We start from the raw sequence: 288,358 nt of genomic DNA, 5'->3' as shown, positions 1-288,358 counted from the left end.
TATCGGAAGGATCTCAGGTTTGGTATTAGAAGTATTGAGATATCACATCTCATGCTATAGGAAGGGTCTCAGGATTGGAATATGGGAAGTAGTTGGATATCACATCTCATGCTAAAGGAAGGGTCTCAGGTTTGGTAGAAGCATTGAGATATCACATCTCATGCTATAGGAAGGGTCTCAGGAGGATATCACATCTCATGCTATAGGAAGGGTCTCAGATTTGGTATAAGCATTGAGATATCACATCTCATGCTAAAGGAAGGGTCTCAGGATTGGAATGGGAAGGAGTTGTATATGACATCTCAGGCCATAGGAAGGTTCTCAGGTTTGGTATAAGCATTGAGATATCACATCTCTGCTATCGGAAGGGTCTCAGGATTGGAATGGGAAGGAGTTGGATATCCCTTCTCATGCTATAGGAAGTGTCTCAGGTTGGAATGGGAAGGAGTTGGATATCACATCTCATGTTATAGGAAGGGTCTCGGGATTGGAATGGGAAGGACTTGGATGTCACATCTCATGCTATAGGGAGGGTCTCAAGTTTGATATTAGAAGCATTGAGATAACAAATCTCATGATATCGGAAGGGTCTCAGGATTGGAATGGGAAGGAGTTGGATATCACATCTCATGATAAAGGAAGGGTCTAAGGTTTGGAAGGGGAAGGATTTGGATATCACATCTCATGTTATAGGACGGGTCTCAGGTTTGGTATTAGATGCATTGAGATATCAAGTCTCATGGTATAAGAAGGGTCTCAGAATTGGAATGGGAAGGAGTTGGATATCACACCTCAAGCTATAGGAAGGGTCTCAGGATTGGAATGGGAAGGAGTTTGATATCACATCTCATGCCATAGTATGGGTCTCAGGTTTGGTAGAAGCATTGGGATATCACATCTCATGCTATCGGAAGGGTATCAGTATTGGATTTGGAAGAAGTTGGATATCCCATCTCATGCTAGAGGAAGGGTCTCAGGTTGGAATGGGAAGGAGTTGGATATCACATTTCATGTTATAGGAAGGGTCTCAGGATTGGAATGGGAAGGACTTGGATATCATATCTCATGCTATAGGACGGGTCTCAGGTTTGTTATTAGAATCATTGAGATATCATATTGCATGCTGTAGGAAGGGTCTAAGGATTGGAATGGGAAGGACTTGGATATCACATCTCATGCTATAGATAGGCTCTTAGGTTTGGAAAGGGAAGGAGTTGGATATCACATTTCATGTTAGAGGAAGGATCTCAGGTTTGGTATTAGAAGCATTGAGATATCGCATCTCATGCTATATGAAGGGTCTCAGGATTGGAATGGGAAGTAGTTGGATATCACATCTCATGCTATAGGAAGGGTCTCAGGTTTGGTATAAGCATTGAGATATCACATCTCATGCTATAGGACAGGTCTCAGGATTGGAATGGAAGGAGTTGGATATCACATATCATGTTATACGAGGGATCTCAGGTTTGGTATTAGAAGCATTGAGACATCACATCTCATGCTATAGGAAGGGTCTCAGGATTGGAATGGGAACGAGTTGGATATCACATCTCATGCTAAAGGAAGGGTCTCAGGTTTGGTAGAAGCATTGAGATATCACATATCATGCTATAGGAAGGGTCTCAGGATTGGAATGGGAAGGAGTTGTATATGACATCTCATGCCGTAGGAAGGGTCTCAGGTTTGGTATAAGCATTGAGATATCACATCTCTGCTATCGGAAGGGTCTCAGGATTGGAATGGGAAGGAGTTGGATATCCCATCTCATGTTATAGGAAGGGTCTCATGATTGGAATGGGAAGGACTTGGATATCACATCTCATGCTATAGGAAGGCTCTTAGGTTTGGAAGGGGAAAGAGTTGGATATCACATTTCATGTTAGAGGTAGGATCTCAGGTTTGGTATTAGAGGCATTGAGATATCACATCTCATGCTATCAGAAGCGTCTCAGGATTGGAATGGGAAGGAGTTGGATATCACATCTAATGCTAAAGGGAGGGTCTCAGGTTTGGAAGGGGAAGGATTTGGATATCACATCTCATGTTATAGGAAGGATCTCAAGTTTGGTATTAGAAGCATTGAGATATCACATCTCATGCTATCAGAAGGGTCTCAGGATAGGAATGGGAAGGATTTGGATATCACATCTCATGCTAAAGGGAGGGTCTCAGGTTTGGAAGGGGAAGGATTTGGATATCACATCTCATGTTATCGGAAGGATCTCAGGTTTGGTATTAGAAGTATTGAGATATCACATCTCATGCTATAGGAAGGGTCTCAGGATTGGAATGGGAACGAGTTGGATATCACATCTCATGCTAAAGGAAGGGTCTCAGGTTTGGTAGAAGCATTGAGATATCACATCTCATGCTATAGGAAGGGTCTCAGGATTGGAATGGGAAGGACTTAGATATCACATATCATGCTATAGGGAGGGTCTCAGCTTTGATATTAGAAGCATTGAGATATCACATCTCATGCTATCGGAAGTGTCTCAGGATTGGAATGGGAAGGAGCTGGATATCACATCTCATGCTAAAGGAAGGGTCTCAGGTTTGGAACGGGAAGGAGTTGGATATCACATCTCATGTTATAGGAAGGGTCTCAGGTTGGTATAAGCATTGATATATCACATCTCTGCTATCGGAAGTGTCTCAGGATTGGAATGGGAAGGAGTTGGATATCCCATCTCATGTTATAGGACGGGTCTCAGGTTTGTTATTAGAATCATTGAGATATCATATTGCATGCTGTAGGAAGGGTCTAAGGATTGGAATGGGAAGGACTTGGATATCACATCTCATGCTATAGATAGGCTCTCAGGTTTGGAAAGGGAAGGAGTTGGATATCACATTTCATGTTAGAGGAAGGATCTCAGGTTTGGTATTAGAGGCATTGAGATATCACATCTCATGCTATAGGAAGGGTCTCAGGTTGGAATTGGAAGGAGTTGGATATCACATCTCATGTTATAGGAAGGGTCTCAGGATTGGAATGGGAAGGACTTGGATATCACATCTCATGCTATAGGAAGGCTCTCAGGTTTGGAAGGGGAAAGAGTTGGATATCACATTTCATGTTAGAGGTAGGATCTCAGGTTTGGTATTAGAGGCAATGAGATATCACATCTCATGCTATCAGAAGGGTCTCAGATTTAGAATGGGAAGGAGTTGGATATCACATCTCATGCTAAAGGGAGGGTCTCAGGTTTGGAAGGGGAAGGATTTGGATATCACATCTCATGTTATAGGAAGGATCTCAGGTTTGGTATTAGAAGCATTGAGATATCACATCTCATGCTATCGGAAGGATCTCAGGTTTGGTATTAGAAGCATTGAGATATCACATCTCATGCTATCAGAAGGTTCTCAGGATTGGAATGGGAAGGAGTTGGATATCCCATCTCATGCTAAAGGGAGGGTCTCAGGTTTGGAAGGGGAAGGATTTGGATATCACATCTCATGCTATAGGAAGGGTCTCAGGAGGATATCACATCTCATGCTATAGGAAGGGTCTCAGATTTGGTATAAGCATTGAGATATCACATCTCATGCTAAAGGAAGGGTCTCAGGATTGGAATGGGAAGGAGTTGTATATGACATCTCAGGCCATAGGAAGGTTCTCAGGTTTGGTATAAGCATTGAGATATCACATCTCTGCTATCGGAAGGGTCTCAGGATTGGAATGGGAAGGAGTTGGATATCCCTTCTCATGCTATAGGAAGTGTCTCAGGTTGGAATGGGAAGGAGTTGGATATCACATCTCATGTTATAGGAAGGGTCTCGGGATTGGAATGGGAAGGACTTGGATGTCACATCTCATGCTATAGGGAGGGTCTCAAGTTTGATATTAGAAGCATTGAGATAACAAATCTCATGATATCGGAAGGGTCTCAGGATTGGAATGGGAAGGAGTTGGATATCACATCTCATGATAAAGGAAGGGTCTAAGGTTTGGAAGGGGAAGGATTTGGATATCACATCTCATGTTATAGGACGGGTCTCAGGTTTGGTATTAGATGCATTGAGATATCAAGTCTCATGGTATAAGAAGGGTCTCAGAATTGGAATGGGAAGGAGTTGGATATCACACCTCAAGCTATAGGAAGGGTCTCAGGATTGGAATGGGAAGGAGTTTGATATCACATCTCATGCCATAGTATGGGTCTCAGGTTTGGTAGAAGCATTGGGATATCACATCTCATGCTATCGGAAGGGTATCAGTATTGGATTTGGAAGAAGTTGGATATCCCATCTCATGCTAGAGGAAGGGTCTCAGGTTGGAATGGGAAGGAGTTGGATATCACATTTCATGTTATAGGAAGGGTCTCAGGATTGGAATGGGAAGGACTTGGATATCATATCTCATGCTATAGGACGGGTCTCAGGTTTGTTATTAGAATCATTGAGATATCATATTGCATGCTGTAGGAAGGGTCTAAGGATTGGAATGGGAAGGACTTGGATATCACATCTCATGCTATAGATAGGCTCTTAGGTTTGGAAAGGGAAGGAGTTGGATATCACATTTCATGTTAGAGGAAGGATCTCAGGTTTGGTATTAGAAGCATTGAGATATCGCATCTCATGCTATATGAAGGGTCTCAGGATTGGAATGGGAAGTAGTTGGATATCACATCTCATGCTATAGGAAGGGTCTCAGGTTTGGTATAAGCATTGAGATATCACATCTCATGCTATAGGACAGGTCTCAGGATTGGAATGGAAGGAGTTGGATATCACATATCATGTTATACGAGGGATCTCAGGTTTGGTATTAGAAGCATTGAGACATCACATCTCATGCTATAGGAAGGGTCTCAGGGTTGGAATGGGAAGGAGTTGGATATCACATCTCATCCAATAGGAAGGGTCTCAGGTTTGGAATGGGAAGGAATTGGATATCACATCTCATGTTATAGGAAGGATCTCAGGTTTGGTATTAGAAGCATTGAGATATCACATCTCATGCTATAGGAAGGGTCTCAGGATTGGAATGTGAAGGATTTGGATATCACATCTCATGCTAAAGGAAGGGTCTCAGGTTTGGTAGAAGCATTGAGATATCACGTCTCTGCTATCGGAAGGGTCTCAGGATTGGATTGGGAAGGAGTTGGATATCCCTTCTCATGCTATAGGAAGGGTCTCAGGATTTGAATGGCAAGGAGTTGGATATCACATCTCATGCCATAGGAAGGGTCTCAGGTTTGGTATAAGCATTGAGATATCACATCTCTGCTATCGGAAGGGTCTCAGGATTGGAATGGGAAGGAGTTGGATATTCCCATCTCATGTTATAGGAAGGGTCATTGGTTTGGTATTAGAAGCATTGAGATATCACATCTCATGCTATAGGAAGGGTCTCAGGATTGGAATGGGAAGGACTTGGATATCACATCCCCTGCTATAGGGAGGGTCTCAAGTTTGATATTAGAAGCTTTGAGATATCACATCTCATGATATCGGAAGGGTCTCAGGATTGGAATGGGAAGGAGTTGGATATCACATCTCATGATAAAGGAAGGGTCTAAGGTTTGGAAGGGGAAGGATTTGGATATCACATCTCATGTTATATTACGGGTCTCAGGTTTGGTATTAGAAGCATTGAGATATCAAGTCTCAGAGTATAGGAAGGGTCTCAGAATTGGAATGGGAAGGAGTTGGATATCACATCTCAAGCTATAGGAAGGGTCTCAGGATTGGAATGGGAAGGACTTGGATATCACATCTCATGCTATAGGAAGGCTCTCAGGTTTGGAAGGGGAAAGAGTTGGATATCACATTTCATGTTAGAGGTAGGATCTCAGGTTTGGTATTAGAGGCATTGAGATATCACATCTCATGCTATCAGAAGGGTCTCAGGAATGGAATGGGAAGGAGTTGGATATCACATCTCATGCTAAAGGGAGGGTCTCAGGTTTGGAAGGGGAAGGATTTGGATATCACATCTCATGTTATAGGAAGGATCTCAGGTTTGGTATTAGAAGCATTGAGATATCACATCTCATGCTATCGGAAGGATCTCAGGTTTGGTATTAGAAGCATTGAGATATCACATCTCATGCTATCAGAAGGGTCTAAGGATTGGAATGGGAAGGAGTTGGATATCACATCTCATGCTAAAGGGAGGGTCTCAGGTTTGGAAGGGGAAGGATTTGGATATCACATCTCATGTTATCGGAAGGATCTCACGTTTGGTATTAGAAGTATTGAGATATCATATCTCATGCTATAGGAAGGGTCTCAGGATTGGAATGGGAAAGAGTTGGATATCACATCTCATGCTATAGGGAGTGTCTCAGGATTGGAATGGGAAGGACTTAGATATCACATATCATGCTATAGGGAGGGTCTCAGTTTTGATATTAGAAGCATTGAGATATCACATCTCATGCTATCGGAAGTGTCTCAGGATTGGAATGGGAAGGAGCTGGATATCACATCTCATGCTAAAGGAAGAGTCTCAGGTTTGGAACGGGAAGGATTTGGATATCACATCTCATGTTATAGGAAAGGTCTCAGGTTTGGTATAAGCATTGAGATATCCCATCTCTGCTATCGGAAGTGTCTCAGGATTGGAATGGGAAGGAGTTGGATATCACATCTCATGTTATAGGACGGGTCTCAGGTTTGTTATTAGAATCATTGAGATATCATATTGCATGCTGTAGGAAGGGTCTAAGGGTTGGAATGGGAAGGACTTGGATATCACATCTCATGCTATAGATAGGCTCTTAGGTTTGGAAAGGGAAGGAGTTGGATATCACATTTCATGTTAGAGGAAGGATCTCAGGTTTGGTATTAGAAGCATTGAGATATCACATCTCATGCTATAGGAAGGGTCTCAGGATTGGAATGGGAAGTAGTTGGATATCACATCTCATGCTATAGGAAGGGTCTCAGGTTTAGTATAAGCATTGAGATATCACATCTCATGCTATAGGACGGGTCTCAGGATTGGAATGGAAGGAGTTGGATATCACATCTCATGTTATAGGAAGGATCTCAGGTTTGGTATTAGAAGCATTGAGACATCACATCTCATGCTATAGGAAGGGTCTCAGGGTTGGAATGGGAAGGAGTTGGATATCACATCTCATCCAATAGGAAGGGTCTCAGGTTTGGAATGGGAAGGAATTGGATATCACATCTCATGTTATAGGAAGGATCTCAGGTTTGGTATTAGAAGCATTGAGATATCACATCTCATGCTATAGGAAGGGTCTCAGGATTGGAATGTGAAGGATTTGGATATCACATCTCATGCTAAAGGAAGGGTCTCAGGTTTGGTAGAAGCATTGAGATATCACGTCTCTGCTATCGGAAGGGTCGCAGGATTGGATTGGGAAGGAGTTGGATATCCCTTCTCATGCTATAGGAAGGGTCTCAGGATTTGAATGGCAAGGAGTTGGATATCACATCTCATGCCATAGGAAGGGTCTCAGGTTTGGTATAAACATTGAGATATCACATCTCTGCTATCGGAAGGGTCTCAGGATTGGATTGGGAAGGAGTTGGATATCCCTTCTCATGCTATAGGAAGTGTCTCAGGTTGGAATGGGAAGGAGTTGGATATCACATATCATGTTATAGGAAGGGTCTCAGGATTGGAATGGGAAGGATTTAGATATCACATCTCTTGCTATAGGAAGGGTCTCAGGATTGGAATGGGTAGGAGTTGGATATTACTTTCTTGCTATAGGAAGGGTCTCATGTTTGGAATGGGAAGGAGTTGGATATCACATATGCTATAGTTAGTGTCTCAGGTTTGGAACGGGAAGGAGTTGGATATCACATCTCATGTTATAGGAAGGGTCTCAGGTTTGGTATAAGCATTGAGATATCACATCTCTGCTATCGGAAGCGGCTCAGGATTGGAATAGGAAGGAGTTGGATATCACATCTCATGTTATAGTAAGAGTCTCTGGTTTGGTATTAGAATCATTGAGATATCACATCGCATGCTGTAGGAAGGGTCTAAGGATTGGAATGGGATGGACTTGGATATCACATCTCATGCTATAGGTAGGCTCTCAGGTTTGGTATAAGCATTGAGATATCACATCTCATGCTATAGGAAGGGTCTCAGGATTGGAATGGGAAGGATTTGGATATCACATCTCATGCTATAGGAAGGGTCTCAGATTTGGTATAAGCATTGAGATATCACATCTCATGCTAAAGGAAGGGTCTCAGGATTGGAATGGGAAGGAGTTGTATATGACATCTCAGGCCATAGGAAGGGTCTCAGGTTTGGTATAAGCATTGAGATATCACATCTCTGCTATCGGAAGGGTCTCAGGATTGGAATGGGAAGGAGTTGGATATCCCATCTCATGTTATAGGAAGGGTCTCAGGTTTGGTATTAGAAGCATAGAGATATCACATCTCATGCTATAGGAAGGGTCTCAGGATTGGAATGGGAAGGACTTGGATGTCACATCTCATGCTATAGGGAGGATCTCAAGTTTGATATTAGAAGCATTGAGATAACAAATCTCATGATATCGGAAGGGTCTCAGGATTGGAATGGGAAGGAGTTGGATACCACATCTCATGATAAAGGAAGGGTCTAAGGTTTGGAAGGGGAAGGATTTGGATATCACATCTCATGTTTTAGGACGGGTCTCAGGTTTGGTATTAGAAGCATTGAGATATCAAGTCTCATGGTATAAGAAGGGTCTCAGAATTGGAATGGGAAGGAGTTTGATATCACATCTCATGCCATAGTATGGGTCTCAGGTTTGGTAGAAGCATTGGGATATCACATCTCATGCTATCGGAAGGGTATCAGTATTGGATTTTGAAGAAGTTGGATATCCCATCTCATGCTATAGGAAGGGTCTCAGGTTGGAATGGGAAGGAGTTGGATATCACATTTCATGTTATAGGAAGGGTCTCAGGATTGGAATGGGAAGGACTTGGATATCATATCTCATGCTATAGGACGGGTCTCAGGTTTGTTATTAGAATCATTGAGATATCATATTGCATGCTGTACTAAGGGTCTAAGGATTGGAATAGGAAGGACCTGGATATCACATCTCATGCTATAGATAGGCTCTTAGGTTTGGAAAGGGAAGGAGTTGGATATCACATTTCATGTTAGAGGAAGGATCTCAGGTTTGGTATTAGAAGCATTGAGATATCACATCTCATGCTATAGGAAGGGTCTCAGGATTGGAATGGGAAGTAGTTGGATATCACATCTCATGCTATAGGAAGGGTCTCAGGTTTGGTATAAGCATTGCGATATCACATCTCATGCTATAGGACGGGTCTCAGGATTGGAATGGAAGGAGTTGGATATCACATCTCATGTTATAGGAAGGATCTCAGGTTTGGTATTAGAATCATTGAGACATCACATCTCATGCTATAGGAAGGGTCTCAGGGTTGGAATGGGAAGGAGTTGGATATCACAACTCATCCAATAGGAAGGGTCTCAGGTTTGGAATGGGAAGGAATTGGATATCACATCTCATGTTATAGGAAGGATCTCAGGTTTGGTATTAGAAGCATTGAGATATCACATCTCATGCTATAGGAAGGGTCTCAGGATTGGAATGTGAAGGATTTGGATATCACATCTCATGCTAAAGGAAGGGTCTCAGGTTTGGTAGAAGCATTGAGATATCACGTCTCTACTATCGGAAGGGTCTCAGGATTGGATTGGGAAGGAGTTGGATATCCCTTCTCATGCTATAGGAAGGGTCTCAGGATTTGAATGGCAAGAAGTTGGATATCACATCTCATGCCATACGAAGGGTCTCAGGTTTGGTATAAGCATTGAGATATCACATCTCTGCTATCGGAAGGGTCTCAGGATTGGAATGGGAAGGAGTTGGATATTCCCATCTCATGTAATAGGAAGGGTCTCAGGTTTGGTATTAGAAGCATTGAGATATCACATCTCATGCTATAGGAAGGGTCTCAGGATTGGAATGGGAAGGACTTGGATATCACATCTCATGCTATAGGGAGGGTCTCAAGTTTGATATTAGAAGCTTTGAGATATCACATCTCATGATATCGGAAGGGTCTCAGGATTGGAATGGGAAGGAGTTGGATATCACATCTCATGATAAAGGAAGGGTCTAAGGTTTGGAAGGGGAAGGATTTGGATATCACATCTCATGTTATATTACGGGTCTCAGGTTTGGTATTAGAAGCATTGAGATATCAAGTCTCAGAGTATAGGAAGGGTCTCAGAATTGGAATGGGAAGGAGTTGGATATCACATCTCAAGCTATAGGAAGGGTCTCAGGATTGGAATGGGAAGGACTTGGATATCACATCTCATGCTATAGGAAGGCTCTCAGGTTTGGAAGGGGAAAGAGTTGGATATCACATTTCATGTTAGAGGTAGGCTCTCAGGTTTGGTATTAGAGGCATTGAGATATCGCATCTCATGCTATCAGAAGGGTCTCGGGAATGGAATGGGAAGGAGTTGGATATCACATCTCATGCTAAAGGGAGGGTCTCAGGTTTGGAAGGGGAAGGATTTGGATATCACATCTCATGTTATAGGAAGGATCTCAGGTTTGGTATTAGAAGCATTGAGATATCACATCTCATGCTATCGGAAGGATCTCAGGTTTGGTATTAGAAGCATTGAGATATCACATCTCATGCTATCAGAAGGGTCTCAGGATTGGAATGGGAAGGAGTTGGATATCACATCTCATGCTAAAGGGAGGGTCTCAGGTTTGGAAGGGGAAGGATTTGGATATCACATCTCATGTTATCGGAAGGATCTCACGTTTGGTATTAGAAGTATTGAGATATCATATCTCATGCTATAGGAAGGGTCTCAGGATTGGAATGGGAAGGAGTTGGATATCACATCTCATGCTATAGGAAGTGTCTCAGGATTGTAATGGGAAGGACTTGGATATCACATCTCATGCTATAGGTAGGGTCTCAAGTTTGATATTAGAAGCATTGAGATATCACATCTCATGCTATAGGAAGGGTCTGAGGATTGGAATGGGAAGGAGTTGGATATCACATCTCATGCTATGGGAAGGGTCTCAGGTTTGGTATAAGCAGTGAGATATCACATCTCATGCTATAGGAAGTGTCTCAGGATTGGAATGGGAAGGAGTTGGATATCACATCTCATGTTATAGGAAGGATCTCAGGTTTGGTAAAAGCATTGAGATATCACATCTCTGCTATCGGAAGGGTCTCAGGATTGGAATGGGAAGGAGTTGGATATTCCCATCTCATGTTATAGGAAGGGTCTCAGGTTTGGTATTAGAAGCATTGAGATATCACATCTCATGCTATAGGAAGGGTCTCAGGATTGGAATGGGAAGGACTTGGATATCACATCTCATGCTATAGGGAGGGTCTCAAGTTTGATATTAGAAGCTTTGAGATATCACATCTCATGATATCGGAAGGGTCTCAGGATTGGAATGGGAAGGAGTTGGATATCACATCTCATGATAAAGGAAGGGTCTAAGGTTTGGAAGGGGAAGGATTTGGATATCACATCTCATGTTATATTACGGGTCTCACGTCTGTATTAGAAGCATTGAGATATCAAGTCTCATAGTATAGGAAGGGTCTCAGAATTGGAATGGGAAGGAGTTGGATATCACATCTCAAGTTATAGGAAGGGTCTCAGGATTGGAATGGGAAGGACTTGGATATCACATCTCATGCTATAGGAAGGCTCTCAGGTTTGGAAGGGGAAAGAGTTGGATATCACATTTCATGTTAGAGGTAGGATCTCAGGTTTGGTATTAGAGGCATTGAGATATCACATCTCATGCTATCAGAAGGGTCTCAGGAATGGAATGGGAAGGAGTTGGATATCACATCTCATGCTAAAGGGAGGGTCTCAGGTTTGGAAGGGGAAGGATTTGGATATCACATCTCATGTTATAGGAAGGATCTCAGGTTTGGTATTAGAAGCATTGAGATATCACATCTCATGCTATCGGAAGGATCTCAGGTTTGGTATTAGAAGCATTGAGATATCATATCTCATGCTATCAGAAGAGTCTCAGGATTGGAATAGGAAGGAGTTCGATATCACATCTCATGCTAAAGGGAGGGTCTCAGGATTGGAAGGGGAAGTATTTGGATATCACATCTCATGTTATCGGAAGGATCTCACGTTTGGTATTAGAAGTATTGAGATATCATATCTCATGCTATAGGAAGGGTCTCAGGATTGGAATGGGAAGGAGTTGGATATCACATCTCATGTTATAGGGAGGGTGTCAGGATTGGAATGGGAAGGACTTAGATATCACATATCATGCTATAGGGAGGGTCTCAGTTTTGATATTAGAAGCATTGAGATATCACATCTCATGCTATAGGAAGTGTCTCAGGATTGGAATGGGAAGGTGCTGGATATCACATCTCATGCTAAAGGAAGGGTCTCAGGTTTGGAACGGGAAGGATTTGGATATCACATCTCATGTTATAGGAAGGGTCTCAGGTTTGGTATAAGCATTGAGATATCACATCTCTGCTATCGGAAGTGTCTCAGGATTGGAATGGGAAGGAGTTGGATATCCCATCTCATGTTATAGGACGGGTCTCAGGTTTGTTATTAGAATCATTGAGATATCATATTGCATGCTGTAGGAAGGGTCTAAGGGTTGGAATGGGAAGGACTTGGATATCACATCTCATGCTATAGATAGGCTCTTAGGTTTGGAAAGGGAAGGAGTTGGATATCACATTTCATGTTAGAGGAAGGATCTCAGGTTTGGTATTAGAAGCATTGAGATATCACATCTCATGCTATAGGAAGGGTCTCAGGATTGGAATGGGAAGCAGTTGGATATCACATCTCATGCTAAAGGAAGGGTCTCAGGTTTGGTATAAGCATTGAGATATCACATCTCATGCTATAGGACGGGTCTCAGGATTTGAATGGAAGGAGTTGGATATCACATCTCATGTTATAGGAAGGATCTCAGGTTTGGTATTAGAAGCATTGAGACATCACATCTCATGCTAAAGGAAGGGTCTCAGGGTTGGAATGGGAAGGAGTTGGATATCACATCGCATCCAATAGGAAGGGTCTCAGGTTTGGAATGGGAAGGAATTGGATATCACATCTCATGTTATAGGAAGGATCTCAGGTTTGGTATTAGAAGCATTGAGATATCACATCTCATGCTATAGGAAGGGTCTCAGGATTGGAATGTGAAGGATTTGGATATCACATCTCATGCTAAAGGAAGGGTCTCAGGTTTGGTAGAAGCATTGAGATATCACGTCTCTGCTATCGGAAGGGTCTCAGGATTGGATTGGGAAGGAGTTGGATATCACATCTCATGCCATAGGAAGGGTCTCAGGTTTGGTATAAGCATTGAGATTTCACATCTCTGCTATCGGGAGGGTCTCAGGATTGGATTGGGAAGGAGTTGGATATCCCTTCTCATGCTATAGGAAGTGTCTCAGGTTGGAATGGGAAGGAGTTGGATATCACATCTCATGTTATAGGAAGGGTCTCAGGATTGGAATGGGAAGGATTTTGATATCACATCTCTTGCTATAGGAAGGGTCTCAGGATTGGAATGGGTAGGAGTTGGATATTACTTTCTTGCTATAGGAAGGGTCTCATGTTTGGAATGGGAAGGAGTTGGATATCACATATGCTATAGTTAGTGTCTCAGGTTTGGAACGGAAGGAGTTGGATATCACATCTCATGTTATAGGAAGGGTCTCAGGTTTGGTATAAGCATTGAGATATCACATCTCTGCTATCGGAAGCGGCTCAGGATTGGAATGGGAAGGAGTTGGATATCCCATCTCATGTTATAGGAAGAGTCTCTGGTTTGGTATTAGAATCATTGAGATATCACATTGCATGCTGTAGGAAGGGTCTAAGGATTGGAATGGGATGGACTTGGATATCACATCTCATGCTATAGGTAGGCTCTCAGGTTTGGTATAAGCATTGAGATATCACATCTCATGCTATAGGAAGGGTCTCAGGATTGGAATGGGAAGGAATTGGATATCACATCTCATGCTATAGGAAGGGTCTCAGATTTGGTATAAGCATTGAGATATCACATCTCATGCTAAAGGAAGGGTCTCAGGATTGGAATGGGAAGGAGTTGTATATGACATCTCAGGCCATAGGAAGGTTCTCAGGTTTGGTATAAGCATTGAGATATCACATCTCTGCTATCGGAAGGGTCTCAGGATTGGAATGGGAAGGAGTTGGATATCCCATCTCATGTTATAGGAAGGGTCTCAGGTTTGGTATTAGAAGCATAGAGATATCACATCTCATGCTATAGGAAGGGTCTCAGGATTTGAATGGCAAGGAGTTGGATATCACATCTCATGCCATAGGAAGGGTCTCAGGTTTGGTATAAGCATTCAGATATCACATCTCTGCTATCGGAAGGGTCTCAGGATTGGATTGGGAAGGAGTTAGATATCCCTTCTCATGCTATAGGAAGTGTCTCAGGTTGGAATGGGAAGGAGTTGGATATCACATCTCATGTTATAGGAAGGGTCTCGGGATTGGAATGGGAAGGACTTGGATGTCACATCTCATGCTTTAGGGAGGGTCTCAAGTTTGATATTAGAAGCATTGAGATAACAAATCTCATGATATCGGAAGGGTCTCAGGATTGGAATGGGAAGGAGTTGGATATCACATCTCATGATAAAGGAAGGGTCTAAGGTTTGGAAGGGGAAGGATTTGGATATCACATCTCATGTTATAGGACGGGTCTCAGGTTTGGTATTAGAATCATTGAGACATCACATCTCATGCTATAGGAAGGGTCTCAGGGTTGGAATGGGAAGGAGTTGGATATCACAACTCATCCAATAGGAAGGGTCTCAGGTTTGGAATGGGAAGGACTTGGATATCACATCTCATGCTATAGGGAGGGTCTCAAGTTTGATATTAGAAGCTTTGAGATATCACATCTCATGATATCGGAAGGGTCTCAGGATTGGAATGGGAAGGAGTTGGATATCACATCTCATGATAAAGGAAGGGTCTAAGGTTTGGAAGGGGAAGGATTTGGATATCACATCTCATGTTATATTACGGGTCTCACGTTTGTATTAGAAGCATTGAGATATCAAGTCTCATAGTATAGGAAGGGTCTCAGAATTGGAATGGGAAGGAGTTGGATATCACATCTCAAGCTATAGGAAGGGTCTCAGGATTGGAATGGGAAGGACTTGGATATCACATCTCATGCTATAGGAAGGCTCTCAGGTTTGGAAGGGGAAATAGTTGGATATCACATTTCATGTTAGAGGTAGGATCTCAGGTTTGGTATTAGAGGCATTGAGATATCACATCTCATGCTATCAGAAGGGTCTTAGGAATGCAATGGGAAGGAGTTGGATATCACATCTCATGCTAAAGGGAGGGTCTCAGGTTTGGAAGGGGAAGGATTTGGATATCACATCTCATGTTATAGGAAGGATCTCAGGTTTGGTATTAGAAGCATTGAGATATCACATCTCATGCTATCGGAAGGATCTCAGGTTTGGTATTAGAAGCATTGAGATATCACATCTCATGCTATCAGAAGAGTCTCAGGATTGGAATAGGAAGGAGTTGGATATCACATCTCATGCTAAAGGGAGGGTCTCAGGATTGGAAGGGGAAGGATTTGGATATCACATCTCATGTTATCGGAAGGATCTCACGTTTGGTATTAGAAGTATTGAGATATCATATCTCATGCTATAGGAAGGGTCTCAGGATTGGAATGGGAAGGAGTTGGATATCACATCTCATGCTATAGGGAGGGTCTCAGGATTGGAATGGGAAGGACTTAGATATCACATATCATGCTATAGGGAGGGTCTCAGTTTTGATATTAGAAGCATTGAGATATCACATCTCATGCTATAGGAAGTGTCTCAGGATTGGAATGGGAAGGTGCTGGATATCACATCTCATGCTAAAGGAAGGGTCTCAGGTTTGGAACGGGAAGGATTTGGATATCACATCTCATGTTATAGGAAGGGTCTCAGGTTTGGTATAAGCATTGAGATATCACATCTCTGCTATCGGAAGTGTCTCAGGATTGGAAAGGGAAGGAGTTGGATATCCCATCTCATGTTATAGGACGGGTCTCAGGTTTGTTATTAGAATCATTGAGATATCATATTGCATGCTGTAGGAAGGGTCTAAGGGTTGGAATGGGAAGGACTTGGATATCACATCTCATGCTATAGATAGGCTCTTAGGTTTGGAAAGGGAAGGAGTTGGATATCACATTTCATGTTAGAGGAAGGATCTCAGGTTTGGTATTAGAAGCATTGAGATATCACATCTCATGCTATAGGAAGGGTCTCAGGATTGGAATGGGAAGCAGTTGGATATCACATCTCATGCTATAGGAAGGGTCTCAGGTTTGGTATAAGCATTGAGATATCACATCTCATGCTATAGGACGGGTCTCAGGATTGGAATGGAAGGAGTTGGATATCACATCTCATGTTATAGGAAGGATCTCAGGTTTGGTATTAGAAGCATTGAGACATCACATCTCATGCTATAGGAAGGGTCTCAGGGTTGGAATGGGAAGGAGTTGGATATCACATCTCATCCAATAGGAAGGGTCTCAGGTTTGGAATGGGAAGGAATTGGATATCACATCTCATGTTATAGGAAGGATCTCAGGTTTGGTATTAGAAGCATTGAGATATCACATCTCATGCTATAGGAAGGGTCTCAGGATTGGAATGTGAAGGATTTGGATATCACATCTCATGCTAAAGGAAGGGTCTCAGGTTTGGTAGAAGCATTGAGATATCACGTCTCTGCTATCGGAAGGGTCTCAGGATTGGATTGGGAAGGTGTTGGATATCGCATCTCATGCCATAGGAAGGGTCTCAGGTTTGGTATAAGCATTGAGATATCACATCTCTGCTATCGGAAGGGTCTCAGGATTGGATTGGGAAGGAGTTGGATATCCCTTCTCATGCTATAGGAAGTGTCTCAGGTTGGAATGGGAAGGAGTTGGATATCACATCTCATGTTATAGGAAGGGTCTCAGGATTGGAATGGGAAGGATTTGGATATCACATCTCTTGCTATAGGAAGGGTCTCAGGATTGGAATGGGTAGGAGTTGGATATTACTTTCTTGCTATAGGAAGGGTCTCATGTTTGGAATGGGAAGGAGTTGGATATCACAAATGCTATAGTTATTGTCTCAGGTTTGGAACGGGAAGGAGTTGGATATCACATCTCATGTTATAGGAAGGGTCTCAGGCTTGGTATAAGCATTGAGATATCACATCTCTGCTATCGGAAGCGGCTCAGGATTGGAATGGGAAGGAGTTGGATATCCCATCTCATGTTATAGGAAGAGTCTCTGGTTTGGTAGAATCATTGAGATATCACATCGCATGCTGTAGGAAGGGTCAAAGGATTGGAATGGGATGGACTGGGATATCACATCTCATGCTATAGGTAGGCTCTCAGGTTTGGTATAAGCATTGAGATATCACATCTCATGCTATAGGAAGGGTCTCAGGATTGGAATGGGAAGGAATTGGATATCACATCTCATGCTATAGGAAGGGTCTCAGATTTGGTATAAGCATTGAGATATCACATCTCATGCTAAAGGAAGAGTCTCAGGATTGGATTGTGAAGGATTTGGATATCACATCTCATGCTAAAGGAAGGGTCTCAGGTTTGGTAGAAGCATTGAGATATCACGTCGCTGCTATCGGAAGCGTCTCAGGATTGGATTGGGAAGGAGTTGGATATCCCTTCTCATGCTATAGGAAGGGTCTCAGGATTTGAATGGCAAGGAGTTGGATATCACATCTCATGCCATAGGAAGGGTCTCAGGTTTGGTATAAGCATTGAGATATCACATCTCTGCTATCGGAAGGGTCTCAGGATTGGATTGGGAAGGAGTTGGATATCCCTTCTCATGCTATAGGAAGTGTCTCAGGTTGGAATGGGAAGGAGTTGGATATCACATCTCATGCTATAGGAAGGGTCTCAGGTTTGGTATAAGCATTGAGATATCACATCTCATGCTATAGGACGGGTCTCAGGATTGTAATGGAAGGAGTTGGATATCACATCTCATGTTATAGGAAGGATCTCAGGTTTGGTATTAGAATCATTGAGACATCACATCTCATGCTATAGGAAGGGTCTCAGGGTTGGAATGGGAAGGAGTTGGATATCACAACTCATCCAATAGGAAGGGTCTCAGGTTTGGAATGGGAAGGAATTGGATATCACATCTCATGTTATAGGAAGGATCTCAGGTTTGGTATTAGAAGCATTGAGATATCACATCTCATGCTATAGGAAGGGTCTCAGGATTGGAATGTGAAGGATTTGGATATCACATCTCATGCTAAAGGAAGGGTCTCAGGTTTGGTAGAAGCATTGAGATATCACGTCTCTGCTATCGGAAGGGTCTCAGGATTGGATTGGGAAGGAGTTGGATATCCCTTTTCATGCTATAGGAAGGGTCTCAGGATTTGAATGGCAAGGAGTTGGATATCACATCTCATGCCACAGGAAGGGTCTCAGGTTTTGTTTAAGCATTGAGATATCATATCTCTGCTATCGGAAGGATCTCAGGATTGGATTGGGAAGGAGTTGGATATCCCTTCTCATGCTATAGGAAGTGTCTCAGGTTGGAATGGGAAGGAGTTGGATATCACATCTCATGTTATAGGAAGGGTCTCAGGATTGGAATGGGAAGGATTTGGATATCACATCTCTTGCTATAGGAAGGGTCTCAGGATTGGAATGGGTAGGAGTTGGATATTACTTTCTTGCTATAGGAAGGGTCTCATGTTTGGAATGGGAAGGAGTTGGATATCACATATGCTATAGTTAGTGTCTCAGGTTCGGAACGGGAAGGAGTTGGATATCACATCTCATGTTATAGGAAGGGTGTCAGGTTTGGTATAAGCATTGAGATATCACATCTCTGCTATCGGAAGCGGCTCAGGATTTGAATGGGAAGGAGTTGGATATCCCATCTCATGTTATAGGAAGAGTCTCTGGTTTGGTATTAGAATCATTGAGATATCACATCGCATGCTGTAGGAAGGGTCTAAGGATTGGAATGGGGTGGACTTGGATATCACATCTCATGCTATAGGTAGGCTCTCAGTTTTGGTATAAGCATTGAGATATCACATCTCATGCTATAGGAAGGGTCTCAGGATTGGAATGGGAAGGAATTGGATATCACATCTCATGCTATAGGAAGGGTCTCAGATTTGGTATAAGCATTGAGATATCACATCTCATGCTAAAGGAAGGGTCTCAGGATTGGAATGGGAAGGAGTTGTATATGACATCTCAGGCCATAGGAAGGTTCTCAGGTTTGGTATAAGCATTGAGATATCACATCTCTGCTATCGGAAAGGTCTCAGGATTGGAATGGGAAGGAGTTGGATATCCCATCTCATGTTATAGGAAGGGTCTCAGGTTTGGTATTAGAAGCATAGAGATATCACATCTCATGCTATAGGAAGGGTCTCAGGATTGGAATGGGAAGGACTTGGATGTCACATCTCATGCTATAGGGAGGGTCTCAAGTTTGATATTAGAAGCATTGAGATAACAAATCTCATGATATCGGAAGGGTCTCAGGATTGGAATGGGAAGGAGTTGGATATCACATCTCATGATAAAGGAAGGGTCTAAGGTTTGGAAGGGGAAGGATTTGGATATCACATCTCATGTTATAGGACGGGTCTCAGGTTTGGTATTAGAAGCATTGAGATATCAAGTCTCATGGTATACGAAGGGTCTCAGAATTGGAATGGGAAGGAGTTGGATATCACACCTCAAGCTATAGGAAGGGTCTCAGGATTGGAATGGGAAGGAGTTTGATATCACATTTCATGCCATAGTATGGGTCTCAGGTTTGGTAGAAGCATTGGGATATCACATCTCATGCTATCGGAAGGGTATCAGTATTGGATTTGGAAGAAGTTGGATATCCCATCTCATGCTATAGGAAGGGTCTCAGGTTGGAATGGGAAGGAGTTGGATATCACATTTCATGTTATAGGAAGGGTCTCAGGATTGGAATGGGAAGGACTTGGATATCATATCTCATGCTATAGGACGGGTCTCAGGTTTGTTATTAGAATCATTGAGATATCATATTGCATGCTGTAGGAAGGGTCTAAGGATTGGAATGGGAAGGACCTGGATATCACATCTCATGCTATAGATAGGCTCTTAGGTTTGGAAAGGGAAGGAGTTGGATATCACATCTCATGTTATAGGATGGATCTCAGGTTTGGTATTAGAAGTATTGAGATATCACATCTCATGTTATCGGAAGGATCTCAGGTTTGGTATTAGAAGTATTGAGATATCACATCTCATGCTATAGGAAGGGTCTCAGGATTGGAATGGGAAGGAGTTGGATATCACATCTCATGCTAAAGGAAGGGTCTCAGGTTTGGTAGAAGCATTGAGATATCACATCTCATGCTATAGGAAGGGTCTCAGGATTGGAATGGGAAGGACTTAGATATCACATATCATGCTATAGGGAGGGTCTCAGTTTTGATATTAGAAGCATTGAGATATCACATCTCATGCTATCGGAAGTGTCTCAGGATTGGAATGGGAAGGATATAACATCTCATGCTAAAGGAAGGGTCTCAGGTTTGGAACGGGAAGGAGTTAAATTTCACATCTCATGTTATAGGAAGGGTCTCAGGTTTGGTATAAACATTGAGATATCACATCTCTGCTATCGGAAGTGTCTCAGGATTGGCATGGGAAGGAGTTGGATATCCCATCTCATGTTATAGGACGGGTCTCAGGTTTGTTATTAGAATCATTGAGATATCATATTGCATGCTGTAGGAAGGGTCTAAGGGTTGGAATGTGAAGGACTTGGATATCACATCTCATGCTATAGATAGGCTCTTAGGTTTGGAAAGGGAAGGAGTTGGATATCACATTTCATGTTAGAGGAAGGATCTCAGGTTTGGTATTAGAAGCATTGAGATATCACATCTCATGCTATAGGAAGGGTCTCAGGATTGGAATGGGAAGGAGTTGGATATCACATCTCATGCTATAGGAAGGGTCTCAGGTTTGGTATAAGCATTGAGATATCACATCTCATGCTATAGGACGGGTCCCAGGATTGGAATGGAAGGAGTTGGATATCACATCTCATGTTATAGGAAGGATCTCAGGTTTGGTATTAGAAGCATTGAGACATCACATCTCATGCTATAGGAAGGGTCTCAGGGTTGGAATGGGAAGGAGTTGGATATCACATCTCATCCAATAGGAAGGGTCTCAGGTTTGGAATGGGAAGTAATTGGATATCACATCTCATGTTATAGGAAGGATCTCAGGTTTGGTGTTAGAAGCATTGAGATATCAAATCTCATGCTATAGGAAGGGTCTCAGGATTGGAATGTGAAGGATTTGGATATCACATCTCATGCTAAAGGAAGGGTCTCAGGTTTGGTAGAAGCATTGAGATATCACGTCTCTGCTATCGGAAGGGTCTCAGGATTGGATTGGGAAGGAGTTGGATATCCCTTTTCATGCTATAGGAAGGGTCTCAGGTTTGGTATAAGCATTGAGATATCACATCTCTGCTATCGGAAGGGTCTCAGGATTGGATTGGGAAGGAGTTGGATATCCCTTCTCATGCTATAGGAAGTGTCTCAGGTTGGAATGGGAAGGAGTTGGATATCACATCTCATGTTATAGGAAGGGTCTCAGGATTGGAATGGGAAGGATTTGGATATCACATCTCTTGCTATAGGAAGGGTCTCAGGATTGGAATGGGTAGGAGTTGGATATTACTTTCTTGCTATAGGAAGGGTCTCATGTTTGGAATGGGAAGGAGTTGGATATCACATATGCTATAGTTAGTGTCTCAGGTTTGGAACGGGAAGGAGTTGGATATCACATCTCATGTTATAGGAAGGGTCTCAGGTTTGGTATAAGCATTGAGATATCACATCTCTGCTATCGGAAGCGGCTCAGGATTGGAATGGGAAGGAGTTGGATATCCCATCTCATGTTATAGGAAGAGTCTCTGGTTTGGTATTAGAATAATTGAGATATCACATTGCATGTTGTAGGAAGGGTCTAAGGATTGGAATGGGATGGACTTGGATATCACATCTCATGATATAGGTAGGCTCTCAGGTTTGGTATAAGCATTGAGATATCACATCTCATGCTATAGGAAGGGTCTCAGGATTGGAATGGGAAGGAATTGGATATCACATCTCATGCTATAGGAAGGGTCTCAGATTTGGTATAAGCATTGAGATATCACATATCATGCTAAAGGAAGGGTCTCAGGATTGGAATGGGAAGGAGTTGTATATGACATCTCAGGCCATAGGAAGGTTCTCAGGTTTGGTATAAGCAGTCAGATATCACATCTCTGCTATCGGAAAGGTCTCAGGATTGGAATGGGAAGGAGTTGGATATCCCATCTCATGTTATAGGAAGGATCTCAGGTTTGGTATTAGAAGCATAGAGATATCACATCTCATGCTATAGGAAGGGTCTCAGGATTGGAATGGGAAGGACTTGGATGTCACATCTCATGCTATAGGGAGGGTCTCAAGTTTGATATTAGAAGCATTGAGATAACAAATCTCATGATATCGGAAGGGTCTCAGGATTGGAATGGGAAGGAGTTGGATATCACATCTCATGATAAAGGAAGGGTCTAAGGTTTGGAAGGGGAAGGATTTGGATATCACATCTCATGTTATAGGACGGGTCTCAGGTTTGGTATTAGAAGCATTGAGATATCAAGTCTCATGGTATAAGAAGGGTCTCAGAATTGGAATGGGAAGGAGTTGGATATCACACCTCAAGCTATAGGAAGGGTCTCAGGATTGGAATGGGAAGGAGTTTGATATCACATCTCATGCCATAGTATGGGTCTCAGGTTTGGTAGAAGCATTGGGATATCACATCTCATGCTATCGGAAGGGTATCAGCATTGGATTTCGAAGAAGTTGGATATCCCATCTCATGCTATAGGAAGGGTCTCAGGTTGGAATGGGAAGGAGTTGGATATCACATTTCATGTTATAGGAAGGGTCTCAGGATTGGAATGGGAAGGACTTGGATATCATATCTCATGCTATAGGACGGGTCTCAGGTTTGTTATTAGAATCATTGAGATATCATATTGCATGCTGTAGGAAGGGTCTAAGGATTGGAATAGGAAGGACCTGGATATCACATCTCATGCTATAGATAGGCTCTTAGGTTTGGAAAGGGAAGGAGTTGGATATCACATTTCATGTTAGAGGAAGGATCTCAGGTTTGGTATTAGAAGCACTGAGATATCACATCTCATGCTATAGGAAGGGTCTCAGGATTGGAATGGGAAGTAGTTGGATATCACATCTCATGCTATAGGAAGGGTCTCAGGTTTGGTATAAGCATTGAGATATCACATCTCATGCTATAGGACGGGTCTCAGGATTGGAATGGAAGGAGTTGGATATCACATCTCATGTTATAGGAAGGATCTCAGGTTTGGTATTAGAATCATTGAGACATCACATCTCATGCTATAGGAAGGGTCTCAGGGTTGGAATGGGAAGGAGTTGGATATCACAACTCATCCAATAGGAAGGGTCTCAGGTTTGGAATGGGAAGGAATTGGATATCACATCTCATGTTATAGGAAGGATCTCAGGTTTGGTATTAGAAGCATTGAGATATCACATCTCATGCTATAGGAAGGGTCTCAGGATTGGAATGTGAAGGATTTGGATATCACATCTCATGCTAAAGGAAGGGTCTCAGGTTTGGTAGAAGCATTGAGATATCACGTCTCTGCTATCGGAAGGATCTCAGGATTGGATTGGGAAGGAGTTGGATATCCCTTCTCATGCTATAGGAAGGGTCTCAGGATTTGAATGGCAAGGAGTTGGATATCACATCTCATGCCATACGAAGGGTCTCAGGTTTGGTATAAGCATTGAGATATCACATCTCTGCTATCGGAAGGGTCTCAGGATTGGAATGGGAAGGAGTTGGATATTCCCATCTCATGTAATAGGAAGGGTCTCAGGTTTGGTATTAGAAGCATTGAGATATCACATCTCATGCTATAGGAAGGGTCTCAGGATTGGAATGGGAAGGACTTGGATATCACATCTCATGCTATAGGGAGGGTCTCAAGTTTGATATTAGAAGCTTTGAGATATCACATCTCATGATATCGGAAGGGTCTCAGGATTGGAATGGGAAGGAGTTGGATATCACATCTCATGATAAAGGAAGGGTCTAAGGTTTGGAAGGGGAAGGATTTGGATATCACATCTCATGTTATATTACGGGTCTCAGGTTTGGTATTAGAAGCATTGAGATATCAAGTCTCAGAGTATAGGAAGGGTCTCAGAATTGGAATGGGAAGGAGTTGGATATCACATCTCAAGCTATAGGAAGGGTCTCAGGATTGGAATGGGAAGGACTTGGATATCACATCTCATGCTATAGGAAGGCTCTCAGGTTTGGAAGGGGAAAGAGTTGGATATCACATTTCATGTTAGAGGTAGGATCTCAGGTTTGGTATTAGAGGCATTGAGATATCACATCTCATGCTATCAGAAGGGTCTCGGGAATGGAATGGGAAGGAGTTGGATATCACATCTCATGCTAAAGGGAGGGTCTCAGGTTTGGAAGGGAAAGGATTTGGATATCACATCTCATGTTATAGGAAGGATCTCAGGTTTGGTATTAGAAGCATTGAGATATCACATCTCATGCTATCAGAAGGGTCTCAGGATTGGAATGGGAAGGAGTTGGATATCACATCTCATGCTAAAGGGAGGGTCTCAGGTTTGGAAGGGGAAGGATTTGGATATCACATCTCATGTTATCGGAAGGATCTCACGTTTGGTATTAGAAGTATTGAGATATCATATCTCATGCAATAGGAAGGGTCTCAGGATTGGAATGGGAAGGAGTTGGATATCACATCTCATGTTATAGGAAGTGTCTCAGGATTGTAATGGGAAGGACTTGGATATCACATCTCATGCTATAGGTAGGGTCTCAAGTTTGATATTAGAAGCATTGAGATATCACATCTCATGCTATAGGAAGGGTCTGAGGATTGGAATGGGAAGGAGTTGGATATCACATCTCATGCTATGGGAAGGGTCTCAGGTTTGGTATAAGCAGTGAGATATCACATCTCATGCTATAGGAAGTGTCTCAGGATTGGAATGGGAAGGAGTTGGATATCACATCTCATGTTATAGGAAGGATCTCAGGTTTGGTATAAGCATTGAGATATCACATCTCTGCTACCGGAAGGGTCTCAGGATTGGAATGGGAAGGAGTTGGATATTCCCATCTCATGTTATAGGAAGGGCCTCAGGTTTGGTATTAGAAGCATTGAGATATCACATCTCATGCTATAGGAAGGGTCTCAGGATTGGAATGGGAAGGACTTGGATATCACATCTCATGCTATAGGGAGGGTCTCAAGTTTGATATTAGAAGCTTTGAGATATCACATCTCATGATATCGGAAGGGTCTCAGGATTGGAATGGGAAGGAGTTGGATATCACATCTCATGATAAAGGAAGGGTCTAAGGTTTGGAAGGGGAAGGATTTGGATATCACATCTCATGTTATATTACGGGTCTCACGTTTGTATTAGAAGCATTGAGATATCAAGTCTCATAGTATAGGAAGGGTCTCAGAATTGGAATGGGAAGGAGTTGGATATCACATCTCAAGCTATAGGAAGGGTCTCAGGATTGGAATGGGAAGGACTTGGATATCACATCTCATGCTATAGGAAGGCTCTCAGGTTTGGAAGGGGAAAGAGTTGGATATCACATTTCATGTTAGAGGTAGGATCTCAGGTTTGGTATTAGAGGCATTGAGATATCACATCTCATGCTATCAGAAGGGTCTCAGGAATGGAATGGGAAGGAGTTGGATATCACATCTCATGCTAAAGGGAGGGTCTCAGGTTTGGAAGGGGAAGGATTTGGATATCACATCTCAACCAAATTCAGCAATACATAGAGACCCACTCTATCCTAGGCAGAAGACAATCGGGCTTTCGCAAAGGCCATGGGACCGAAACTGCCCTACTAGATTTAAAAAATCAAATCACCAAAATAATGGACACAGGCAAACCTGCTCTCCTCCTGCTACTCGACCTCTCTGCGGCATTTGACTTAGTGGACCATGACATCCTCACATCTCACCTATTTAATGCAGCCCACTTCTCCCTTAAAGCAACCTCTTGGATCACCTCCTTTCTAGAAGGCCGAGCCATGAAGGTGTACTCTGATCAGGCCAATGCTCCTCCGACTACCATAAATTGTGGAGTCCCACAAGGGTCATGCACCGCACCGACCCTATACAACCTCTTCACTAAACCCCTCTTCGACCTACTGGACTCTCTCGACATAGCTTATACCAACTATGCCGATGACACACAAGTCCTCCTCCCCCTCACTGGAGACTATGCCCAAGACACAGAAGCCCTCCTTACCATTTACTCCACGATACAGGCATGGATGGCGATCAATGGCCTCTGTCTTAACGGAGACAAAACAGAGATCATCATCCTGGCCCCCAGCGAAATCCTCTCCAAGCTCAGCCAAGACTATTCACACATAACCATCGACAACACCAACATACCCGTCTCCACTGCTGTGAAGACCCTAGGAGTATATCTAGACGCTACTCTCTCCATGACAAGACAGGTCAACGCCATCTCCTCCTCCTCCGCACTGACCACCAAACTCATCCTCGCAATAAAACCCTATCTTACCACTCCCAACTGCCTCTCCATTGCTAGAGCCACCATAGGAGCCAGGCTAGACTATTGCAACGCCCTCCTAGCTGGCACTTCAACCACAAACCTGAATAAACTCCAAACAGTGCAAAACAATGCGCTCCGCGCTGCCCTGCACATCCCCAAATTCGACCATGTGTCGCAGGCCAGAAGAAATGCTCACTGGCTCCCAGTTAAAGAAAGAATTAACTTCAAAGTACTCTCCCTCACACACAAATGTATCAATCATACCGCTCCCTCCTACCTAGCAGAAACCATCACCAGGAAATCCTCCCTTCGTCCTATAAGAACCCCCCATGACAACCAACTCCGAGTCCCCACCATAAGAAGAGCTAAAGCTGGAGGCATTGGCTTCCCACACATAGCACCTAAGCTCTGGAACAACCTCCCTAACTCTCTTAGAGCCGAACCTTCACTGCTTTCCTTTCGGAAATCCCTCAAAACCCTGCTCTTCACATAATCACCTCCTACCCTCCTCTCCGACATGATTGACATATTTTTAAACGCCATGATGTCTGCACTGCTAAGTTTGTAACTAAAACATGTTACTGTAAATCTAATGCCTTGTAAACGTATATTTCTAATACATATACCGTAACTCAAAATGCCTGTAAACTTTAACAACCTTCCTTCTGTAACCAGCCAATTGCTTATATGTAACAGCGCCACGATGCCCACGGGCTGAGCGTGCGCCTTAAAAATATGAATAAATAAATAAATAAATAATCTCATGTTATAGGAAGGATCTCAGGTTTGGTATTAGAAGCATTGAGATATCACATCTCATGCTATCGGAAGGATATCAGGTTTGGTATTAGAAGCATTGAGATATCACATCTCATGCTATCAGAAGAGTCTCAGGATTGGAATAGGAAGGAGTTGGATATCACATCTCATGCTAAAGGGAGGGTCTCAGGATTGGAAGGGGAAGGATTTGGATATCACATCTCATGTTATCGGAAGGATCTCACGTTTGGTATTAGAAGTATTGAGATATCATATCTCATGCTATAGGAAGGGTCTCAGGATTGGAATGGGAAGGAGTTGGATATCACATCTCATGCTATAGGGAGGGTCTCAGGATTGGAATGGGAAGGACTTAGATATCACATATGCTATAGGGAGGGTCTCAGTTTTGATATTAGAAGCATTGAGATATCACATCTCATGCTATAGGAAGTGTCTCAGGATTGGAATGGGAAGGTTCTGGATATCACATCTCATGCTAAAGGAAGGGTCTCAGGTTTGGAACGGGAAGGATTTGGATATCACATCTCATGTTATAGGAAGGGTCTCAGGTTTGGTATAAGCATTGAGATATCACATCTCATGCTATAGGAAGGGTCTCAGGATTGGAATGGGAAGGAATTGGATATCACATCTCATGCTATAGGAAGGGTCTCAGATTTGGTATAAGCATTGAGATATCACATCTCATGCTAAAGGAAGGGTCTCAGGATTGGAATGGGAAGGAGTTGTATATGACATCTCAGGCCATAGGAAGGTTCTCAGGTTTGGTATAAGCATTGAGATATCACATCTCTGCTATCGGAAAGGTCTCAGGATTGGAATGGGAAGGAGTTGGATATCCCATCTCATGTTATAGGAAGGGTCTCAGGTTTGGTATTAGAAGCATAGAGATATCACATCTCATGCTATAGGAAGGGTCTCAGGATTGGAATGGGAAGGACTTGGATGTCACATCTCATGCTATAGGGAGGGTCTCAAGTTTGATATTAGAAGCATTGAGATAACAAATCTCATGATATCGGAAGGGTCTCAGGATTGGAATGGGAAGGAGTTGGATATCACATCTCATGATAAAGGAAGGGTCTAAGGTTTGGAAGGGGAAGGATTTGGATATCACATCTCATGTTATAGGACGGGTCTCAGGTTTGGTATTAGAAGCATTGAGATATCAAGTCTCATGGTATACGAAGGGTCTCAGAATTGGAATGGGAAGGAGTTGGATATCACACCTCAAGCTATAGGAAGGGTCTCAGGATTGGAATGGGAAGGAGTTTGATATCACATCTCATGCCATAGTATGGGTCTCAGGTTTGGTAGAAGCATTGGGATATCACATCTCATGCTATCGGAAGGGTATCAGTATTGGATTTGGAAGAAGTTGGATATCCCATCTCATGCTATAGGAAGGGTCTCAGGTTGGAATGGGAAGGAGTTGGATATCACATTTCATGTTATAGGAAGGGTCTCAGGATTGGAATGGGAAGGACTTGGATATCATATCTCATGCTATAGGACGGGTCTCAGGTTTGTTATTAGAATCATTGAGATATCATATTGCATGCTGTAGGAAGGGTCTAAGGATTGGAATGGGAAGGACGTGGATATCACATCTCATGCTATAGATAGGCTCTTAGCTTTGGAAAGGGAAGGAGTTGGATATCACATCTCATGTTATAGGATGGATCTCAGGTTTGGTATTAGAAGTATTGAGATATCACATCTCATGTTATCGGAAGGATCTCAGGTTTGGTATTAGAAGTATTGAGATATCACATCTCATGCTATAGGAAGGGTCTCAGGATTGGAATGGGAAGGAGTTGGATATCACATCTCATGCTAAAGGAAGGGTCTCAGGTTTGGTAGAAGCATTGAGATATCACATCTCATGCTATAGGAAGGGTCTCAGGATTGGAATGGGAAGGACTTAGATATCACATATCATGCTATAGGGAGGGTCTCAGTTTTGATATTAGAAGCATTGAGATATCACATCTCATGCTATCGGAAGTGTCTCAGGATTGGAATGGGAAGGATATCACATCTCATGCTAAAGGAAGGGTCTCAGGTTTGGAACGGGAAGGAGTTAAATTTCACATCTCATGTTATAGGAAGGGTCTCAGGTTTGGTATAAACATTGAGATATCACATCTCTGCTATCAGAAGTGTCTCAGGATTGGCATGGGAAGGAGTTGGATATCCCATCTCATGTTATAGGACGGGTCTCAGGTTTGTTATTAGAATCATTGAGATATCATATTGCATGCTGTAGGAAGGGTCTAAGGGTTGGAATGTGAAGGACTTGGATATCACATCTCATGCTATAGATAGGCTCTTAGGTTTGGAAAGGGAAGGAGTTGGATATCACATTTCATGTTAGAGGAAGGATCTCAGGTTTGGTATTAGAAGCATTGAGATATCACATCTCATGCTATAGGAAGGGTCTCAGGATTGGAATGGGAAGGAGTTGGATATCACATCTCATGCTATAGGAAGGGTCTCAGGTTTGGTATAAGCATTGAGATATCACATCTCATGCTATAGGACGGGTCTCAGGTTTGGAATGGAAGGAGTTGGATATCACATCTCATGTTATAGGAAGGATCTCAGGTTTGGTATTAGAAGCATTGAGACATCACATCTCATGCTATAGGAAGGGTCTCAGGGTTGGAATGGGAAGGAGTTGGATATCACATCTCATCCAATAGGAAGGGTCTCAGGTTTGGAATGGGAAGTAATTGGATATCACATCTCATGTTATAGGAAGGATCTCAGGTTTGGTATTAGAAGCATTGAGATATCAAATCTCATGCTATAGGAAGGGTCTCAGGATTGGAATGTGAAGGATTTGGATATCACATCTCATGCTAAAGGAAGGGTCTCAGGTTTGGTAGAAGCATTGAGATATCACGTCTCTGCTATCGGAAGGGTCTCAGGATTGGATTGGGAAGGAGTTGGATATCCCTTTTCATGCTATAGGAAGTGTCTCAGGTTTGGTATAAGCATTGAGATATCACATCTCTGCTATCGGAAGGGTCTCAGGATTGGATTGGGAAGGAGTTGGATATCCCTTCTCATGCTATAGGAAGTGTCTCAGGTTGGAATGGGAAGGAGTTGGATATCACATCTCATGTTATAGGAAGGGTCTCAGGATTGGAATGGGAAGGATTTGGATATCACATCTCTTGCTATAGGAAGGGTCTCAGGATTGGAATGGGTAGGAGTTGGATATTACTTTCTTGCTATAGGAAGGGTCTCATGTTTGGAATGGGAAGGAGTTGGATATCACATATGCTATAGTTAGTGTCTCAGGTTTGGAACGGGAAGGAGTTGGATATCACATCTCATGTTATAGGAAGGGTCTCAGGTTTGGTATAAGCATTGAGATATCACATCTCTGCTATCGGAAGCGGCTCAGGATTGGAATGGGAAGGAGTTGGATATCCCATCACATGTTATAGGAAGAGTCTCTGGTTTGGAATTAGAATAATTGAGATATCACATTGCATGTTGTAGGAAGGGTCTAAGGATTGGAATGGGATGGACTTGGATATCACATCTCATGCTATAGGTAGGCTCTCAGGTTTGGTATAAGCATTGAGATATCACATCTCATGCTATAGGAAGGGTCTCAGGATTGGAATGGGAAGGAATTGGATATCACATCTCATGCTATAGGAAGGGTCTCAGATTTGGTGTAAGCATTGAGATATCACATATCATGCTAAAGGAAGGGTCTCAGGATTGGAATGGGAAGGAGTTGTATATGACATCTCAGGCCATAGGAAGGTTCTCAGGTTTGGTATAAGCATTGAGATATCACATCTCTGCTATCGGAAAGGTCTCAGGATTGGAATGGGAAGGAGTTGGATATCCCATCTCATGTTATAGGAAGGATCTCAGGTTTGGTATTAGAAGCATAGAGATATCACATCTCATGCTATAGGAAGGGTCTCAGGATTGGAATGGGAAGGACTTGGATGTCACATCTCATGCTATAGGGAGGGTCTCAAGTTTGATATTAGAAGCATTGAGATAACAAATCTCATGATATCGGAAGGGTCTCAGGATTGGAATGGGAAGGAGTTGGATATCACATCTCATGATAAAGGAAGGGTCTAAGGTTTGGAAGGGGAAGGATTTGGATATCACATCTCATGTTATAGGACGGGTCTCAGGTTTGGTATTAGAAGCATTGAGATATCAAGTCTCATGGTATAAGAAGGGTCTCAGAATTGGAATGGGAAGGAGTTGGATATCACACCTCAAGCTATAGGAAGGGTCTCAGGATTGGAATGGGAAGGAGTTTGATATCACATCTCATGCCATAGTATGGGTCTCAGGTTTGGTAGAAGCATTGGGATATCACATCTCATGCTATCGGAAGGGTATCAGTATTGGATTTTGAAGAAGTTGGATATCCCATCTCATGCTATAGGAAGGGTCTCAGGTTGGAATGGGAAGGAGTTGGATATCACATTTCATGTTATAGGAAGGGTCTCAGGATTGGAATGGGAAGGACTTGGATATCATATCTCATGCTATAGGACGGGTCCCAGGTTTGTTATTAGAATCATTGAGATATCATATTGCATGCTGTAGGAAGGGTCTAAGGATTGGAATAGGAAGGACCTGGATATCACATCTCATGCTATAGATAGGCTCTTAGGTTTGGAAAGGGAAGGAGTTGGATATCACATTTCATGTTAGAGGAAGGATCTCAGGTTTGGTATTAGAAGCACTGAGATATCACATCTCATGCTATAGGAAGGGTCTCAGGATTGGAATGGGAAGTAGTTGGATATCACATCTCATGCTATAGGAAGGGTCTCAGGTTTGGTATAAGCATTGAGATATCACATCTCATGCTATAGGACGGGTCTCAGGATTGGAATGGAAGGAGTTGGATATCACATCTCATGTTATAGGAAGGATCTCAGGTTTGGTATTAGAATCATTGAGACATCACATCTCATGCTATAGGAAGGGTCTCAGGGTTGGAATGGGAAGGAGTTGGATATCACAACTCATCCAATAGGAAGGGTCTCAGGTTTGGAATGGGAAGGAATTGGATATCACATCTCATGTTATAGGAAGGATCTCAGGTTTGGTATTAGAAGCATTGAGATATCACATCTCATGCTATAGGAAGGGTCTCAGGATTGGAATGTGAAGGATTTGGATATCACATCTCATGCTAAAGGAAGGGTCTCAGGTTTGGTAGAAGCATTGAGATATCACGTCTCTGCTATCGGAAGGGTCTCAGGATTGGATTGGGAAGGAGTTGGATATCCCTTCTCATGCTATAGGAAGGGTCTCAGGATTTGAATGGCAAGGAGTTGGATATCACATCTCATGCCATACGAAGGGTCTCAGGTTTGGTATAAGCATTGAGATATCACATCTCTGCTATCGGAAGGGTCTCAGGATTGGAATGGGAAGGAGTTGGATATTCCCATCTCATGTAATAGGAAGGGTCTCAGGTTTGGTATTAGAAGCATTGAGATATCACATCTCATGCTATAGGAAGGGTCTCAGGATTGGAATGGGAAGGACTTGGATATCACATCTCATGCTATAGGGAGGGTCTCAAGTTTGATATTAGAAGCTTTGAGATATCACATCTCATGATATCGGAAGGGTCTCAGGATTGGAATGGGAAGGAGTTGGATATCACATCTCATGATAAAGGAAGGGTCTAAGGTTTGGAAGGGGAAGGATTTGGATATCACATCTCATGTTATATTACGGGTCTCAGGTTTGGTATTAGAAGCATTGAGATATCAAGTCTCAGAGTATAGGAAGGGTCTCAGAATTGGAATGGGAAGGAGTTGGATATCACATCTCAAGCTATAGGAAGGGTCTCAGGATTGGAATGGGAAGGACTTGGATATCACATCTCATGCTATAGGAAGGCTCTCAGGTTTGGAAGGGGAAAGAGTTGGATATCACATTTCATGTTAGAGGTAGGATCTCAGGTTTGGTATTAGAGGCATTGAGATATCACATCTCATGCTATCAGAAGGGTCTCGGGAATGGAATGGGAAGGAGTTGGATATCACATCTCATGCTAAAGGGAGGGTCTCAGGTTTGGAAGGGAAAGGATTTGGATATCACATCTCATGTTATAGGAAGGATCTCAGGTTTGGTATTAGAAGCATTGAGATATCACATCTCATGCTATCAGAAGGGTCTCAGGATTGGAATGGGAAGGAGTTGGATATCACATCTCATGCTAAAGGGAGGGTCTCAGGTTTGGAAGGGGAAGGATTTGGATATCACATCTCATGTTATCGGAAGGATCTCACGTTTGGTATTAGAAGTATTGAGATATCATATCTCATGCTATAGGAAGGGTCTCAGGATTGGAATGGGAAGGAGTTGGATATCACATCTCATGTTATAGGAAGTGTCTCAGGATTGTAATGGGAAGGACTTGGATATCACATCTCATGCTATAGGTAGGGTCTCAAGTTTGATATTAGAAGCATTGAGATATCACATCTCATGCTATAGGAAGGGTCTGAGGATTGGAATGGGAAGGAGTTGGATATCACATCTCATGCTATGGGAAGGGTCTCAGGTTTGGTATAAGCAGTGAGATATCACATCTCATGCTATAGGAAGTGTCTCAGGATTGGAATGGGAAGGAGTTGGATATCACATCTCATGTTATAGGAAGGATCTCAGGTTTGGTATAAGCATTGAGATATCACATCTCTGCTACCGGAAGGGTCTCAGGATTGGAATGGGAAGGAGTTGGATATTCCCATCTCATGTTATAGGAAGGGTCTCAGGTTTGGTATTAGAAGCATTGAGATATCACATCTCATGCTATAGGAAGGGTCTCAGGATTGGAATGGGAAGGACTTGGATATCACATCTCATGCTATAGGGAGGGTCTCAAGTTTGATATTAGAAGCTTTGAGATATCACATCTCATGATATCGGAAGGGTCTCAGGATTGGAATGGGAAGGAGTTGGATATCACATCTCATGATAAAGGAAGGGTCTAAGGTTTGGAAGGGGAAGGATTTGGATATCACATCTCATGTTATATTACGGGTCTCACGTTTGTATTAGAAGCATTGAGATATCAAGTCTCATAGTATAGGAAGGGTCTCAGAATTGGAATGGGAAGGAGTTGGATATCACATCTCAAGCTATAGGAAGGGTCTCAGGATTGGAATGGGAAGGACTTGGATATCACATCTCATGCTATAGGAAGGCTCTCAGGTTTGGAAGGGGAAAGAGTTGGATATCACATTTCATGTTAGAGGTAGGATCTCAGGTTTGGTATTAGAGGCATTGAGATATCACATCTCATGCTATCAGAAGGGTCTCAGGAATGGAATGGGAAGGAGTTGGATATCACATCTCATGCTAAAGGGAGGGTCTCATGTTTGGAAGGGGAAGGATTTGGATATCACATCTCATGTTATAGGAAGGATCTCAGGTTTGGTATTAGAAGCATTGAGATATCACATCTCATGCTATCGGAAGGATCTCAGGTTTGGTATTAGAAGCATTGAGATATCACATCTCATGCTATCAGAAGAGTCTCAGGATTGGAATAGGAAGGAGTTGGATATCACATCTCATGCTAAAGGGAGGGTCTCAGGATTGGAAGGGGAAGGATTTGGATATCACATCTCATGTTATCGGAAGGATCTCACGTTTGGTATTAGAAGTATTGAGATATCATATCTCATGCTATAGGAAGGGTCTCAGGATTGGAATGGGAAGGAGTTGGATATCACATCTCATGCTATAGGGAGGGTCTCAGGATTGGAATGGGAAGGACTTAGATATCACATATCATGCTATAGGGAGGGTCTCAGTTTTGATATTAGAAGCATTGAGATATCACATCTCATGCTATAGGAAGTGTCTCAGGATTGGAATGGGAAGGTGCTGGATATCACATCTCATGCTAAAGGAAGGGTCTCAGGTTTGGAACGGGAAGGATTTGGATATCACATCTCATGTTATAGGAAGGGTCTCAGGTTTGGTATAAGCATTGAGATATCACATCTCTGCTATCGGAAGTGTCTCAGGATTGGAATGGGAAGGAGTTGGATATCCCATCTCATGTTATAGGACGGGTCTCAGGTTTGTTATTAGAATCATTGAGATATCATATTGCATGCTGTAGGAAGGGTCTAAGGGTTGGAATGGGAAGGACTTGGATATCACATCTCATGGTATAGATAGGCTCTTAGGTTTGGAAAGGGAAGGAGTTGGATATCACATTTCATGTTAGAGGAAGGATCTCAGGTTTGGTATTAGAAGCATTGAGATATCACATCTCATGCTATAGGAAGGGTCTCAGGATTGGAATGGGAAGCAGTTGGATATCACATCTCATGCTAAAGGGAGGGTCTCAGATTTGGAAGGGGAAGGATTTGGATATCACATCTCATGTTATAGGAAGGATCTCAGGTTTGGTATTAGAAGCATTGAGATATCACATCTCATGCTATCGGAAGGATCTCAGGTTTGGTATTAGAAGCATTGAGATATCACATCTCATGCTATCAGAAGAGTCTCAGGATTGGAATAGGAAGGAGTTGGATATCACATCTCATGCTAAAGGGAGGGTCTCAGGATTGGAAGGGGAAGTATTTGGATATCACATCTCATGTTATCGGAAGGATCTCACGTTTGGTATTAGAAGTATTGAGATATCATATCTCATGCTATAGGAAGGGTCTCAGGATTGGAATGGGAAGGAGTTGGATATCACATCTCATGCTATAGGGAGGGTCTCAGGATTGGAATGGGAAGGACTTAGATATCACATATCATGCTATAGGGAGGGTCTCAGTTTTGATATTAGAAGCATTGAGATATCACATCTCATGCTATAGGAAGTGTCTCAGGATTGGAATGGGAAGGTGCTGGATATCACATCTCATGCTAAAGGAAGGGTCTCAGGTTTGGAACGGGAAGGATTTGGATATCACATCTCATGTTATAGGAAGGGTCTCAGGTTTGGTATAAGCATTGAGATATCACATCTCTGCTATCGGAAGTGTCTCAGGATTGGAATGGGAAGGAGTTGGATATCCCATCTCATGTTATAGGACGGGTCTCAGGTTTGTTATTAGAATCATTGAGATATCATATTGCATGCTGTAGGAAGGGTCTAAGGGTTGGAATGGGAAGGACTTGGATATCACATCTCATGGTATAGATAGGCTCTTAGGTTTGGAAAGGGAAGGAGTTGGATATCACATTTCATGTTAGAGGAAGGATCTCAGGTTTGGTATTAGAAGCATTGAGATATCACATCTCATGCTATAGGAAGGGTCTCAGGATTGGAATGGGAAGCAGTTGGATATCACATCTCATGCTATAGGAAAGGTCTCAGGTTTGGTATAAGCATTGAGATATCACATCTCATGCTATAGGACGGGTCTCAGGATTGGAATGGAAGGAGTTGGATATCACATCCCATGTTATAGGAAGGATCTCAGGTTTGGTATAAGAAGCATTGAGACATCACATCTCATGCTATAGGAAGGGTCTCAGGGTTGGAATGGGAAGGAGTTGGATATCACATCTCATCCAATAGGAAGGGTCTCAGGTTTGGAATGGGAAGGAATTGGATATCACATCTCATGTTATAGGAAGGATCTCAGGTTTGGTATTAGAAGCATTGAGATATCACATCTCATGCTATAGGAAGGGTCTCAGGATTGGAATGTGAAGGATTTGGATATCACATCTCATGCTAAAGGAAGGGTCTCAGGTTTGGTAGAAGCATTGAGATATCACGTCTCTGCTATCGGAAGAGTCTCAGGATTGGATTGGGAAGGAGTTGGATATCACATCTCATGCCATAGGAAGGGTCTCAGGTTTGGTATAAGCATTGAGATATCACATCTCTGCTATCGGAAGGATCTCAGGATTGGATTGGGAAGGAGTTGGATATCCCTTCTCATGCTATAGGAAGTGTCTCAGGTTGGAATGGGAAGGAGTTGGATATCACATCTCATGTTATAGGAAGGGTCTCAGGATTGGAATGGGAAGGATTTGGTTATCACATCTCTTGCTATAGGAAGGGTCTCAGGATTGGAATGGGTAGGAGTTGGATATTACTTTCTTGCTATAGGAAGGGTCTCATGTTTGGAATGGGAAGGAGTTGGATATCACATATGCTATAGTTAGTGTCTCAGGTTTGGAACGGGAAGGAGTTGGATATCACATCTCATGTTATAGGAAGGGTCTCAGGTTTGGTATAAGCATTGAGATATCACATCTCTGCTATCGGAAGCGGCTCAGGATTGGAATGGGAAGGAGTTGGATATCCCATCTCATGTTATAGGAAGAGTCTCTGGTTTGGTATTAAAATCATTGAGATATCACATCGCATGCTGTAGGAAAGGTCTAAGGATTGGAATGGGATGGACTTGGATATCACATCTCATGCTATAGGTAGGCTCTCAGGTTTGGTATAAGCATTGAGATATCACATCTCATGCTATAGGAAGGGTCTCAGGATTGGAATGGGAAGGAATTGGATATCACATCTCATGCTATAGGAAGGGTCTCAGATTTGGTATAAGCATTGAGATATCACATCTCATGCTAAAGGAAGGGTCTCAGGATTGGAATGGGAAGGAGTTGTATATGACATCTCAGGCCCTAGGAAGGTTCTCAGGTTTGGTATAAGCATTGAGATATCACATCTCTGCTATCGGAAGGGTCTCAGGATTGGAATGGGAAGCAGTTGGATATCCCATCTCATGTTATAGGAAGGGTCTCAGGTTTGGTATTAGAAGCATAGAGATATCACATCTCATGCTATAGGAAGGATCTCAGGATTTGAATGGCAAGGAGTTGGATATCACATCTCATGCCATAGGAAGGGTCTCAGGTTTGGTATAAGCATTGAGATATCACATCTCTGCTATCGGAAGGGTCTCAGGATTGGATTGGGAAGGAGTTAGATATCCCTTCTCATGCTATAGGAAGTGTCTCAGGTTGGAATGGGAAGGAGTTGGATATCACATCTCATGTTATAGGAAGGGTCTCAGGATTGGAATGGGAAGGACTTGGATGTCACATCTCATGCTATAGGGAGGGTCTCAAGTTTGATATTAGAAGCATTGAGATAACAAATCTCATGATATAAGAAGGGTCTCAGAATTGGAATGGGAAGGAGTTGGATATCACATCTCATGATAAAGGAAGGGTCTAAGGTTTGGAAGGGGAAGGATTTGGATATCACATCTCATGTTATAGGACAGGTCTCAGGTTTGGTATTAGATGCATTGAGATATCAAGTCTCATGGTATAAGAAGGGTCTCAGAATTGGAATGGGAAGGAGTTGGATATCACACCTCAAGCTATAGGAAGGGTCTCAGGATTGGAATGGGAAGGAGTTTGATATCACATCTCATGCCATAGTATGGGTCTCAGGTTTGGTAGAAGCATTGGGATATCACATCTCATGCTATCGGAAGGGTATCAGTATTGGATTTGGAAGAAGTTGGATATCCCATCTCATGCTATAGGAAGGGTCTCAGGTTGGAATGGGAAGGAGTTGGATATCATATCTCATGCTATAGGACGGGTCTCAGGTTTGTTATTAGAATCATTGAGATATCATATTGCATGCTGTAGGAAGGGTCTAAGGATTGGAATGGGAAGGACTTGGATATCACATCTCATGCTATAGGACATGTCTCAGGATTGGAATGGAAGGAGTTGGATATCACATATCATGTTATAGGAAGGATCTCAGGTTTGGTATTGGAAGCATTGAGACATCACATCTCATGCTATAGGAAGGGTCTCAGGGTTGGAATGGGAAGGAGTTGGATATCACATCTCATCCAATAGGAAGGGTCTCAGGTTTGGAATGGGAAGGAATTGGATATCACATCTCATGTTATAGGAAAGATCTCAGGTTTGGTATTAGAAGCATTGAGATATCACATCTCATGCTATAGGAAGGGTCTCAGGATTGGAATGTGAAGGATTTGGATATCACATCTCATGCTAAAGGAAGGGTCTCAGGTTTGGTAGAAGCATTGAGATATCACGTCTCTGCTATCGGAAGGGTCTCAGGATTGGATTGGGAAGGAGTTGGATATCCCTTCTCATGCTATAGGAAGGGTCTCAGGATTGGAATGGGAAGGAGTTTGATATCACATCTCATGCCATAGTATGGGTCTCAGGTTTGGTAGAAGCATTGGGATATCACATCTCATGCTATCGGAAGGGTATCAGTATTGGATTTGGAAGAAGTTGGATATCCCATCTCATGCTATAGGAAGGGTCTCAGGTTGGAATGGGAAGGAGTTGGATATCACATTTCATGTTAGAGGAAGGATCTCAGGTTTGGTATTAGAAGCATTGAGATATCACATCTCATGCTATATGAAGGGTCTCAGGATTGGAATGGGAAGTAGTTGGATATCACATCTCATGCTATAGGAAGGGTCTCAGGTTTGGTATAAGCATTGAGATATCACATCTCATGCTATAGGACATGTCTCAGGATTGGAATGGAAGGAGTTGGATATCACATATCATGTTATAGGAAGGATCTCAGGTTTGGTATTGGAAGCATTGAGACATCACATCTCATGCTATAGGAAGGGTCTCAGGGTTGGAATGGGAAGGAGTTGGATATCACATCTCATCCAATAGGAAGGGTCTCAGGTTTGGAATGGGAAGGAATTGGATATCACATCTCATGTTATAGGAAAGATCTCAGGTTTGGTATTAGAAGCATTGAGATATCACATCTCATGCTATAGGAAGGGTCTCAGGATTGGAATGTGAAGGATTTGGATATCACATCTCATGCTAAAGGAAGGGTCTCAGGTTTGGTAGAAGCATTGAGATATCACGTCTCTGCTATCGGAAGGGTCTCAGGATTGGATTGGGAAGGAGTTGGATATCCCTTCTCATGCTATAGGAAGGGTCTCAGGATTTGAATGGCAAGGAGTTGGATATCACATCTCATGCCATAGGAAGGGTCTCAGGTTTGGTATAAGCATTGAGATATCACATCTCTGCTATCGGAAGGGTCTCAGGATTGGAATGGGAAGGAGTTGGATATTCCCATCTCATGTTATAGGAAGGGTCATTGGTTTGGTATTAGAAGCATTGAGATATCACATCTCATGCTATAGGAAGGGTCTCAGGATTGGAATGGGAAGGACTTGGATATCACATCCCCTGCTATAGGGAGGGTCTCAAGTTTGATATTAGAAGCTTTGAGATATCACATCTCATGATATCGGAAGGGTCTCAGGATTGGAATGGGAAGGAGTTGGATATCACATCTCATGATAAAGGAAGGGTCTAAGGTTTGGAAGGGGAAGGATTTGGATATCACATCTCATGTTATATTACGGGTCTCAGGTTTGGTATTAGAAGCATTGAGATATCAAGTCTCAGAGTATAGGAAGGGTCTCAGAATTGGAATGGGAAGGAGTTGGATATCACATCTCAAGCTATAGGAAGGGTCTCAGGATTGGAATGGGAAGGACTTGGATATCACATCTCATGCTATAGGAAGGCTCTCAGGTTTGGAAGGGGAAAGAGTTGGATATCACATTTCATGTTAGAGGTAGGATCTCAGGTTTGGTATTAGAGGCATTGAGATATCACATCTCATGCTATCAGAAGGGTCTCAGGAATGGAATGGGAAGGAGTTGGATATCACATCTCATGCTAAAGGGAGGGTCTCAGGTTTGGAAGGGGAATGATTTGGATATCACATCTCATGTTATAGGAAGGATCTCAGGTTTGGTATTAGAAGCATTGAGATATCACATCTCATGCTATCGGAAGGATCTCAGGTTTGGTATTAGAAGCATTGAGATATCACATCTCATGCTATCGGAAGTGTCTCAGGATTGGAATGGGAAGGAGCTGGATATCACATCTCATGCTAAAGGAAGGGTCTCAGGTTTGGAACGGGAAGGATTTGGATATCACATCTCATGTTATAGGAAGGGTCTCAGGTTTGGTATAAGCATTGAGATATCACATCTCTGCTATCGGAAGTGTCTCAGGATTGGAATGGGAAGGAGTTGGATATCACATCTCATGTTATAGGACGGGTCTCAGGTTTGTTATTAGAATCATTGAGATATCATATTGCATGCTGTAGGAAGGGTCTAAGGGTTGGAATGGGAAGGACTTGGATATCACATCTCATGCTATAGATAGGCTCTTAGGTTTGGAAAGGGAAGGAGTTGGATATCACATTTCATGTTAGAGGAAGGATCTCAGGTTTGGTATTAGAAGCATTGAGATATCACATCTCATGCTATAGGAAGGGTCTCAGGATTGGAATGGGAAGTAGTTGGATATCACATCTCATGCTATAGGAAGGGTCTCAGATTTAGTATAAGCATTGAGATATCACATCTCATGCTATAGGACGGGTCTCAGGATTGGAATGGAAGGAGTTGGATATCACATCTCATGTTATAGGAAGGATCTCAGGTTTGGTATTAAAAGCATTGAGACATCACATCTCATGCTATAGGAAGGGTCTCAGGGTTGGAATGGGAAGGAGTTGGATATCACATCTCATCCAATAGGAAGGGTCTCAGGTTTGGAATGGGAAGGAATTGGATATCACATCTCATGTTATAGGAAGGATCTCAGGTTTGGTATTAGAAGCATTGAGATATCACATCTCATGCTATAGGAAGGGTCTCAGGATTGGAATGTGAAGGATTTGGATATCACATCTCATGCTAAAGGAAGGGTCTCAGGTTTGGTAGAAGCATTGAGATATCACGTCTCTGCTATTGGAAGGGTCGCAGGATTGGATTGGGAAGGAGTTGGATATCCCTTCTCATGCTATAGGAAGGGTCTCAGGATTTGAATGGCAAGGAGTTGGATATCACATCTCATGCCATAGGAAGGGTCTCAGGTTTGGTATAAGCATTGAGATATCACATCTCTGCTATCGGAAGGGTCTCAGGATTGGATTGGGAAGGAGTTGGATATGCCTTCTCATGCTATAGGAAGTGTCTCAGGTTGGAATGGGAAGGAGTTGGATATCACATCTCATGTTATAGGAAGGGTCTCAGGATTGGAATGGGAAGGATTTGGATATCACATCTCTTGCTATAGGAAGGGTCTCAGGATTGGAATGGGTAGGAGTTGGATATTACTTTCTTGCTATAGGAAGGGTCTCATGTTTGGAATGGGAAGGAGTTGGATATCACATATGCTATAGTTAGTATCTCAGGTTTGGAACGGGAAGGAGTTGGATATCACATCTCATGTTATAGGAAGGGTCTCAGGTTTGGTATAAGCATTGAGATATCACATCTCTGCTATCGGAAGCGGCTCAGGATTGGAATGGGAAGGAGTTGGATATCACATCTCATGTTATAGTAAGAGTCTCTGGTTTGGTATTAGAATCATTGAGATATCACATCGCATGCTGTAGGAAGGGTCTAAGGATTGGAATGGGATGGACTTGGATATCACATCTCATGCTATAGGTAGGCTCTCAGGTTTGGTATAAGCATTGAGATATCACATCTCATGCTATAGGAAGGGTCTCAGGATTGGAATGGGAAGGATTTGGATATCACATCTCATGCTATAGGAAGGGTCTCAGATTTGGTATAAGCATTGAGATATCACATCTCATGCTAAAGGAAGGGTCTCAGGATTGGAATGGGAAGGAGTTGTGTATGACATCTCAGGCCATAGGAAGGGTCTCAGGTTTGGTATAAGCATTGAGATATCACATCTCTGCTATCGGAAGGGTCTCAGGATTGGAATGGGAAGGAGTTGGATATCCCATTTCATGTTATAGGAAGGGTCTCAGGTTTGGTATTAGAAGCATAGAGATATCACATCTCATGCTATAGGAAGGGTCTCAGGATTGGAATGGGAAGGACTTGGATGTCAAATCTCATGCTATAGGGAGGATCTCAAGTTTGATATTAGAAGCATTGAGATAACAAATCTCATGATATCGGAAGGGTCTCAGGATTGGAATGGGAAGGAGTTGGATACCACATCTCATGATAAAGGAAGGGTCTAAGGTTTGGAAGGGGAAGGATTTGGATATCACATCTCATGTTATAGGACGGGTCTCAGGTTTGGTATTAGAAGCATTGAGATATCAAGTCTCATGGTATAAGAAGGGTCTCAGAATTGGAATGGGAAGGAGTTGGATATCACACCTCAAGCTATAGGAAGGGTCTCAGGATTGGAATGGGAAGGAGTTTGATATCACATCTCATGCCATAGTATGGGTCTCAGGTTTGGTAGAAGCATTGGGATATCACATCTCATGCTATCGGAAGGGTATCAGTATTGGATTTTGAAGAAGTTGGATATCCCATCTCATGCTATAGGAAGGGTCTCAGGTTGGAATGGGAAGGAGTTGGATATCACATTTCATGTTATAGGAAGGGTCTCAGGATTGGAATGGGAAGGACTTGGATATCATATCTCATGCTATAGGACGGGTCTCAGGTTTGTTATTAGAATCATTGAGATATCATATTGCATGCTGTAGGAAGGGTCTAAGGATTGGAATAGGAAGGACCTGGATATCACATCTCATGCTATAGATAGGCTCTTAGGTTTGGAAAGGGAAGGAGTTGGATATCACATTTCATGTTAGAGGAAGGATCTCAGGTTTGGTATTAGAAGCATTGAGATATCACATCTCATGCTATAGGAAGGGTCTCAGGATTGGAATGGGAAGTAGTTGGATATCACATCTCATGCTATAGGAAGGGTCTCAGGTTTCGTATAAGCATTGCGATATCACATCTCATGCTATAGGACGGGTCTCAGGATTGGAATGGAAGGAGTTGGATATCACATCTCATGTTATAGGAAGGATCTCAGGTTTGGTATTAGAATCATTGAGACATCACATCTCATGCTATAGGAAGGGTCTCAGGGTTGGAATGGGAAGGAGTTGGATATAACAACTCATCCAATAGGAAGGGTCTCAGGTTTGGAATGGGAAGGAATTGGATATCACATCTCATGTTATAGGAAGGATCTCAGGTTTGGTATTAGAAGCATTGAGATATCACATCTCATGCTATAGGAAGGGTCTCAGGATTGGAATGTGAAGGATTTGGATATCACATCTCATGCTAAAGGAAGGGTCTCAGGTTTGGTAGAAGCATTGAGATATCACGTCTCTGCTATCGGAAGGGTCTCAGGATTGGATTGGGAAGGAGTTGGATATTCCCATCTCATGTAATAGGAAGGGTCTCAGGTTTGGTATTAGAAGCATTGAGATATCACATCTCATGCTATAGGAAGGGTCTCAGGATTGGAATGGGAAGGACTTGGATATCACATCTCATGCTATAGGGAGGGTCTCAAGTTTGATATTAGAAGCTTTGAGATATCACATCTCATGATATCGGAAGGGTCTCAGGATTGGAATGGGAAGGAGTTGGATATCACATCTCATGCCATACGAAGGGTCTCAGGTTTGGTATAAGCATTGAGATATCACATCTCTGCTATCGGAAGGGTCTCAGGATTGGAATGGGAAGGAGTTGGATATTCCCATCTCATGTAATAGGAAGGGTCTCAGGTTTGGTATTAGAAGCATTGAGATATCACATCTCATGCTATAGGAAGGGTCTCAGGATTGGAATGGGAAGGACTTGGATATCACATCTCATGCTATAGGGAGGGTCTCAAGTTTGATATTAGAAGCTTTGAGATATCACATCTCATGATATCGGAAGGGTCTCAGGATTGGAATGGGAAGGAGTTGGATATCACATCTCATGATAAAGGAAGGGTCTAAGGTTTGGAAGGGGAAGGATTTGGATATCACATCTCATGTTATATTACGGGTCTCAGGTTTGGTATTAGAAGCATTGAGATATCAAGTCTCAGAGTATAGGAAGGGTCTCAGAATTGGAATGGGAAGGAGTTGGATATCACATCTCAAGCAATAGGAAGGGTATCAGGATTGGAATGGGAAGGACTTGGATATCAGATCTCATGCTATAGGAAGGCTCTCAGGTTTGGAAGGGGAAAGAGTTGGATATCACATTTCATGTTAGAGGTAGGATCTCAGGTTTGGTATTAGAGGCATTGAGATATCACATCTCATGCTATCAGAAGGGTCTCGGGAATGGAATGGGAAGGAGTTGGATATCACATCTCATGCTAAAGGGAGGGTCTCAGGTTTGGAAGGGGAAGGATTTGGATATCACATCTCATGTTATAGGAAGGATCTCAGGTTTGGTATTAGAAGCATTGAGATATCACATCTCATGCTATCGGAAGGATCTCAGGTTTGGTATTAGAAGCATTGAGATATCACATCTCATGCTATCAGAAGGGTCTCAGGATTGGAATGGGAAGGAGTTGGATATCACATCTCATGCTATAGGAAGTGTCTCAGGATTGTAATGGGAAGGACTTGGATATCACATCTCATGCTATAGGTAGGGTCTCAAGTTTGATATTAGAAGCATTGAGATATCACATCTCATGCTATAGGAATGGTCTGAGGATTGGAATGGGAAGGAGTTGGATATCACATCTCATGCTATGGGAAGGGTCTCAGGTTTGGTATAAGCAGTGAGATATCACATCTCATGCTATAGGAAGTGTCTCAGGATTGGAATGGGAAGGAGTTGGATATCACATCTCATGTTATAGGAAGGATCTCAGGTTTGGTATAAGCATTGAGATATCACATCTCTGCTATCGGAAGTGTCTCAGGATTGGAATGGGAAGGAGTTGGATATCCCATCTCATGTTATAGGACGGGTCTCAGGTTTGTTATTAGAATCATTGAGATATCATATTGCATGCTGTAAGAAGGGTCTAAGGGTTGGAATGGGAAGGACTTGGATATCACATCTCATGCTATAGATAGGCTCTTAGGTTTGGAAAGGGAAGGAGTTGGATATCACATTTCATGTTAGAGGAAGGATCTCAGGTTTGGTATTAGAAGCATTGAGATATCACATCTCATGCTATAGGAAGGGTCTCAGGATTGGAATGGGAAGTAGTTGGATATCACATCTCATGCTATAGGAAGGGTCTCAGGTTTGGTATAAGCATTGAGATATCACATCTCATGCTATAGGACGGGTCTCAGGATTTGAATGGAAGGAGTTGGATATCACATCTCATGTTATAGGAAGGATCTCAGGTTTGGTATTAGAAGCATTGAGACATCACATCTCATGCTATAGGAAGGGTCTCAGGGTTGGAATGGGAAGGAGTTGGATATCACATCTCATCCAATAGGAAGGGTCTCAGGTTTGGAATGGGAAGGAATTGGATATCACATCTCATGTTATAGGAAGGATCTCAGGTTTGGTATTAGAAGCATTGAGATATCACATCTCATGCTATAGGCAGGGTCTCAGGATTGGAATGTGAAGGATTTGGATATCACATCTCATGCTAAAGGAAGGGTCTCAGGTTTGGTAGAAGCATTGAGATATCACGTCTCTGCTATCGGAAGGGTCTCAGGATTGGATTGGGAAGGAGTTGGATATCCCTTCTCATGCTATAGGAAGGGTCTCAGGATTTGAATGGCAAGGAGTTGGATATCACATCTCATGCCATAGGAAGGGTCTCAGGTTTGGTATAAGCATTGGGATATCACATCTCTGCTATCGGAAGGGTCTCAGGATTGGATTGGGAAGGAGTTGGATATTACTTTCTTGCTATAGGAAGGGTCTCATGTTTGGAATGGGAAGGAGTTGGATATCACATATGCTATAGTTAGTGTCTCAGGTTTGGAACGGGAAGGAGTTGGATATCACATCTCATGTTATAGGAAGGGTCTCAGGTTTGGCATAAGCATTGAGATATCACATCTCTGCTATCGGAAGCGGCTCAGGATTGGAATGGGAAGGAGTTGGATATCCCATCTCATGTTATAGTAAGAGTCTCTGGTTTGGTATTAGAATCATTGAGATATCACATCGCATGCTGTAGGAAGGGTCTAAGGATTGGAATGGGATGGATTTGGATATCACATCTCATGCTATAGGTAGGCTCTCAGGTTTGGTATAAGCATTGAGATATCACATCTCATGCTATAGGAAGGGTCTCAGGATTGGAATGGGAAGGAATTGGATATCACATCTCATGCTATAGGAAGGGTCTCAGATTTGGTGTAAGCATTGAGATATCACATATCATGCTAAAGGAAGGGTCTCAGGATTGGAATGGGAAGGAGTTGTATATGACATCTCAGGCCATAGGAAGGTTCTCAGGTTTGGTATAAGCATTGAGATATCACATCTCTGCTATCGGAAAGGTCTCAGGATTGGAATGGGAAGGAGTTGGATATCCCATCTCATGTTATAGGAAGGATCTCAGGTTTGGTATTAGAAGCATAGAGATATCACATCTCATGCTATAGGAAGGGTCTCAGGATTGGAATGGGAAGGACTTGGATGTCACATCTCATGCTATAGGGAGGGTCTCAAGTTTGATATTAGAAGCATTGAGATAACAAATCTCATGATATCGGAAGGGTCTCAGGATTGGAATGGGAAGGAGTTGGATATCACATCTCATGATAAAGGAAGGGTCTAAGGTTTGGAAGGGGAAGGATTTGGATATCACATCTCATGTTATAGGACGGGTCTCAGGTTTGGTATTAGAAGCATTGAGATATCAAGTCTCATGGTATAAGAAGGGTCTCAGAATTGGAATGGGAAGGAGTTGGATATCACACCTCAAGCTATAGGAAGGGTCTCAGGATTGGAATGGGAAGGAGTTTGATATCACATCTCATGCCATAGTATGGGTCTCAGGTTTGGTAGAAGCATTGGGATATCACATCTCATGCTATCGGAAGGGTATCAGTATTGGATTTTGAAGAAGTTGGATATCCCATCTCATGCTATAGGAAGGGTCTCAGGTTGGAATGGGAAGGAGTTGGATATCACATTTCATGTTATAGGAAGGGTCTCAGGATTGGAATGGGAAGGACTTGGATATCATATCTCATGCTATAGGACGGGTCCCAGGTTTGTTATTAGAATCATTGAGATATCATATTGCATGCTGTAGGAAGGGTCTAAGGATTGGAATAGGAAGGACCTGGATATCACATCTCATGCTATAGATAGGCTCTTAGGTTTGGAAAGGGAAGGAGTTGGATATCACATTTCATGTTAGAGGAAGGATCTCAGGTTTGGTATTAGAAGCACTGAGATATCACATCTCATGCTATAGGAAGGGTCTCAGGATTGGAATGGGAAGTAGTTGGATATCACATCTCATGCTATAGGAAGGGTCTCAGGTTTGGTATAAGCATTGAGATATCACATCTCATGCTATAGGACGGGTCTCAGGATTGGAATGGAAGGAGTTGGATATCACATCTCATGTTATAGGAAGGATCTCAGGTTTGGTATTAGAATCATTGAGACATCACATCTCATGCTATAGGAAGGGTCTCAGGGTTGGAATGGGAAGGAGTTGGATATCACAACTCATCCAATAGGAAGGGTCTCAGGTTTGGAATGGGAAGGAATTGGATATCACATCTCATGTTATAGGAAGGATCTCAGGTTTGGTATTAGAAGCATTGAGATATCACATCTCATGCTATAGGAAGGGTCTCAGGATTGGAATGTGAAGGATTTGGATATCACATCTCATGCTAAAGGAAGGGTCTCAGGTTTGGTAGAAGCATTGAGATATCACGTCTCTGCTATCGGAAGGGTCTCAGGATTGGATTGGGAAGGAGTTGGATATCCCTTCTCATGCTATAGGAAGGGTCTCAGGATTTGAATGGCAAGGAGTTGGATATCACATCTCATGCCATACGAAGGGTCTCAGGTTTGGTATAAGCATTGAGATATCACATCTCTGCTATCGGAAGGGTCTCAGGATTGGAATGGGAAGGAGTTGGATATTCCCATCTCATGTAATAGGAAGGGTCTCAGGTTTGGTATTAGAAGCATTGAGATATCACATCTCATGCTATAGGAAGGGTCTCAGGATTGGAATGGGAAGGACTTGGATATCACATCTCATGCTATAGGGAGGGTCTCAAGTTTGATATTAGAAGCTTTGAGATATCACATCTCATGATATCGGAAGGGTCTCAGGATTGGAATGGGAAGGAGTTGGATATCACATCTCATGATAAAGGAAGGGTCTAAGGTTTGGAAGGGGAAGGATTTGGATATCACATCTCATGTTATATTACGGGTCTCAGGTTTGGTATTAGAAGCATTGAGATATCAAGTCTCAGAGTATAGGAAGGGTCTCAGAATTGGAATGGGAAGGAGTTGGATATCACATCTCAAGCTATAGGAAGGGTCTCAGGATTGGAATGGGAAGGACTTGGATATCACATCTCATGCTATAGGAAGGCTCTCAGGTTTGGAAGGGGAAAGAGTTGGATATCACATTTCATGTTAGAGGTAGGATCTCAGGTTTGGTATTAGAGGCATTGAGATATCACATCTCATGCTATCAGAAGGGTCTCGGGAATGGAATGGGAAGGAGTTGGATATCACATCTCATGCTAAAGGGAGGGTCTCAGGTTTGGAAGGGAAAGGATTTGGATATCACATCTCATGTTATAGGAAGGATCTCAGGTTTGGTATTAGAAGCATTGAGATATCACATCTCATGCTATCAGAAGGGTCTCAGGATTGGAATGGGAAGGAGTTGGATATCACATCTCATGCTAAAGGGAGGGTCTCAGGTTTGGAAGGGGAAGGATTTGGATATCACATCTCATGTTATCGGAAGGATCTCACGTTTGGTATTAGAAGTATTGAGATATCATATCTCATGCTATAGGAAGGGTCTCAGGATTGGAATGGGAAGGAGTTGGATATCACATCTCATGTTATAGGAAGTGTCTCAGGATTGTAATGGGAAGGACTTGGATATCACATCTCATGCTATAGGTAGGGTCTCAAGTTTGATATTAGAAGCATTGAGATATCACATCTCATGCTATAGGAAGGGTCTGAGGATTGGAATGGGAAGGAGTTGGATATCACATCTCATGCTATGGGAAGGGTCTCAGGTTTGGTATAAGCAGTGAGATATCACATCTCATGCTATAGGAAGTGTCTCAGGATTGGAATGGGAAGGAGTTGGATATCACATCTCATGTTATAGGAAGGATCTCAGGTTTGGTATAAGCATTGAGATATCACATCTCTGCTACCGGAAGGGTCTCAGGATTGGAATGGGAAGGAGTTGGATATTCCCATCTCATGTTATAGGAAGGGTCTCAGGTTTGGTATTAGAAGCATTGAGATATCACATCTCATGCTATAGGAAGGGTCTCAGGATTGGAATGGGAAGGACTTGGATATCACATCTCATGCTATAGGGAGGGTCTCAAGTTTGATATTAGAAGCTTTGAGATATCACATCTCATGATATCGGAAGGGTCTCAGGATTGGAATGGGAAGGAGTTGGATATCACATCTCATGATAAAGGAAGGGTCTAAGGTTTGGAAGGGGAAGGATTTGGATATCACATCTCATGTTATATTACGGGTCTCACGTTTGTATTAGAAGCATTGAGATATCAAGTCTCATAGTATAGGAAGGGTCTCAGAATTGGAATGGGAAGGAGTTGGATATCACATCTCAAGCTATAGGAAGGGTCTCAGGATTGGAATGGGAAGGACTTGGATATCACATCTCATGCTATAGGAAGGCTCTCAGGTTTGGAAGGGGAAAGAGTTGGATATCACATTTCATGTTAGAGGTAGGATCTCAGGTTTGGTATTAGAGGCATTGAGATATCACATCTCATGCTATCAGAAGGGTCTCAGGAATGGAATGGGAAGGAGTTGGATATCACATCTCATGCTAAAGGGAGGGTCTCATGTTTGGAAGGGGAAGGATTTGGATATCACATCTCATGTTATAGGAAGGATCTCAGGTTTGGTATTAGAAGCATTGAGATATCACATCTCATGCTATCGGAAGGATCTCAGGTTTGGTATTAGAAGCATTGAGATATCACATCTCATGCTATCAGAAGAGTCTCAGGATTGGAATAGGAAGGAGTTGGATATCACATCTCATGCTAAAGGGAGGGTCTCAGGATTGGAAGGGGAAGGATTTGGATATCACATCTCATGTTATCGGAAGGATCTCACGTTTGGTATTAGAAGTATTGAGATATCATATCTCATGCTATAGGAAGGGTCTCAGGATTGGAATGGGAAGGAGTTGGATATCACATCTCATGCTATAGGGAGGGTCTCAGGATTGGAATGGGAAGGACTTAGATATCACATATCATGCTATAGGGAGGGTCTCAGTTTTGATATTAGAAGCATTGAGATATCACATCTCATGCTATAGGAAGTGTCTCAGGATTGGAATGGGAAGGTGCTGGATATCACATCTCATGCTAAAGGAAGGGTCTCAGGTTTGGAACGGGAAGGATTTGGATATCACATCTCATGTTATAGGAAGGGTCTCAGGTTTGGTATAAGCATTGAGATATCACATCTCTGCTATCGGAAGTGTCTCAGGATTGGAATGGGAAGGAGTTGGATATCCCATCTCATGTTATAGGACGGGTCTCAGGTTTGTTATTAGAATCATTGAGATATCATATTGCATGCTGTAGGAAGGGTCTAAGGGTTGGAATGGGAAGGACTTGGATATCACATCTCATGGTATAGATAGGCTCTTAGGTTTGGAAAGGGAAGGAGTTGGATATCACATTTCATGTTAGAGGAAGGATCTCAGGTTTGGTATTAGAAGCATTGAGATATCACATCTCATGCTATAGGAAGGGTCTCAGGATTGGAATGGGAAGCAGTTGGATATCACATCTCATGCTAAAGGGAGGGTCTCAGATTTGGAAGGGGAAGGATTTGGATATCACATCTCATGTTATAGGAAGGATCTCAGGTTTGGTATTAGAAGCATTGAGATATCACATCTCATGCTATCGGAAGGATCTCAGGTTTGGTATTAGAAGCATTGAGATATCACATCTCATGCTATCAGAAGAGTCTCAGGATTGGAATAGGAAGGAGTTGGATATCACATCTCATGCTAAAGGGAGGGTCTCAGGATTGGAAGGGGAAGTATTTGGATATCACATCTCATGTTATCGGAAGGATCTCACGTTTGGTATTAGAAGTATTGAGATATCATATCTCATGCTATAGGAAGGGTCTCAGGATTGGAATGGGAAGGAGTTGGATATCACATCTCATGCTATAGGGAGGGTCTCAGGATTGGAATGGGAAGGACTTAGATATCACATATCATGCTATAGGGAGGGTCTCAGTTTTGATATTAGAAGCATTGAGATATCACATCTCATGCTATAGGAAGTGTCTCAGGATTGGAATGGGAAGGTGCTGGATATCACATCTCATGCTAAAGGAAGGGTCTCAGGTTTGGAACGGGAAGGATTTGGATATCACATCTCATGTTATAGGAAGGGTCTCAGGTTTGGTATAAGCATTGAGATATCACATCTCTGCTATCGGAAGTGTCTCAGGATTGGAATGGGAAGGAGTTGGATATCCCATCTCATGTTATAGGACGGGTCTCAGGTTTGTTATTAGAATCATTGAGATATCATATTGCATGCTGTAGGAAGGGTCTAAGGGTTGGAATGGGAAGGACTTGGATATCACATCTCATGGTATAGATAGGCTCTTAGGTTTGGAAAGGGAAGGAGTTGGATATCACATTTCATGTTAGAGGAAGGATCTCAGGTTTGGTATTAGAAGCATTGAGATATCACATCTCATGCTATAGGAAGGGTCTCAGGATTGGAATGGGAAGCAGTTGGATATCACATCTCATGCTATAGGAAAGGTCTCAGGTTTGGTATAAGCATTGAGATATCACATCTCATGCTATAGGACGGGTCTCAGGATTGGAATGGAAGGAGTTGGATATCACATCCCATGTTATAGGAAGGATCTCAGGTTTGGTATAAGAAGCATTGAGACATCACATCTCATGCTATAGGAAGGGTCTCAGGGTTGGAATGGGAAGGAGTTGGATATCACATCTCATCCAATAGGAAGGGTCTCAGGTTTGGAATGGGAAGGAATTGGATATCACATCTCATGTTATAGGAAGGATCTCAGGTTTGGTATTAGAAGCATTGAGATATCACATCTCATGCTATAGGAAGGGTCTCAGGATTGGAATGTGAAGGATTTGGATATCACATCTCATGCTAAAGGAAGGGTCTCAGGTTTGGTAGAAGCATTGAGATATCACGTCTCTGCTATCGGAAGAGTCTCAGGATTGGATTGGGAAGGAGTTGGATATCACATCTCATGCCATAGGAAGGGTCTCAGGTTTGGTATAAGCATTGAGATATCACATCTCTGCTATCGGAAGGATCTCAGGATTGGATTGGGAAGGAGTTGGATATCCCTTCTCATGCTATAGGAAGTGTCTCAGGTTGGAATGGGAAGGAGTTGGATATCACATCTCATGTTATAGGAAGGGTCTCAGGATTGGAATGGGAAGGATTTGGTTATCACATCTCTTGCTATAGGAAGGGTCTCAGGATTGGAATGGGTAGGAGTTGGATATTACTTTCTTGCTATAGGAAGGGTCTCATGTTTGGAATGGGAAGGAGTTGGATATCACATATGCTATAGTTAGTGTCTCAGGTTTGGAACGGGAAGGAGTTGGATATCACATCTCATGTTATAGGAAGGGTCTCAGGTTTGGTATAAGCATTGAGATATCACATCTCTGCTATCGGAAGCGGCTCAGGATTGGAATGGGAAGGAGTTGGATATCCCATCTCATGTTATAGGAAGAGTCTCTGGTTTGGTATTAAAATCATTGAGATATCACATCGCATGCTGTAGGAAAGGTCTAAGGATTGGAATGGGATGGACTTGGATATCACATCTCATGCTATAGGTAGGCTCTCAGGTTTGGTATAAGCATTGAGATATCACATCTCATGCTATAGGAAGGGTCTCAGGATTGGAATGGGAAGGAATTGGATATCACATCTCATGCTATAGGAAGGGTCTCAGATTTGGTATAAGCATTGAGATATCACATCTCATGCTAAAGGAAGGGTCTCAGGATTGGAATGGGAAGGAGTTGTATATGACATCTCAGGCCCTAGGAAGGTTCTCAGGTTTGGTATAAGCATTGAGATATCACATCTCTGCTATCGGAAGGGTCTCAGGATTGGAATGGGAAGCAGTTGGATATCCCATCTCATGTTATAGGAAGGGTCTCAGGTTTGGTATTAGAAGCATAGAGATATCACATCTCATGCTATAGGAAGGATCTCAGGATTTGAATGGCAAGGAGTTGGATATCACATCTCATGCCATAGGAAGGGTCTCAGGTTTGGTATAAGCATTGAGATATCACATCTCTGCTATCGGAAGGGTCTCAGGATTGGATTGGGAAGGAGTTAGATATCCCTTCTCATGCTATAGGAAGTGTCTCAGGTTGGAATGGGAAGGAGTTGGATATCACATCTCATGTTATAGGAAGGGTCTCAGGATTGGAATGGGAAGGACTTGGATGTCACATCTCATGCTATAGGGAGGGTCTCAAGTTTGATATTAGAAGCATTGAGATAACAAATCTCATGATATAAGAAGGGTCTCAGAATTGGAATGGGAAGGAGTTGGATATCACATCTCATGATAAAGGAAGGGTCTAAGGTTTGGAAGGGGAAGGATTTGGATATCACATCTCATGTTATAGGACAGGTCTCAGGTTTGGTATTAGATGCATTGAGATATCAAGTCTCATGGTATAAGAAGGGTCTCAGAATTGGAATGGGAAGGAGTTGGATATCACACCTCAAGCTATAGGAAGGGTCTCAGGATTGGAATGGGAAGGAGTTTGATATCACATCTCATGCCATAGTATGGGTCTCAGGTTTGGTAGAAGCATTGGGATATCACATCTCATGCTATCGGAAGGGTATCAGTATTGGATTTGGAAGAAGTTGGATATCCCATCTCATGCTATAGGAAGGGTCTCAGGTTGGAATGGGAAGGAGTTGGATATCATATCTCATGCTATAGGACGGGTCTCAGGTTTGTTATTAGAATCATTGAGATATCATATTGCATGCTGTAGGAAGGGTCTAAGGATTGGAATGGGAAGGACTTGGATATCACATCTCATGCTATAGGACATGTCTCAGGATTGGAATGGAAGGAGTTGGATATCACATATCATGTTATAGGAAGGATCTCAGGTTTGGTATTGGAAGCATTGAGACATCACATCTCATGCTATAGGAAGGGTCTCAGGGTTGGAATGGGAAGGAGTTGGATATCACATCTCATCCAATAGGAAGGGTCTCAGGTTTGGAATGGGAAGGAATTGGATATCACATCTCATGTTATAGGAAAGATCTCAGGTTTGGTATTAGAAGCATTGAGATATCACATCTCATGCTATAGGAAGGGTCTCAGGATTGGAATGTGAAGGATTTGGATATCACATCTCATGCTAAAGGAAGGGTCTCAGGTTTGGTAGAAGCATTGAGATATCACGTCTCTGCTATCGGAAGGGTCTCAGGATTGGATTGGGAAGGAGTTGGATATCCCTTCTCATGCTATAGGAAGGGTCTCAGGATTGGAATGGGAAGGAGTTTGATATCACATCTCATGCCATAGTATGGGTCTCAGGTTTGGTAGAAGCATTGGGATATCACATCTCATGCTATCGGAAGGGTATCAGTATTGGATTTGGAAGAAGTTGGATATCCCATCTCATGCTATAGGAAGGGTCTCAGGTTGGAATGGGAAGGAGTTGGATATCACATTTCATGTTAGAGGAAGGATCTCAGGTTTGGTATTAGAAGCATTGAGATATCACATCTCATGCTATATGAAGGGTCTCAGGATTGGAATGGGAAGTAGTTGGATATCACATCTCATGCTATAGGAAGGGTCTCAGGTTTGGTATAAGCATTGAGATATCACATCTCATGCTATAGGACATGTCTCAGGATTGGAATGGAAGGAGTTGGATATCACATATCATGTTATAGGAAGGATCTCAGGTTTGGTATTGGAAGCATTGAGACATCACATCTCATGCTATAGGAAGGGTCTCAGGGTTGGAATGGGAAGGAGTTGGATATCACATCTCATCCAATAGGAAGGGTCTCAGGTTTGGAATGGGAAGGAATTGGATATCACATCTCATGTTATAGGAAAGATCTCAGGTTTGGTATTAGAAGCATTGAGATATCACATCTCATGCTATAGGAAGGGTCTCAGGATTGGAATGTGAAGGATTTGGATATCACATCTCATGCTAAAGGAAGGGTCTCAGGTTTGGTAGAAGCATTGAGATATCACGTCTCTGCTATCGGAAGGGTCTCAGGATTGGATTGGGAAGGAGTTGGATATCCCTTCTCATGCTATAGGAAGGGTCTCAGGATTTGAATGGCAAGGAGTTGGATATCACATCTCATGCCATAGGAAGGGTCTCAGGTTTGGTATAAGCATTGAGATATCACATCTCTGCTATCGGAAGGGTCTCAGGATTGGAATGGGAAGGAGTTGGATATTCCCATCTCATGTTATAGGAAGGGTCATTGGTTTGGTATTAGAAGCATTGAGATATCACATCTCATGCTATAGGAAGGGTCTCAGGATTGGAATGGGAAGGACTTGGATATCACATCCCCTGCTATAGGGAGGGTCTCAAGTTTGATATTAGAAGCTTTGAGATATCACATCTCATGATATCGGAAGGGTCTCAGGATTGGAATGGGAAGGAGTTGGATATCACATCTCATGATAAAGGAAGGGTCTAAGGTTTGGAAGGGGAAGGATTTGGATATCACATCTCATGTTATATTACGGGTCTCAGGTTTGGTATTAGAAGCATTGAGATATCAAGTCTCAGAGTATAGGAAGGGTCTCAGAATTGGAATGGGAAGGAGTTGGATATCACATCTCAAGCTATAGGAAGGGTCTCAGGATTGGAATGGGAAGGACTTGGATATCACATCTCATGCTATAGGAAGGCTCTCAGGTTTGGAAGGGGAAAGAGTTGGATATCACATTTCATGTTAGAGGTAGGATCTCAGGTTTGGTATTAGAGGCATTGAGATATCACATCTCATGCTATCAGAAGGGTCTCAGGAATGGAATGGGAAGGAGTTGGATATCACATCTCATGCTAAAGGGAGGGTCTCAGGTTTGGAAGGGGAATGATTTGGATATCACATCTCATGTTATAGGAAGGATCTCAGGTTTGGTATTAGAAGCATTGAGATATCACATCTCATGCTATCGGAAGGATCTCAGGTTTGGTATTAGAAGCATTGAGATATCACATCTCATGCTATCGGAAGTGTCTCAGGATTGGAATGGGAAGGAGCTGGATATCACATCTCATGCTAAAGGAAGGGTCTCAGGTTTGGAACGGGAAGGATTTGGATATCACATCTCATGTTATAGGAAGGGTCTCAGGTTTGGTATAAGCATTGAGATATCACATCTCTGCTATCGGAAGTGTCTCAGGATTGGAATGGGAAGGAGTTGGATATCACATCTCATGTTATAGGACGGGTCTCAGGTTTGTTATTAGAATCATTGAGATATCATATTGCATGCTGTAGGAAGGGTCTAAGGGTTGGAATGGGAAGGACTTGGATATCACATCTCATGCTATAGATAGGCTCTTAGGTTTGGAAAGGGAAGGAGTTGGATATCACATTTCATGTTAGAGGAAGGATCTCAGGTTTGGTATTAGAAGCATTGAGATATCACATCTCATGCTATAGGAAGGGTCTCAGGATTGGAATGGGAAGTAGTTGGATATCACATCTCATGCTATAGGAAGGGTCTCAGATTTAGTATAAGCATTGAGATATCACATCTCATGCTATAGGACGGGTCTCAGGATTGGAATGGAAGGAGTTGGATATCACATCTCATGTTATAGGAAGGATCTCAGGTTTGGTATTAAAAGCATTGAGACATCACATCTCATGCTATAGGAAGGGTCTCAGGGTTGGAATGGGAAGGAGTTGGATATCACATCTCATCCAATAGGAAGGGTCTCAGGTTTGGAATGGGAAGGAATTGGATATCACATCTCATGTTATAGGAAGGATCTCAGGTTTGGTATTAGAAGCATTGAGATATCACATCTCATGCTATAGGAAGGGTCTCAGGATTGGAATGTGAAGGATTTGGATATCACATCTCATGCTAAAGGAAGGGTCTCAGGTTTGGTAGAAGCATTGAGATATCACGTCTCTGCTATTGGAAGGGTCGCAGGATTGGATTGGGAAGGAGTTGGATATCCCTTCTCATGCTATAGGAAGGGTCTCAGGATTTGAATGGCAAGGAGTTGGATATCACATCTCATGCCATAGGAAGGGTCTCAGGTTTGGTATAAGCATTGAGATATCACATCTCTGCTATCGGAAGGGTCTCAGGATTGGATTGGGAAGGAGTTGGATATGCCTTCTCATGCTATAGGAAGTGTCTCAGGTTGGAATGGGAAGGAGTTGGATATCACATCTCATGTTATAGGAAGGGTCTCAGGATTGGAATGGGAAGGATTTGGATATCACATCTCTTGCTATAGGAAGGGTCTCAGGATTGGAATGGGTAGGAGTTGGATATTACTTTCTTGCTATAGGAAGGGTCTCATGTTTGGAATGGGAAGGAGTTGGATATCACATATGCTATAGTTAGTATCTCAGGTTTGGAACGGGAAGGAGTTGGATATCACATCTCATGTTATAGGAAGGGTCTCAGGTTTGGTATAAGCATTGAGATATCACATCTCTGCTATCGGAAGCGGCTCAGGATTGGAATGGGAAGGAGTTGGATATCACATCTCATGTTATAGTAAGAGTCTCTGGTTTGGTATTAGAATCATTGAGATATCACATCGCATGCTGTAGGAAGGGTCTAAGGATTGGAATGGGATGGACTTGGATATCACATCTCATGCTATAGGTAGGCTCTCAGGTTTGGTATAAGCATTGAGATATCACATCTCATGCTATAGGAAGGGTCTCAGGATTGGAATGGGAAGGATTTGGATATCACATCTCATGCTATAGGAAGGGTCTCAGATTTGGTATAAGCATTGAGATATCACATCTCATGCTAAAGGAAGGGTCTCAGGATTGGAATGGGAAGGAGTTGTGTATGACATCTCAGGCCATAGGAAGGGTCTCAGGTTTGGTATAAGCATTGAGATATCACATCTCTGCTATCGGAAGGGTCTCAGGATTGGAATGGGAAGGAGTTGGATATCCCATTTCATGTTATAGGAAGGGTCTCAGGTTTGGTATTAGAAGCATAGAGATATCACATCTCATGCTATAGGAAGGGTCTCAGGATTGGAATGGGAAGGACTTGGATGTCAAATCTCATGCTATAGGGAGGATCTCAAGTTTGATATTAGAAGCATTGAGATAACAAATCTCATGATATCGGAAGGGTCTCAGGATTGGAATGGGAAGGAGTTGGATACCACATCTCATGATAAAGGAAGGGTCTAAGGTTTGGAAGGGGAAGGATTTGGATATCACATCTCATGTTATAGGACGGGTCTCAGGTTTGGTATTAGAAGCATTGAGATATCAAGTCTCATGGTATAAGAAGGGTCTCAGAATTGGAATGGGAAGGAGTTGGATATCACACCTCAAGCTATAGGAAGGGTCTCAGGATTGGAATGGGAAGGAGTTTGATATCACATCTCATGCCATAGTATGGGTCTCAGGTTTGGTAGAAGCATTGGGATATCACATCTCATGCTATCGGAAGGGTATCAGTATTGGATTTTGAAGAAGTTGGATATCCCATCTCATGCTATAGGAAGGGTCTCAGGTTGGAATGGGAAGGAGTTGGATATCACATTTCATGTTATAGGAAGGGTCTCAGGATTGGAATGGGAAGGACTTGGATATCATATCTCATGCTATAGGACGGGTCTCAGGTTTGTTATTAGAATCATTGAGATATCATATTGCATGCTGTAGGAAGGGTCTAAGGATTGGAATAGGAAGGACCTGGATATCACATCTCATGCTATAGATAGGCTCTTAGGTTTGGAAAGGGAAGGAGTTGGATATCACATTTCATGTTAGAGGAAGGATCTCAGGTTTGGTATTAGAAGCATTGAGATATCACATCTCATGCTATAGGAAGGGTCTCAGGATTGGAATGGGAAGTAGTTGGATATCACATCTCATGCTATAGGAAGGGTCTCAGGTTTCGTATAAGCATTGCGATATCACATCTCATGCTATAGGACGGGTCTCAGGATTGGAATGGAAGGAGTTGGATATCACATCTCATGTTATAGGAAGGATCTCAGGTTTGGTATTAGAATCATTGAGACATCACATCTCATGCTATAGGAAGGGTCTCAGGGTTGGAATGGGAAGGAGTTGGATATAACAACTCATCCAATAGGAAGGGTCTCAGGTTTGGAATGGGAAGGAATTGGATATCACATCTCATGTTATAGGAAGGATCTCAGGTTTGGTATTAGAAGCATTGAGATATCACATCTCATGCTATAGGAAGGGTCTCAGGATTGGAATGTGAAGGATTTGGATATCACATCTCATGCTAAAGGAAGGGTCTCAGGTTTGGTAGAAGCATTGAGATATCACGTCTCTGCTATCGGAAGGGTCTCAGGATTGGATTGGGAAGGAGTTGGATATTCCCATCTCATGTAATAGGAAGGGTCTCAGGTTTGGTATTAGAAGCATTGAGATATCACATCTCATGCTATAGGAAGGGTCTCAGGATTGGAATGGGAAGGACTTGGATATCACATCTCATGCTATAGGGAGGGTCTCAAGTTTGATATTAGAAGCTTTGAGATATCACATCTCATGATATCGGAAGGGTCTCAGGATTGGAATGGGAAGGAGTTGGATATCACATCTCATGCCATACGAAGGGTCTCAGGTTTGGTATAAGCATTGAGATATCACATCTCTGCTATCGGAAGGGTCTCAGGATTGGAATGGGAAGGAGTTGGATATTCCCATCTCATGTAATAGGAAGGGTCTCAGGTTTGGTATTAGAAGCATTGAGATATCACATCTCATGCTATAGGAAGGGTCTCAGGATTGGAATGGGAAGGACTTGGATATCACATCTCATGCTATAGGGAGGGTCTCAAGTTTGATATTAGAAGCTTTGAGATATCACATCTCATGATATCGGAAGGGTCTCAGGATTGGAATGGGAAGGAGTTGGATATCACATCTCATGATAAAGGAAGGGTCTAAGGTTTGGAAGGGGAAGGATTTGGATATCACATCTCATGTTATATTACGGGTCTCAGGTTTGGTATTACAAGCATTGAGATATCAAGTCTCAGAGTATAGGAAGGGTCTCAGAATTGGAATGGGAAGGAGTTGGATATCACATCTCAAGCAATAGGAAGGGTATCAGGATTGGAATGGGAAGGACTTGGATATCAGATCTCATGCTATAGGAAGGCTCTCAGGTTTGGAAGGGGAAAGAGTTGGATATCACATTTCATGTTAGAGGTAGGATCTCAGGTTTGGTATTAGAGGCATTGAGATATCACATCTCATGCTATCAGAAGGGTCTCGGGAATGGAATGGGAAGGAGTTGGATATCACATCTCATGCTAAAGGGAGGGTCTCAGGTTTGGAAGGGGAAGGATTTGGATATCACATCTCATGTTATAGGAAGGATCTCAGGTTTGGTATTAGAAGCATTGAGATATCACATCTCATGCTATCGGAAGGATCTCAGGTTTGGTATTAGAAGCATTGAGATATCACATCTCATGCTATCAGAAGGGTCTCAGGATTGGAATGGGAAGGAGTTGGATATCACATCTCATGCTATAGGAAGTGTCTCAGGATTGTAATGGGAAGGACTTGGATATCACATCTCATGCTATAGGTAGGGTCTCAAGTTTGATATTAGAAGCATTGAGATATCACATCTCATGCTATAGGAATGGTCTGAGGATTGGAATGGGAAGGAGTTGGATATCACATCTCATGCTATGGGAAGGGTCTCAGGTTTGGTATAAGCAGTGAGATATCACATCTCATGCTATAGGAAGTGTCTCAGGATTGGAATGGGAAGGAGTTGGATATCACATCTCATGTTATAGGAAGGATCTCAGGTTTGGTATAAGCATTGAGATATCACATCTCTGCTATCGGAAGTGTCTCAGGATTGGAATGGGAAGGAGTTGGATATCCCATCTCATGTTATAGGACGGGTCTCAGGTTTGTTATTAGAATCATTGAGATATCATATTGCATGCTGTAAGAAGGGTCTAAGGGTTGGAATGGGAAGGACTTGGATATCACATCTCATGCTATAGATAGGCTCTTAGGTTTGGAAAGGGAAGGAGTTGGATATCACATTTCATGTTAGAGGAAGGATCTCAGGTTTGGTATTAGAAGCATTGAGATATCACATCTCATGCTATAGGAAGGGTCTCAGGATTGGAATGGGAAGTAGTTGGATATCACATCTCATGCTATAGGAAGGGTCTCAGGTTTGGTATAAGCATTGAGATATCACATCTCATGCTATAGGACGGGTCTCAGGATTTGAATGGAAGGAGTTGGATATCACATCTCATGTTATAGGAAGGATCTCAGGTTTGGTATTAGAAGCATTGAGACATCACATCTCATGCTATAGGAAGGGTCTCAGGGTTGGAATGGGAAGGAGTTGGATATCACATCTCATCCAATAGGAAGGGTCTCAGGTTTGGAATGGGAAGGAATTGGATATCACATCTCATGTTATAGGAAGGATCTCAGGTTTGGTATTAGAAGCATTGAGATATCACATCTCATGCTATAGGCAGGGTCTCAGGATTGGAATGTGAAGGATTTGGATATCACATCTCATGCTAAAGGAAGGGTCTCAGGTTTGGTAGAAGCATTGAGATATCACGTCTCTGCTATCGGAAGGGTCTCAGGATTGGATTGGGAAGGAGTTGGATATCCCTTCTCATGCTATAGGAAGGGTCTCAGGATTTGAATGGCAAGGAGTTGGATATCACATCTCATGCCATAGGAAGGGTCTCAGGTTTGGTATAAGCATTGGGATATCACATCTCTGCTATCGGAAGGGTCTCAGGATTGGATTGGGAAGGAGTTGGATATTACTTTCTTGCTATAGGAAGGGTCTCATGTTTGGAATGGGAAGGAGTTGGATATCACATATGCTATAGTTAGTGTCTCAGGTTTGGAACGGGAAGGAGTTGGATATCACATCTCATGTTATAGGAAGGGTCTCAGGTTTGGCATAAGCATTGAGATATCACATCTCTGCTATCGGAAGCGGCTCAGGATTGGAATGGGAAGGAGTTGGATATCCCATCTCATGTTATAGTAAGAGTCTCTGGTTTGGTATTAGAATCATTGAGATATCACATCGCATGCTGTAGGAAGGGTCTAAGGATTGGAATGGGATGGATTTGGATATCACATCTCATGCTATAGGTAGGCTCTCAGGTTTGGTATAAGCATTGAGATATCACATCTCATGCTATAGGAAGGGTCTCAGGATTGGAATGGGAAGGATTTGGATATCACATCTCATGCTATAGGAAGGGTCTCAGATTTGGTATAAGCATTGAGATATCACATCTCATGCTAAAGGAAGGGTCTCAGGATTGGAATGGGAAGGAGTTGTATATGACATCTCAGGCCATAGGAAGGGTCTCAGGTTTGGTATAAGCATTGAGATATCACATCTCTGCTATCGGAAGGGTCTCAGGATTGGAATGGGAAGGAGTTGGATATCCCATCTCATGTTATGGGAAGGGTCTCAGGTTTGGTATTAGAAGCATAGAGATATCACATCTCATGCTATAGGAAGGGTCTCAGGATTGGAATGGGAAGGACTTGGATGTCACATCTCATGCTATAGGGAGGGTCTCAAGTTTGATATTAGAAGCATTGAGATAAAAAATCTCATGATATCGGAAGGGTCTCAGGATTGGAATGGGAAGGACTTGGATATCACATCTCATGGTATAGATAGGCTCTTAGGTTTGGAAAGGGAAGGAGTTGGATATCACATTTCATGTTAGAGGAAGGATCTCAGGTTTGGTATTAGAAGCATTGAGATATCACATCTCATGCTATAGGAAGGGTCTCAGGATTGGAATGGGAAGCAGTTGGATATCACATCTCATGCTAAAGGGAGGGTCTCAGGTTTGGAAGGGGAAGGATTTGGATATCACATCTCATGTTATAGGAAGGATCTCAGGTTTGGTATTAGAAGCATTGAGATATCACATCTCATGCTATCGGAAGGATCTCAGGTTTGGTATTAGAAGCATTGAGATATCACATCTCATGCTATCAGAAGAGTCTCAGGATTGGAATAGGAAGGAGTTGGATATCACATCTCATGCTAAAGGGAGGGTCTCAGGATTGGAAGGGGAAGTATTTGGATATCACATCTCATGTTATCGGAAGGATCTCACGTTTGGTATTAGAAGTATTGAGATATCATATCTCATGCTATAGGAAGGGTCTCAGGATTGGAATGGGAAGGAGTTGGATATCACATCTCATGCTATAGGGAGGGTCTCAGGATTGGAATGGGAAGGACTTAGATATCACATATCATGCTATAGGGAGGGTCTCAGTTTTGATATTAGAAGCATTGAGATATCACATCTCATGCTATAGGAAGTGTCTCAGGATTGGAATGGGAAGGTGCTGGATATCACATCTCATGCTAAAGGAAGGGTCTCAGGTTTGGAACGGGAAGGATTTGGATATCACATCTCATGTTATAGGAAGGGTCTCAGGTTTGGTATAAGCATTGAGATATCACATCTCTGCTATCGGAAGTGTCTCAGGATTGGAATGGGAAGGAGTTGGATATCCCATCTCATGTTATAGGACGGGTCTCAGGTTTGTTATTAGAATCATTGAGATATCATATTGCATGCTGTAGGAAGGGTCTAAGGGTTGGAATGGGAAGGACTTGGATATCACATCTCATGGTATAGATAGGCTCTTAGGTTTGGAAAGGGAAGGAGTTGGATATCACATTTCATGTTAGAGGAAGGATCTCAGGTTTGGTATTAGAAGCATTGAGATATCACATCTCATGCTATAGGAAGGGTCTCAGGATTGGAATGGGAAGCAGTTGGATATCACATCTCATGCTATAGGAAAGGTCTCAGGTTTGGTATAAGCATTGAGATATCACATCTCATGCTATAGGACGGGTCTCAGGATTGGAATGGAAGGAGTTGGATATCACATCTCATGTTATAGGAAGGATCTCAGGTTTGGTATTAGAAGCATTGAGACATCACATCTCATGCTATAGGAAGGGTCTCAGGGTTGGAATGGGAAGGAGTTGGATATCACATCTCATCCAATAGGAAGGGTCTCAGGTTTGGAATGGGAAGGAATTGGATATCACATCTCATGTTATAGGAAGGATCTCAGGTTTGGTATTAGAAGCATTGAGATATCACATCTCATGCTATAGGAAGGGTCTCAGGATTGGAATGTGAAGGATTTGGATATCACATCTCATGCTAAAGGAAGGGTCTCAGGTTTGGTAGAAGCATTGAGATATCACGTCTCTGCTATCGGAAGAGTCTCAGGATTGGATTGGGAAGGAGTTGGATATCACATCTCATGCCATAGGAAGGGTCTCAGGTTTGGTATAAGCATTGAGATATCACATCTCTGCTATCGGAAGGATCTCAGGATTGGATTGGGAAGGAGTTGGATATCCCTTCTCATGCTATAGGAAGTGTCTCAGGTTGGAATGGGAAGGAGTTGGATATCACATCTCATGTTATAGGAAGGGTCTCAGGATTGGAATGGGAAGGATTTGGTTATCACATCTCTTGCTATAGGAAGGGTCTCAGGATTGGAATGGGTAGGAGTTGGATATTACTTTCTTGCTATAGGAAGGGTCTCATGTTTGGAATGGGAAGGAGTTGGATATCACATATGCTATAGTTAGTGTCTCAGGTTTGTAACGGGAAGGAGTTGGATATCACATCTCATGTTATAGGAAGGGTCTCAGGTTTGGTATAAGCATTGAGATATCACATCTCTGCTATCGGAAGCGGCTCAGGATTGGAATGGGAAGGAGTTGGATATCCCATCTCATGTTATAGGAAGAGTCTCTGGTTTGGTATTAGAATCATTGAGATATCACATCGCATGCTGTAGGAAAGGTCTAAGGATTGGAATGGGATGGACTTGGATATCACATCTCATGCTATAGGTAGGCTCTCAGGTTTGGTATAAGCATTGAGATATCACATCTCATGCTATAGGAAGGGTCTCAGGATTGGAATGGGAAGGAATTGGATATCACATCTCATGCTATAGGAAGGGTCTCAGATTTGGTATAAGCATTGAGATATCACATCTCATGCTAAAGGAAGGGTCTCAGGATTGGAATGGGAAGGAGTTGTATATGACATCTCAGGCCATAGGAAGGTTCTCAGGTTTGGTATAAGCATTGAGATATCACATCTCTGCTATCGGAAGGGTCTCAGGATTGGAATGGGAAGCAGTTGGATATCCCATCTCATGTTATAGGAAGGGTCTCAGGTTTGGTATTAGAAGCATAGAGATATCACATCTCATGCTATAGGAAGGATCTCAGGATTTGAATGGCAAGGAGTTGGATATCACATCTCATGCCATAGGAAGGGTCTCAGGTTTGGTATAAGCATTGAGATATCACATCTCTGCTATCGGAAGGGTCTCAGGATTGGATTGGGAAGGAGTTAGATATCCCTTCTCATGCTATAGGAAGTGTCTCAGGTTGGAATGGGAAGGAGTTGGATATCACATCTCATGTTATAGGAAGGGTCTCAGGATTGGAATGGGAAGGACTTGGATGTCACATCTCATGCTATAGGGAGGGTCTCAAGTTTGATATTAGAAGCATTGAGATAACAAATCTCATGATATAAGAAGGGTCTCAGAATTGGAATGGGAAGGAGTTGGATATCACATCTCATGATAAAGGAAGGGTCTAAGGTTTGGAAGGGGAAGGATTTGGATATCACATCTCATGTTATAGGACGGGTCTCAGGTTTGGTATTAGATGCATTGAGATATCAAGTCTCATGGTATAAGAAGGGTCTCAGAATTGGAATGGGAAGGAGTTGGATATCACACCTCAAGCTATAGGAAGGGTCTCAGGATTGGAATGGGAAGTAGTTTGATATCACATCTCATGCCATAGTATGGGTCTCAGGTTTGGTAGAAGCATTGGGATATCACATCTCATGCTATCGGAAGGGTATCAGTATTGGATTTGGAAGAAGTTGGATATCCCATCTCATGCTATAGGAAGGGTCTCAGGATTGGAATGGGAAGGACTTGGATATCATATCTCATGCTATAGGACGGGTCTCAGGTTTGTTATTAGAATCATTGAGATATCATATTGCATGCTGTAGGAAGGGTCTAAGGATTGGAATGGGAAGGACTTGGATATCACATCTCATGCTATAGATAGGCTCTTAGGTTTGGAAAGGGAAGGAGTTGGATATCACATTTCATGTTAGAGGAAGGATCTCAGGTTTGGTATTAGAAGCATTGAGATATCACATCTCATGCTATATGAAGGGTCTCAGGATTGGAATGGGAAGTAGTTGGATATCACATCTCATGCTATAGGAAGGGTCTCAGGTTTGGTATAAGCATTGAGATATCACATCTCATGCTATAGGACATGTCTCAGGATTGGAATGGAAGGAGTTGGATATCACATATCATGTTATAGGAAGGATCTCAGGATTGGTATTGGAAGCATTGAGACATCACATCTCATGCTATAGGAAGGGTCTCAGGGTTGGAATGGGAAGGAGTTGGATATCACATCTCATCCAATAGGAAGGGTCTCAGGTTTGGAATGGGAAGGAATTGGATATCACATCTCATGTTATAGGAAAGATCTCAGGTTTGGTATTAGAAGCATTGAGATATCACATCTCATGCTATAGGAAGGGTCTCAGGATTGGAATGTGAAGGATTTGGATATCACATCTCATGCTAAAGGAAGGGTCTCAGGTTTGGTAGAAGCATTGAGATATCACGTCTCTGCTATCGGAAGGGTCTCAGGATTGGATTGGGAAGGAGTTGGATATCCCTTCTCATGCTATAGGAAGGGTCTCAGGATTTGAATGGCAAGGAGTTGGATATCACATCTCATGCCATAGGAAGGGTCTCAGGTTTGGTATAAGCATTGAGATATCACATCTCTGCTATCGGAAGGGTCTCAGGATTGGAATGGGAAGGAGTTGGATATTCCCATCTCATGTTATAGGAAGGGTCATTGGTTTGGTATTAGAAGCATTGAGATATCACATCTCATGCTATAGGAAGGGTCTCAGGATTGGAATGGGAAGGACTTGGATATCACATCCCCTGCTATAGGGAGGGTCTCAAGTTTGATATTAGAAGCTTTGAGATATCACATCTCATGATATCGGAAGGGTCTCAGGATTGGAATGGGAAGGAGTTGGATATCACATCTCATGATAAAGGAAGGGTCTAAGGTTTGGAAGGGGAAGGATTTGGATATCACATCTCATGTTATATTACGGGTCTCAGGTTTGGTATTAGAAGCATTGAGATATCAAGTCTCAGAGTATAGGAAGGGTCTCAGAATTGGAATGGGAAGGAGTTGGATATCACATCTCAAGCTATAGGAAGGGTCTCAGGATTGGAATGGGAAGGACTTGGATATCACATCTCATGCTATAGGAAGGCTCTCAGGTTTGGAAGGGGAAAGAGTTGGATATCACATTTCATGTTAGAGGTAGGATCTCAGGTTTGGTATTAGAGGCATTGAGATATCACATCTCATGCTATCAGAAGGGTCTCAGGAATGGAATGGGAAGGAGTTGGATATCACATCTCATGCTAAAGGGAGGGTCTCAGGTTTGGAAGGGGAATGATTTGGATATCACATCTCATGTTATAGGAAGGATCTCAGGTTTGGTATTAGAAGCATTGAGATATCACATCTCATGCTATCGGAAGGATCTCAGGTTTGGTATTAGAAGCATTGAGATATCACATCTCATGCTATCGGAAGTGTCTCAGGGTTGGAATGGGAAGGAGCTGGATATCACATCTCATGCTAAAGGAAGGGTCTCAGGTTTGGAACGGGAAGGATTTGGATATCACATCTCATGTTATAGGAAGGGTCTCAGGTTTGGTATAAGCATTGAGATATCACATCTCTGCTATCGGAAGTGTCTCAGGATTGGAATGGGAAGGAGTTGGATATCACATCTCATGTTATAGGACGGGTCTCAGGTTTGTTATTAGAATCATTGAGATATCATATTGCATGCTGTAGGAAGGGTCTAAGGGTTGGAATGGGAAGGACTTGGATATCACATCTCATGCTATAGATAGGCTCTTAGGTTTGGAAAGGGAAGGAGTTGGATATCACATTTCATGTTAGAGGAAGGATCTCAGGTTTGGTATTAGAAGCATTGAGATATCACATCTCATGCTATAGGAAGGGTCTCAGGATTGGAATGGGAAGTAGTTGGATATCACATCTCATGCTATAGGAAGGGTCTCAGATTTAGTATAAGCATTGAGATATCACATCTCATGCTATAGGACGGGTCTCAGGATTGGAATGGAAGGAGTTGGATATCACATCTCATGTTATAGGAAGGATCTCAGGTTTGGTATTAGAAGCATTGAGACATCACATCTCATGCTATAGGAAGGGTCTCAGGGTTGGAATGGGAAGGAGTTGGATATCACATCTCATCCAATAGGAAGGGTCTCAGGTTTGGAATGGGAAGGAATTGGATATCACATCTCATGTTATAGGAAGGATCTCAGGTTTGGTATTAGAAGCATTGAGATATCACATCTCATGCTATAGGAAGGGTCTCAGGATTGGAATGTGAAGGATTTGGATATCACATCTCATGCTAAAGGAAGGGTCTCAGGTTTGGTAGAAGCATTGAGATATCACGTCTCTGCTATCGGAAGGGTCGCAGGATTGGATTGGGAAGGAGTTGGATATCCCTTCTCATGCTATAGGAAGGGTCTCAGGATTTGAATGGCAAGGAGTTGGATATCACATCTCATGCCATAGGAAGGGTCTCAGGTTTGGTATAAGCATTGAGATATCACATCTCTGCTATCGGAAGGGTCTCAGGATTGGATTGGGAAGGAGTTGGATATGCCTTCTCATGCTATAGGAAGTGTCTCAGGTTGGAATGGGAAGGAGTTGGATATCACATCTCATGTTATAGGAAGGGTCTCAGGATTGGAATGGGAAGGATTTGGATATCACATCTCTTGCTATAGGAAGGGTCTCAGGATTGGAATGGGTAGGAGTTGGATATTACTTTCTTGCTATAGGAAGGGTCTCATGTTTGGAATGGGAAGGAGTTGGATATCACATATGCTATAGTTAGTGTCTCAGGTTTGGAACGGGAAGGAGTTGGATATCACATCTCATGTTATAGGAAGGGTCTCAGGTTTGGTATAAGCATTGAGATATCACATCTCTGCTATCGGAAGCGGCTCAGGATTGGAATGGGAAGGAGTTGGATATCACATCTCATGTTATAGTAAGAGTCCCTGGTTTGGTATTAGAATCATTGAGATATCACATCGCATGCTGTAGGAAGGGTCTAAGGATTGGAATGGGATGGACTTGGATATCACATCTCATGCTATAGGTAGGCTCTCAGGTTTGGTATAAGCATTGAGATATCACATCTCATGCTATAGGAAGGATCTCAGGTTTGGTATTAGAAGCATTGAGATATCACATCTCATGCTATAGGAAGGGTCTCAGGATTGGAATGTGAAGGATTTGGATATCACATCTCATGCTAAAGGAAGGGTCTCAGGTTTGGTAGAAGCATTGAGATATCACGTCTCTGCTATCGGAAGGGTCGCAGGATTGGATTGGGAAGGAGTTGGATATCCCTTCTCATGCTATAGGAAGGGTCTCAGGATTTGAATGGCAAGGAGTTGGATATCACATCTCATGCCATAGGAAGGGTCTCAGGTTTGGTATAAGCATTGAGATATCACATCTCTGCTATCGGAAGGGTCTCAGGATTGGATTGGGAAGGAGTTGGATATGCCTTCTCATGCTATAGGAAGTGTCTCAGGTTGGAATGGGAAGGAGTTGGATATCACATCTCATGTTATAGGAAGGGTCTCAGGATTGGAATGGGAAGGATTTGGATATCACATCTCTTGCTATAGGAAGGGTCTCAGGATTGGAATGGGTAGGAGTTGGATATTACTTTCTTGCTATAGGAAGGGTCTCATGTTTGGAATGGGAAGGAGTTGGATATCACATATGCTATAGTTAGTGTCTCAGGTTTGGAACGGGAAGGAGTTGGATATCACATCTCATGTTATAGGAAGGGTCTCAGGTTTGGTATAAGCATTGAGATATCACATCTCTGCTATCGGAAGCGGCTCAGGATTGGAATGGGAAGGAGTTGGATATCACATCTCATGTTATAGTAAGAGTCTCTGGTTTGGTATTAGAATCATTGAGATATCACATCGCATGCTGTAGGAAGGGTCTAAGGATTGGAATGGGATGGACTTGGATATCACATCTCATGCTATAGGTAGGCTCTCAGGTTTGGTATAAGCATTGAGATATCACATCTCATGCTATAGGAAGGGTCTCAGGATTGGAATGGGAAGGATTTGGATATCACATCTCATGCTATAGGAAGGGTCTCAGATTTGGTATAAGCATTGAGATATCACATCTCATGCTAAAGGAAGGGTCTCAGGATTGGAATGGGAAGGAGTTGTGTATGACATCTCAGGCCATAGGAAGGGTCTCAGGTTTGGTATAAGCATTGAGATATCACATCTCTGCTATCGGAAGGGTCTCAGGATTGGAATGGGAAGGAGTTGGATATCACATCTCATGCTATAGGACGGGTCTCAGGATTGGAATGGAAGGAGTTGGATATCACATCTCATGTTATAGGAAGGATCTCAGGTTTGGTATTAGAAGCATTGAGACATCACATCTCATGCTATAGGAAGGGTCTCAGGGTTGGAATGGGAAGGAGTTGGATATCACATCTCATCCAATAGGAAGGGTCTCAGGTTTGGAATGGGAAGGAATTGGATATCACATCTCATGTTATAGGAAGGATCTCAGGTTTGGTATTAGAAGCATTGAGATATCACATCTCATGCTATAGGAAGGGTCTCAGGATTGGAATGTGAAGGATTTGGATATCACATCTCATGCTAAAGGAAGGGTCTCAGGTTTGGTAGAAGCATTGAGATATCACGTCTCTGCTATCGGAAGGGTCGCAGGATTGGATTGGGAAGGAGTTGGATATCCCTTCTCATGCTATAGGAAGGGTCTCAGGATTTGAATGGCAAGGAGTTGGATATCACATCTCATGCCATAGGAAGGGTCTCAGGTTTGGTATAAGCATTGAGATATCACATCTCTGCTATCGGAAGGGTCTCAGGATTGGATTGGGAAGGAGTTGGATATGCCTTCTCATGCTATAGGAAGTGTCTCAGGTTGGAATGGGAAGGAGTTGGATATCACATCTCATGTTATAGGAAGGGTCTCAGGATTGGAATGGGAAGGATTTGGATATCACATCTCTTGCTATAGGAAGGGTCTCAGGATTGGAATGGGTAGGAGTTGGATATTACTTTCTTGCTATAGGAAGGGTCTCATGTTTGGAATGGGAAGGAGTTGGATATCACATATGCTATAGTTAGTGTCTCAGGTTTGGAACGGGAAGGAGTTGGATATCACATCTCATGTTATAGGAAGGGTCTCAGGTTTGGTATAAGCATTGAGATATCACATCTCTGCTATCGGAAGCGGCTCAGGATTGGAATGGGAAGGAGTTGGATATCACATCTCATGTTATAGTAAGAGTCTCTGGTTTGGTATTAGAATCATTGAGATATCACATCGCATGCTGTAGGAAGGGTCTAAGGATTGGAATGGGATGGACTTGGATATCACATCTCATGCTATAGGTAGGCTCTCAGGTTTGGTATAAGCATTGAGATATCACATCTCATGCTATAGGAAGGGTCTCAGGATTGGAATGGGAAGGATTTGGATATCACATCTCATGCTATAGGAAGGGTCTCAGATTTGGTATAAGCATTGAGATATCACATCTCATGCTAAAGGAAGGGTCTCAGGATTGGAATGGGAAGGAGTTGTGTATGACATCTCAGGCCATAGGAAGGGTCTCAGGTTTGGTATAAGCATTGAGATATCACATCTCTGCTATCGGAAGGGTCTCAGGATTGGAATGGGAAGGAGTTGGATATCCCATTTCATGTTATAGGAAGGGTCTCAGGTTTGGTATTAGAAGCATAGAGATATCACATCTCATGCTATAGGAAGGGTCTCAGGATTGGAATGGGAAGGACTTGGATGTCAAATCTCATGCTATAGGGAGGATCTCAAGTTTGATATTAGAAGCATTGAGATAACAAATCTCATGATATCGGAAGGGTCTCAGGATTGGAATGGGAAGGAGTTGGATACCACATCTCATGATAAAGGAAGGGTCTAAGGTTTGGAAGGGGAAGGATTTGGATATCACATCTCATGTTATAGGACGGGTCTCAGGTTTGGTATTAGAAGCATTGAGATATCAAGTCTCATGGTATAAGAAGGGTCTCAGAATTGGAATGGGAAGGAGTTGGATATCACACCTCAAGCTATAGGAAGGGTCTCAGGATTGGAATGGGAAGGAGTTTGATATCACATCTCATGCCATAGTATGGGTCTCAGGTTTGGTAGAAGCATTGGGATATCACATCTCATGCTATCGGAAGGGTATCAGTATTGGATTTTGAAGAAGTTGGATATCCCATCTCATGCTATAGGAAGGGTCTCAGGTTGGAATGGGAAGGAGTTGGATATCACATTTCATGTTATAGGAAGGGTCTCAGGATTGGAATGGGAAGGACTTGGATATCATATCTCATGCTATAGGACGGGTCTCAGGTTTGTTATTAGAATCATTGAGATATCATATTGCATGCTGTAGGAAGTGTCTAAGGATTGGAATAGGAAGGACCTGGATATCACATCTCATGCTATAGATAGGCTCTTAGGTTTGGAAAGGGAAGGAGTTGGATATCACATTTCATGTTAGAGGAAGGATCTCAGGTTTGGTATTAGAAGCATTGAGATATCACATCTCATGCTATAGGAAGGGTCTCAGGATTGGAATGGGAAGTAGTTGGATATCACATCTCATGCTATAGGAAGGGTCTCAGGTTTCGTATAAGCATTGCGATATCACATCTCATGCTATAGGACGGGTCTCAGGATTGGAATGGAAGGAGTTGGATATCACATCTCATGTTATAGGAAGGATCTCAGATTTGGTATTAGAATCATTGAGACATCACATCTCATGCTATAGGAAGGGTCTCAGGGTTGGAATGGGAAGGAGTTGGATATCACAACTCATCCAATAGGAAGGGTCTCAGGTTTGGAATGGGAAGGAATTGGATATCACATCTCATGTTATAGGAAGGATCTCAGGTTTGGTATTAGAAGCATTGAGATATCACATCTCATGCTATAGGAAGGGTCTCAGGATTGGAATGTGAAGGATTTGGATATCACATCTCATGCTAAAGGAAGGGTCTCAGGTTTGGTAGAAGCATTGAGATATCACGTCTCTGCTATCGGAAGGGTCTCAGGATTGGATTGGGAAGGAGTTGGATATCCCATCTCATGTTATAGGAAGAGTCTCTGGTTTGGTATTAGAATCATTGAGATATCACATCGCATGCTGTAGGAAGGGTCTAAGGATTGGAATGGGATGGATTTGGATATCACATCTCATGCTATAGGTAGGCTCTCAGGTTTGGTATAAGCATTGAGATATCACATCTCATGCTATAGGAAGGGTCTCAGGATTGGAATGGGAAGGATTTGGATATCACATCTCATGCTATAGGAAGGGTCTCAGATTTGGTATAAGCATTGAGATATCACATCTCATGCTAAAGGAAGGGTCTCAGGATTGGAATGGGAAGGAGTTGTATATGACATCTCAGGCCATAGGAAGGGTCTCAGGTTTGGTATAAGCATTGAGATATCACATCTCTGCTATCGGAAGGGTCTCAGGATTGGAATGGGAAGGAGTTGGATATCCCATCTCATGTTATGGGAAGGGTCTCAGGTTTGGTATTAGAAGCATAGAGATATCACATCTCATGCTATAGGAAGGGTCTCAGGATTGGAATGGGAAGGACTTGGATGTCACATCTCATGCTATAGGGAGGGTCTCAAGTTTGATATTAGAAGCATTGAGATAAAAAATCTCATGATATCGGAAGGGTCTCAGGATTGGAATGGGAAGGACTTGGATATCACATCTCATGGTATAGATAGGCTCTTAGGTTTGGAAAGGGAAGGAGTTGGATATCACATTTCATGTTAGAGGAAGGATCTCAGGTTTGGTATTAGAAGCATTGAGATATCACATCTCATGCTATAGGAAGGGTCTCAGGATTGGAATGGGAAGCAGTTGGATATCACATCTCATGCTAAAGGGAGGGTCTCAGGTTTGGAAGGGGAAGGATTTGGATATCACATCTCATGTTATAGGAAGGATCTCAGGTTTGGTATTAGAAGCATTGAGATATCACATCTCATGCTATCGGAAGGATCTCAGGTTTGGTATTAGAAGCATTGAGATATCACATCTCATGCTATCAGAAGAGTCTCAGGATTGGAATAGGAAGGAGTTGGATATCACATCTCATGCTAAAGGGAGGGTCTCAGGATTGGAAGGGGAAGTATTTGGATATCACATCTCATGTTATCGGAAGGATCTCACGTTTGGTATTAGAAGTATTGAGATATCATATCTCATGCTATAGGAAGGGTCTCAGGATTGGAATGGGAAGGAGTTGGATATCACATCTCATGCTATAGGGAGGGTCTCAGGATTGGAATGGGAAGGACTTAGATATCACATATCATGCTATAGGGAGGGTCTCAGTTTTGATATTAGAAGCATTGAGATATCACATCTCATGCTATAGGAAGTGTCTCAGGATTGGAATGGGAAGGTGCTGGATATCACATCTCATGCTAAAGGAAGGGTCTCAGGTTTGGAACGGGAAGGATTTGGATATCACATCTCATGTTATAGGAAGGGTCTCAGGTTTGGTATAAGCATTGAGATATCACATCTCTGCTATCGGAAGTGTCTCAGGATTGGAATGGGAAGGAGTTGGATATCCCATCTCATGTTATAGGACGGGTCTCAGGTTTGTTATTAGAATCATTGAGATATCATATTGCATGCTGTAGGAAGGGTCTAAGGGTTGGAATGGGAAGGACTTGGATATCACATCTCATGGTATAGATAGGCTCTTAGGTTTGGAAAGGGAAGGAGTTGGATATCACATTTCATGTTAGAGGAAGGATCTCAGGTTTGGTATTAGAAGCATTGAGATATCACATCTCATGCTATAGGAAGGGTCTCAGGATTGGAATGGGAAGCAGTTGGATATCACATCTCATGCTATAGGAAAGGTCTCAGGTTTGGTATAAGCATTGAGATATCACATCTCATGCTATAGGACGGGTCTCAGGATTGGAATGGAAGGAGTTGGATATCACATCTCATGTTATAGGAAGGATCTCAGGTTTGGTATTAGAAGCATTGAGACATCACATCTCATGCTATAGGAAGGGTCTCAGGGTTGGAATGGGAAGGAGTTGGATATCACATCTCATCCAATAGGAAGGGTCTCAGGTTTGGAATGGGAAGGAATTGGATATCACATCTCATGTTATAGGAAGGATCTCAGGTTTGGTATTAGAAGCATTGAGATATCACATCTCATGCTATAGGAAGGGTCTCAGGATTGGAATGTGAAGGATTTGGATATCACATCTCATGCTAAAGGAAGGGTCTCAGGTTTGGTAGAAGCATTGAGATATCACGTCTCTGCTATCGGAAGAGTCTCAGGATTGGATTGGGAAGGAGTTGGATATCACATCTCATGCCATAGGAAGGGTCTCAGGTTTGGTATAAGCATTGAGATATCACATCTCTGCTATCGGAAGGATCTCAGGATTGGATTGGGAAGGAGTTGGATATCCCTTCTCATGCTATAGGAAGTGTCTCAGGTTGGAATGGGAAGGAGTTGGATATCACATCTCATGTTATAGGAAGGGTCTCAGGATTGGAATGGGAAGGATTTGGTTATCACATCTCTTGCTATAGGAAGGGTCTCAGGATTGGAATGGGTAGGAGTTGGATATTACTTTCTTGCTATAGGAAGGGTCTCATGTTTGGAATGGGAAGGAGTTGGATATCACATATGCTATAGTTAATGTCTCAGGTTTGTAACGGGAAGGAGTTGGATATCACATCTCATGTTATAGGAAGGGTCTCAGGTTTGGTATAAGCATTGAGATATCACATCTCTGCTATCGGAAGCGGCTCAGGATTGGAATGGGAAGGAGTTGGATATCCCATCTCATGTTATAGGAAGAGTCTCTGGTTTGGTATTAGAATCATTGAGATATCACATCGCATGCTGTAGGAAAGGTCTAAGGATTGGAATGGGATGGACTTGGATATCACATCTCATGCTATAGGTAGGCTCTCAGGTTTGGTATAAGCATTGAGATATCACATCTCATGCTATAGGAAGGGTCTCAGGATTGGAATGGGAAGGAATTGGATATCACATCTCATGCTATAGGAAGGGTCTCAGATTTGGTATAAGCATTGAGATATCACATCTCATGCTAAAGGAAGGGTCTCAGGATTGGAATGGGAAGGAGTTGTATATGACATCTCAGGCCATAGGAAGGTTCTCAGGTTTGGTATAAGCATTGAGATATCACATCTCTGCTATCGGAAGGGTCTCAGGATTGGAATGGGAAGCAGTTGGATATCCCATCTCATGTTATAGGAAGGGTCTCAGGTTTGGTATTAGAAGCATAGAGATATCACATCTCATGCTATAGGAAGGATCTCAGGATTTGAATGGCAAGGAGTTGGATATCACATCTCATGCCATAGGAAGGGTCTCAGGTTTGGTATAAGCATTGAGATATCACATCTCTGCTATCGGAAGGGTCTCAGGATTGGATTGGGAAGGAGTTAGATATCCCTTCTCATGCTATAGGAAGTGTCTCAGGTTGGAATGGGAAGGAGTTGGATATCACATCTCATGTTATAGGAAGGGTCTCAGGATTGGAATGGGAAGGACTTGGATGTCACATCTCATGCTATAGGGAGGGTCTCAAGTTTGATATTAGAAGCATTGAGATAACAAATCTCATGATATAAGAAGGGTCTCAGAATTGGAATGGGAAGGAGTTGGATATCACATCTCATGATAAAGGAAGGGTCTAAGGTTTGGAAGGGGAAGGATTTGGATATCACATCTCATGTTATAGGACGGGTCTCAGGTTTGGTATTAGATGCATTGAGATATCAAGTCTCATGGTATAAGAAGGGTCTCAGAATTGGAATGGGAAGGAGTTGGATATCACACCTCAAGCTATAGGAAGGGTCTCAGGATTGGAATGGGAAGTAGTTTGATATCACATCTCATGCCATAGTATGGGTCTCAGGTTTGGTAGAAGCATTGGGATATCACATCTCATGCTATCGGAAGGGTATCAGTATTGGATTTGGAAGAAGTTGGATATCCCATCTCATGCTATAGGAAGGGTCTCAGGTTGGAATGGGAAGGAGTTGGATATCACATTTCATGATATAGGAAGGGTCTCAGGATTGGAATGGGAAGGACTTGGATATCATATCTCATGCTATAGGACGGGTCTCAGGTTTGTTATTAGAATCATTGAGATATCATATTGCATGCTGTAGGAAGGGTCTAAGGATTGGAATGGGAAGGACTTGGATATCACATCTCATGCTATAGATAGGCTCTTAGGTTTGGAAAGGGAAGGAGTTGGATATCACATTTCATGTTAGAGGAAGGATCTCAGGTTTGGTATTAGAAGCATTGAGATATCACATCTCATGCTATATGAAGGGTCTCAGGATTGGAATGGGAAGTAGTTGGATATCACATCTCATGCTATAGGAAGGGTCTCAGGTTTGGTATAAGCATTGAGATATCACATCTCATGCTATAGGACATGTCTCAGGATTGGAATGGAAGGAGTTGGATATCACATATCATGTTATAGGAAGGATCTCAGGATTGGTATTGGAAGCATTGAGACATCACATCTCATGCTATAGGAAGGGTCTCAGGGTTGGAATGGGAAGGAGTTGGATATCACATCTCATCCAATAGGAAGGGTCTCAGGTTTGGAATGGGAAGGAATTGGATATCACATCTCATGTTATAGGAAAGATCTCAGGTTTGGTATTAGAAGCATTGAGATATCACATCTCATGCTATAGGAAGGGTCTCAGGATTGGAATGTGAAGGATTTGGATATCACATCTCATGCTAAAGGAAGGGTCTCAGGTTTGGTAGAAGCATTGAGATATCACGTCTCTGCTATCGGAAGGGTCTCAGGATTGGATTGGGAAGGAGTTGGATATCCCTTCTCATGCTATAGGAAGGGTCTCAGGATTTGAATGGCAAGGAGTTGGATATCACATCTCATGCCATAGGAAGGGTCTCAGGTTTGGTATAAGCATTGAGATATCACATCTCTGCTATCGGAAGGGTCTCAGGATTGGAATGGGAAGGAGTTGGATATTCCCATCTCATGTTATAGGAAGGGTCATTGGTTTGGTATTAGAAGCATTGAGATATCACATCTCATGCTATAGGAAGGGTCTCAGGATTGGAATGGGAAGGACTTGGATATCACATCCCCTGCTATAGGGAGGGTCTCAAGTTTGATATTAGAAGCTTTGAGATATCACATCTCATGATATCGGAAGGGTCTCAGGATTGGAATGGGAAGGAGTTGGATATCACATCTCATGATAAAGGAAGGGTCTAAGGTTTGGAAGGGGAAGGATTTGGATATCACATCTCATGTTATATTACGGGTCTCAGGTTTGGTATTAGAAGCATTGAGATATCAAGTCTCAGAGTATAGGAAGGGTCTCAGAATTGGAATGGGAAGGAGTTGGATATCACATCTCAAGCTATAGGAAGGGTCTCAGGATTGGAATGGGAAGGACTTGGATATCACATCTCATGCTATAGGAAGGCTCTCAGGTTTGGAAGGGGAAAGAGTTGGATATCACATTTCATGTTAGAGGTAGGATCTCAGGTTTGGTATTAGAGGCATTGAGATATCACATCTCATGCTATCAGAAGGGTCTCAGGAATGGAATGGGAAGGAGTTGGATATCACATCTCATGCTAAAGGGAGGGTCTCAGGTTTGGAAGGGGAAAGAGTTGGATATCACATTTCATGTTAGAGGTAGGATCTCAGGTTTGGTATTAGAGGCATTGAGATATCACATCTCATGCTATCAGAAGGGTCTCAGGAATGGAATGGGAAGGAGTTGGATATCACATCTCATGTTATAGGAAGGATCTCAGGTTTGGTATTAGAAGCATTGAGATATCACATCTCATGCTATCGGAAGGATCTCAGGTTTGGTATTAGAAGCATTGAGATATCACATCTCATGCTATCGGAAGTGTCTCAGGGTTGGAATGGGAAGGAGCTGGATATCACATCTCATGCTAAAGGAAGGGTCTCAGGTTTGGAACGGGAAGGATTTGGATATCACATCTCATGTTATAGGAAGGGTCTCAGGTTTGGTATAAGCATTGAGATATCACATCTCTGCTATCGGAAGTGTCTCAGGATTGGAATGGGAAGGAGTTGGATATCACATCTCATGTTATAGGACGGGTCTCAGGTTTGTTATTAGAATCATTGAGATATCATATTGCATGCTGTAGGAAGGGTCTAAGGGTTGGAATGGGAAGGACTTGGATATCACATCTCATGCTATAGATAGGCTCTTAGGTTTGGAAAGGGAAGGAGTTGGATATCACATTTCATGTTAGAGGAAGGATCTCAGGTTTGGTATTAGAAGCATTGAGATATCACATCTCATGCTATAGGAAGGGTCTCAGGATTGGAATGGGAAGTAGTTGGATATCACATCTCATGCTATAGGAAGGGTCTCAGATTTAGTATAAGCATTGAGATATCACATCTCATGCTATAGGACGGGTCTCAGGATTGGAATGGAAGGAGTTGGATATCACATCTCATGTTATAGGAAGGATCTCAGGTTTGGTATTAGAAGCATTGAGACATCACATCTCATGCTATAGGAAGGGTCTCAGGGTTGGAATGGGAAGGAGTTGGATATCACATCTCATCCAATAGGAAGGGTCTCAGGTTTGGAATGGGAAGGAATTGGATATCACATCTCATGTTATAGGAAGGATCTCAGGTTTGGTATTAGAAGCATTGAGATATCACATCTCATGCTATAGGAAGGGTCTCAGGATTGGAATGTGAAGGATTTGGATATCACATCTCATGCTAAAGGAAGGGTCTCAGGTTTGGTAGAAGCATTGAGATATCACGTCTCTGCTATCGGAAGGGTCGCAGGATTGGATTGGGAAGGAGTTGGATATCCCTTCTCATGCTATAGGAAGGGTCTCAGGATTTGAATGGCAAGGAGTTGGATATCACATCTCATGCCATAGGAAGGGTCTCAGGTTTGGTATAAGCATTGAGATATCACATCTCTGCTATCGGAAGGGTCTCAGGATTGGATTGGGAAGGAGTTGGATATGCCTTCTCATGCTATAGGAAGTGTCTCAGGTTGGAATGGGAAGGAGTTGGATATCACATCTCATGTTATAGGAAGGGTCTCAGGATTGGAATGGGAAGGATTTGGATATCACATCTCTTGCTATAGGAAGGGTCTCAGGATTGGAATGGGTAGGAGTTGGATATTACTTTCTTGCTATAGGAAGGGTCTCATGTTTGGAATGGGAAGGAGTTGGATATCACATATGCTATAGTTAGTGTCTCAGGTTTGGAACGGGAAGGAGTTGGATATCACATCTCATGTTATAGGAAGGGTCTCAGGTTTGGTATAAGCATTGAGATATCACATCTCTGCTATCGGAAGCGGCTCAGGATTGGAATGGGAAGGAGTTGGATATCACATCTCATGTTATAGTAAGAGTCCCTGGTTTGGTATTAGAATCATTGAGATATCACATCGCATGCTGTAGGAAGGGTCTAAGGATTGGAATGGGATGGACTTGGATATCACATCTCATGCTATAGGTAGGCTCTCAGGTTTGGTATAAGCATTGAGATATCACATCTCATGCTATAGGAAGGATCTCAGGTTTGGTATTAGAAGCATTGAGATATCACATCTCATGCTATAGGAAGGGTCTCAGGATTGGAATGTGAAGGATTTGGATATCACATCTCATGCTAAAGGAAGGGTCTCAGGTTTGGTAGAAGCATTGAGATATCACGTCTCTGCTATCGGAAGGGTCGCAGGATTGGATTGGGAAGGAGTTGGATATCCCTTCTCATGCTATAGGAAGGGTCTCAGGATTTGAATGGCAAGGAGTTGGATATCACATCTCATGCCATAGGAAGGGTCTCAGGTTTGGTATAAGCATTGAGATATCACATCTCTGCTATCGGAAGGGTCTCAGGATTGGATTGGGAAGGAGTTGGATATGCCTTCTCATGCTATAGGAAGTGTCTCAGGTTGGAATGGGAAGGAGTTGGATATCACATCTCATGTTATAGGAAGGGTCTCAGGATTGGAATGGGAAGGATTTGGATATCACATCTCTTGCTATAGGAAGGGTCTCAGGATTGGAATGGGTAGGAGTTGGATATTACTTTCTTGCTATAGGAAGGGTCTCATGTTTGGAATGGGAAGGAGTTGGATATCACATATGCTATAGTTAGTGTCTCAGGTTTGGAACGGGAAGGAGTTGGATATCACATCTCATGTTATAGGAAGGGTCTCAGGTTTGGTATAAGCATTGAGATATCACATCTCTGCTATCGGAAGCGGCTCAGGATTGGAATGGGAAGGAGTTGGATATCACATCTCATGTTATAGTAAGAGTCTCTGGTTTGGTATTAGAATCATTGAGATATCACATCGCATGCTGTAGGAAGGGTCTAAGGATTGGAATGGGATGGACTTGGATATCACATCTCATGCTATAGGTAGGCTCTCAGGTTTGGTATAAGCATTGAGATATCACATCTCATGCTATAGGAAGGGTCTCAGGATTGGAATGGGAAGGATTTGGATATCACATCTCATGCTATAGGAAGGGTCTCAGATTTGGTATAAGCATTGAGATATCACATCTCATGCTAAAGGAAGGGTCTCAGGATTGGAATGGGAAGGAGTTGTGTATGACATCTCAGGCCATAGGAAGGGTCTCAGGTTTGGTATAAGCATTGAGATATCACATCTCTGCTATCGGAAGGGTCTCAGGATTGGAATGGGAAGGAGTTGGATATCACATCTCATGCTATAGGACGGGTCTCAGGATTGGAATGGAAGGAGTTGGATATCACATCTCATGTTATAGGAAGGATCTCAGGTTTGGTATTAGAAGCATTGAGACATCACATCTCATGCTATAGGAAGGGTCTCAGGGTTGGAATGGGAAGGAGTTGGATATCACATCTCATCCAATAGGAAGGGTCTCAGGTTTGGAATGGGAAGGAATTGGATATCACATCTCATGTTATAGGAAGGATCTCAGGTTTGGTATTAGAAGCATTGAGATATCACATCTCATGCTATAGGAAGGGTCTCAGGATTGGAATGTGAAGGATTTGGATATCACATCTCATGCTAAAGGAAGGGTCTCAGGTTTGGTAGAAGCATTGAGATATCACGTCTCTGCTATCGGAAGGGTCGCAGGATTGGATTGGGAAGGAGTTGGATATCCCTTCTCATGCTATAGGAAGGGTCTCAGGATTTGAATGGCAAGGAGTTGGATATCACATCTCATGCCATAGGAAGGGTCTCAGGTTTGGTATAAGCATTGAGATATCACATCTCTGCTATCGGAAGGGTCTCAGGATTGGATTGGGAAGGAGTTGGATATGCCTTCTCATGCTATAGGAAGTGTCTCAGGTTGGAATGGGAAGGAGTTGGATATCACATCTCATGTTATAGGAAGGGTCTCAGGATTGGAATGGGAAGGATTTGGATATCACATCTCTTGCTATAGGAAGGGTCTCAGGATTGGAATGGGTAGGAGTTGGATATTACTTTCTTGCTATAGGAAGGGTCTCATGTTTGGAATGGGAAGGAGTTGGATATCACATATGCTATAGTTAGTGTCTCAGGTTTGGAGTGGGAAGGAGTTGGATATCACATCTCATGTTATAGGAAGGGTCTCAGGTTTGGTATAAGCATTGAGATATCACATCTCTGCTATCGGAAGCGGCTCAGGATTGGAATGGGAAGGAGTTGGATATCACATCTCATGTTATAGTAAGAGTCTCTGGTTTGGTATTAGAATCATTGAGATATCACATCGCATGCTGTAGGAAGGGTCTAAGGATTGGAATGGGATGGACTTGGATATCACATCTCATGCTATAGGTAGGCTCTCAGGTTTGGTATAAGCATTGAGATATCACATCTCATGCTATAGGAAGGGTCTCAGGATTGGAATGGGAAGGATTTGGATATCACATCTCATGCTATAGGAAGGGTCTCAGATTTGGTATAAGCATTGAGATATCACATCTCATGCTAAAGGAAGGGTCTCAGGATTGGAATGGGAAGGAGTTGTGTATGACATCTCAGGCCATAGGAAGGGTCTCAGGTTTGGTATAAGCATTGAGATATCACATCTCTGCTATCGGAAGGGTCTCAGGATTGGAATGGGAAGGAGTTGGATATCCCATTTCATGTTATAGGAAGGGTCTCAGGTTTGGTATTAGAAGCATAGAGATATCACATCTCATGCTATAGGAAGGGTCTCAGGATTGGAATGGGAAGGACTTGGATGTCAAATCTCATGCTATAGGGAGGATCTCAAGTTTGATATTAGAAGCATTGAGATAACAAATCTCATGATATCGGAAGGGTCTCAGGATTGGAATGGGAAGGAGTTGGATACCACATCTCATGATAAAGGAAGGGTCTAAGGTTTGGAAGGGGAAGGATTTGGATATCACATCTCATGTTATAGGACGGGTCTCAGGTTTGGTATTAGAAGCATTGAGATATCAAGTCTCATGGTATAAGAAGGGTCTCAGAATTGGAATGGGAAGGAGTTGGATATCACACCTCAAGCTATAGGAAGGGTCTCAGGATTGGAATGGGAAGGAGTTTGATATCACATCTCATGCCATAGTATGGGTCTCAGGTTTGGTAGAAGCATTGGGATATCACATCTCATGCTATCGGAAGGGTATCAGTATTGGATTTTGAAGAAGTTGGATATCCCATCTCATGCTATAGGAAGGGTCTCAGGTTGGAATGGGAAGGAGTTGGATATCACATTTCATGTTATAGGAAGGGTCTCAGGATTGGAATGGGAAGGACTTGGATATCATATCTCATGCTATAGGACGGGTCTCAGGTTTGTTATTAGAATCATTGAGATATCATATTGCATGCTGTAGGAAGGGTCTAAGGATTGGAATAGGAAGGACCTGGATATCACATCTCATGCTATAGATAGGCTCTTAGGTTTGGAAAGGGAAGGAGTTGGATATCACATTTCATGTTAGAGGAAGGATCTCAGGTTTGGTATTAGAAGCATTGAGATATCACATCTCATGCTATAGGAAGGGTCTCAGGATTGGAATGGGAAGTAGTTGGATATCACATCTCATGCTATAGGAAGGGTCTCAGGTTTCGTATAAGCATTGCGATATCACATCTCATGCTATAGGACGGGTCTCAGGATTGGAATGGAAGGAGTTGGATATCACATCTCATGTTATAGGAAGGATCTCAGATTTGGTATTAGAATCATTGAGACATCACATCTCATGCTATAGGAAGGGTCTCAGGGTTGGAATGGGAAGGAGTTGGATATCACAACTCATCCAATAGGAAGGGTCTCAGGTTTGGAATGGGAAGGAATTGGATATCACATCTCATGTTATAGGAAGGATCTCAGGTTTGGTATTAGAAGCATTGAGATATCACATCTCATGCTATAGGAAGGGTCTCAGGATTGGAATGTGAAGGATTTGGATATCACATCTCATGCTAAAGGAAGGGTCTCAGGTTTGGTAGAAGCATTGAGATATCACGTCTCTGCTATCGGAAGGGTCTCAGGATTGGATTGGGAAGGAGTTGGATATTCCCATCTCATGTAATAGGAAGGGTCTCAGGTTTGGTATTAGAAGCATTGAGATATCACATCTCATGCTATAGGAAGGGTCTCAGGATTGGAATGGGAAGGACTTGGATATCACATCTCATGCTATAGGGAGGGTCTCAAGTTTGATATTAGAAGCTTTGAGATATCACATCTCATGATATCGGAAGGGTCTCAGGATTGGAATGGGAAGGAGTTGGATATCACATCTCATGCCATACGAAGGGTCTCAGGTTTGGTATAAGCATTGAGATATCACATCTCTGCTATCGGAAGGGTCTCAGGATTGGAATGGGAAGGAGTTGGATATTCCCATCTCATGTAATAGGAAGGGTCTCAGGTTTGGTATTAGAAGCATTGAGATATCACATCTCATGCTATAGGAAGGGTCTCAGGATTGGAATGGGAATGACTTGGATATCACATCTCATGCTATAGGGAGGGTCTCAAGTTTGATATTAGAAGCTTTGAGATATCACATCTCATGATATCGGAAGGGTCTCAGGATTGGAATGGGAAGGAGTTGGATATCACATCTCATGATAAAGGAAGGGTCTAAGGTTTGGAAGGGGAAGGATTTGGATATCACATCTCATGTTATATTACGGGTCTCAGGATTGGTATTAGAAGCATTGAGATATCAAGTCTCAGAGTATAGGAAGGGTCTCAGAATTGGAATGGGAAGGAGTTGGATATCACATCTCAAGCAATAGGAAGGGTATCAGGATTGGAATGGGAAGGACTTGGATATCAGATCTCATGCTATAGGAAGGCTCTCAGGTTTGGAAGGGGAAAGAGTTGGATATCACATTTCATGTTAGAGGTAGGATCTCAGGTTTGGTATTAGAGGCATTGAGATATCACATCTCATGCTATCAGAAGGGTCTCGGGAATGGAATGGGAAGGAGTTGGATATCACATCTCATGCTAAAGGGAGGGTCTCAGGTTTGGAAGGGGAAGGATTTGGATATCACATCTCATGTTATAGGAAGGATCTCAGGTTTGGTATTAGAAGCATTGAGATATCACATCTCATGCTATCGGAAGGATCTCAGGTTTGGTATTAGAAGCATTGAGATATCACATCTCATGCTATCAGAAGGGTCTCAGGATTGGAATGGGAAGGAGTTGGATATCACATCTCATGCTAAAGGGAGGGTCTCAGGTTTGGAAGGGGAAGGATTTGGATATCACATCTCAATTTATCGGAAGGATCTCACGTTTGGTATTAGAAGTATTGAGATATCATATCTCATGCTATAGGAAGGGTCTCAGGATTGGAATGGGAAGGAGTTGGATATCACATCTCATGCTATAGGAAGTGTCTCAGGATTGTAATGGGAAGGACTTGGATATCACATCTCATGCTATAGGTAGGGTCTCAAGTTTGATATTAGAAGCATTGAGATATCACATCTCATGCTATAGGAATGGTCTGAGGATTGGAATGGGAAGGAGTTGGATATCACATCTCATGCTATGGGAAGGGTCTCAGGTTTGGTATAAGCAGTGAGATATCACATCTCATGCTATAGGAAGTGTCTCAGGATTGGAATGGGAAGGAGTTGGATATCACATCTCATGTTATAGGAAGGATCTCAGGTTTGGTATAAGCATTGAGATATCACATCTCTGCTATCGGAAGTGTCTCAGGATTGGAATGGGAAGGAGTTGGATATCCCATCTCATGTTATAGGACGGGTCTCAGGTTTGTTATTAGAATCATTGAGATATCATATTGCATGCTGTAAGAAGGGTCTAAGGGTTGGAATGGGAAGGACTTGGATATCACATCTCATGCTATAGATAGGCTCTTAGGTTTGGAAAGGGAAGGAGTTGGATATCACATTTCATGTTAGAGGAAGGATCTCAGGTTTGGTATTAGAAGCATTGAGATATCACATCTCATGCTATAGGAAGGGTCTCAGGATTGGAATGGGAAGTAGTTGGATATCACATCTCATGCTATAGGAAGGGTCTCAGGTTTGGTATAAGCATTGAGATATCACATCTCATGCTATAGGACGGGTCTCAGGATTTGAATGGAAGGAGTTGGATATCACATCTCATGTTATAGGAAGGATCTCAGGTTTGGTATTAGAAGCATTGAGACATCACATCTCATGCTATAGGAAGGGTCTCAGGGTTGGAATGGGAAGGAGTTGGATATCACATCTCATCCAATAGGAAGGGTCTCAGGTTTGGAATGGGAAGGAATTGGATATCACATCTCATGTTATAGGAAGGATCTCAGGTTTGGTATTAGAAGCATTGAGATATCACATCTCATGCTATAGGCAGGGTCTCAGGATTGGAATGTGAAGGATTTGGATATCACATCTCATGCTAAAGGAAGGGTCTCAGGTTTGGTAGAAGCATTGAGATATCACGTCTCTGCTATCGGAAGGGTCTCAGGATTGGATTGGGAAGGAGTTGGATATCCCTTCTCATGCTATAGGAAGGGTCTCAGGATTTGAATGGCAAGGAGTTGGATATCACATCTCATGCCATAGGAAGGGTCTCAGGTTTGGTATAAGCATTGGGATATCACATCTCTGCTATCGGAAGGGTCTCAGGATTGGATTGGGAAGGAGTTGGATATTACTTTCTTGCTATAGGAAGGGTCTCATGTTTGGAATGGGAAGGAGTTGGATATCACATATGCTATAGTTAGTGTCTCAGGTTTGGAACGGGAAGGAGTTGGATATCACATCTCATGTTATAGGAAGGGTCTCAGGTTTGGCATAAGCATTGAGATATCACATCTCTGCTATCGGAAGCGGCTCAGGATTGGAATGGGAAGGAGTTGGATATCCCATCTCATGTTATAGTAAGAGTCTCTGGTTTGGTATTAGAATCATTGAGATATCACATCGCATGCTGTAGGAAGGGTCTAAGGATTGGAATGGGATGGATTTGGATATCACATCTCATGCTATAGGTAGGCTCTCAGGTTTGGTATAAGCATTGAGATATCACATCTCATGCTATAGGAAGGGTCTCAGGATTGGAATGGGAAGGATTTGGATATCACATCTCATGCTATAGGAAGGGTCTCAGATTTGGTATAAGCATTGAGATATCACATCTCATGCTAAAGGAAGGGTCTCAGGATTGGAATGGGAAGGAGTTGTATATGACATCTCAGGCCATAGGAAGGGTCTCAGGTTTGGTATAAGCATTGAGATATTACATCTCTGCTATCGGAAGGGTCTCAGGATTGGAATGGGAAGGAGTTGGATATCCCATCTCATGTTATGGGAAGGGTCTCAGGTTTGGTATTAGAAGCATAGAGATATCACATCTCATGCTATAGGAAGGGTCTCAGGATTGGAATGGGAAGGACTTGGATGTCGCATCTCATGCTATAGGGAGGGTCTCAAGTTTGATATTAGAAGCATTGAGATAAAAAATCTCATGATATCGGAAGGGTCTCAGGATTGGAATGGGAAGGAGTTGGATACCACATCTCATGATAAAGGAAGGGTCTAAGGTTTGGAAGGGGAAGGATTTGGATATCACATCTCATGTTATAGGACGGGTCTCAGGTTTGGTATTAGAAGCATTGAGATATCAAGTCTCATGGTATAAGAAGGGTCTCAGAATTGGAATGGGAAGAAGTTGGATATCACACCTCAAGCTATAGGAAGGGTCTCAGGATTGGAATGGGAAGGAGTTTGATATCACATCTCATGCCATAGTATGGGTCTCAGGTTTGGTAGAAGCATTGGGATATCACATCTCATGCTATCGGAAGGGTATCAGTATTGGATTTGGAAGAAGTTGGATATCCCATCTCATGATATAGGAAGGGTCTCAGGTTGGAATGGGAAGGAGTTGGATATCACATTTCATGTTATAGGAAGGGTCTTAGGATTGGAATGGGAAGGACATGGATATCATATCTCATGCTATAGGACGGGTCTCAGGTTTGTTATTAGAATCATTGAGATATCATAATGCATGCTGTAGGAAGGGTCTAAGGATTGGAATGGGAAGGACTTGGATATCACATCTCATGCTATAGATAGGCTCTTAGGTTTGGAAAGGGAAGGAGTTGGATATCACATTTCATGTTAGAGGAAGGATCTCAGGTTTGGTATTAGAAGCATTGAGATATCACATCTCATGCTATAGGAAGGGTCTCAGGATTGGAATGGGAAGTAGTTGGATATCACATCTCATGCTATAGGAAGGGTCTCAGGTTTGGTATAAGCATTGAGATATCACATCTCATGCTATAGGACGGGTCTCAGGATTGGAATGGAAGGAGTTGGATATCACATCTCATGTTATAGGAAGGATCTCAGGTTTGGTATTAGAAGCATTGAGACATCACATCTCATGCTATAGGAAGGGTCTCAGGGTTGGAATGGGAAGGAGTTGGATATCACATCTCATCCAATAGGAAGGGTCTCAGGTTTGGAATGGGAAGGAATTGGATTTCACATCTCATGTTATAGGAAGGATCTCAGGTTTGGTATTAGAAGCATTGAGATATCACATCTCATGCTATAGGAAGGGTCTCAGGATTGGAATGTGAAGGATTTGGATATCACATCTCATGCTAAAGGAAGGGTCTCAGGTTTGGTAGAAGCATTGAGATATCACGTCTCTGCTATCGGAAGGGTCTCAGGATTGGATTGGGAAGGAGTTGGATATCCCTTCTCATGCTATAGGAAGGGTCTCAGGATTTGAATGGCAAGGAGTTGGATATCACATCTCATGCCATAGGAAGGGTCTCAGGTTTGGTATAAGCATTGAGATATCACATCTCTGCTATCGGAAGGGTCTCAGGATTGGAATGGGAAGGAGTTGGATATTCCCATCTCATGTTATAGGAAGGGTCTCAGGTTTGGTATTAGAAGCATTGAGATATCACATCTCATGCTATAGGAAGGGTCTCAGGATTGGAATGGGAAGGACTTGGATATCACATCTCATGCTATAGGGAGGGTCTCAAGTTTGATATTAGAAGCTTTGAGATATCACATCTCATGATATCGGAAGGGTCTCAGGATTGGAATGGGAAGGAGTTGGATATCACATCTCATGATAAAGGAAGGGTCTAAGGTTTGGAAGGGGAAGGATTTGGATATCACATCTCATGTTATATTACGGGTCTCAGGTTTGGTATTAGAAGCATTGAGATATCAAGTCTCAGAGTATAGGAAGGGTCTCAGAATTGGAATGGGAAGGAGTTGGATATCACAACTCAAGCTATAGGAAGGGTCTCAGGATTGGAATGGGAAGGACTTGGATATCACATCTCATGCTATAGGAAGGCTCTCAGGTTTGGAAGGGGAAAGAGTTGGATATCACATTTCATATTAGAGGTAGGATCTCAGGTTTGGTATTAGAGGCATTGAGATATCACATCTCATGCTATCAGAAGGGTCTCAGGAATGGAATGGGAAGGAGTTGGATATCACATCTCATGCTAAAGGGAGGGTCTCAGGTTTGGAAGGGGAAGGATTTGGATATCACATCTCATGTTATAGGAAGGATCTCAGGTTTGGTATTAGAAGCATTGAGATATCTCATCTCATGCTATCGGAAGAATCTCAGGTTTGGTATTAGAAGCATTGAGATATCACATCTCATGCTATCAGAAGGGTCTCAGGATTGGAATGGGAAGGAGTTGGATATCACATCTCATGCTAAAGGGAGGGTCTCAGGTTTGGAAGGGGAAATATTTGGATATCACATCTCATGTTATCGGAAGGATCTCACGTTTGGTATTAGAAGTATTGAGATATCATATCTCATGCTATAGGAAGGGTCTCAGGATTGGAATGGGAAAGAGTTGGATATCACATCTCATGCTATAGGGAGTGTCTCAGGATTGGAATGGGAAGGACTTAGATATCACATATCATGCTATAGGGATGGTCTCAGTTTTGATATTAGAAGCATTGAGATATCACATCTCATGCTATCGGAAATGTCTCAGGATTGGAATGGGAAGGAGCTGGATATCACATCTCATGTTATAGGAAGGGTCTCAGGTTTGGAACGGGAAGGATTTGGATATCACATCTCTATGTTATAGGAAGGGTCTCAGGTTTGGTATAAGCATTGAGATATCACATCTCTGCTATCGGAAGTGTCTCAGGATTGGAATGGGAAGGAGTTGGATATCCCATCTCATGTTATAGGACGGGTCTCAGGTTTGTTATTAGAATCATTGAGATATCATATTGCATGCTGTAGGAATGGTCTAAGGGTTGGAATGGGAAGGACTTGGATATCACATCTCATGCTATAGATAGGCTCTTAGGTTTGGAAAGGGAAGGAGTTGGATATCACATTTCATGTTAGAGGAAGGATCTCAGGTTTGGTATTAGAAGCATTGAGATATCACATCTCATGCTATAGGAAGGGTCTCAGGATTGGAATGGGAAGTAGTTGAATATCACATCTCATGCTATAGGAAGGGTCTCAGGTTTGGTATAAGCATTGAGATATCACATCTCATGCTATAGGACGGGTCTCAGGATTGGAATGGAAGGAGTTGGATATCACATCTCATTTTATAGGAAGGATCTCAGGTTTGGTATTAGAAGCATTGAGACATCACATCTCATGCTATAGGAAGGGTCTCAGGGTTGGAATGGGAAGGAGTTGGATATCACATCTCATCCAATAGGAAGGGTCTCAGGTTTGGAATGGGAAGGAATTGGATATCACATTTCATGTTATAGGAAGGATCTCAGGTTTGGTATTAGAAGCATTGAGATATCACATCTCATGCTATAGGAAGGGTCTCAGGATTGGAATGTGAAGGATTTGGATATCACATCTCATGCTAAAGGAAGGGTCTCAGGTTTGGTAGAAGCATTGAAATATCACGTCTCTGCTATCAGAAGGGTCTCAGGATTGGATTGGGAAGGAGTTGGATATCCCTTCTCATGCTATAGGAAGGGTCTCAGGATTTGAATGGCAAGGAGTTGGATATCACATCTCATGCCATAGGAAGGGTCTCAGGTTTGGTATAAGCATTGAGATATCACATCTCTACTATCGGAAGGGTCTCAGGATTGGATTGGGAAGGAGTTGGATATCCCTTCTCATGCTATAGGAAGTGTCTCAGGTTGGAATGGGAAGGAGTTGGATATCACATCTCATGTTATAGGAAGGGTCTCACAATTGGAATGGGAAGGATTTGGATATCACATCTCTTGCTATAGGAAGGGTCTCAGGATTTGAATGGCAAGGAGTTGGATATCACATCTCATGCCATAGGAAGGGTCTCAGGTTTGGTATAAGCATTGAGATATCACATCTCTACTATCGGAAGGGTCTCAGGATTGGATTGGGAAGGAGTTGGATATCCCTTCTCATGCTATAGGAAGTGTCTCAGGTTGGAATGGGAAGGAGTTGGATATCACATCTCATGTTATAGGACGGGTCTCAGGATTGGAATGGAAGGAGTTGGATATCACATCTCATGTTATAGGAAGGATCTCAGGTTTGGTATTAGAAGCATTGAGACATCACATCTCATGCTATAGGAAGGGTCTCAGGGTTGGAATGGGAAGGAGTTGGATATCGCATCTCATCCAATAGGAAGGGTCTCAGGATTGGAATGGGAAGGAATTGGATATCACATCTCATGTTATAGGAAGGATCTCAGGTTTGGTATTAGAAGCATTGAGATATCACATCTCATGCTATAGGAAGGGTCTCAGGATTGGAATGTGAAGGATTTGGATATCACATCTCATGCTAAAGGAAGGGTCTCAGGTTTGGTAGAAGCATTGAGATATCACGTCTCTGCTATCGGAAGGGTCTCAGGATTGGATTGGGAAGGAGTTGGATATCCCTTCTCATGCTATAGGAAGGGTCTCAGGATTTGAATGGGAAGGAGTTGGATATCACATCTCTTGCTATAGGAAGGGTCTCAGGATTGGAATGGGTAGGAGTTGGATATTACTTTCTTGCTATAGGAAGGGTCTCATGTTTGGAATGGGAAGCAGTTGGATATCACATATGCTATAGTTAGTGTCTCAGGTTTGGAACGGGAAGGAGTTGGATATCACCATAGCTGCTCCTCTGACTGCCCTCACAACTCCGAAGAAACCCAAGAAGGTAACTTGGACCGACGAGTGTGAGAAGGCCTTCAATGGCTTAAAAGACTCCTTGTGCCAGGCGCCTGTGCTTAGGGCTCCTGATTATCAAAGACCTTTTATCGTGCAGACGGATGCCTCTGACACTGGGATAGGAGCTGTACTATCACAAGTAGATGAGAAGGGTAAGGAACACCCTATTGGTTTTATTAGTCACCAGCTTAAGGACAGAGAGCTCAGATGGTCCACGGTAGAGAAAGAATGTTTCTCTGTTGTGTGGGCCCTAAGGAAGCTGAGGCCCTACCTCTATGGGACCCACTTCACTGTGCAGACTGACCATAAGCCGTTAAAGTGGCTAATGAACATGAAGGGGGAGAATCCAAAGTTGCTTAGGTGGTCCATAAGTCTACAAGGCTTCGACTTCACTATTGAGCATAGGCCAGGTGTCCAACATAGCAATGCTGATGGGTTGTCCAGAATGTTTAACCGACCTGAACAAGAGACTCATCCAGGGGTGGATTAGTTCCCCCTGTCCATAGTCTGGGAGGGGCGAGTGTTAGGAAAGATTTCATGATTGCAGGTAATTTTCCTTCCATGTGACAACCCCTAAACTTTTTGCTGTTGTTTTCACCTTGTTATTGACTTTGCCAGAGAAGTGCAGCCTTCTGCCGCACTCCTCTGGGCTTTCGCTCTTTTCTTACGGGGAAACTGACATGCCCTTAAGACAGTCAGTACCGGGGAACGCTGTTTCCCGTAGTTTCTTCTATCGTGTTGCGGCTTTAGTGCAACATGACACAAGAGGGCACTGTAAGCTAAGTTACAGCTCTCTTGGGTCTCTAGCCTTCTACAGACCCTAGATACTCTTTTAGGATGGTATTTGATCGGTGCAAGTCATTCAGGGACTCGAATGGTGGCAGCGATCGTTTTGTTTATTTTGAGCTCCTTTTGGCGTTCTGAGCACGTTTTTCGCACTGAACCCAAAATGGTGGCCTGGCTCCCAAAATGGCCAGACCACGAGGCTCCTTTGTCTTGTCCACTGACCGTCTTGCTCCCTTCACCTTCCCCAGGTCGGGCGACCCGGGGCCTTCCTTATTTGGGCATGTACTTTCCCGCGAAACGTGGTTGCTTTCGCGGGCTTCTACCTGTCGTTTGTGTGCCTCCAGGGTGTGGGCTGGGATGTCTGGTCCCAATACACATCCTGGGTGCCAGAGAGTCTAGGGTGGTGTGAATGCCTGGGACCACCGTGGTCCGTGATTGGCCCACGTATGGTATGTGTGTTGATGAGCGGATCTCCCATTGGCTCCCCTCCGTTTTGGCGCGAAGGGAACCGTGGATAAGAGGGAGCTGGAAACACCACTACCATGTCGATCTCCTGAGTTCTCACGAATGAAGGAATACAGGAGCCAAGTATCCTGCAACCAAGAGGCTGGACCGAGGAATCGCTGGTGACCCGCTGAAGGAATCCTCCTTTGCACTGCGGTCGTCCTGTGAAGCCCTTTCCTCCTTGGATCGAACCAGAAGGCCTGTACTGGTGCTTCGACCTTTGGAATAGCAGGAACAGCTATTCCCGGCGACTTCATCCTCTCCTGCCAAGTAAGCCTTCGGAAGTGTCTCTGGGCCATCCAGTTGACTGACCAGCTTACAAGGGAGTCCTGCTCTGTAACTGCCGCCAGGTTGTGTTGTATTTCGAGTCCTTGTCACTCTCCCACGCTTCGTACACTTGGTGTTCCCAAGTCTGAAGGGAGGAGTGTACATTTGGCTTGAATACACACGGCCGCTCCGTTGTCCTGCTGCGGCAACAAAACTGTGCTGGTTTCGTCGATTGGGACGTCTTTTTGCTCTACACGACTACGAGGCGTTCCCTGCTCTTCTGAACCTGCCAGCTGCTGAAACTAACGTGGAGAAGCCTGGGTCTGCTTGCTTCGGGGACCGGTGAGTAGTTTAGCTAGGATCTGGTCGCCCTCCTGCAGTATCCCATTGCTTTTCCCTGCTGTGTAAAAACAGCCCCCTTTTGGCCGTACTCGCGCTCTGCTTCTGCCCGCTGTGGAGGCTGCGCTTGAGTTGCGGAACCTGTTCTCCTTCTGCTGTGCACTAACCCGAACTGCCTGACTTCCTCCGAAGAGCTTCCCCTTTTGCCCGTTGGCACCGGCGTGGCAGGTACTTTGAGCACAAGGCTCCACTCTTCGCAGGGCTCGGACTTCCATCTAGTTAGGTGCCTCTGAAGGCGAACTGAGTCTAAAGCGTTATCGCACTGCCTGTTTTCCTTTCCTTTCAGGGGGACTACATATTTCGTGCTTTAAACGCTTGCGACTGTGTATTTGTATATATATTGTGTTGATATGGTATGTGTTGGTTTAATATTGTGATATTGTGATTTTCTCGCTACGGTCATTATTTTAAAGGCCTTAAAATAAATGTGTATCTATTTTTCATATAACAACTGTTTGGAGTAGTTTGTAAGCGCTCTTGCTTTGTGTGCTCATTGCGGGCTTTCAGTCACCCTCACCCCTCTTGAGACCTAGTCTTGACCGCCGTGATCGCTACCTTGATTGGTCTGGCTTGTCCAGAGGTTACCCTGTTCCAAGTAATTAGGTTGGCCTTCTGAACTTCTGCGCCACCAGGACAGAGTTCAGAAATCTGTCTTAACAGAAGGGTCTCAGGATTGGATTGGGAAGGAGTTGGATATCCCTTCTCATGCTATAGGAAGGGTCTCAGGATTTGAATGGCAAGGAGTTGGATATCACATCTCATGCCATAGGAAGGGTCTCAGGTTTGGTATAAGCATTGAGATATCACATCTCTGCTATCGGAAGGGTCTCAGGATTGGATTGGGAAGGAGTTGGATATCCCTTCTCATGCTATAGGAAGTGTCTCAGGTTGGAATGGGAAGGAGTTGGATATCACATCTCATGTTATAGGAAGGGTCTCAGGATTGGAATGGGAAGGATTTGGATATCACATCTCTTGCTATAGGAAGGGTCTCAGGATTGGAATGGGTAGGAGTTGTTACTTTCTTGCTATAGGAAGGGTCTCATGTTTGGAATGGGAAGGAGTTGGATATCACATATGCTATAGTTAGTGTCTCAGGTTTGGAACGGGAAGGAGTTGGATATCACATCTCATGTTATAGGAAGGGTCTCAGGTTTGGTATAAGCATTGAGATATCACATCTCTGCTATCGGAAGCGGCTCAGGATTGGAATGGGAAGGAGTTGGATATCCCATCTCATGTTATAGTAAGAGTCTCTGGTTTGGTATTAGAATCATTGAGATATCACATTGCATGCTGTAGGAAGGGTCTAAGGATTGGAATGGGATGGACTTGGATATCACATCTCATGCTATAGGTAGGCTCTCAGGTTTGGTATAAGCATTGAGATATCACATCTCATGCTATAGGAAGGGTCTCAGGATTGGAATGGGAAGGATTTGGATATCACATCTCATGCTATAGGAAGGGTCTCAGATTTGGTATAAGCATTGAGATATCACATCTCATGCTAAAGGAAGGGTCTCAGGATTGGAATGGGAAGGAGTTGTATATGACATCTCAGGCCATAGGAAGGGTCTCAGGTTTGGTATAAGCATTGAGATATCACATCTCTGCTATCGGAAGGGTCTCAGGATTGGAATGGGAAGGAGTTGGATATCCCATCTCATGTTATAGGAAGGGTCTCAGGTTTGGTATTAGAAGCATAGAGATATCACATCTCATGCTATAGGAAGGGTCTCAGGATTGGAATGGGAAGGACTTGGATGTCACATCTCATGCTATAGGGAGGGTCTCAAGTTTGATATTAGAAGCATTGAGATAACAAATCTCATGATATCGGAAGGGTCTCAGGATTGGAATGGGAAGGAGTTGGATACCACATCTCATGATAAAGGAAGGGTCTAAGGTTTGGAAGGGGAAGGATTTGGATATCACATCTCATGTTATAGGACGGGTCTCAGGTTTGGTATTAGAAGCATTGAGATATCAAGTCTCATGGTATAAGAAGGGTCTCAGAATTGGAATGGGAAGGAGTTGGATATCACACCTCAAGCTATAGGAAGGGTCTCAGGATTGGAATGGAAAGGAGTTTGATATCACATCTCATGCCATAGTATGGGTCTCAGGTTTGGTAGAAGCATTGGGATATCACATCTCATGCTATCGGAAGGGTATCAGTATTGGATTTGGAAGAAGTTGGATATCCCATCTCATGCTATAGGAAGGGTCTCAGGTTGGAATGGGAAGGAGTTGGATATCACATTTCATGTTATAGGAAGGGTCTCAGGATTGGAATGGGAAGGACTTGGATATCATATCTCATGCTATAGGACGGGTCTCAGGTTTGTTATTAGAATCATTGAGATATCATATTGCATGCTGTAGGAAGGGTCTAAGGATTGGAATGGGAAGGACTTGGATATCACATCTCATGCTATAGATAGGCTCTTAGGTTTGGAAAGGGAAGGAGTTGGATATCACATTTCATGTTAGAGGAAGGATCTCAGGTTTGGTATTAGAAGCATTGAGATATCACATCTCATGCTATAGGAAGGGTCTCAGGATTGGAATGGGAAGTAGTTGGATATCACATCTCATGCTATAGGAAGGGTCTCAGGTTTGGTATAAGCATTGAGATATCACATCTCATGCTATAGGACGGGTCTCAGGATTGGAATGGAAGGAGTTGGATATCACATCTCATGTTATAGGAAGGATCTCAGGTTTGGTATTAGAAGCATTGAGACATCGCATCTCATGCTATAGGAAGGGTCTCAGGGTTGGAATGGGAAGGAGTTGGATATCACATCTCATCCAATAGGAAGGGTCTCAGGTTTGGAATGGGAAGGAATTGGGTATCACATCTCATGTTATAGGAAGGATCTCAGGTTTGGTATTAGAAGCATTGAGATATCACATCTCATGCTATAGAAAGGGTCTCAGGATTGGAATGTGAAGGATTTGGATATCACATCTTATGCTAAAGGAAGGGTCTCAGGTTTGGTAGAAGCATTGAGATATCACGTCTCTGCTATCGGAAGGGTCTCAGGATTGGATTGGGAAGGAGTTGGATATCCCTTCTCATGCTATAGGAAGGGTCTCAGGATTTGAATGGCAAGGAGTTGGATATCACATCTCATGCCATAGGAAGGGTCTCAGGTTTGGTATAAGCATTGAGATATCACATCTCTGCTATCGGAAGGGTCTCAGGATTGGAATGGGAAGGAGTTGGATATTCCCATCTCATGTTATAGGAAGGGTCTCAGGTTTGGTATTAGAAGCATTGAGATATCACATCTCATGCTATAGGAAGGGTCTCAGGATTGGAATGGGAAGGACTTGGATATCACATCTCATGCTATAGGGAGGGTCTCAAGTTTGATATTAGAAGCTTTGAGATATCACATCTCATGATATCGGAAGGGTCTCAGGATTGGAATGGGAAGGAGTTGGATATCACATCTCATGATAAAGGAAGGGTCTAAGGTTTGGAAGGGGAAGGATTTGGATATCACATCTCATGTTATATTACGGGTCTCAGGTTTGGTATTAGAAGCATTGAGATATCAAGTCTCAGAGTATAGGAAGGGTCTCAGAATTGGAATGGGAAGGAGTTGGATATCACATCTCAAGCTATAGGAAGGGTCTCTGGATTGGAATGGGAAGGACCTGGATATCACATCTCATGCTATAGGAAGGCTCTCAGGTTTGGAAGGGGAAAGAGTTGGATATCACATTTCATGTTAGAGGTAGGATCTCAGGTTTGGTGTTAGAGGCATTGAGATATCACATCTCATGCTATCAGAAGGGTCTCAGGAATGGAATGGGAAGGAGTTGGATATCACATCTCATGCTAAAGGGAGGGTCTCAGGTTTGGAAGGGGAAGGATTTGGATATCACATCTCATGTTATAGGAAGGATCTCAGGTTTGGTATTAGAAGCATTGAGATATCACATCTCATGCTATCGGAAGGATCTCAGGTTTGGTATTAGAAGCATTGAGATATCACATCTCATGCTATCAGAAGGGTCTCAGGATTGGAATGGGAAGGAGTTGGATACCACATCTCATGATAAAGGAAGGGTCTAAGGTTTGGAAGGGGAAGGATTTGGATATCACATCTCATGTTATAGGACGGGTCTCAGGTTTGGTATTAGAAGCATTGAGATATCAAGTCTCATGGTATAAGAAGGGTCTCAGAATTGGAATGGGAAGGAGTTGGATATCACACCTCAAGCTATAGGAAGGGTCTCAGGATTGGAATGGAAAGGAGTTTGATATCACATCTCATGCCATAGTATAGGTCTCAGGTTTGGTAGAAGCATTGGGATATCACATCTCATGCTATCGGAAGGGTATCAGTATTGGATTTGGAAGAAGTTGGATATCCCATCTCATGCTATAGGAAGGGTCTCAGGTTGGAATGGGAAGGAGTTGGATATCACATTTCATGTTATAGGAAGGGTCTCAGGATTGGAATGGGAAGGACTTGGATATCATATCTCATGCTATAGGACGGGTCTCAGGTTTGTTATTAGAATCATTGAGATATCATATTGCATGCTGTAGGAAGGGTCTAAGGATTGGAATGGGAAGGACTTGGATATCACATCTCATGCTATAGATAGGCTCTTAGGTTTGGAAAGGGAAGGAGTTGGATATCACATTTCATGTTAGAGGAAGGATCTCAGGTTTGGTATTAGAAGCATTGAGATATCACATCTCATGCTATAGGAAGGGTCTCAGGATTGGAATGGGAAGTAGTTGGATATCACATCTCATGCTATAGGAAGGGTCTCAGGATTGGAATGTGAAGGATTTGGATATCACATCTCATGCTAAAGGAAGGGTCTCAGGTTTGGTAGAAGCATTGAGATATCACGTCTCTGCTATCGGAAGGGTCTCAGGATTGGATTGGGAAGGAGTTGGATATCCCTTCTCATGCTATAGGAAGGGTCTCAGGATTTGAATGGCAAGGAGTTGGATATCACATCTCATGCCATAGGAAGGGTCTCAGGTTTGGTATAAGCATTGAGATATCACATCTCTGCTATCGGAAGGGTCTCAGGATTGGAATGGGAAGGAGTTGGATATTCCCATCTCATGTTATAGGAAGGGTCTCAGGTTTGGTATTAGAAGCATTGAGATATCACATCTCATGCTATAGGAAGGGTCTCAGGATTGGAATGGGAAGGACTTGGATATCACATCTCATGCTATAGGGAGGGTCTCAAGTTTGATATTAGAAGCTTTGAGATATCACATCTCATGATATCGGAAGGGTCTCAGGATTGGAATGGGAAGGAGTTGGATATCACATCTCATGATAAAGGAAGGGTCTAAGGTTTGGAAGGGGAAGGATTTGGATATCACATCTCATGTTATATTACGGGTCTCAGGTTTGGTATTAGAAGCATTGAGATATCAAGTCTCAGAGTATAGGAAGGGTCTCAGAATTGGAATGGGAAGGAGTTGGATATCACATCTCAAGCTATAGGAAGGGTCTCTGGATTGGAATGGGAAGGACCTGGATATCACATCTCATGCTATAGGAAGGCTCTCAGGTTTGGAAGGGGAAAGAGTTGGATATCACATTTCATGTTAGAGGTAGGATCTCAGGTTTGGTGTTAGAGGCATTGAGATATCACATCTCATGCTATCAGAAGGGTCTCAGGAATGGAATGGGAAGGAGTTGGATATCACATCTCATGCTAAAGGGAGGGTCTCAGGTTTGGAAGGGGAAGGATTTGGATATCACATCTCATGTTATAGGAAGGATCTCAGGTTTGGTATTAGAAGCATTGAGATATCAAGTCTCATGGTATAAGAAGGGTCTCAGAATTGGAATTGGAAGGAGTTGGATATCACACCTCAAGCTATAGGAAGGGTCTCAGGATTGGAATGGAAAGGAGTTTGATATCACATCTCATGCCATAGTATAGGTCTCAGGTTTGGTAGAAGCATTGGGATATCACATCTCATGCTATCGGAAGGGTATCAGTATTGGATTTGGAAGAAGTTGGATATCCCATCTCATGCTATAGGAAGGGTCTCAGGTTGGAATGGGAAGGAGTTGGATATCACATTTCATGTTATAGGAAGGGTCTCAGGATTGGAATGGGAAGGACTTGGATATCATATCTCATGCTATAGGACGGGTCTCAGGTTTGTTATTAGAATCATTGAGATATCATATTGCATGCTGTAGGAAGGGTCTAAGGATTGGAATGGGAAGGACTTGGATATCACATCTCATGCTATAGATAGGCTCTTAGGTTTGGAAAGGGAAGGAGTTGGATATCACATTTCATGTTAGAGGAAGGATCTCAGGTTTGGTATTAGAAGCATTGAGATATCACATCTCATGCTATAGGAAGGGTCTCAGGATTGGAATGGGAAGTAGTTGGATATCACATCTCATGCTATAGGAAGGGTCTCAGGATTGGAATGTGAAGGATTTGGATATCACATCTCATGCTAAAGGAAGGGTCTCAGGTTTGGTAGAAGCATTGAGATATCACGTCTCTGCTATCGGAAGGGTCTCAGGATTGGATTGGGAAGGAGTTGGATATCCCTTCTCATGCTATAGGAAGGGTCTCAGGATTTGAATGGCAAGGAGTTGGATATCACATCTCATGCCATAGGAAGGGTCTCAGGTTTGGTATAAGCATTGAGATATCACATCTCTGCTATCGGAAGGGTCTCAGGATTGGAATGGGAAGGAGTTGGATATTCCCATCTCATGTTATAGGAAGGGTCTCAGGTTTGGTATTAGAAGCATTGAGATATCACATCTCATGCTATAGGAAGGGTCTCAGGATTGGAATGGGAAGGACTTGGATATCACATCTCATGCTATAGGGAGGGTCTCAAGTTTGATATTAGAAGCTTTGAGATATCACATCTCATGATATCGGAAGGGTCTCAGGATTGGAATGGGAAGGAGTTGGATATCACATCTCATGATAAAGGAAGGGTCTAAGGTTTGGAAGGGGAAGGATTTGGATATCACATCTCATGTTATATTACGGGTCTCAGGTTTGGTATTAGAAGCATTGAGATATCAAGTCTCAGAGTATAGGAAGGGTCTCAGAATTGGAATGGGAAGGAGTTGGATATCACATCTCAAGCTATAGGAAGGGTCTCTGGATTGGAATGGGAAGGACCTGGATATCACATCTCATGCTATAGGAAGGCTCTCAGGTTTGGAAGGGGAAAGAGTTGGATATCACATTTCATGTTAGAGGTAGGATCTCAGGTTTGGTGTTAGAGGCATTGAGATATCACATCTCATGCTATCAGAAGGGTCTCAGGAATGGAATGGGAAGGAGTTGGATATCACATCTCATGCTAAAGGGAGGGTCTCAGGTTTGGAAGGGGAAGGATTTGGATATCACATCTCATGTTATAGGAAGGATCTCAGGTTTGGTATTAGAAGCATTGAGATATCACATCTCATGCTATCGGAAGGATCTCAGGTTTGGTATTAGAAGCATTGAGATATCACATCTCATGCTATCAGAAGGGTCTCAGGATTGGAATGGGAAAGAGTTGGATACCACATCTCATGATAAAGGAAGGGTCTAAGGTTTGGAAGGGGAAGGATTTGGATATCACATCTCATGTTATAGGACGGGTCTCAGGTTTGGTATTAGAAGCATTGAGATATCAAGTCTCATGGTATAAGAAGGGTCTCAGAATTGGAATGGGAAGGAGTTGGATATCACACCTCAAGCTATAGGAAGGGTCTCAGGATTGGAATGGAAAGGAGTTTGATATCACATCTCATGCCATAGTATGGGTCTCAGGTTTGGTAGAAGCATTGGGATATCACATCTCATGCTATCGGAAGGGTATCAGTATTGGATTTGGAAGAAGTTGGATATCCCATCTCATGCTATAGGAAGGGTCTCAGGTTGGAATGGGAAGGAGTTGGATATCACATTTCATGTTATAGGAAGGGTCTCAGGATTGGAATGGGAAGGACTTGGATATCATATCTCATGCTATAGGACGGGTCTCAGGTTTGGAAGGGGAAAGAGTTGGATATCACATTTCATGTTAGAGGTCTCAGGTTTGGTATTAGAGGCATTGAGATATCACATCTCATGCTATCAGAAGGGTCTCAGGAATGAAATGGGAAGGAGTTGGATATCACATCTCATGCTAAAGGGAGGGTCTCAGGTTTGGAAGGGGAAGGATTTGGATATCACATCTCATGTTATAGGAAGGATCTCAGGTTTGGTATTAGAAGCATTGAGATATCACATCTCATGCTATCGGAAGGATCTCAGGTTTGGTATTAGAAGCATTGAGATATCACATCTCATGCTATCAGAAGGGTTTCAGGATTGGAATGGGAAGGAGTTGGATATCACATCTCATGCTAAAGGGAGGGTCTCAGGTTTGGAAGGGGAAGGATTTGGATATCACATCTCATGTTATCGGAAGGATCTCACGTTTGGTATTAGAAGTATTGAGATATCATATCTCATGCTATAGGAAGGGTCTCAGGATTGGAATGGGAAAGAGTTGGATATCACATCTCATGCTATAGGGAGTGTCTCAGGATTGGAATGGGAAGGACTTAGATATCACATATCATGCTATAGGGGGGGTCTCAGTTTTGATATTAGAAGCATTGAGATATCACATCTCATGCTATCGGAAGTGTCTCAGGATTGGAATGGGAAGGAGCTGGATATCACATCTCATGCTAAAGGAAGGGTCTCAGGTTTGGAACGGGAAGGATTTGGATATCACATCTCATGTTATAGGAAGGGTCTCAGGTTTGGTATAAGCATTGAGATATCACATCTCTGCTATCGGAAGTGTCTCAGGATTGGAATGGGAAGGAGTTGGATATCCCATCTCATGTTATAGGACGGGTCTCAGGTTTGTTATTAGAATCATTGAGATATCATATTGCATGCTGTAGGAAGGGTCTAAGGGTTGGAATGGGAAGGACTTGGATATCACATCTCATGCTATAGATATGCTCTTAGGTTTGGAAAGGGAAGGAGTTGGATATCACATTTCATGTTAGAGGAAGGATCTCAGGTTTGGTATTAGAAGCATTGAGATATCACATCTCATGCTATAGGAAGGGTCTCAGGATTGGAATGGGAAGTAGTTGGATATCACATCTCATGCTATAGGAAGGGTCTCAGGTTTGGTATAAGCATTGAGATATCACATCTAATGCTATAGGACGGGTCTCAGGATTGGAATGGAAGGAGTTGGATATCACATCTCATGTTATAGGAAGGATCTCAGGTTTGGTATTAGAAGCATTGAGACATCACATCTCATGCTATAGGAAGGGTCTCAGGGTTGGAATGGGAAGGACTTGGATATCACATCTCATGCTATAGGAAGGGTCTCAGGATTGGAATGGGAAGTAGTTGGATATCACATCTCATGCTATAGGAAGGGTCTCAGGTTTGGTATAAGCATTGAGATATCACATCTCATGCTATAGGACGGGTCTCAGGATTGGAATGGAAGGAGTTGGATATCACATCTCATGTTATAGGAAGGATCTCAGGTTTGGTATTAGAAGCATTGAGACATCACATCTCATGCTATAGGAAGGGTCTCAGGGTTGGAATGGGAAGGAGTTGGATATCACATCTCATCCAATAGGAAGGGTCTCAGGTTTGGAATGGGAAGGAATTGGATATCACATCTCATGTTATAGGAAGGATCTCAGGTTTGGTATTAGAAGCATTGAGATATCACATCTCATGCTATAGGAAGGGTCTCAGGATTGGAATGTGAAGGATTTGGATATCACATCTCATGCTAAAGGAAGGGTCTCAGGTTTGGTAGAAGCATTGAGATATCACGTCTCTGCTATCGGAAGGGTCTCAGGATTGGATTGGGAAGGAGTTGGATATCCCTTCTCATGCTATAGGAAGGGTCTCAGGATTTGAATGGCAAGGTGTTGGATATCACATCTCATGCCATAGGAAGGGTCTCAGGTTTGGTATAAGCATTGAGATATCACATCTCTGCTATCGGAAGGGTCTCAGGATTGGAATGGGAAGGAGTTGGATATTCCCATCTCATGTTATAGGAAGGGTCTCAGGTTTGGTATTAGAAGCATTCAGATATCACATCTCATGCTATAGGAAGGGTCTCAGGATTGGAATGGGAAGGACTTGGATATCACATCTCATGCTATAGGGAGGGTCTCAAGTTTGATATTAGAAGCTTTGAGATATCACATCTCATGATATCGGAAGGGTCTCAGGATTGGAATGGGAAGGAGTTGGATATCACATCTCATGATAAAGGAAGGGTCGAAGGTTTGGAAGGGGAAGGATTTGGATATCACATCTCATGTTATATTACGGGTCTCAGGTTTGGTATTAGAAGCATTGAGATATCAAGTCTCAGAGTATAGGAAGGGTCTCAGAATTGGAATGGGAAGGAGTTGGATATCACATCTCAAGCTATAGGAAGGGTCTCAGGATTGGAATGGGAAGGACTTGGATATCACATCTCATGCTATAGGAAGGCTCTCAGGTTTGGAAGGGGAAAGATTTGGATATCACATTTCATGTTAGAGGTAGGAGCTCAGGTTTGGTATTAGAGGCATTGAGATATCACATCTCATGCTATCAGAAGGGTCTCAGGAATGGAATGGGAAGGAGTTGGATATCACATCTCATTCTAAAGGGAGGGTCTCAGGTTTGGAAGGGGAAGGATTTGGATATCACATCTCATGTTATAGGAAGGATCTCAGGTTTGGTATTAGAAGCATTGAGATATCACATCTCATGCTATCGGAAGGATCTCAGGTTTGGTATTAGAAGCATTGAGATATCACATCTCATGCTATCAGAAGGGTCTCAGGATTGGAATGGGAAGGAGTTGGATATCACATCTCATGCTAAAGGGAGGGTCTCAGGTTTGGAAGGGGAAGGATTTGGATATCACATCTCATGTTATCGGAAGGATCTCACGTTTGGTATTAGAAGTATTGAGATATCATATCTCATGCTATAGGAAGGGTCTCAGGATTGGAATGGGAAAGAGTTGGATATCACATCTCATGCTATAGGGAGTGTCCAGGATTGGAATGGGAAGGACTTAGATATCACATATCATGCTATAGGGAGGGTCTCAGTTTTGATATTAGAAGCATTGAGATATCACATCTCATGCTATCGGAAGTGTCTCAGGATTGGAATGGGAAGGAGCTGGATATCACATCTCATGCTAAAGGAAGGGTCTCAGGTTTGGAACGGGAAGGATTTGGATATCACATCTCATGTTATAGGAAGGGTCTCAGGTTTGGTATAAGCATTGAGATATCACATCTCTGCTATCGGAAGTGTCTCAGGATTGGAATGGGAAGGAGTTGGATATCCCATCTCATGTTATAGGACGGGTCTCAGGTTTGTTATTAGAATCATTGAGATATCATATTGCATGCTGTAGGAAGGGTCTAAGGGTTGGAATGGGAAGGACTTGGATATCACATCTCATGCTATAGATATGCTCTTAGGTTTGGAAAGGGAAGGAGTTGGATATCACATTTCATGTTAGAGGAAGGATCTCAGGTTTGGTATTAGAAGCATTGAGATATCACATCTCATGCTATAGGAAGGGTCTCAGGATTGGAATGGGAAGTAGTTGGATATCACATCTCATGCTATAGGAAGGGTCTCAGGTTTGGTATAAGCATTGAGATATCACATCTAATGCTATAGGACGGGTCTCAGGATTGGAATGGAAGGAGTTGGATATCACATCTCATGTTATAGGAAGGATCTCAGGTTTGGTATTAGAAGCATTGAGACATCACATCTCATGCTATAGGAAGGGTCTCAGGGTTGGAATGGGAAGGAGTTGGATATCACCTCTCATCCAATAGGAAGGGTCTCAGGTTTGGAATGGGAAGGGATTGGATATCACATCTTATGTTATAGGACGGATCTCAGGTTTGGTATTAGAAGCATTGAGATATCACATCTCATGCTATAGGAAGGGTCTCAGGATTCGAATGTGAAGGATTTGGATATCACATCTCATGCTAAAGGAAGGGTCTCAGGTTTGGTAGAAGCATTGAGATATCACGTCTCTGCTATCGGAAGGGTCTCAGGATTGGATTGGGCAGGAGTTGGATATCCCTTCTCATGCTATAGGAAGGGTCTCAGGATTTGAATGGCAAGGAGTTGGATATCACATCTCATGCCATAGGAAGGGTCTCAGGTTTGGTATAAGCATTGAGATATCACATCTCTGCTATCGGAAGGGTCTCAGGATTGGATTGGGAAGGAGTTGGATATCCCTTCTCATGCTATAGGAAGTGTCTCAGGTTGGAATGGGAAGGAGTTGGATATCACATATCATGTTATAGGAAGGGTCTCAGGATTGGAATGGGAAGGATTTGGATATCACATCTCTTGCTATAGGAAGGGTCTCAGGATTGGAATGGGTAGGAGTTGGATATTACTTTCTTGCTATAGGAAGGGTCTCATGTTTGGAATGGGAAGGAGTTGGATATCACATATGCTATAGTTAGTGTCTCAGGTTTGGAACGGGAAGGAGTTGGATATCACATCTCATGTTATAGGAAGGGTCTCAGGTTTGGTATAAGCATTGAGATATCACATCTCTGCTATCGGAAGCGGCTCAGGATTGGAATGGGAAGGAGTTGGATATCCCATCTCATGTTATAGTAAGAGTCTCTGGTTTAGCAGAGATGTGATATCTCAATGTTTATACCAAACCTGAGACCCTTCCTATAACATGAGATGTGATATCCAACTCCTTCCCGTTCCAAACCTGAGACCCTTCCTTTAGCATGAGATGTGATATCCAGCTCCTTCCCATTCCAATCCTGAGACACTTCCGATAGCATGAGATGTGATATCTCAATGCTTCTAATATCAAAACTGAGACCCTCCTTATAGCATGATATGTGATATCTAAGTCCTTCCCATTCCAATCCTGAGACCCTTCCTATAGCATGAGATGTGATATCTCAATGCTTCTACCAAACCTGAGACCCTTCCTTTAGCATGAGATGTGATATCCAACTCCTTCCCATTCCAATCCTGAGACCCTTCCTATAGCATGAGATGTGATATCTCAATACTTCTAATACCAAACCTGAGATCCTTCCGATAGCATGAGATGTGATATCGCAATGCTTCTAATACCAAACCTGAGATCCTTCCTATAACATGAGATGCGCTTCTAATATCAAACTTGAGACCCTCACTATAGCATGAGATGTGACATCCAAGTCCTCCCCATTCCAATCCTGAGACCCTTCCTATAGCATGAGATGTGATATCTCAATGCTTCTAATACCAAACCTGAGACCCTTCCTTTAACATGAGATGGGATATCCAACTCCTTCCCATTCCAATCCTGAGACCCTTCCGATAGCAGAGATGTGATATCTCAATGCTTATACCAATCCTGAGACCCTTCCTATGGCCTGAGATGTCATATACAACTCCTTCCCAATCCAATCCTGAGACCCTTCCTATAGCATGAGATGTGATATCTCAATGCTTATACCAAATCTGAGACCCTTCCTATAGCATGAGATGTGATATCCAACTCCTTCCCAATCCAATCCTGAGACCCTTCCTATAGCATGAGATGTGATGTCTCAATGCTTCTAATACCAAACCTGAGATCCTTCCTATAACATGAGATGTCATATCCAACTCCTTCCCATTCCAATCCTGAGACCCTTCCTATAGCATGAGATGTGATGTCTCAATGCTTCTAATACCAAACCTGAGAACCTTCCTACAGCATGCGATGTGATATCTCAATGCTTCTAATACCAAACCTGAGACCAGTCCTATAACATGAGATTGGATATCCAACTCCTTCCCCTTCCAAACCTGAGACCCTTCCTATAGCATGAGCTGTGATATCCAACTTCTTCCCATTCCAATCCTGAGACCCTTCCTATAACATGAGATGTGATGTCTCAATGCTTCTAATACCAAACCTGAGATCTTTCCTATAACATGAGATGTGATATCCAACTCCTTCCCATTCCAATCCTGAGACCCTTCCTATAGAATGAGATGTGCTATCTCAATGCTTATACCAAACCTGAGACCCTTCCTAAAGCTTGAGATGTGATATCCAACTCCTTCCCATTCCAATCCTGAGACCCTTCCTATAGCATGAGATGTGATATCTCAAGGCCTCTAATACCAAACCTGAGATCCGTCCTCTAACATAAAATGTGATATCCAACTCCTTCCCCTTCCAAACCTGAGAGCCTTCCTATAGCATGAGATGGGATATCCAAATCCCTCCCATTCCAATCCTGAGACCCTTCCTATAGCATGAGATGTGATATCTCAATGCTTATATCAAACCTGAGAGCCTACCTATAGCATGAGATGTGATATCCAAGTCCATCCCATTCCAATCCTTAGACCCTTCCTACAGCATGCGATGTGATATCTCAATGATTCTAATACCAAACCAGAGACTCTTACTATAACATGAGATGGGATATCCAACTCCTTCCCATTCCAATCCTGAGCCGCTTCCGATAGCAGAGATGTGATATCTCAATGCTTATAACAAACCTGAGACCCTTCCTATAACATGAGATGTGATATCCAACTCCTTCCCGTTCCAAACCTGAGACACTAACTATAGCATATGTGATATCCAACTCCTTCCCATTCCAATCCTGAGACCCTTCCTATAGCAAGAGATGTGATATCCAAATCCTTCCCATTCCAATCCTGAGACCCTTCCTATAACATGAGATGTGATATCCAACTCCTTCCCATTCCAACCTGAGACACTTCCTATAGCATGAGAAGGGATATCCAACTCCTTCCCAATCCAATCCTGAGACCCTTCCGATAGCAGAGATGTGATATCTCAATGCTTATACCAAACCTGAGACCCTTCCTATGGCATGAGATGTGATATCCAACTCCTTGCCATTCAAATCCTGAGACCCTTCCTATAGCATGAGAAGGGATATCCAACTCCTTCCCAATCCAATCCTGAGACCCTTCCGATAGCAGAGACGTGATATCTCAATGCTTCTACCAAACCTGAGACCCTTCCTTTAGCATGAGATGTGATATCCAAATCCTTCACATTCCAATCCTGAGACCCTTCCTATAGCATGAGATGTGATATCTCAATGCTTCTAATACCAAACCTGAGATCCTTCCTATAACATGAGATGTGATATCCAATTCCTTCCCATTCCAAACCTGAGACCCTTCCTATTGGATGAGATGTGATATCCAACTCCTTCCCATTCCAACCCTGAGACCCTTCCTATAGCATGAGATGTGATGTCTCAATGCTTCTAATAGCAAACCTGAGATCCTTCCTATAACATGAGATGTGATATCCAACTCCTTCCATTCCAATCCTGAGACCCGTCCTATAGCATGAGATGTGATATCTCAATGCTTATACCAAACCTGAGACACTTCCTATAGCATGAGATGTGATATCCAACTACTTCCCATTCCAATCCTGAGACCCTTCCTATAGCATGAGATGTGATATCTCAATGCTTCTAATACCAAACCTGAGAGCCTTCCTATAGCATGAGATGTGATATCCAAGTCCTTCCCATTCCAATCCTGAGACCCTTCCTATAGCTTGAGGTGTGATATCCAACTCCTTCCCATTCCAATTCTGAGACCCTTCTTATACCATGAGACTTGATATCTCAATGCTTCTAATACCAAACCTGAGACCCGTCCTATAACATGAGATGTGATATCCAAATCCTTCCCCTTCCAAACCTTAGACCCTTCCTTTATCATGAGATGTGGTATCCAACTCCTTCCCATTCCAATCCTGAGACCCTTCCGATATCATGAGATTTGTTATCTCAATGCTTCTAATATCAAACTTGAGACCCTCCCTATAGCATGAGATGTGACATCCAAGTCCTTCCCATTCCAATCCTGAGACCCTTCCTATAGCATGAGATGTGATATCTCTATGCTTCTAATACCAAACCTGAGACCCTTCCTATAACATGAGATGGGATATCCAACTCCTTCCCATTCCAATCCCGAGACCCTTCCGATAGCAGAGATGTGATATCTCAATGCTTATACCAAACCTGAGACCCTTCCTATGGCCTGAGATGTCATATACAACTCCTTCCCATTCAAATCCTGAGACCCTTCCTTTAGCATGAGATGTGATATCTCAATGCTTATACCAAATCTGAGACCCTTCCTATAGCATGAGATGTGATATCTCAATGCTTATACCAAACCTGAGAGCCTACCTATAGCATGAGATGTGATATCCAAGTCCATCCCATTCCAATCCTTAGACCCTTCCTACAGCATGCGATGTGATATCTCAATGATTCAAATACCAAACCAGAGACTCTTACTATAACATGAGATGGGATATCCAACTCCTTCCCATTCCAATCCTGAGCCGCTTCCGATAGCAGAGATGTGATATCTCAATGCTTATAACAAACCTGAGACCCTTCCTATAACATGAGTTGTGATATCCAACTCCTTCCCGTTCCAAACCTGAGACACTAACTATAGCATATGTGATATCCAACTCATTCCCATTCCAAACATGAGACCCTTCCTATAGCAAGAAAGTAATATCCAACTCCTACCCATTCCAATACTGAGACCCTTCCTATAGCAAGAGTTGTGATATCCAAATCCTTCCCATTCCAATCCTGAGACCCTTCCTATAACATGAGATGTGATATCCAACTCCTTCCCATTCCAACCTGAGACCCTTCCTATGGCATGAGAAGGGATATCCAACTCCTTCCCAATCCAATCCTGAGACCCTTCCGATAGCAGAGATGTGATATCTCAATGCTTATACCAAACCTGAGACCCTTCCTATGGCATGAGATGTGATATCCAACTCCTTGCCATTCAAATCCTGAGACCCTTCCTATAGCATGAGAAGGGATATCCAACTCCTTCCCAATCCAATCCTGAGACCCTTCCGATAGCAGAGACGTGATATCTCAATGCTTCTACCAAACCTGAGACCCTTCCTTTAGCATGAGATGTGATATCCAAATCCTTCACATTCCAATCCTGAGACCCTTCCTATAGCATGAGATGTGATATCTCAATGCTTCTAATACCAAACCTGAGATCCTTCCTATAAGATGAGATGTGATATCCAATTCCTTCCCATTCCAAACCTGAGACCCTTCCTATTGGATGAGATGTGATATCCAACTCCTTCCCATTCCAACCCTGAGACCCTTCCTATAGCATGAGATGTGATGTCTCAATGCTTCTAATAGCAAACCTGAGATCCTTCCTATAACATGAGATGTGATATCCAACTCCTTCCATTCCAATCCTGAGACCCGTCCTATAGCATGAGATGTGATATCTCAATGCTTATACCAAACCTGAGACACTTCCTATAGCATGAGATGTGATATCCAACTACTTCCCATTCCAATCCTGAGACCCTTCCTATAGCATGAGATGTGATATCTCAATGCTTCTAATACCAAACCTGAGAGCCTTCCTATAGCATGAGATGTGATATCCAAGTCCTTCCCATTCCAATCCTGAGACCCTTCCTATAGCTTGAGGTGTGATATCCAACTCCTTCCCATTCCAATTCTGAGACCCTTCTTATACCATGAGACTTGATATCTCAATGCTTCTAATACCAAACCTGAGACCCGTCCTATAACATGAGATGTGATATCCAAATCCTTCCCCTTCCAAACCTTAGACCCTTCCTTTATCATGAGATGTGGTATCCAACTCCTTCCCATTCCAATCCTGAGACCCTTCCGATATCATGAGATTTGTTATCTCAATGCTTCTAATATCAAACTTGAGACCCTCCCTATAGCATGAGATGTGACATCCAAGTCCTTCCCATTCCAATCCTGAGACCCTTCCTATAGCATGAGATGTGATATCTCTATGCTTCTAATACCAAACCTGAGACCCTTCCTATAACATGAGATGGGATATCCAACTCCTTCCCATTCCAATCCCGAGACCCTTCCGATAGCAGAGATGTGATATCTCAATGCTTATACCAAACCTGAGACCCTTCCTATGGCCTGAGATGTCATATACAACTCCTTCCCATTCAAATCCTGAGACCCTTCCTTTAGCATGAGATGTGATATCTCAATGCTTATACCAAATCTGAGACCCTTCCTATAGCATGAGATGTGATATCTCAATGCTTATACCAAACCTGAGAGCCTACCTATAGCATGAGATGTGATATCCAAGTCCATCCCATTCCAATCCTTAGACCCTTCCTACAGCATGCGATGTGATATCTCAATGATTCAAATACCAAACCAGAGACTCTTACTATAACATGAGATGGGATATCCAACTCCTTCCCATTCCAATCCTGAGCCGCTTCCGATAGCAGAGATGTGATATCTCAATGCTTATAACAAACCTGAGACCCTTCCTATAACATGAGTTGTGATATCCAACTCCTTCCCGTTCCAAACCTGAGACACTAACTATAGCATATGTGATATCCAACTCATTCCCATTCCAAACATGAGACCCTTCCTATAGCAAGAAAGTAATATCCAACTCCTACCCATTCCAATACTGAGACCCTTCCTATAGCAAGAGTTGTGATATCCAAATCCTTCCCATTCCAATCCTGAGACCCTTCCTATAACATGAGATGTGATATCCAACTCCTTCCCATTCCAACCTGAGACCCTTCCTATGGCATGAGAAGGGATATCCAACTCCTTCCCAATCCAATCCTGAGACCCTTCCGATAGCAGAGATGTGATATCTCAATGCTTATACCAAACCTGAGACCCTTCCTATGGCATGAGATGTGATATCCAACTCCTTGCCATTCAAATCCTGAGACCCTTCCTATAGCATGAGAAGGGATATCCAACTCCTTCCCAATCCAATCCTGAGACCCTTCCGATAGCAGAGACGTGATATCTCAATGCTTCTACCAAACCTGAGACCCTTCCTTTAGCATGAGATGTGATATCCAAATCCTTCACATTCCAATCCTGAGACCCTTCCTATAGCATGAGATGTGATATCTCAATGCTTCTAATACCAAACCTGAGATCCTTCCTATAAGATGAGATGTGATATCCAATTCCTTCCCATTCCAAACCTGAGACCCTTCCTATTGGATGAGATGTGATATCCAACTCCTTCCCATTCCAACCCTGAGACCCTTCCTATAGCATGAGATGTGATGTCTCAATGCTTCTAATAGCAAACCTGAGATCCTTCCTATAACATGAGATGTGATATCCAACTCCTTCCATTCCAATCCTGAGACCCGTCCTATAGCATGAGATGTGATATCTCAATGCTTATACCAAACCTGAGACACTTCCTATAGCATGAGATGTGATATCCAACTACTTCCCATTCCAATCCTGAGACCCTTCCTATAGCATGAGATGTGATATCTCAATGCTTCTAATACCAAACCTGAAATCCTTCCTCTAACATGAAATGTGATATCCAACTCCTTCCCTTTCCAAACCTAAGAGCCTATCTATAGCATGAGATGTGATATCCAAGTCCTTCCCATTCCAACCCTTAGACCCTTCCTACAGCATGCAATATGATATCTCAATGATTCTAATAACAAACCTGAGACCCGTCCTATAACATGAGATGGGATATCCAACTCCTTCCCATTCCAATCCTGAGACACTTCCGATAGCAGAGATGTGATATCTCAATGCTTATACCAAACCTGAGACCCTTCCTATAACATGAGATGTGATATCCAAATCCTTCCCGTTCCAAACCTTCCTTTAGCATGAGATGTGATATCCAGCTCCTTCCCATTCCAATCCACTTCCGATAGCAGAGATGTGATATCTCAATGCTTATACCAAACCTGAGACCCTTCCTATAACATGAGATGTGATATCCAAATCCTTCCCGTTCCAAACCTTCCTTTAGCATGAGATGTGATATCCAGCTCCTTCCCATTCCAATCCTGAGACACTTCCGATAGCATGAGATGTGATATCTCAATGCTTCTAATATCAAAACTGAGACCCTCTCTATAGCATGATATGTGATATCTAAGTCCTTCCCATTCCAATCCTGAGACCCTTCCTATAGCATGAGATATGATATCTCAATACTTCTAATACCAAACGTGAGATCCTTCCGATAACATGAGATGTGATATCCAAATCCTTCCCCTTCCAAACCTTAGACCCTCCCTTTAGCATGAGATGTGATATCCAACTCCTTCCCATTCCAATCCTGAGACCCTTCTGATAGCATGAGATGTGATATCTCAATGCTTCTAATACCAAACCTGAGATCCTTCCGATAGCATGAGATGTGATATCTCAATGGTTCTAATACCAAACCTGAGCTCCTTCCTATAACATGAGATGTGATATCCAAATCCTTCCCCTTCCAAACCTGAGACCCTCCCTTTAGCATGAGATGTGATATCCAACTCCTTCCCATTCCAATCCTGAGACCCTTCCTATAGCATGAGATGTGATATCTCAATGCTTCTAATACCAAACCTGAGATCCTTCCTCTAACATGAAATGTGATATCCAACTCCTTCCCTTTCCAAACCTAAGAGCCTATCTATAGCATGAGATGTGATATCCAAGTCCTTCCCATTCCAACCCTTAGACCCTTCCTACAGCATGCAATATGATATCTCAATGATTCTAATAACAAACCTGAGACCCGTCCTATAACATGAGATGGGATATCCAACTCCGTCCCATTCCAATCCTGAGACACTTCCGATAGCAGAGATGTGATATCTCAATGCTTATACCAAACCTGAGACCCTTCCTATAACATGAGATGTGATATCCAAATCCTTCCCGTTCCAAACCTGAGACCCTTCCTTTAGCATGAGATGTGATATCCAGCTCCTTCCCATTCCAATCCTGAGACACTTCCGATAGCATGAGATGTGATATCTCAATGCTTCTAATATCAAAACTGAGACCCTCCCTATAGCATGATATGTGATATCCAACTCCTTTCCATTCCAATCCTGAGACCCTTCCTATAACATGAGATGTGATATCCAAATCCTTCCCCTTCCAAACCTGAGACCCTCCCTTTAGCATGAGATGTGATATCCAACTCCTTCCCATTCCAATCCTGAGACCCTTCTGATAGCATGAGATGTGATATCTCAATGCTTCTAATACCAAACCTGAGATCCTTCCGATAGCATGAGATGCGATATCTCAATGGTTCTAATACCAAACCTGAGATCCTTCCTATAACATGAGATGTGATATCCAAATCCTTCCCCTTCCAAACCTGAGACCCTCCCTTTAGCATGAGATGTGATATCCAACTCCTTCCCATTCCATTCCTGAGACCCTTCTGATAGCATGAGATGTGATATCTCAATGCCTCTAATACCAAACCTGAGATCCTACCTCTAACATGAAATGTGATATCCAACTCTTTCCCCTTCCAAACCTGAGAGCCTTCCTATAGCATGAGATGTGATATCCAAGTCCTTCCCATTCCAATCCTGAGACCCTTCCTATAGCTTGAGATGTGATATCCAACTCCTTCCCATTCCAATTCTGAGACCCTTCCTATACTCTGAGACTTGATATCTCAATGCTTCTAATACCAAACCTGAGACCCGTAATATAACATGAGATGTGATATCCAAATCCTTCCCCTTCCAAACCTTAGACCCTTCCTTTATCATGAGATGTGATATCCAACTCCTTCCCATTCCAATCCTGAGACCCTTCCGATATCATGAGATGTGATATCTCAAAGCTTCTAATATCAAACTTGAGACCCTCCCTATAGCATGAGATGTGATATCCAAGTCCTTCCCATTCCAATCCTGAGACCCTTCCTATAGCATGAGATGTGATATCTCAATGCTTCTAATACCAAACCTGAGACCCTTCCTATAACATGAGATGGGAATATCCAACTCCTTCCCATTCCAATCCTGAGACCCTTCCGATAGCAGAGATGTGATATCTCAATGCTTATACCAAACCTGAGACCCTTCCTATGGCATGAGATGTGATATCCAACTCCTTGCCATTCAAATCCTGAGACCCTTCCTATAGCATGAGAAGGGATATCCAACTCCTTCCCAATCCAATCCTGAGACCCCTCCGATAGCAGAGACTTGATATCTCAATGCTTCTACCAATCCTGAGACCCTTCCTTTAGCATGAGATGTGATATCCAAATCCTTCACATTCCAATCCTGAGACCCTTCCTATAGCATGAGATGTGATATCTCAATGCTTCTAATACCAAACCTGAGATCCTTCCTATAACATGAGATGTGATATCCAATTCCTTCCCATTCCAAACCTGAGACCCTTCCTATTGGATGAGATGTGATATCCAACTCCTTCCCATTCCAACCCTGAGACCCTTCCTATAGCATGAGATGTGATGTCTCAATGCTTCTAATACCAAACCTGAGATCCTTCCTATAACATGAGATGTGATATCCAACTCCTTCCATTCCAATCCTGAGACCCGTCCTATAGCATGAGATGTGATATCTCAATGCTTATACCAAACCTGAGACCCTTCCTATAGCATGAGATGTGATATCCAACTACTTCCCATTCCAATCCTGAGACCCTTCCTATAGCATGAGATGTGATATCTCAATGCTTCTAATACCAAACCTGAGATCCTTCCTCTAACATGAAATGTGATATCCAACTCCTTCCCTTTCCAAACCTAAGAGCCTATCTATAGCATGAGATGTGATATCCAAGTCCTTCCCGTTCCAATCCTTAGACCCTTCCTACAGCATGCAATATGATATCTCAATGATTCTAATAACAAACCTGAGACCTGTCCTATAGCATGAGATATGATATCCAAGTCCTTCCCATTCCAATCCTGAGACCCTTCCTATAACATGAAATGTGATATCCAACTCCTTCCCATTCCAACCTGAGACCCTTCCTATAGCATGAGATGGGATATCCAACTTCTTCCAAATATAAATACTGATACCCTTCCGATAGCATGAGATGTGATATCCCAATGCTTCTACCAAACCTGAGACCCATACTATGGCATGAGATGTGATATCAAACTCCTTCCCATTCCAATCCTGAGACCCTTCCTATAGCTTGAGGTGTGATATCCAACTCCTTCCCATTCCAATTCTGAGACCCTTCTTATACCATGAGACTTGATATCTCAATGCTTCTAATACCAAACCTGAGACCCGTCCTATAACATGAGATGTGATATCCAAATCCTTCCCCTTCCAAACCTTAGACCCTTCCTTTATCATGAGATGTGGTATCCAACTCCTTCCCATTCCAATCCTGAGACCCTTCCGATATCATGAGATTTGTTATCTCAATGCTTCTAATATCAAACTTGAGACCCTCCCTATAGCATGAGATGTGACGTCCAAGTCCTTCCCATTCCAATCCTGAGACCCTTCCTATAGCATGAGATGTGATATCTCTATGCTTCTAATACCAAACCTGAGACCCTTCCTATAACATGAGATGGGATATCCAACTCCTTCCCATTCCAATCCTGAGACCCTTCCGATAGCAGAGATGTGATATCTCAATGCTTATACCAAACATGAGACCCTTCCTATGGCCTGAGATGTCATATACAACTCCTTCCCATTCCAATCCTGAGACCCTTCCTTTAGCATGAGATGTGATATCTCAATGCTTATACCAAATCTGAGACCCTTCCTATAGCATGAGATGTGATATCCAAATCCTTCCCATTCCAATCCTGAGACCCTTCCTATAGCATGAGATGTGATATCTCAATGCTTATATCAAACCTGAGAGCCTACCTATAGCATGAGATGTGATATCCAAGTCCATCCCATTCCAATCCTTAGACCCTTCCTACAGCATGCGATGTGATATCTCAATGATTCTAATACCAAACCAGAGACTCTTACTATAACATGAGATGGGATATCCAACTCCTTCCCATTCCAATCCTGAGCCGCTTCCGATAGCAGAGATGTGATATCTCAATGCTTATAACAAACCTGAGACCCTTCCTATAACATGAAATGTGATATCCAACTCCTTCCCGTTCCAAACCTGAGACACTAACTATAGCATATGTGATATCCAACTCATTCCCATTCCAAACATGAGACCCTTCCTATAGCAAGAAAGTAATATCCAGCTCCTACCCATTCCAATCCTGAGACCCTTCCTATAGCAAGAGATGTGATATCCAAATCCTTCCCATTCCAATCCTGAGACCCTTCCTATAACATGAGATGTGATATCCAACTCCTTCCCATTCCAACCTGAGACACTTCCTACAGCATGAGAAGGGATATCCAACTCCTTCCCAATCCAATCCTGAGACCCTTCCGATAGCAGAGATGTGATATCTCAATGCTTATACCAAACCTGAGACCCTTCCTATGGCATGAGATGTGATATCCAACTCCTTGCCATTCAAATCCTGAGACCCTTCCTATAGCATGAGAAGGGATATCCAACTCCTTCCCAATCCAATCCTGAGACCCTTCCGATAGCAGAGACATGATATCTCAATGCTTCTACCAAACCTGAGACCCTTCCTTTAGCATGAGATGTGATATCCAAATCCTTCACATTCCAATCCTGAGACCCTTCCTATAGCATGAGATGTGATATCTCAATGCTTCTAATACCAAACCTGAGATCCTTCCTATAACATGAGATGTGATATCCAATTCCTTCCCATTCCAAACCTGAGACCCTTCCTATTGGATGAGATGTGATATCCAACTCCTTCCCATTCCAACCCTGAGACCCTTCCTATAGCATGAGATGTGATGTCTCAATGCTTCTAATAGCAAACCTGAGATCCTTCCTATAACATGAGATGTGATATCCAACTCCTTCCATTCCAATCCTGAGACCCGTCCTATAGCATGAGGTGTGATATCTCAATGCTTATACCAAACCTGAGACACTTCCTATAGCATGAGATGTGATATCCAACTACTTCCCATTCCAATCCTGAGACCCTTCCTATAGCATGAGATGTGATGTCTCAATGCTTCTAATACCAAACCTGAGATCCTTCCTCTAACATGAAATGTGATATCCAACTCCTTCCCTTTCCAAACCTAAGAGCCTATCTATAGCATGAGATGTGATATCCAAGTCCTTCCCATTCCAACCCTTAGACCCTTCCTACAGCATGCAATATGATATCTCAATGATTCTAATAACAAACCTGAGACCCGTCCTATAACATGAGATGGGATATCCAACTCCTTCCCATTCCAATCCTGAGACACTTCCGATAGCAGAGATGTGATATCTCAATGCTTATACCAAACCTGAGACCCTTCCTATAACATGAGATGTGATATCCAAATCCTTCCCGTTCCAAACCTGAGACCCTTCCTTTAGCATGAGATGTGATATCCAGCTCCTTCCCATTCCAATCCTGAGACACTTCCGATAGCATGAGATGTGATATCTCAATGCTTCTAATATCAAAACTGAGACCCTCCCTATAGCATGATATGTGATATCTAAGTCCTTCCCATTCCAATCCTGAGACCCTTCCTATAGCATGAGATATGATATCTCAATACTTCTAATACCAAACGTGAGATCCTTCCGATAACATGAGATGTGATATCCAAATCCTTCCCCTTCCAAACCTGAGACCCTCCCTTTAGCATGAGATGTGATATCCAACTCCTTCCCATTCCAATCCTGAGACCCTTCTGATAGCATGAGATGTGATATCTCAATGCTTCTAATACCAAACCTGAGATCCTTCCGATAGCATGAGATGTGATATCTCAATGGTTCTAATACCAAACCTGAGATCCTTCCTATAACATGAGATGTGATATCCAAATCCTTCCCCTTCCAAACCTGAGACCCTCCCTTTAGCATGAGATGTGCTATCCAACTCCTTCCCATTCCAATCCTGAGACCCTTCCTATAGCATGAGATGTGATATCTCAATGCTTCTAATACCAAACCTGAGATCCTTCCTCTAACATGAAATGTGATATCCAACTCCTTCCCTTTCCAAACCTAAGAGCCTATCTATAGCATGAGATGTGATATCCAAGTCCTTCCCATTCCAACCCTTAGACCCTTCCTACAGCATGCAATATGATATCTCAATGATTCTAATAACAAACCTGAGACCCGTCCTATAACATGAGATGGGATATCCAACTCCTTCCCATTCCAATCCTGAGACACTTCCGATAGCAGAGATGTGATATCTCAATGCTTATACCAAACCTGAGACCCTTCCTATAACATGAGATGTGATATCCAAATCCTTCCCGTTCCAAACCTGAGACCCTTCCTTTAGCATGAGATGTGATATCCAGCTCCTTCCCATTCCAATCCTGAGACACTTCCGATAGCATGAGATGTGATATCTCAATGCTTCTAATATCAAAACTGAGACCCTCCCTATAGCATGATATGTGATATCTAAGTCCTTCCCATTCCAATCCTGAGACCCTTCCTATAGCATGAGATATGATATCTCAATACTTCTAATACCAAACGTGAGATCCTTCCGATAACATGAGATGTGATATCCAAATCCTTCCCCTTCCAAACCTGAGACCCTCCCTTTAGCATGAGATGTGATATCCAACTCCTTCCCATTCCAATCCTGAGACCTTTCTGATAGCATGAGATGTGATATCTCAATGCTTCTAATACCAAACCTGAGATCCTTCCGATAGCATGAGATGTGATATCTCAATGCCTCTAATACCAAACCTGAGATCCTACCTCTAACATGAAATGTGATATCCAACTCTTTCCCCTTCCAAACCTGAGAGCCTTCCTATAGCATGAGATGTGATATCCAAGTCCTTCCCATTCCAATCCTGAGACCCTTCCTATAGCTTGAGATGTGATATCCAACTCCTTCCCATTCCAATTCTGAGACCCTTCCTATACTCTGAGACTTGATATCTCAATGCTTCTAATACCAAACCTGAGACCCGTAATATAACATGAGATGTGATATCCAAATCCTTCCCCTTCCAAACCTTAGACCCTTCCTTTATCATGAGATGTGATATCCAACTCCTTCCCATTCCAATCCTGAGACCCTTCCGATATCATGAGATGTGATATCTCAAAGCTTCTAATATCAAACTTGAGACCCTCCCTATAGCATGAGATGTGATATCCAAGTCCTTCCCATTCCAATCCTGAGACCCTTCCTATAGCATGAGATGTGATATCTCAATGCTTCTAATACCAAAATGAGACCCTTCCTATAACATGAGATGGGAATATCCAACTCCTTCCCATTCCAATCCTGAGACCCTTCCGATAGCAGAGATGTGATATCTCAATGCTTATACCAAACCTGAGACCCTTCCTATGGCATGAGATGTGATATCCAACTCCTTGCCATTCAAATCCTGAGACCCTTCCTATAGCATGAGAAGGGATATCCAACTCCTTCCCAATCCAATCCTGAGACCCCTCCGATAGCAGAGACGTGATATCTCAATGCTTCTACCAATCCTGAGACCCTTCCTTTAGCATGAGATGTGATATCCAAATCCTTCACATTCCAATCCTGAGACCCTTCCTATAGCATGAGATGTGATATCTCAATGCTTCTAATACCAAACCTGAGATCCTTCCTATAACATGAGATGTGATATCCAATTCCTTCCCATTCCAAACCTGAGACCCTTCCTATTGGATGAGATGTGATATCCAACTCCTTCCCATTCCAACCCTGAGACCCTTCCTATAGCATGAGATGTGATGTCTCAATGCTTCTAATACCAAACCTGAGATCCTTCCTATAACATGAGATGTGATATCCAACTCCTTCCATTCCAATCCTGAGACCCGTCCTATAGCATGAGATGTGATATCTCAATGCTTATACCAAACCTGAGACCCTTCCTATAGCATGAGATGTGATATCCAACTACTTCCCATTCCAATCCTGAGACCCTTCCTATAGCATGAGATGTGATATCTCAATGCTTCTAATACCAAACCTGAGATCCTTCCTCTAACATGAAATGTGATATCCAACTCCTTCCCTTTCCAAACCTAAGAGCCTATCTATAGCATGAGATGTGATATCCAAGTCCTTCCCGTTCCAATCCTTAGACCCTTCCTACAGCATGCAATATGATATCTCAATGATTCTAATAACAAACCTGAGACCTGTCCTATAGCATGAGATATGATATCCAAGTCCTTCCCATTCCAATCCTGAGACCCTTCCTATAACATGAGATGTGACATCCAAGTCCTTCCCATTCCAATCCTGAGACCCTTCCTATAGCATGAGATGTGATATCTCTATGCTTCTAATACCAAACCTGAGACCCTTCCTATAACATGAGATGGGATATCCAACTCCTTCCCATTCCAATCCTGAGACCCTTCCGATAGCAGAGATGTGATATCTCAATGCTTATACCAAACATGAGACCCTTCCTATGGCCTGAGATGTCATATACAACTCCTTCCCATTCCAATCCTGAGCCCCTTCCTTTAGCATGAGATGTGATATCTCAATGCTTATACCAAATCTGAGACCCTTCCTATAGCATGAGATGTGATATCCAAATCCTTCCCATTCCAATCCTGAGACCCTTCCTATAGCATGAGATGTGATATCTCAATGCTTATATCAAACCTGAGAGCCTACCTATAGCATGAGATGTGATATCCAAGTCCATCCCATTCCAATCCTTAGACCCTTCCTACAGCATGCGATGTGATATCTCAATGATTCTAATACCAAACCAGAGACTCTTACTATAACATGAGATGGGATATCCAACTCCTTCCCATTCCAATCCTGAGCCGCTTCCGATAGCAGAGATGTGATATCTCAATGCTTATAACAAACCTGAGACCCTTCCTATAACATGAGATGTGATATCCAACTCCTTCCCGTTCCAAACCTGAGACACTAACTATAGCATATGTGATATCCAACTCATTCCCATTCCAAACATGAGACCCTTCCTATAGCAAGAAAGTAATATCCAACTCCTACCCATTCCAATCCTGAGACCCTTCCTATAGCAAGAGATGTGATATCCAAATCCTTCCCATTCCAATCCTGAGACCCTTCCTATAACATGAGATGTGATATCCAACTCCTTCCCATTCCAACCTGAGACACTTCCTACAGCATGAGAAGGGATATCCAACTCCTTCCCAATCCAATCCTGAGACCCTTCCGATAGCAGAGATGTGATATCTCAATGCTTATACCAAACCTGAGACCCTTCCTATGGCATGAGATGTGATATCCAACTCCTTGCCATTCAAATCCTGAGACCCTTCCTATAGCATGAGAAGGGATATCCAACTCCTTCCCAATCCAATCCTGAGACCCTTCCGATAGCAGAGACATGATATCTCAATGCTTCTACCAAACCTGAGACCCTTCCTTTAGCATGAGATGTGATATCCAAATCCTTCACATTCCAATCCTGAGACCCTTCCTATAGCATGAGATGTGATATCTCAATGCTTCTAATACCAAACCTGAGATCCTTCCTATAACATGAGATGTGATATCCAATTCCTTCCCATTCCAAACCTGAGACCCTTCCTATTGGATGAGATGTGATATCCAACTCCTTCCCATTCCAACCCTGAGACCCTTCCTATAGCATGAGATGTGATGTCTCAATGCTTCTAATAGCAAACCTGAGATCCTTCCTATAACATGAGATGTGATATCCAACTCCTTCCATTCCAATCCTGAGACCCGTCCTATAGCATGAGATGTGATATCTCAATGCTTATACCAAACCTGAGACACTTCCTATAGCATGAGATGTGATATCCAACTACTTCCCATTCCAATCCTGAGACCCTTCCTATAGCATGAGATGTGATGTCTCAATGCTTCTAATACCAAACCTGAGATCCTTCCTCTAACATGAAATGTGATATCCAACTCCTTCCCTTTCCAAACCTAAGAGCCTATCTATAGCATGAGATGTGATATCCAAGTCCTTCCCATTCCAACCCTTAGACCCTTCCTACAGCATGCAATATGATATCTCAATGATTCTAATAACAAACCTGAGACCCGTCCTATAACATGAGATGGGATATCCAACTCCTTCCCATTCAAATCCTGAGACACTTCCGATAGCAGAGATGTGATATCTCAATGCTTATACCAAACCTGAGACCCTTCCTATAACATGAGATGTGATATCCAAATCCTTCCCGTTCCAAACCTGAGACCCTTCCTTTAGCATGAGATGTGATATCCAGCTCCTTCCCATTCCAATCCTGAGACACTTCCGATAGCATGAGATGTGATATCTCAATGCTTCTAATATCAAAACTGAGACCCTCCCTATAGCATGATATGTGATATCTAAGTCCTTCCCATTCCAATCCTGAGACCCTTCCTATAGCATGAGATATGATATCTCAATACTTCTAATACCAAACGTGAGATCCTTCCGATAACATGAGATGTGATATCCAAATCCTTCCCCTTCCAAACCTGAGACCCTCCCTTTAGCATGAGATGTGATATCCAACTCCTTCCCATTCCAATCCTGAGACCCTTCTGATAGCATGAGATGTGATATCTCAATGCTTCTAATACCAAACCTGAGATCCTTCCGATAGCATGAGATGTGATATCTCAATGGTTCTAATACCAAACCTGAGATCCTTCCTATAACATGAGATGTGATATCCAAATCCTTCCCCTTCCAAACCTGAGACCCTCCCTTTAGCATGAGATGTGATATCCAACTCCTTCCCATTCCAATCCTGAGACCCTTCCTATAGCATGAGATGTGATATCTCAATGCTTCTAATACCAAACCTGAGATCCTTCCTCTAACATGAAATGTGATATCCAACTCCTTCCCTTTCCAAACCTAAGAGCCTATCTATAGCATGAGATGTGATATCCAAGTCCTTCCCATTCCAACCCTTAGACCCTTCCTACAGCATGCAATATGATATCTCAATGATTCTAATAACAAACCTGAGACCCGTCCTATAACATGAGATGGGATATCCAACTCCTTCCCATTCCAATCCTGAGACACTTCCGATAGCAGAGATGTGATATCTCAATGCTTATACCAAACCTGAGACCCTTCCTATAACATGAGATGTGATATCCAAATCCTTCCCGTTCCAAACCTGAGACCCTTCCTTTAGCATGAGATGTGATATCCAGCTCCTTCCCATTCCAATCCTGAGACACTTCCGATAGCATGAGATGTGATATCTCAATGCTTCTAATATCAAAACTGAGACCCTCCCTATAGCATGATATGTGATATCTAAGTCCTTCCCATTCCAATCCTGAGACCCTTCCTATAGCATGAGATATGATATCTCAATACTTCTAATACCAAACGTGAGATCCTTCCGATAACATGAGATGTGATATCCAAATCCTTCCCCTTCCAAACCTGAGACCCTCCCTTTAGCATGAGATGTGATATCCAACTCCTTCCCATTCCAATCCTGAGACCTTTCTGATAGCATGAGATGTGATATCTCAATGCTTCTAATACCAAACCTGAGATCCTTCCGATAGCATGAGATGTGATATCTCAATGGTTCTAATACCAAACCTGAGATCCTTCCTATAACATGAGATGTGATATCCAAATCCTTCCCCTTCCAAACCTGAGACCCTCCCTTTAGCATGAGATGTGATATCCAACTCCTTCCCATTCCATTCCTGAGACCCTTCTGATAGCATGAGATGTGATATCTCAATGCCTCTAATACCAAACCTGAGATCCTACCTCTAACATGAAATGTGATATCCAACTCTTTCCCCTTCCAAACCTGAGAGCCTTCCTATAGCATGAGATGTGATATCCAAGTCCTTCCCATTCCAATCCTGAGACCCTTCCTATAGCTTGAGATGTGATATCCAACTCCTTCCCATTCCAATTCTGAGACCCTTCCTATACTCTGAGACTTGATATCTCAATGCTTCTAATACCAAACCTGAGACCCGTAATATAACATGAGATGTGATATCCAAATCCTTCCCCTTCCAAACCTTAGACCCTTCCTTTATCATGAGATGTGATATCCAACTCCTTCCCATTCCAATCCTGAGACCCTTCCGATATCATGAGATGTGATATCTCAAAGCTTCTAATATCAAACTTGAGACCCTCCCTATAGCATGAGATGTGATATCCAAGTCCTTCCCATTCCAATCCTGAGACCCTTCCTATAGCATGAGATGTGATATCTCAATGCTTCTAATACCAAAATGAGACCCTTCCTATAACATGAGATGGGAATATCCAACTCCTTCCCATTCCAATCCTGAGACCCTTCCGATAGCAGAGATGTGATATCTCAATGCTTATACCAAACCTGAGACCCTTCCTATGGCATGAGATGTGATATCCAACTCCTTGCCATTCAAATCCTGAGACCCTTCCTATAGCATGAGAAGGGATATCCAACTCCTTCCCAATCCAATCCTGAGACCCCTCCGATAGCAGAGACGTGATATCTCAATGCTTCTACCAATCCTGAGACCCTTCCTTTAGCATGAGATGTGATATCCAAATCCTTCACATTCCAATCCTGAGACCCTTCCTATAGCATGAGATGTGATATCTCAATGCTTCTAATACCAAACCTGAGATCCTTCCTATAACATGAGATGTGATATCCAATTCCTTCCCATTCCAAACCTGAGACCCTTCCTATTGGATGAGATGTGATATCCAACTCCTTCCCATTCCAACCCTGAGACCCTTCCTATAGCATGAGATGTGATGTCTCAATGCTTCTAATACCAAACCTGAGATCCTTCCTATAACATGAGATGTGATATCCAACTCCTTCCATTCCAATCCTGAGACCCGTCCTATAGCATGAGATGTGATATCTCAATGCTTATACCAAACCTGAGACCCTTCCTATAGCATGAGATGTGATATCCAACTACTTCCCATTCCAATCCTGAGACCCTTCCTATAGCATGAGATGTGATATCTCAATGCTTCTAATACCAAACCTGAGATCCTTCCTCTAACATGAAATGTGATATCCAACTCCTTCCCTTTCCAAACCTAAGAGCCTATCTATAGCATGAGATGTGATATCCAAGTCCTTCCCGTTCCAATCCTTAGACCCTTCCTACAGCATGCAATATGATATCTCAATGATTCTAATAACAAACCTGAGACCTGTCCTATAGCATGAGATATGATATCCAAGTCCTTCCCATTCCAATCCTGAGACCCTTCCTATAACATGAAATGTGATATCCAACTCCTTCCCATTCCAACCTTAGACCCTTCCTATAGCATGAGATGGGATATCCAACTTCTTCCAAATCCAATACTGATACCCTTCCGATAGCATGAGATGTGATATCCCAATGCTTCTACCAAACCTGAGACCCATACTATGGCATGAGATGTGATATCAAACTCCTTCCCATTCCAATCCTGAGACCCTTCCTATAGCTTGAGGTGTGATATCCAACTCCTTCCCATTCCAATTCTGAGACCCTTCTTATACCATGAGACTTGATATCTCAATGCTTCTAATACCAAACCTGAGACCCGTCCTATAACATGAGATGTGATATCCAAATCCTTCCCCTTCCAAACCTTAGACCCTTCCTTTATCATGAGATGTGGTATCCAACACCTTCCCATTCCAATCCTGAGACCCTTCCGATATCATGGGATTTGTTATCTCAATGCTTCTAATATCAAACTTGAGACCCTCCCTATAGCATGAGATGTGACATCCAAGTCCTTCCCATTCCAATCCTGAGACCCTTCCTATAGCATGAGATGTGATATCTCTATGCTTCTAATACCAAACCTGAGACCCTTCCTATAACATGAGATGGGATATCCAACTCCTTCCCATTCCAATCCTGAGACCCTTCCGATAGCAGAGATGTGATATCTCAATGCTTATACCAAACATGAGACCCTTCCTATGGCCTGAGATGTCATATACAACTCCTTCCCATTCCAATCCTGAGACCCTTCCTTTAGCATGAGATGTGATATCTCAATGCTTATACCAAATCTGAGACCCTTCCTATAGCATGAGATGTGATATCCAAATCCTTCCCATTCCAATCCTGAGACCCTTCCTATAGCATGAGATGTGATATCTCAATGCTTATATCAAACCTGAGAGCCTACCTATAGCATGAGATGTGATATCCAAGTCCATCCCATTCCAATCCTTAGACCCTTCCTACAGCATGCGATGTGATATCTCAATGATTCTAATACCAAACCAGAGACTCTTACTATAACATGAGATGGGATATCCAACTCCTTCCCATTCCAATCCTGAGCCGCTTCCGATAGCAGAGATGTGATATCTCAATGCTTATACCAAACATGAGACCCTTCCTATAACATGAGATGTGATATCCAACTCCTTCCCGTTCCAAACCTGAGACACTAACTATAGCATATGTGATATCCAACTACTTCCCATTCCAAACATGAGACCCTTCCTATAGCAAGAAAGTAATATCCAAATCCTTCCCATTCCAATCCTGAGACCCTTCCTATAACATGAGATGTGATATCCAACTCCTTCCCATTCAAATCCTGAGACCCTTCCTATAGCATGAGAAGGGATATCCAACTCCTTCCCAATCCAATCCTGAGACCCTTCCGATAGCAGAGATCTGATATCTCAATGCTTCTACCAAACCTGAGACCCTTCCTTTAGCATGAGATGTGATATCCAAATCCTTCACATTCCAATCCTGAGACCCTTCCTATAGCATGAGATGTGATATCTCAATGCTTCTAATACCAAACCTGAGATCCTTCCTATAACATGAGATGTGATATCCAATTCCTTCCCATTCCAAACCTGAGACCCTTCCTATTGGATGAGATGCGATATCCAACTCCTTCCCATTCCAACCCTGAGACCCTTCCTATAGCATGAGATGTGATGTCTCAATGCTTCTAATACCAAACCTGAGATCCTTCCTATAACATGAGATGTGATATCCAACTCCTTCCATTCCAATCCTGAGACCCGTCCTATAGCATGAGATGTGATATCTCAATGCTTATACCAAACCTGAGACCCTTCCTATAGCATGAGATGTGATATCCAACTACTTCCCATTCCAATCCTGAGACCCTTCCTATAGCATGAGATGTGATATCTCAATGCTTCTAATACCAAACCTGAGATCCTTCCTCTAACATGAAATGTGATATCCAACTCCTTCCCTTTCCAAACCTTAGACCCTTCCTACAGCATGCAATATGATATCTCAATGATTCTAATAACAAACCTGAGACCCGTCCTATAGCATGAGATATGATATCCAAGTCCTTCCCATTCCAATCCTGAGACCCTTCCTATAACATGAAATGTGATATCCAACTCCTTCCCATTCCAACCTGAGACCCTTCCTATAGCATGAGATGGGATATCCAACTTCTTCCAAATCCAATACTGATACCCTTCCGATAGCATGAGATGTGATGTCCCAATGCTTCTACCAAACCTGAGACCCATACTATGGCATGAGATGTGATATCAAACTCCTTCCCATTCCAATCCTGAGACCCTTCCTATAGCTTGAGGTGTGATATCCAACTCCTTCCCATTCCAATTCTGAGACCCTTCTTATACCATGAGACTTGATAACTCAATGCTTCTAATACCAAACCTGAGACTCGTCCTATAACATGAGATGTGATATCCAAATCCTTCCCCTTCCAAACCTTAGACCCTTCCTTTATCATGAGATGTGGTATCCAACTCCTTCCCATTCCAATCCTGAGACCCTTCCGATATCATGAGATTTGTTATCTCAATGCTTCTAATATCAAACTTGAGACCCTCCCTATAGCATGAGATGTGACATCCAAGTCCTTCCCATTCCAATCCTGAGACCCTTCCTATAGCATGAGATGTGATATCTCTATACTTCTAATACCAAACCTGAGACCCTTCCTATAACATGAGATGGGATATCCAACTCCTTCCCATTCCAATCCTGAGACCCTTCCGATAGCAGAGATGTGATATCTCAATGCTTATACCAAACCTGAGACCCTTCCTATGGCCTGAGATGTCATATACAACTCCTTCCCATTCCAATCCTGAGACCCTTCCTTTAGCATGAGATGTGATATCTCAATGCTTATACCAAATCTGAGACCCTTCCTATAGCATGAGATGTGATATCCAAATCCTTCCCATTCCAATCCTGAGACCCTTCCTATAGCATGAGATGTGATATCTCAATGCTTATACCAAACCTGAGAGCCTACAATCCTGAGACCCTTCCTTTAGCATGAGATGTGATATCTCAATGCTTAAACCAAATCTGAGACCCTTCCTATAGCATGAGATGTGATATCCAAGTCCATCCCATTCCAATCCTTAGACCCTTCCTTCAGCATGCGATGTGATATCTCAATGATTCTAATACCAAACCAGAGACTCTTACTATAACATGAGATGGGATATCCAACTCCTTCCCATTCCAATCCTGAGCCGCTTCCGATAGCAGAGATGTGATATCTCAATGCTTATACCAAACCTGAGACCCTTCCTATAACATGAGATGTGATATCCAACTCCTTCCCGTTCCAAACCTGAGACACTAACTATAGCATATGTGATATCCAAATCCTTCCCATTCCAAACATGAGACCCTTCCTATAGCAAGAAAGTAATATCCAACTCCTACCCATTCCAATCCTGAGACCCTTCCTATAGCAAGAGATGTGATATCCAAATCCTTCCCATTCCAATCCTGAGACCCTTCCTATAACATGAGATGTGATATCCAACTCCTTCCCATTCCAACCTGAGACACTTCCTATAGCATGAGAAGGGATATCCAACTCCTTCCCAATCCAATCCTGAGACCCTTCCGATAGCAGAGATGTGATATCTCAATGCTTATACCAAACCTGAGACCCTTCCTATGGCATGAGATGTGATATCCAACTCCTTGCCATTCAAATCCTGAGACCCTTCCTATAGCATGAGAAGGGATATCCAACTCCTTCCCAATCCAATCCTGAGACCCTTCCGATAGCAGAGACGTGATATCTCAATGCTTCTACCAAACCTGAGACCCTTCCTTTAGCATGAGATGTAATATCCAAATCCTTCACATTCCAATCCTGAGACCCTTCCTATAGCATGAGATGTGATATCTCAATGCTTCTAATACCAAACCTGAGACCCTTCCTATAACATGAGATGGGATATCCAACTCCTTCCCATTCCGATCCTGAGACCCTTCCGATAGCAGAGATGTGATATCTCAATGCTTATACCAAACCTGAGAACCTTCCTATGGCCTGAGATGTCATATACAACTCCTTCCCATTCCAATCATGAGACCCTTCCTTTAGCATGAGATGTGATATCTCAATGCTTATACCAAATCTGAGACCCTTCCTATAGCATGAGATGTGATATCCAAGTCCATCCCATTCCAAACCTGAGACACTAACTATAGCATATGTGATATCCAACTCCTTCCCATTCCAAACATGAGACCCTTCCTATAGCAAGAAAGTAATATCCAACTCCTACCCATTCCAATCCTGAGACCCTTCCTATAGCAAGAGATGTGATATCCAAATCCTTCCCATTCCAATCCTGAGACCCTTCCTATAACATGAGATGTGATATCCAACTCCTTCCCATTCCAACCTGAGACACTTCCTATAGCATGAGAAGGGATATCCAACTCCTTCCCAATCCAATCCTGAGACCCTTCCGATAGCAGAGATGTGATATCTCAATGCTTATACCAAACCTGAGACCCTTCCTATGGCATGAGATGTGATATCCAACTCCTTGCCATTCAAATCCTGAGACCCTTCCTATAGCATGAGATGTGATATCTCTATGCTTCTAATACCAAACCTGAGACCCTTCCTATAACATGAGATGGGATATCCAACTCCTTCCCATTCCAATCCTGAGACCCTTCCGATAGCAGAGATGTGATATCTCAATGCTTATACCAAACCTGAGAACCTTCCTATGGCCTGAGATGTCATATACAACTCCTTCCCATTCCAATCCTGAGACCCTTCCTTTAGCATGAGATGTGATATCTCAATGCTTATACCAAATCTGAGACCCTTCCTATAGCATGAGATGTGATATCCAATTCCTTCCCATTCCAATCCTGAGACCCTTCCTATAGCATGAGATGTGATATCTCAATGCTTATACCAAACCTGAGAGCCTACCTATAGCATGAGATGTGATATCCAAGTCCACCCCATTCCAATCCTTAGACCCTTCCTACAGCATGCGATGTGATATCTCAATGATTCTAATACCAAACCAGAGACTCTTCCTATAACATAAGATGGGATATCCAACTCCTTCCCATTCCAATCCTGAGCCGCTTCTGATAGCAGAGATATGATATCTCAATGCTTATACCAAACCTGAGACCCTTCCTATAACATGAGATGTGATATCCAACTCCTTCCCGTTCCAAACCTGAGACACTGACTATAGCATATGTGATATCCAACTCCTTCCCATTCCAAACATGAGACCCTTCCTATAGCAAGAAAGTAATATCCAACTCCTACCCATTCCAATCCTGAGACCCTTCCTATAGCAAGAGATGTGATATCCAAATCCTTCCCATTCCAATCCTGAGACCCTTCCTATAACATGAGATGTGATATCCAACTCCTTCCCATTCCAACCTGAGACACTTCCTATAGCATGAGAAGGGATATCCAACTCCTTCCCAATCCAATCCTGAGACCCTTCCGATAGCAGAGATGTGATATCTCAATGCTTATACCAAACCTGAGACCCTTCCTATGGCATGAGATGTGATATCCAACTCCTTGCCATTCAAATCCTGAGACCCTTCCTATAGCATGAGATGTGATATCTCTATGCTTCTAATACCAAACCTGAGACCCTTCCTATAACATGAGATGGGATATCCAACTCCTTCCCATTCCAATCCTGAGACCCTTCCGATAGCAGAGATGTGATATCTCAATGCTTATACCAAACCTGAGAACCTTCCTATGGCCTGAGATGTCATATACAACTCCTTCCCATTCCAATCCTGAGACCCTTCCTTTAGCATGAGATGTGATATCTCAATGCTTATACCAAATCTGAGACCCTTCCTATAGCATGAGATGTGATATCCAATTCCTTCCCATTCCAATCCTGAGACCCTTCCTATAGCATGAGATGTGATATCTCAATGCTTATACCAAACCACCTGAGAGCCTACCTATAGCATGAGATGTGATATCCAAGTCCATCCCATTCCAATCCTTAGACCCTTCCTACAGCATGCGATGTGATATCTCAATGATTCTAATACCAAACCAGAGACTCTTACTATAACATGAGATGGGATATCCAACTCCTTCCCATTCCAATCCTGAGCCGCTTCCGATAGCAGAGATGTGATATCTCAATGCTTATACCAAACATGAGACCCTTCCTATAACATGAGATGTGATATCCAACTCCTTCCCGTTCCAAACCTGAGACACTAACTATAGCATATGTGATATCCAACTCCTTCCCATTCCAAACATGAGACCCTTCCTATAGCAAGAAAGTAATATCCAAATCCTTCCCATTCCAATCCTGAGACCCTTCCTATAACATGAGATGTGATATCTCAATGCTTATACCAAACCTGAGACCCTTCCTATAACATGAGATGTGATATCCAACTCCTTCCCGTTGCAAACCTGAGACACTAACTATATCATATGTGATATCCAACTCCTTCCCATTCCAAACATGAGACCCCTCCTATAGCAAGAAAGTAATATCCAACTCCTACCCATTCCAATCCTGAGACCCTTCCTATAGCAAGAGATGTGATATCCAAATCCTTCCCATTCCAATCCTGAGACCCTTCCTATAACATGAATGAGATGTGATATCCAACTCCTTCCCATTCCAACCTGAGACACTTCCTATAGCATGAGAAGGGATATCCAACTCCTTCCCAATCCAAACCTGAGACCCTTCCGATAGCAGAGATGTGATATCTCAATGCTTATACCAAACCTGAGACCCTTCCTATGGCATGAGATGTGATATCCAACTCCTTCCCAATCCAATCCTGAGACCCTTCCGATAGCAGAGGCGTGATATCTCAATGCTTCTACCAAACCTGAGACCCTTCCTTTAGCATGAGATGTGATATCCAAATCCTTCACATTCCAATCCTGAGACCCTTCCTATAGCATGAGATGTGATATCTCAATGCTTCTAATACCAAACCTGAGATCCTTCCTATAACATGTGATGTGATATCCAATTCCTTCCCATTCCAAACCTGAGGCCCTTCCTATTGGATGAGATGTGATATCCAACTCCTTCCCATTCCAACCCTGAGACCCTTCCTATAGCATGAGATGTGATGTCTCAATGCTTCTAATACCAAACCTGAGATCCTTCCTATAACATGAGATGTGATATCCAACTCCTTCCATTCCAATCCTGAGACCCGTCCTATAGCATGAGATGTGATATCTCAATGCTTATACCAAACCTGAGACCCTTCCTATAGCATGAGATGTGATATCCAATTGCTTCCCATTCCAATCCTGAGACCCTTCCTATAGCATGAGATGTGATATCTCAATGCTTCTAATACCAAACCTGAGATCCTTCCTCTAACATGAAATGTGATATCCAACTCCTTCCCTTTCCAAACCTAAGAGCCTATCTATAGCATGAGATGTGATATCCAAGTCCTTCCCATTCCAACCCTTAGACCCTTCCAACAGCATGCAATATGATATCTCAATGATTCTAATAACAAACCTGAGACCCGTCCTATAACATGAGATGGGATATCCAACTCCTTCCCATTCCAATCCTGAGACACTTCCGATAGCAGAGATGTGATATCTCAATGCTTATACCAAACCTGAGAACCTTCCTATGGCCTGAGATGTCATATACAACTCCTTCCCATTCCAATCCTGAGACCCTTCCTTTAGCATGAGATGTGATATCTCAATGCTTATACCAAATCTGAGACCCTTCCTATAGCATGATGTGATATCCAATTCCTTCCCATTCCAATCCTGAGACCCTTCCTATAGCATGAGATGTGATATCTCAATGCTTATACCAAACCTGAGAGCCTACCTATAGCATGAGATGTGATATCCAAGTCCATCCCATTCCAATCCTTAGACCCTTCCTACAGCATGCGATGTGATATCTCAATGATTCTAATACCAAACCAGAGACTCTTCCTATAACATTAGATGGGATATCCAACTCCTTCCCATTCCAATCCTGAGCCGCTTCCGACAGCAGAGATGTGATATCTCAATGCTTATACCAAACCTGAGACCCTTCCTATAACATGAGATGTGATATCCAACTCCTTCCCGTTCCAAACCTGAGACACTAACTATAGCATATGTGATATCCAACTCCTTCCCATTCCAAACATGAGACCCTTCCAATAGCAAGAAAGTAATATCCAACTCCTACCCATTCCAATCCTGAGACCCTTCCTATAGCAAGGGATGTGATATCCAAATCCTTCCCATTCCAATCCTGAGACCCTTCCTATAACATGAGATGTGATATCCAACTCCTTCCCATTCCAACCTGAGACACTTCCTATAGCATGAGAAGGGATATCCAACTCCTTCCCAATCCAATCCTGAGACCCTTCCGATAGCAGAGATGTGATATCTCAATGCTTATAACAAACCTGAGACCCTTCCTATGGCATGAGATGTGATATCCAACTCCTTGCCATTCAAATCCTGAGACTCTTCCTATAGCATGAGAAGGGATATCCAACTCCTTCCCAATCCAATCCTGAGACCCTTCCGATAGCAGAGACGTGATATCTCAATGCTTCTACCAAAAATGAGACCCTTCCTTTAGCATGAGATGTGATATCCAAGTCCTTCACATTCCAATCCTGAGACCCTTCCTATAGCATGAGATGTGATATCTCAATGCTTCTAATACCAAACCTGAGATCCTTCCTATAACATGAGATGTGATATCCAATTCCTTCCCATTCCAAACCTGAGACCCTTCCTATTGGATGAGATGTGATATCCAACTCCTTCCCATTCCAACCCTGAGACCCTTCCTATAGCATGAGATGTGATGTCTCAATGCTTCTAATACCAAACCTGAGATCCTTCCTTATAACATGAGATGTGATATCCAACTCCTTCCATTCCAATCCTGAGACCCGTCCTATAGCATGAGATGTGATATCTCAATGCTTATACCAAACCTGAGACCCTTCCTATAGCATGAGATGTGATATCTCAATGCTTCTAATACCAAACCTGAGATCCTTCCTCTAACATGAAATGTGATATCCAATTCCTTCCCTTTCCAAACCTAAGAGCCTATCTATAGCATGAGATGTGATATCCAAGTCCTTCACATTCCAACCCTTAGACCCTTCCTACAGCATGCAATATGATATCTCAATGATTCTAATAACAAACCTGAGACCCGTCCTATAACATGAGATGGGATATCCAACTCCTTCCCATTCCAATCCTGAGACACTTCCGATAGCAGAGATGTGATATCTCAATGCTTATACCAAACCTGAGACCCTTCCTATAACATGAGATGTGATATCCAAATCCTTCCCGTTCCAAACCCGAGACCCTTCCTTTAGCATGAGATGTGATATCCAGCTCCTTCCCATTCCAATCCTGAGACACTTCCGATAGCATGAGATGTGATATCTCAATGCTTCTAATATCAAAACTGAGACCCTCCCTATAGCATGATATGTGATATCTAAGTCCTTCCCATTCCAATCCTGAGACCCTCCCTATAGCATGAGATGTGATATCCAACTCCTTCCCATTCCAATCCTGAGACCCTTCCTATAGCATGAGATATGATATCTCAATACTTCTAATACCAAACGTGAGATCCTTCCGATAACATGAGATGTGATATCCAAATCCTTCCCCTTCCAAACCTGAGACCCTCCCTTTAGCATGAGATGTGATATCCAACTCCTTCCTATTCCAATCCTGAGACTCTTCTGATAGCATGAGATGTGATATCTCAATGCTTCTAATACCAAACCTGAGATCCTTCCGATAGCATGAGATGTGATATCTCAATGCTTCTAATACCAAACCTGAGATCCTTCCTATAACATGAGATGTGATATCCAAATCCTTCCCCTTCCAAACCTGAGACCCTCCCTTTAGCATGAGATGTGATATCCAACTCCTTCCCATTCCAATCCTGAGACCCTTCCGATATCATGAGATGTGATATCTCAAAGCTTCTAATATCAAACTTGAGACCCTCCCTATAGCGTGAGATGTGATATCCAAGTCCTTCCCATTCCAATCCTGAGACCCTTCCTATAGCATGAGATGTGATATCTCAATGCTTCTAATACCAAACCTGAGACCCTTCCTATAACATGAGATGGGAATATCCAACTCCTTCCCATTCCAATCCTGAGACCCTTCCGATAGCAGAGATGTGATATCTCAATGCTTATACCAAACCTGAGATCCTTCCTATAACATGAGATGTCCTGAGACACTTCCTATAGCATGAGATGTGATATCTCACTGCTTATACCAAACCTGAGACCCTTCCTATAACATGAGATGGGGAATCCAACTCCTTCCCATTCCAATCCTGAGACCCTTTTGATAGCAGAGATGTGATATCTCAATGTTTATTCCAAACCTGATATCCTTCCTATAACATGAGATGTGATATCCAACTCCTTCCATTCCAATCCTGAGACCCTTCCTATAGCATGAGATGTGATATCTCAATGGTTCTACCAAACCTGAGACCCTTCCTATAGCATGAGATGTGATATCCAACTCCTTCCCATTCCAATCCTGAGACCCTTCCTATAGCCTGAGATGTGATATCTCAATGCCCCTAATACCAAACCTGAGATCCTTCCTCTAACATGAAATGTGATATTCAACTCCTTCACTTTCCAAACCTGAGAGCCTATCTATAGCATGAGATGTGAGATCTAAGTCCTTCCCATTCCAATCCTTAGACCCTTCCTACATCATGCAATATGATATCTCAATGATTCTAATAAAAAACCTGAGACCCGTCCTATAACATGAGATGGGATATTCAACTACTTCCCATTCCAATCCTGAGACACTTCCGATAGCAGAGATGTGATATCTCAATGTTTATACCAAAACTGAGACCCTTCCTATAACATGAGATGTGATATCCAACTCCTTCCCGTTCCAAACCTGAGACCCTTCCTTTAGCATGAGATGTTATATCCAGCTCCTTCCCATTCCAATCCTGAGACACTTCCGATAGCATGAGATGTGATATCTCAATGCTTCTAATATCAAAACCGAGACCCTCCCTATAGCATGATATGTGATATCTAAGTCCTTCCCATTCCAATCCTGAGAGCCTTCCTATAGCATGAGATGTGATACCTCAATGCTTCTACCAAACCTGAGACCCTTCCTTTAGCATGAGATGTGATATCCAACTCCTTCCCATTCCAATCCTGAGACCCTTCCTATAGCATGAGATGTGATATCTCAATACTTCTAATACCAAACCTGAGATCCTTCCGATAACATGAGATGTGATATCTCAATACTTCTAATACCAAACCTGAGATCCATCCTATAACATGAGATGTGATATCCAAATCCTTCCCCTTCCAAACCTGAGACCCTCCCTTTAGCATGAGATGTGATATCCAACTCCTTCCCATTCCAATCCTGAGACCCTTCTGATAGCATGATATATCTCAATGCTTCTATACCAAACCTGAGATTCTTCCGATAGCATGAGATGTGATATCTCAATACTTCTAATACCAAACCTGAGATCCTTCCTATAACATGAGATGTGATATCCAAATCCTTATCTTCCAAACCTGAGACCCTTCCTTTACCATGAGATGTGATATCCAACTCCTTCCCATTCCAATCCTGAGACTCTTCTGATAGCATAAGATATGATATCTCAATGCTTCTTTACCAAACCTGAGATCCTTCTGATAGCATGAGATGTGATATCTCAATACTTCTAATACCAAACCGGAGATCCTACCTCTAACATGAAATGTGATATCCAACTCTTTCCCCTTGCAAACCTGAGAGCCTTCCTATAGCATGAGATGTGATATCCAAGTCCTTCCCATTCCAATCCTGAGACCCGTCCTATAACATGAGATGTGATATCCAACTCCTTCCCATTCCAACCTGAGACCCTTCCTATAGCATGAGATGGGATATCCAACTCCTTCCAAATCCAATCCTGATAACCTTCCGATAGCATGAGATGTGATATCCCAATGCTTCTACCAAACCTGAGACCCATACTATGGCATGAGATGTGATATCAAACTCCTTCCCATTCTAATCCTGAGACCCTTCCTATAGCTTGAGATGTGATATCCAACTCCTTCCCATTCCAATTCTGAGACCCTTCCTATACCATGAGACTTGATATCTCAATGCTTCTAATACCAAACCTGAGACCCGTCCTATAACATGAGATGTGATATCCAAATCCTTCCCCTTCCAAACCTTAGACCCTTCCTTTATCATGAGATGTGATATCCAACTCCTTCCCATTCCAATCTTGAGACCCTTCCGATATCATGAAATGTGATATCTCAATGCTTCTAATATCAAACTTGAGACCCTCCTTATAGCATGAGATGTGATATCCAAGTCCTTCCCATTCCAATCCTGAGACCCTTCCTATAGCATGAGATGTGATATCTCAATGCTTCTAATACCAAACCTGAGATCCTTCCTATAACATGAGATGGGAATATCCAATGTGATATCCAACTCCTTCCCATTCCAATCCTGAGACCCTTCCTATAGCATGAGATGTGATATCCAACTCCTTCCCATTCCAATCCTGAGACCCTTCCTATAGCCTGAGATGTGATATCTCAATGTTTATACCAAACCTGAGACCCTTCCTATAACATGAGATGTGATATCCAACTCCTTCCCGTTCCAAACCTGAGACCCTTCCTTTAGCATGAGATGTGATATCCAGCTCCTTCCCATTCCAATCCTGAGACACTTCTGATAGCATGAGATGTGATATCTCAATGCTTCTAATATCTAAACTGAGACCCTCCCTATAGCATGATATGTGATATCTAAGTCCTTCCCATTCCAATCCTGAGACCCTTCCTATAGCATGAGATGTGATATCTCAATGCTTATCCTTGATTCCTGTAGTAAATTGATTTCCTTTGCAGGCCGACTCCTGTCACGAATGCCTTGTCTGCATGCATTCTCTCCTGGCCATTCTCTCACCGTGGCTATTTGCCTACCCCCTTCCTCTCTCAGTGGATGGACTTCTCCGTCCTAGCCTCCTACCACTCAACTCCGCCTACTTGGAGAATTCAACATGAACCTGTATGCTTCCTGACCTGGACTTTTACGAGATCTGCAACTCTTCATGTCGCTGGCCCTACACACTGCAGGGAATACTCGGGATTTTCTGATCTCAGACCTCCCCCTCTGTAACCCTCTCAACAATCCTCTCCCGTGGTGATCAAGTTCTCATCTTCAAAGAAGGCTAACTGCCAGCTGTTCCTCCTCAGAGGAGTTCTCCCTTTCTGTCCCTGCTCCCTGCACCGTTTCGCGTTGCAAACACTCGCTTCCCTGCTCTCTTGTTTAGACGCTTTTCCTTCTCAGAGGCCTTCTTGCTTTCTGCCCTTTTCGCGTTGCAAGTACTCGCTTCCCAGCTCTCTGGTTTAGACGCGTGTTCCCTGCCTTCTCTCCTCTTCCCGCTGCCTTCAAATCAAAAAATGAGCTCCAAAAGATACACAGTGCTCAGAATGCTCTATAACACCCATTATTCAACATATAGCCGTAACCCGCTAGACGTATTGATACGTGCTGTAAACTAGCAAAAACAGCTAGAAAATGTACTTTCCTCGCGTTTTTGTAAATGCTAATTCTGATGGGTTCCCATGTATACTGTCCGTGCGTTTGTTGTCGAATGCTGAAGTTTTTAACCACTGTTCTCCCATACAAGGGGGGGGGGGGTCAACGTCTACTGCTGTTCATAGGCTGAATGTATACGGCTGAAATCTTCAAGGCATTATCAGCTTTCCTGACTGTTTTGGAACGTGTATTTGCCATCTGTTAATGCAGTCGCCCTGTGTTCATAGTCCCTTCTACTTTACAGGCTGCACTCCCCTGGTGATCACATTCTCCTCTCCAGAGCAGGCTGACTACCAGCTGCTCCTCCTCATAGGCGTTCATCCTTTCTGTCCCTGCTCCCTGCACCGTTTCGCGTTGCATGTACTCGCTTCCCAGCTCTCTGGTTTAGATGCGTGTTCCCTGCCTTCTCTCCTCTTCCTACAGCCTTCCAATGAGCTCCACAAGATACAGTGTTCAGAATGCTTTATAACACCCATTATTCAACATATAGCTGTAACCCGCTAGACGTATTGAAACGTGCTAAAAACGAGCAGAAACAGCTAGAACATGTACTTTCCGGAAGGGGATTGATAGATCCTGGAAATCCTGTCAGGAGAAGTTACTAGATTTAGCAGGTCCGCTCGCGAAAATTATGGACCTCGCAGAGAGGGCGAAGGACACGGGAGAAGAGGTCGATCCGGAAGCCCTCGCAGGGTGGGCTCAGAGAGCCGTCTGCCTGCTTGGAAACGCGAATTGTGCCATCGCGTCAGAGAGAAGGAAGGGCCTATTGCTCAAGATAGACTCGAAATTGAGCGATTTGTCGTCGTATGAAGCAGGGGAAGGCGCACAAGGCCTCCTGTTCGGAGAGACCTTTGGGAAGGAGATGGGCCGGTTCGTAGGAACATTCGCATCGCTAGAGAAGGCCCAAGCATCTATTCGCAAGATATTCCCCAGCAGAGTTTTTGGAGGGACCGGCCGCTACAGAGGTCGCGCAGCCGGTCGTTACCAAGGAGGGAGAAGACCTCAGAACACCAGGGCACAGTACTGGGAGAACAAGAGCCAAGACACCTTTTTCCCGTCCAGGGGGCGATTCCCAAGAGGCCGAAGGCCCAGAGGATCAGGAAGAGGTCAAGGATTTACGCCAGGTGAGAGCGATTATGTATCCCCCAGTAGGGGGGAGGACGCGCAGATATTTAGAGAATTGGCGCAAGCTTTCAAGCGATTCCTGGATACTGCAGACCGTCAGCGGTCTGCAACTAGATTTCATAGAAACCCCAGTGCAGCGATACGAACCGCGGGGTCAGAAGCTAGCGCAAGCGGAACAAGCATGGCTAGACAGCGAGATAGCGCAGCTAGTCTCCAAGCAGGCGATAGAGAAATGCGAGACAACCCCGAAATTTGTGAGCAATATGTTCCTAGTGCACAGGAAGGAGAAGGTACGCCCGGTGATAAATCTCAAAGAGTTGAATGGCTGGATCATATATCGGCACTTCAAGATGGAGGGCGTCCATCAGCTCAGAGACTCCCTAAGAGAAGGAGATTGGTTGACGCGTCTAGATCTAAAGGACGCTTACCTCACAGTACCTGTTCGCGAGGAGTACAGACCATTTCTAGCTTTTCGCTGGCGAAGTCGATTCTGGCAATTCAAGTCGATGCCATTCGGTCTTGCTTCGGCACCATGGGCATTCACAAAGCTAATGAAGCCGGTATCAGCAGCAATCAGGGAGAAAGGAGTAAGGCTTATTATTTACCTGGACGATCTCCTGCTGCTTGCAGAAGATCGGGAGGTGTTAGTATACCAAACGAGATGGGTGCAGGACCTTCTGACCTCACTAGGATTTCTAGTGAACACAGAAAAATCAGATACGGTACCAGCGCAAAGGTTAGACTTCCTGGGATTCATTCTAGACACCAAGAAGGCGACCTTAGAACTTCCAGCTCGGAAGATGAGAGACATCAAGAGAGAGATCAGAGTATGCTTAGAGAAGCGACAAGTATCTCTCAGGACATTAGCGAGAATAGTTGGGCTTCTAGCAGCATCTATCCAAGCCATTTTTCCGGGGCCACTACACTACCGTGCACTGCAGAGATTGAAAATAAAGCATCTGCAGCTAGGTCTGAGATACCATCAACAAGTGCCGCTGGATCAGGACTCGATTACAGAGCTAGAATGGTGGTTAAAGAATATGGACGCCTGGAATGGGCGAGCCATATTCGGAGACAAACCGGATTTGATAATAGAGTCGGATGCCAGTCGGAAAGGCTGGGGAGCCAGATGTGGGTCTTTACAGACCGGAGGCAAGTGGAGCGAAGAGGAGCTTCGTCTACACATAAACTGCCTAGAGCTCCTAGCAGGATCATTCGCGATCAAAGCCTTTACGAAAGAGAGAGTGAAATCTTGTGTCCTGCTGAAGATGGACAACATATCAGCAGTGCGCTACATCAACCATTTGGGTGGTACGAGATCCAAGATGCTGGCAGAGTTAGCGAAGGACCTGTGGCATTTCTGCCTACGATCAGGGACGTCGGTGACAGCAGAGTACCTGCCAGGGACACTGAACGTAGTAGCAGATTGGAACTCGCGGTACCTGACGGATTCCAGCGATTGGAGGCTGGATCCAGCAGTGTTTCAGAGACTGAACACGAGATGGGGACCATTGCAAGTAGACCTATTTGCTTCCCGGCTCAATACGCAGAGGAGCAGCTATTTCAGCTGGAGGCTGGATCCGGGAGCGCTAGGAACAGACGCGTTTCTGCAAGAGTGGATAGGAGGTCCGCATTACGCTTTTCCCCCCTTCGTGATGTTGAGCCGAGTATTGGCGAAATGCCGGAGGGAGAAAGCAGAATTGGTATTAGTAGCACCATTATGGAAGTCTCAGGTGTGGTTCCCCACCCTAATGGAACTAGTGTCGGACATTCCCAGAGTCCTCCCCGACGAGGAGCGACTACTCACGGACCCAGCTGGGTCGTGTCATCCTCTGAGAGTGAGAGGGACACTCCCGCTAGTCGCGTGCAGGATATCCGGAAACGGTGGGCCTTGCCAGGAATTTCGGCGCAGGCTGCTCAGCTTATCGCGGAATCCTGGGCTCCATCCACTAGGAGGAGCTATGACGCAGCTTGGGCAAAATGGACAAGCTGGTGCAAGGACAGAGGTGTTCATCCCGTTTCTGCACCTGTAGTGGAGATTCTGAACTTTCTAGCGAACTTATTACAGAGCGGGAGAGCTTTTCGTACTATAGGAGTGTACAGATCAGCGATTTCTGCGGGTCACCTGCCAATAGAGGGCGTCCCGGCAGGGGAACATCCGGCAGTGGTGAGGCTCATCAGAGGAGCTAGATTTAAAGCGCCGCCGGAGCCCAGGTATACCACAACATGGGAGGTGACTACAGTGCTGCGCCTTCTAGCGGGTTGGCCGACCAATAAATATCTCTCGCTTAAGCAATTATCTGGAAAGCTAGCTATGTTGCTATGCTTGATCTCCTGCAAGAGAGTATCGGACGTAAGAGCGCTAGATGTTAACAGACGATCCTTCGGTCCGGAGGGAGTTACATTCTCCATAGTCAGAAGGACCAAGACAGGGACGTCTACGGTACATTATCCGTATTTCCCGAGTAATTCGAAATGGTGCGTAGCACGATGCATTAAGGAGTACGAGAATAGAACTGCAGAGTATAGAGCAGCAAGTACTACTCAGTTATTAATAGCGCGCAGGAAGCCCTATCACGCAGTTGCATCAGCTACCATAGCAAGATGGGTCAAGGAAGTTATGCATGCAGCAGGTCTGAATGTGAGCACATATGGAGCGCATTCGGTGAGAGGAGCAATGGCTTCTTCCGCCGTGAGAGCAGGAGTGCCTTTGAATGAGATAATGCTGGCAGCAGACTGGTCAAGTGATAGGACTTTTAAAGAATTTTACTTTAAGCCAGCGGAGAGTTTAGCAAGTACGGTGTTGGGTAAGCTTTGAACAAGCATAATGCTCGCCTCCAGTCTTGTCATAGAATGAAGATTACCCCTGCTATCTGCGCAGGGAGTATTAATTCTATTAAAGACTAGGAGGCGAGCATTAAATTCCCACCCGGGTCTGGTACTGTGTATACGATGGCAATGCTTTATTATGTATCAGTACGAGACGTTTGCACCACCCTAACGTAATCTTTTGTTGCTCTTTTCATAGGAGAGGATCAGAAGAATAACTGAAGGGGAGGACAGAGCAGAGAGGATCAGGAGTCCAGAGTTGTTTCAGCAATTAAGTTAAAAGTCCAAGAGAGTCTTCGCACAGTTGTCGAGGATCAGTTAGAGACTTTCAGAGCGAGTAAAAGCAGAGGAGGAGTCCAGGCACAGGAAGTGGATTGTGACTGGTGGAGTGAGCATGGACTACAGAGGCTCATGGATTTTGTAGTTTTGGGACAAGAGAAAAGTTGCTAGTTTTAAGACACTTTTTCATGATTTGGTTGTATATGTTTGTTGAACTGCTGAAGAGTAGAATAAAGGAAGATGAAGCATAATGCTCGCCTCCTAGTCTTTAATAGAATTAATACTCCCTGCGCAGATAGCAGGGGTAATCTTCATTAGCCTGCATAGGAGAGAAGAATGTGATCACTAGGGGAGTGCAGCCTGTAAACTAGAAGGAACGATGAACAAAGGGCGACTGCATTAACAGATGGCAAATACACGTTCCAAAACAGTCAGGAAAGCTGATAATGCCTTGAAGATTTCAGCCGTATACATTCAGCCTGTGAACAGCAGATGTTGACCCCCCCCTCCCTAGTATGGGAGAACAGTGGTTAAAAACGTCAGGATTCGACACAAACGCACGGACACAGTACATACAACATGGGAACCCACCAGAATTCGCATTTACAAAAACGCGAGGGAAGTACATTTTCTAGCTATTTTTGCTAGTTTTTAGCACGTTTCAATACGTCTAGCGGGTTACAGCTATATGTTGAATAATGGGGTTATAAAGCATTCTGAACACTATCTAGTGGAGCTCATTGGAAGGCTGTAGGACGAGGAGAGAAGGCAGGGAACACGCATCTAAACCAGAGAGCAGGGAAGCGAGCATTTCAGCAGTATAAATTCAGCCTGTGAACAACACATTTTGACCCTCCTTTGTATGGGAGAAGAGTGGTTCAAAAGACCAGGATTCGACTGAACAAACGCACGAACAGAGTACAAAATGGGAATCCACCAGAATTCGCATTTACCAAAACGCGAGAAAAGTACATTTTCGAGCTGTTTCTGCTCGTTTTTAGCACGTTTCAATACGTCTAGCGGGTTACAGCTATATGTTGAATAATGGGGTTATAAAGCATTCTGAACACTATCTTGTGGAGCTCATTGGAAGGCTGTAGGAAGAGGAGAGAAGGCAGGGAACACGCATCTAAACCAGAGAGCTGGGAAGCGAGTACATGCAACGCGGAACGGTGCAGGGAGCAGGGACAGAAAGGATGAACGCCTATGAGGAGGAGCAGCTGGTAGTCAGCCTGCTCTGGAGAGGAGAATGTGATCACCAGGGGAGTGCAGCCTGTGAAGTAGAAGGGACGATGAACACAGGGCGACTGCATTAACAGATGGCAAATACACGTTCCAAAACAGTCAGGAAAGCTGATAATGCCTTGAAGATTTCAGCCGTATACATTCAGCCTGTGAACAGCAGTAGACGTTGACCCCCCCTTGTATGGGAGAACAGTGGTTAAAAACTTCAGGATTCGACAACAAACGCACGGACAGTACATACATGGGAACCCATCAGAATTAGCATTTACAAAAACGCGAGGAAAGTACATTTTCTAGCTGTTTTTGCTAGTTTACAGCACGTTTCAATACGTCTAGCGGGTTACGGCTATATGTTGAATAATGGGTGTTATAGAGCATTCTGAGCACTGTGTATCTTTTGGAGCTCATTTTTTGATTTGAAGGCAGCGGGAAGAGGAGAGAAGGCAGGGAACACGCGTATAAACCAGAGAGCTGGGAAGCGAGTACTTGCAACGCGAAAAGGGCAGAAAGGAAGAAGGCCTCTGAGAAGGAAAAGCGTCTAAGCCAGAGAGCAGGAAAGCGAGGGTTTGCAACGCGAAACTGTGCAGGGAGCGGGGACAGAAAGGGAGAACTCCTCTGAGGAGGAATAGCTGGCAGTTAGCCTTCTTTGGAGATGAGAACTTGATCACCACGGGAGAGGATTGTTGAGAGGGTTACAGAGGGGGAGGTCTGAGATCAGAAAATCCTGAGTGTTAAGACGGATTTCTGAACTCTGTCCTGGTGGCGCAGAAGTTCAGAAGGCCAACCTAATTACTTGGAACAGGGTAACCTCTGGACAAGCCAGACCAATCAAGGTAGCGATCGCGGCGGTCAAGACTAGGTCTCAAGAGGGGTGAGGGTGACTGAAAGCCCGCAATGAGCACACAAAGCAAGAGCGCTTACAAACTACTCCAAACAGTTGTTATATCAAAAATATAAACACATTTATTTTAAGGCCTTTAAAACAACGACCGTAGCGAGAAAATCACAATAACACAGTATTAAGCCAACACATACCAAATCAACACAATATATATACAAATACACAGTCGCAAGCGTTTAAAGCATGACATATGTAGTCCACCTGCCAGGGAAGGAAAACAGGCAGTGCGATAACGCTTTAGAGTCAGTTCGCCTTTAGAGGCACCTAACTAGATGGAAGTCCGAGCCCTGCGAAGAGTGGAGCCTTGTGCTCAAAGTACCTGCCACGCCGGTGCCAACGGGCAAAAGGGGAAGCTCTTCGGAGGAAGTCAGGCAGTTCGGGTTAGTGCACAGCAGAAGGAGAACAGGTTCCGAAACTCAAGCGCAGCCTCCACAGCGAGCAGAAGCAGAGCGCGAGTACGGCCAAAAGGGTGCTGTTTTTACACAGCAGGGGAAAAGCAATGGGATACTGCAGGAGGGCGACCAGATCCTAGCTAAGCTACTCACCGGTCCCCGAAGCAAGCAGGCCCAGGCTTCTCCACGTTAGTTTCAGCAGCTGGCAGGTTCAGAAGAGCAGGGAACGCCTCGTAGTCGTGTAGAGCAAAAAGACGTCCCAATCGACGAAACCAGCACAGTTTTGTTGCCGCAGCAGGACAACGGAGCGGCCGTGTGTATTCAAGCCAAATGTACACTCCTCCCTTCAGACTTGGGAACGCCAAGTGTACGAAGCGTGGGAGAGTGACAAGGACTCGAAATACAACACAACCTGGCGGCAGTTACAGAGCAGGACTCCCTTGTAAGCTGGTCAGTCAACTGGATGGCCCAGAGACACTTCCGAAGGCTTACTTGGCAGGAGATGATGAAGTCGCCGGGAATAGCTGTTCCTGCTATTCCAAAGGTCGAAGCACCAGCACAGGCCTTCTGGTTCGATCCAAGGAGGAAAGGGCTTCACAGGACGACAGCAGTGCAAAGGAGGATTCCTTCAGCGGGTCACCAGCGATTCCTCGGTCCAGCCTCTTGGTTGCAGGATACTTGGCTCCTGTATTCCTTCGTTCGTGAGAACTCAGGAGATCGACATGGTAGTGGTGTTTCTAGCCCCCTCTTATCCACGGTTCCCTTCGCGCCAAAACGGAGGGGAGCCAATGGGAGATCCGCTCATCAAAACACATACCATACGTGGACCAATCACGGACCACGGTGGTCCCAGGCATTCACCCCACCCCAGACTCTCTGGCACCCAGGATGTGTATTGGGACCAGACATCCCAGCCCACACCCTGGAGGCACACAAACGACATGTAGAAGCCCGCGAAAGCAACCACGTTTCGCGGGAAAGTACATGCCCAAATAAGGAAGGCCCCGGGTCGCCCGACCTGGGGAAGGTGAAGGGAGCAAGACGGTCAGTGGACAAGACAAAGGAGCCTCGTGGTCTGGCCATTTTGGGAGCCAGGCCACCATTTTGGGTTCAGTGCGAAAAACGTGCTCAGAACGCCAAAAGGAGCTCAAAATAAACAAAACGATCGCTGCCACCATTCGAGTCCCTGAATGACTTGCACCGATCAAATACCATCCTAAAAGAGTATCTAGGGCCTGTAGAAGGCTAGAGACCCAAGAGAGCTGTAACTTAGCTTACAGTGCCCTCTTGTGTCGTGTTGCACTAAAGCTGCGACACGATAAAAGAAACTACGGGAAACAGCGTTCCCCGGCACTGACTGTCTTAAGGGCATGTCAGTTTCCCCATAAGAAAAGGAGCGAAAGCCCAGAGAAGTGCGGCAGAAGGCTGTACTTCTCTGGCAAAGTCAAGAACAAGGTTAAAAACAATAGCAAAAAGTTTAGGGGTTGCCACATGGAAGGAAAATTCCCTACAATTACGAAATATTTCCTAACACTCGCCCCTCCCAGACTATGGACAGGGGGAACTAATCCACCCCTGGATGAGTCTCTTGTTCAGGTCGGTAAAACATTCTGGACAACCCATCAGCATTGCTATGTTGGACACCTGGCCTATGCTCAATAGTGAAGTCGAAGCCTTGTAGACTTATGGACCACCTAAGCAACTTTGGATTCTCCCCCTTCATGTTCATTAGCCACTTTAACGGCTTATGGTCAGTCTGCACAGTGAAGTGGGTCCCATAGAGGTAGGGCCTCAGCTTCCTTAGGGCCCACACAACAGAGAAACATTCTTTCTCTACCGTGGACCATCTGAGCTCTCTGTCCTTAAGCTGGCGACTAATTAAACCGATAGGGTGTTCCTTACCCTTCTCATCTACTTGTGATAGTACAGCTCCTATCCCAGTGTCAGAGGCGTCCGTCTGCACGATAAAAGGTCTTTGATAATCAGGGGCCCTGAGGACAGGGGCCTGGCACAGGAGTCTTTTAAGCCATTGAAGGCCTTCTCACACTCGTCGGTCCAAGTTACCTTCTTGGGTTTCTTCGGAGTTGTGAGGGCAGTCAGAGGAGCAGCTATGGTGCCATAGTCTGCCACAAAATTGCGATAATAACCCGTGAGTCCTAAGAAGGCTCTCACTTGGGTTTGCGTAGTGGGGGTAGGCCAGTCTTGTACTGCTTGTACTTTACTGGGTAGAGGCTGTATCCTCCCTCCACCTACTTCATGTCCAAGGTAAACCACTGAGCCTTGTCCAATCTGGCACTTACTAGCCTTTATGGTCAAGTGGGCTTTCTGAAGAGCCTGGAGCACAATCCTGAGGTGTTTCACATGGTCTTCCCAGGTGGCACTGAAAACTGCTATATCGTCCAGATATGCAAGGCAGAATTCGTCCAACCCATTCAACACATGATTCACAAGCCTCTGGAAAGTGGCAGGTGCATTCTTCAATCCAAACGGCATTACCCGGAATTGGTAAAGGCCATCTGGAGTAGAAAATGCTGTCTTCTCCTTGGCATGTTCTGCTAAAGCTATTTGCCAATAGCCAGCAGTGAGGTCAAACGTGCTGAGGTACTTGGAGGCACCCAAAGTATCCACCAGCTCATCTGTTCGAGGCAAGGGGTGTGCGTCTGTCTTGGTGACAGCATTCAGAGCCCTGTAATCCACACAGAACCTCAATTCAGAAGTGCCTGCCTTTGGAACCAAGACCACAGGACTGGACCAAGGACTACTAGAGGGTTCAATCACCCCAAGGTCTAACATCTTGTTGACCTCGGTCTTAATATAAGACCGTACTTTATCTGACATCCTGTATCCCCTACTTTTGGTAGGTACACTGTCTCCTGTGTCAATGTTATGTTTGCACCAAGGTGTCAAACCAGGGGACTGTGAAAACAGGGGGGAAAACTGCCTAAGCAAACTTTTCACCTCAGCCTGCTGATCAGAAGTCAGGTGAGGGGCCACTCGGACACCCTCAACGGAGCTATCTGAAGGACCGCTCTGGAACAGGTCGGGGGGAGGTTCTGACTCCTCTTCGTCAACATCTGAAGCCAGTAGCAGTGCTGCGATTTCGACTCTTGGGACGAAAGCCTTCAGCCTATTCACGTGGAACACTTTTGGAGCCTGTCCAGGCCTTCCAAGGTCCACTAAATAGTTCACCTCACCCAGGGGCTCCACCACTATGTAAGGGCCTGACCATTTGTCCTGTAAAGCTCGAGGCCTTATTGGATTCATGATCAGGACTTGCTGACCAGGTGTAAAGTTGATGAGGGAAGCTTTCTGGTCGTACCAATGTTTCACCAGCGCTTGCCCTGCCTTCAATTTATCACTAGCCAAGCCCATCAGAAGTACCATCCGTTTTCTGAGCCCTAGCACATAGTCAACTACATTGGTAGTAACAGGGGGAGTGGGCATCTCCCATCCCTCTTTGACGATGGCTAAGGGTCCCCGTACGGGATGACCGAACAGAAGTTCGAAGGGGCTGAAGCCAACACCTTCCTGTGGTACCTCTCGGTAGGCAAACAGTAGGCATGGTAAAAGAAGATCCCATTTTCTTCTCTGAGGCTCCTCCAGAGCCCCAATCATGCTCTTTAACGTTCTGTTGAAACGTTCCACCAGACCATTGGTCTGGGGGTGATATGCAGAAGAGAACTTGTAGGTGACCCCACATTCTTTCCACATAGCCTGCATATACTTCGACATAAAGTTGCTGCCACGATCTGACACAACTTCTTTAGGGAAGCCAACCCTAGTAAATATGCCGAGTAAAGCTTTTGCAACTGACTTGGCAGTTACAGTTTTCAATGGGATGGCCTCAGGGTACCTGGTTGCATGGTCGACCAGCACCAGGATAAACCTATTGCCCGAGGATGTTTGCGGGTCAAGGGGACCAACGATGTCGATCCCTACCCTTTCAAATGGTACCCCCACAACTGGGAGCGGTACCAACGGAGCTTGGATTGTCGCGCCAACTTTACCAGACAACTGGCAGGAGGCACAACTCCTGCAGTGACTTTCTACTTGCACCCCCATCTTGGGCCAGTAGAAGTGCATGGATAACCTTTGCTTGGTCCTCTTAATACCAAGGTGACCAGCAAGGGGAACTTCATGCGCCAACTGCAGGAGGAAGGGCCTAACAGCAAGGGGAACCACCAACCTCCTATGGTCTCCTTCTGTAGACTCTGTGGGCTCACTATACAGGAGTCCACCTTCCCAATAAATCCTATGCTTCCCAGGAGGCTCACCCTCAAGCTGGGAGCAGGCCTGTCTCCTTAGGCCTTCCAGAGATGGGCACTCACGTTGGCCTTTACTGAATTCGTCCCTATCAGGACCTCCTTCAACTAACAAGTCTTTTAGTTCAGGATGATCGTTGGGGTCGAATACTTCAGACATCGCCACCTCCTCGTCAGGCTCGGGCGATTGACCAACTTCCTCCACCGCAGTGGTAGGCGAGCTCGGGGGAATATTCTCTTTCCCCCGTCTTGACTTGTAGACTCCTTTCGCCTTGGGTTTCCCCTTCGGCTGGGGCGGCGTATTGGACTTGGCCAATGCTGCCCGTGCTTGAGACCGTGTGTAGGGTCTTTCGGCAGTGTCTCCTACGAGCCCTAAAGCTCTGAGATCATTGCCCAACAAGACCTTTCCTGGGACGTTTCTCTGAATGCTCACTGGAATCCTGACTGCTGTACCATTTAAAGTAAGATTTACAGGGATCACGGGAAACATACGGAGGGGGCCGTCAGCCAACTTAGTGGGCATCAGAGTAGCTCTGGCAACTTCCTCTGAGTCTACCAAGGTAGAATCCACTACAGTTCGACTGCACCCACTATCCCTAAGAGCTGGAGTATCCACTCCATTGATCAGCACACTGTCTTTAAAGTAGTGCTTGGTATTATCCGGAATCCTAGCATAAGCCTCTGCGACTTTAGGCTCCCAGGAACCCAGGGACACTAAAACTACCTCAGCCTCTATTCCGCTGGGAAATGAGTCTGAGGAGAAGGATGCTCCTGTAATCTCTTCTTCCTCGTAGGAGGAGAAGGCCGGATTAGCGGAGTGGACCCCCAAAGGTCTAACCTTACAACGGGGATCCCCCTTCACATGGTCAGTTGCTCCACAAGAAAAACAAGCCCCAGTGGGTCTGTTTACGTAGGGAGGCTTATTGTAACCAGAGTTCTGTTTCGGAGGCGCACCTCCACTACCCTGTGAGTTCTCTTGTGTCTTACCCTTGTTTTTCTTTTTGTGGCCCTTTTGGGAAGAAGATTTAGCAGATTCCCCACCCTCCATATCTTTGGACTTTTTCCCCTCCTCCTGCTTACCAGGATGAGTTTTGTCCTTATGGGACACTCGATGTGACACCCATAAGTCTGCTGCAATGGCCAGCTTCTTAGGATCTATCTCCTTCGAATCGGCCAAATGCTGCTTAAGCTCCGGGGAAGAAGAAGCAAAAATGTGTTCCAGCATGACAAGATTTATCATGCCGTCGAAGGTAGAAACCTTATAGCCTTCGACCCAGCCAGTTAAGTTTTTCAAAGATTCAGCGACATAAGATACCCAAGTACCACCTTCCTTTTTCTTATACTCTCGAAAACGCTTTAAATATTGGGCCGGAGTCTTCCCAAACTTTAAAATGAGAGTCTGCTTTAACATTGCGAAATCAGCCCGCTCAGCCTTCGACATTTCCATAATGGCACTACAGCCAGAATGGTGCAGTCTACTGAGCAACCACGCAATCTTATCAGCATTGTCAACTTCCTGGACCTCGCATGCATACTCAAACGCATTCAGCCAGTCCATAATGTCATTCCTCTCTTCATACACACTGAGCAGATCTTTTGGAAACCGTGGATGAGAGGAAGCCCCAGAACCATGTCCAGGACCCTTGGATCCATTTGCAACCTGAAGCTTGGCCAGTTCCAACTGGTGATCCCTGTCTTTTTGTTTTTCTGCCTGTTCGATTTTTAGTTTGGCTATGCTGAATTCAAGCTCCTGCTGCCTAAACCGCAGCTCTTGCTTCTTGAATTCAAGCATAGCCTCCCCATCAACACTGGCAGAGGAAACATTAGACATTACATCCTCCGTGTCCTCGTGGTCGCGATGGATCAGTGCAGCGGCAGAACCGTCGGTTCTACCAGTGAGAGCAGCCCCACCACCTTCTGCACTGTCCTCGGAAGTTATAGCGTCAAGCTGCGCTTCTTGCCACGCCACGATTCTCTGGATCATTTCCAATTTTGTGCCTTGAGAGGAAACACCTCTCTCCGCACACATCTTTTTCAGCGTTTCTGATTTGGAAGCATTTAAAGTTAACAAGGTATTTGCTTCCATACTGTTTGATAGGACTATGGCCTTTTTAAAGTTATATTACAACAATTCACTACGTGTACTGTTTGGAATAACCTGAAATGCCTTAGTTCGAGCGCAACACTGGATACCTTCAGTCGTATCCCACCGCTGTACACCAATTTGTTAAGACGGATTTCTGAACTCTGTCCTGGTGGCGCAGAAGTTCAGAAGGCCAACCTAATTACTTGGAACAGGGTAACCTCTGGACAAGCCAGACCAATCAAGGTAGCGATCGCGGCGGTCAAGACTAGGTCTCAAGAGGGGTGAGGGTGACTGAAAGCCCGCAATGAGCACACAAAGCAAGAGCGCTTACAAACTACTCCAAACAGTTGTTATATCAAAAATATAAACACATTTATTTTAAGGCCTTTAAAACAACGACCGTAGCGAGAAAATCACAATAACACAGTATTAAGCCAACACATACCAAATCAACACAATATACAGTCGCAAGCGTTTAAAGCATGACATATGTAGTCCACCTGCCAGGGAAGGAAAACAGGCAGTGCGATAACGCTTTAGACTCAGTTCGCCTTTAGAGGCACCTAACTAGATGGAAGTCCGAGCCCTGCGAAGAGTGGAGCCTTGTGCTCAAAGTACCTGCCACGCCGGTGCCAACGGGCAAAAGGGGAAGCTCTTCGGAGGAAGTCAGGCAGTTCGGGTTAGTGCACAGCAGAAGGAGAACAGGTTCCGAAACTCAAGCGCAGCCTCCACAGCGAGCAGAAGCAGAGCGCGAGTACGGCCAAAAGGGTGCTGTTTTTACACAGCAGGGGAAAAGCAATGGGATACTGCAGGAGGGCGACCAGATCCTAGCTAAGCTACTCACCGGTCCCCGAAGCAAGCAGGCCCAGGCTTCTCCACGTTAGTTTCAGCAGCTGGCAGGTTCAGAAGAGCAGGGAACGCCTCGAAGTCGTGTAGAGCAAAAAGACGTCCCAATCGACGAAACCAGCACAGTTTTGTTGCCGCAGCAGGACAACGGAGCGGCCGTGTGTATTCAAGCCAAATGTACACTCCTCCCTTCAGACTTGGGAACGCCAAGTGTACGAAGCGTGGGAGAGTGACAAGGACTCGAAATACAACACAACCTGGCGGCAGTTACAGAGCAGGACTCCCTTGTAAGCTGGTCAGTCAACTGGATGGCCCAGAGACACTTCCGAAGGCTTACTTGGCAGGAGATGATGAAGTCGCCGGGAATAGCTGTTCCTGCTATTCCAAAGGTCGAAGCACCAGCACAGGCCTTCTGGTTCGATCCAAGGAGGAAAGGGCTTCACAGGACGACAGCAGTGCAAAGGAGGATTCCTTCAGCGGGTCACCAGCGATTCCTCGGTCCAGCCTCTTGGTTGCAGGATACTTGGCTCCTGTATTCCTTCGTTCGTGAGAACTCAGGAGATCGACATGGTAGTGGTGTTTCCAGCCCCCTCTTATCCACGGTTCCCTTCGCGCCAAAACGGAGGGGAGCCAATGGGAGATCCGCTCATCAAAACACATACCATACGTGGACCAATCACGGACCACGGTGGTCCCAGGCATTCACCCCACCCCAGACTCTCTGGCACCCAGGATGTGTATTGGGACCAGACATCCCAGCCCACACCCTGGAGGCACACAAACGACATGTAGAAGCCCGCGAAAGCAACCACGTTTCGCGGGAAAGTACATGCCCAAATAAGGAAGGCCCCGGGTCGCCCGACCTGGGGAAGGTGAAGGGAGCAAGACGGTCAGTGGACAAGACAAAGGAGCCTCGTGGTCTGGCCATTTTGGGAGCCAGGCCACCATTTTGGGTTCAGTGCGAAAAACGTGCTCAGAACGCCAAAAGGAGCTCAAAATAAACAAAACGATCGCTGCCACCATTCGAGTCCCTGAATGACTTGCACCGATCAAATACCATCCTAAAAGAGTATCTAGGGCCTGTAGAAGGCTAGAGACCCAAGAGAGCTGTAACTTAGCTTACAGTGCCCTCTTGTGTCGTGTTGCACTAAAGCTGCGACACGATAAAAGAAACTACGGGAAACAGCGTTCCCCGGCACTGACTGTCTTAAGGGCATGTCAGTTTCCCCATAAGAAAAGGAGCGAAAGCCCAGAGAAGTGCGGCAGAAGGCTGTACTTCTCTGGCAAAGTCAAGAACAAGGTTAAAAACAATAGCAAAAAGTTTAGGGGTTGCCACATGGAAGGAAAATTCCCTACAATTACGAAATATTTCCTAACACTGAGTATTCCCTGCAGTGTGTAGGGCCAGCGACATGAAGAGTTGCAGATCTCGTAAAAGTCCAGGTCAGGAAGCATACAGGTTCATGTTGAATTCTCCAAGTAGGCGGAGTTGAGTGGTAGGAGGCTAAGATGGAGAAGTCCATCCACTGAGAGAGGAAGGGGGTAGGCAAATAGCCACGGTGAGCGAATGGCCAGGAGAGAATGCATGCAGACAAGGCATTCGTGACAGGAGTCGGCCTGCAAAGGAAATCAATTTACTACAGGAATCAAGGATAAGCATTGAGATGGCACATCTCATGCTATAGGGTCTCAGGATTGGAATGGGAAGGATTTAGATATCACATATGCTATAGGGAGGGTCTCAGTTTTGATATTAGAAGCATTAAGATATCACATCTCATGCTATCGGAAGTGTCTCAGGATTGGAATGGGAAGGAGCTGGATATCACATCTCATGCTAAAGGAAGGGTCTCAGGTTTGGAACGGGAAGGAGTTGGATATCACATCTCATGTTATAGGAAGGGTCTCAGGTTTGGTATAAACATTGAGATATCACATCTCTGCTATCCGAAGTGTCTCAGGATTGGAATGGGAAGGAGTTGGATATCCCATCTCATGTTATAGGACGGGTCTCAGGTTTTTTATCAAAATCATTGAGATATCATATTGCATGCTGTAGGAAGGGTCTAAGGATTGGAATGGAAGGAGTTGGATATCACATCTCATGTTAAAGGAAGGATCTCAGGTTTGGTATTAGAAGCATTGAGACATCACATCTCATGCTATAGGAAGGGTCTCAGGATTGGAATGGGATGGAGTTGGATATCACATCTCATGCTATAGGAAGGGTCTCAGGATTGGAATGGGAAGGAGTTGGATATCACATCTCATGTTATAGGAAGGGTCTCAGGTTTGGTATAAACATTGAGATATCACATCTCTGCTATCGGAAGTGTCTCAGGATTGGAATGGGAAGGAGTTGGCTATCCCATCTCATGTTATAGGACGGGTCTCAGGTTTTTTATTAAAATCATTGAGATATCATATTGCATGCTGTAGGAAGGGTCTAAGGATTGGAATGGGAAGGAGTTGGATATTCCCATCTCATGTTATAGGAAGGGTCTCAGGTTTGGTATTAGAAGCATTGAGATATCACATCTCATGCTATAGGAAGGGTCTCAGGATTGGAATGGGAAGGACTTGGATATCACATCTCATGCTACAGGGAGGGTCTCAAGTTTGATAGAAGCATTGAGATATCACATTTCATGATATCGGAAGGGTCTCAAGATTGGAATGGGAAGGAGTTGGATATCACATCTCATGATAAAGGAAGGGTCTAAGGTTTGGAAGGGGAAGGATTTGGATATCACATCTCATGTTATAGGACGGGTCTCAGGTATGGTATTAGAAGCATTGAGATATCAAGTCTCATGGTATAGGAAGGGTCTCAGAATTGGAATGGGAAGGAGTTTGATATCACATCTCATGCCATAATATGGGTCTCAGGTTTGGTAGAAGCATTGGGTTATCACATCTCATGCTATCGGAAGGGTATCGGGATTGGATTTGGAAGGAGTTGGATATCCCATCTCATGCTATAGGAAGGGTCTCAGGTTGGAATGGGAAGGAGTTGGATATCACATCTCATGTTATAGGAAGGGTCTCAGGATTGGAATGGGAAGGACTTGGATATCACATCTCATGCTATAGGAAGGCTCTCAGGTTTGCAAGGGGAAAGAGTTGGATATCACATTTCATGTTAGAGGTAGGATCTCAGGTTTGGTATTAGAAGCATTGAGATTTCACATCTCATGCTATCAGAAGGATCTCAGGTTTGGTATAGAAGCATTGAGATATCATATCTTATGCTATCAGAAGAGTCTCAGGATTGGAATGGGAAGGAGTTGGATATCACATCTCATGGTAAAGGGAGGGTCTCAGGTTTGGAAGATAAGGATTTGGATATCACATCTCATGTTATAGGAAGGATCTCAGGTTTGGTATTAGAAGTATTGAGATATCACATCTCATGCTATCGGAAGGATCTCAGGTTTGGTATAGAAGCATTGAGATATCATATCTTATGCTATCAGAAGGGTCTCAGGATTGGAATGGGAAGGAGTTGGATATCACATCTCATGCTATAGGGAGGGTCTCAAGTTTGATAGAAGCATTGAGATATCACATTTCATGATATCGGAAGGGTCTCAAGATTGGAATGGGAAGGAGTTGGATATCACATCTCATGATAAAGGAAGGGTCTAAGGTTTGGAAGGGGAAGGATTTGGATATCACATCTCATGTTATAGGACGGGTCTCAGGTTTGGTATTAGAAGCATTGAGATATCAAGTCTCATGGTATAGGAAGGGTCTCAGAATTGGAATGGGAAGGAGTTGGATATCACATTTCAAGCTATAGGAAGGGTCTCAGGATTAGAATGGGAAGGAGTTTGATATCACATCTCATGCCATAATATGGGTCTCAGGTTTGGTAGAAGCATTGGGTTATCACATCTCATGCTATCGGAAGGGTATCGGGATTGGATTTGGAAGGAGTTAGATATCCCATCTCATGCTATAGGAAGGGTCTCAGGTTGGAATGGGAAGGAGTTGGATATCACATCTCATGTTATAGGAAGGGTCTCAGGATTGGAATGGGAAGGACTTGGATATCACATCTCATGCTATAGGAAGGCTCTCAGGTTTGCAAGGGGAAAGAGTTGGATATCACATTTCATGTTAGAGGTAGGATCTCAGGTTTGGTATTAGAAGCATTGAGATATCACATCTCATGCTATCAGAAGGATCTCAGGTTTGGTATAGAAGCATTGAGATATCATATCTTATGCTATCAGAAGAGTCTCAGGATTGGAATGGTAAGGAGTTGGATATCACATCTCATGGTAAAGGGAGGGTCTCAGGTTTGGAAGATAAGGATTTGGATATCACATCTCATGTTATAGGAAGGATCTCAGGTTTGGTATTAGAAGTATTGAGATATCACATCTCATGCTATCGGAAGGATCTCAGGTTTGGTATAGAAGCATTGAGATATCATATCTTATGCTATCAGAAGGGTCTCAGGATTGGAATGGGAAGGAGTTGGATATCACATCTCATGCTAAAGGGAGGGTCTCAGGTTTGGAAGGGGAAGGATTTGGATATCACATCTCATGTTATAGGATGGATCTCAGGTTTGGTATTAGAAGTATTGAGATATCACATCTCATGTTATCGGAAGGATCTCAGGTTTGGTATTAGAAGTATTTAGATATCACATCTCATGCTATAGGAAGGGTCTCAGGATTGGAATGGGAAGGAGTTGGATATCACATCTCATGCTAAAGGAAGGGTCTCAGGTTTGGTAGAAGCATTGAGATATCACATCTCATGCTATAGGAAGGGTCTCAGGATTGGAATGGGAAGGACTTAGATATCACATATCATGCTATAGGGAGGGTCTCAGTTTTGATATTAGAAGCATTGAGATATCACATCTCATGCTATCGGAAGTGTCTCAGGATTGGAATGGGAAGGAGCTGGATATCACATCTCATGCTAAAGGAAGGGTCTCAGGTTTGGAACGGGAAGGAGTTGGATATCACATCTCATGTTATAGGAAGGGTCTCAGGTTTGGTATAAACATTGAGATATCACATCTCTGCTATCGGAAGTGTCTCAGGATTGGAATGGGAAGGAGTTGGATATCCCATCTCATGTTATAGGACGGGTCTCAGGTTTTTTATTAGAATCATTGAGATATCATATTGCATGCTGTAGGAAGGGTCTAAGGAATGGAATGCGAAGGACTTGGATATCACATCTCATGCTATAGATAGGCTCTCAGGTTTGGAAAGTGAAGGAGTTGGATATCACATTTCATGTTAGAGGAAGGATCTCAGGTTTGGTATTAGAGGCATTGAGATATCACATCTCAGGCTATAGGAAGGGTCTCAGGATTGGAATGGAAGGAGTTGGATATCACATCTCATGTTATAGGAAGGATCTCAGGTTTGTTATTAGAAGCATTGAGACATCACATCTCATGCTATAGGAAGGGTCTCAGGATTGGAATGGGAAGGAGTTGGGTATCAAATCTCATGCTATAGGAAGGGTCTCAGGATTGGAATGGGAAGGAGTTGAATATGACATCTCATGCCGTAGGAAGGGTCTCAGGTTTGGTATAAACATTGAGATATCACATCTCTGCTATCAAAAGGGTCTCAGGATTGGAATTGGAAGGAGTTGGATATCCCATCTCATGTTATAGGAAGAGTCTCAGGTTTGGTATTAGAAGCATTGAGATATCACATCTCATGCTATAGGAAGTGTCTCAGGATTGGAATGGGAAGGACTTGGATATCACATCTCATGCTATAGGTAGGGTCTCAAGTTTGACATTAGAAGCATTGAGATATCACATCTCATGCTATAGGAAGGGTCTGAGGATTGGAATGGGAAGGAGTTGGATATCACATCTCCTGCTATGGGAAGGGTCTCAGGTTTGGTATAAGCAGTGAGATATCACATCTCATGCTATAGGAAGTGTCTCAGGATTGGAATGGGAAGGAGTTGGATATCACATCTCATGTTATAGGAAGGATCTCAGGTGTGGTATAAGCATTGAGATATCACATCTCTGCTATCGGAAGGGTCTCAAGATTGGAATGGGAAGGAGTTGGATATTCCCATCTCATGTTATAGGAAGGGTCTCAGGTTTGGTATTAGAAGCATTGAGATATCACATCTCATGCTATAGGAAGGGTCTCAGGATTGGAATGGGAAGGACTTGGATATCACATCTCATGCTATAGGGAGGGTCTCAAGTTTGATAGAAGCATTGAGATATCACATTTCATGATATCGGAAGGGTCTCAAGATTGGAATGGGAAGGAGTTGGATATCCCTTCTCATGCTTTAGGAAGTGTCTCAGGTTGGAATGGGAAGGAGTTGGATATCACATCTCATGTTATAGGAAGGGTCTCAGGATTGGAATGGGAAGGATTTGGATATCACATCTCTTGCTATAGGAAGGGTCTCAGGATTGGAATGGGTAGGAGTTGGATATTACTTTCTTGCTATAGGAAGGGTCTCATGTTTGGAATGGGAAGGAGTTGGATATCACATATGCTATAGTTAGTGTCTCAGGTTTGGAACGGGAAGGAGTTGGATATCACATCTCATGTTATAGGAAGGGTCTCAGGTTTGGTATAAGCATTGAGATATCACATCTCTGCTATCGGAAGCGGCTCAGGATTGGAATGGGAAGGAGTTGGATATCCCATCTCATGTTATAGGAAGAGTCTCTGGTTTGGTATTAGAATCATTGAGATATCACATCGCATGCTGTAGGAAGGGTCTAAGGATTGGAATGGGATGGACTTGGATATCACATCTCATGTTATAGGTAGGCTCTCAGGTTTGGTATAAGCATTGAGATATCACATCTCATGCTATAGGGAGGGTCTCAGGATTGGAATGGGAAGGAATTGGATATCACATCTCATGCTATAGGAAGGGTCTCAGATTTGGTATAAGCATTGAGATATCACATCTCATGCTAAAGGAAGGGTCTCAGGATTGGAATGGGAAGGAGTTGTATATGACATCTCAGGCCATGACATCTCAGGCCATAGGAAGGTTCTCAGGTTTGGTATAAGCATTGAGATATCATATTGCATGCTGTAGGAAGGGTCTAAGGATTGGAATGGGAAGGACCTGGATATTACATCTCATGCTATAGAACGGCTCTCAGGTTTGGAAAGGGAAGGAGTTGGATATCACATCTCATGTTATAGGATGGATCTCAGGTTTGGTATTAGAAGTATTGAGATATCACATCTCATGTTATCGGAAGGATCTCAGGTTTGGTATTAGAAGTATTGAGATATCACATCTCATGCTATAGGAAGGGTCTCAGGATTGGAATGGGAAGGAGTTGGATATCACATCTCATGCTATAGGAAGGGTCTCAGGATTGGAATGGGAAGGACTTAGATATCACATATCATGCTATAGGGAGGGTCTCAGTTTTGATATTAGAAGCATTGAGATATCACATCTCATGCTATCGGAAGTGTCTCAGGATTGGAATGGGAAGGAGCTGGATATCACATCTCATGCTAAAGGAAGGGTCTCAGGATTGGAATGGGAAGGAGTTGAATATGACATCTCATGCCGTAGGAAGGGTCTCAGGTTTGGTATAAACATTGAGATATCACATCTCTGCTATCAAAAGGGTCTCAGGATTGGAATGGGAAGGAGTTGGATATCCCATCTCATGTTATAGGAAGAGTCTCAGGTTTGGTATAAACATTGAGATATCACATCTCTGCTATCGGAAGTGTCTCAGGATTGGAATGGGAAGGAGTTGGATATCCCATCTCATGTTATAGGACGGGTCTCAGGTTTGTTATTGGAATCATTGAGATATCATATTGCATGCTGTAGGAAGGGTCTAAGGGTTGGAATGTGAAGGACTTGGATATCACATCTCATGCTATAGATAGGCTCTTAGGTTTGGAAAGGGAAGGAGTTGGATCTCACATTTCATGTTAGAGGAAGGATCTCAGGTTTGGTATTAGAAGCATTGAGATATCACATCTCATGCTATAGGAAGGGTCTCAGGATTGGAATGGGAAGGAGTTGGATATCACATCTCATGCTATAGGAAGGGTCTCAGGTTTGGTATAAGCATTGAGATATCACATCTCATGCTATAGGAAGGGTCTCAGGATTGGAATGGAAGGAGTTGGATATCACATCTCATGTTATAGGAAGGATCTCAGGTTTGGTATTAGAAGCATTGAGACATCACATCTCATGCTATAGGAAGGGTCTCAGGATTGGAATGGGAAGGAGTTGGATATCAAATCTCATGCTATAGGAAGGGTCTCAGGATTGGAATGGGAAGGAGTTGAATATGACATCTCATGCCGTAGGAAGGGTCTCAGGTTTGGTATAAACATTGAGATATCACATCTCTGCTATCAAAAGGGTCTCAGGATTGGAATGGGAAGGAGTTGGATATCCCATCTCATGTTATAGGAAGAGTCTCAAGTTTGGTATTAGAAGCATTGAGATATCACATCTCATGCTATAGGAAGTGTCTTAGGATTGTAATGGGAAGGACTTGGATATCACATCTCATGCTATAGGTAGGGTCTCAAGTTTGACATTAGAAGCATTGAGATATCACATCTCATGCTATAGGAAGGGTCTGAGGATTGGAATGGGAAGGAGGTGGATATCACATCTCCTGCTATGGGAAGGGTCTCAGGTTTGGTATAAGCAGTGAGATATCACATCTCATGCTATAGGAAGTGTCTCAGGATTGGAATGGGAAGGAGTTGGATATCACATCTCATGTTATAGGAAGGATCTCAGGTTTGGTATAAGCATTGAGATATCACATCTCTGCTATCGGAAGGGTCTCAAGATTGGAATGGGAAGGAGTTGGATATTCCCATCTCATGTTATAGGAAGGGTCTCAAGTTTGGTATTAGAAGCATTGAGATATCACATCTCATGCTATAGGAAGGGTCTCAGGATTGGAATGGGAAGGACTTGGATATCACATCTCATGCTATAGGGAGGGTCTCAAGTTTGATATTAGAAGCTTTGAGATATCACATCTCATGATATCGGAAGGGTCTCAGGATTGGAATGGGAAGGAGTTGGATATCACATCTCATGATAAAGGAAGGGTCTAAGGTTTGGAAGGGGAAGGATTTGGATATCACATCTCATGTTATATTACGGGTCTCAGGTTTGGTATTAGAAGCATTGAGATATCAAGTCTCATAGTATAGGAAGGGTCTCAGAATTGGAATGGGAAGGAGTTGGATATCCCATCTCATGTTATAGGAAGAGTCTCTGGTTTGGTATTAGAATCATTGAGATATCACATCGCATGCTGTTTAAAGGGTCTAAGGATTGGAATGGGATGGACTTGGATATCACATCTCATGCTTTAGGTAGGCTCTCAGGTTTGGTATAAGCATTGAGATATCACATCTCATGCTATAGGAAGGGTCTCAGAATTGGAATGGGAAGGAGTTGGATATCACATCTCAAGCTATAGGAAGGGTCTCAGTATTGGAATGGGAAGGACTTGGATATCACATCTCATGCTATAGGAAGGCTCTCAGGTTTGGAAGGGGAAAGAGTTGGATATCTCATTTCATGTTAGAGGTAGGATCTCAGGTTTGGTATTATCTTCTTTTACTATGCTTAATGTTTGCCTACCGAGAGGTACCACAGGAGGGTGTTGGCTTCAGCCCCTTCAAACTTCTGTTTGGTCATCCTGTACGGGGACCCTTAGCCATAGTCAAAGAGGGATGGGAGATGCCCACTCCCCCTGTTACTACCAACGTAGTTGATTATGTGCTAGGGCTCAGAAAACGGATGGTACTTCTGATGGGCTTGGCTAGTGATAAATTGAAGGCAGTACAAGCGCTGGTGAAACATTGGTACGACCAGAAAGCTTCCCTCATCAACTTTACACCTGGTCAGCAAGTCCTGATCATGAATCCCATAAGGCCTTGAGCTTTACAGGACAAATGGTCAGGCCCTTACACAGTGGTGGAGCCCCTGGGTGAGGTTAACTATTTAGTGGACCTTGGAAGGCCTGGACAGGCTCCAAAAGTGTTTCACGTGAATAGGCTGAAGGCTTTCGTCCCAAGAGTCAAAATCGCAGCACTGTTACTGGCTTCAGATGTTGAGGAAGAGGAGTCTGAACCTCTCCCCGACCTGTTCCAAAGCGGTCCTTCAGATAGCTCCTTTGAGGGTGTCCGAGTGGCCCCTCACCTGACTTCTGATCAGCAGGCTGAGGTGAAAAGTTTGCTTAGGCAGTTTTCCCCCCTGTTTTCACAGTCGCCTGGTTTGACACCTTGGTGCAAACATAACATAGACACAGGAGACAGTGTACCTACCAAAAGTAGGGGATACAGGATGTCAGACAAAGTACGGTCTTATATTAAGACCGAGGTCAACAAGATGTTAGACCTTGGGGTGATTGAACCCTCTAGTAGTCCTTGGTCCAGTCCTGTGGTTTTCGTTCCAAAGGCAGGCACTTCTGAATTGAGGTTCTGTGTGGATTACAGGGCTCTGAATGCTGTCACCAAGACAGATGCACACCCCTTGCCTCGAACAGATGAGCTGGTGGATACTTTGGGTGCCTCCAAGTACCTCAGCACGTTTGACCTCACTGCTGGCTATTGGCAAATAGCTTTAGCAGAACATGCCAAGGAGAAGACAGCGTTTTCTACTCCAGACGGCCTTTACCAATTCCGGGTAATGCCGTTCGGGTTGAAGAATGCACCTGCCACTTTCCAGAGGCTTGTGCATCATGTTTTGAATGGGTTGGACGAATTCTGTCTTGCATATCTGGACGATATAGCAGTTTTCAGTGCCACCTGACCATGTGAAACACCTCGGGATTGTGCTCCAGGCTCTTCAGAAAGCACACTTGACCATAAAGGCTAGTAAACGCCAGATTGGACAAGGCTCAGTGTTTTACCTTGGACATGAAGTAGGTGGAGGGAGGATACAGCCTCTACCCAGTAAAGTACAAGCAGTACAAGACTGGCCTACCCCCACTACACAAACCCAAGTGAGAGCCTTCTTAGGACTCACGGGGTATTACCGCAATTTTGTGGCAGACTATGGCACCATAGCTGCCCCTCTGACTGCCCTCACAACTCTGAAGAAACCCAAGAAGGTAACTTGGACCGACGAGTGTGAGAAGGCCTTCAATGGCTTAAAAGACTCCTGTGCCAGGCCCCTGTCCTCAGGGCCCCTGATTATCAAAGACCTTTTATCGTGCAGACGGACGCCTCTGACACTGGGATAGGAGCTGTACTATCGCAAGTAGATGAGAAGGGTAAGGAACACCCTATTGGTTTTATTAGTCGCCAGTTTAAGGACAGAGAGCTCAGATGGTCCACGGTAGAGAAAGAATGTTTCTCTGTTGTGTGGGCCCTAAGGAAGCTGAGGCCCTACCTCTATGGGACCCACTTCACTGTGCAAACTGACCATAAGCCCTTAAAGTGGCTAATAAACATGAAGGGGGAGAATCCAAAGTTGCTTAGGTGGTCCATAAGTCTACAAGGCTTCGACTTCACTATTGAGCATAGGCCAGGTGTCCAACATAGCAATGCTGATGGGTTGTGGAGAATGTTTAACCGACCTGAACAAGAGACTCATCCAGGGGTGGATTAGTTCCCCCTGTCCATAGTCTGGGAGGGGCGAGTGTTAGGAAAGATTTCGTAATTGTAGGTAATTTTCCTTCCATGTGGCAACCCCTAAACTTTTTGCTGTTGTTTTTCACCTTGTTCTCGACTTTGCCCGAGAAGTGCAGCCTTCTGCCGCACTCCTCTGGGCTTTCGCTCCTTTCTTACGGGGAAACTGTCATGCCCTTAAGACAGTCAGTACCAGGAAACGCTGGTTTCCGTAGTTTCTTGTATCATGTTGCAGCTTTCGTGCAACATGACACAAGAGGGCACTGTAAGCTAAGTTACTGCTCTCTTGGGTCTCTAGCCTTCTACAGGCCCTAGATACTCTTTCAGGATTGTAAATGATTGGTGCAAGTGATTCACGGACGGGAATGGTGGCAGCGATCGTTTCTTGTGTTTTGAGATCCTTTTGGCGTGCTAAGCGCGTTTCTCGCGCTTAACCCAAAATGGTGGCCTAGATCCCAAAATGGCCAGACCAAGAGGCTCCTTTGTCCTGTCCGCTGACCGTCTTGCTCCCTTCACCTTCCCCAGGTCGAGCCGACCTGGGGCCTTCCTTATTTGGGCATGTGCTTTCCCGCGAAACACAGATGCTTTCGCAGGCTTCTACATGTCTTGTGTGTGCCTCCAGGATGTGGGCTGGGATGTCTGGTCCCAATACACATCCTGGGTGCCAGAGAGTCTAGGGTGGTGTGAATGCCTGGGACCACCGTGGTCCGTGATAGGTCCACGAATGGTGTGAGTGTTGATGAGCGGATCTCCCATTGGGTCCCCTCCGTTTTGGCGCGAAGGGAACCGTGGATAAGAGGGGGCTGGAAACACCACTACCATGTCGATCTCCTGAGTTCTCACGAACGAAGGAATACAGGAGCCAAGTATCCTGCAACCAAGAGGCTGAACCGAGGAATCGCTGGTGACCCGCTGAAGGACTGCTCCTCTGCACTGCTGTCGCCTTGTGAAACCCTTTTCACCTTTGATCGAACCAGAAGGCCTGTACTGGTACTTCGACCCTTGGAATAGCGGGGACAGCTATTCTCGGCATTTTCACCATCTCCTGCTAGTAAGCCTTCGGAAGCGTCTCTGGGCCATCCAGCAGACTGACCAGCCTACACAGGAGTCTTGCTCTGTAACCGCCGCCAGGTTGTGTAGTATATCGAGTCCTTGTCACTCTCACATGATTCGTACACTTGGCGTTCCCAGGTCTGAAGTGAGTAGTGTTATTGCATGCTGTAGGAAGGGTCTAAGGATTGGAATGGGAAGGACTTGGATATCACATCTCATGCTATGGATAGGCTCTCAGGTTTGGAAAGGGAAGGAGTTGGATATCACATTTCATGTTAGAGGAAGGATCTCAGGTTTGGTATTAGAGGCATTGAGATATCACATCTCATGCTATAGGAAGGGTCTCAGGATTGGAATGGGAAGGAGTTGGATATCACATCTCATGCTAAAGGAAGGGTCTCAGGTTTAGTATAAGCATTGAGATATCACATCTCATGCTATAGGAAGGGTCTCAGGATTGGAATGGAAGGAGTTGGATTTCACATCTCATGTTATAGGAAGGATCTCAGGTTTGGTATTAGAAGCATTTAGACATCACATCTCATGCTATAGGAAGGGTCTCAGGATTGGAATGGGAAGGAGTTGGATATCACATCTCATGCTATAGGAAGGGTCTCAGGTTTGGTATAAGCATTGAGATATCACATCTCATGCTATAGGAAGGGTCTCAGGATTGGAATGGGAAGGAGTTGTATATGACATCTCATGCCGTAGGAAGGGTCTCAGGTTTGGTATAAGCATTGGGATATCAAATCTCATGCTATCGGAAGGGTATCAGGATTGGAATTCCAAGGAGTTGGATATCCCATCTCATGCTATAGGAAGGGTCTCAGGTTGGAATGGGAAGGAGTTGGATATCACATCTCATGCTAAAGGGAGGGTCTCAGGTTTGGAAGGGGAAGGATTTGGATATCACATCTCATGTTATAGGAAGGATCTCAGGTTTGGTATAAGAAGCATTGAGATATCACATCTCATGCTATCGGAAAAATCTCAGATTTGGTATTAGAGGCATTGAGATATCACATCTCATGCTATCATAAGGGTCTCAGGATTGGAATGGGAAGGAGTTGGATATCACATCACATGCTATAGGAAGGGTCTCAGGTTTGGAATGGGAAGGAGTTGGATATCACATCTCATGTTATAGGAAGAGTCTCAGGTTTGGTATAAGCATTGAGATATCAAATCTCTGCAATCGGAAGTGTCTCAGGATTGGGATGGGAAGGAGTTGGATATCACATCTCATGCTATAGGAAGGGTCTCAGGTTTGGAACGGGAAGGAGTTGGATATCCCATCTCATGTTATAGGACTGGTCTCAGGTTTGGTATTAGAAGCATTGAGATATCACATCTCTGCTATCGGAAGTGTCTCAGGATTGGAATGGGAAGGAGTTGGATATCACATCTCATGTTATAGGACGGGTCTCAGGTTTGTTATTAGAATCATTGAGATATCATATTGCATGCTGTAGGAAGGGTCTAAGGATTGGAATGGGAAGGACTTGGATATCACATCTCATGCTATAGGTAGGCTCTCAGGTTTGGAAAGGGAAGGAGTTGGATATCACATTTAATGTTAGAGGAAGGATCTCAGGTTTGATATTAGAGCCATTGGATATCACATCTCATGCTATAGGAATGGTCTCAGGATTGGAATGGGAAGGAGTTGGATATCACATCTCATGCTATAGGAAGGGTTTTAGGTTTGGTATACGCATTGAGATATCACATCTCATGCTATAGGAAGGGTCTCAGGATTGGAATGGGAAGGATCTGTATATGACATCTCATGCCATAGGAAGGGTCTCAGGTTTGGTATAAGCATTGAGATATCACATCTCTGCTTTCGGAAGGGTCTCAGGATTGTAATGGGAAGGAGTTGGATATCCCATCTCATGTTATAGGAAGAGTCTCAGGTTTGGTATTAGAAGCATTGAGATATCACATCTCATGCTATAGGAAGTGTCTCAGGATTGGAATGGGAAGGACTTGGATATCACATCTCATGCTATAGGGAGGGTCTCAAGTTTGATATTAGAAGCATTGAGATATCACATCTCATGCTATAGGAAGGGTCTCAGTATTGGAATGGGAAGGAGTTGGATATCACATCTCATGCTATAGGAAGGGTCTCAGGTTTGGTATAAGCATTGAGATATCACATCTCTCCTATGGGAAGGGTCTCAGGATTGGAATGAGAAGGAGTTGGATATTCCCATCTCATGTTATAGGAAGGGTCTATCAGGTCTTAGCATGAGACTCTTCCTATAACATGAGATGTGATATCCAACTCCTTCCCGTTCCTAACCTGAGACCCTTCCTATAGCATGAGATGTGATATCCAACTCCTTCCCATTCCAATCCTGAGACCCTTCCGATAGCTTGAGATGTGATATCTCAATGCTTCTAATATCAATACTGAGACCTCCCTATAGCATTAGATGTGATATCTAAGTCCTTCCCATTCCAATCCTGAGACCCTTCCGATAGCAGAGATGTGATATCTCAATGCTTATACCAAACCTGAGACCCTTCCTATAGCATGAGATGTGATATCCAACTCCTTCCCATTCCAATCCTGAGACCCTTCCTATAGCATGAGATGTGATATCCAACGCCTTCCCTTTCCAAACCTGAGAGCCTACCTATAGCATGAGATGTGATATCCAAGTCCTTCCCATTCCAATCCTTAGACCCTTCCTACAGCATGCAATATGATATCTCAATGATTCTAATAACAAACCTGAGACCCATCCTATAACATGAGATGGGATATCCAACTTCTTCCCATTCCAATCCTGAGACACTTCCGATAGCAGAGATGTGATATCTCAATGCTTATATCAAACCTGAGACGCTTCCTACAACATGAGATGTGATATCCAACTCCTTCCCGTTCCAAACCTGAGACCCTTCCTATACCATATGTGATATCCAACTCCTTCCCATTCCAAACATGAGACCCTTCCTATAGCAAGAATGTAATATCCAACTCCTTCCCATTCCAATCCTGAGACCATTCCTATAGCATGAGATGTGATATCTCAATGCTTCTAATACCAAACCTGAGATCCTTCCGATAGCATGAGATGTGATATCCAATTCCATCCCATTCTAAACCTGAGACCCTTCCTACAACATGCAATGTGATATCTCAATGCTTCTAATACCAAACCTGAGACCAGTCCTATAACATGAGATGGGATATCCAACTCCTTCCCGTTCAAAACCTGAGACCCTTGCTATAGCATGAGATGTGATATCTCAATGCTTCTAATGCCAAACCTGAGATCCTTCCGATAGCATGAGATGTGATATCTCAATGCTTCTAATACCAAACCTGAGATCCTTCCGATAGCATGAGATGTGATATCTCAATGCTTCTAATACCAATCCTGAGATCCTTCCTATAACATGAGATGTGATATCCAAATCCTTCCCCTTTCAAACCTGAGACCCTCCCTTTAGCATGAGGTCTCAGGTTTGGTATTAGAAGCATTGAGATATCACATCTCATGCTATAGGAAGGGTCTCAGGATTGGAATGGGAAGGACTTGGATGTCACATCTCATGCTATAGGGAGGGTCTCAAGTTTGATATTAGAAGCAATGAGATAACAAATCTCATGATATCGGAAGGGTCTCAGGATTGGAATGGGAAGGAGTTGGATATCACATCTCATGATAAAGGAAGAGTCTAAGGTTTGGAAGGGGAAGGATTTGGATATCACATCTCATGTTATAGGACGGGTCTCAGGTTTGGTATTAGAAGCATTGAGATATCAAGTCTCATGGTATAAGAAGGGTCTCAGAATTGGAATGGGAAGGAGTTGGATATCACATCTCAAGCTATAGGAAGCATCTCAGGATTGGAATGGGAAGGAGTTTGATATCACATCTCATGCCATAGTATGGTTCTCAGGTTTGGTAGCAGCATTGGGATATCACATCTCATGCTATCGGAAGGGTATCAGTATTGGATTTGGAAGGAGTTGGATATCCCATCTCATGCTATAGGAAGGGTCTCAGGTTGGAATGGGAAGGAGTTGGATATCATATCTCATGCTATAGGAAGGTTCTCAGGTTTGGAAAGGGAAGGAGTTGGATATCACATTTCATGTTAGAGGAAGGATCTCAGGTTTGGTATTAGAGGCCTTGAGATATCACATCTCATGCTATCGGAAGGGTCACAGGATTGGAATGGGAAGGAGTTGGATATCACATCTCAAGCTATAGGAAGGGTCTCAGGTTTGGTATAAGCATTGAGATATCACATCTCATGCTATAGGAAGGGTCTCTGGATTGGAATGGGAAGAAGTTGGATATCACATCTCATGCTATAGGAAGGGTCTCAGGTTTGGTATAAGCATTGAGATATCACATCTGATGCTATAGGAAGGGTCTCAGGATTGGAATGGGAAGGAGTTGTATATGACATCTCATGCCATAGGAAGGGTCTCAGGTTTGGTATAAGCATTGAGATATCACATCACATGCTATAGGAAGGGTCTCAGGATTGGAATGGGAAGGACTTGGATATCACATCTCATGCTATAGGCAGGGTCTCAGGTTTGGAAAGGGAAGGAGATGGATATCACATTTCATGTTAGAGGTAGGATCTCAGGTTTGGTATTAGAGGCATTGAGATATCACATCTCATGCTATCAGAAGGGTCTCAGGATTGGAATGGGAAGGAGTTGGATATCACATCTCATGCTAAAGGGAGGGTCTCAGGTTTGGAAGGGGAAGGATTTGGAAATCACATCTCATATTATAGGAAGGATCTCAGGTTTGGTATTAGAAGCATTGAGATATCACATCTCATGCTATCGGAAGGATCTCAGGTTTGGTATAAGAGGCATTGAGATATCACATCTCATGCTATCATAAGGGTCTCAGGATTGGAATGGGAAGGAGTTGGATATCACATCTCATGTTATAGGAAGGATCTCAGGTTTGGTACTAGAAGCATTGAGACATCACATCTCATGCTATAGGAAGGGTCTCAGGATTGAAATGGGAAGGAGTTGGATATCACATCTCATGCTACAGGAAGGGTCTCAGATTTGGTATAAGCATTGAGATATCACATCTCATGCTATAGGAAGGGTCTCAGGATTGGAATGGGAAGGAGTTGTATATGACATCTCAGGCCATAGGAAGGGTCTCAGGTTTGATATAAGCATTGAGATATCACATCTCTGCTATCGGAAGGGTCTCAGGATTGGAATGGGAAGGAGTTGGATATCCCACCTGAGTTGGATATCCCATCTCATGTTATAGGAAGGGTCTCAGGTTTGGTATTAGAAGCATTGAGATATCACATCTCATGCTATAGGAAGGGTCTCAGGATTGGAATGGGGAGGACTTGGATGTCACATCTCATGCTATAGGGAGGGTCTCAGGTTTGATATTAGAAGCATTGAGATAACAAATCTCATGATATCGGAAGGGTCTCAGGATTGGAATGGGAAGGAGTTGGATATCACATCTCATGATAAAGGAAGGGTCTAAGGTTTGGAAGGGGAAGGATTTGGATATCACATCTCATGTTATAGGACGGGTCTCAGGTTTGGTATTAGAAGCATTGAGATATCAAGTCTCATGGTATAGGAAGGGTCTCAGAATTGGAATGGGAAGAAATTGGATATCACATCTCAAGCTTTAGGAAGGGTCTCAGGATTGGAATGGGAAGGAGTTTGATATCACATCTCATGCCATAGTATGGGTCTCAGATTTGGTAGAAGCATTGGGATATCACATCTCATGCTATCGGAATGGTATCAGTATTGGATTTGGAAGGAGTTGGATATCCCATCTCATGCTATAGGAAAGGTCTCAGGTTGGAATGGGATGGAGTTGGATATCACATTTCATGTTATAGGAAGGGTCTCAGGTTTGGAATGGGAAGGAGTTGGATATCACATTTCATGTTAGAGGAAGGATCTCAGGTTTGGTATTAGAGGCCTTGAGATATCACATTTCATGTTATAGGAAGGGTCTCAGGTTTGGAATGGGAAGGAATTGGATATCACATCTCATGTTATAGGAAGGATCTCAGGTTTGGTATTAGAACCATTGAGATATCACATCTCATGCTATAGGAAGGGTCTCAGGATTGGAATGCGAAGGATTTGGATATCACATCTCATGCTAAAGGAAGGGTCTCAGGTTTGGTAGAAGCGTTGAGATATCACATCTCTGCTATCGGAAGGGTCTCAGGATTGGATTGGGAAGGAGTTGGATATCCCTTCCCATGCTATAAAAGGGTCTCAGGATTTGAATGGCAAGGAGTTGGATATCACATATCATGCCATAGGAAGGGTCTCAGGTTTGGTATAAGCATTGAGATATCACATCTCTGCTATCGGAAGGGTCTCCGGATTGGATTGCGAAGGAGTTGGATATCCCTTCTCATGCTATAGGAAGTGTCTCAGGTTGGAATGGGAAGGAGTTGGATATCACATCTCATGTTATAGGAAGGGTCTCAGGATTGGAATGGGAAGGATTTGGATATCACATCTCTTGCTATAGGAAGGGTCTCAGGATTGGAATGGGTAGGAGTTGGATATTACATTCTTGCTATAGGAAGGGTCTCATGTTTGGAATGGAAGGAGTTGGATATCACATATGCTATAGGACGTGTCTCAGGTTTGGAACGGGAAGGAGTTGGATATCACATCTCATGTTAGAGGAAGGATCTCAGGTTTGGTATTAGAGGCCTTGAGATATCACATCTCATGCTATAGGAAGGGTCTCAGGTTTGGTATAAGCATTGAGATATCACATCTCATGCTATAGGAAGGGTCCCAGGATTGGAATGGGAAGGAGTTGTATATGACATCTCATGCCATAAGAAGGGTCTCAGGTTTGGTATAAGCATTGAGATATCACATCACATGCTATAGGAAGGGTCTCATGATTGGAATGGGAAGGACTTGGATATCACAGCTCATGCTAAAGGCAGGGTCTCAGGTTTGGAAAGGGAAGGAGATGGATATCACATTTCATGTTAGAGGTAGGATCTCAGGTTTGGTATTAGAGGCATTCAGATATCACATCTCATGCTATCAGAAGGGTCTCAGGATTGGAATGGGAAGGAGTTGTATATCACATCTCATGCTAAAGGGAGGGTCTCAGGTTTGGAAGGGGAAGGATTTGAATATCACATCACATGTTATAGGAAGGATCTCAGGTTTGGTATTAGAGGCATTGAGATATCACATCTCATGCTATTGGAAAGGTCTCAGGATTGGAATGGGAAGGAGTTGGATATCACATCTCATGCTATAGGAAGGGTCTCAGGTTTGGAACGGGAAGGAGTTGGATATCACATCTCGTGTTATAGGAAGAGTCTCAGGTTTGGTATAAGCATTGAGATATCACATCTCTGCAATTGGAAGTGTCTCAGGATTGGGATGGGAAGGATTTGGATATCACATCTCATGCTATAGGAAGGGTCTCAGGTTTGGAACGGGAAGGAGTTGGATATCACATCTCATGTTATAGGAAGAGTCTCAGGTTTGGTATAAGCATTGAGATATCAAATCTCTGCAATCGGAAGTGTCTCAGGATTGGAACGGGAAGGAGTTGGATATCCCATCTCATGTTATAGGACTGGTCTCAGGTTTGGTATTAGAAGCATTGAGATATCACATTGCATGCTGTAGGAAGGGTCTCAGGTTTGGAATGGGAAGGAATTGGATAGCACATCTCATGTCATAGGAAGGATCTCAGGTTTGGTATTAGAAGCATTGAGATATCACATCTCATGCTATAGGAATGGTCTCAGGATTGGAATGGGAAGGAGTTGGATATTACATTCTTGCTATGGGAAGGGTCTCATGTTTGGAATTGGAAGGAGTTGGATATCACATATGCTATAGGAAGGGTCTCAGGTTTGGAATGGGAAGGAGTTGGATATCACATCTCATGTTATAGGAAGGGTCTCAGGTTGGTATACGCATTGAGATATCACATCTCTGCTATCGGAAGGGTCTCAGGATTGGAATGGGAAGGAGTTGGATATCCCATCTCATGTTATAGGAAGGGTCTCAGGTTTGGTATTAGAAGCATTGAGATATCACATCTTATGCTATAGGAAGGGTCTCAGGATTGGAATGGGGAGGACTTGGATGTCACATCTCATGCTATAGGGAGGGTCTCAAGTTTGATATTAGAAGCATTGAGATAACAAATCTCATGATATCGGAAGGGTCTCAGGAGTGGAATGGGAAGGAGTTGGATATCACATCTCATGATAAAGGAAGGGTCTAAGGTTTGGAAGGGGAAGGATTTGGATATCACATCTCATGTTATTGGACGGGTCTCAGGTTTGGGATTAGAAGCATTGAGATATCAAGTCTCATGGTATAGGAAGGGTCTCAGAATTGGAATGGGAAGGAGTTGGATATCACATCTCAAGCTATAGGAAGGGTCTCAGGATTGGAAAGGGAAGGCTTTTGATATCACATCTTATGCCATAGTATGGGTCTCAGGTTTGGTAGAAGCATTGGGATATCACATCTCATGCTATTGGAAGGGTATCAGTATTGGATTTGGAAGGAGTTGGATATCCCATCTCATGCTATAGGAAGGGTCTCAGGTTGGAATGGGAAGGAGTTGGATATCACATTTCATGTTATAGGAAGGGTCTCAGGATTGGAATGGGAAGGACTTGGATATCATATCGCATGCTATAGGAAGGCTCTCAGGTTTGGAAGGGGAAGGAGTTGGATATCACATTTCATGTTAGAGGAAGGATCTCAGGTTTGGTATTAGAGGCCTTGAGATATCACATCTCATGCTATAGGAAGGGTCTCGGGATTGGAATGGGAAGGAGTTCGATATCACATCTCAAGCTATAGGAAGGGTCTCAGGTTTGGTATAAGCATTGAGATATCACATCTCATGCTATAGGAAGGGTCTCAGGATTGGAATGGGAAGGAGTTGGATATCACATCTCATATTATAGGAAAGATCTCAGGTTTGGTATTAGAAGCATTGAGACATCACATCTCATGTTATAGGAAGGGTCTTAGGATTGGAATGGGAAGAAGTTGGATATCACATCTCATGCTATAGGAAGGGTCTCAGGTTTGGTATAAGCATTGAGATATCAGATCTCATGCTATAGGAAGGGTCTCAGGATTGGAATGGGAAGGAGTTGTATATGACATCTCATGCCATAGGAAGGGTCTCAGGTTTGGTATAAGTATTGAGGTATCACATCACATGCTATAGGAAGGGTCTCAGGATTGGAATGGGAAGGACTTGAATATCACATCTCATGCTATAGGCAGGGTCTCAGGTTTGGAAAGGGAAGGAGATGGATATCACATTTCATGTTAGAGGTAGGATCTCAGGTTTGGTATTAGAGGCATTGAGATATCACATCTCATGCTATCGGAAGTATCTCAGGTTTGGTATTAGAGGCATTGAGATATCACATCTCATGCTATCATAAGGGTCTCAGGATTGGAATGGGAAGGAGTTGGATATCACATCTCATGCTATAGGAAGGGTCTCAGATTCAGTATAAGCATTGAGATATCACATCTCATGCTATAGGAAGGGTCTCAGGATTGGAATGGGAAGGAGTTGGATATCACATCTCATGCTATAGGAAGGGTCTCAGGTTTGGAACGGGAAGGAGTTAGATATCACATCTCATGTTATAGGAAGAGTCTCAGGTTTGGTATAAGCATTGAGATATCACATCTCTGCTATCGGAGGTGTCTCAGGATTGGGATGGGAAGGAATTGGATATCACATCTCATGTTATAGGAAGGGTATCAGGTTTGGAATGGGAAGGAGTTGGATATCTCATCTCATGTTATAGGACAGGTCTCAGGTTTGATATTAGAAGCATTGAGATATCACATCTCTGCTATTGGAAGGGTCTCAGGATTGGAATGGGAAGGACTTGGATATCAGAATTCATGTTATAGGAAGGGTCTCAGGTTTGGTATTAGAAGCATTGAGATATCACATCTCATGCTATAGGAAGTGTCTCAGGATTGAAATGGGAAGGACTTGGATATCACATCTCATGTTATAGGAAGGGTCTCAGGTTTGGTATTAGAAGCATTGAGATATCACATCTCATGCTATAGGAAGGGTCTCAGGAATGGAATGGGAAGGACTTGGATATCACATCTCATGATAAAGGAAGGGTCGAAGGTTTGGAAGGGGAAGGATTTGGATATCACATCTCATGTTATTGGACCGGTCTCAGGTTTGGTATTAGAAGCATTGAGATATCAAGTCTCATGGTATAGGACGGGAGTTTGATATCACATCTCATGCCATGGTATGGGTATCAGGATTGGTTTTGGAAGGAGTTGGATATCCCATCTCATGCTATAGGAAGGGTCTCAGGTTGGAATGGGAAGGAGTTGGATATGACATCTCATGTTATAGGAAGGGTTTTAGGATTGGAATGGGAAGGACTTGGATATCACATCTCATGCTGTAGGAAGGCTCTCAGGTTTGGAAAGGGAAGGAGTTGGATATCACATTTCATCTTAGAGGTAGGATCTCAGGTTTGGTATTAGAGGCATTGAGATATCACATCTCATGCTATCAGAAGGGTATCAGGATTGGAATGGGAAGGAGTTGGATATCACATCTCATGCTAAAGGGAGGGTCTCAGGTTCGGAAGGGGAAGGATTTGGATATCACATCTCATGCTATCGGAAGGATCTCAGGTTTGGTATTAGAAGCATTGAGATATCACATCTCATGCTATCGGAAGGATCTCAGGTTTGGTATTAGAAGCATTGAGATATCACATCTCATGCTATATGAAGGGTCTCAGGATTGGAATGGGAAGTAGTTGGATATCACATCTCATGCTATAGGAAGGGTCTCAGGTTTGGTATAAGCATTGAGATATCACATCTCATGCTATAGGACAGGTCTCAGGATTGGAATGGAAGGAGTTGGATATCACATCTCATGTTATAGGAAGGATCTCAGGTTTGGTATTAGAAGCATTGAGACATCACATCTCATGCTATAGGAAGGGTCTCAGTATTGGATTGGGAAGGAGTTAGATATCCCTTCTCATGCTATAGGAAGTGTCTCAGGTTGGAATGGGAAGGAGTTGGATATCACATCTCATGTTATAGGAAGGGTCTCAGGATTGGAATGGGAAGGACTTGGATGTCACATCTCATGCTATAGGGAGGGTCTCAAGTTTGATATTAGAAGCATTGAGATAACAAATCTCATGATATCGGAAGGGTCTCAGGATTGGAATGGGAAGGAGTTGGATATCACATCTCATGATAAAGGAAGGGTCTAAGGTTTGGAAGGGTAAGGATTTGGATATCACATCTCATGTTATAGGACGGGTCTCAGGTTTGGTATTAGAAGCATTGAGATATCAAGTCTCATGGTATAAGAAGGGTCTCAGAATTGGAATGGGAAGGAGTTGGATATCACACCTCAAGCTATAGGAAGGGTCTCAGGATTGGAATGGGAAGGAGTTTGATATCACATCTCATGCCATAGTATGGGTCTCAGGTTTGGTAGAAGCATTGGGATATCACATCTCATGCTATCGGAAGGGTATCAGTATTGGATTTGGAAGAAGTTGGATATCCCATCTCATGCTATAGGAAGGGTCTCAGGTTGGAATGGGAAGGAGTTGGATATCACATTTCATGTTATAGGAAGGGTCTCAGGATTGGAATGGGAAGGACTTGGATATCATATCTCATGCTATAGAACGGGTCTCAGGTTTGTTATTAGAATCATTGAGATATCATATTGCATGCTGTAGGAAGGGTCTAAGGATTGGAATGGGAAGGACTTGGATATCACATCTCATGCTATAGATAGGCTCTTAGGTTTGGAAAGGGAAGGAGTTGGATATCACATTTCATGTTAGAGGAAGGATCTCAGGTTTGGTATTAGAAGCATTGAGATATCACATCTCATGCTATATGAAGGGTCTCAGGATTGGAATGGGAAGTAGTTGGATATCACATCTCATGCTATAGGAAGGGTCTCAGGTTTGGTATAAGCATTGAGATATCACATCTCATGCTATAGGACAGGTCTCAGGATTGGAATGGAAGGAGTTGGATATCACATCTCATGTTATAGGAAGGATCTCAGGTTTGGTATTAGAAGCATTGAGACATCACATCTCATGCTATAGGAAGGGTCTCGGGGTTGGAATGGGAAGGAGTTGGATATCACATCTCATCCAATAGGAAGGGTCTCAGGTTTGGAATGGGAAGGAATTGGATATCACATCTCATGTTATAGGAAGGATCTCAGGTTTGGTATTAGAAGCATTGAGATATCACATCTCATGCTATAGGAAGGGTCTCAGGATTGGAATGTGAAGGATTTGGATATCACATCTCATGCTAAAGGAAGGGTCTCAGGTTTGGTAGAAGCATTGAGATATCACGTCTCTGCTATCGGAAGGGTCTCAGGATTGGATTGGGAAGGAGTTGGATATCCCTTCTCATGCTATAGGAAGGGTCTCAGGATTTGAATGGCAAGGAGTTGGATATCACATCTCATGCCATAGGAAGGGTCTCAGGTTTGGTATAAGCATTGAGATATCACATCTCTGCTATCGGAAGGGTCTCAGGATTGGAATGGGAAGGATTTGGATATCACATCTCATGTTATAGGAAGGATCTCAGGTTTGGTATTAGAAGCATTGAGATATCACATCTCATGCTATCGGAAGGATCTCAGGTTTGGTATTAGAAGCATTGAGATATCACATCTCATGCTATAGGAAGGGTCTCAGGATTGGAATGGGAAGGAGTTGGATATCACATCTCATGATAAAGGAAGGGTCTAAGGTTTGGAAGGGGAAGGATTTGGATATCACATCTCATGTTATAGGACGGGTCTCAGGTTTGGTATTAGAAGCATTGAGATATCAAGTCTCATGGTATAGGAAGGGTCTCAGAATTGGAATGGGAAGGAGTTTGATGTCACATCTTATGCCATAGTATGGGTCTCAGGTTTGGTAGAAGCATTGGGATATCACATCTCATGCTATTGGAAGGGTATCAGTATTGGATTTGGAAGGAGTTGGATATCCCATCTCATGCTATAGGAAGGGTCTCAGGTTGGAATGGGAAGGAGTTGGATATCACATTTCATGTTATAGGAAGGGTCTCAGGATTGGAATGGGAAGGACTTGGATATCATATCTCATGCTATAGGAAGGCTCTCAGGTTTGGAAGGGGAAGGAGTTGGATATCACATTTCATGTTAGAGGAAGGATCTCAGGTTTGATATTAGAGGCCTTGAGATATCACATCTCATGCTATAGGAAGGGTCTCAGGATTGGAATGGGAAGGAGTTGGATATCACATCTCAAGCTATAGGAAGGGTCTCAGGTTTGGTATAAGCATTGAGATATCACATCTCATGCTATAGGAACGGTCTCAGGATTGGAATGGGAAGGAGTTGGATATCACATCTCATGTTATAGGAAAGATCTCAGGTTTGGTATTAGAAGCATTGAGACATCACATCTCATGTTATAGGAAGGGTCTTAGGATTGGAATGGGAAGAAGTTGAATATCACATCTCATGCTATAGGAAGGGTCTCAGGTTTGGTATAAGCATTGAGATATCACATCTCATGCTATAGGAGGGGTCTCAGGATTGGAATGGGAAGGAGTTGTATATGACATCTCATGCCATAGGAAGGGTCTCAGGTTTGGTATAAGCATTGAGATATCACATCTCTGCTATCGGAAGGGTCTCAGGATTGGTATGCGAAGGAGTTGGATATTCCCATCTCATGTAATAGGAAGGGTCTCAGGTTTGGTATTAGAAGCATTGAGATATCACATCTCATGCTATAGGAAGGGTCTCAGGATTGGAATGGGAAGGACTTGGATATCACATCTCATGCTATAGGGAGGGTCTCAAGTTTGATATTAGAAGCTTTGAGATATCACATCTCATGATATCGGAAGGGTCTCAGGATTGGAATGGGAAGGAGTTGGATATCACATCTCATGATAAAGGAAGGGTCTAAGGTTTGGAAGGGGAAGGATTTGGATATCACATCTCATGTTATATTACGGGTCTCAGGTTTGGTATTAGAAGCATTGAGATAGCAAGTCTCAGAGTATAGGAAGGGTCTCAGAATTGGAATGGGAAGGAGGTGGATATCACATCTCAAGCTATAGGAAGGGTCTCAGGATTGGAATGGGAAGGACTTGGATATCACATCTCATGCTATAGGAAGGCTCTCAGGTTTGGAAGGGGAAAGAGTTGGATATCACATTTCATGTTAGAGGTAGGATCTCAGGTTTGGTATTAGAGGCATTGAGATATCACATCTCATGCTATCAGAAGGGTCTCGGGAATGGAATGGGAAGGAGTTGGATATCACATCTCATGCTAAAGGGAGGGTCTCAGGTTTGGAAGGGGAAGGATTTGGATATCACATCTCATGTTATAGGAAGGATCTCAGGTTTGGTATTAGAAGCATTGAGATATCACATCTCATGCTATCGGAAGGATCTCAGGTTTGGTATTAGAAGCATTGAGATATCACATCTCATGCTATCAGAAGGGTCTCAGGATTGGAATGGGAAGGAGTTGGATATCACATCTCATGCTAAAGGGAGGGTCTCAGGTTTGGAAGGGGAAGGATTTGGATATCACATCTCATGTTATCGGAAGGATCTCACGTTTGGTATTAGAAGTATTGAGATATCATATCTCATGCTATAGGAAGGGTCTCAGGATTGGAATGGGAAGGAGTTGGATATCACATCTCATGCTATAGGAAGTGTCTCAGGATTGTAATGGGAAGGACTTGGATATCACATCTCATGCTATAGGTAGGGTCTCAAGTTTTATATTAGAAGCATTGAGATATCACATCTCATGCTATAGGAAGGGTCTGAGGATTGGAATGGGAAGGAGTTGGATATCACATCTCATGCTATGGGAAGGGTCTCAGGTTTGGTATAAGCAGTGAGATATCACATCTCATGCTATAGGAAGTGTCTCAGGATTGGAATGGGAGGGAGTTGGATATCACATCTCATGTTATAGGAAGGATCTCAGGTTTGGTATAAGCATTGAGATATCACATCTCTGCTATCGGAAGGGTCTCAGGATTGGAATGGGAAGGAGTTGGATATTCCCATCTCATGTTATAGGAAGGGTCTCAGGTTTGGTATTAGAAGCATTGAGATATCACATCTCATGCTATAGGAAGGGTCTCAGGATTGGAATGGGAAGGACTTGGATATCACATCTCATGCTATAGGGAGGGTCTCAAGTTTGATATTAGAAGCTTTGAGATATCACATCTCATGATATCGGAAGGGTCTCAGGATTGGAATGGGAAGGAGTTGGATATCACATCTCATGATAAAGGAAGGGTCTAAGGTTTGGAAGGGGAAGGATTTGGATATCACATCTCATGTTATATTACGGGTCTCACGTTTGTATTAGAAGCATTGAGATATCAAGTCTCATAGTATAGGAAGGGTCTCAGAATTGGAATGGGAAGGAGTTGGATATCACATCTCAAGCTATAGGAAGGGTCTCAGGATTGGAATGGGAAGGACTTGGATATCACATCTCATGCTATAGGAAGGCTCTCAGGTTTGGAAGGGGAAGAGTTGGATATCACATTTCATGTTAGAGGTAGGATCTCAGGTTTGGTATTAGAGGCATTGAGATATCACATCTCATGCTATCAGAAGGGTCTCAGGAATGGAATGGGAAGGAGTTGGATATCACATCTCATGCTAAAGGGAGGGTCTCAGGTTTGGAAGGGGAAGGATTTGGATATCACATCTCATGTTATAGGAAGGATCTCAGGTTTGGTATTAGAAGCATTGAGATATCACATCTCATGCTATCGGAAGGATCTCAGGTTTGGTATTAGAAGCATTGAGATATCACATCTCATGCTATCAGAAGAGTCTCAGGATTGGAATAGGAAGGAGCGGGATATCACATCTCATGCTAAAGGGAGGGTCTCAGGATTGGAAGGGGAAGGATTTGGATATCACATCTCATGTTATCGGAAGGATCTCACGTTTGGTATTAGAAGTATTGAGATATCATATCTCATGCTATAGGAAGGGTCTCAGGATTGGAATGGGAAGGAGTTGGATATCACATCTCATGCTATAGGGAGGGTCTCAGGATTGGAATGGGAAGGACTTAGATATCACATATCATGCTATAGGGAGGGTCTCAGTTTTGATATTAGAAGCATTGAGATATCACATCTCATGCTATAGGAAGTGTCTCAGGATTGGAATGGGAAGGTGCTGGATATCACATCTCATGCTAAAGGAAGGATCTCAGGTTTGGAACGGGAAGGATTTGGATATCACATCTCATGTTATAGGAAGGGTCTCAGGTTTGGTATAAGCATTGAGATATCACATCTCTGCTATCGGAAGTGTCTCAGGATTGGAATGGGAAGGAGTTGGATATCCCATCTCATGTTATAGGACGGGTCTCAGGTTTGTTATTAGAATCATTGAGATATCATATTGCATGCTGTAGGAAGGGTCTAAGGGTTGGAATGGGAAGGACTTGGATATCACATCTCATGCTATAGATAGGCTCTTAGGTTTGGAAAGGGAAGGAGTTGGATATCACATTTCATGTTAGAGGAAGGATCTCAGGTTTGGTATTAGAAGCATTGAGATATCACATCTCATGCTATAGGAAGGGTCTCAGGATTGGAATGGGAAGCAGTTGGATATCACATCTCATGCGATAGGAAGGGTCTCAGGTTTGGTATAAGCATTGAGATATCACATCTCATGCTATAGGACGGGTCTCAGGATTGGAATGGAAGGAGTTGGATATCACATCTCATGTTATAGGAAGGATCTCAGGTTTGGTATTAGAAGCATTGAGACATCACATCTCATGCTATAGGAAGGGTCTCAGGGTTGGAATGGGAAGGAGTTGGATATCACATCTCATCCAATAGGAAGGGTCTCAGGTTTGGAATGGGAAAGAATTGGATATCACATCTCATGTTATAGGAAGGATCTCAGGTTTGGTATTAGAAGCATTGAGATATCACATCTCATGCTATAGGAAGAGTCTCAGGATTGGAATGTGAAGGATTTGGATATCACATCTCATGCTAAAGGAAGGGTCTCAGGTTTGGTAGAAGCATTGAGAGATCACGTCTCTGCTATCGGAAGGGTCTCAGGATTGGATTGGGAAGGAGTTGGATATCACATCTCATGCCATAGGAAGGGTCTCAGGTTTGGTATAAGCATTGAGATGTCACATCTCTGCTATCGGAAGGGTCTCAGGATTGGATTGGGAAGGAGTTGGATATCCCTTCTCATGCTATAGGAAGTGTCTCAGGTTGGAATGGGAAGGAGTTGGATATCACATCTCATGTTATAGGAAGGGTCTCAGGATTGGAATGGGAAGGATTTGGATATCACATCTCTTGCTATAGGAAGGGTCTCAGGATTGGAATGGGTAGGAGTTGGATATTACTTTCATGCTATAGGAAGGGTCTCATGTTTGGAATGGGAAGGAGTTGGATATCACATATGCTATAGTTAGTGTCTCAGGTTTGGAACGGGAAGGAGTTGGATATCACATCTCATGTTATAGGAAGGGTCTCAGGTTTGGTATAAGCATTGAGATATCACATCTCTGCTATCGGAAGCGGCTCAGGATTGGAATGGGAAGGAGTTGGATATCCCATCTCATGTTATAGGAAGAGTCTCTGGTTTGGTATTAGAATCATTGAGATATCACATCGCATGCTGTAGGAAGGGTCTAAGGATTGGAATGGGATGGACTTGGATATCACATCTCATGCTATAGGTAGGCTCTCAGGTTTGGTATAAGCATTGAGATATCACATCTCATGCTATAGGAAGGGTCTCAGGATTGGAATGGGAAGGAATTGGATATCACATCTCATGCTATAGGAAGGGTCTCAGATTTGGTATAAGCATTGAGATATCACATCTCATGCTAAAGGAAGGGTCTCAGGATTGGAATGGGAAGGAGTTGTATATGACATCTCAGGCCATAGGAAGGTTCTCCGGTTTGGTATAAGCATTGAGATATCACATCTCTGCTATCGGAAGGGTCTCAGGATTGGAATGGGAAGGAGTTGGATATCCCATCTCATGTTATAGGAAGGGTCTCAGGTTTGGTATTAGAAGCATAGAGATATCACATCTCATTCTATAGGAAGGGTCTCAGGATTTGAATGGCAAGGAGTTGGATATCACATCTCATGCCATAGGAAGGGTCTCAGGTTTGGTATAAGCATTGAGATATCACATCTCTGCTATCGGAAGGGTCTCAGGATTGGATTGGGAAGGAGTTAGATATCCCTTCTCATGCTATAGGAAGTGTCTCAGGTTGGAATGGGAAGGAGTTGGATATCACATCTCATGTTATAGGAAGGGTCTCAGGATTGGAATGGGAAGGACTTGGATGTCACATTTCATGCTATAGGGAGGGTCTCAAGTTTGATATTAGAAGCATTGAGATAACAAATCTCATGATATCGGAAGGGTCTCAGGATTGGAATGGGAAGGAGTTGGATATCACATCTCATGATAAAGGAAGGGTCTAAGGTTTGGAAGGGTAAGGATTTGGATATCACATCTCATGTTATAGGACGGGTCTCAGGTTTGGTATTAGAAGCATTGAGATATCAAGTCTCATGGTATAAGAAGGGTCTCTGAATTGGAATGGGAAGGAGTTGGATATCACACCTCAAGCTATAGGAAGGGTCTCAGGATTGGAATGGGAAGGAGTTTGATATCACATCTCATGCCATAGTATGGGTCTCAGGTTTGGTAGAAGCATTGGGATATCACATCTCATGCTATCGGAAGGGTATCAGTATTGGATTTGGAAGAAGTTGGATATCCCATCTCATGCTATAGGAAGGGTCTCAGGTTGGAATGGGAAGGAGTTGGATATCACATTTCATGTTATAGGAAGGGTCTCAGGATTGGAATGGGAAGGACTTGGATATCATATCTCATGCTATAGGACGGGTCTCAGGTTTGTTATTAGAATCATTGAGATATCATATTGCATGCTGTAGGAAGGGTCTAAGGATTGGAATGGGAAGGACTTGGATATCACATCTCATGCTATAGATAGGCTCTTAGGTTTGGAAAGGGAAGGAGTTGGATATCACATTTCATGTTAGAGGAAGGATCTCAGGTTTGGTATTAGAAGCATTGAGATATCACATCTCATGCTATATGAAGGGTCTCAGGATTGGAATGGGAAGAAGTTGGATATCACATCTCATGCTATAGGAAGGGTCTCAGGTTTGGTATAAGCATTGAGATATCACATCTCATGCTATAGGACAGGTCTCAGGATTGGAATGGAAGGAGTTGGATATCACATCTCATGTTATAGGAAGGATCTCAGGTTTGGTATTAGAAGCATTGAGACATCACATCTCATGCTATAGGAAGGGTCTCAGGGTTGGAATGGGAAGGAGTTGGATATCACATCTCATCCAATAGGAAGGGTCTCAGGTTTGGAATGGGAAGGAATTGGATATCACATCTCATGTTATAGGAAGGATCTCAGGTTTGGTATTAGAAGCATTGAGATATCACATCTCATGCTATAGGAAGGGTCTCAGGATTGGAATGTGAAGGATTTGGATATCACATCTCATGCTAAAGGAAGGGTCTCAGGTTTGGTAGAAGCATTGAGATATCACGTCTCTGCTATCGGAAGGGTCTCAGGATTGGATTGGGAAGGAGTTGGATATCCCTTCTCATGCTATAGGAAGGGTCTCAGGATTTGAATGGCAAGGAGTTGGATATCACATCTCATGCCATAGGAAGGGTCTCAGGTTTGGTATAAGCATTGAGATATCACATCTCTGCTATCGGAAGGGTCTCAGGATTGGAATGGGAAGGAGTTGGATATTCCCATCTCATGTTATAGGAAGGGTCTCAGGTTTGGTATTAGAAGCATTGAGATATCACATCTCATGCTATAGGAAGGGTCTCAGGATTGGAATGGGAAGGACTTGGATATCACATCTCATGCTATAGGGAGGGTCTCAAGTTTGATATTAGAAGCTTTGAGATATCACATCTCATGATATCGGAAGGGTCTCAGGATTGGAATGGGAAGGAGTTGGATATCACATCTCATGATAAAGGAAGGGTCTAAGGTTTGGAAGGGGAAGGATTTGGATATCACATCTCATGTTATATTACGGGTCTCAGGTTTGGTATTAGAAGCATTGAGATATCAAGTCTCAGAGTATATTAAGGGTCTCAGAATTGGAATGGGAAGGAGTTGGATATCACATCTCAAGCTATAGGAAGGGTCTCAGGATTGGAATGGGAAGGACTTGGATATCACATCTCATGCTATAGGAAGGCTCTCAGGTTTGGAACGGGAAAGTGTTGGATATCACATTTCATGTTAGAGGTAGGATCTCAGGTTTGGTATTAGAGGCATTGAGATATCACATCTCATGCTATCAGAAGGGTCTCAGGAATGGAATGGGAAGGAGTTGGATATCACATCTCATGCTAAAGGGAGGGTCTCAGGTTTGGAAGGGGAAGGATTTGGATTTCGCATCTCATGTTATAGGAAGGATCTCAGGTTTGGTATTAGAAGCATTGAGATATCACATCTCATGCTATCGGAAGGATCTCAGGTTTGGTATTAGAAGCATTGAGATATCAAATCTCATGCTATCAGAAGGGTCTCAGGATTGGAATGGGAAGGAGTTGGATATCACATCTCATGCTAAAGGGAGGGTCTCAGGTTTGGAAGGGGAAGGATTTGGATATCACATCTCATGTTATCGGAAGGATCTCACGTTTGGTATTAGAAGTATTGAGATATCATATCTCATGCTATAGGAAGGGTCTCAGGATTGGAATGGGAAAGAGTTGGATATCACATCTCATGCTATAGGGAGTGTCTCAGGATTGGAATGGGAAGGACTTAGATATCACATATCATGCTATAGGGAGGGTCTCAGTTTTGATATTAGAAGCATTGAGATATCACATCTCATGCTATAGGAAGTGTCTCAGGATTGGAATGGGAAGGAGCTGGATATCACATCTCATGCTAAAGGAAGGGTCTCAGGTTTGGAACGGGAAGGATTTGGATATCACATCTCATGTTATAGGAAGGGTCTCAGGTTTGGTATAAGCATTGAGATATCACATCTCTGCTATCGGAAGTGTCTCAGGATTGGAATGGGAAGGAGTTGGATATCACATCTCATGTTATAGGACGGGTCTCAGGTTTGGTATTAGAATCATTGAGATATCATATTGCATGCTGTAGGAAGGGTCTAAGGGTTGGAATGGGAAGGACTTGGATATCACATCTCATGCTATAGATAGGCTCTTAGGTTTGGAAAGGGAAGGAGTTGGATATCACATTTCATGTTAGAGGAAGGATCTCAGGTTTGGTATTAGAAGCATTGAGATATCACATCTCATGCTATATGAAGGGTCTCAGGATTGGAATGGGAAGTAGTTGGATATCACATCTCATGCTATAGGAAGGGTCTCAGGTTTAGTATAAGCATTGAGATATCACATCTCATGCTATAGGACGGGTCTCAGGATTGGAATGGAAGGAGTTGGATATCACATCTCATGTTATAGGAAGGATCTCAGGTTTGGTATTAGAAGCATTGAGACATCACATCTCATGCTATAGGAAGGGTCTCAGGGTTGGAATGGGAAGGAGTTGGATATCACATCTCATCCAATAGGAAGGGTCTCAGGTTTGGAATGGGAAGGAATTGGATATCACATCTCATGTTATAGGAAGGATCTCAGGTTTGGTATTAGAAGCATTGAGATATCACATCTCATGCTATAGGAAGGGTCTCAGGATTGGAATGTGAAGGATTTGGATATCACATCTCATGCTAAAGGAAGGGTCTCAGGTTTGGTAGAAGCATTGAGATATCACGTCTCTGCTATCGGAAGGGTCGCAGGATTGGATTGGGAAGGAGTTGGATATCCCTTCTCATGCTATAGGAAGGGTCTCAGGATTTGAATGGCAAGGAGTTGGATATCACATCTCATGCCATAGGAAGGGTCTCAGGTTTGGTATAAGCATTGAGATATCACATCTCTGCTATCGGAAGGGTCTCAGGATTGGATTGGGAAGGAGTTGGATATCCCTTCTCATGCTATAGGAAGTGTCTCAGGTTGGAATGGGAAGGAGTTGGATATCACATCTCATGTTATAGGAAGGGTCTCAGGATTGGAATGGGAAGGATTTGGATATCACATCTCTTGCTATAGGAAGGGTCTCAGGATTGGAATGGGTAGGAGTTGGATATTACTTTCTTGCTATAGGAAGGGTCTCATGTTTGGAATGGGAAGGAGTTGGATATCACATATGCTATAGTTAGTGTCTCAGGTTTGGAACGGGAAGGAGTTGGATATCACATCTCATGTTATAGGAAGGGTCTCAGGTTTGGTATAAGCATTGAGATATCACATCTCTGCTATCGGAAGCGGCTCAGGATTGGAATGGGAAGGAGTTGGATATCCCATCTCATGTTATAGTAAGAGTCTCTGGTTTGGTATTAGAATCATTGAGATATCACATCGCATGCTGTAGGAAGGGTCTAAGGATTGGAATGGGATGGACTTGGATATCACATCTCATGCTATAGGTAGGCTCTCAGGTTTGGTATAAGCATTGAGATATCACATCTCATGCTATAGGAAGGGTCTCAGGATTGGAATGGGAAGGATTTGGATATCACATCTCATGCTATAGGAAGGGTCTCAGATTTGGTATAAGCATTGAGATATCACATCTCATGCTAAAGGAAGGGTCTCAGGATTGGAATGGGAAGGAGTTGTATATGACATCTCAGGCCATAGGAAGGGTCTCAGGTTTGGTATAAGCATTGAGATATCACATCTCTGCTATCGGAAGGGTCTCAGGATTGGAATGGGAAGGAGTTGGATATCCCATCTCATGTTATAGGAAGGGTCTCAGGTTTGGTATTAGAAGCATAGAGATATCACATCTCATGCTATAGGAAGGGTCTCAGGATTGGAATGGGAAGGACTTGGATGTCACATCTCATGCTATAGGGAGGATCTCAAGTTTGATATAAAAGCATTGAGATAACAAATCTCATGATATCGGAAGGGTCTCAGGATTGGAATGGGAAGGAGTTGGATACCACATCTCATGATAAAAGAAGGGTCTAAGGTTTGGAAGGGGAAGGATTTGGATATCACATCTCATGTTATAGGACGGGTCTCAGGTTTGGTATTAGAAGCATTGAGATATCAAGTCTCATGGTATAAGAAGGGTCTCAGGATTGGAATGGGAAGGAGTTTGATATCACATCTCATGCCATAGTATGGGTCTCAGGTTTGGTAGAAGCATTGGGATATCACATCTCATGCTATCGGAAGGGTATCAGTATTGGATTTTGAAGAAGTTGGATATCCCATCTCATGCTATAGGAAGGGTCTCAGGTTGGAATGGGAAGGAGTTGGATATCACATTTCATGTTATAGGAAGGGTCTCAGGATTGGAATGGGAAGGACTTGGATATCATATCTCATGCTATAGGACGGGTCTCAGGTTTGTTATTAGAATCATTGAGATATCATATTGCATGCTGTAGGAAGGGTCTAAGGATTGGAATAGGAAGGACCTGGATATCACATCTCATGCTATAGATAGGCTCTTAGGTTTGGAAAGGGAAGGAGTTGGATATCACATTTCATGTTAGAGGAAGGATCTCAGGTTTGGTATTAGAAGCATTGAGATATCACATCTCATGCTATAGGAAGGGTCTCAGGATTGGAATGGGAAGTAGTTGGATATCACATCTCATGCTATAGGAAGGGTCTCAGGTTTGGTATAAGCATTGAGATATCACATCTCATGCTATAGGACGGGTCTCAGGATTGGAATGGAAGGAGTTGGATATCACATCTCATGTTATAGGAAGGATCTCAGGTTTGGTATTAGAATCATTGAGACATCACAGCTCATGCTATAGGAAGGGTCTCAGGGTTGGAATGGGAAGGAGTTGGATATCACAACTCATCCAATAGGAAGGGTCTCAGGTTTGGAATGGGAAGGAATTGGATATCACATCTCATGTTATAGGAAGGATCTCAGGTTTGGTATTAGAAGCATTGAGATATCACATCTCATGCTATAGGAAGGGTCTCAGGATTGGAATGTGAAGGATTTGGATATCACATCTCATGCTAAAGGAAGGGTCTCAGGTTTGGTAGAAGCATTGAGATATCACGTCTCTGCTATCGGAAGGGTCTCAGGATTGGATTGGGAAGGAGTTGGATATCCCTTCTCATGCTATAGGAAGGGTCTCAGGATTTGAATGGCAAGGAGTTGGATATCACATCTCATGCCATACGAAGGGTCTCAGGTTTGGTATAAGCATTGAGATATCACATCTCTGCTATCGGAAGGGTCTCAGGATTGGAATGGGAAGGAGTTGGATATTCCCATCTCATGTAATAGGAAGGGTCTCAGGTTTGGTATTAGAAGCATTGAGATATCACATCTCATGCTATAGGAAGGGTCTCAGGATTGGAATGGGAAGGACTTGGATATCACATCTCATGCTATAGGGAGGGTCTCAAGTTTGATATTAGAAGCTTTGAGATATCACATCTCATGATATCGGAAGGGTCTCAGGATTGGAATGGGAAGGAGTTGGATATCACATCTCATGATAAAGGAAGGGTCTAAGGTTTGGAAGGGGAAGGATTTGGATATAACATCTCATGTTATATTACGCGTCTCACGTTTGTATTAGAAGCATTGAGATATCAAGTCTCATAGTATAGGAAGGGTCTCAGAATTGGAATGGGAAGGAGTTGGATATCACATCTCAAGCTATAGGAAGGGTCTCAGGATTGGAATGGGAAGGACTTGGATATCACATCTCATGCTCTAGGAAGGCTCTCAGGTTTGGAAGGGGAAAGAGTTGGATATCACATTTCATGTTAGAGGTAGGATCTCAGGTTTGGTATTAGAGGCATTGAGATATCACATCTCATGCTATCAGAAGGGTCTCAGGAATGGAATGGGAAGGAGTTGGATATCACATCTCATGCTAAAGGGAGGGTCTCAGGTTTGGAAGGGGAAGGATTTGGATATCACATCTCATGTTATAGGAAGGATCTCAGGTTTGGTATTAGAAGCATTGAGATATCACATCTCATGCTATCGGAAGGATCTCAGGTTTGGTATTAGAAGCATTGAGATATCACATCTCATGCTATCGGAAGGATCTCAGGTTTGGTATTAGAAGCATTGAGATATCACATCTCATGCTATCAGAAGGGTCTCAGGATTGGAATGGGAAGGAGTTGGATATCACATCTCATGCTAAAGGGAGGGTCTCAGGTTTGGAAGGGGAAGGATTTGGATATCACATCTCATGTTATCGGAAGGATCTCACGTTTGGTATTAGAAGTATTGAGATATCATATCTCATGCTATAGGAAGGGTCTCAGGATTGGAATGGGAAGGAGTTGGATATCACATCTCATGCTATAGGAAGGGTCTGAGGATTGGAATGGGAAGAAGTTGGATATCACATCTCATGCTATGGGAAGGGTCTCAGATTTGGTATAAGCAGTGAGATATCACATCTCATGCTATAGGAAGTGTCTCAGGATTGGAATGGGAAGGAGTTGGATATCACATCTCATGTTATAGGAAGGATCTCAGGTTTGGTATAAGCATTGAGATATCACATCTCTGCTATCGGAAGGGTCTCAGGATTGGAATGGGAAGGAGTTGGATATTCCCATCTCATGTTATAGGAAGGGTCTCAGGTTTGGTATTAGAAGCATTGAGATATCACATCTCATGCTATAGGAAGGGTCTCAGGATTGGAATGGGAAGGACTTGGATATCACATCTCATGCTATAGGGAGGGTCTCAAGTTTGATATTAGAAGCTTTGAGATATCACATCTCATGATATCAGAAGGGTCTCAGGATTGGAATGGGAAGGAGTTGGATATCACATCTCATGATAAAGGAAGGGTCTAAGGTTTGGAAGGGGAAGGATTTGGATATCACATCTCATGTTATATTACGGGTCTCACGTTTGTATTAGAAGCATTGAGATATCAAGTCTCATAGTATAGGAAGGGTCTCAGAATTGGAATGGGAAGGAGTTGGATATCACATCTCAAGCTATAGGAAGGGTCTCAGGATTGGAATGGGAAGGACTTGGATATCACATCTCATGCTATAGGAAGGCTCCCAGGTTTGGAAGGGGAAAGAGTTGGATATCACATTTCATGTTAGAGGTAGGATCTCAGGTTTGGTATTAGAGGCATTGAGATATCACATCTCATGCTATCAGAAGGGTCTCAGGAATGGAATGGGAAGGAGTTGGATATCACATCTCATGCTAAAGGGAGGGTCTCAGGTTTGGAAGGGGAAGGATTTGGATATCACATCTCATGTTATAGGAAGGATCTCAGGTTTGGTATTAGAAGCATTGAGATATCACATCTCATGCTATCGGAAGGATCTCAGGTTTGGTATTAGAAGCATTGAGATATCACATCTCATGCTATCAGAAGAGTCTCAGGATTGGAATAGGAAGGAGTTGGATATCACATCTCATGCTAAAGGGAGGGTCTCAGGTTTGTTATTAGAATCATTGAGATATCATATTGCATGCTGTAGGAAGGGTCTAAGGGTTGGAATGGGAAGGACTTGGATATCACATCTCATGCTATAGATAGGCTCTTAGGTTTGGAAAGGGAAGGAGTTGGATATCACATTTCATGTTAGAGGAAGGATCTCAGGTTTGGTATTAGAAGCATTGAGATATCACATCTCATGCTATAGGAAGGGTCTCAGGATTGGAATAGGAAGGAGTTGGATATCACATCTCATGCTAAAGGGAGGGTCTCAGGATTGGAAGGGGAAGGATTTGGATATCACATCTCATGTTATCGGAAGGATCTCACGTTTGGTATTAGAAGTATTGAGATATCATATCTCATGCTATAGGAAGGGTCTCAGGATTGGAATGGGAAGGAGTTGGATATCACATCTCATGCTATAGGGAGGGTCTCAGGATTGGAATGGGAAGGACTTAGATATCACATATCATGCTATAGGGAGGGTCTCAGTTTTGATATTAGAAGCATTGAGATATCACATCTCATGCTATAGGAAGTGTCTCAGGATTGGAATGGGAAGGTGCTGGATATCACATCTCATGCTAAAGGAAGGGTCTCAGGTTTGGAACAGGAAGGATTTGGATATCACATCTCATGTTATAGGAAGGGTCTCAGGTTTGGTATAAGCATTGAGATATCACATCTCTGCTATCGGAAGTGTCTCAGGATTGGAATGGGAAGGAGTTGGATATCCCATCTCATGTTATAGGACGGGTCTCAGGTTTGTTATTAGAATCATTGAGATATCATATTGCATGCTGTAGGAAGGGTCTAAGGGTTGGAATGGGAAGGACTTGGATATCACATCTCATGCTATAGATAGGCTCTTAGGTTTGGAAAGGGAAGGAGTTGGATATCACATTTCATGTTAGAGGAAGGATCTGAGGTTTGGTATTAGAAGCATTGAGATATCACATCTCATGCTATAGGAAGGGTCTCAGGATTGGAATGGGAAGCAGTTGGATATCACATCTCATGCTATAGGAAGGGTCTCAGGTTTGGTATAAGCATTGAGATATCACATCGCATGCTATAGGACGGGTCTCAGGATTGGAATGGAAGGAGTTGGATATCACATCTCATGTTATAGGAAGGATCTCAGGTTTGGTATTAGAAGCATTGAGACATCACATCTCATGCTATAGGAAGGGTCTCAGGGTTGGAATGGGAAGGAGTTGGATATCACATCTCATCCAATAGGAAGGGTCTCAGGTTTGGAATGGGAAGGAATTGGATATCACATCTCATGTTATAGGAAGGATCTCAGGTTTGGTATTAGAAGCATTGAGATATCACATCTCATGCTATAGGAAGGGTCTCAGGATTGGAATGTGAAGGATTTGGATATCACATCTCATGCTAAAGGAAGGGTCTCAGGTTTGGTAGAAGCATTGAGATATCACGTCTCTGCTATCGGAAGGGTCTCAGGATTGGATTGGGAAGGAGTTGGATATCACATCTCATGCCATAGGAAGGGTCTCAGGTTTGGTATAAGCATTGAGATATCACATCTCTGCTATCGGAAGGGTCTCAGGATTGGATTGGGAAGGAGTTGGATATCCCTTCTCATGCTATAGGAAGTGTCTCAGGTTGGAATGGGAAGGAGTTGGATATCACATCTCATGTTATAGGAAGGGTCTCAGGATTGGAATGGGAAGGATTTGGATATCACATCTCTTGCTATAGGAAGGGTCTCAGGATTGGAATGGGTAGGAGATGGATATTACTTTCTTGCTATAGGAAGGGTCTCATGTTTGGAATGGGAAGGAGTTGGATATCACATATGCTATAGTTAGTGTCTCAGGTTTGGAACGGGAAGGAGTTGGATATCACATCTCATGTTATAGGAAGGGTCTCAGGTTTGGTATTAGAAGCATAGAGATATCACATCTCATGCTATAGGAAGGGTCTCAGGATTTGAATGGCAAGGAGTTGGATATCACATCTCATGCCATAGGAAGGGTCTCAGGTTTGGTATAAGCATTGAGATATCACATCTCTGCTATCGGAAGGGTCTCAGGATTGGATTGGGAAGGAGTTAGATATCCCATCTCATGTTATAGGAAGAGTCTCTGGATTGGTATTAGAATCATTGAGATATCACATCGCATGCTGTAGGAAGGGTCTAAGGATTGGAATGGGATGGACTTGGATATCACATCTCATGCTATAGGTAGGCTCTCAGGTTTGGTATAAGCATTGAGATATCACATCTCATGCTATAGGAAGTGTCTCAGGATTGGAATGGGAAGAAATTGGATATCACATCTCATGCTATAGGAAGGGTCTCAGATTTGGTATAAGCATTGAGATATCACATCTCATGCTAAAGGAAGGGTCTCAGGATTGGAATGGGAAGGAGTTGTATATGACATCTCAGGCCATAGGAAGGTTCTCAGGTTTGGTATAAGCATTGAGATATCACATCTCTGCTATCGGAAGGGTCTCAGGATTGGAATGGGAAGGAGTTGGATATCCCATCTCATGTTATAGGAAGGGTCTCAGGTTTGGTATTAGAAGCATAGAGATATCACATCTCATGCTATAGGAAGGGTCTCAGGATTTGAATGGCAAGGAGTTGGATATCACATCTCATGCCATAGGAAGGGTCTCAGGTTTGGTATAAGCATTGAGATATCACATCTCATGTTATAGGAAGGGTCTCAGTATTGGAATGGGAAGGACTTGGATGTCACATCTCATGCTATAGGGAGGGTCTCAAGTTTGATATTAGAAGCATTGAGATAACAAATCTCATGATATCGGAAGGGTCTCAGGATTGGAATGGGAAGGAGTTGGATATCACATCTCATGATAAAGGAAGGGTCTAAGGTTTGGAAGGGGAAGGATTTGGATATCACATCTCATGTTATAGGACGGGTCTCAGGTTTGGTATTAGAAGCATTGAGATATCAAGTCTCATGGTATAAGAAGGGTCTCAGAATTGGAATGGGAAGGAGTTGGATATCACACCTCAAGCTATAGGAAGGGTCTCAGGATTGGAATGGGAAGGACTTGGATATCACATCTCATGCTATAGGGAGGGTCTCAAGTTTGATATTAGAAGCTTTGAGATATCACATCTCATGATATCGGAAGGGTCCCAGGATTGGAATGGGAAGGAGTTGGATATCACATCTCATGATAAAGAAGGGTCTAAGGTTTGGAAGGGGAAGGATTTGGATATCACATCTCATGTTATATTACGGGTCTCACGTTTGTATTAGAAGCATTGAGATATCAAGTCTCATAGTATAGGAAGGGTCTCAGAATTGGAATGGGAAGGAGTTGGATATCACATCTCAAGCTATAGGAAGGGTCTCAGGATTGGAATGGGAAGGACTTGGATATCACATCTCATGCTATAGGAAGGCTCTCAGGTTTGGAAGGGGAAAGAGTTGGATATCACATTTCATGTTAGAGGTAGGATCTCAGGTTTGGTATTAGAGGCATTGAGATATCACATCTCATGCTATCAGAAGGGTCTCAGGAATGGAATGGGAAGGAGTTGGATATCACATCTCATGCTAAAGGGAGGGTCTCAGGTTTGGAAGGGGAAGGATTTGGATATCACATCTCATGTTATAGGAAGGATCTCAGGTTTGGTATTAGAAGCATTGAGATATCACATCTCATGCTATCGGAAGGATCTCAGGTTTGGTATTAGAAGCATTGAGATATCACATCTCATGCTATCAGAAGAGTCTCAGGATTGGAATAGGAAGGAGTTGGATATCACATCTCATGCTAAAGGGAGGGTCTCAGGATTGGAAGGGGAAGGATTTGGATATCACATCTCATGTTATCGGAAGGATCTCACGTTTGGTATTAGAAGTATTGAGATATCATATCTCATGCTATGGGAAGGGTCTCAGGATTGGAATGGGAAGGAGTTGGATATCACATCTCATGCTATAGGGAGGGTCTCAGGATTGGAATGGGAAGGACTTAGATATCACATATCATGCTATAGGGAGGGTCTCAGTTTTGATATTAGAAGCATTGAGATATCACATCTCATGCTATAGGAAGTGTCTCAGGATTGGAATGGGAAGGTGCTGGATATCACATCTCATGCTAAAGGAAGGGTCTCAGGTTTGGAACGGGAAGGATTTGGATATCACATCTCATGTTATAGGAAGGGTCTCAGGTTTGGTATAAGCATTGAGATATCACATCTCTGCTATCGGAAGTGTCTCAGGATTGGAATGGGAAGGAGTTGGATATCCCATCTCATGTTATAGGACGGGTCTCAGGTTTGTTATTAGAATCATTGAGATATCATATTGCATGCTGTAGGAAGGGTCTAAGGGTTGGAACGGGAAGGACTTGGATATCACATCTCATGCTATAGATAGGCTCTTAGGTTTGGAAAGGGAAGGAGTTGGATATCACATTTCATGTTAGAGGAAGGATCTCAGGTTTGGTATTAGAAGCATTGAGATATCACATCTCATGCTATAGGAAGGGTCTCAGGATTGGAATGGGAAGCAGTTGGATATCACATCTCATGCTATAGGAAGGGTCTCAGGTTTGGTATAAGCATTGAGATATCACATCTCATGCTATAGGACGGGTCTCAGGATTGGAATGGAAGGAGTTGGATATCACATCTCATGTTATAGGAAGGATCTCAGGTTTGGTATTAGAAGCATTGAGACATCACATCTCATGCTATAGGAAGGGTCTCAGGGTTGGAATGGGAAGGAGTTGGATATCACATCTCATCCAATAGGAAGGGTCTCAGGTTTGGAATGGGAAGGAATTGGATATCACATCTCATGTTATAGGAAGGATCTCAGGTTTGGTATTAGAAGCATTGAGATATCACATCTCATGCTATAGGAAGGGTCTCAGGATTGGAATGTGAAGGATTTGGATATCACATCTCATGCTAAAGGAAGGGTCTCAGGTTTGGTAGAAGCATTGAGATATCACGTCTCTGCTATCGGAAGGGTCTCAGGATTGGATTGGGAAGGAGTTGGATATCACATCTCATGCCATAGGAAGGGTCTCAGGTTTGGTATAAGCATTGAGATATCACATCTCTGCTATCGGAGGGTCTCAGGATTGGATTGGGAAGGAGTTGGATATCCCTTCTCATGCTATAGGAAGTGTCTCAGGTTGGAATGGGAAGGAGTTGGATATCACATCTCATGTTATAGGAAGGGTCTCAGGATTGGAATGGGAAGGATTTGGATATCACATCTCTTGCTATAGGAAGGGTCTCAGGATTGGAATGGGTAGGAGTTGGATATTACTTTCTTGCTATAGGAAGGGTCTCATGTTTGGAATGGGAAGGAGTTGGATATCACATATGCTATAGTTAGTGTCTCAGGTTTGGAACGGGAAGGAGTTGGATATCACATCTCATGTTATAGGAAGGGTCTCAGGTTTGGTATAAGCATTGAGATATCACATCTCTGCTATCGAAAGCGGCTCAGGATTGGAATGGGAAGGAGTTGGATATCCCATCTCATGTTATAGTAAGAGTCTCTGGTTTGGTATTAGAATCATTGAGATATCACATCGCATGCTGTAGGAAGGGTCTAAGGATTGGAATGGGATGGACTTGGATATCACATCTCATGCTATAGGTAGGCTCTCAGGTTTGGTATAAGCATTGAGATATCACATCTCATGCTATAGGAAGGGTCTCAGGATTGGAATGGGAAGGATTTGGATATCACATCTCATGCTATAGGAAGGGTCTCAGATTTGGTATAAGCATTGAGATATCACATCTCATGCTAAAGGAAGGGTCTCAGGATTGGAATGGGAAGGAGTTGTATATGACATCTCAAGCCATAGGAAGGGTCTCAGGTTTGGTATAAGCATTGAGATATCACATCTCTGCTATCGGAAGGGTCTCAGGATTGCAATGGGAAGGAGTTGGATATCCCATCTCATGTTGTAGGAAGAGTCTCAGGTTTGGTATTAGAAGCATTGAGATATCACATCTCATGCTATAGGAAGTGTCTCAAGATTGGAATGGGAAGGACTTGGATATCACATCTCATGCTATAGGGAGGGTCTCAAGTTTGATATTAGAAGCATTGAGATATCACATCTCATGCTATAGGAAGGGTCTCAGGATTGGAATGGGAAGGAGTTGGATATCACATCTCATGCTATAGGAAGGGTCTCAGGTTTGGTATAAGCAGTGAGATATCACATCTCATGCTATAGGAAGTGTCTCAGGATTGGAATGGGAAGGAGTTGGATATCACATCTCATGTTATAGGAAGGATCTCAGGTTTGGTATAAGCATTGAGATATCACATGTTTGCTATCGGAAGGGTCTCAGGATTGGAATGGGAAGGAGTTGGATATTCCCATCTCATGTTATAGGAAGGGTCTCAGGTTTGGTATTAGAAGCATTGAGACATCACATCTCATGCTATAGGAAGGGTCTCAGGATTGGAATGGGAAGGACTTGGATATCACATCTCATGCTATAGGGAGGGTCTCGAGTTTGATATTAGAAGCATTGAGATATCACATCTCATGATATCGGAAGGGTCTCAGGATTGGAATGGGAAGGAGTTGGATATCACATCTCATGATAAAGGAAGGGTCTAAGGTTTGGAAGGGGAAGGATTTGGATATCACATCTCATGTTATAGGACGGGTCTCAGGTTTGGTATTAGAAGCATTGAGATATCAAGTCTCATGGTATAGGAAGGGTCTCAGAATTGGAATGGGAAGGAGTTGGATATCACATCTCAAGCTATAGGAAGGGTCTCAGGATTGGAATGGGAAGGAGTTTGATATCACATCTCATGCCATAGTATGGGTCTCAGGTTTGGTATAAGCATTGGGATATCAAATCTCATGCTATCGGAAGGGTATCAGGATTGGAATTCCAAGGAGTTGGATATCCCATCTCATGCTATAGGAAGGGTCTCAGGTTGGAATGGGAAGGAGTTGGATATCACATCTCATGCTAAAGGGAGGGTCTCAGGTTTGGAAGGGGAAGGATTTGTATATCACATCTCATGTTATAGGAAGGATCTCAGGTTTGGTATAAGAAGCATTGAGATATCACATCTCATGCTATCGGAAGAATCTCAGATTTGGTATTAGAGGCATTGAGATATCACATCTCATGCTATCATAAGGGTCTCAGGATTGGAATGGGAAGGAGTTGGATATCACATCTCATGCTATAGGAAGGGTCTCAGGTTTGGAACGGGAAGGAGTTGGATATCACATCTCATGTTATAGGAAGAGTCTCAGGTTTGGTATAAGCATTGAGATATCAAATCTCTGCAATCGGAAGTGTCTCAGGATTGGGATGGGAAGGAGTTGGATATCACATCTCATGCTATAGGAAGGGTCTCAGGTTTGGAACGGGAAGGAGTTGGATATCCCATCTCATGTTATAGGACTGGTCTCATGTTTGGTATTAGAAGCATTGAGATATCACATCTCTGCTATCGGAAGGGTCTCAGGATTGGAATGGGAAGGAGTTGGATATCCCATCTCATGTTATAGGAAGGGTCTCAGGTTTGGTATTAGAAGCATAGAGATATCACATCTCATGCTATAGGAAGGGTCTCAGGATTTGAATGGCAAGGAGTTGGATATCACATCTCATGCCATAGGAAGGGTCTCAGGTTTGGTATAAGCATTGAGATATCACATCTCTGCTATCGGAAGGGTCTCAGGATTGGATTGGGAAGGAGTTAGATATCCCTTCTCATGCTATAGGAAGTGTCTCAGGTTGGAATGGGAAGGAGTTGGATATCACATCTCATGTTATAGGAAGGGTCTCAGGATTGGAATGGGAAGGACTTGGATGTCACATCTCATGCTATAGGGAGGGTCTCAAGTTTGATATTAGAAGCATTGAGATAACAAATCTCATGATATCGGAAGGGTCTCAGGATTGGAATGGGAAGGAGTTGGATATCACATCTCATGATAAAGGAAGGGTCTCAGGTTTGGAAGGGGAAGGGTTTGGATATCACATCTCATGTTATAGGACGGGTCTCAGGTTTGGTATTAGAAGCATTGAGATATCAAGTCTCATGGTATAAGAAGGGTCTCAGAATTGGAATGGGAAGGAGTTGGATATCACACCTCAAGCTATAGGAAGGGTCTCAGGATTGGAATGGGAAGGAGTTTGATATCACATCTCATGCCATAGTATGGGTCTCAGGTTTGGTAGAAGCATTGGGATATCACATCTCATGCTATCGGAAGGGTATCAGTATTGGATTTGGAAGAAGTTGGATATCCCATCTCATGCTATAGGAAGGGTCTCAGGTTGGAATGGGAAGGAGTTGGATATCACATTTCATGTTATAGGAAGGGTCTCAGGATTGGAATGGGAAGGACTTGGATATCATATCTCATGCTATAGGACGGGTCTCAGGTTTGTTATTAGAATCATTGAGATATCATATTGCATGTTGTAGGAAGGGTCTAAGGATTGGAATGGGAAGGACTTGGATATCACATCTCATGCTATAGATAGGCTCTTAGGTTTGGAAAGGGAAGGAGTTGGATATCACATTTCATGTTAGAGGAAGGATCTCAGGTTTGGTATTAGAAGCATTGAGATATCACATCTCATGCTATATGAAGGGTCTCAGGATTGGAATGGGAAGTAGTTGGATATCACATCTCATGCTATAGGAAGGGTCTCAGGTTTAGTATAAGCATTGAGATATCACATCTCATGCTATAGGACGGGTCTCAGGATTGGAATGGAAGGAGTTGGATATCACATCTCATGTTATAGGAAGGATCTCAGGTTTGGTATTAGAAGCATTGAGACATCACATCTCATGCTATAGGAAGGGTCTCAGGGTTGGAATGGGAAGGAGTTGGATATCACATCTCATCCAATAGGAAGGGTCTCAGGTTTGGAATGGGAAGGAATTGGATATCACATCTCATGTTATAGGAAGGATCTCAGGTTTGGTATTAGAAGCATTGAGATATCACATCTCATGCTATAGGAAGGGTCTCAGGATTGGAATGTGAAGGATTTGGATATCACATCTCATGCTAAAGGAAGGGTCTCAGGTTTGGTAGAAGCATTGAGATATCACGTCTCTGCTATCGGAAGGGTCGCAGGATTGGATTGGGAAGGAGTTGGATATCCCTTCTCATGCTATAGGAAGGGTCTCAGGATTTGAATGGCAAGGAGTTGGATATCACATCTCATGCCATAGGAAGGGTCTCAGGTTTGGTATAAGCATTGAGATATCACATCTCTGCTATCGGAAGGGTCTCAGGATTGGATTGGGAAGGAGTTGGATATCCCTTCTCACGCTATAGGAAGTGTCTCAGGTTGGAATGGGAAGGAGTTGGATATCACATCTCATGTTATAGGAAGGGTCTCAGGATTGGAATGGGAAGGATTTGGATATCACATCTCTTGCTATAGGAAGGGTCTCAGGATTGGAATGGGTAGGAGTTGGATATTACTTTCTTGCTATAGGAAGGGTCTCATGTTTGGAATGGGAAGGAGTTGGATATGACATATGCTATAGTTAGTGTCTCAGGTTTGGAACGGGAAGGAGTTGGATATCACATCTCATGTTATAGGAAGGGTCTCAGGTTTGGTATAAGCATTGAGATATCACATCTCTGCTATCGGAAGCGGCTCAGGATTGGAATGGGAAGGAGTTGGATATCCCATCTCATGTTATAGTAAGAGTCTCTGGTTTGGTATTAGAATCATTGAGATATCACATCGCATGCTGTAGGAAGGGTCTAAGGATTGGAATGGGATGGACTTGGATATCACATCTCATGCTATAGGTAGGCTCTCAGGTTTGGTATAAGCATTGAGATATCACATCTCATGCTATAGGAAGGGTCTCAGGATTGGAATGGGAAGGATTTGGATATCACATCTCATGCTATAGGAAGGGTCTCAGATTTGGTATAAGCATTGAGATATCACATCTCATGCTAAAGGAAGGGTCTCAGGATTGGAATGGGAAGGAGTTGTATATGACATCTCAGGCCATAGGAAGGGTCTCAGGTTTGGTATAAGCATTGAGATATCACATCTCTGCTATCGGAAGGGTCTCAGGATTGGAATGGGAAGGAGTTGGATATCCCATCTCATGTTATAGGAAGGGTCTCAGGTTTGGTATTAGAAGCATAGAGATATCACATCTCATGCTATAGGAAGGGTCTCAGGATTGGAATGGGAAGGACTTGGATGTCACATCTCATGCTATAGGGAGGATCTCAAGTTTGATATAAAAGCATTGAGATAACAAATCTCATGATATCGGAAGGGTCTCAGGATTGGAATGGGAAGGAGTTGGATACCACATCTCATGATAAAAGAAGGGTCTAAGGTTTGGAAGGGGAAGGATTTGGATATCACATCTCATGTTATAGGACGGGTCTCAGGTTTGGTATTAGAAGCATTGAGATATCAAATCTCATGGTATAAGAAGGGTCTCAGGATTGGAATGGGAAGGAGTTTGATATCACATCTCATGCCATAGTATGGGTCTCAGGTTTGGTAGAAGCATTGGGATATCACATCTCATGCTATCGGAAGGGTATCAGTATTGGATTTTGAAGAAGTTGGATATCCCATCTCATGCTATAGGAAGGGTCTCAGGTTGGAATGGGAAGGAGTTGGATATCACATTTCATGTTATAGGAAGGGTCTCAGGATTGGAATGGGAAGGACTTGGATATCATATCTCATGCTATAGGACGGGTCTCAGGTTTGTTATTAGAATCATTGAGATATCATATTGCATGCTGTAGGAAGGGTCTAAGGATTGGAATAGGAAGGACCTGGATATCACATCTCATGCTATAGATAGGCTCTTAGGTTTGGAAAGGGAAGGAGTTGGATATCACATTTCATGTTAGAGGAAGGATCTCAGGTTTGGTATTAGAAGCATTGAGATATCACATCTCATGCTATTGGAAGGGTCTCAGGATTGGAATGGGAAGTAGTTGGATATCACATCTCATGCTATAGGAAGGGTCTCAGGTTTGGTATAAGCATTGAGATATCACATCTCATGCTATAGGACGGGTCTCAGGATTGGAATGGAAGGAGTTGGATATCACATCTCATGTTATAGGAAGGATCTCAGGTTTGGTATTAGAATCATTGAGACATCACAGCTCATGCTATAGGAAGGGTCTCAGGGTTGGAATGGGAAGGAGTTGGATATCACAACTCATCCAATAGGAAGGGTCTCAGGTTTGGAATGGGAAGGAATTGGATATCACATCTCATGTTATAGGAAGGATCTCAGGTTTGGTATTAGAAGCATTGAGATATCACATCTCATGCTATAGGAAGGGTCTCAGGATTGGAATGTGAAGGATTTGGATATCACATCTCATGCTAAAGGAAGGGTCTCAGGTTTGGTAGAAGCATTGAGATATCACGTCTCTGCTATCGGAAGGGTCTCAGGATTGGATTGGGAAGGAGTTGGATATCCCTTCTCATGCTATAGGAAGGGTCTCAGGATTTGAATGGCAAGGAGTTGGATATCACATCTCATGCCATACGAAGGGTCTCAGGTTTGGTATAAGCATTGAGATATCACATCTCTGCTATCGGAAGGGTCTCAGGATTGGAATGGGAAGGAGTTGGATATTCCCATCTCATGTAATAGGAAGGGTCTCAGGTTTGGTATTAGAAGCATTGAGATATCACATCTCATGCTATAGGAAGGGTCTCAGGATTGGAATGGGAAGGACTTGGATATCACATCTCATGCTATAGGGAGGGTCTCAAGTTTGATATTAGAAGCTTTGAGATATCACATCTCATGATATCGGAAGGGTCTCAGGATTGGAATGGGAAGGAGTTGGATATCACATCTCATGATAAAGGAAGGGTCTAAGGTTTGGAAGGGGAAGGATTTGGATATAACATCTCATGTTATATTACGCGTCTCACGTTTGTATTAGAAGCATTGAGATATCAAGTCTCATAGTATAGGAAGGGTCTCAGAATTGGAATGGGAAGGAGTTGGATATCACATCTCAAGCTATAGGAAGGGTCTCAGGATTGGAATGGGAAGGACTTGGATATCACATCTCATGCTATAGGAAGGCTCTCAGGTTTGGAAGGGGAAAGAGTTGGATATCACATTTCATGTTAGAGGTAGGATCTCAGGTTTGGTATTAGAGGCATTGAGATATCACATCTCATGCTATCAGAAGGGTCTCAGGAATGGAATGGGAAGGAGTTGGATATCACATCTCATGCTAAAGGGAGGGTCTCAGGTTTGGAAGGGGAAGGATTTGGATATCACATCTCATGTTATAGGAAGGATCTCAGGTTTGGTATTAGAAGCATTGAGATATCACATCTCATGCTATCGGAAGGATCTCAGGTTTGGTATTAGAAGCATTGAGATATCACATCTCATGCTATCGGAAGGATCTCAGGTTTGGTATTAGAAGCATTGAGATATCACATCTCATGCTATCAGAAGGGTCTCAGGATTGGAATGGGAAGGAGTTGGATATCACATCTCATGCTAAAGGGAGGGTCTCAGGTTTGGAAGGGGAAGGATTTGGATATCACATCTCATGTTATCGGAAGGATCTCACGTTTGGTATTAGAAGTATTGAGATATCATATCTCATGCTATAGGAAGGGTCTCAGGATTGGAATGGGAAGGAGTTGGATATCACATCTCATGCTATAGGAAGGGTCTGAGGATTGGAATGGGAAGAAGTTGGATATCACATCTCATGCTATGGGAAGGGTCTCAGATTTGGTATAAGCAGTGAGATATCACATCTCATGCTATAGGAAGTGTCTCAGGATTGGAATGGGAAGGAGTTGGATATCACATCTCATGTTATAGGAAGGATCTCAGGTTTGGTATAAGCATTGAGATATCACATCTCTGCTATCGGAAGGGTCTCAGGATTGGAATGGGAAGGAGTTGGATATTCCCATCTCATGTTATAGGAAGGGTCTCAGGTTTGGTATTAGAAGCATTGAGATATCACATCTCATGCTATAGGAAGGGTCTCAGGATTGGAATGGGAAGGACTTGGATATCACATCTCATGCTATAGGGAGGGTCTCAAGTTTGATATTAGAAGCTTTGAGATATCACATCTCATGATATCAGAAGGGTCTCAGGATTGGAATGGGAAGGAGTTGGATATCACATCTCATGATAAAGGAAGGGTCTAAGGTTTGGAAGGGGAAGGATTTGGATATCACATCTCATGTTATATTACGGGTCTCACGTTTGTATTAGAAGCATTGAGATATCAAGTCTCATAGTATAGGAAGGGTCTCAGAATTGGAATGGGAAGGAGTTGGATATCACATCTCAAGCTATAGGAAGGGTCTCAGGATTGGAATGGGAAGGACTTGGATATCACATCTCATGCTATAGGAAGGCTCCCAGGTTTGGAAGGGGAAAGAGTTGGATATCACATTTCATGTTAGAGGTAGGATCTCAGGTTTGGTATTAGAGGCATTGAGATATCACATCTCATGCTATCAGAAGGGTCTCAGGAATGGAATGGGAAGGAGTTGGATATCACATCTCATGCTAAAGGGAGGGTCTCAGGTTTGGAAGGGGAAGGATTTGGATATCACATCTCATGTTATAGGAAGGATCTCAGGTTTGGTATTAGAAGCATTGAGATATCACATCTCATGCTATCGGAAGGATCTCAGGTTTGGTATTAGAAGCATTGAGATATCACATCTCATGCTATCAGAAGAGTCTCAGGATTGGAATAGGAAGGAGTTGGATATCACATCTCATGCTAAAGGGAGGGTCTCAGGTTTGTTATTAGAATCATTGAGATATCATATTGCATGCTGTAGGAAGGGTCTAAGGGTTGGAATGGGAAGGACTTGGATATCACATCTCATGCTATAGATAGGCTCTTAGGTTTGGAAAGGGAAGGAGTTGGATATCACATTTCATGTTAGAGGAAGGATCTCAGGTTTGGTATTAGAAGCATTGAGATATCACATCTCATGCTATAGGAAGGGTCTCAGGATTGGAATAGGAAGGAGTTGGATATCACATCTCATGCTAAAGGGAGGGTCTCAGGATTGGAAGGGGAAGGATTTGGATATCACATCTCATGTTATCGGAAGGATCTCACGTTTGGTATTAGAAGTATTGAGATATCATATCTCATGCTATAGGAAGGGTCTCAGGATTGGAATGGGAAGGAGTTGGATATCACATCTCATGCTATAGGGAGGGTCTCAGGATTGGAATGGGAAGGACTTAGATATCACATATCATGCTATAGGGAGGGTCTCAGTTTTGATATTAGAAGCATTGAGATATCACATCTCATGCTATAGGAAGTGTCTCAGGATTGGAATGGGAAGGTGCTGGATATCACATCTCATGCTAAAGGAAGGGTCTCAGGTTTGGAACAGGAAGGATTTGGATATCACATCTCATGTTATAGGAAGGGTCTCAGGTTTGGTATAAGCATTGAGATATCACATCTCTGCTATCGGAAGTGTCTCAGGATTGGAATGGGAAGGAGTTGGATATCCCATCTCATGTTATAGGACGGGTCTCAGGTTTGTTATTAGAATCATTGAGATATCATATTGCATGCTGTAGGAAGGGTCTAAGGGTTGGAATGGGAAGGACTTGGATATCACATCTCATGCTATAGATAGGCTCTTAGGTTTGGAAAGGGAAGGAGTTGGATATCACATTTCATGTTAGAGGAAGGATCTGAGGTTTGGTATTAGAAGCATTGAGATATCACATCTCATGCTATAGGAAGGGTCTCAGGATTGGAATGGGAAGCAGTTGGATATCACATCTCATGCTATAGGAAGGGTCTCAGGTTTGGTATAAGCATTGAGATATCACATCGCATGCTATAGGACGGGTCTCAGGATTGGAATGGAAGGAGTTGGATATCACATCTCATGTTATAGGAAGGATCTCAGGTTTGGTATTAGAAGCATTGAGACATCACATCTCATGCTATAGGAAGGGTCTCAGGGTTGGAATGGGAAGGAGTTGGATATCACATCTCATCCAATAGGAAGGGTCTCAGGTTTGGAATGGGAAGGAATTGGATATCACATCTCATGTTATAGGAAGGATCTCAGGTTTGGTATTAGAAGCATTGAGATATCACATCTCATGCTATAGGAAGGGTCTCAGGATTGGAATGTGAAGGATTTGGATATCACATCTCATGCTAAAGGAAGGGTCTCAGGTTTGGTAGAAGCATTGAGATATCACGTCTCTGCTATCGGAAGGGTCTCAGGATTGGATTGGGAAGGAGTTGGATATCACATCTCATGCCATAGGAAGGGTCTCAGGTTTGGTATAAGCATTGAGATATCACATCTCTGCTATCGGAAGGGTCTCAGGATTGGATTGGGAAGGAGTTGGATATCCCTTCTCATGCTATAGGAAGTGTCTCAGGTTGGAATGGGAAGGAGTTGGATATCACATCTCATGTTATAGGAAGGGTCTCAGGATTGGAATGGGAAGGATTTGGATATCACATCTCTTGCTATAGGAAGGGTCTCAGGATTGGAATGGGTAGGAGATGGATATTACTTTCTTGCTATAGGAAGGGTCTCATGTTTGGAATGGGAAGGAGTTGGATATCACATATGCTATAGTTAGTGTCTCAGGTTTGGAACGGGAAGGAGTTGGATATCACATCTCATGTTATAGGAAGGGTCTCAGGTTTGGTATTAGAAGCATAGAGATATCACATCTCATGCTATAGGAAGGGTCTCAGGATTTGAATGGCAAGGAGTTGGATATCACATCTCATGCCATAGGAAGGGTCTCAGGTTTGGTATAAGCATTGAGATATCACATCTCTGCTATCGGAAGGGTCTCAGGATTGGATTGGGAAGGAGTTAGATATCCCATCTCATGTTATAGGAAGAGTCTCTGGATTGGTATTAGAATCATTGAGATATCACATCGCATGCTGTAGGAAGGGTCTAAGGATTGGAATGGGATGGACTTGGATATCACATCTCATGCTATAGGTAGGCTCTCAGGTTTGGTATAAGCATTGAGATATCACATCTCATGCTATAGGAAGTGTCTCAGGATTGGAATGGGAAGAAATTGGATATCACATCTCATGCTATAGGAAGGGTCTCAGATTTGGTATAAGCATTGAGATATCACATCTCATGCTAAAGGAAGGGTCTCAGGATTGGAATGGGAAGGAGTTGTATATGACATCTCAGGCCATAGGAAGGTTCTCAGGTTTGGTATAAGCATTGAGATATCACATCTCTGCTATCGGAAGGGTCTCAGGATTGGAATGGGAAGGAGTTGGATATCCCATCTCATGTTATAGGAAGGGTCTCAGGTTTGGTATTAGAAGCATAGAGATATCACATCTCATGCTATAGGAAGGGTCTCAGGATTTGAATGGCAAGGAGTTGGATATCACATCTCATGCCATAGGAAGGGTCTCAGGTTTGGTATAAGCATTGAGATATCACATCTCATGTTATAGGAAGGGTCTCAGTATTGGAATGGGAAGGACTTGGATGTCACATCTCATGCTATAGGGAGGGTCTCAAGTTTGATATTAGAAGCATTGAGATAACAAATCTCATGATATCGGAAGGGTCTCAGGATTGGAATGGGAAGGAGTTGGATATCACATCTCATGATAAAGGAAGGGTCTAAGGTTTGGAAGGGGAAGGATTTGGATATCACATCTCATGTTATAGGACGGGTCTCAGGTTTGGTATTAGAAGCATTGAGATATCAAGTCTCATGGTATAAGAAGGGTCTCAGAATTGGAATGGGAAGGAGTTGGATATCACACCTCAAGCTATAGGAAGGGTCTCAGGATTGGAATGGGAAGGACTTGGATATCACATCTCATGCTATAGGGAGGGTCTCAAGTTTGATATTAGAAGCTTTGAGATATCACATCTCATGATATCGGAAGGGTCCCAGGATTGGAATGGGAAGGAGTTGGATATCACATCTCATGATAAAGAAGGGTCTAAGGTTTGGAAGGGGAAGGATTTGGATATCACATCTCATGTTATATTACGGGTCTCACGTTTGTATTAGAAGCATTGAGATATCAAGTCTCATAGTATAGGAAGGGTCTCAGAATTGGAATGGGAAGGAGTTGGATATCACATCTCAAGCTATAGGAAGGGTCTCAGGATTGGAATGGGAAGGACTTGGATATCACATCTCATGCTATAGGAAGGCTCTCAGGTTTGGAAGGGGAAAGAGTTGGATATCACATTTCATGTTAGAGGTAGGATCTCAGGTTTGGTATTAGAGGCATTGAGATATCACATCTCATGCTATCAGAAGGGTCTCAGGAATGGAATGGGAAGGAGTTGGATATCACATCTCATGCTAAAGGGAGGGTCTCAGGTTTGGAAGGGGAAGGATTTGGATATCACATCTCATGTTATAGGAAGGATCTCAGGTTTGGTATTAGAAGCATTGAGATATCACATCTCATGCTATCGGAAGGATCTCAGGTTTGGTATTAGAAGCATTGAGATATCACATCTCATGCTATCAGAAGAGTCTCAGGATTGGAATAGGAAGGAGTTGGATATCACATCTCATGCTAAAGGGAGGGTCTCTGGATTGGAAGGGGAAGGATTTGGATATCACATCTCATGTTATCGGAAGGATCTCACGTTTGGTATTAGAAGTATTGAGATATCATATCTCATGCTATGGGAAGGGTCTCAGGATTGGAATGGGAAGGAGTTGGATATCACATCTCATGCTATAGGGAGGGTCTCAGGATTGGAATGGGAAGGACTTAGATATCACATATCATGCTATAGGGAGGGTCTCAGTTTTGATATTAGAAGCATTGAGATATCACATCTCATGCTATAGGAAGTGTCTCAGGATTGGAATGGGAAGGTGCTGGATATCACATCTCATGCTAAAGGAAGGGTCTCAGGTTTGGAACGGGAAGGATTTGGATATCACATCTCATGTTATAGGAAGGGTCTCAGGTTTGGTATAAGCATTGAGATATCACATCTCTGCTATCGGAAGTGTCTCAGGATTGGAATGGGAAGGAGTTGGATATCCCATCTCATGTTATAGGACGGGTCTCAGGTTTGTTATTAGAATCATTGAGATATCATATTGCATGCTGTAGGAAGGGTCTAAGGGTTGGAACGGGAAGGACTTGGATATCACATCTCATGCTATAGATAGGCTCTTAGGTTTGGAAAGGGAAGGAGTTGGATATCACATTTCATGTTAGAGGAAGGATCTCAGGTTTGGTATTAGAAGCATTGAGATATCACATCTCATGCTATAGGAAGGGTCTCAGGATTGGAATGGGAAGCAGTTGGATATCACATCTCATGCTATAGGAAGGGTCTCAGGTTTGGTATAAGCATTGAGATATCACATCTCATGCTATAGGACGGGTCTCAGGATTGGAATGGAAGGAGTTGGATATCACATCTCATGTTATAGGAAGGATCTCAGGTTTGGTATTAGAAGCATTGAGACATCACATCTCATGCTATAGGAAGGGTCTCAGGGTTGGAATGGGAAGGAGTTGGATATCACATCTCATCCAATAGGAAGGGTCTCAGGTTTGGAATGGGAAGGAATTGGATATCACATCTCATGTTATAGGAAGGATCTCAGGTTTGGTATTAGAAGCATTGAGATATCACATCTCATGCTATAGGAAGGGTCTCAGGATTGGAATGTGAAGGATTTGGATATCACATCTCATGCTAAAGGAAGGGTCTCAGGTTTGGTAGAAGCATTGAGATATCACGTCTCTGCTATCGGAAGGGTCTCAGGATTGGATTGGGAAGGAGTTGGATATCACATCTCATGCCATAGGAAGGGTCTCAGGTTTGGTATAAGCATTGAGATATCACATCTCTGCTATCGGAGGGTCTCAGGATTGGATTGGGAAGGAGTTGGATATCCCTTCTCATGCTATAGGAAGTGTCTCAGGTTGGAATGGGAAGGAGTTGGATATCACATCTCATGTTATAGGAAGGGTCTCAGGATTGGAATGGGAAGGATTTGGATATCACATCTCTTGCTATAGGAAGGGTCTCAGGATTGGAATGGGTAGGAGTTGGATATTACTTTCTTGCTATAGGAAGGGTCTCATGTTTGGAATGGGAAGGAGTTGGATATCACATATGCTATAGTTAGTGTCTCAGGTTTGGAACGGGAAGGAGTTGGATATCACATCTCATGTTATAGGAAGGGTCTCAGGTTTGGTATAAGCATTGAGATATCACATCTCTGCTATCGAAAGCGGCTCAGGATTGGAATGGGAAGGAGTTGGATATCCCATCTCATGTTATAGTAAGAGTCTCTGGTTTGGTATTAGAATCATTGAGATATCACATCGCATGCTGTAGGAAGGGTCTAAGGATTGGAATGGGATGGACTTGGATATCACATCTCATGCTATAGGTAGGCTCTCAGGTTTGGTATAAGCATTGAGATATCACATCTCATGCTATAGGAAGGGTCTCAGGATTGGAATGGGAAGGATTTGGATATCACATCTCATGCTATAGGAAGGGTCTCAGATTTGGTATAAGCATTGAGATATCACATCTCATGCTAAAGGAAGGGTCTCAGGATTGGAATGGGAAGGAGTTGTATATGACATCTCAAGCCATAGGAAGGGTCTCAGGTTTGGTATAAGCATTGAGATATCACATCTCTGCTATCGGAAGGGTCTCAGGATTGCAATGGGAAGGAGTTGGATATCCCATCTCATGTTGTAGGAAGAGTCTCAGGTTTGGTATTAGAAGCATTGAGATATCACATCTCATGCTATAGGAAGTGTCTCAAGATTGGAATGGGAAGGACTTGGATATCACATCTCATGCTATAGGGAGGGTCTCAAGTTTGATATTAGAAGCATTGAGATATCACATCTCATGCTATAGGAAGGGTCTCAGGATTGGAATGGGAAGGAGTTGGATATCACATCTCATGCTATAGGAAGGGTCTCAGGTTTGGTATAAGCAGTGAGATATCACATCTCATGCTATAGGAAGTGTCTCAGGATTGGAATGGGAAGGAGTTGGATATCACATCTCATGTTATAGGAAGGATCTCAGGTTTGGTATAAGCATTGAGATATCACATGTTTGCTATCGGAAGGGTCTCAGGATTGGAATGGGAAGGAGTTGGATATTCCCATCTCATGTTATAGGAAGGGTCTCAGGTTTGGTATTAGAAGCATTGAGACATCACATCTCATGCTATAGGAAGGGTCTCAGGATTGGAATGGGAAGGACTTGGATATCACATCTCATGCTATAGGGAGGGTCTCGAGTTTGATATTAGAAGCATTGAGATATCACATCTCATGATATCGGAAGGGTCTCAGGATTGGAATGGGAAGGAGTTGGATATCACATCTCATGATAAAGGAAGGGTCTAAGGTTTGGAAGGGGAAGGATTTGGATATCACATCTCATGTTATAGGACGGGTCTCAGGTTTGGTATTAGAAGCATTGAGATATCAAGTCTCATGGTATAGGAAGGGTCTCAGAATTGGAATGGGAAGGAGTTGGATATCACATCTCAAGCTATAGGAAGGGTCTCAGGATTGGAATGGGAAGGAGTTTGATATCACATCTCATGCCATAGTATGGGTCTCAGGTTTGGTATAAGCATTGGGATATCAAATCTCATGCTATCGGAAGGGTATCAGGATTGGAATTCCAAGGAGTTGGATATCCCATCTCATGCTATAGGAAGGGTCTCAGGTTGGAATGGGAAGGAGTTGGATATCACATCTCATGCTAAAGGGAGGGTCTCAGGTTTGGAAGGGGAAGGATTTGTATATCACATCTCATGTTATAGGAAGGATCTCAGGTTTGGTATAAGAAGCATTGAGATATCACATCTCATGCTATCGGAAGAATCTCAGATTTGGTATTAGAGGCATTGAGATATCACATCTCATGCTATCATAAGGGTCTCAGGATTGGAATGGGAAGGAGTTGGATATCACATCTCATGCTATAGGAAGGGTCTCAGGTTTGGAACGGGAAGGAGTTGGATATCACATCTCATGTTATAGGAAGAGTCTCAGGTTTGGTATAAGCATTGAGATATCAAATCTCTGCAATCGGAAGTGTCTCAGGATTGGGATGGGAAGGAGTTGGATATCACATCTCATGCTATAGGAAGGGTCTCAGGTTTGGAACGGGAAGGAGTTGGATATCCCATCTCATGTTATAGGACTGGTCTCATGTTTGGTATTAGAAGCATTGAGATATCACATCTCTGCTATCGGAAGGGTCTCAGGATTGGAATGGGAAGGAGTTGGATATCCCATCTCATGTTATAGGAAGGGTCTCAGGTTTGGTATTAGAAGCATAGAGATATCACATCTCATGCTATAGGAAGGGTCTCAGGATTTGAATGGCAAGGAGTTGGATATCCCATCTCATGTTATAGGACGGGTCTCAGGTTTGTTATTAGAATCATTGAGATATCATATTGCATGCTGTAGGAAGGGTCTAAGGGTTGGAACGGGAAGGACTTGGATATCACATCTCATGCTATAGATAGGCTCTTAGGTTTGGAAAGGGAAGGAGTTGGATATCACATTTCATGTTAGAGGAAGGATCTCAGGTTTGGTATTAGAAGCATTGAGATATCACATCTCATGCTATAGGAAGGGTCTCAGGATTGGAATGGGAAGCAGTTGGATATCACATCTCATGCTATAGGAAGGGTCTCAGGTTTGGTATAAGCATTGAGATATCACATCTCATGCTATAGGACGGGTCTCAGGATTGGAATGGAAGGAGTTGGATATCACATCTCATGTTATAGGAAGGATCTCAGGTTTGGTATTAGAAGCATTGAGACATCACATCTCATGCTATAGGAAGGGTCTCAGGGTTGGAATGGGAAGGAGTTGGATATCACATCTCATCCAATAGGAAGGGTCTCAGGTTTGGAATGGGAAGGAATTGGATATCACATCTCATGTTATAGGAAGGATCTCAGGTTTGGTATTAGAAGCATTGAGATATCACATCTCATGCTATAGGAAGGGTCTCAGGATTGGAATGTGAAGGATTTGGATATCACATCTCATGCTAAAGGAAGGGTCTCAGGTTTGGTAGAAGCATTGAGATATCACGTCTCTGCTATCGGAAGGGTCTCAGGATTGGATTGGGAAGGAGTTGGATATCACATCTCATGCCATAGGAAGGGTCTCAGGTTTGGTATAAGCATTGAGATATCACATCTCTGCTATCGGAGGGTCTCAGGATTGGATTGGGAAGGAGTTGGATATCCCTTCTCATGCTATAGGAAGTGTCTCAGGTTGGAATGGGAAGGAGTTGGATATCACATCTCATGTTATAGGAAGGGTCTCAGGATTGGAATGGGAAGGATTTGGATATCACATCTCTTGCTATAGGAAGGGTCTCAGGATTGGAATGGGTAGGAGTTGGATATTACTTTCTTGCTATAGGAAGGGTCTCATGTTTGGAATGGGAAGGAGTTGGATATCACATATGCTATAGTTAGTGTCTCAGGTTTGGAACGGGAAGGAGTTGGATATCACATCTCATGTTATAGGAAGGGTCTCAGGTTTGGTATAAGCATTGAGATATCACATCTCTGCTATCGAAAGCGGCTCAGGATTGGAATGGGAAGGAGTTGGATATCCCATCTCATGTTATAGTAAGAGTCTCTGGTTTGGTATTAGAATCATTGAGATATCACATCGCATGCTGTAGGAAGGGTCTAAGGATTGGAATGGGATGGACTTGGATATCACATCTCATGCTATAGGTAGGCTCTCAGGTTTGGTATAAGCATTGAGATATCACATCTCATGCTATAGGAAGGGTCTCAGGATTGGAATGGGAAGGATTTGGATATCACATCTCATGCTATAGGAAGGGTCTCAGATTTGGTATAAGCATTGAGATATCACATCTCATGCTAAAGGAAGGGTCTCAGGATTGGAATGGGAAGGAGTTGTATATGACATCTCAAGCCATAGGAAGGGTCTCAGGTTTGGTATAAGCATTGAGATATCACATCTCTGCTATCGGAAGGGTCTCAGGATTGCAATGGGAAGGAGTTGGATATCCCATCTCATGTTGTAGGAAGAGTCTCAGGTTTGGTATTAGAAGCATTGAGATATCACATCTCATGCTATAGGAAGTGTCTCAAGATTGGAATGGGAAGGACTTGGATATCACATCTCATGCTATAGGGAGGGTCTCAAGTTTGATATTAGAAGCATTGAGATATCACATCTCATGCTATAGGAAGGGTCTCAGGATTGGAATGGGAAGGAGTTGGATATCACATCTCATGCTATAGGAAGGGTCTCAGGTTTGGTATAAGCAGTGAGATATCACATCTCATGCTATAGGAAGTGTCTCAGGATTGGAATGGGAAGGAGTTGGATATCACATCTCATGTTATAGGAAGGATCTCAGGTTTGGTATAAGCATTGAGATATCACATGTTTGCTATCGGAAGGGTCTCAGGATTGGAATGGGAAGGAGTTGGATATTCCCATCTCATGTTATAGGAAGGGTCTCAGGTTTGGTATTAGAAGCATTGAGACATCACATCTCATGCTATAGGAAGGGTCTCAGGATTGGAATGGGAAGGACTTGGATATCACATCTCATGCTATAGGGAGGGTCTCGAGTTTGATATTAGAAGCATTGAGATATCACATCTCATGATATCGGAAGGGTCTCAGGATTGGAATGGGAAGGAGTTGGATATCACATCTCATGATAAAGGAAGGGTCTAAGGTTTGGAAGGGGAAGGATTTGGATATCACATCTCATGTTATAGGACGGGTCTCAGGTTTGGTATTAGAAGCATTGAGATATCAAGTCTCATGGTATAGGAAGGGTCTCAGAATTGGAATGGGAAGGAGTTGGATATCACATCTCAAGCTATAGGAAGGGTCTCAGGATTGGAATGGGAAGGAGTTTGATATCACATCTCATGCCATAGTATGGGTCTCAGGTTTGGTATAAGCATTGGGATATCAAATCTCATGCTATCGGAAGGGTATCAGGATTGGAATTCCAAGGAGTTGGATATCCCATCTCATGCTATAGGAAGGGTCTCAGGTTGGAATGGGAAGGAGTTGGATATCACATCTCATGCTAAAGGGAGGGTCTCAGGTTTGGAAGGGGAAGGATTTGTATATCACATCTCATGTTATAGGAAGGATCTCAGGTTTGGTATAAGAAGCATTGAGATATCACATCTCATGCTATCGGAAGAATCTCAGATTTGGTATTAGAGGCATTGAGATATCACATCTCATGCTATCATAAGGGTCTCAGGATTGGAATGGGAAGGAGTTGGATATCACATCTCATGCTATAGGAAGGGTCTCAGGTTTGGAACGGGAAGGAGTTGGATATCACATCTCATGTTATAGGAAGAGTCTCAGGTTTGGTATAAGCATTGAGATATCAAATCTCTGCAATCGGAAGTGTCTCAGGATTGGGATGGGAAGGAGTTGGATATCACATCTCATGCTATAGGAAGGGTCTCAGGTTTGGAACGGGAAGGAGTTGGATATCCCATCTCATGTTATAGGACTGGTCTCATGTTTGGTATTAGAAGCATTGAGATATCACATCTCTGCTATCGGAAGGGTCTCAGGATTGGAATGGGAAGGAGTTGGATATCCCATCTCATGTTATAGGAAGGGTCTCAGGTTTGGTATTAGAAGCATAGAGATATCACATCTCATGCTATAGGAAGGGTCTCAGGATTTGAATGGCAAGGAGTTGGATATCACATCTCATGCCATAGGAAGGGTCTCAGGTTTGGTATAAGCATTGAGATATCACATCTCTGCTATCGGAAGGGTCTCAGGATTGGATTGGGAAGGAGTTAGATATCCCTTCTCATGCTATAGGAAGTGTCTCAGGTTGGAATGGGAAGGAGTTGGATATCACATCTCATGTTATAGGAAGGGTCTCAGGATTGGAATGGGAAGGACTTGGATGTCACATCTCATGCTATAGGGAGGGTCTCAAGTTTGATATTAGAAGCATTGAGATAACAAATCTCATGATATCGGAAGGGTCTCAGGATTGGAATGGGAAGGAGTTGGATATCACATCTCATGATAAAGGAAGGGTCTCAGGTTTGGAAGGGGAAGGGTTTGGATATCACATCTCATGTTATAGGACGGGTCTCAGGTTTGGTATTAGAAGCATTGAGATATCAAGTCTCATGGTATAAGAAGGGTCTCAGAATTGGAATGGGAAGGAGTTGGATATCACACCTCAAGCTATAGGAAGGGTCTCAGGATTGGAATGGGAAGGAGTTTGATATCACATCTCATGCCATAGTATGGGTCTCAGGTTTGGTAGAAGCATTGGGATATCACATCTCATGCTATCGGAAGGGTATCAGTATTGGATTTGGAAGAAGTTGGATATCCCATCTCATGCTATAGGAAGGGTCTCAGGTTGGAATGGGAAGGAGTTGGATATCACATTTCATGTTATAGGAAGGGTCTCAGGATTGGAATGGGAAGGACTTGGATATCATATCTCATGCTATAGGACGGGTCTCAGGTTTGTTATTAGAATCATTGAGATATCATATTGCATGCTGTAGGAAGGGTCTAAGGATTGGAATGGGAAGGACTTGGATATCACATCTCATGCTATAGATAGGCTCTTAGGTTTGGAAAGGGAAGGAGTTGGATATCACATTTCATGTTAGAGGAAGGATCTCAGGTTTGGTATCAGAAGCATTGAGATATCACATCTCATGCTATATGAAGGGTCTCAGGATTGGAATGGGAAGTAGTTGGATATCACATCTCATGCTATAGGAAGGGTCTCAGGTTTGGTATAAGCATTGAGATATCACATCTCATGCTATAGGACAGGTCTCAGGATTGGAATGGAAGGAGTTGGATATCACATCTCATGTTATAGGAAGGATCTCAGGTTTGGTATTAGAAGCATTGAGACATCACATCTCATGCTATAGGAAGGGTCTCAGGGTTGGAATGGGAAGGAGTTGGATATCACATCTCATCCAATAGGAAGGGTCTCAGGTTTGGAATGGGAAGGAATTGGATATCACATCTCATGTTATAGGAAGGATCTCAGGTTTGGTATTAGAAGCATTGAGATATCACATCTCATGCTATAGGAAGGGTCTCAGTATTGGAATGTGAAGGATTTGGATATCACATCTCATGCTAAAGGAAGGTCTCAGGTTTGGTAGAAGCATTGAGATATCACGTCTCTGCTATCGGAAGGGTCTCAGGATTGGATTGGGAAGGAGTTGGATATCCCTTCTCATGCTATAGGAAGGGTCTCAGGATTTGAATGGCAAGGAGTTGGATATCACATCTCATGCCATAGGAAGGGTCTCAGGTTTGGTATAAGCATTGAGATATCACATCTCTGCTATCGGAAGGGTCTCAGGATTGGAATGGGAAGGAGTTGGATATTCCCATCTCATGTTATAGGAAGGGTCTCAGGTTTGGTATTAGAAGCATTGAGATATCACATCTCATGCTATAGGAAGGGTCTCAGGATTGGAATGGGAAGGACTTGGATATCACATCTCATGCTATAGGGAGGGTCTCAAGTTTGATATTAGAAGCTTTGAGATATCACATCTCATGATATCGGAAGGGTCTCAGGATTGGAATGGGAAGGAGTTGGATATCACATCTCATGATAAAGGAAGGGTCTAAGGTTTGGAAGGGGAAGGATTTGGATATCACATCTCATGTTATATTACGGGTCTCAGGTTTGGTATTAGAAGCATTGAGATATCAAGTCTCAGAGTATAGGAAGGGTCTCAGAATTGGAATGGGAAGGAGTTGGATATCACATCTCAAGCTATAGGAAGGGTCTCAGGATTGGAATGGGAAGGACTTGGATATCACATCTCATGCTATAGGAAGGCTCTCAGGTTTGGAAGGGGAAAGAGTTGGAAATCACATTTCATGTTAGAGGTAGGATCTCAGGTTTGGTATTAGAGGCATTGAGATATCACATCTCATGCTATCAGAAGGGTCTCAGGAATGGAATGGGAAGGAGTTGGATATCACATCTCATGCTAAAGGGAGGGTCTCAGGTTTGGAAGGGGAAGGATTTGGATATCACATCTCATGTTATAGGAAGGATCTCAGGTTTGGTATTAGAAGCATTGAGATATCACATCTCATGCTATCGGAAGGATCTCAGGTTTGGTATTAGAAGCATTGAGATATCACATCTCATGCTATCAGAAGGGTCTCAGGATTGGAATGGGAAGGAGTTGGATATCACATCTCATGCTAAAGGGAGGGTCTCAGGTTTGGAAGGGGAAGGATTTGGATATCACATCTCATGTTATCGGAAGGATCTCATGTTTGGTATTAGAAGTATTGAGATATCATATCTCATGCTATAGGAAGGGTCTCAGGATTGGAATGGGAAAGAGTTGGATATCACATCTCATGCTATAGGGAGTGTCTCAGGATTGGAATGGGAAGGACTTAGATATCACATATCATGCTATAGGGAGGGTCTCAGTTTTGATATTAGAAGCATTGAGATATCACATCTCATGCTATCGGAAGTGTCTCAGGATTGGAATGGGAAGGAGCTGGATATCACATCTCATGCTAAAGGAAGGGTCTCAGGTTTGGAACGGGAAGGATTTGGATATCACATCTCATGTTATAGGAAGGGTCTCAGGTTTGGTATAAGCATTGAGATATCACATCTCTGCTATCGGAAGTGTCTCAGGATTGGAATGGGAAGGAGTTGGATATCACATCTCATGTTATAGGACGGGTCTCAGGTTTGTTATTAGAATCATTGAGATATCATATTGCATGCTGTAGGAAGGGTCTAAGGGTTGGAATGGGAAGGACTTGGATATCACATCTCATGCTATAGATAGGCTCTTAGGTTTGGAAAGGGAAGGAGTTGGATATCACATTTCATGTTAGAGGAAGGATCTCAGGTTTGGTATTAGAAGCATTGAGATATCACATCTAATGCTATAGGAAGGGTCTCAGGATTGGAATGGGAAGTAGTTGGATATCACATCTCATGCTATAGGAAGGGTCTCAGGTTTAGTATAAGCATTGAGATATCACATCTCAGGATCTCAGGTCAGGTCTCAGGATTGGAATGGAAGGAGTTGGATATCACATCTCATGTTATAGGAAGGATCTCAGGTTTGGTATTAGAAGCATTGAGACATCACATCTCATGCTATAGGAAGGGTCTCAGGGTTGGAATGGGAAGGAGTTGGATATCACATCTCATCCAATAGGAAGGGTCTCAGGTTTGGAATGGGAAGGAATTGGATATCACATCTCATGTTATAGGAAGGATCTCAGGTTTGGTATTAGAAGCATTGAGATATCACATCTCATGCTATAGGAAGGGTCTCAGGATTGGAATGTGAAGGATTTGGATATCACATCTCATGCTAAAGGAAGGGTCTCAGGTTTGGTAGAAGCATTGAGATATCACGTCTCTGCTATCGGAAGGGTCGCAGGATTGGATTGGGAAGGAGTTGGATATCCCTTCTCATGCTATAGGAAGGGTCTCAGGATTTGAATGGCAAGGAGTTGGATATCACATCTCATGCCATAGGAAGGGTCTCAGGTTTGGTATAAGCATTGAAATATCACATCTCTGCTATCGGAAGGGTCTCAGGATTGGATTGGGAAGGAGTTGGATATCCCTTCTCATGCTATAGGAAGTGTCTCAGGTTGGAATGGGAAGGAGTTGGATATCACATCTCATGTTATAGGAAGGGTCTCAGGATTGGAATGGGAAGGATTTGGATATCACATCTCTTGCTATAGGAAGGGTCTCAGGATTGGAATGGGTAGGAGTTGGATATTACTTTCTTGCTATAGGAAGGGTCTCATGTTTGGAATGGGAAGGAGTTGGTTATCACATATGCTATAGTTAGTGTCTCAGGTTTGGAACGGGAAGGAGTTGGATATCACATCTCATGTTATAGGAAGGGTCTCAGGTTTGGTATAAGCATTGAGATATCACATCTCTGCTATCGAAAGCGGCTCAGGATTGGAATGGGAAGGAGTTGGATATCCCATCTCATGTTATAGTAAGAGTCTCTGGTTTGGTATTAGAATCATTGAGATATCACATCGCATGCTGTAGGAAGGGTCTAAGGATTGGAATGGGATGGACTTGGATATCACATCTCATGCTATAGGTAGGCTCTCAGGTTTGGTATAAGCATTGAGATATCACATCTCATGCTATAGGAAGGGTCTCAGGATTGGAATGGGAAGGATTTGGATATCACATCTCATGCTATAGGAAGGGTCTCAGATTTGGTATAAGCATTGAGATATCACATCTCATGCTAAAGGAAGGGTCTCAGGATTGGAATGGGAAGGAGTTGTATATGACATCTCAAGCCATAGAAAGGGTCTCAGGTTTGGTATAAGCATTGAGATATCACATCTCTGCTATCGGAAGGGTCTCAGGATTGCAATGGGAAGGAGTTGGATATCCCATCTCATGTTGTAGGAAGAGTCTCAGGTTTGGTATTAGAAGCATTGAGATATCACATCTCATGCTATAGGAAGTGTCTCAAGATTGGAATGGGAAGGACTTGGATATCACATCTCATGCTATAGGGAGGGTCTCAAGTTTGATATTAGAAGCATTGAGATATCACATCTCATGCTATAGGAAGGGTCTCAGGATTGGAATGGGAAGGAGTTGGATATCACATCTCATGCTATAGGAAGGGTCTCAGGTTTGGTATAAGCAGTGAGATATCACATCTCATGCTATAGGAAGTGTCTCAGGATTGGAATGGGAAGGAGTTGGATATCACATCTCATGTTATAGGAAGGATCTCAGGTTTGGTATAAGCATTGAGATGTCACATGTTTGCTATCGGAAGGGTCTCAGGATTGGAATGGGAAGGAGTTGGATATTCCCATCTCATGTTATAGGAAGGGTCTCAGGTTTGGTATTAGAAGCATTGAGACATCACATCTCATGCTATAGGAAGGGTCTCAGGATTGGAATGGGAAGGACTTGGATATCACATCTCATGCTATAGGGAGGGTCTCGAGTTTGATATTAGAAGCATTGAGATATCACATCTCATGATATCGGAAGGGTCTCAGGATTGGAATGGGAAGGAGTTGGATATCACATCTCATGATAAAGGAAGGGTCTAAGGTTTGGAAGGGGAAGGATTTGGATATCACATCTCATGTTATAGGACGGGTCTCAGGTTTGGTATTAGAAGCATTCAGATATCAAGTCTCATGGTATAGGAAGGGTCTCAGAATTGGAATGGGAAGGAGTTGGATATCACATCTCAAGCTATAGGAAGGGTCTCAGGATTGGAATGGGAAGGAGTTTGATATCACATCTCATGCCATAGTATGGGTCTCAGGTTTGGTATAAGCATTGGGATATCAAATCTCATGCTATCGGAAGGGTATCAGGATTGGAATTCCAAGGAGTTGGATATCCCATCTCATGCTATAGGAAGGGTCTCAGGTTGGAATGGGAAGGAGTTGGATATCACATCTCATGCTAAAGGGAGGGTCTCAGGTTTGGAAGGGGAAGGATTTGTATATCACATCTCATGTTATAGGAAGGATCTCAGGTTTGGTATAAGAAGCATTGAGATATCACATCTCATGCTATCGGAAGAATCTCAGATTTGGTATTAGAGGCATTGAGATATCACATCTCATGCTATCATAAGGGTCTCAGGATTGGAATGGGAAGGAGTTGGATATCACATCTCATGCTATAGGAAGGGTCTCAGGTTTGGAACGGGAAGGAGTTGGATATCACATCTCATGTTATAGGAAGAGTCTCAGGTTTGGTATAAGCATTGAGATATCAAATCTCTGCAATCGGAAGTGTCTCAGGATTGGGATGGGAAGGAGTTGGATATCACATCTCATGCTATAGGAAGGGTCTCAGGTTTGGAACGGGAAGGAGTTGGATATCCCATCTCATGTTATAGGACTGGTCTCATGTTTGGTATTAGAAGCATTGAGATATCACATCTCTGCTATCGGAAGTGTCTCAGGATTGGAATGGGAAGGAGTTGGATATCACATCTCTTGTTATAGGACGGGTCTCAGGTTTGTTATTAGAATCATTGAGATATCATATTGCATGCTGTAGGAAGGGTCTAAGGATTGGAATGGAAGGACTTGGATATCACATCTCATGCTATAGGTAGGCTCTCAGGTTTGGAAAGGGAAGGAGTTGGATATCACATTTAATGTTAGAGGAAGGATCTCAGGTTTGATATTAGAGCCATTGGATATCACATCTCAATCTATAGGAAGGGTCTCAGGATTGGAATGGGAAGGAGTTGGATATCACATCTCATGCTATAGGAAGGGTTTTAGGTTTGGTATAAGCATTGAGATATCACATCTCATGCTATAGGAAGGGTCTCAGGATTGGAATGGGAAGGATCTGTATATGACATCTCATGCCATAGGAAGGGTCTCAGGTTTGGTATAAGCATTGAGATATCACATCTCTGCTTTCGGAAGGGTCTCAGGATTGTAATGGGAAGGAGTTGGATATCCCATCTCATGTTATAGGAAGAGTCTCAGGTTTGGTATTAGAAGCATTGAGATATCACATCTCATGCTATAGGAAGTGTCTCAGGATTGGAATGGGAAGGACTTGGATATCACATCTCATGCTATAGGAAGGGTCTCAGGTTTGGTATAAGCAGTGAGATATCACATCTCATGCTATAGGAAGTGTCTCAGGATTGGAATGGGAAGGAGTTGGATATCACATCTCATGTTATAAGAAGGATCTCAGGTTTGGTATAAGCATTGAGATATCACATGTTTGCTATCGGAAGGGTCTCAGGATTGGAATGAGAAGGAGTTGGATATTCCCATCTCATGTTATAGGAAGGGTCTCAGGTTTGTTATTAGAATCATTGAGATATCATATTGCATGCTGTAGGAAGGGTCTAAGGATTGGAATGGGAAGGACTTGGATATCACATCTCATGCTATAGGTAGGCTCTCAGGTTTGGAAAGGGAAGGAGTTGGATATCACATTTAATGTTAGAGGAAGAGTCTCAGGTTTGGTATTAGAAGCATTGAGATATCACATCTCATGCTATAGGAAGTGTCTCAGGATTGGAATGGGAAGGACTTGGATATCACATCTCATGCTATAGGAAGGGTCTCAGGGTTGGAATGGGAAGGAGTTGGATATCACATCTCATCCAATAGGAAGGGTCTCAGGTTTGGAATGGGAAGGAATTGGATATCACATCTCATGTTATAGGAAGGATCTCAGGTTTGGTATTAGAAGCATTGAGATATCACATCTCATGCTATAGGAAGGGTCTCAGGATTGGAATGTGAAGGATTTGGATATCACATCTCATGCTAAAGGAAGGGTCTCAGGTTTGGTAGAAGCATTGAGATATCACGTCTCTGCTATCGGAAGGGTCTCAGGATTGGATTGGGAAGGAGTTGGATATCACATCTCATGCCATAGGAAGGGTCTCAGGTTTGGTATAAGCATTGAGATATCACATCTCTGCTATCGGAAGGGTCTCAGGATTGGATTGGGAAGGAGTTGGATATCCCTTCTCATGCTATAGGAAGTGTCTCAGGTTGGAATGGGAAGGAGTTGGATATCACATCTCATGTTATAGGAAGGGTCTCAGGATTGGAATGGGAAGGATTTGGATATCACATCTCTTGCTATAGGAAGGGTCTCAGGATTGGAATGGGTAGGAGATGGATATTACTTTCTTGCTATAGGAAGGGTCTCATGTTTGGAATGGGAAGGAGTTGGATATCACATATGCTATAGTTAGTGTCTCAGGTTTGGAACGGGAAGGAGTTGGATATCACATCTCATGTTATAGGAAGGGTCTCAGGTTTGGTATAAGCATTGAGATATCACATCTCATGCTAAAGGAAGGGTCTCAGGATTGGAATGGGAAGGAGTTGTATATGACATCTCAGGCCATAGGAAGGTTCTCAGGTTTGGTATAAGCATTGAGATATCACATCTCTGCTATCGGAAGGGTCTCAGGATTGGAATGGGAAGGAGTTGGATTTCCCATCTCATGTTATAGGAAGGGTCTCAGGTTTGGTATTAGAAGCATAGAGATATCACATCTCATGCTATAGGAAGGGTCTCAGGATTTGAATGGCAAGGAGTTGGATATCACATCTCATGCCATAGGAAGGGTCTCAGGTTTGGTATAAGCATTGAGATATCACATCTCTGCTATCGGAAGGGTCTCAGGATTGGATTGGGAAGGAGTTAGATATCCCATCTCATGTTATAGGAAGAGTCTCTGGATTGGTATTAGAATCATTGAGATATCACATCGCATGCTGTAGGAAGGGTCTAAGGATTGGAATGGGATGGACTTGGATATCACATCTCATGCTATAGGTAGGCTCTCAGGTTTGGTATAAGCATTGAGATATCACATCTCATGCTATAGGAAGTGTCTCAGGATTGGAATGGGAAGGAATTGGATATCACATCTCATGCTATAGGAAGGGTCTCAGATTTGGTATAAGCATTGAGATATCACATCTCATGCTAAAGGAAGGGTCTCAGGATTGGAATGGGAAGGAGTTGTATATGACATCTCAGGCCATAGGAAGGTTCTCAGGTTTGGTATAAGCATTGAGATATCACATCTCTGCTATCGGAAGGGTCTCAGGATTGGAATGGGAAGGAGTTGGATATCCCATCTCATGTTATAGGAAGGGTCTCAGGTTTGGTATTAGAAGCATAGAGATATCACATCTCATGCTATAGGAAGGGTCTCAGGATTTGAATGGCAAGGAGTTGGATATCACATCTCATGCCATAGGAAGGGTCTCAGGTTTGGTATAAGCATTGAGATATCACATCTCTGCTATCGGAAGGGTCTCAGGATTGGATTGGGAAGGAGTTAGATATCCCTTCTCATGCTATAGGAAGTGTCTCAGGTTGGAATGGGAAGGAGTTGGATATCACATCTCATGTTATAGGAAGGGTCTCAGTATTGGAATGGGAAGGACTTGGATGTCACATCTCATGCTATAGGGAGGGTCTCAAGTTTGATATTAGAAGCATTGAGATAACAAATCTCATGATATCGGAAGGGTCTCAGGATTGGAATGGGAAGGAGTTGGATATCACATCTCATGATAAAGGAAGGGTCTAAGGTTTGGAAGGGGAAGGATTTGGATATCACATCTCATGTTATAGGACGGGTCTCAGGTTTGGTATTAGAAGCATTGAGATATCAAGTCTCATGGTATAAGAAGGGTCTCAGAATTGGAATAGGAAGGAGTTGGATATCACACCTCAAGCTATAGGAAGGGTCTCAGGATTGGAATGGGAAGGACTTGGATATCACATCTCATGCTATAGGGAGGGTCTCAAGTTTGATATTAGAAGCTTTGAGATATCACATCTCATGATATCGGAAGGGTCCCAGGATTGGAATGGGAAGGAGTTGGATATCACATCTCATGATAAAGAAGGGTCTAAGGTTTGGAAGGGGAAGGATTTGGATATCACATCTCATGTTATATTACGGGTCTCACGTTTGTATTAGAAGCATTGAGATATCAAGTCTCATAGTATAGGAAGGGTCTCAGAATTGGAATGGGAAGGAGTTGGATATCACATCTCAAGCTATAGGAAGGGTCTCAGGATTGGAATGGGAAGGACTTGGATATCACATCTCATGCTATAGGAAGGCTCTCAGGTTTGGAAGGGGAAAGAGTTGGATATCACATTTCATGTTAGAGGTAGGATCTCAGGTTTGGTATTAGAGGCATTGAGATATCACATCTCATGCTATCAGAAGGGTCTCAGGAATGGAATGGGAAGGAGTTGGATATCACATCTCATGCTAAAGGGAGGGTCTCAGGTTTGGAAGGGGAAGGATTTGGATATCACATCTCATGTTATAGGAAGGATCTCAGGTTTGGTATTAGAAGCATTGAGATATCACATCTCATGCTATCGGAAGGATCTCAGGTTTGGTATTAGAAGCATTGAGATATCACATCTCATGCTATCAGAAGAGTCTCAGGATTGGAATAGGAAGGAGTTGGATATCACATCTCATGCTAAAGGGAGGGTCTCAGGATTGGAAGGGGAAGGATTTGGATATCACATCTCATGTTATCGGAAGGATCTCACGTTTGGTATTAGAAGTATTGAGATATCATATCTCATGCTATGGGAAGGGTCTCAGGATTGGAATGGGAAGGAGTTGGATATCACATCTCATGCTATAGGGAGGGTCTCAGGATTGGAATGGGAAGGACTTAGATATCACATATCATGCTATAGGGAGGGTCTCAGTTTTGATATTAGAAGCATTGAGATATCACATCTCATGCTATAGGAAGTGTCTCAGGATTGGAATGGGAAGGTGCTGGATATCACATCTCATGCTAAAGGAAGGGTCTCAGGTTTGGAACGGGAAGGATTTGGATATCACATCTCATGTTATAGGAAGGGTCTCAGGTTTGGTATAAGCATTGAGATATCACATCTCTGCTATCGGAAGTGTCTCAGGATTGGAATGGGAAGGAGTTGGATATCCCATCTCATGTTATAGGACGGGTCTCAGGTTTGTTATTAGAATCATTGAGATATCATATTGCATGCTGTAGGAAGGGTCTAAGGGTTGGAACGGGAAGGACTTGGATATCACATCTCATGCTATAGATAGGCTCTTAGGTTTGGAAAGGGAAGGAGTTGGATATCACATTTCATGTTAGAGGAAGGATCTCAGGTTTGGTATTAGAAGCATTGAGATATCACATCTCATGCTATAGGAAGGGTCTCAGGATTGGAATGGGAAGCAGTTGGATATCACATCTCATGCTATAGGAAGGGTCTCAGGTTTGGTATAAGCATTGAGATATCACATCTCATGCTATAGGACGGGTCTCAGGATTGGAATGGAAGGAGTTGGATATCACATCTCATGTTATAGGAAGGATCTCAGGTTTGGTATTAGAAGCATTGAGACATCACATCTCATGCTATAGGAAGGGTCTCAGGGTTGGAATGGGAAGGAGTTGGATATCACATCTCATCCAATAGGAAGGGTCTCAGGTTTGGAATGGGAAGGAATTGGATATCACATCTCATGTTATAGGAAGGATCTCAGGTTTGGTATTAGAAGCATTGAGATATCACATCTCATGCTATAGGAAGGGTCTCAGGATTGGAATGTGAAGGATTTGGATATCACATCTCATGCTAAAGGAAGGGTCTCAGGTTTGGTAGAAGCATTGAGATATCACGTCTCTGCTATCGGAAGGGTCTCAGGATTGGATTGGGAAGGAGTTGGATATCACATCTCATGCCATAGGAAGGGTCTCAGGTTTGGTATAAGCATTGAGATATCACATCTCTGCTATCGGAGGGTCTCAGGATTGGATTGGGAAGGAGTTGGATATCCCTTCTCATGCTATAGGAAGTGTCTCAGGTTGGAATGGGAAGGAGTTGGATATCACATCTCATGTTATAGGAAGGGTCTCAGGATTGGAATGGGAAGGATTTGGATATCACATCTCTTGCTATAGGAAGGGTCTCAGGATTGGAATGGGTAGGAGTTGGATATTACTTTCTTGCTATAGGAAGGGTCTCATGTTTGGAATGGGAAGGAGTTGGATATCACATATGCTATAGTTAGTGTCTCAGGTTTGGAACGGGAAGGAGTTGGATATCACATCTCATGTTATAGGAAGGGTCTCAGGTTTGGTATAAGCATTGAGATATCACATCTCTGCTATCGGAAGCGGCTCAGGATTGGAATGGGAAGGAGTTGGATATCCCATCTCATGTTATAGGAAGAGTCTCTGGTTTGGTATTAGAATCATTGAGATATCACATCGCATGCTGTAGGAAGGGTCTAAGGATTGGAATGGGATGGACTTGGATATCACATCTCATGCTATAGGTAGGCTCTCAGGTTTGGTATAAGCATTGAGATATCACATCTCATGCTATAGGAAGGGTCTCAGGATTGGAATGGGAAGGAATTGGATATCACATCTCATGCTATAGGAAGGGTCTCAGATTTGGTATAAGCATTGAGATATCACATCTCATGCTAAAGGAAGGGTCTCAGGATTGGAATGGGAAGGAGTTGTATATGACATCTCAGGCCATAGGAAGGTTATCAGGTTTGGTATAAGCATTGAGATATCACATCTCTGCTATCGGAAGGGTCTCAGGATTGGAATGGGAAGGAGTTGGATATCCCATCTCATGTTATAGGAAGGGTCTCAGGTTTGGTATTAGAAGCATAGAGATATCACATCTCATGCTATAGGAAGGGTCTCAGGATTTGAATGGCAAGGAGTTGGATATCACATCTCATGCCATAGGAAGGGTCTCAGGTTTGGTATAAGCATTGAGATATCACATCTCTGCTATCGGAAGGGTCTCAGGATTGGATTGGGAAGGAGTTAGATATCCCTTCTCATGCTATAGGAAGTGTCTCAGGTTGGAATGGGAAGGAGTTGGATATCACATCTCATGTTATAGGAAGGGTCTCAGGATTGGAATGGGAAGGACTTGGATGTCACATCTCATGCTATAGGGAGGGTCTCAAGTTTGATATTAGAAGCATTGAGATAACAAATCTCATGATATCGGAAGGGTCTCAGGATTGGAATGGGAAGGAGTTGGATATCACATCTCATGATAAAGGAAGGGTCTCAGGTTTGGAAGGGGAAGGGTTTGGATATCACATCTCATGTTATAGGACGGGTCTCAGGTTTGGTATTAGAAGCATTGAGATATCAAGTCTCATGGTATAAGAAGGGTCTCAGAATTGGAATGGGAAGGAGTTGGATATCACACCTCAAGCTATAGGAAGGGTCTCAGGATTGGAATGGGAAGGAGTTTGATATCACATCTCATGCCATAGTATGGGTCTCAGGTTTGGTAGAAGCATTGGGATATCACATCTCATGCTATCGGAAGGGTATCAGTATTGGATTTGGAAGAAGTTGGATATCCCATCTCATGCTATAGGAAGGGTCTCAGGTTGGAATGGGAAGGAGTTGGATATCACATTTCATGTTATAGGAAGGGTCTCAGGATTGGAATGGGAAGGACTTGGATATCATATCTCATGCTATAGGACGGGTCTCAGGTTTGTTATTAGAATCATTGAGATATCATATTGCATGCTGTAGGAAGGGTCTAAGGATTGGAATGGGAAGGACTTGGATATCACATCTCATGCTATAGATAGGCTCTTAGGTTTGGAAAGGGAAGGAGTTGGATATCACATTTCATGTTAGAGGAAGGATCTCAGGTTTGGTATCAGAAGCATTGAGATATCACATCTCATGCTATATGAAGGGTCTCAGGATTGGAATGGGAAGTAGTTGGATATCACATCTCATGCTATAGGAAGGGTCTCAGGTTTGGTATAAGCATTGAGATATCACATCTCATGCTATAGGACAGGTCTCAGGATTGGAATAGAAGGAGTTGGATATCACATCTCATGTTATAGGAAGGATCTCAGGTTTGGTATTAGAAGCATTGAGACATCACATCTCATGCTATAGGAAGGGTCTCAGGGTTGGAATGGGAAGGAGTTGGATATCACATCTCATCCAATAGGAAGGGTCTCAGGTTTGGAATGGGAAGGAATTGGATATCACATCTCATGTTATAGGAAGGATCTCAGGTTTGGTATTAGAAGCATTGAGATATCACATCTCATGCTATAGGAAGGGTCTCAGGATTGGAATGTGAAGGATTTGGATATCACATCTCATGCTAAAGGAAGGGTCTCAGGTTTGGTAGAAGCATTGAGATATCACGTCTCTGCTATCGGAAGGGTCTCAGGATTGGATTGGGAAGGAGTTGGATATCCCTTCTCATGCTATAGGAAGGGTCTCAGGATTTGAATGGCAAGGAGTTGGATATCACATCTCATGCCATAGGAAGGGTCTCAGGTTTGGTATAAGCATTGAGATATCACATCTCTGCTATCGGAAGGGTCTCAGGATTGGAATGGGAAGGAGTTGGATATTCCCATCTCATGTTATAGGAAGGGTCTCAGGTTTGGTATTAGAAGCATTGAGATATCACATCTCATGCTATAGGAAGGGTCTCAGGATTGGAATGGGAAGGACTTGGATATCACATCTCATGCTATAGGGAGGGTCTCAAGTTTGATATTAGAAGCTTTGAGATATCACATCTCATGATATCGGAAGGGTCTCAGGATTGGAATGGGAAGGAGTTGGATATCACATCTCATGATAAAGGAAGGGTCTAAGGTTTGGAAGGGGAAGGATTTGGATATCACATCTCATGTTATATTACGGGTCTCAGGTTTGGTATTAGAAGCATTGAGATATCAAGTCTCAGAGTATAGGAAGGGTCTCAGAATTGGAATGGGAAGGAGTTGGATATCACATCTCAAGCTATAGGAAGGGTCTCAGGATTGGAATGGGAAGGACTTGGATATCACATCTCATGCTATAGGAAGGCTCTCAGGTTTGGAAGGGGAAAGAGTTGGATATCACATTTCATGTTAGAGGTAGGATCTCAGGTTTGGTATTAGAGGCATTGAGATATCACATCTCATGCTATCAGAAGGGTCTCAGGAATGGAATGGGAAGGAGTTGGATATCACATCTCATGCTAAAGGGAGGGTCTCAGGTTTGGAAGGGGAAGGATTTGGATATCACATCTCATGTTATAGGAAGGATCTCAGGTTTGGTATTAGAAGCATTGAGATATCACATCTCATGCTATCGGAAGGATCTCAGGTTTGGTATTAGAAGCATTGAGATATCACATCTCATGCTATCAGAAGGGTCTCAGGATTGGAATGGGAAGGAGTTGGATATCACATCTCATGCTAAAGGGAGGGTCTCAGGTTTGGAAGGGGAAGGATTTGGATATCACATCTCATGTTATCGGAAGGATCTCATGTTTGGTATTAGAAGTATTGAGATATCATATCTCATGCTATAGGAAGGGTCTCAGGATTGGAATGGGAAAGAGTTGGATATCACATCTCATGCTATAGGGAGTGTCTCAGGATTGGAATGGGAAGGACTTAGATATCACATCTCATGTTATAGGAAGTGTCTCAGGATTGGAATGGGAAGGAGCTGGATATCACATCTCATGCTAAAGGAAGGGTCTCAGGTTTGGAACGGGAAGGATTTGGATATCACATCTCATGTTATAGGAAGGGTCTCAGGTTTGATATTAGAAGCATTGAGATATCACATCTCATGCTATCGGAAGTGTCTCAGGATTGGAATGGGAAGGAGCTGGATATCACATCTCATGCTAAAGGAAGGGTCTCAGGTTTGGAACGGGAAGGATTTGGATATCACATCTCATGTTATAGGAAGGGTCTCAGGTTTGGTATAAGCATTGAGATATCACATCTCTGCTATCGGAAGTGTCTCAGGATTGGAATGGGAAGGAGTTGGATATCACATCTCATGTTATAGGACGGGTCTCAGGTTTGTTATTAGAATCATTGAGATATCATATTGCATGCTGTAGGAAGGGTCTAAGGGTTGGAATGGGAAGGACTTGGATATCACATCTCATGCTATAGATAGGCTCTTAGGTTTGGAAAGGGAAGGAGTTGGATATCACATTTCATGTTAGAGGAAGGATCTTAGGTTTGGTATTAGAAGCATTGAGATATCACATCTAATGCTATAGGAAGGGTCTCAGGATTGGAATGGGAAGTAGTTGGATATCACATCTCATGCTATAGGAAGGGTCTCAGGTTTAGTATAAGCATTGAGATATCACATCTCAGGATCTCAGGTCAGGTCTCAGGATTGGAATGGAAGGAGTTGGATATCACATCTCATGTTATAGGAAGGATCTCAGGTTTGGTATTAGAAGCATTGAGACATCACATCTCATGCTATAGGAAGGGTCTCAGGGTTGGAATGGGAAGGAGTTGGATATCACATCTCATCCAATAGGAAGGGTCTCAGGTTTGGAATGGGAAGGAATTGGATATCACATCTCATGTTATAGGAAGGATCTCAGGTTTGGTATTAGAAGCATTGAGATATCACATCTCATGCTATAGGAAGGGTCTCAGGATTGGAATGTGAAGGATTTGGATATCACATCTCATGCTAAAGGAAGGGTCTCAGGTTTGGTAGAAGCATTGAGATATCACGTCTCTGCTATCGGAAGGGTCGCAGGATTGGATTGGGAAGGAGTTGGATATCCCTTCTCATGCTATAGGAAGGGTCTCAGGATTTGAATGGCAAGGAGTTGGATATCACATCTCATGCCATAGGAAGGGTCTCAGGTTTGGTATAAGCATTGAAATATCACATCTCTGCTATCGGAAGGGTCTCAGGATTGGATTGGGAAGGAGTTGGATATCCCTTCTCATGCTATAGGAAGTGTCTCAGGTTGGAATGGGAAGGAGTTGGATATCACATCTCATGTTATAGGAAGGGTCTCAAGATTGGAATGGGAAGGATTTGGATATCACATCTCTTGCTATAGGAAGGGTCTCAGGATTGGAATGGGTAGGAGTTGGATATTACTTTCTTGCTATAGGAAGGGTCTCATGTTTGGAATGGGAAGGAGTTGGATATCACATATGCTATAGTTAGTGTCTCAGGTTTGGAACGGGAAGGAGTTGGATATCACATCTCATGTTATAGGAAGGGTCTCAGGTTTGGTATAAGCATTGAGATATCACATCTCTGCTATCGAAAGCGGCTCAGGATTGGAATGGGAAGGAGTTGGATATCCCATCTCATGTTATAGTAAGAGTCTCTGGTTTGGTATTAGAATCATTGAGATATCACATCGCATGCTGTAGGAAGGGTCTAAGGATTGGAATGGGATGGACTTGGATATCACATCTCATGCTATAGGTAGGCTCTCAGGTTTGGTATAAGCATTGAGATATCACATCTCATGCTATAGGAAGGGTCTCAGGATTGGAATGGGAAGGATTTGGATATCACATCTCATGCTATAGGAAGGGTCTCAGATTTGGTATAAGCATTGAGATATCACATCTCATGCTAAAGGAAGGGTCTCAGGATTGGAATGGGAAGGAGTTGTATATGACATCTCAGGCCATAGGAAGGGTCTCAGGTTTGGTATAAGCATTGAGATATCACATCTCTGCTATCGGAAGGGTCTCAGGATTGCAATGGGAAGGAGTTGGATATCCCATCTCATGTTGTAGGAAGAGTCTCAGGTTTGGTATTAGAAGCATTGAGATATCACATCTCATGCTATAGGAAGTGTCTCAAGATTGGAATGGGAAGGACTTGGATATCACATCTCATGCTATAGGGAGGGTCTCAAGTTTGATATTAGAAGCATTGAGATATCACATCTCATGCTATAGGAAGGGTCTCAGGATTGGAATGGGAAGGAGTTGGATATCACATCTCATGCTATAGGAAGGGTCTCAGGTTTGGTATAAGCAGTGAGATATCACATCTCATGCTATAGGAAGTGTCTCAGGATTGGAATGGGAAGGAGTTGGATATCACATCTCATGTTATAGGAAGGATCTCAGGTTTGGTATAAGCATTGAGATATCACATGTTTGCTATCGGAAGGGTTTCAGGATTGGAATGGGAAGGAGTTGGATATTCCCATCTCATGTTATAGGAAGGGTCTCAGGTTTGGTATTAGAAGCATTGAGACATCACATCTCATGCTATAGGAAGGGTCTCAGGATTGGAATGGGAAGGACTTGGATATCACATCTCATGCTATAGGGAGGGTCTCGAGTTTGATATTAGAAGCATTGAGATATCACATCTCATGATATCGGAAGGGTCTCAGGATTGGAATGGGAAGGAGTTGGATATCACATCTCATGATAAAGGAAGGGTCTAAGGTTTGGAAGGGGAAGGATTTGGATATCACATCTCATGTTATAGGACGGGTCTCAGGTTTGGTATTAGAAGCATTGAGATATCAAGTCTCATGGTATAGGAAGGGTCTCAGAATTGGAATGGGAAGGAGTTGGATATCACATCTCAAGCTATAGGAAGGGTCTCAGGATTGGAATGGGAAGGAGTTTGATATCACATCTCATGCCATAGTATGGGTCTCAGGTTTGGTATAAGCATTGGGATATCAAATCTCATGCTATCGGAAGGGTATCAGGATTGGAATTCCAAGGAGTTGGATATCCCATCTCATGCTATAGGAAGGGTCTCAGGTTGGAATGGGAAGGAGTTGGATATCACATCTCATGCTAAAGGGAGGGTCTCAGGTTTGGAAGGGGAAGGATTTGTATATCACATCTCATGTTATAGGAAGGATCTCAGGTTTGGTATAAGAAGCATTGAGATATCACATCTCATGCTATCGGAAGAATCTCAGATTTGGTATTAGAGGCATTGAGATATCACATCTCATGCTATCATAAGGGTCTCAGGATTGGAATGGGAAGGAGTTGGATATCACATCTCATGCTATAGGAAGGGTCTCAGGTTTGGAACGGGAAGGAGTTGGATATCACATCTCATGTTATAGGAAGAGTCTCAGGTTTGGTATAAGCATTGAGATATCAAATCTCTGCAATTGGAAGTGTCTCAGGATTGGGATGGGAAGGAGTTGGATATCACATCTCATGCTATAGGAAGGGTCTCAGGTTTGGAACGGGAAGGAGTTGGATATCCCATCTCATGTTATAGGACTGGTCTCATGTTTGGTATTAGAAGCATTGAGATATCACATCTCTGCTATCGGAAGTGTCTCAGGATTGGAATGGGAAGGAGTTGGATATCACATCTCTTGTTATAGGACGGGTCTCAGGTTTGTTATTAGAATCATTGAGATATCATATTGCATGATGTAGGAAGGGTCTAAGGATTGGAATGGAAGGACTTGGATATCACATCTCATGCTATAGGTAGGCTCTCAGGTTTGGAAAGGGAAGGAGTTGGATATCACATTTAATGTTAGAGGAAGGATCTCAGGTTTGATATTAGAGCCATTGGATATCACATCTCAATCTATAGGAAGGGTCTCAGGATTGGAATGGGAAGGAGTTGGATATCACATCTCATGCTATAGGAAGGGTTTTAGGTTTGGTATAAGCATTGAGATATCACATCTCATGCTATAGGAAGGGTCTCAGGATTGGAATGGGAAGGATCTGTATATGACATCTCATGCCATAGGAAGGGTCTCAGGTTTGGTATAAGCATTGAGATATCACATCTCTGCTTTCGGAAGGGTCTCAGGATTGTAATGGGAAGGAGTTGGATATCCCATCTCATGTTATAGGAAGAGTCTCAGGTTTGGTATTAGAAGCATTGAGATATCACATCTCATGCTATAGGAAGTGTCTCAGGATTGGAATGGGAAGGACTTGGATATCACATCTCATGCTATAGGAAGGGTCTCAGGTTTGGTATAAGCAGTGAGATATCACATCTCATGCTATAGGAAGTGTCTCAGGATTGGAATGGGAAGGAGTTGGATATCACATCTCATGTTATAAGAAGGATCTCAGGTTTGGTATAAGCATTGAGATATCACATGTTTGCTATCGGAAGGGTCTCAGGATTGGAATGAGAAGGAGTTGGATATTCCCATCTCATGTTATAGGAAGGGTCTCAGGTTTGTTATTAGAATCATTGAGATATCATATTGCATGCTGTAGGAAGGGTCTAAGGATTGGAATGGGAAGGACTTGGATATCACATCTCATGCTATAGGTAGGCTCTCAGGTTTGGAAAGGGAAGGAGTTGGATATCACATTTAATGTTAGAGGAAGAATCTCAGGTTTGATATTAGAGCCATTGGATATCACATCTCATGCTATAGGAATGGTCTCAGGATTGGAATGGGAAGGAGTTGGATATCACATCTTATGCTATAGGAAGGGTTTTAGGTTTGGTATAAGCATTGAGATATCACATCTCATGCTATAGGAAGGGTCTCAGGATTGGAATGGGAAGGATCTGTATATGACATCTCATGCCATAGGAAGGGTCTCAGGTTTGGTATAAGCATTGAGATATCACATCTCTGCTTTCGGAAGGGTCTCAGGATTGTAATGGGAAGGAGTTGGATATCCCATCTCATGTTATAGGAAGAGTCTCAGGTTTGGTATTAGAAGCATTGAGATATCACATCTCATGCTATAGGAAGTGTCTCAGGATTGGAATGGGAAGGACTTGGATATCACATCTCATGCTATAGAGAGGGTCTCAAGTTTGATATTAGAAGCATTGAGATATCACATCTCATGCTATAGGAAGGGTCTCAGTATTGGAATGGGAAGGAGTTGGATATCACATCTCATGCTATAGGAAGGGTCTCAGGTTTGGTATAAGCATTGAGATATCACATCTCTGCTATCGGAAGGGTCTCAGGATTGGAATGGGAAGGAGTTGGATATTCCCATCTCATGTTATAGGAAGGGTCTATCAGGTCTTAGCATGAGACTCTTCCTATAACATGAGATGTGATATCCAACTCCTTCCCGTTCCTAACCTGAGACCCTTCCTATAGCATGAGATGTGATATCCAACTCCTTCCCATTCCAATCCTGAGACCCTTCCGATAGCTTGAGATGTGATATCTCAATGCTTCTAATATCAATACTGAGACCCTCCCTATAGCATGAGATGTGATATCTAAGTCCTTCCCATTCCAATCCTGAGACCCTTCCGATAGCAGAGATGTGATATCTCAATGCTTATACCAAACCTGAGACCCTTCCTATAGCATGAGATGTGATATCCAACTCCTTCCCATTCCAATCCTGAGACCCTTCCTATAGCATGATATGTGAAATCTCAATGCTTCTACCAAAACTGAGACCCTTCCTTTAGCATGAGATGTGATATCCAACTCCTTCCCATTCCAATCCTGAGACCAGTCCTATAGCATGAGATGTGATATCTCAATGCTTCTAATACCAAACCTGAGATCCTTCCTATAACATGAGATGTGATATCCAACTCCTTCCCATTCCAATCCTGAGACCCTTCCTATAGCATGAGATGTGATATCTCAATGCTTCTAATACCAAACCTGAGATCCTTCCGATAGCATGAGATGTGATATCTCAATGCTTCTAATACCAAACCTGAGATACTTCCTATAACATGAGATGTGATATCCAAATCCTTCCCCTTCCGAACCTGAGACCCTCCCTTTAGCATGAGACGTGATATCTCAATGCTTATACCAAACCTGAGACCCTTCCTATAGCATGAGATGTGATATCCAACTCCTTCCCATTCCAATCCTGAGACCCTTCCTATAGCATGATATGTGAAATCTCAATGCTTCTACCAAAACTGAGACCCTTCCTTTAGCATGAGATGTGATATCCAACTCCTTCCCATTCCAATCCTGAGACCAGTCCTATAGCATGAGATGTGATATCTCAATGCTTCTAATACCAAACCTGAGATCCTTCCTATAACATGAGATGTGATATCCAACTCCTTCCCATTCCAATCCTGAGACCCTTCCTATAGCATGAGATGTGATATCTCAATGCTTCTAATACCAAACCTGAGATCCTTCCGATAGCATGAGATGTGATATCTCAATGCTTCTAATACCAAACCTGAGATACTTCCTATAACATGAGATGTGATATCCAAATCCTTCCCCTTCCGAACCTGAGACCCTCCCTTTAGCATGAGATGTGATATCCAACTCCTTCTCATTCCATTCCTGATACCATTCTGATAGCATGAGATGTGATATCTCAATGCCTCTAATACCAAACCTGAGATCCTACCTCTAACATGAAATGTGATATCCAACTCCTTCCCTTTCCAAACCTGAGAGCCTTCCTACAGCATGAGATGTGATATCCAAGTCCTTCCCATTCCAATCCTGAGACCCTTCCTATAACATGAGATGTCATATCCAACTCCTTCCCATTCCAACCTGATACCCTTCCTATAGCATGAGATGGGATATCCAACTCCTTCCAAATCCAATCCTGATACCCTTCCGATAGCATGAGATGTGATATCCCAATGCTTCTACAAAACCTGATACCCATACCATGGCATGAGATGTGATATCAAACTCCCGTCCCATACCATGAGACTTGATATCTCAATGCTTCTAATACCAAACCTGAGACCGGTCCAATAACATGAGATGTGATATCCAAATCCTTCCCCTTCCAAACCTTAGACCCTTCCTTTATCATGAGATGTGATATCCAAGTCCTTCCCATTCCATTCCTGAGACCCTTCCTATAGCATGAGATGTGATATCTCAATGCTTCTAATACCAAACCTGAGACCCTTCCTATAACATGAGATGTGATATCCAAGTCCTTCCCATTTCAATCCTGAGACCCTTCCTATAGCATGAGATGTGATATCTCAATGCTTCTAATACCAAACCTGAGACCCTTCCTATAACATGAATTCTGATATCCAAGTCCTTCCCATTCCAATCCTGAGACCCTTCCAATAGCAGAGATGTGATATCTCAATGCTTCTAATATCAAACCTGAGACCTGTCCTATAACATGAAATGGGATATCCAACTCCTTCCCGTTCCAAACCTGATACCCTTCCTATAGCATGAGATGTGATATCCAATTCCTTCCCATCCCAATCCTGAGACACCTCCGATAGCAGAGATGTGATATCTCAATGCTTATACCAAACCTGAGACTCTTCCTATAACATGAGATGTGATATCTAACTCCTTTCCGTTCCAAACCTGAGACCCTTCCTATAGCATGAGATGTGATATCCAACTCCTTCCCGTTCCAAACCTGATACCCTTCCTATAGCATGAGATGTGATATCCAATTCCTTCCCATCCCAATCCTGAGACACCTCCGATAGCAGAGATGTGATATCTCAATGCTTATACCAAACCTGAGACTCTTCCTATAACATGAGATGTGATATCTAACTCCTTTCCGTTCCAATCCTGAGACCCTTCCTATAGCATGAGATGTGATATCTCAATGCTTATACCAAATCTGAGACCCTTCCTATAGCATGAGATGTGATATCCAACTCCTTCCCATTCCAATCCTGAGACCCTTCCTATAGCATGAGATGTGATATCTCAATGCTTCTAATACCAAACCTGAGATCCTTCCTATAACAAGAGATGTGATATCCAACTCCTTCCCATTCCAATCCTGAGACCCTTATGATAGCATGAGATGTGATATCTCAATGCCTCTAATACCAAACCTGAGATACTTCCGATAGCATGAGATGTGATATCTCAATGCTTCTAATACCAAACCTGAGATCCTTCCTATAACATGAGATGTGATTTCCAAATCCTTCCCCTTCCAAACCTGAGACCCTCCCTTTAGCATGAGATGTGATATACAATTCCTTCCCATTCCAATCCTGAGACCCTTCCTATAGCATGATATGTGAAATCTCAATGCTTCTACCAAAACTGAGACCCTTCCTTTAGCATGAGATGTGATATCCAACTCCTTCCCATTCCAATCCTGAGACCAGTCCTATAGCATGAGATGTGATATCTCAATGCTTCTAATACCAAACCTGAGATCCTTCCTATAACATGAGATGTGATATCCAACTCCTTCCCATTCCAATCCTGAGACCCTTCCTATAGCATGAGATGTGATATCTCAATGCTTCTAATACCAAACCTGAGATCCTTCCGATAGCATGAGATGTGATATCTCAATGCTTCTAATACCAAACCTGAGATACTTCCTATAACATGAGATGTGATATCCAAATCCTTCCCCTTCCGAACCTGAGACCCTCCCTTTAGCATGAGATGTGATATCCAACTCCTTCTCATTCCAATCCTGATACCCTTCTGATAGCATGAGATGTGATATCTCAATGCCTCTAATACCAAACCTGAGATCCTACCTCTAACATGAAATGTGATATCCAACTCCTTCCCTTTCCAAACCTGAGAGCCTTCCCACAGCATGAGATGTGATATCCAAGTCCTTCCCATTCCAATCCTGAGACCCTTCCTATAACATGAGATGTCATATCCAACTCCTTCCCATTCCAACCTGATACCCTTCCTATAGCATGAGATGGGATATCCAACTCCTTCCAAATCCAATCCTGATACCCTTCCGATAGCATGAGATGTGATATCCCAATGCTTCTACAAAACCTGATACCCATACCATGGCATGAGATGTGATATCAAACTCCCGTCCCATACCATGAGACTTGATATCTCAATGCTTCTAATACCAAACCTGAGACCGGTCCAATAACATGAGATGTGATATCCAAATCCTTCCCCTTCCAAACGTTAGACCCTTCCTTTATCATGAGATGTGATATCCAAGTCCTTCCCATTCCATTCCCGAGACCCTTCCTATAGCATGAGATGTGATATCTCAATGCTTCTAATAACAAACCTGAGACCCTTCCTATAACATGAGATGTGATATCCAAGTCCTTCCCATTTCAATCCTGAGACCCTTCCTATAGCATGAGATGTGATATCTCAATGCTTCTAATACCAAACCTGAGACCCTTCCTATAACATGAATTCTGATATCCAAGTCCTTCCCATTCCAATCCTGAGACCCTTCCAATAGCAGAGATGTGATATCTCAATGCTTCTAATATCAAACCTGAGACCTGTCCTATAACATGAGATGGGATATCCAACTCCTTCCCGTTCCAAACCTGATACCCTTCCTATAGCATGAGATGTGATATCCAATTCCTTCACATCCCAATCCTGAGACACCTCCGATAGCAGAGATGTGATATCTCAATGCTTATACCAAATCTGAGACCCTTCCTATAGCATGGGATGTGATATCCAACTCCTTCCCATTCCAATCCTGAGACCCTTCCTATAGCATGAGATGTGATATATCAATGCTTCTAATACCAAACCTGAGATCCTTCCTATAACAAGAGATGTGATATCCAACTCCTTCCCATTCCAATCCTGAGACCCTTATGATAGCATGAGATGTGATATCTCAATGCCTCTAATACCAAACCTGAGATACTTCCGATAGCATGAGATGTGATATCTCAATGCTTCTAATACCAAACCTGAGATCCTTCCTATAACATGAAATGTGATTTCCAAATCCTTCCCCTTCCAAACCTGAGACCCTCCCTTTAGCATGAGATGTGATATACAACTCCTTCCCATTCCAATCCTGAGACCCTTCTGATAGCATGAGATGTGATATCTCAATGCCTATAATACCAAACCTGAGATCCTACCTCTAACATGAAATGTGATATCCATCTCCTTCCCTTTCCAAACCTGAGACCCTGCCTATAGCATGAGATGTGATATCCAAGTCCTTCCCATTCCAATCCTGAGACCCTTCATATAGAATGTGATGTGATATCTCAATGCTTATACCAAACCTGAGACACTTCCTATGGCATGAGATGTCATATACAACTCCTTCCCATTCCAATCATGAGACCCTTCCTATAGCATGAGATGTGATATCTCAATGCTTATACCAAACCTGAGACCCTTCCTATAGCATGAGATGTGATATCCAACTTCTTCCCATTCCAATCCTAAGACCCTTCCTATAACATGAGATGTGATGTCTCAATGCTTCTAATACCAAACCTGAGATCTTTCCTATAACATGAGATGTGATATCCAACTCCTTCCCATTCCAATCCTGAGACCCTTCCTATAGCATGAGATGTGATATCTCAATGTTTATACCAAACCTGAGACCCTTCCTATAGCTTGAGATGTGATATCCAACTCCTTCCCATTCCAATCCTGAGACCCTTCCTATAGCATGAGATGTGATATCTCAAGGCCTCTAATACCAAACCTGAGATCCTTCCTCTAACATGAAATGTGATATCCAACTCCTTCCCCTTCCAAACCTGAGAGCCTTCCTATAGCATGAGATATGATATCCAAGTCCTTCCCATTCCAATCCTGAGACCCTTCCTATAACATGAAATGTGATATCCAACTCCTTCCCATTCCAACCTGAGACCCTTCCTATAGCATGAGATGGGATATCCAACTCCTTCCAAATCCAATACTGATACCCTTCCAATAGCATGAGATGTGATATCCCAATGCTTCTACCAAACCTGAGACCCATACTATGGCATAAGATGTGACATCAAACTCCTTCCCATTCCAATCCTGAGACCCTTCCTATAGCTTGAGATGTGATATCCACCTCCTTCCCATTCCAATTCTGAGACCCCTCCTATACCATGAGACTTGATATCTCAATGCTTCTAATACCAAACCTGAGACCCGTCCTATAACATGAGATGTGATATCCAAATCCTTCCCCTTCCAAACCTTAGACCCTTCCTTTATCATGAGATGTGATATCCAACTCCTTCCCATTCCAATCCTGAGACCCTTCCTATAGCATGAGATGTGATATCTCAATGCTTCTAATACCAAACCTGAGATCCTTCCGATAGCATGAGATGTGATATCTCAATGCTTCTAATACCAAACCTGAGATCCTTCCTATAACATGAGATGTGATATCCAAATCCTTCCCCTTCTGAACCTGAGACCCTCCCTTTAGCATGAGATGTGATATCCAACTCCTTCCCATTCCAATCCTGATACCCTTCTGATAGCATGAGATGTGATATCTCAATGCCTCTAATACCAAACCTGAGATCCTACCTCTAACATGAAATGTGATATCCAACTCCTTCCCTTTCCAAACCTGAGAGCCTTCCTACAGCATGAGATGTGATATCCAAGTCCTTCCCATTCCAATCCTAAAACCCTTCCGATAACATGAGATGTCATATCCAACTCCTTCCCATTCCAACCTGAGACCCTTCCTATAGCATGAGATGGGATATCCAACTCCTTCCAAAACCAATCCTGATACCCTTCCGATAGCATGAGATGTGATATCCCAATGCTTCTACAAAACCTGAGACCCATACCATGGCATGAGATGTGATATCAAACTCCCGTCCTATACCATGAGACTTGATATCTCAATGCTTCTAATACCAAACCTGAGACCGGTCCAATAACATGAGATGTGATATCCAAATCCTTCCACTTCCAGACCTTAGACCCTTCCTTTATCATGAGATGTGATATCCAAGTCCTTCCCATTCCATTCCTGAGACCCTTCCTATAGCATGAGATGTGATATCTCAATGCTTCTAATACCAAACCTGAGACCCTTCCTATAACATGAGATGTGATATCCAAGTCCTTCCCATTTCAATCCTGAGACCCTTCCTATAGCATGAGATGTGATATCTCAATGCTTCTAATACCAAACCTGAGACCCTTCCTATAACATGAATTCTGATATCCAAGTCCTTCCCATTCCAATCCTGAGACCCTTCCAATAGCAGAGATGTGATATCTCAATGCTTCTAATATCAAACCTGAGACCTGTCCTATAACATGAGATGGGATATCCAACTCCTTCCCGTTCCAAACCTGATACCCTTCCTATAGCATGAGATGTGATATCCAATTCCTTCCCATCCCAATCCTGAGACACCTCCGATAGCAGAGATGTGATATCTCAATGCTTATACCAAACCTGAGACTCTTCCTATAACATGAGATGTGATATCTAACTCCTTCCCGTTCCAAACCTGAGACCCTTCCTATAGCATGAGATGTGATATCCAACTCCTTCCCATTCCAATCCTGAGACCCTTCCTATAGCATGAGATGTGATATCTCAATGCTTATACCAAATCTGAGACCCTTCCTATAGCATGAGATGTGATATCCAACTCCTTCCCATTCCAATCCTGAGACCCTTCCTATAGCATGAGATGTGATATCTCAATGCTTCTAATACCAAACCTGAGATCCTTCCTATAACATGAGATGTGATATCCAACTCCTTCCCATTCCAATCCTGAGACCCTTATGATAGCATGAGATGTGATATCTCAATGCCACTAATACCAAACCTGAGATACTTCCGATAGCATGAGATGTGATATCTCAATGCTTCTAATACCAAACCTGAGATCCTTCCTATAACATGAGATGTGATTTCCAAATCCTTCCCCTACCAAACCTGAGACCATCCCTTTAGCATGAGATGTGATATACAACTCCTTCCCATTCCAATCCTGAGACCCTTCTGATAGCATGAGATGTGATATCTCAATGCCTCTAATACCAAACCTGAGATCCTACCTCTAACATGAAATGTGATATCCATCTCCTTCCCTTTCCAAACCTGAGACCCTGCCTATAGCATGAGATGTGATATTCAAGTCCTTCCCATTCCAATCCTGAGACCCTTCCTATAGCATGTGATGTGATATCTCAATACTTATACCAAACCTGAGACCCTTCCTATGGCATGAGATGTCATATACAACTCCTTCCCATTCCAATCCTGAGACCCTTCCTATAGCATGAGATGTGATATCTCAATGCTTATACCAAACCTGAGACCCTTCCTATAGCATGAGATGTGATATCCAACTTCTTCCCATTCCAATCCTAAGACCCTTCCTATAATATGAGATGTGATATCCAACTCATTATTGGAATTAGAAGGACTTGGATATCACATCTCATGCTATAGGAAGGCTCTCAGGTTTGGAATGGGAAGGAGTTGGATATCACATCTCATGCTAAAGGGAGGGTCTCAGGTTTGGAAGGGGAAGGATTTGGATATCACATCTCATGTTATAGGAAGGATCTCAGGTTTGGTATTAGAAGCATTGAGATATCACATCTCATGCTATCGGAAGGATCTCAGGTTTGGTATAGAAGCATTGAGATATCACATCTCATGCTATCAGAAGGGTCTCAGGAATGGAATGGGAAGGAGTTGGATATCACATCTCATGCTAAAGGGAGGGTCTCAGGTTTGGAAGGGGAAGGATTTGGATATCACATCTCATGTTATAGGAAGGATCTCAGGTTTGGTATTAGAAGCATTGAGATATCGCATCTCATGCTATCGGAAGGATCTCAGGTTTGGTATTAGAAGCATTGAGATATCACATCTCATGCTATCAGAAGAGTCTCAGGATTGGAATAGGAAGGAGTTGGATATCACATCTCATGCTAAAGGGAGGGTCTCAGGATTGGAAGGGAAAGGATTTGGATATCACATCTCATGTTATCGGAAGGATCGCACGTTTGGTATTAGAAGTATTGAGATATCATATCTCATGCTATAGGAAGGGTCTCAGGACTGGAATGGGAAGGAGTTGGATATCACATCTCATGCTATAGGGAGGGTCTCAGGATTGGAATGGGAAGGACTTAGATATCACATATCATGCTATAGGGAGGGTCTCAGTTTTGATATTAGAAGCATTGAGATATCACATCTCATGCTATAGGAAGTGCCTCAGGATTGGAATGGGAAGGTGCTGGATATCACATCTCATGCTAAAGGAAGGGTCTCAGGTTTGGAACGGGAAGGATTTGGATATCATATCTCATGTTATAGGAAGGGTCTCAGGTTTGGTATAAGCATTGAGATATCACATCTCTGCTATCGGAAGTGTCTCAGGATTGGAATGGGAAGGAGTTGGATATCCCATCTCATGTTATAGGACGGGTCTCAGGTTTGTTATTAGAATCATTGAGATATCATATTGCAAGCTGTAGGAAGGGTCTAAGGATTGGAATGGGAAGGAGTTGGATATCCCATCTCATGTTATAGGACGGGTCTCAGGTTTGTTATTAGAATCATTGAGATATCACATCTCATGCTTTAGGAAGGGTCTCAGGATTGGAATGGGAAGCAGTTGGATATCACATCTCATGCTATAGGAAGGGTCTCAGGTTTGGTATAAGCATTGAGATATCACATCTCATGCTATAGGACGGGTCTCAGGATTGGAATGGAAGGAGTTGGATATCACATCTCATGTTATAGGAAGGATCTCAGGTTTGGTATTAGAAGCATTGAGACATCACATCTCATGCTATAGGAAGGGTCTCAGGGTTGGAATGGGAAGGAGTTGGATATCACATCGCATCCAATAGGAAGGGTCTCAGGTTTGGAATGGGAAGGAATTGGATATCACATCTCATGTTATAGGAAGGATCTCAGGTTTGGTATTAGAAGCATTGAGATATCACATCTCATGCTATAGGAAGGGTCTCAGGATTGGAATGTGAAGGATTTGAATATCACATCTCATGCTAAAGGAAGGGTCTCAGGTTTGGTAGAAGCATTGAGATATCACGTCTCTGCTATCGGAAGGGTCTCAGGATTGGATTGGGAAGGAGTTGGATATCACATCTCATGCCATAGGAAGGGTCTCAGGTTTGGTATAAGCATTGAGATATCACATCTCTGCTATCGGAAGGGTCTCAGGATTGGATTGGGAAGGAGTTGGATATCCCTTCTCATGCTATAGGAAGTGTCTCAGGTTGGAATGGGAAGGAGTTGGATATCACATCTCATGTTATAGGAAGGGTCTCAGGATTGGAATGGGAAGGATTTGGATATCACATCTCTTGCTATAGGAAGGGTCTCAGGATTGGAATGGGTAGGAGTTGGATATTACTTTCTTGCTATAGGAAGTGTCTCATGTTTGGAATGGGAAGGAGTTGGATATCACATATGCTATAGTTAGTGTCTCAGGTTTGGAACGGGAAGGAGTTGGATATCACATCTCATGTTATAGGAAGGGTCTCAGGTTTGGTATAAGCATTGAGATATCACATCTCTGCTATCGGAAGCGGCTCAGGATTGGAATGGGAAGGAGTTGGATATCCCATCTCATGTTATAGGAAGAGTCTCTGGTTTGGTATTAGAATCATTGAGATATCACATTGCATGCTGTAGGAAGGGTCTAAGGATTGGAATGGGATGGACTTGGATATCACATCTCATGCTATAGGTAGGCTCTCAGGTTTGGTATAAGCATTGAGATATCACATCTCATGCTATAGGAAGGGTCTCAGGATTGGAATGGGAAGGAATTGGATATCACATCTCATGCTATAGGAAGGGTCTCAGATTTGGTATAAGCATTGAGATATCACATCTCATGCTAAAGGAAGGGTCTCAGGATTGGAATGGGAAGGAGTTGTATATGACATCTCAGGCCATAGGAAGGTTCTCAGGTTTGGTATAAGCATTGAGATATCACATCTCTGCTATCGGAAGGGTCTCAGGATTGGAATGGGAAGGAGTTGGATTTCCCATCTCATGTTATAGGAAGGGTCTCAGGTTTGGTATTAGAAGCATAGAGATATCACATCTCATGCTATAGGAAGGGTCTCAGGATTTGAATGGCAAGGAGTTGGATATCACATCTCATGCCATAGGAAGGGTCTCAGGTTTGGTATAAGCATTCAGATATCACATCTCTGCTATCGGAAGGGTCTCAGGATTGGATTGGGAAGGAGTTAGATATCCCTTCTCATGCTATAGGAAGTGTCTCAGGTTGGAATGGGAAGGAGTTGGATATCACATCTCATGTTATAGGAAGGGTCTCAGGATTGGAATGGGAAGGATTTGGATATCACATCTCTTGCTATAGGAAGGGTCTCAGGATTGGAATGGGTAGGAGTTGGATATTACTTTCTTGCTATAGGAAGTGTCTCATGTTTGGAATGGGAAGGAGTTGGATATCACATCTCATGTTATAGGAAGGGTCTCAGGTTGGAATGGGAAGGAGTTGGATATCACATCTCATGTTATAGGAAGGGTCTCAGGATTGGAATGGGAAGGACTTGGATGTCACATCTCATGCTATAGGGAGGGTCTCAAGTTTGATATTAGAAGCATTGAGATAACAAATCTCATGATATCGGAAGGGTCTCAGGATTGGAATGGGAAGGAGTTGGATATCACATCTCATGATAAAGGAAGGGTCTAAGGTTTGGAAGGGGAAGGATTTGGATATCACATCTCATGTTACAGGACGGGTCTCAGGTTTGGTATTAGAAGCATTGAGATATCAAGTCTCATGGTATAAGAAGGGTCTCAGAATTGGAATGGGAAGGAGTTGGATATCACACCTCAAGCTATAGGAAGGGTCTCAGGATTGGAATGGGAAGGACTTGGATATCACATCTCATGCTATAGGGAGGGTCTCAAGTTTGATATTAGAAGCTTTGAGATATCACATCTCATGATATCGGAAGGGTCTCAGGATTGGAATGGGAAGGAGTTGGATATCACATCTCATGATAAAGGAAGGGTCTAAGGTTTGGAAGGGGAAGCATTTGGATATCACATCTCATGTTATATTACGGGTCTCACGTTTGTATTAGAAGCATTGAGATATCAAGTCTCATAGTATAGGAAGGGTCTCAGAATTGGAATGGGAAGGAGTTGGATATCACATCTCAAGCTATAGGAAGGGTCTCAGGATTGGAATGGGGAGGACTTGGATATCACATCTCATGCTATAGGAAGGCTCTCAGGTTTGGAAGGGGAAATAGTTGGATATCACATTTCATGTTAGAGGTAGGATCTCAGGTTTGGTATTAGAGGCATTGAGATATCACATCTCATGCTATCAGAAGGGTCTCAGGAATGGAATGGGAAGGAGTTGGATATCACATCTCATGCTAAAGGGAGGGTCTCAGGTTTGGAAGGGGAAGGATTTGGATATCACATCTCATGTTATAGGAAGGATCTCAGGTTTGGTATTAGAAGCATTGAGATATCACATCTCATGCTATCGGAAGGATCTCAGGTTTGGTATTAGAAGCATTGAGATATCACATCTCATGCTATCAGAAGAGTCTCAGGATTGGAATAGGAAGGAGTTGGATATCACATCTCATGCTAAAGGGAGGGTCTCAGGATTGGAAGGGGAAGGATTTGGATATCACATCTCATGTTATCGGAAGGATCTCAAGTTTGGTATTAGAAGTATTGAGATATCATATCTCATGCTATAGGAAGGGTCTCAGGATTGGAATGGGAAGGAGTTGGATATCACATCTCATGCTATAGGGAGGGTCTCAGGATTGGAATGGGAAGGACTTAGATATCACATATCATGCTATAGGGAGGGTCTCAGTTTTGATATTAGAAGCATTGAGATATCACATCTCATGCTATAGGAAGTGTCTCAGGATTGGAATGGGAAGGTGCTGGATATCACATCTCATGCTAAAGGAAGGGTCTCAGGTTTGGAACGGGAAGGATTTGGATATCACATCTCATGTTATAGGAAGGGTCTCAGGTTTGGTATAAGCATTGAGATATCACATCTCTGCTATCGGAAGTGTCTCAGGATTGGAATGGGAAGGAGTTGGATATCCCATCTCATGTTATAGGACGGGTCTCAGGTTTGTTATTAGAATCATTGAGATATCATATTGCATGCTGTAGGAAGGGTCTAAGGGTTGGAATGGGAAGGACTTGGATATCACATCTCATGCTATAGATAGGCTCTTAGGTTTGGAAAGGGAAGGAGTTGGATATCACATTTCATGTTAGAGGAAGGATCTCAGGTTTGGTATTAGAAGCATTGAGATATCACATCTCATGCTATAGGGAGGGTCTCAAGTTTGATATTAGAAGCTTTGAGATATCACATCTCATGATATCGGAAGTGTCTCAGGATTGGAATGGGAAGGAGTTGGATATCACATCTCATGATAAAGGAAGGGTCTAAGGTTTGGAAGGGGAAGCATTTGGATATCACATCTCATGTTATATTACGGGTCTCACGTTTGTATTAGAAGCATTGAGATATCAAGTCTCATAGTATAGGAAGGGTCTCAGAATTGGAATGGGAAGGAGTTGGATATCACATCTCAAGCTATAGGAAGGGTCTCAGGATTGGAATGGGGAGGACTTGGATATCACATCTCATGCTATAGGAAGGCTCTCAGGTTTGGAAGGGGAAATAGTTGGATATCACATTTCATGTTAGAGGTAGGATCTCAGGTTTGGTATTAGAGGCATTGAGATATCACATCTCATGCTATCAGAAGGGTCTCAGGAATGGAATGGGAAGGAGTTGGATATCACATCTCATGCTAAAGGGAGGGTCTCAGGTTTGGAAGGGGAAGGATTTGGATATCACATCTCATGTTATAGGAAGGATCTCAGGTTTGGTATTAGAAGCATTGAGATATCACATCTCATGCTATCGGAAGGATCTCAGGTTTGGTATTAGAAGCATTGAGATATCACATCTCATGCTATCAGAAGAGTCTCAGGATTGGAATAGGAAGGAGTTGGATATCACATCTCATGCTAAAGGGAGGGTCTCAGGATTGGAAGGGGAAGGATTTGGATATCACATCTCATGTTATCGGAAGGATCTCAAGTTTGGTATTAGAAGTATTGAGATATCATATCTCATGCTATAGGAAGGGTCTCAGGATTGGAATGGGAAGGAGTTGGATATCACATCTCATGCTATAGGGAGGGTCTCAGGATTGGAATGGGAAGGACTTAGATATCACATATCATGCTATAGGGAGGGTCTCAGTTTTGATATTAGAAGCATTGAGATATCACATCTCATGCTATAGGAAGTGTCTCAGGATTGGAATGGGAAGGTGCTGGATATCACATCTCATGCTAAAGGAAGGGTCTCAGGTTTGGAACGGGAAGGATTTGGATATCACATCTCATGTTATAGGAAGGGTCTCAGGTTTGGTATAAGCATTGAGATATCACATCTCTGCTATCGGAAGTGTCTCAGGATTGGAATGGGAAGGAGTTGGATATCCCATCTCATGTTATAGGACGGGTCTCAGGTTTGTTATTAGAATCATTGAGATATCATATTGCATGCTGTAGGAAGGGTCTAAGGGTTGGAATGGGAAGGACTTGGATATCACATCTCATGCTATAGATAGGCTCTTAGGTTTGGAAAGGGAAGGAGTTGGATATCACATTTCATGTTAGAGGAAGGATCTCAGGTTTGTTATTAGAAGCATTGAGATATCACATCTCATGCTATAGGAAGGGTCTCATGATTGGAATGGGAAGCAGTTGGATATCACATCTCATGTTATAGGAAGGATCTCAGGTTTGGTATTAGAAGCATTGAGACATCACATCTCATGCTATAGGAAGGGTCTCAGGGTTGGAATGGGAAGGAGTTGGATATCACATCTCATCCAATAGGAAGGGTCTCAGGTTTGGAATGGGAAGGAATTGGATATCACATCTCATGTTATAGGAAGGATCTCAGGTTTGGTATTAGAAGCATTGAGATATCACATCTCATGCTATAGGAAGGGTCTCAGGATTGGAATGTGAAGGATTTGGATATCACATCTCATGCTAAAGGAAGGGTCTCAGGTTTGGTAGAAGCATTGAGATATCACGTCTCTGCTATCGGAAGGGTCTCAGGATTGGATTGGGAAGGAGTTGGATATCACATCTCATGCCATAGGAAGGGTCTCAGGTTTGGTATAAGCATTGAGATATCACATCTCTGCTATCGGAAGGGTCTCAGGATTGGATTGGGAAGGAGTTGGATATCCCTTCTTATGCTATAGGAAGTGTCTCAGGTTGGAATGGGAAGGAGTTGGATATCACATCTCATGTTATAGGAAGGGTCTCAGGATTGGAATGGGAAGGATTTGGATATCACATCTCTTGCTATAGGAAGGGTCTCAGGATTGGAATGGGTAGGAGTTGGATATTACTTTCTTGCTATAGGAAGGGTCTCATGTTTGGAATGGGAAGGAGTTGGATATCACATATGCTATAGTTAGTGTCTCAGGTTTGGAACGGGAAGGAGTTGGATATCACATCTCATGTTATAGGAAGGGTCTCAGGTTTGGTATAAGCATTGAGATATCACATCTCTGCTATCGGAAGCGGCTCAGGATTGGAATGGGAAGGAGTTGGATATCCCATCTCATGTTATAGGAAGAGTCTCTGGTTTGGTAGAATCATTGAGATATCACATCGCATGCTGTAGGAAGGGTCAAAGGATTGGAATGGGATGGACTTGGATATCACATCTCATGCTATAGGTAGGCTCTCAGGTTTGGTATAAGCATTGAGATATCACATCTCATGCTATAGGAAGGGTCTCAGGATTGGAATGGGAAGGAATTGGATATCACATCTCATGCTATAGGAAGGGTCTCAGATTTGGTATAAGCATTGAGATATCACATCTCATGCTAAAGGAAGGGTCTCAGGATTGGAATGTGAAGGATTTGGATATCACATCTCATGCTAAAGGAAGGGTCTCAGGTTTGGTAGAAGCATTGAGATATCACGTCGCTGCTATCGGAAGGGTCTCAGGATTGGATTGGGAAGGAGTTGGATATCCCTTCTCATGCTATAGGAAGGGTCTCAGGATTTGCTATAGGAAGGGTCTCAGGATTGGAATGGGTAGGAGTTGGATATTACTTTCTTGCTATAGGAAGGGTCTCATGTTTGGAATGGGAAGGAGTTGGATATCACATATGCTATAGTTATTGTCTCAGGTTTGGAACGGGAAGGAGTTGGATATCACATCTCATGTTATAGGAAGGGTCTCAGGTTTGGTATAAGCATTGAGATATCACATCTCTGCTATCGGAAGCGGCTCAGGATTGGAATGGGAAGGAGTTGGATATCCCATCTCATGTTATAGGAAGAGTCTCTGGTTTGGTAGAATCATTGAGATATCACATTGCATGCTGTAGGAAGGGTCAAAGGATTGGAATGGGATGGACTTGGATATCACATCTCATGCTATAGGTAGGCTCTCAGGTTTGGTATAAGCATTGAGATATCACATCTCATGCTATAGGAAGGGTCTCAGGATTCGAATGGGAAGGAATTGGATATCACATCTCATACTATAGGAAGGGTCTCAGATTTGGTATAAGCATTGAGATATCACATCTCATGCTAAAGGAAGGGTCTCAGGATTGGAATGTGAAGGATTTGGATATCACATCTCATGCTAAAGGAAGGGTCTCAGGTTTGGTAGAAGCATTGAGATATCACGTCGCTGCTATCGGAAGGGTCTCAGGATTGGATTGGGAAGGAGTTGGATATCCCTTCTCATGCTATAGGAAGGGTCTCAGGATTTGAATGGCAAGGAGTTGGATATCACATCTCATGCCATAGGAAGGGTCTCAGGTTTGGTATAAGCATTGAGATATCACATCTCTGCTATCGGAAGGGTCTCAGGATTGGATTGGGAAGGAGTTGAATATCCCTTCTCATGCTATAGGAAGTGTCTCAGGTTGGAATGGGAAGGAGTTGGATATCACATCTCATGTTATAGGAAGGGTCTCAGGATTGGAATGGGAAGGATTTGGATATCACATCTCTTGCTATAGGAAGGGTCTCAGGATTGGAATGGGTAGGAGTTGGATATTACTTTCTTGCTATAGGAAGGGTCTCATGTTTGGAATGGGAAGGAGTTGGATATCACATATGCTATAGTTAGTGTCTCAGGTTTGGAACGGGAAGGAGTTGGATATCACATCTCATGTTATAGGAAGGGTCTCAGGTTTGGTATAAGCATTGAGATATCACATCTCTGCTATCGGAAGCGGCTCAGGATTGGAATGGGAAGGAGTTGGATATCCCATCTCATGTTATAGGAAGAGTCTCTGGTTTGGTATTAGAATCATTGAGATATCACATCGCATGCTGTAGGAAGGGTCTAAGGATTGGAATGGGATGGACTTGGATATCACATCTCATGTTATAGGTAGGCTCTCAGGTTTGGTATAAGCATTGAGATATCACATCTCATGCTATAGGAAGGGTCTCAGGATTGGAATGGGAAGGAATTGGATATCACATCTCATGCTATAGGAAGGGTCTCAGATTTGGTATAAGCATTGAGATATCACATCTCATGCTAAAGGAAGGGTCTCAGGATTGGAATGGGAAGGAGTTGTATATGACATCTCAGGCCATAGGAAGGTTCTCAGGTTTGGTATAAGCATTGAGATATCACATCTCTGCTATCGGAAAGGTCTCAGGATTGGAATGGGAAGGAGTTGGATATCCCATCTCATGTTATAGGAAGGGTCTCAGGTTTGGTATTAGAAGCATAGAGATATCACATCTCATGCTATAGGAAGGGTCTCAGGATTGGAATGGGAAGGACTTGGATGTCACATCTCATGCTATAGGGAGGGTCTCAAGTTTGATATTAGAAGCATTGAGATAACAAATCTCATGATATCGGAAGGGTCTCAGGATTGGAATGGGAAGGAGTTGGATATCACATCTCATGATAAAGGAAGGGTCTAAGGTTTGGAAGGGGAAGGATTTGGATATCACATCTCATGTTATAGGACGGGTCTCAGGTTTGGTATTAGAAGCATTGAGATATCAAGTCTCATGGTATAAGAAGGGTCTCAGAATTGGAATGGGAAGGAGTTGGATATCACACCTCAAGCTATTGGAAGGGTCTCAGGATTGGAATGGGAAGGAGTTTGATATCACATCTCATGCCATAGTATGGGTCTCAGGTTTGGTAGAAGCATTGGGATATCACATCTCATGCTATCGGAAGGGTATCAGTATTGGATTTGGAAGAATTTGGATATCCCATCTCATGCTATAGGAAGGGTCTCAGGTTGGAATGGGAAGGAGTTGGATATCACATTTCATGTTATAGGAAGGGTCTTAGGATTGGAATGGGAAGGACTTGGATATCATATCTCATGCTATAGGACGGGTCTCAGGTTTGTTATTAGAATCATTGAGATATCATATTGCATGCTGTAGGAAGGGTCTAAGGATTGGAATGGGAAGGACCTAGATATCACATCTCATGCTATAGATAGGCTCTCAGGTTTGGAAAGGGAAGGAGTTGGATATCACATCTCATGTTATAGGATGGATCTCAGGTTTGGTATTAGAAGTATTGAGATATCACATCTCATGTTATCGGAAGGATCTCAGGTTTGGTATTAGAAGTATTGAGATATCACATCTCATGCTATAGGAAGGGTCTCAGGATTGGAATGGGAAGGAGTTGGATATCACATCTCATGCTAAAGGAAGGGTCTCAGGTTTGGTAGAAGCATTGAGATATCACATCTCATGCTATAGGAAGGGTCTCAGGATTGGAATGGGAAGGACTTAGATATCACATATCATGCTATAGGGAGGGTCTCAGTTTTGATATTAGAAGCATTGAGATATCACATCTCATGCTATCGGAAGTGTCTCAGGATTGGAATGGGAAGGAGCTGGATATCACATCTCATGCTAAAGGAAGGGTCTCAGGTTTGGAACGGGAAGGAGTTGGATATCACATCTCATGTTATAGGAAGGGTCTCAGGTTTGGTATAAACATTGAGATATCACATCTCTGCTATCGGAAGTGTCTCAGGATTGGAATGGGAAGGAGTTGGATATCCCATCTCATGTTATAGGACGGGTCTCAGGTTTGTTATTAGAATCATTGAGATATCATATTGCATGCTGTAGGAAGGGTCTAAGGGTTGGAATGTGAAGGACTTGGATATCACATCTCATGCTATAGATAGGCTCTTAGGTTTGGAAAGGGAAGGAGTTGGATATCACATTTCATGTTAGAGGAAGAATCTCAGGTTTGGTATTAGAAGCATTGAGATATCACATCTCATGCTATAGGAAGGGTCTCAGGTTTGGTATAAGCAATGAGATATCACATCTCATGCTATAGGACGGGTCTCAGGATTGGAATGGAAGGAGTTGGATATCACATCTCATGTTATAGGAAGGATCTCAGGTTTGGTATTAGAAGCATTGAGACATCACATCTCATGCTATAGGAAGGGTCTCAGGGTTGGAATGGGAAGGAGTTGGATATCACATCTCATCCAATAGGAAGGGTCTCAGGTTTGGAATGGGAAGGAATTGGATATCACATCTCATGTTATAGGAAGGATCTCAGGTTTGGTATTAGAAGCATTGAGATATCACATCTCATGCTATAGGAAGGGTCTCAGGATTGGAATGTGAAGGATTTGGATATCACATCTCATGCTAAAGGAAGGGTCTCAGGTTTGGTAGAAGCATTGAGATATCACGTCTCTGCTATCGGAAGGGTCTAAGGATTGGATTGGGAAGGAGTTGGATATCCCTTTTCATGCTATAGGAAGGGTCTCAGGATTTGAATGGCAAGGAGTTGGATATCACATCTCATGCCATAGGAAGGGTCTCAGGTTTGGTATAAGCATTGAGATATCACATCTCTGCTATCGGAAGGGTCTCAGGATTGGATTGGGAAGGAGTTGGATATCCCTTCTCATGCTATAGGAAGTGTCTCAGGTTGGAATGGGAAGGAGTTGGATATCACATCTCATGTTATAGGAAGGGTCTCAGGATTCGAATGGGAAGGAGTTGGATACCACATCTCATGATAAAGGAAGGGTCTAAGGTTTGGAAGGGGAAGGATTTGGATATCACATCTCATGTTATAGGACGGTCTCAGGTTTGGTATTAGAAGCATTGAGATATCAAGTCTCATGGTATAAGAAGGGTCTCAGAATTGGAATGGGAAGGAGTTGGATATCACACCTCAAGCTATAGGAAGGGTCTCAGGATTGGAATGGGAAGGAGTTTGATATCATATCTCATGCCATAGTATGGGTCTCAGGTTTGGTATAAGCATTGAGATATCACATCTCATGCTATAGGAAGGGTCTCAGGATTGGAATGGGAAGGAATTGGATATCACATCTCATGCTATAGGAAGGGTCTCAGATTTGGTAAAAGCATTGAGATATCACATCTCATGCTAAAGGAAGGGTCTCAGGATTGGAATGGGAAGGAGTTGTATATGACATCTCAGGCCATAGGAAGGTTCTCAGGTTTGGTATAAGCATTGAGATATCACATCTCTGCTATCGGAAGGGTCTCAGGATTGGAATGGGAAGGAGTTGGATATCCCATCTCATGTTATAGGAAGGGTCTCAGGTTTGGTATTAGAAGCATAGAGATATCACATCTCATGCTATAGGAAGGGTCTCAGGATTTGAATGGCAAGGAGTTGGATATCACATCTCATGCCATAGGAAGGGTCTCAGGTTTGGTATAAGCATTGAGATATCACATCTCTGCTATCGGAAGGGTCTCAGGATTGGATTGGGAAGGAGTTGGATATCCCTTCTCATGCTATAGGAAGTGTCTCAGGTTGGAATGGGAAGGAGTTGGATATCACATCTCATGTTATAGGAAGGGTCTCAGGATTGGAATGGGAAGGATTTGGATATCACATCTCTTGCTATAGGAAGGGTCTCAGGTTGGAATGGGAAGGAGTTGGATATCACATTTCATGTTATAGGAAGGGTCTCAGGATTGGAATGGGAAGGACTTGGATATCATATCTCATGCTATAGGACGGGTCTCAGGTTTGTTATTAGAATCATTGAGATATCATATTGCATGCTGTAGGAAGGGTCTAAGGATTGGAATGGGAAGGAGTTGGATATCCCATCTCATGTTATAGGAAGGGTCTCAGGTTTGGTATTAGAAGCATAGAGATATCACATCTCATGCTATAGGAAGGGTCTCAGGATTGGAATGGGAAGGACTTGGATGTCACATCTCATGCTATAGGGAGGGTCTCAAGTTTGATATTAGAAGCATTGAGATAACAAATCTCATGATATCGGAAGGGTCTCAGGATTGGAATGGGAAGGAGTTGGATATCACATCTCATGATAAAGGAAGGGTCTAAGGTTTGGAAGGGGAAGGATTTGGATATCACATCTCATGTTATAGGACGGGTCTCAGGTTTGGTATTAGAAGCATTGAGATATCAAGTCTCATGGTATAAGAAGGGTCTCAGAATTGGAATGGGAAGGAGTTGGATATCACACCTCAAGCTATTGGAAGGGTCTCAGGATTGGAATGGGAAGGAGTTTGATATCACATCTCATGCCATAGTATGGGTCTCAGGTTTGGTAGAAGCATTGGGATATCACATCTCATGCTATCGGAAGGGTATCAGTATTGGATTTGGAAGAATTTGGATATCCCATCTCATGCTATAGGAAGGGTCTCAGGTTGGAATGGGAAGGAGTTGGATATCACATTTCATGTTATAGGAAGGGTCTTAGGATTGGAATGGGAAGGACTTGGATATCATATCTCATGCTATAGGACGGGTCTCAGGTTTGTTATTAGAATCATTGAGATATCATATTGCATGCTGTAGGAAGGGTCTAAGGATTGGAATGGGAAGGACCTAGATATCACATCTCATGCTATAGATAGGCTCTCAGGTTTGGAAAGGGAAGGAGTTGGATATCACATCTCATGTTATAGGATGGATCTCAGGTTTGGTATTAGAAGTATTGAGATATCACATCTCATGTTATCGGAAGGATCTCAGGTTTGGTATTAGAAGTATTGAGATATCACATCTCATGCTATAGGAAGGGTCTCAGGATTGGAATGGGAAGGAGTTGGATATCACATCTCATGCTAAAGGAAGGGTCTCAGGTTTGGTAGAAGCATTGAGATATCACATCTCATGCTATAGGAAGGGTCTCAGGATTGGAATGGGAAGGACTTAGATATCACATATCATGCTATAGGGAGGGTCTCAGTTTTGATATTAGAAGCATTGAGATATCACATCTCATGCTATCGGAAGTGTCTCAGGATTGGAATGGGAAGGAGCTGGATATCACATCTCATGCTAAAGGAAGGGTCTCAGGTTTGGAACGGGAAGGAGTTGGATATCACATCTCATGTTATAGGAAGGGTCTCAGGTTTGGTATAAACATTGAGATATCACATCTCTGCTATCGGAAGTGTCTCAGGATTGGAATGGGAAGGAGTTGGATATCCCATCTCATGTTATAGGACGGGTCTCAGGTTTGTTATTAGAATCATTGAGATATCATATTGCATGCTGTAGGAAGGGTCTAAGGGTTGGAATGTGAAGGACTTGGATATCACATCTCATGCTATAGATAGGCTCTTAGGTTTGGAAAGGGAAGGAGTTGGATATCACATTTCATGTTAGAGGAAGAATCTCAGGTTTGGTATTAGAAGCATTGAGATATCACATCTCATGCTATAGGAAGGGTCTCAGGTTTGGTATAAGCAATGAGATATCACATCTCATGCTATAGGACGGGTCTCAGGATTGGAATGGAAGGAGTTGGATATCACATCTCATGTTATAGGAAGGATCTCAGGTTTGGTATTAGAAGCATTGAGACATCACATCTCATGCTATAGGAAGGGTCTCAGGGTTGGAATGGGAAGGAGTTGGATATCACATCTCATCCAATAGGAAGGGTCTCAGGTTTGGAATGGGAAGGAATTGGATATCACATCTCATGTTATAGGAAGGATCTCAGGTTTGGTATTAGAAGCATTGAGATATCACATCTCATGCTATAGGAAGGGTCTCAGGATTGGAATGTGAAGGATTTGGATATCACATCTCATGCTAAAGGAAGGGTCTCAGGTTTGGTAGAAGCATTGAGATATCACGTCTCTGCTATCGGAAGGGTCTAAGGATTGGATTGGGAAGGAGTTGGATATCCCTTTTCATGCTATAGGAAGGGTCTCAGGATTTGAATGGCAAGGAGTTGGATATCACATCTCATGCCATAGGAAGGGTCTCAGGTTTGGTATAAGCATTGAGATATCACATCTCTGCTATCGGAAGGGTCTCAGGATTGGATTGGGAAGGAGTTGGATATCCCTTCTCATGCTATAGGAAGTGTCTCAGGTTGGAATGGGAAGGAGTTGGATATCACATCTCATGTTATAGGAAGGGTCTCAGGATTCGAATGGGAAGGAGTTGGATACCACATCTCATGATAAAGGAAGGGTCTAAGGTTTGGAAGGGGAAGGATTTGGATATCACATCTCATGTTATAGGACGGTCTCAGGTTTGGTATTAGAAGCATTGAGATATCAAGTCTCATGGTATAAGAAGGGTCTCAGAATTGGAATGGGAAGGAGTTGGATATCACACCTCAAGCTATAGGAAGGGTCTCAGGATTGGAATGGGAAGGAGTTTGATATCATATCTGATGCCATAGTATGGGTCTCAGGTTTGGTATAAGCATTGAGATATCACATCTCATGCTATAGGAAGGGTCTCAGGATTGGAATGGGAAGGAATTGGATATCACATCTCATGCTATAGGAAGGGTCTCAGATTTGGTAAAAGCATTGAGATATCACATCTCATGCTAAAGGAAGGGTCTCAGGATTGGAATGGGAAGGAGTTGTATATGACATCTCAGGCCATAGGAAGGTTCTCAGGTTTGGTATAAGCATTGAGATATCACATCTCTGCTATCGGAAGGGTCTCAGGATTGGAATGGGAAGGAGTTGGATATCCCATCTCATGTTATAGGAAGGGTCTCAGGTTTGGTATTAGAAGCATAGAGATATCACATCTCATGCTATAGGAAGGGTCTCAGGATTTGAATGGCAAGGAGTTGGATATCACATCTCATGCCATAGGAAGGGTCTCAGGTTTGGTATAAGCATTGAGATATCACATCTCTGCTATCGGAAGGGTCTCAGGATTGGATTGGGAAGGAGTTGGATATCCCTTCTCATGCTATAGGAAGTGTCTCAGGTTGGAATGGGAAGGAGTTGGATATCACATCTCATGTTATAGGAAGGGTCTCAGGATTGGAATGGGAAGGATTTGGATATCACATCTCTTGCTATAGGAAGGGTCTCAGGTTGGAATGGGAAGGAGTTGGATATCACATTTCATGTTATAGGAAGGGTCTCAGGATTGGAATGGGAAGGACTTGGATATCATATCTCATGCTATAGGACGGGTCTCAGGTTTGTTATTAGAATCATTGAGATATCATATTGCATGCTGTAGGAAGGGTCTAAGGATTGGAATGGGAAGGACTTGGATATCACATCTCATGCTATAGGTAGGCTCTCAGGTTTGGAAAGGGAAGGAGTTCGATATCACATTTCATGTTAGAGGAAGGATCTCAGGTTTGGTATTAGAAGCATTGAGATATCACATCTCATGCTATAGGAAGGGTCTCAGGATTGGAATGGGAAGTAGTTGGATATCACATCTCATGCTATAGGAAGGGTCTCAGGTTTGGTATAAGCATTGAGATATCACATCTCATGCTATAGGACGGGTCTCAGGATTGGAATGGAAGGAGTTGGATATCACATCTCATGTTATAGGAAGGATCTCAGGTTTGGTATTAGAAGCATTGAGACATCACATCTCATGCTATAGGAAGGGTCTCAGGGTTGGAATGGGAAGGAGTTGGATATCACATCTCATCCAATAGGAAGGGTCTCAGGTTTGGAATGGGAAGGAATTGGATATCACATCTCATGTTATAGGAAGGATCTCAGGTTTGGTATTAGAAGCATTGAGATATCACATCTCATGCTATAGGAAGGGTCTCAGGATTGGAATGTGAAGGATTTGGATATCACATCTCATGCTAAAGGAAGGGTCTCAGGTTTGGTAGAAGCATTGAGATATCACGTCTCTGCTATCGGAAGGGTCTCAATACTTCTAATACCAAACCTGAGATCCTTCCGATAACATGAGATGTGATATCTCAATACTTCTAATACCAAACCTGAGATCCATCCTATAACATGAGATGTGATATCCAACTCCTTCCCTTTCCAAACCTAAGAGCCTATCTATAGCATGAGATGTGATATCCAGGTCCTTCCCATTCCAATCCTTAGACCCTTCCTACAGCATGCAATATGATATCTCAATGATTCTAATAACAAACCTGAGACCCGTCCTATTGCATGAGATATGATATCCAAGTACTTCCCATTCCAATCCTGAGACCCTTCCTATAACATGAAATGTGATATCCAACTCCTTCCCATTCCAACCTGAGACCCTTCCTATAGCATGAGATGGGATATCCAACTTCTTCCAAATCCAATACTGATACCCTTCCGATAGCATGAGATGTGATATCCCAATGCTTCTACCAAACCTGAGACCCATACTCTGGCATGAGATGTGATATCAAACTCCTTCCCATTCCAATCCTGAGACCCTTCGTATAGCTTGAGGTGTGATATCCAACTCCTTCCCATTCCAATTCTGAGACCCTTCTTATACCATGAGACTTGATATCTCAATGCTTCTAATACCAAACCTGAGACTCGTCCTATAACATGAGATGTGATATCCAAATCCTTCTCCTTCCAAACCTTAGACCCTTCCTTTATCATGAGATGTGATATCCAACTCCTTCCCATTCCAATCCTGAGACCCTTCCGATATCATGAGATTTGTTATCTCAATGCTTCTAATATCAAACTTGAGACCCTCCCTATAGCATGAGATGTGACATCCAAGTCCTTCCCATTCCAATCCTGAGACCCTTCCTATAGCATGAGATGTGATATCTCTATGCTTCTAATACCAAACCTGAAACCCTTCCTATAACATGAGATAGGATATCCAACTCCTTCCCATTCCAATCCTGAGACCTTTCCGATAGCAGAGATGTGATATCTCAATGCTTTTACCAAACCTGAGAACCTTCCTATGGCCTGAGATGTCATATACAACTCCTTCCCATTCCAATCCTGAGACCCTTCCTTTAGCATGAGATGTGATATCTCAATGCTTATACCAAATCTGAGACCCTTCCTATAGCATGAGATGTGATATCTCAATGCTTATACCAGACCTGAGAGCCTACCTATAACATGAGATGTGATATCCAAGTCCATCCCATTCCAATCCTTAGACCCTTCCTACAGCATGCGATGTGATATCTCAATGATTCTAATACCAAACCAGAGACTCTTCCTATAACATGAGATGGGATATCCAACTCCTTCCCATTCCAATCCTGAGCCGCTTCCGATAGCAGAGATGTGATATCTCAATGCTTATACCAAACCTGAGACCCTTCCTATAACATGAGATGTGATATCCAACTCCTTCCCGTTCCAAACCTGAGACACTAACTATAGCATATGTGATACCCACCTCCTTCCCATTCCAAACATGAGACCCTTCCTATAGCAAGAAAGTAATATCCAACTCCTAGCCATTCCAATCCTGAGACCCTTCCTATAGCAAGAGATGTGATATCCAAATCCTTCCCATTCCAATCCTGAGACCCTTCCTATAACATGAGATGTGATATCCAACTCCTTCCCATTCCAACCTGAGACACTTCCTATAGCATGAGAAGGGATATCCAACTCCTTCCCAATCCAATCCTGAGACCGTTCTGATAGCAGAGATGTGATATCTCAATGCTTATACCAAACCTGAGACCCTTCCTATGGCATGAGATGTGATATCCAACTCCTTGCCATTCAAATCCTGAGACCCTTCCTATAGCATGAGAAGGGATATCCAACTCCTTCCCAATCCAATCCTGAGACCCTTCCGAAAGCAGAGACGTGATATCTCAATGCTTCTACCAAACCTGAGACCCTTCCTTTAGCATGAGATGTGATATCCAAATCCTTCACATTCCAATCCTGAGACCCTTCCTATAGCATGAGATGTGATATCTCAATGCTTCTAATACGAAACCTGAGATCCTTCCTATAACATGAGATGTGATATCCAATTCCTTCCCATTCCAAACCTGAGACCCTTCCTATTGGATGAGATGTGATATCCAACTCCTTCCCATTCCAACCCTGAGACCCTTCCTATAGCATGAGATGTGATGTCTCAATGCTTCTAATACCAAACCTGAGATCCTTCCTATAACATGAGATGTGATATCCAACTCCTTCCATTCCAATCCTGAGACCCGTCCTATAGCATGAGATGTGATATCTCAATGCTTATACCAAACCTGAGACCCTTCCTATAGCATGAGATGTGATATCCAACTGCTTCCCATTCCAATCCTGAGACCCTTCCTATAGCATGAGATGTGATATCTCAATGCTTCTAATACCAAACCTGAGATCCTTCCTCTATTATGAAATGTAATATCCAACTCCTTCCCTTTCCAAACCTAAGAGCCTATCTATAGCATAAGATGTGATATCCAAGTCCTTCACATTCCAACCCTTAGACCCTTCCTACAGCATGCAATATGATATCTCAATGATTCTAATAACAAACCTGAGACCCGTCCTATAACATGAGATGGGATATCCAACTCCTTCCCATTCCAATCCTGAGACACTTCCGATAGCAGAGATGTGATATCTCAATGCTTAAACCAAACCTGAGACCCTTCCTATAACATGAGATGTGATATCCAAATCCTTCCCGTTCCAAACCTGAGACCCTTCCTTTAGCATGAGATGTGATATCCAGCTCCTTCCCATTCCAATCCTGAGACACTTCCGATAGCATGAGATGTGATATCTCAATGCTTCTAATATCAAAACTGAGACCCTCCCTATAGCATGATATGTGATATCTAAGTCCTTCCCATTCCAATCCTGAGACCCTCCCTATAGCATGAGATGTGATATCCAACTCCTTCCCATTCCAATCCTGAGACCCTTCCTATAGCATGAGATATGATATCTCAATACTTCTAATACCAAACGTGAGATCCTTCCGATAACATGAGATGTGATATCCAAATCCTTCCCCTTCCAAACCTGAGACCCTCCCTTTAGCATGAGATGTGATATCCAACTCCTGCCCATTCCATTCCTGAGACCCTTCTGATAGCATGAGATGTGATATCTCAATGCCTCTAATACCAAACCTGAGATCCTACCTCTAACATGAAATGTGATATCCAACTCTTTCCCCTTCCAAACCTGAGAGCCTTCCTATAGCATGAGATGTGATATCCAAGTCCTTCCCATTCCAATCCTGAGACCCTTCCTATAGCTTGAGATGTGATATCCAACTCCTTCCCATTCCAATTCTGAGACCCTTCCTATACTATGAGACTTGATATCTCAATGCTTCTAATACCAAAGGTGAGACCCGTAATATAACATGAGATGTGATATCCAAATCCTTCCCCTTCCAAACCTTAGACCCTTCCTTTATCATGAGATGTGATATCCAACTCCTTCCCATTCCAATCCTGAGACCCTTCCGATATCATGAGATGTGATATCTCAAAGCTTCTAATATCAAACTTGAGACCCTCCCTATAGCATGAGATGTGATATCCAAGTCCTTCCCATTCCAATCCTGAGACCCTTCCTATAGCATGAGATGTGATATCTCAATGCTTCTAATACCAAACCTGAGACCCTTCCTATAACATGAGATGGGAATATCCAACTCCTTCCCATTCCAATCCTGAGACCCTTCCGATAGCAGAGATGTGATATCTCAATGCTTATACCAAACCTGAGATCCTTCCTATAACATGAGATGTGATATCCAACTCCTTCCCATTCCAATCCTGAGACACTTCCTATAGCATGAGATGTGATATCTCACTGCTTATACCAAACCTGAGACCCTTCCCATAGCATGATATGTGATATCCAACTCCTTCCCATTCCAATCCTCAGACCCTTCCTATAGCATGAGATGTGATATCTCAATGCTTCTAATATCAAACTTGAGACCCTACCTATAGCATGAGATGTGATATCCAAGTCCTTCCCATTACAATCCTGAGACCCTTCCTATAGCATGAGATATGATATCTCAATACTTCTAATACCAAACGTGAGATCCTTCCGATAACATGAGATGTGATATCCAAATCCTTCCCCTTCCAAACCTGAGACCCTCCTCCCAGGGAAACTAAAACTACCTCAGCCTCTATCCCGCTGGGAAATGAGTCTGAGGAGAAGGATTCTCCTGTAATCTCTTCTTCCTCGTAGGAGGAGAAGGCCAGATTAGCGGAGTGGACCCCCAAAGGTCTAACCTTACACCGGGGATCCCCCTTCACGTGGTCAGTTGCTCCACAAGCAAAACAAGATCCATTGGGTCTGTTTACATAGGGAGGCTTATTGTAAGACAGTGTGCTGATCAATGGAGTAGATACTCCAGCTCTTAGGGATAGTGGGTGCAGTCGAACTGTAGTGGATTCTACCTTGGTAGACTCAGAGGAAGTTGCCAGAGCTACTCTGATGCCCACTAAGTTGGCTGACGGCCCACTCCGTATGTTCCCAGTAATACCTGTAAATCTTACTTTAAATGGTACAGCAGTCAGGATTCCAGTGAGCATTCAGAGAAACGTCCCGGGAAAGGTCTTGTTAGGTAATGATCTCAGAGCTTTAGGGCTCATAGGAGACACTGCCGAAAGACCCTACACACGGTCTCAAGCACGGGCAGCATTGGCCAAGACCAATACGCCGCCCCAGCCGAAGGGGAAACCCAAGGCGAAAGGAGTCAACAAGTCAAGACGAGGGAAAGAGAATATTCCCCCGAGCTCGCCTACCACTGCGGTGGAGGAAGTTGGTCAATCGCCCGGGCCTGAGGAGGAGGTGGCGATGCCTGAAGTATTTGACCCCAACGACCATCCTGAACTAAAAGACTTGTTAGTTGAAGGAGGTCCTGATAGGGACGAATTCAGTAAAGGCCAACGTGAGTGCCCATCTCTGGAAGGCCTAAGGAGACAGGCCTGCTCCCAGCTTGAGGGTGAACCTCCTGGGACGCATAGGATTTATTGGGAAGGTGGACTCCTGTATAGTGAGCCCACAGAGTCTACAGAAGGAGACCATAGGAGGTTGGTGGTTCCCCTTGCTGTTAGGCCCTTCCTCCTGCAGTTGGCGCATGAAGTGCTCCTTGCTGGTCACCTTGGTATTAAGAGGACCAAGCAAAGGTTATCCATGCACTTCTACTGGCCCAAGATGGGGGTGCAAGTAGAAAGTCACTGCAGGAGTTGTGCCTCCTGCCAGTTATCTGGTAAGGTTGGCTCGACAATCCAAGCTCCGTTGGTACCGCTCCCAGTTGTGGGGGTACCATTTGAAAGGGTAGGGATCGACATCGTTGGTCCCCTTGACCCGCAAACATCCTCGGGCAATAGGTTTATCCTGGTGCTGGTCGACCATGCAACCAGATATCCTGAGGCCATCCCATTGAAAACTGTAACTGCCAAGTCAGTTGCAAAAGCTTTACTTGGCATATTTACTAGGGTTGGCTTCCCTAAAGAAGTTGTGTCAGATCGTGGCAGCAACTTTATGTCGAAGTATATGCAGGCTATGTGGAAAGAATGTGGGGTCACCTACAAGTTCTCTTCTGCATACCACCCCCAGACCAATGGTCTGGTGGAACGTTTCAACAGAACGTTAAAAAGCATGATTGGGGCTCTGGAGAAGCTTCAGAGAAGACAATGGGATCTTCTTTTACCATGCTTACTGTTTGCCTACCGAGAGGTACCACAGGAGGGTGTTGGCTTCAGCCCCTTCAAACTTCTGTTTGGTCATCCTGTACGGGGACCCTTAGCCATAGTCAAAGAGGGATGGGAGATGCCCACTCCCCCTGTTACTACCAACGTAGTTGATTATGTGCTAGGGCTCAGAAAACGGATGGTACTTCTGATGGGCTTGGCTAGTGATAAATTGAAGGCAGTACAAGCGCTGGTGAAACATTGGTACGACCAGAAAGCTTCCCTCATCAACTTTACACCTGGTCAGCAAGTCCTGATCATGAATCCCATAAGGCCTTGAGCTTTACAGGACAAATGGTCAGGCCCTTACACAGTGGTGGAGCCCCTGGGTGAGGTTAACTATTTAGTGGACCTTGGAAGGCCTGGACAGGCTCCAAAAGTGTTTCACGTGAATAGGCTGAAGGCTTTCGTCCCAAGAGTCGAAATCGCAGCACTGTTACTGGCTTCAGATGTTGAGGAAGAGGAGTCTGAACCTCTCCCCGACCTGTTCCAAAGCGGTCCTTCAGATAGCTCCTTTGAGGGTGTCCGAGTGGCCCCTCACCTGACTTCTGATCAGCAGGCTGAGGTGAAAAGTTTGCTTAGGCAGTTTTCCCCCGTTTTCACAGTCGCCTGGTTTGACACCTTGGTGCAAACATATCATAGACACAGGAGACAGTGTACCTACCAAAAGTAGGGGATACAGGATGTCAGACAAAGTACGGTCTTATATTAAGACCGAGGTCAACAAGATGTTAGACCTTGGGGTGATTGAACCCTCTAGTAGTCCTTGGTCCAGCCCTGTGGTTTTCGTTCCAAAGGCAGGCACTTCTGAATTGAGGTTCTGTGTGGATTACAGGGCTCTGAATGCTGTCACCAAGACAGATGCACACCCCTTGCCTCGAACAGATGAGCTGGTGGATACTTTGGGTGCCTCCAAGTACCTCAGCACGTTTGACCTCACTGCTGGCTATTGGCAAATAGCTTTAGCAGAACATGCCAAGGAGAAGACAGCGTTTTCTACTCCAGACGGCCTTTACCAATTCCGGGTAATGCCGTTCGGGTTGAAGAATGCACCTGCCACTTTCCAGAGGCTTGTTCATCATGTTTTGAATGGGTTGGACGAATTCTGTCTTGCATATCTGGACGATATAGCAGTTTTCAGTGCCACCTGACCATGTGAAACACCTCGGGATTGTGCTCCAGGCTCTTCAGAAAGCACACTTGACCATAAAAGCTAGTAAATGCCAGATTGGACAAGGCTCAGTGTTTTACCTTGGACATGAAGTAGGTGGAGGGAGGATACAGCCTCTACCCAGTAAAGTACAAGCAGTACAAGACTGGCCTACCCCCACTACACAAACCCAAGTGAGAGCCTTCTTAGGACTCACGGGGTATTACCGCAATTTTGTGGCAGACTATGGCACCATAGCTGCCCCTCTGACTGCCCTCACAACTCTGAAGAAACCCAAGAAGGTAACTTGGACCGACGAGTGTGAGAAGGCCTTCAATGGCTTAAAAGACTCCTTGTGCCAGGCCCCTGTCCTCAGGGCCCCTGATTATCAAAGACCTTTTATCGTGCAGACGGACGCCTCTGACACTGGGATAGGAGCTGTACTATCGCAAGTAGATGAGAAGGGTAAGGAACACCCTATTGGTTTTATTAGTCGCCAGTTTAAGGACAGAGAGCTCAGATGGTCCACGGTAGAGAAAGAATGTTTCTCTGTTGTGTGGGCCCTAAGGAAGCTGAGGCCCTACCTCTATGGGACCCACTTCACTGTGCAAACTGACCATAAGCCCTTAAAGTGGCTAATAAATATGAAGGGGGAGAATCCAAAGTTGCTTAGGTGGTCCATAAGTCTACAAGGCTTCGACTTCACTATTGAGCATAGGCCAGGTGTCCAACATAGCAATGCTGATGGGTTGTGGAGAATGTTTAACCGACCTGAACAAGAGACTCATCCAGGGGTGGATTAGTTCCCCCTGTCCATAGTCTGGGAGGGGCGAGTGTTAGGAAAGATTTCGTAATTGTAGGTAATTTTCCTTCCATGTGGCAACCCCTAAACTTTTTGCTGTTGTTTTTCACCTTGTTCTCGACTTTGCCCGAGAAGTGCAGCCTTCTGCCGCACTCCTCTGGGCTTTCGCTCCTTTCTTAAGGGGAAACTGTCATGCCCTTAAGACAGTCAGTACCAGGAAACGCTGGTTTCCGTAGTTTCTTGTATCATGTTGCAGCTTTCGTGCAACATGACACAAGAGGGCACTGTAAGCTACGTTACTGCTCTCTTGGGTCTCTAGCCTTCTACAGGCCCTAGATACTCTTTCAGGATTGTAACTGATCGGTGCAAGTGATTCACGGACGGGAATGGTGGCAGCGATCGTTTCTTGTGTTTTGAGATCCTTTTGGCGTGCTAAGCGCGTTTCTCGCGCTTAACCCAAAATGGTGGCCTAGATCCCAAAATAGCCAGACCACGAGGCTCCTTTGTCCTGTCGGCTGACCGTCTTGCTCCCTTCACCTTCCCCAGGTCGAGCCGACCTGGGGCCTTCCTTATTTGGGCATGTGCTTTCCCGCGAAACACAGATGCTTTCGCAGGCTTCTACATGTCTTGTGTGTGCCTCCAGGATGTGGGCTGGGATGTCTGGTCCCAATACACATCCTGGGTGCCAGAGAGTCTAGGGTAGTGTGAATGCCTGGGACCACCGTGGTCCGTGATAGGTCCACGAATGGTGTGAGTGTTGATGAGCGGATCTCCCATTGGGTCCCCTCCGTTTTGGCGCCAAGGGAACCGTGGATAAGAGGGGGCTGGAAACACCACTACCATGTCGATCTCCTGAGTTCTCACGAACGAAGGAATACAGGAGCCAAGTATCCTGCAACCAAGAGGCTGAACCGAGGAATCGCTGGTGACCCGCTGAAGGACTGCTCCTCTGCACTGCTGTCGCCTTGTGAAACCCTTTTCACCTTTGATCGAACCAGAAGGCCTGTACTGGTACTTCGACCCTTGGAATAGCGGGGACAGCTATTCTCGGCATTTTCACCATCTCCTGCTAGTAAGCCTTCGGAAGCGTCTCTGGGCCATCCAGCAGACTGACCAGCCTACACAGGAGTCTTGCTCTGTAACCGCCGCCAGGTTGTGTAGTATATCGAGTCCTTGTCACTCTCACATGATTCGTACACTTGGCGTTCCCAGGTCTGAAGTGAGTAGTGTTATTGCATGCTGTAGGAAGGGTCTAAGGATTGGAATGGGAAGGACTTGGATATCACATCTCATGCTATGGATAGGCTCTCAGGTTTGGAAAGGGAAGGAGTTGGATATCACATTTCATGTTAGAGGAAGGATCTCAGGTTTGGTATTAGAGGCATTGAGATATCACATCTCATGCTATAGGAAGGGTCTCAGGATTGGAATGGGAAGGAGTTGGATATCACATCTCATGCTAAAGGAAGGGTCTCAGGTTTAGTATAAGCATTGAGATATCACATCTCATGCTATAGGAAGGGTCTCAGGATTGGAATGGAAGGAGTTGGATTTCACATCTCATGTTATAGGAAGGATCTCAGGTTTGGTATTAGAAGCATTGAGACATCACATCTCATGCTAAAGGAAGGGTCTCAGGATTGGAATGGGAAGGAGTTGGATATCACATCTCATGCTATAGGAAGGGTCTCAGGTTTGGTATAAGCATTGAGATATCACATCTCATGCTATAGGAAGGGTCTCAGGATTGGAATGGGAAGGAGTTGTATATGACATCTCATGCCGTAGGAAGGGTCTCAGGTTTGGTATAAGCATTGAGATATCAGATCTCTGCTATCGGAAGGGTCTCAGGATTGCAATGGGAAGGAGTTGGATATCCCATCTCATGTTATAGGAAGAGTCTCAGGTTTGGTATTAGAAGCATTGAGATATCACATCTCATGCTATAGGAAGTGTCTCAAGATTGGAATGGGAAGGACTTGGATATCACATCTCATGCTATAGGGAGGGTCTCAAGTTTGATATTAGAAGCATTGAGATATCACATCTCATGCTATAGGAAGGGTCTCAGGATTGGAATGGGAAGGAGTTGGATATCACATCTCATGCTATAGGAAGGGTCTCAGGTTTGGTATAAGCAGTGAGATATCACATCTCATGCTATAGGAAGTGTCTCAGGATTGGAATGGGAAGGAGTTGGATATCACATCTCATGTTATAGGAAGGATCTCAGGTTTGGTATAAGCATTGAGATATCACATGTTTGCTATCGGAAGGGTCTCAGGATTGGAATGGGAAGGAGTTGGATATTCCCATCTCATGTTATAGGAAGGGTCTCAGGTTTGGTATTAGAAGCATTGAGACATCACATCTCATGCTATAGGAAGGGTCTCAGGATTGGAATGGGAAGGACTTGGATATCACATCTCATGCTATAGGGAGGGTCTCGAGTTTGATATTAGAAGCATTGAGATTTCACATCTCATGATATCGGAAGGGTCTCAGGATTGGAATGGGAAGGAGTTGGATATCACATCTCATGATAAAGGAAGGGTCTAAGGTTTGGAAGGGGAAGGATTTGGATATCACATCTCATGTTATAGGACGGGTCTCAGGTTTGGTATTAGAAGCATTGAGATATCAAGTCTCATGGTATAGGAAGGGTCTCAGAATTGGAATGGGAAGGAGTTGGATATCACATCTCAAGCTATAGGAAGGGTCTCAGGATTGGAATGGGAAGGAGTTTGATATCACATCTCATGCCATAGTATGGGTCTCAGGTTTGGTATAAGCATTGGGATATCAAATCTCATGCTATCGGAAGGGTATCAGGATTGGAATTCCAAGGAGTTGGATATCCCATCTCATGCTATAGGAAGGGTCTCAGGTTGGAATGGGAAGGAGTTGGATATCACATCTCATGCTAAAGGGAGGGTCTCAGGTTTGGAAGGGGAAGGATTTGGATATCACATCTCATGTTATAGGAAGGATCTCAGGTTTGGTATAAGAAGCATTGAGATATCACATCTCATGCTATCGGAAGAATCTCAGATTTGGTATTAGAGGCATTGAGATATCACATCTCATGCTATCATAAGGGTCTCAGGATTGGAATGGGAAGGAGTTGGATATCACATCTCATGCTATAGGAAGGGTCTCAGGTTTGGAACGGGAAGGAGTTGGATATCACATCTCATGTTATAGGAAGAGTCTCAGGTTTGGTATAAGCATTGAGATATCAAATCTCTGCAATCGGAAGTGTCTCAGGATTGGGATGGGAAGGAGTTGGATATCACATCTCATGCTATAGGAAGGGTCTCAGGTTTGGAACGGAAAGGAGTTGGATATCCCATCTCATGTTATAGGACTGGTCTCAGGTTTGGTATTAGAAGCATTGAGATATCACATCTCTGCTATCGGAAGTGTCTCAGGATTGGAATGGGAAGGAGTTGGATATCATATCTCATGTTATAGGACGGGTCTCAGGTTTGTTATTAGAATCATTGAGATATCATATTGCATGCTGTAGGAAGGGTCTAAGGATTGGAATGGAAGGACTTGGATATCACATCTCATGCTATAGGTAGGCTCTCAGGTTTGGAAAGGGAAGGAGTTGGATATCACATTTAATGTTAGAGGAAGGATCTCAGGTTTGATATTAGAGCCATTGGATATCACATCTCATGCTATAGGAAGGGTCTCAGGATTGGAATGGGAAGGAGTTGGATATCACATCTCATGCTATAGGAAGGGTTTTAGGTTTGGTATAAGCATTGAGATATCACATCTCATGCTATAGGAAGGGTCTCAGGATTGGAATGGGAAGGATCTGTATATGACATCTCATGCAATAGGAAGGGTCTCAGGTTTGGTATTAGAAGCATTGAGATATCACATCTCATGCTATAGGAAGTGTCTCAGGATTGGAATGGGAAGGACTTGGATATCACATCTCATGCTATAGGAAGGGTCTCAGGTTTGGTATAAGCAGTGAGATATCACATCTCATGCTATAGGAAGTGTCTCAGGATTGGAATGGGAAGGAGTTGGATATCACATCCCATGTTATAGGAAGGATCTCAGGTTTGGTATAAGCATTGAGATATCACATGTTTGCTATCGGAAGGGTCTCAGGATTATAATGGGAAGGAGTTGGATATTCCCATCTCATGTTATAGGAAGGGTCTCAGGTTTGGTATTAGAAGCATTGAGACATCACATCTCATGCTGTAGGAAGGGTCTCAGGATTGGAATGGGAAGGACTTGGATATCACATCTCATGCTATAGGGAGGGTCTCGAGTTTGATATTAGAAGCATTGAGATATCACATCTCATGATATCGGAAGGGTCTCAGGATTGGAATGGGAAGGAGTTGGATATCACATCTCATGATAAAGGAAGGGTCTAAGGTTTGGAAGGGGAAGGATTTGGATATCACATCTCATGTTATAGGACAGGTCTCAGGTTTGGTATTAGAAGCATTGAGATATCAAGTCTCATGGTATAGGAAGGGTCTCAGAATTGGAATGGGAAGGAGTTGGATATCACATCTCGTTATAGGAAGGGTCTCAGGATTGGAATGGGAAGGAATTGGATATCATATCTCATGTTATAGGACCGGTCCCAGGTCTGGTATTAGAAGCATTGAGATATCACATCTCATGCTATAGGAGGAGTCTCAGGATTGGAATGGGAAGGAGTTGGATATCACGTTTCATGTTATACGAAGGGTCTCAGGATTGGAATGGGAAGGAGTTGAATATCACATCTCATGCTAAAGGAAGGGTATCAGGTTTGATAGAAGCATTGAGATATCACATCGCATGCTATAGGAAGGAACTCAGGATTGGAATGGGAAGGAGTTGGATATCACATCTAATGCCATAGGAAGGGTCATCAGGTTTGGTATAAGCATTGAGATATCACATCTCTGCTATCGGAAGGGTCTCAGGATAGGAATGGGGAGGACTTAGAATTCACATCTCATACTATAGGGAGGGTCTCAGTTTTGATATTAGAAGCATTGAGCTATCACATCTCATGCTATCGGAAGGGTCTCAGGATTGGAATCGGATGGAGTTGGATATCACATCTCAAGCTATCTCAGGATTGGAATGGGAAGGAGTTTGATATTTCATCTCAAGCTATAGGAAGGGTCTCAGGTTTGGAAAGGGAAGGATTTGGATTTCACATCTCATGTTATAGGATGGTTCTCATGTTTGGTTTTAGAAGCATTGAGATATCACATCTCATGCTATCGGAAGGGTCTCAGGTTTGGAATGGGAAGGAGTTGGATATCACATCTCTGCTATCTGAAGGGTCTCAGGATTGGAATGGGAAGGAGTTGGATATCCCATCTCGTTATAGGAAGGGTCTCAGGTTTGGTATTAGAAGCAATGAGATATCACATCTCATGCTATAGGAAGGGTCTAAGGTTTGGAAGGGGACGGATTTGGGTATCACATCTCATGTTATAGGACGGGTCTCAGGTTTGGTATTTGAAGCATTGAGATATCAAGTCTCATGGTATAGGACGGGTCTCAGAATTGGAATGAGAAGGAGTTGGATATCACATCTCAAGCTATAGGAAGGGTCTCAGGATTGGAATGGGAAGGACTTGGATATCACATCTCATTCTATACGAAGGCTCTCAGGATTGGAAGGGGAAGGAGTTGGATATCACATTTCATGTTAGAGGTAGGATCTCAGGTTTGGTTTTAGAGGCATTGAGATATCACATCTCATGCCATCAGAAGGGTCTCAGGATTGGAATGGGAAGGAGTTGGATATCAAATCTCATGCTAAAGGGATGGTCTAATGTTTGGAAGGGGAGGGATTTGGACATCATATCTCATGTTATTGGAAGGATCTCAGGTTTGGTATTAGAAGCATTGAGATATCACATCTCATGCTATCGGAAGGGTCTTAGGTTTGGTATAAGCATTGAGATATCACATCTCTGCTATCGGAAGGGTCTCAGGATTGGAATGGGAAGGATTTGGACATCACAATTCATGTTATAGGAAGGGTCTCAGGTTTGGTATTAGAAGCATTGAGATATCACATCTCATGCTATAGGAAGGGTCTCAGGATTGGAATGGGAAGGACTTGGATATCACATCTCATGTTATAGGAAGGGTCTCAGGTTTGGTATTAGAAGCATTGAGATATCACATCTCATGCTATAGGAAGGGTCTCAGGATTGGAATGGGAAGGACTTGGATATCACATCTCATGCTATAGGAAGGGTCTCAGGAATGGAATGGAAAGGACTTGGATATCACATCTCATGATAAAGGAAGGGTCTAAGGTTTGGAAGGGGAAGGATTTGGATATCACATCTCATGTTATTGGACCGGTCTCAGGTTTGGTATTAGAAGCATTGAGATATCAAGTCTCATGGTATAGGACGGGAGTTTGATATCACATCTCATGCCATGGTATGGGTGTCAGGTTTTGTAGAAGCATTGGGATATCACATCTCATGCTATAAGAAGGGTATCAGGATTGGATTTGGAAGGAGTTGGATATCCCATCTCATGCTATAGGAAGGGTCTCAGGTTGGAATAGAAGGAGTTGGATATCACATCTCATGTTATAGGAAGGGTCTCAGGATTGGAATGGGAAGGACTTGGATATCACATCTTGTTAGGAAAGATTTCGTAATTGTAGGGAATTTTCCTTCCATGTGGCAACCCCTAAACTTTTTGCTATTGTTTTTAACCTTGTTCTTGACTTTGCCAGAGAAGTACAGCCTTCTGCCGCACTTCTCTGGGCTTTCGCTCCTTTTCTTACGGGGAAACTGACATGCCCTTAAAACAGTCAGTACCGGGGAACGCTGTTTCCCGTAGTTTCGTTTATCATGTTGCGGCTTTAGTGCAACATGACACAAGAGGGCACTGTAAGCTAAGTTACAGCTCTCTTGGGTCTCTAGCCTTCTACGGGCCCTAGATACTCTTTTAGGATGGTATTTGATCGGTGCAAGTCATTCAGGGACTGGAATGGTGGCAGCGATCGTTTTGTTTATTTTGAGCTCCTTTTGGCGTTCTGAGCACGTTTTTCGCACTGAACCCAAAATGGTGGCCTGGCTCCCAAAATGGCCAGTCCACGAGGCTCCTTTGTCCTGTCCACTGACCGTCTTGCTCCCTTCACCTTCCCCAGGTCGGGCGACCCGGGGCCTTCCTTATTTGGGCATGTACTTTCCCGCGAAACGTGGTTGCTTTCGCGGGCTTCTACATGTCGTTTGTGTGCCTCCAGGGTGTGGGCTGGGATGTCTGGTCCCAATACACATCCTGGGTGCCAGAGAGTCTGGGGTGGTGTGAATGCCTGGGACCACCGTGGTCCGTGATTGGTCCACGTATGGTATGTGTGTTGATGTGCGGATCTCCCATTGGCTCCCCTCCGTTTTGGCGCGAAGGGAACCGTGGATAAGAGGGAGCTGGAAACACCACTACCATGTCGATCTCCTGAGTTCTCACGAACGAAGGAATACAGGAGCCAAGTATCCTGCAACCAAGAGGCTGGACCGAGGAATCGCTGGTGACCCGCTGAAGGAATCCTCCTTTGCACTGCTGTCGACCTGTGAAACCCTTTCCTCCTTGGATCGAACCAGAAGGCCTGTACTGGTGCTTCGACCTTTGGAATAGCAGGAACAGCTATTCCCGGCGACTTCATCATCTCCTGCCAAGTAAGCCTTCGGAAGTGTCTCTGGGCCATCCAGTTGACTGACCAGCTTACAAGGGAGTCCTGCTCTGTAACTGCCGCCAGGTTGTGTTGTATTTCGAGTCCTTGTCACTCTCCCACGCTTCGTACACTTGGCGTTCCCAAGTCTGAAGGGAGGAGTGTACATTTGGCTTGAATACACACGGCCGCTCCGTTGTCCTGCTGCGGCAACAAACTGTGCTGGTTACGTCGATTGGGACGTCTTTTTGCTCTACACGACTTTGAGGCGTTCCCTGCTCTTCTGAACCTGCCAGCTGCTGAAACTAACGTGGAGAAGCCTGGGTCTGCTTGCTTCGGGGACCGGTGAGTAGTTTAGCTAGGATCTGGTCGCCCTCCTGCAGTATCCCATTGCTTTCCCTGCTGTGTAAAAACAGCACCCTTTTGGCCGTACTCGCGCTCTGCTTCTGCCCGCTGTGGAGGCTGCGCTTGAGTTGCGGAACCTGTTCTCCTTCTGCTGTGCACTAACCCGAACTGCCTGACTTCCTCCGAAGAGCTTCCCCTTTTGCCCGTTGGCACCGGCGTGGCAGGTACTTTGAGCACAAGGCTCCACTCTTCGCAGGGCTCGGACTTCCATCTAGTTAGGTGCCTCTGAAGGCGAACTGAGTCTAAAGCGTTATCGCACTGCCTGTTTTCCTTTCCTTTCAGGTGGACTACATATTTCGTGCTTTAAACGCTTGCGACTGTGTATTTGTATATATATTGTGTTGATATGGTATGTGTTGGTTTAATATTGTGATATTGTGATTTTCTCGCTACGGTCATTATTTTAAAGGCCTTAAAATAAATGTGTATCTATTTTTGATATAACAACTGTTTGGAGTAGTTTGTAAGCGCTCTTGCTTTGTGTGCTCATTGTGGGCTTTCAGTCACCCTCACCCCTCTTGAGACCTAGTCTTGACCGCCGCGATCGCTACCTTGATTGGTCTGGCTCGTCCAGAGGTTACCCTGTTCCAAGTAATTAGGTTGGCCTTCTGAACTTCTGCGCCACCAGGACAGAGTTCAGAAATCCGTCTTAACAAATTGGTGTACAGCGGTGGGATACGACTGAAGGTATCCAGTGTTGCGCTCGAACTAAGGCATTTCAGGTTATTCCAAACAGTACACGTAGTGAATTGTTGTAATATAACTTTAAAAAGGCCATAGTCCTATCAAACAGTATGGAAGCAAATACCTTGTTAACTTTAAATGCTTCCAAATCAGAAACATTGAAGAAGATGTGTGCGGAGAGAGGTGTTTCCTCTCAAGGCACTAAATTGGAAATGATCCAGAGAATCGTGGCGTGGCAAGAAGCGCAGCTTGACGCTATAACTTCCGAGGACAGTGCAGAAGGTGGTGGGGCTGCTCTCACTGGTAGAACCGACGGTTCTGCCGCTGCACTGATCCATCGCGACCACGAGGACAGGGAGGATGTGATGTCTAATGTTTCCTCTGCCAGTGTTGATGGGGAGGCTATGCTTGAATTCAAGAAGCAAGAGCTGCGGTTTAGGCAGCAGGAGCTTGAATTCAGCATAGCCAAACTAAAAATCGAACAGGCAGAAAAACAGAAAGACAGGGATCACCAGTTGGAACTGGCCAAGCTTCAGGTTGCAAATGGGTCCAAGGGTCCTGGACATGGCTCTGGGGCTTCCTCTCATCCACGGTTTCCGAAAGATCTGCTCAGTGTGTATGAAGAAAGGAATGACATTATGGACTGGCTGAATGCGTTTGAGTATGCATGCAAGGTTCAAGAAGTTGACAATGCTGATAAGATTGCTTGGTTGCTCAGTAGACTGCCCCATTCTGGCTGCAGTGCCATTATGGAAATGTCGAAGGCTGAGCGGGCTGATTTCGCAATGTTAAAGCAAACTCTCATTTTAAAGTTTGGGAAGACTCCGGCCCAATATTTAAAGCGTTTTCGAGAGTATAAGAAAAAGGAAGGTGGTACTTGGGTATCTTATGTCGCTGAATCTTTGAAAAACTTAACTGGCTGGGTCGAAGGTTATAAGGCTTCTACCTTCGAAGGCATGATCAATCTGGTCATGCTGGAACACATTTTTGCTTCTTCTTCCCCGGAGCTTAAGCAGCATTTGGCCGATTCGAAGGAGATAGATCCTAAGAAGCTGGCCATTGCAGCAGACTTATGGGTGTCACATCGAGTGTCCCATAAGGACAAAAATCCTGGTAAGCAGGAGGAAGGGAAAAAGTCCAAAGATATGGAGGGTGGGGAATCTGCTAAATCTTCTTCCCATAAGGGCCACAAAAAGAAAAACAAGGGTAAGACACAAGAGAACTCACAGGGTAGTGGAGGTTCGCCTCCGAAACAGAACTCTGGTTACAATAAGCCTCCCTACGTAAACAGACCCACTGGGGCTTGTTTTTCTTGTGGAGCAACTGACCATGTGAAGGGGGATCCCCGGTGTAAGGTTAGACCTTTGGGGGTCCACTCTGCTAATCTGGCCTTCTCCTCCTACGAGGAAGAAGAGATTACAGGAGCATCCTTCTCCTCAGACTCATTTCCCAGCGGGATAGAGGCTGAGGTAGTTTTAGTGTCCCTGGGTTCCTGGGAGCCTAAAGTCGCAGAGGCTTATGCTAGGATTCCGGATAATACCAAGCACTACTTTAAAGACAGCGTGCTGATCAATGGAGTGGATACTCCAGCTCTTAGGGATAGTGGGTGCAGTCGAACAGTAGTGGATTCTACCTTGGTAGACTCAGAGGAAGTTGCCAGAGCTACTCTGATGCCCACTAAGTTTGCTGACGGCCCCCTCCGTATGTTTCCCGTGATCCCTGTAAATCTTACTTTAAATGGTACAGCAGTCAGGATTCCAGTGAGCATTCAGAGAAACGTCCCGGGAAAGGTCTTGCTGGGTAATGATCTCAGAGCTTTAGGGCTCGTAGGAGACACTGCCGAAAGACCCTACACACGGTCTCAAGCACGGGCAGCATTGGCCAAGTCCAATACGCCGCCCCAGCCGAAGGGGAAACCCAAGGCGAAGGGAGTCTACAAGTCAAGACGAGGGAAAGAGAATATTCCCCCGAGCTCGCCTACCACTGCGGTGGAGGAAGTTGGTCAATCGCCCGGGCCTGACGAGGAGGTGGCGATGCCTGAAGTTTTCGACCCCAACGATCATCCTGAACTAAAAGACTTGTTAGTTGAAGGAGGTCCTGATAGGGACGAATTCAGTAAAGGCCAACGTGAGTGCCCATCTCTGGAAGGCCTAAGGAGACAGGCCTGCTCCCAGCTTGAGGGTGAGCCTCCTGGGAAGCATAGGATTTATTGGGAAGGTGGACTCCTGTATAGTGAGCCCACAGAGTCTACAGAAGGAGACCATAGGAGGTTGGTGGTTCCCCTTGCTGTTAGGCCCTCCCTCCTGCAGTTGGCGCATGAAGTTCCCCTTGCTGGTCACCTTGGTATGAAGAGGACCAAGCAAAGGTTATCCATGCACTTCTACTGGCCCAAGATGGGGGTGCAAGTAGAAAGTCACTGCAGGAGTTGTGCCTCCTGCCAGTTGTCTGGTAAGGTTGGCGCGACAATCCAAGCTCCGTTGGTACCGCTCCCAGTTGTGGGGGTACCATTTGAAAGGGTAGGGATCGACATCGTTGGTCCCCTTGACCCGCAAACATCCTCGGGCAATAGGTTTATCCTGGTGCTGGTCGACCATGCAACCAGGTATCCTGAGGCCATCCCATTGAAAACTGTAACTGCCAAGTCAGTTGCAAAAGCTTTACTCGGCATATTTACTAGGGTTGGCTTCCCTAAAGAAGTTGTGTCAGATCGTGGCAGCAACTTTATGTCGAAGTATATGCAGGCTATGTGGAAAGAATGTGGGGTCACCTACAAGTTCTCTTCTGCATACCACCCCCAGACCAATGGTCTGGTGGAACGTTTCAACAGAACGTTAAAAAGCATGATTGGGGCTCTGGAGGAGCCCCAGAGAAGAAAATGGGATCTTCTTTTACCATGCCTACTGTTTGCCTACCGAGAGGTACCACAGGAGGGTGTTGGCTTCAGCCCCTTCGAACTTCTGTTCGGTCATCCCGTACGGGGACCCTTAGCCATCGTCAAAGAGGGATGGGAGATGCCCACTCCCTCTGTTACTACCAATGTAGTTGATTATGTGCTAGGGCTCAGAAAACGGATGGTACTTCTGATGGGCTTGGCTAGTGATAAATTGAAGGCAGGGCAAGCGCTGGTGAAACATTGGTACGACCAGAAAGCTTCCCTCATCAACTTTACACCTGGTCAGCACGTCCTGATCATGAATCCAATAAGGCCTCGCGCTTTACAGGACAAATGGTCAGGCCCTTACACAGTGGTGGAGCCCCTGGGTGAGGTGAACTATTTAGTGGACCTTGGAAGGCCTGGACAGGCTCCAAAAGTGTTTCACGTGAATAGGCTGAAGGCTTTCGTCCCAAGAGTCGAAATCGCAGCACTGCTACTGGCTTCAGATGTTGAGGAAGAGGAGTCAGAACCTCTCCCCGACCTGTTCCAAAGCGGTCCTTCAGATGGCTCCGTTGAGGGTGTCCGAGTGGCCCCTCACCTGACTTCTGATCAGCAGGCTGAGGTGAAAAGTTTGCTTAGGCAGTTTTCCCCCCTGTTTTCACAGTCCCCTGGTTTGACACCTTGGTGCAAACATAACATTGACACAGGAGACAGTGTACCTACCAAAAGTAGGGGATACAGGATGTCAGATAAAGTACGGTCTTATATTAAGACCGAGGTCAACAAGATGTTAGACCTTGGGGTGATTGAACCCTCTAGTAGTCCTTGGTCCAGTCCTGTGGTTTTGGTTCCAAAAGCAGGCACTTCTGAATTGAGGTTCTGCGTGGATTACAGGGCTCTGAATGCTGTCACCAAGACAGATGCACACCCCTTGCCTCGAACAGATGAGCTGGTGGATACGTTGGGTGCCTCCAAGTACCTCAGCACGTTTGACCTCACTGCTGGCTATTGGCAAATAGCTTTAGCAGAACATGCCAAGGAGAAGACAGCATTTTCTACTCCAGACGGCCTTTACCAATTCCGGGTAATGCCGTTCGGGTTGAAGAATGCACCTGGCACTTTCCAGAGGCTTGTGAATCATGTGTTGAATGGGTTGGACGAATTCTGTCTTGCATATCTAGACGATATAGCAGTTTTCAGTGCCACCTGGGAAGACCATGTGAAACACCTCAGGATTGTGCTCCAGGCCCTTCAGAAAGCCCACTTGACCATAAAGGCTAGTAAATGCCAGATTGGACAAGGCTCAGTGGTTTACCTTGGACATGAAGTAGGTGGAGGGAGGATACAGCCTCTACCCAGTAAAGTACAAGCAGTACAAGACTGGCCTACCCCCACTACGCAAACCCAAGTGAGAGCCTTCTTAGGACTCACAGGTTATTATCGCAATTTTGTGGCAGAC

This window comes from Ambystoma mexicanum, chromosome 1q (assembly GCF_040938575.1).
Source record: "Ambystoma mexicanum isolate Mex_15411 chromosome 1q, UKY_AmexF1_1, whole genome shotgun sequence".
Lineage (NCBI taxonomy): Eukaryota > Metazoa > Chordata > Amphibia > Caudata > Ambystomatidae > Ambystoma > Ambystoma mexicanum.
This window is presented reverse-complemented; position numbering follows the sequence as displayed.